Here is a 288,358-nt window from a genome sequence, read left to right as displayed (position 1 = left end):
TTTTAATGGATTCTTATTGTCTTAGGAAAAGTAATCATATCTTTAGGATAACCTAAAGCCTCCTTGCATGGTGTGGTCCTGTCCTACCTCTACAGGTAGTTTCACTCGCAAGTTTCACTCATTTTGAGCCATTGTTCATGTTCAAGCCATTCTTCAGTTCTAGAACATTCCATGCATTTCTCCACCTAAGGGTCTAGGGCAGGTCCCAGTGCTCACAATGCTTTACCCCTTCATTATTTCACTGGATTAATAGTTCCTCCTTCTCATGTCAGTGTGGGAACCACTAGTTAAACCTTCTCGTTGCCTTGATCTAGGTCATTTCCCACTATCCACTTTCTTAACTCTGTGTTCCTATGAGTGTGTTCCTTCTAAACACTCAACACAGTTCATAACGTTTCATGTTTCTGGGCAATTATTTTTATTTAACAGCATGTGGTTTTCTTTGTGTTTATAAAAGAAACCATTTTATTACAGAAATTTTCATAAATTCACAAAGTAGAGAGAATATAATGAACCTCCATTTGCTTCTTCCTGCTTTAACAATTAACGACATATGCATCTCTCTCATCTTTTGTGTCTTTATACCGTTCCATTCCTCCCCTTCCAAAATCATATTTTATCCTAAAATACTCTGGTCTGTATCTCTAAAAGATGAGGGCTATTTCTCAAAAATAAAAATCCACAAAATATTTTCATACTCTCACACTCTCAAAAATTAATGTGTCTTAAAATTATCAAAGATCCTGTCATTGTTCAAATATTGTATGAGATTTTGATTTAAGTCTGACATCCCATCATGCTGAGAACAGGGACAATCAGCCCAGCACGATGCATGCAGCATAGTAGATACTCAATAAATATTGCTGAATAAGTGACTGAATGAATTGGTGCTTAATAAATATTTATGAATGAGCTGGATATGGGAGTTCAAGGATATCTGCGGAACACATACCAGAGAAAACTCGTTGTGTAAGCTGCCACTCCTTTCTTCACCCCAGATGGGCCACACCTCCTCTTTTGTGGCATTCTTGAGCCTCAGAGCAAGATAATGTATAGGGACAGACTCAAGGCAAGGCAGGTGCCAGAGCTTTGCCCTCCACCACTTCCCCGGCCCAGGCTTGTTACACTCTGCTCTCTCTCCCCCCTGGGCAAAACTAAGTGGTGGCAGTGTGCTACCTGTCACTAGGGGGTTTTACTTTCTTTCCATCCTTCCCTCTTATCCATTTCCAGGGAGCACTGGGCATCTACAACTATAGCAGGCACCAGTCAAAAGTGGCTGGCCCGGGCATCGTGGGAGTTGGCGTTTTGTCAGGAGGCTCTATGTCTGTGTAGAGACACTGGGCTGGGTGTGTTATTCTGTAATTCAAGGTTTATGTGATCTCACCAGCGGGGAAGAGAACATCGGTAGTTAAATCTCATCGAGTGGGAAAAAACCCTTGGATGCTTATTGCCTCTACTTTCTTGTATTTTTACTTTTAAGATATGCAGTTTATATAATTTTTTATTATAAATATAGTACTTACCCCTAGTTGTGATTTTTCACTCTTTCATAAGCAGTTTTCCATGTTATTGCAAAGCCTTGGTACGTACTATCTTTTACTCCAGAACATCCCATTAAGTGGCATTTCCAAATTTTATTTAGTGAATATTGCTTCCAATTCTGAATGATGATAAATAATGCTTTCGTAAATAACTTTGTACATAAAGCTTTTTCTATATCAAAGATAATTTTTTTAGGGTAGATTCCCAGAAGTACAATGACTGGGTCAAAGCATATAAATAATTTTAAAGCTTATACATGCATATTATACAATTGATTAGAAAGCATTGTTGTTCATCCATAAAATTAATTTGCCTCTAAATTAAATTAAATTTCAAAGTACCTTATATTGTTTTTCTATTGCATAAATAGTACCTATTCATTATAGAAAAATCAAACAATACAGTTATGTAACAAGAATGAAATAAAAATCATGAGCAATTCCATTACTCAGACTTATCCATACATATATTTCAAACTCTGTAAGGAATCAAACAAAAAAAAATCACAGATTACTATTGACAATGAGGATTTATTTCAGGGGTGTATAGGAACATGGAATAGCAAGGAGAGCTGTTCCATCAGCTGTATAGTCATTTCAGATCCAAATGCATTCAAGACAGGGATTTCACTAGACCAAATGGAGAAGAAGATTGAAGGCTTCTCTTTGTGCATCTAATCCTAGTTTCATCAAATATTTTTGGCATTATTGCTTCTCTGCAGAGCGATCTGATTTGGATTTGTATGCTATTCTCTATATGAAACACTTGTACATCACTTTTGGGTAGAGTTTATGGTAAGCCACCTCCAAGGCTGTTGCCCTCTTTTATACCCAGCCTATGTATATTTCACCTTGTGCTCTTGCATGGAGGCTTTCAATCTGCTGTAAAAGTTTGCATGACCGGTTTCACTCCTACCAGGCAATTTATGAAGCAAAGATCTAATTCAGGTCACTTCAAGATCCTCGAAGTACAGGATCAAAGGAGAATGTATATTTTCAAACGTCACTCAGATTGGTGCTCTATAGGCCATTTGGTATAATATTGTTTTGTAATTTACTTTATTCACTTAATACTGAATATTTGAGACCAACTCTCAGCATTCCGCCATGTGAATGTGCCATAAGTTATTTAGCCAGTCACCCATAGCTGGATACCGGGTTGTTTACAATTTGTGGCTATAGTTTTTAAATGATAAAGAGAATCCTTGCAGACAAATTCTTTTGTGTTTCTTTTTATCCTAACATGTTTTTGCCCATCTCTTTTATTTTAACTCTTGTAAGTCATTTTCTTTAAGTGTATATCTTAAGCCAATCTGAAATTTTTGTTTTTTAAAAGGAGAGCTTGACCTATTTACATGAGTTTTAATAAAAAAATATGTACTGTCAATTTTCTACCTGCCTGTTTTTTTTTTTTTTTTTTTTTCTTTCTATGCTTCCTGGATTTTTTTTCTTTTAATATTATGTGATATATCACTTAAGTTTTATTTGGAAGTAATATTTTCTCTGATTTGGAAGTGAAACATTCAATTTTTCTGGTAGTTACCTTTAAAGTAAACAAACAAACAAAAAAACTATTCTTCTCTAATAAATGAGAAATAGCTTTTTGTAATGCCCTTCGCAGAGGCTAATAAATTCAGAAAAAAATTAATTCCTCTATCCCCTGACTTGTATCCACTCTACCAGATTTTACGGAAATAAACTGTTTAGTTTATTATGGGTTACAACATTCTATCCCTTCTTGCCCAAAAATTTCAAAAATTTTCACTAAGTTCTATAACCATTTTCCAATCACTGTATTTTAAAAAATTATAATTTACTGATGGTGTTACCTTCCCACTCTTTAGTGCATTATTTTGATTGATTGGTCAGCTGTAGTAGTTCTTCATATAATTTAATTAGAAAAGATATGCAGGTGCTATACTTTCTGAGTGCCTGCTTGTCTCAGAATAAAAGAATTTCTTGATTTGATCTTCTAACATCTGAATTGGTTTTCTGCCCCAGCCAATCTGCTATTCCTCCACTTCACTTTAAAATTCAATAATCGTATTTTTATAGAAACCCAGCCTTCTCTGATTTCACTTCTTTGCCCTTTTAAAACTCACTGTCCCAAGGAATTATATTGACAATATACATTTAACAGTTTCTAAATTTTGTTTTGTGTTTTGTTTCCATACAGAGGCATCTGATCTCATTCCTCGGATTTATTTTATTTTAATCTTCACAGTCTTTTTAGACAACTTGTAATTTTTTTCTATATTCCAAATTAATAGATGGTAGAGTGTGTGTATGTGTACATGAGTGTGTGGGGGCGGGAGTTGTCTTTATATATCCAGTTCTAGGAGATTAGATTATTTCTTTCATAGATGCTGTAAGACCCTATAAGAACCCTGTTTATGTTCAGCTAAGGAAAAACCGAAAACCAAAAACCAACCAAAAAAACCACTTTACAGTTGAAATATAGGCTATTGTTTGTTTTTGCATATGTTTCTTTTTCTATTTGTTTGTTTCTGTGTGGAGTTATTTCCCCAAATCAGAGTTTAAATTGCATGTAGAGATTAAATGGTGTTATAGACAGAGGCAGATCTGATAGGACCTGCATAAAATTTTTTTATACTCATTTTTGTGTGTATGTGAGCATTCTGAAGTCATCCGAGGCACTCTTTTGAATATGTTCTCTCACTCCATCTCTTACCTGTGCTTTGTTTATACATTACCTTGATATTTTTATGGGTTCAAACCATCAACTTTTTAATGAAAAAATAATGAATTTTTGTCTGGCTTATGAAGGCCCCTTCTACCTCAAAGTTTACAAATATTTGCCTATATATCCCTGTGATGTTTTAAATGTACATGGATATTCAATCCTTCCGAAAGTTATTTTTGTATATATTATGAGATAAGAGTCCATTAGTTTCTCTCAGATAGCTAGTGAGTTGTTCCAGTTCTATATTGAATAATCCATCATTTTTCCATTGGCTTTCAGTGCTACCTTTATCATGTAGGTCTGCATATGAACTTGGGTTTATTTCTGTACTGTAAAATTTCAATGATATTTAATGTCAACAATATATTTTGCTAATCCTCTGCCAGTATCAAACTCGTTTGGTTGTAGTTGCTTTTAATCCAGGGTATTATTCAGTTTTCTCTTAAAGTATATTTGTTCTTTTACAAAAATTTATTTTTAACACATATTATAATTTATCATTATTCATTTGAAATTTTACTCTACATTTTGCAAGTCATTATTCATCATTGTTTCTTATACTGTCTTGAGTTCTTGAACTCATTTAATTTTCATTTGGCTGATTTCTTAGGACTTTACTGAGAGCTCTTTGGTGATATACGTCTGACAGAGCCGATTGTCACCCCTTGTGCCCATGATGTGAAAGCGAGATTCATACTGGCAGATGCTTATTACCACAAATTGCGTTTGTACCTACCCCATGTACCCACCCAATTATCCCCAACTTCCACCCCCCTCCTCTCTTCCCCCACTCCACTTTGTATCCCAAGGTATGTTCTCTCCCTCTGCAAGTAAAATGCACCACTGTGGTCTTTCTTTCCTTCCTTCTTTTTCTCTTAGTTCCCACTGATGAGTGAGTACAAGCAGTATTTATCCCTCTGTGCTTTGCTTGTTTCACTCAGCATAAGTTTCTCCAGGCTCATCCATGTTGTTGCAAATAGGAGAATTTCATTCTTTTTTATGGCAGAGTAGTATTGCATGGTGTATATATACCACAGTTTCCTTATCCAATCATCCATTGATGGACATTTTGGTTGGTTCCATATCTTGGCTATTGTAAACAGAGCTGCGATGAATATGAGAATGCAGGTATCCCTTCAACCTGATGATTTCCATTCCTCTGGGTATTTACCCAGAAGTGGGATTGCTGGATCATATGGAAGATCTATCTATAGTTTGAGAAATCTCCATACCATTTTCCGTAGTGGTTGTACTAATTTACAGTCCTAACAACAGTGCAGGAGTGTTCCTTTCTCTCCACACCCTCACCAACATTTGTTATTCTCTGTCTCTTTGATTATAGCCAGTCTAACTGGGGTGAGGTGATGTACCAATGTGGTTCCTGAACATGAACTGGAAAGCACAGGCAACAAAAGAAAAAATAAACAAATGGGACTATATCATCATCTTTTTGATTATAGCTAGTGTAACTGAAGTGAGGTGGTAACTCAATGTAGTTTCAATTTGCATTTCCATCATGGCTAGTGATATTGAACATTTTTTCATGTACCTGTTTGCCATTTTTATGTCTTCCTTTGAAAAATATCTATTCAGCTCCTTTGTCCATTTTTTAATTGGGTTATTTGTTTTTTTACTGTGAAATTGCTTGAGTTCCTTGTATATTATGGATATTAATCCCTTGACAGATGCATAGTTAGCAAATATTTTCTCCCACTCTGTAGGTTGTCATTTCACTCTGTTGATTGTTTCCTTTGCTGTGCAGAAGCTTTTTACTTTGATACAGTTCCATTTGTTTATTTTTTATTTTGCTGCTTGTGCTTTCAGACTCATGTTCATAAATTCTGTGCCCAGACCTAGTTCCTGAAGTGTTTCACCTATTTTTTCCCTTAGTAATTTTACAGTTTCAGGTCTTATACTTAAGTCTTCAATCCATTTTGAGTTGATTTTAGAATATGGTGAGAGATGCATATCTAGTTTCATTCTTCTGCATATGGATATCCAATTTTGTCAGCACCACTTGTTGAAGAGGCAGTCTTCTCTCCAATGTAGATTTTTGTTGTCTTTGTCCAATATCAGATGGCTGTAAGCCTGAGGGGTGATTTCTGTGTTCTCAATTCTGCTCCATTGGTCTGAGTGTCTATTTTTATGCCAGTACCATGCTGTTTTGTTTACAATAGCTTTGCAGTATAATTTGAAGTCAGGTAGTGTTATACCTCCGGCTTTATTTATTTATTTATTTTTTGCTTAGGATTGCTTTGGCTATTCAGGATCTTTTGCTGTTCCATATGAAAGTTAAGGTTGTTTTTTCTATTTCTGTGAAGAATGTCATTGGTATTTTGATGGGGATTGCATTGAATCTGTGAATCGCTTTGGGTAGTATAGACATTTTCACAATGTTAATTCTTCCAATCCAAGAGCATGGAATATCTTTCCATCTTTTTGTGTCTTCTTTAGTTCTTTCAATAGTGGTTTGTAGTTCTCATTGTAGAGATCTCTCACCTCCTCAGTTAAATCGATCCCTAGGTATCTTATTGCTTTGTGATAATTGTAAATGTGCTCTCTTTCTTTATTTCTCTTTCTGTTCATTATTTGAGTATATAAATGCAACTGTTTTTTGGAAGTCTATTTTGCCTGATATAAGAATAGCTACTCTTGCTCGTTTTTTATTTCCATTTGCATGGTGTATCTTTTTCCATCCCTTCACTTTTAGTCTGTGTGTGTCTCTACTGGTGAGGTGGGTCTCTTGAAGACAGCATGTACTTGGGTCTAGCTTTTTAATCCAATCAGTCAGTCTGTGTCTTTTGAATGGGGAGTTTAATACATTCACTTTTAGGGTGGTTATTGACAAGTGTTGTTTAATTCCTGTCATTTAACTGCTTTTTGTTTAGATGATTTAAATATCTTTTGATCATTACTTCCCCTTTTATTTCTCTTCTTCAATGTGAGTTGGAGATTTAAGGTGGCATGATTTAGCTTCTTTCTCTTTCTCACTGGCATTTTTGTTTCAATGATGGATTTTGCTCTTTCTTGTGTATTTGTGGTAGTGGTCATCATTATTCAGATTCCAGATGAATGACTCCCTTGAGAATTTCTTGCAGGATTGGTCGTATGGTGGTGAACTCCCACAACTTTTGTTTGTCTGGGAAATACACTATTTCTCCCTCATCTCTGAAGGAGAGCCTTGCTGGCTAAAGAATTCTTGGCTGGTAATTTTTTTCTATTAGTATTTTGAATATATCATTTTCACTTTCTTCTGGCCTGTAGGGTTTCAGTTGAGAAGTCTGCTATTAGTCTGATGGGGGCTCCCCTATAGGTGACTTGCCACTTTTCCCTTGCTGCTTTTAGAATTCTCTCCTTGTCTTTGAGCTTTGCAAATTTAACTATAATGTGTTTGGGGGAGGATCTTTTTGGATTGAATCTGTTTGGGGACCTTTGAGCTTCCTGGATCTGAAGGTCTGTATCTCTCCCTACACCTGGGAAATTTTCTGTTACTATTTCCTTGAAATGTTTTCAATACATTTTCCTTTCTCCTCCCCTTCTGGAATACCCACAATTCAGATGTTAGAGTGTTTGAGGTTGTCTGCTATCTCTCTTAGATTTTCTTCATTATTTTAAATTCTTTTTTCCTTTTTTTTTTTTTTTTTTGTCTGCCTGGGTTATTTTGAAAAGACCATCTTCAAGACCTGAAATTCTTTCTTCTGCTTGCTCTACCCTGATGCTCAAGATCTCTGTTGTGCTTTTTTATTTCACTGAGTGAATCTTTCATTTCTAGGAGTTCTGCTACACTCTTTTTTAAGGTATTAATCTCTGTAAATTTCCTCCTTCATATTCTGGATTTTTTTCTTGTTTCATTGTGTTCTGCAATTGAGTTTTCTTTTATTTCTTTGAGTTTTCTTAAGATCATTGCTCAGAATTCTTTTTCAGACATTTCAAGGATTCCCTGTTCCATGGAGTCTGAAATTTGAGCATTACTGTAATCCTTCATTGGTGTCATATCTTCTTGTTTATTTGTAGTTCTAGTATTTTTTCATTGATATTTGGTCATTTGGTAGAGGGTTTGCTTATTCTATTACATTGAGTTTGGCTATGAGGATAAGGATTTCTTCCTCTATTTGCAGGCTTTACTGGTGACTCTTCTTATATCAGTGTAGTTGAGTGAGCAGTAGTTTACCTGCAGAGTGGCCCTGGCTGTTACTGTGTTGGTGAATTGTCTTTGCTTGACAGTAGGCACGGTAGTGGCTATATTACACCACCTTGTGTCCTGTTCCAGAATCTGTGGCTGTAGAATGAGCCTCTGGCAGGTCTCCTCAGCTCGCCTCAGTGGGGCAGGCTGTGGGTGCCTGGCACCTCCCTCTAGGTCCAAGGACGGGGAGGGGTCCAACATCTGAATTTCTACATATTGAGTATGTGTGCCCTTTCTCCCACTGGTGAAACACATCTTCACTGATTAGAAAAATTTTGGGACTTATAAGTATGTACACAAATTTCCCCTGTCTTTTTAGCTTCTGGGTTTAAAAAAAAGAAATCTGATATTTCTGATTTTCTTTCTTATTCAAGTAAGCATTTTTTGCTTTTGTTTTGTTTTACCATCTGTTTAACTAGCCCCTCCCCTCCTCCAGCAGCAATAAATAAGTAAAGTGAATAAAGTTTTATTGGAACACAGCCATGGCCACTCATTTACATTTTGTCTGTGACTGCTTTCACATGCTACACTGGCAGAGTTGAGTAGTTGTGACAGGAACCCTATGGTCCACAAAACCTGAAATATTTACTACCTGACTCTTTACAGGAAATTTGCCAACCGTTTTTCAAATCTAACCTACAAGATCAACTCTCCAGTGAGACCATTTCAAACCTGATGGAAGAGCAATAGGGAAGGCATTTTAGAGCTTCACAATCTTTCCACAGTGCCCCTAATACCACACCATGAATGTGGCCTCCTACAAATTATGGAAGACCAAATTTGTAAGCACTGCTCTAAAATGATGAACATGCCAAACAACTGATACTGAGATAGGTCTGCCACCAACCATAATTCAAAACAACATGGTAGTGCCAATTTTATTCTCTCTGAGGGAGGTAGGAGCCAGGGAGGGAGAAGAGGATGACCTTTTTGAATGGCTTTATAAGCTCTGTGACAGATCCAGCTGTTATATTGTTGAAGCTGCTTATTGCCTGAGAGCAACACTTCCTTTAGGGCAGAACAATCTTGCTTGTGGAAGAGGTTTAATTTATAAGCAGTCTAATTTAATTTTCTCTGTTTGGACAGACTGTAATTTGGTGCTAGGAAAAAACCCTTAGAACATTTTTGTTGTCTTACCTGACAATTACGCAACTTTAAGTTGCTTTACCTCTGAGCCATGTTACTCAAACATACATGGCAGATTTATATTCTTTTTCTCTTTAGGTGCTATTTCAAATCAGCCCTTGGGTGATAACAATTTAGGCAGACAAGGTAACTCATCTAATTCCACTTATGCCAAATTACGTTTGGTACAAGAGAGCAGAACATTCTAAATCATAGAACCAAAAAAAAAAAAATACATCTTTTAGAGCTCCTAATTGGAAAAGGTAACATATTCAACAATACTCTGGGACTCTGAAAGAGCTAGTTCTTCTCATCAGAAGGAGCAATTATTCTCAAAGACCAATGTACTTAACTCACACCACACAGGACTAGATACATGAAAAGGAAACAGCCTTTTTAGAAGATTACATTTAATCTAAATTTGCTTTCTGTTCCATCTACAAGAACTTAACTTTCATAAACCACTGAGCAAGCAACATAAGTTTCAAGACCATTCTGTAGTTCACTGTTTTCATATGTGTCTAGAAATAGTCCAACAATCTTAGCAGAGGAAGAAATTAAGCCCATCTGTTTTGGAGACTCAAAAAAGCTCCCTTTTCCTATCAAAGCATTGAGAGCTTTGCATAGATTTCTGAAAAAGCAGGGTCGTTTGGGTCAAGTCAGGCACTCTCAGATCCTTACTTATTTTATTTAACAAACACTAGCACAGTGCTTACTAGATGCCGGGCACTCTTCTAAGCACTTGAGAAAAAACAAAATATTTAATCTTCACAACAGCCCTATGTAGGCAAATGCTATTATTACGGTCCATTTTACAGATGAGAAAACTGAGACACAGCGAGGTTAAGTACTTTGCCCAAGATCACAGAAATAAGGAAAGTCAGGTGGGATTTGTATTCTGGAAGCCTGGATTAGCCCAAGCTCTTAAACAACCACTAAGCTATTCTTCCTTTGTACCATTCCCACTAGCGTCTCTTGCCAACCAAGAGAAAGACTTCAAGTCTCGTGGCCCCCATGAAGCACCCTTGGCTCACCCTGAGCCACCACCGTGAACTCTCCTCCCACAAAACTTCTATAACCTTTATCTGTTCCTCCTGACTTCTACTGAGGATTCTTACATTGTTGAATTACAATTTATTTTATTTTATTTTATTATGTCGATATACATTGTGGCTGATTATTGCGGCCAATCACCAAAACCTCCCTCCCTCCTCCCTCCCCCCCTCCCCCCCAACAATGTCCTTTCTGTTTGCTTGTCGTATCAACTTCAAGTAATTGTGGTTGTTATATCTTCTTCCCCCCCCCCCGTTTTTTTTTTTTTTGTGTGTGTGTGTGTGTGTGTGTGTGAATTATATATTAATTTTTAGCTCCCACCAATAAGTGAGAAAACATGTGGTATTTCTCTTTCTGTGCCTGACTTGTTTCACTTAATATAATTCTCTCAAGGTCCATCCATGTTGTTGCAAATGGCAGTATTTCATTCGTTTTTATAGCTGAGTAGTATTCCATTGTGTAGATGTACCACATTTTCCGTATCCACTCATCTGATGATGGACATTTGGGCTGGTTCCAACTCTTGGCTATTGTAAAGAGTGCTGCGATGAACATTGGGGAACAGGTATACCTTTGACTTGATGATTTCCATTCCTCTGGGTATATTCCCAACAGTGGGATAGCTGGGTCGTATGGTAGATCTATCTGCAATTGTTTGAGGAACCTCCATACCATTTTCCATAGAGGCTGCACCATTTTGCAGTCCCACCAACAATGTATAACAATTTAGATGCATGCTACAAGTCTACTTACATTCTAAATTTTGCGGGGAGAATAGAAACCCAATATTGTGCTCAATAAATACTCAGGTACTGACTTCTACATTGATCCTTACTATTCTTGGAGTTAGACTCTCTGGATATTTTATTTACTACAATGCAAGTGTCTTTTTGAACTGTATTTTGGCTGGGACAGTTTGCTGGTACAGCATTACAGACATTTCCTAGAAAGGTGAACCGATCTAAGGCCCAAGTATTTGAGGGCTATGGGACACCTAACTTCAGGGGCCCTTGCCATTTTCAAGTGGATATTTGTGGTTCTGATGATCTATTGATAAACCACATCCCACAGTTTATAATCATTTTTTTTTTCTCCTTAGCATGAACTAGAATCTGATGTGTTACAAGGAGGCTGGAATATGAGAGAAATCCAGTTAACCAGAGAGAGAGATTTGCTCATCAGCCAGCTCTCGTCTCAATGCAGCTTTGCTGATCTCTTTATTCAACATACGATCTTATATGACACTCACAACAACTCTTGCCATAATTATTAGGATGACCATTTTGCAGATGAGAAAACTAAGACAACTAATTTTGTAGTGGTTATTTGCAAATGCTGCTTTGGGGAATTGAGAAGGTCTCAGGATATAGTCCTGGAGAATATCAAATTTCTATTACAGTTATCAATTTATGGATTGATTCCATGATAGACCATATCAAATACATTTTCAAATACATGCATAGCAGTGAAACTTTCTCTAAAATAAAATATTACAGGGAGCCCCAAAACATAAAGGGGAAAAAAAAAAAAGGGCAGAACCTCTTGATTTGGCCTCTATAGACCTTACAGAACACAATCTGGAAACCACTTCTGTAGATCAGGATGGCTACTAGTCTTTGGTGTTGTCACTTAGGCAGGGGGAAAGCAGGGGCTGGGAGTGGGCACACACTCTATTTTCAATGGCTTCATGAGCGTGTACCATTTATTTTCACTGAATACTTTCATATGCAAAGATGCCAAAAGCAGAATTTGTTGAATTTAGTTAGAATCCCACTTCGATTGTCAGTTAGACATTCATTTTATTCCTATGCAGATTAGATTTTTTTTTTTATATCACAGACATGAATGCATGCTCTCTCATTTCGTTGGGAGAAAATTCTGAAAAGAATTCATGGTAATCTAAGGAACTTCTACTCAAGATGGGGCCATGAGTTTATAATTTGAAACACCTGCCCATCCCCCTGCTCCAAACACTTTGCAAAGACTGATGAAAAGCAGAAAGGGGGCTGGGGAACAAAGAATAGAGCTGAACATTCTGGTCTGCTATTCTCTGTGGCTGGAAGCCATCAGGGGTGACTGAGAGTCTAATTTCTGAAGGACAACGGGGATTAAAATGACAACATGGAGGGTTGGAACTCAATGCCTTATGACAGGAGCTGGATGAGACTTGTGTGGAAAGAGAGACTAGAAAAAAGGCCGCCCAACTAAGAATTAGGGCTTTAAATGAAGCTATGACTTGACACTCTTATGACCAAGAATCAAGCAACTTGCTGCTCTGGATTTGTGATATCCTTGATATCACTGCAGAACAGGCACCCCAAAATTGCACTTTAAGACCTGACTCTAAATTGGAAGCAAAAGGCCTTGGTGGAGGAAACTCAAAATTATAAAACTACTAGAAACAAAGAAAGAGAAAAACAAAAATAAAACAGAAGCAGACATTTTCCTCAAAATGAACCTGCAAAACAAACTTTCAAACCTAAGAAGAAAGCAAATGCTAAAGAAGGCAGACAATAAAATTAACACAGGCTTCCTATTCTGTTCCATGAATTCCTCAGTCTATCCCTTTACCAATATCACACTCTCTTATTTATATGCTTTGTTACATATAACACATATGTTTTATCATATAGGACAAATCCTCATTCCCTTGTTATTCTTATTCAAAATTGTCTTTTTATTTTTACCCTTAGAGATTCCATCATAATTATAAGATGAGCTTGCCACCTTCTATTAAAAATAATGTTGGAATATTTATTGAAATTGAATAGAATTTACAAAGAATTCACATCTTCCTTATACATATCCAAGGACATGTATGATTATACATATCCATGAACATGAGCTATCTACGAAATTATACATGTCTTTCTGTAAATGTTTTGTGGTTTTCTCCACAAAGGTCTTACATATCTTTGTATTTTACTTTTAGGTATAATATTGTATTTTACCTTATAGTTTTTTATTGCTATCATGAATGAGACTTTAAAAATAACATTTTAAATTAGTTATAACTCTTGTGCACTTTACTTTAAATGAATGGCAATTATATTGACAAAGGACTTCTCATGAGCTGTAATATCAGCCAGAAGAAAATGAACTAATATCTGCATAGTGCCAAGGGCAAAAAATTACCAACTTAGAATTTCATATTCTGCTAGATTTTCATTCAAGAGAGAATAAAAGAGAGAATTTTCAATATACTAGGGCTAAGAGAGCCTACCACCTACAGATCCTTACAAGAATAATTATTAAAATATATATTTTATCAAGAAAAAAAATTAACCCAGTGAAATGTATAGAAAGCAGAAATCAATAAGAGATGGTCAATTTTTTTTTTCCTTTTTCTTCAGTTTCACTACCGTGTTTCTTGGTGTAGCTTTATCTTAATTTGTCCTGCTTGATATTCAAAGTACACTTTTATTCTGAGGTTTTCATTTCTGTTTTTATTTTTTTAATTTGGAAAATTTTTCATTTCTTATTTTTCTACATTCTCTCCCTTTTGAATTTTTATGAGAGTTATACTAGAAAATTTTAATCATAAATATCTTTACTCTGCACTTTTGGTGGATGCCATTTTTCATTTTTCTCTGTAAACATCTCAAATATACATTAAAGTCTTTAGCAGATAATTCCTTAAAATTAATTTCATTTGAAGTGAATCAATAAGATAAAGACAATTGACCAGATAGTGAAATGGGCAAAGGTTATATGCAAGGAATCACAGAAGAAGAAATCCAAGTGGCAAATAAACATAAAAATATTTGCTCCCATTAGTAAAACAAGAACAACACTCATATAGCACTTACTATATGTCAGGAACCGATTTAAACAGTTTATTTCTTCTTAATCCATTAAATCATCAAAACCCACTATTTTATAATTTTTCTGTGACAGTAAAAATAATATAATTTTTCTATGTGGAACATAAAAAAAATATTTTACAGAAAATGGAGCAGAGGAATGAAGAGATTAAGTAAGTTTCCCAAGGTCAAATGTCAAGTAGTAAAGCTGGGAAGTGAATGGCTGGCCTAGAACTGTGCTTTCCAATGTGGCTCATAAGCTACATGTGCTATTTAAGTTTAAATTTAAATTAACTATTATCAAATAAAATAAAAACTTCAGTTTCTTAGTTGCACTGGTCACATTTCAAGTGTTCAATAGCCACATGCGGCTCGTGTTTTACCATATTGGAAAGTGCAGATATAGATCATTTCCATCAGGCAGAAGGTTCTATGGACCAGTGTTGTCCCAGAGCCCCTGTTCTTATCCACAATACCATGGTCTCATTAAGGTGCTGTTCTTGGATGGACTTTTTTTTTCTTGCCCTTGTTAAACTCCACTCAGAGTTCAAGGTCCTGGGAGAGAATCCCACTGACTTAGCCAGCCAAATACAATTAAGAAAGAACACTTAAATTGAATAAGCAATAAAATACATATTTCATTTGTAGGGTTAGTAAAAATGAGGAAGCCCAACATTTTAAGTTATGGTAGAAATGTGGGGAAATAAAAATATTTACAAGCTGCTCTAGAAATATAAATTAGTACAGCCACACTGAGAAGAAATTTAGCAAAATCTTGTCAGATTGAAAATGCACCTACCCTACAACCCAGCAATTCTATTTCTAGGTATACATCTCACAAAAACTCTTACGCAGGTATGATGGGTAGAGTAATTTTCATAGAAGAATTGTTTTCAAGAGCTAAAAATTAAAAACCACATTAATGTTCAAATTTAGGTTAATACATAGTATAAATAAATGTAATGCATTCATAAAATTAAACACTAAAAGGAATAAATTATGTATATAACATATATGCAACAAATAATATATATGTAAACAGTAATATAAGAAGACATAAATAGTTCTGTGAAAAAATAAGTTACAGAATATGTATTATTTATAACTAAAGTTTTTTGTGTGTGTGCATGTATTTTAAACACACAAAGTAATAGTACTTACTACTCATGATTCCATTTATCTGTACAGAAAAATATAAGGGATAGATTGGAAGGACATACACTATTGCAGGGAGAGAAAAGAAATTGTGCATGGTGGTTAAAGAGAACTTCAGCTTCTCTGTAACTAATGACTACCTTTTAAAAATATTAAAATTGAAAGGATTCTAGGAAGATGGTGGAGTAGAAAGCATCAGGAATACATTTCCCTACGCAGAGAACAGTTATATTGTGAAAGGTTTGGATGGTAAATTGTAATTAATTTTGGCCAATTTCAGCCAAAGACAAAGTGAGAATCTTAAGTTATAAAAGTCTGTACTATTGTAACTTAGGTTTATAACTCTACATTTTGTTTTCCGTTTAAGAGACTAATGCATTAAAAATTATTAATTCATATTGCTGGATACGTAGTATATGAAGACGTAATTTTGTGACATCAAGAACTAAAAGAGGTGGGAATAGACATGTAAAAGAGCAGAGTTTTTTTATGTTATTAAGGTCAAGTGGTATAAATTCAAATTAGAGTGTTATAACTTTATGATGCTATGGTAACCCATGGTGACCACAAAGAAAAGAGGTATAGAATAGACACAAAAGAAAACGAGAAGAAATTTAAAATGTTTCACTGTCAAAAATCAGCTAAACACAAAAGGAGATAGTAATGCAGGAAATGAGGGCCAAAAACCTTCAGGCATATAGAAAACAAAAAACGTGATCCAACTCTACATTACCTATAAGAGACTCACTTTAGATCTAAAGACACAAATAGAATGAAAGTGAAAGGATGTAAAGAAACTAAAAATAGAACTACCATATGACCCCAAAATTCCTCTTCTGGGTATATCATACCCAAAGGAAATGAAATCACCACCTCATAAAGATGTCTGTACATCATGTTCATTGCAGCATTATTCACAATAAACAAGATACAGAAACAACCAAAGTGTCTGTTGAGAGACAAATGGATAAAGGAACTGTGGTGCATATATACACACACACACACACACACACACACACACACACACACACACACACATATGTATAATGGAATATTATTCAGCTTTAAAAAAGAAGAAGATCCTGCCATTTGTCACAACCTGGATGAATATGGAGGACATTTTGCTAAGTGACATACAGACCCAGAAAGAAAAATACTACATGATCTCACTTATATGTAGTCTTAAAAAAACAAAATCAAATATATGGAATTAGAAAATAAAATAGTAGTTACCAGGGGCAGGGAAGAGGTGGTGGAGGAGAAAATGGAGAGATGTAGTAGCAGATATATAGGATGAACAAGTCTAGAGATCTAATATATAACATGAGGACTATACTTGTACTTTCTAACATTTTATTGCACTTGAGATTTTTGCTATAAGAGTAGATTTTACATGCTCTTAGTGCACACACACAAAATGGGTAACTATGTGAGATGATAGGCATATTAATTTGCTTGACTATAGTAACCACTGAACTATCTATATGTATATTAAAACATCATGCCGTACACCTTAGATATATATACATAGTATACATAAATATGTACACTTAAAAATTTTAATTATTATAATAAATATTTACCACTATAATATAATATAATAAATATAATATATATATAAAAAAATGTACTCATAAAATTTTTTTAAAAAGTGAAAGGATGGAAAAATATTCCATGCAAATAGTAACCAAAAGGAAGCAGGGTTGTGTATACCAATAACAGACAAAATAGACTTTAAATAGAAAATGCTATGAGAGACAAAGAAGAACATTAAATATTAATAAAAGAACTCAATATAGCAAGAATATATGATAATTATGAACATTTGCAAATATAACAGTTCGTAAAAATTTATGAAACAAAATTTGAAAAAATCAAGGGGATAAATAGCTCTAAAGTAATAGTTGAAGGCTTCAGTATCCTACTTTCAATAATGGATTGTTGATATAAGTAAGGAAATAGATAACTTGAACAATGCAATAGACAAACTAGACCTAACAGACATATATAGAAAACTCTACACAATAACAATAGCATGTACATTCTTCTCAAGTGCATATGAGACATTTCTCAGGATAAACCGTATGATAGGCCACATCTTAAGCCTCTGTAGACTTGATAGATATCATACAAAGTGTCTTATATGACCACAATGGGATGAAATTATAAATCGATAAAGGAAATAAAACTTTTAAAAAAATCACAAATTTGTAGAAATGAAACAATATACTCTTAAATAACCAATGGATCAAGAAAGAAATCACAGGAAAATTAAAAAATGCTTAGGAATGGATTAAACACACACACACACACACACACACACACACACACACACACACTCTGCATACCAAAACTTATGGGATACAGTGAAAGCAGTGCTAAGGGGAAATTTTATGGCTATAAATGCTTACATTAAAAAAAAAAAATCTCAAATCAAAACCTAATTTTACAACTTAAGAAACTAGAAAATAAAAAACAAAACTAAATCTGAGGTTAGCAGAAGGAAGGAAATAATAAAGATTACGTAAGAGGTAAACAAAATAGAGAATAGAAAAATACTGAGAAAGTTAACAAAACCAAAAGATGATTCTTTCAAAGATCAACGAAATTGAAAAAACTTTAGCTAAATGGACTAAAAAAAATTAGAAAAGACAAATTACTAAAAACAGAAGACATTAACTATATATTTTTCAAAAATATAAAGGATTATATGAGAGTACTATGAATACTTGTACACCAGAAAATTAGATAACCTAGATAAAATGAACAAATACCTGAAAACATGAAAGCTGTCAAGATTAAATCATGAAGAAACAAAATCTGAATAACTATTATTAGTAAGGAGATTGAGTCATCATTAATTAAAAATCTCCCAACAAAAAAATCCCTGGACCTGATGACTTTAAAAAAGAATGAACACCAATTCTTCTCTTTTTTAAAAAAACAAGGAGGAGGGAACACTTCATAACTCACTCTAAGAGCCCAGCAGCATTATCCTGAGACCAAATCTAGACAAAGACACTACCAAAAAAATAAATAAATAAAGGAAGAAGAAGAAGAAGAAAGAGAACAAAAAACCTGCAGACCAATATTACTTATGAGCATTGATGCAAAAATCCAAATACTAGCACACTAAATTCAACAACACATTGAAAGGATTATACACCATGACCAAGTGGTAGATATTCTGGGAATGCAAAAATGGTTCAACATATAAATATTGATCAGTGCAATACACCATATTAGCAGCATGAAGGGAGAAAAACAAAAACCCACATGATCATTTCAATTGATGTAGGAAAAGCATTTGACATGACAAAAGCACTCAACAGACTGGGAATGCATAAAATTACCTTAACATAATAAAAGCCATATATGAAACACCCACAGTCAACATCATACTCAGTGATGAAAGACTAAAAATTTTTTCTCTAAGATCAGGAAAATGGCAAGGATGACTTCTTTTACCACTTCTATTCAATATAGTACTAGAAGTTCTAGCCAGAACAATTAGGCAAGAGAGAGTTATAAAAGGCATCCCCGTCGGAAATGAAGAAATAAAATTATCTATGTTTGCAGATAATACATTCTTATATGTTGAAAGCCATAAAGATACTAAAAAATAAATTTGTTAGAACTAATATGAGAATTCAACAAAGTAGCAAGATATAAAGTCAACATGCAAAAATCAACTGCATTTCTAAACACCAATAACGAACAATCTGAAAAGAAAATAAAGAAGAAAAATTCCATTTACAATAGCATCAAAAAAAATAAAATACATATGAATTAATTTAACCAAGGAGGTGAAAAATTTTTGCCATAAAAACTGCAAATCATTGCTGAAGGAAATTAAAGATGACACAAATAAATGGAAAGACAACCCATGTGCATGGACTGTAAGACTTAATATAATTAAGATTTCAATGCCATCTAAAGCCTTCAATGAACTCATTGTAATCCCTGTCAAAATCCCAATGATGTTTTGTGCAGAAATAAAAAAATTCATTCTAAAACCCATACAGAATCTCAAGGACTCCTCCCAAAAAACAAAACAACTTTGAAAAAGAACTAAGCTGGAGGACTCACCCTTCTTGATTTCAAAATGTACTACAAAGCCACAGTAGTCAAAACGGTGTGGTACTGGCATAAAGTCTGATATATAGACCAATAGAATAGAATAGAGAGCCCAGGCCAACCCTCATATACAGTCAAATGATTTTCAACAAGGGAGTCAAGACCATTCAATGGGGAACGGACAGTCTTTTCAACAAATGGTTCTGGGAAAATTGTATATTACCTGCAAAAGAATGAAGTCAGACTCTTACTTACCATGATATACAAAAATTAACTCAAAGTGGATCACAGACCTAAACATAAAATCGAAAACTATAAAAAACTTAGAAAAAAATACAGGGAAAAAGCTTCACAACATCAGATTTGGCAAGTGATTTCTTGAATATGACACCAAAGGCTCACGCAACAGAAGAATAAATCCACAAATTGTACTTCATGGAAATTAAAATATTTGGTACATCAAAAGACAGTATCAACAGACAATAAAGACAGACAAAAAATAAATAAAAAGGACAATCCACAGAATGGGAGAAAATATTTGCAAATGATATATCTAATATCAGATTAGTATTCAGAATACAGAGAGAACTCCTAAAATTCAATAACAACAACAAAATGAACAACCTCATTAAAAGATAGGCAAAGGACTTGAATAGATATTTCTCCAATAAAGATACACACATGGCTGATAAGCGCGTGAAAAGATGCTCAACGTCACTAATCGTTAGGGAAATGTCAATCAAGACTACAATGACTCACCACCTCACACCCATTAAGATGGCTACTATAAAAAAAAACACACAAACACACACCAAAAAGAAAAACCCATTAAAAGCAGAAAATAACAAGTGTTGACAAGGATGTGAAGAAATTGGAACCCTTGTGCACTATTGGTAGGAATGTAGGGCGGTGCAGGCACTACAAAAAAACTGTATGGCAATTCCTCAAAAATTAAACATAGAACTACCATATAATCCAGCAATTTCACTTCTGTGTATATCCCCCAAAGAACTGAAAACAGGGACTTGAAGAGATATTTGCACACCTATGTTCACAGCAGCATTACTCACAATAGCCAAAAAGTGGAAGCAACCCAGGTGTCCATTGAAAGATGAATGACAAACAAAATGTGGTATATAGATAAATGGAATATTATTCAGCCTTAAAAAAGAAGGAAATTCTGATTCATGTTACAATAGGAATGAACCTTGAGGATATTTTGCTAACTGAAATAAGCCAGTCACAAAAAGACAAGTAGTTTATGATTCCACTAACGTAAGTACCTCATAACGGAGATACTTAGAATCATAAAAATCATAGAGACAGAAAATAGAATGGTGGTTGCCAGGGGCTGGTGGGAGGGAGGAATGGGATGTTATTGTTTAATGGGTATAGAGTTTTAGTTTTGCAAGACATAAAGAGTTCTGGAGTTGGATGGTGATAACGATTGCATACTCATACGAATGTATTTAATACCAGTGAACTGTACACTTAACAGAGATTACAATGGTAAATTTTATGTGTATTTCACAATTTAAAAAAATGGGAAAAAAAGGTTTACGATTAGTCATTTTGCCAATAAATCAAATTTTACCTTTTGAATGTATATAAGGTAGAAGGGGAAAACAGTTTTCTACCTAGTGTTTGTGCCACGCTCTGGTGATATTCGTCGGTACTTTTTTTCTGAAGGGACTTTGTTAATAGGATAATCAGTGTGTCCTTTGTCCATACATACACTCTGGCTAATTTAGGAAATATGTAATAGCCAATGGGAGCTTATATTTTACAGCGAGACACAGACAAAAAACAATATGCAGAATAAACAGTAAATTAAATAGCATGGTACAAGTAACAAGTTATGGGGAAAGGAAGGAAATCGGGAGAGGGGGCACAGGTAGTTAAAGTAGTAAATAATGTGGCATCACTGAGAAGGTGAAATCTGAACCTCAATTACTCCTCCCCCAAACAAGACTGGATGCAGGCTTTTCTTTTCTAAAATCCTGTGGTGTACAGCACGCGTTTTGTATTCTTCTCTGAACCTCCTCTTTCTTTCTATTCCTCACTACATAGACTAATGAAATTAACTATGCAACATCTGCACGATTTGATTACAAAATACATTTCTCCATAGAGAGAACTAAGGTTAGGAACCCTAAGGGGCTGCATGGCGGCTAAACTTCCTGTGTCTTAGGATAAACTCTCAGCTTCTGGTAACCTGAGATGTCTCTTACATTCAACCTGAAAGAGCCTAATATGCTTAGAATACGTGTTCTCCCGTTTTCTAGCTGGGGTTCACACACACATGACTCATTATTTTTAAGAAATATAAGCAAAAATTACTAGAAGCTAGAATTATGAAATGTAAGCTTCTGTGAATTCTGGATATTGGGAACCTAAGGGTTATATTATTTTTAATACTATTTTGTAATTTTTAAATTCCCCCCCCCCCAAAAAAAAAGCAGTGTTATGAAACAAATAAATATTGTATTCCACATTTTATAGCTGAGACTCATGAGCCTCCAGAGAGGTCATATAACCTATCTAATGTCACTGATGAGAAGGTAACGGATGGGGGCTCTCCACCACATCCCCATTCAAGCCACACTAGCTAGCAGCCACAAGATAGTAGCTACTAGAACCAGCAACTTACTTCTTCCCTGCTGCCATGTAGGAGTAGCTTGGTTTCACTCTGCCTTTACATTGAAAGACAGGAAACCTGAAAAAAAAAAAAAAAAAAGAAACACGCAATTCTCTCTGAGATTGGAAGGTGATGGGTCTCTCTAAGGACAAGTGCCTTATAACAGGCTGGTGATCAGCAATTGCACAATAAAGATTTGCTGAATTGCACTGAACTGAACCAAACTCGACAGAGTTGAACTTAATTGCTGGTCATGAAGAGATGGTGCAGGGATTCTCCTTCCAGAAAGCCATGGAAGAAACAGGAACCGTTCTCCAGGGCTGGTAGAACCCGGGCATCCACCACTGTAATATAGCTGCAGTCTTTCCAGAAGCTGTAGTGATTTCTGCCTTCTGAGTAACGCGGTCCTCTTTCTAATTTAACGTGGCACAATAGAACTCAGAAAAATAAAAAATAAAAATGGACCCAGGACCCTTTGTCACTTGAAAATTTATTTTACTTTCTTTTCCCCACAGTAAGCTCTTTTCACGTGGGAGCAAATGTATCGAAGAATTTATCATTATGGGTTCTTTCATTCTGTTCAAAACAAATCGAAGAAACATTTTTGTTCCAGAAAAACCTATCTTAGGTGAGTTTTGAATAAGCATCAGTAAATCCTTACTTTTATCAGAGTCTTCCAGTATTTTCTGGCTTGCCCTTCACTCCCTACATCCATATTGCCTTTAACATGTCACTTTTCCGGGTGACAACTGCTCTAAAGAGGCCAGTTTCCCACAGCAATATGTCAGAAACGATAAGCTTTCTTTGGTTACACACAGCTACACTTGCACTTTTAAACACTGGTCTTTCCAGTCTGTTACATGCTTACAAACCTTTGTTTTGCTGTCACTTGGGGGAAAAAGTGTACAAATCAATTGAACGAGGACTTTTTTTTCCCTTTGAATTAACTAGTGAAACCTTTCTCTTCTCTATTTCTTTTGCTTACACCACTTATAGTCTGTCTTAATTCCTCCTGATGGTACCAGACAACTGTATTGCACGGTCCTTCAAATTGCAATAGGCGTGATGCTTTGGGCTCAAATCAATCATAGCTCTACAAATAAGAACCAACTTTGGAATCCATGCTAAAATAGCAAAGCAAATTGTCCCTACTTTTAATAATGGAGCTTTGGACCCGGAGCACATAATGGCCTTTAAATTAAGAAATTAGTTACATTTCCTTGATAGCTCACATTCTTATTAGCACAATTGGCATACTTACTTGGCCTTCTAATTATTCATAAAATATCATCTTATGTGAGATGTCTCATTTTCCACTAATTTTTCAGTTTTTTAAAAATATTATTATTATTATTAAATGGCCCAGTTATTTATGTAAAAGGAAGAAAAAAGAAAAGATCTTTGCTATGGGATAGAAACTGGTAATTATGCTCTGCTAAGCACATCACGGATGCCCAGCTGGCACAATTAAAGAAATAGCTGATCAGTTCCAGTTATTGATTCTACTAACATGTTTGTTCACGGTTTCTTCTTGTCTAATTAGTTTTTTCTGCTTTCTTAGTCTAAAAGCATACCTTTCCAGACAGGGCTATTTTCAGACATTAGTAAGCAAGTCTTCCTTTAGTTGCTTTCTAGATTTTTTTTGTTTTGTTTTGATGCAATAGTTTGTCTATTCATTTATTCACTTAGCCAGGAGATAGCCTGAAAGCTAGACTTTTCTCTGAATTCCTTATTGAATTTCAAATCTGGATTTAACATGCTTCTCTTTTTAAATGGATATCTTGGTAGCGTTGGTACAGCCAGCTTTGAAGCTGTTGTCATTAGGGAATGACGCGGTACTCGGCTGTCTCCACAAATTGGGACAAGCTTGAAAACACCTAAAAGATGCCTGCTGCCAGTCTTATTTGGCAAGACTTGTTAGAAGCGTTCATTCTCTCTTCTGCCAAAAAGAAAAATCTCATTCGATGTGACTTCCATTTCCTAAAGATAGATTGTACAAGAAATGAAAATGTTTTTGCTACTAACAAAATCAGGGGCAAAATGCTGTGTTGATTTCCAGGAACGAAAGCTTCTGGTATGGTTCTAGAAAACCAAGTCCTCTGTTGGAGGAGCAAAGGTATATGGTATGAAATCTTTGCCTTTGTCAAAGTTTGTGTAATGAAGCTTTAGAACAGAGCGACAGATGCGACTGTGAAATGAATGCAGGATGTCTGTGGCTCAGCAGAGCAGTTTACCAATAAAGCCCGCCCTGGCTCTATGGCTGGGCTCTCTAGCAATGGCAGCTGTCATGAAGCTCAGGGACTCTGGTGTGCTGTCAACATTTTAATCACTCCCATGCAGGCAAAGAGTAAATGTTGCTCTTTTTAATACTGCTATTTTTTTTTTTCCAATGCAAGATTTAGGAGCAAGGACATTTGTTTACCTACATATTAAAAATGAAACAGGAAGAACCTTTGAGTATTCTGATAGGAGTTTCTATTTTCTCAGTAAGAGTGTATAGGACGGATCCATTTTTATCTAGTGTTTTTATGGTTAATTGCTGATTTAGTTGGTCCTGTTGCCATAAACCTTTCAAACCATGGAGGATGAGCCAATTTTCCTTCTTCAACAAAAGAGCATCTTGCAGATTATAATATTCCATTAACTTTATAGTTTTACTTTAGCTGCATATTGAGGCATTGGGACACTTTGATTCAAATGATAGAAAATTAATTTTCACTTTTTTTATTACATTTGCAATGGAAAAATACTGATGACATAGCTGCTGTAGCATAAAAATGACACAAGAAATTATAAATTTTATTTCCTTCAGGGAAAAGAAGTGAACAATTAAGAGCTTTAATACTACCATATCCAGCCTAAAAGTTCAAAAAAGACTGAAATTTGAAAAAAGAACAAAGAAAATAAAAAATGTGAAAAGTCTTAACCTTTAAAAAATTCTGCTGTTAAAATTATTAGATTTTGGTATAAAACATGATACAGAATAGGAATAAAACTTAATTACATCAACTCAACAGCAAACAGTTGCAAGTAAAATAATCTTCAACAAAGGCAGATTTTAAACATGGTAATATACTGCTGGAATCGGCCAACTGTGGCTCAAGGGCCAAATGTGGCCCACTGACTGTTTTTGTAAGTAAAGTATTATTGGAACACAGTCCACGCATTTATTTACGTACTCTCTATGGCTGCTTCTACACTACAGCAGTGGGCTTGAGTAGCTGCAACAGAGAATGGGTGGCCTGCAAAATCTAAAATATTAATTATCAGGCTCTTCACAGAAAAATGTTTGCCTATCCCTGGTAGAAAGCACAAAATACTTAGATATTTTCTCCCTTAATAAAAAAGAAATGCAGAAATAATACGAACTCTCCCTTGCTTGTTTTTTTTTTTGGGGGGGGTGGACGATTGCCAAATGTTCAGGAATATAATACTGACTTATGATACAGATTCATTTCCAAAAGGAAATCTCAGAGAGAATCAGAACCTAAGTGAAAATGGAGACTCTGGAGTATCCCTGGAGAAATAAATGTGCTGGTACGTTCATTTACTCAGATATTTGGAAAACACTGTGACAAACAGGACATTCTGTCTCCACATTTTTATTCAGTTTATTACCAGCTGGTAATACTTTATCTTCTATGATTTTGCCTCAATTGTCTCACTTCTCTGCCACCTACTTTCATAGCTTTCTGTCACTGTCTGTTTTATGTCCTTTACATCTAACTCAATGACCTCCACTTGTTCGCATCATCCATGTCCTAACATACTGTCCCTCGGAGTTAGTTACCTTTGGTGTCACCAACGCCTATGACTGTCAGTCTCTGCCCCCCTTTTTCCCTCCCCTCATTCCCACCTCAAGCATTTAGTCGTTTCAGGCTCTTCTCTTTTTCCCCTTCAAAATGTGTTCAAAGGAGAGGATTCAGACTCCTTTCACTCAGTGTGGTGACTGATACCATGAAGATCATACTCCCTTCTCTCCCAAAGCATTTGATGTTATTACAGAGATAGGCATGTTAAATGCACTTGTCAACATTTCGGGCACTGAGACTGGGAAACCCACCCTGGGGAATGATTTTTCCAGAGGATAGGCTGTAGAGGTTGGGCTGGATCACTGAGAATAAGTCTTAGATCATCTTCCTAATGCTGCTGAAAGCATTTGACCAAATTACTGCCCACACCTAAGACCTTTTTTGCCAACCGTATACTCTCTCTGCTACACCTGCTCCCAGGCTGACCTGTCACTTCATTAGGTGGTACCAGAGACCAAATTCTCCAATAAACTGTGAATCCCTTGCTTTCCCATTCACTGCTGTATCCCCAGTATTCGGCACATCAGGTCTGTAACACAGGCTCATCGAATGCTTGAAGGCACGAGCACATTCCTCTTCTCAACATGCCCCCCATGGCTGCCTTCTTGACTCAGAGTAAAAACCAAAGCCCTCACTAAGGTCAAAAGGTCTCAGTATGGTCTGGTTCCCATTGCCTTTCTGGCCTCCCCTCCTCTGCTTCTCCCCTCTACTCTCTCTGCCTCAGGCTCACTGTCCTTCTCACCCCTTGTTCTCCTTGCTGCCACCTCAGGGCATTTGCACTGCCTGATTCTTCTGTCCAGGTATACCCAGGGCTTACTGTACCCATTTCTCTCAATTCTCTGCTCCAATGTTAACTTACAATGTCATTCTTCCCCATAGCCCTCCATTTTTAAAAACCTACTTAATTTTTTTTTGCACATAGCACTTTTCACCTTCTAAGATAATAGATACCACACCTGTTTATTTTTCTTGCATCGTTTGTCTCTTTATTAGTATATAAACTCCATGCAAGCAGAGGATTTGCTTGTTTTCTTCATTGTTGTCTTCCCAGGATACAGGTCAGTGCCTGGAACACATGAAGGACTCCACAAGTATTTCCAGCATGAATTAATTACAAAGCATGTGAACAAGAAATGGACTTATTATCCACTCCTTCCTCCCCGCTTGGCGCCACACTGTAAATATGCACAGACGATGGCTAATTTATAAAAGTGCGCTTCTTCCCCTGCCTCTGCTGTGTCTCTTGTTCCATGGGCTTCATCTCACCTTCCCTCTGAAGTCTTCTCAGCTTAAAGACAAAGTCTTCTCCCATCCCGAACTCCATATGAATTAAGACCCTTGTTACAATGAGCTTCTTATGGCCATGTGGCATTGCTGCCAAGCTGCCTGAAAAACCACAGGTGCTATCCCCTGGGTGGTCCTTGTGGCCCATCCCCACCAGGTCTCAGATGGCGCAGATCTTGCAGACAGCATATCTAATATATGTAGAGTCTGGATAGACCACAGTGCTCTGTGTTTACAGGGGAGAGAACCTCTACAGAGTGATCATCATTATATAGCTGTATGACAGTTCTCTCGCCTGACATATGGGTTGGAAATTGGGATGACTGTAACCCCACTTAATCACTAAATTGCTGAGGGCAAAAGAGCATTTCTTGAGACCAGGCAAAATCTCACAGTAGCTGGCATGATGTTTTTCTCCCAGGAAGTGTTCAGTGCAGAGATATTGATAGACAATAGAAATGAGGATGCAAAGAGAAATAAGGCGAGGGCTTAGTTATTTATCTACAACTATGTCATCACCAAATGTAGGTAACAGCTCTACTGGGAATGTGGCCGATGTGCACAGGAAGAGCTGCTTTGACAACATGTACAGTAAGCACACAGAGAGGCAATGTGAAGAATGCACACGTGTAGACTTCATGGTCTTGTAACATCCAGTATGCACCAAATATTCACAGAAAAATCTGTTCATTTATTTCTGTAATTTTTTATTTTTATACCAAATTAACGTTACTTAATTTAAAAAGTATGCTTTTCCAGAATTAAATATAAGTTGTAGAATTTTCAGAAGCACCTTGTAATAAGCTCGTAATTTCTAAATAAGTTTAAATATAATTAAACTAATTCATCTCTTATTTGTGCTCTCCATGTATCTATTTTTCAGTTGGAAAAAAAAATGACCACATTACTCTGGTTCCTGGTGAAATAAACAAAACACAAAAGTATGAACGATTAAAAGTCTGTGAGTTAACAGTAGTTAACCCCTTGTCTGTGGTTTCATTTTCCATGATTTCAATTAGCTGCAGTCAAAGATGGTCTAAACATATTAAATGAAACATTTCAGAAATAACTCAGAAGTGTTAAACTGTGTGCTGTTCTGAGTAGCGTGATGAAATCTTGTGCCATCCTGCTCCGTCTCACCCAGGACATCCTTGTGTCCAGTGTCCATGAGGTAGATGCCACCCACCTCTTAGTTGCTTAGGAACAGCCTAGGTTATCAGATCGACTATCAGGGGATCACAGTGCTTGAGTGCAAGTAACCCTTATTTTACTTTATAATGGCCCAAAGCGTAAGAGTAATGATGCTGACATATTGTTATAATCATTCTATTTTATTATTAGTTACTGGGTCAACCACTTACTGTGCCTAATTAATAAATTAAACTTTGTCATAGATGTGTATGTATAGGGAAAAACATAGCATATAGAGAGTTTGCTACTATCACTGTTTCAGGCATCCATGGGGGGTCTTGGAACATATTCCTGGTGGGTAAGGGGAGACTGAAATGCCCTTTTATTTACGCCTGGGATACCAGCCCCAGCTGCATTGCTACAGAAACATAGTTTTCTCCACTTCTATATTAGCTCCTTGTCCTCTGGCACCTGCAGACCCTGCAGTCCTCTTTTCTTCTCTTTCTTTCCCAGTCCTTATATCTCCTTCATTGTCCCTAATACCTTTCTTCTCAACTTGGCAGGAGAGGAGAGGCAGAATGATGGAGGCAAGGAAGGGACACAGCCTGTCCTGTCCCCACCTTCATGGCCACGGACCACCCTCCCCATCCCAGCCCTCTCTCTCCACCGCTGCAGCTCCTCCTTGTCCCAGTTTCTGCATCCCTTGCTGTTTCCCCTGTGCTGGTCCCAGTGCCTCATGTTATACTTCTCATTCCAGAGTTCCTAGTCTGGCTTCTATAAACACAAAGCATAAGGAGCCCTTATCCCAAGCCCTGGATCTTCTTTGGCCATAGGAAACCCCACCAGTAGGTTCAAGCCTACACCCAACACAGAGCAGGCTGAATGGCTGGAGAAGATCCTCAGCTCTCACTTCCACGCCTGTCGCTAAGACTATGTGTGATCCTGGTATTGATGTTGGCACTGGCAACACAGTTCCCCATAAAAACATTATGCGCAAGGATTGGAATCTTCAGAACCTTACAAGAAAAGAGCCTCTCTAAATAAGTAGGAATGGAGGAAGGGAGAGTAATCCCCATAAACAGTCACTCACACCTCAAGTTCACAAGGGAAGGGAGAAACTTCACAATCCTTGGAAACTCTCAAAGTTGTCAAGAATAAATAACCCAGTTGAAAACTGCTATCTTGAAATTTCTCACAAAACTTCCATTTTCTTTGGTTAAGGCTCATTCATGTAGACACTTACACCACTACAGTTAACCAGTCCACCTGTCACACCTGTTATGGGCTGAATTGTGTCCTATCCCCACCCCAAATTCATATGTTGAAGTCCTAACCCCCAGTCCCTCATAATGTGACTATATTTAGAGATAGGGTCTTTAAAGAAGTAATTAAGCTAAAATGAGGTGACTGGCATGGGCTTTAACCCAATACGTCTGGTTATTATAAGAGAGGATTAGGATACAGACCCACGCAGAGGGAAGACCGTGAGAAGACACAGGGAGAAGACAACCATTTACAAGCCAAGGAGAGAGGCCCCAGAAAGACCAGCCCTGCTGACACCCTGATCTAGAGCTTCATGCCTCCAGCATTATGAGAATGTAAATTTCTGTTGTTTAAGCAACCTAGTCTGTGGTATTTATTACATCAGCTCTAACAAAATTGATACAACACCCCTAAACACTGTCACTGTTTATAAATTGTAATGACCCTAATTGGCAATCTAAATATTGTCTAACTTGGTTTCCATGTGAAAATTTTATGCAAGCTCTTAATCCATTAGAGAAAAACTTATGAAATGCTATCCCTGTTGGGGACCGCTACCTGCAGGTAGTATCGAATACTTTTCAGATCTCAGTCTTATAAAATGAAATAAATACACTGGAGGTGATCATCTGAGAAATCTTTCTAATCTCTAAGTTCAGGGCTTAGGAATCTGGCAGTTGGAGCAATGGCAAAGACTACAGTCTATCAACAATATCTTTCTCCCCTCCTTCCACGGTAATAGTTAGGCACAATGGGCACCAAATAGAGTGTGTTTCCAGCCTCCCTTCCTGTTAGGGAGGTTGGTCCATAAGCCTAGGATCTAGCTAATAGGGTGTGATTGAAGTGTAAACCTTTCAAGCCATATCCGTTCCTCACACCCCTGGGTCTGAGCGCAGAAATGATGACAAGCCTACCTCCAGGACAAGACTGTTGACTTCGGCATTTCAGATACTGATGGGGATGAGCTTCAGTTCCAACACAGCTGAGCTGCTCGATATCCTGTTACATGAGAAAGATATAAATTCTACCTTACTTAAGCCATTGTATTTTGGGTTTCTTATTACAGCAGACTAGACTGTATCTTAACTAAAACTCATACTGTGAAAGAAGAAAATAGATAAAGATCTGGAAAGGAGGAAAAAGAGAAAAAGAGTGAAAAGTTTTCTGTATATATGATTTATCAGTAAATTGGTTTATCACTGAAATCAACAATTTTCTACAAGTCAACAAGGGCAAAACAGATGATCAAATAGAAAAAATGAGCAAGATTCTTGAGAAAGCTCTTCACAAAAGATGTCCCTATAGACAACAAATGTATGAAAAGGTGTTCAATCTCATTAGTTATCAGATGACCACAATAAGATACAACCACAAAACTTCCAGAATGGCTAAAAGGAAAACCATTGACAACATCAAGTGTTGGTGAAGATGTGAAGCAACTGGAATTTTCCTAAGCTGCTTGCTGGTGGGAAGGTTAATGGTACAAACATATTCAAAAACTCTTTGGCAGTGTTGACTGCCAAGAGTTGATCACATGCAAATCCTATGTCCTACCAATTGTGACACCTAAAGAAATGTATGCATATAATTCCCAAAAGTCATATACTAGAATGTTCATAACAGCATCATTCATACTAGTCCCAAACTGGAAACACCCAAATGTCTATCCAAAATGGAATACATGAATAGACTGTGGAATGTTCAAACAGTGACTATACAGAAGCAATACTGAAAAAATCTATTGCTACACAAAACAAATAGCACAGATGAAAAATCACAAATGTAATGGTGAGTGACAGAAGCCAGACACAAAAGAGTAGAGAAACTCCTGACTTACTGTACTAGGCAGCTCTTCCAGCCTAAGCGAATTCCGGTTTCTAGTAAATGCTGTTCAGTTTTTCCCTTTTGCTGCCTGGTCCTTTCATGATATCAACACACACAGTACTTGAATGAGGACACTGAAGATTTAAACAAAGACAAATTCTTCTTCTTAATCTAGTTTAGCCAAATAAAACAGAAAGAAAGGCTAAGTGACGCACTATCATAAAGGAGGGAAACTTTACAGTTAGCAAATTTATAAGAAGCAAGTTAGTGAGTTGTAGATTACAAAACAAAGAAAGTCAGTTTGTAGTATCTGGTGCATGGCTGGAAGCTGGGACTCATCAAGGAAGGGCTGCAATTGATTGATAAGAAATGATCTGGGCAGAAGAAAATGTTGGTGATAAGAATAGAGAAAAAAGGTCTTGTTAAGAAGTAATCTGAACACTTAGCAGGAAGAAACCATGCTTAGAAAACAAGGTTTTGGAGCCAGATGGCTCTAGGCTCTCATCAGAGCTCTACAATTCACTCTGTGTGTAACCTTGGGCGTATTACTTTACCTCTCTAAGCCTCTACCTGCCAAATGGGCAGAATAACAGCTCCTATCTTGCAGTGATTTTGTGAAGATTAAACGAGGCCACAGAGTACCTGGAACACACATAGTGCTCAGTAAATTTAAGCTTTAATCATTTCTATAATTATTGTTAATTTTGTTACTATTATTATCATATGCACAGCTTAGCAGGGATATTGCCCTTAAGCTACATGATTCATTGGGATCCTACTTTACATGATATAAAGTGCTTGTATGCTCAACACTACTGAATCTTAGGAAGAGATTGCATGTTTAGAAGATTTAGTAACTGAGGTATCATTGTTCTTACAACACTTTGAATAAATTATATTCTAGTTGTCCTTATCTATTCACATGATGTAAATGCCCTTTAGAGGGTCCCTATCCTACAATGCAAAGATAAAACAAAAAATACCATTAGCCTTTGTCTACTGGATTGTACTCATATAGGTGTTTGAGCTCCCTTCTGTCTCTGGAACTCTGTGTAATACGAACCACTGAAATAGAAAACAAGGACAATTATCTAGATAACTCAAGGAGCAAACAACTTGCTGGAAATAAAAGGAAAACTTCATTGAATTATATTTTCTGTGATGAGACTCACCATGCAGCTGTTCAAGTTAATAATTCCTTATAGTTGGGCCACCTTTCTAATGTCTTCTGATTCCGGTTTTACTTGCTTTAATAAAATGATATTTAGTGTTTGCATAAATAGGCCTCTAAAATATGAAAATCTTGTTTATAGCCATGGCTTTACAGGAAATTACCTGTGATAATGCTCACAGCCTAAGATCATTAGGAGTAAAGAACCCTCTGGCTTGCTACAAATTGAAACCCCTAATTTTACCCCCCAAAGAAAGGTGCATGTTTTCTATTGCAGTCTGGATTTATAGACTGTTTTGGGTTCTCGCATTTCTATAGTCATTTGCATAGTAGAGAAAACATATTACATAAAAAGTCAGTCAAGCTAAATTATAGGCAGTTCTTTTCAATCAGGCCACTGCAGTGTGTGTTGCTCAATTCAGCTCCCTGTCTCCCACTGCTCAAATGTTGCCATGGTGACCGATTTTTGTCATGTACATTCCTAGGTCCCACGCGGCCCCCTTGTTCATAGCACTTTGCCATCACTACAGCGACCGCTAGCTGTTATCTCATTATTTAATCTCCCCTTAGTAATACATATCACCTTTAAGCTACCTGGGTGAATTCTTGAAACCTGAGTATAAATGATATGTTACGTAAACAAAAAGCAAAAATTCATGTTCAATAAAATGATAATGGTAATAACAAATAAACAGGACTGCGTACACCATCCAAAAGCAGGAGCTCTATGAATTTACTCCCTTACCATCCTATAGCTTTATCATCATCCCAATCAATTTGATTCTTTTAAGACAAACGGAATAACAAGATAGCAAAACTGCTGAGTCGAATTTGATCGACCATGTTGCAATCCATCTGATGGCTGAGCTTCCACTGTTACGACAGATAAAAAACACAAATTATCAGTATATTGGAAGAAGGAGCTGAGAGGTATAAAGACAGTCTAATTTATCCATATGCCTAAAATGACAATGTCATACGGATAAACTAAATGTCACTTTTTTTTTCCTTTTTAAATATTGTAGGCTGAACGTCTTTCGAATAAAAAACACAACTTTAAAAATCACAAGAAACCAGATCAAAGACATAAATAGAACAAAATATGCACAAGAGATCTCATCCAAGATCAAAGATGTGAATGTAATTGCCATGAATAAGAAGTACAGAGCTCACCAGAACAGAATGCCTTCAGTGCACAGAGAATTATACCCAAAAAAGAAAAAGGAGAAAAAAAGTCTCTGGGAAATCAAGCCCTCTAGAAAGCAAGTAAAATGTCTTCATTTTCCCCTTTGCAGTAAGCAGAATTTCTACGCTGTTCTACTGAAATGACCAAATATGGGGTGATGCTCACCAAGTCTAATGCAGGGTAGCACATCAGAACATTTTCATTTTGTGGGCTAAGAGTCTTTTATGTTTTTTTTTTTTTTTCTGCCAGAATCAACCCCAAAACTTTAATCCGTCAAAATGTTTCTCTGTAAATCAACCTGATACAGAGAGTTTTCAAGAGGGTGAGATATTGAGATGGCATTTGAGAGAGCAGCTTTGCTTGTTAAAAATGAAGTAATTAATGTAATGCATATGGGAAAAAGAAAATAAGGTAAGGGGAGTTCCCTTTATTAAATATTTATCACTGGAGCCCGGGGTGGATGCCACTCAGAGAAGCAATCATTAGAGATGGGACACTGATTGAAGGGAATATTAAGTAGTGCTCTACACTAAATAACCACTGCTGAGTTCTTGGGGAAAAAGTTCTTGAGATTCTTAGTCACTGCTCTTTCAAAGTGCCTTACTGCATGTACTTAATTTTAAGTAACTCAGTCTTTTAAAAATGTACCTCTGTCTTTGACCTTATGGACCTTTCATCTTATTCAAGTCAATGAACCTGACTCTCTTCTACTACTCTACAGTAACAGGATGCAGGATGGGGGAGAGGAAGCATGATACAGAGAGAGAAAACACATGAAGCAGATGGTGATCAGAAATACAAGCTCAGACCTGCAGAAAGAGGAGCAATAGCAAATCAGTAATCCATGATTCTATTTAGCTTTCCAGGGGAAGACAAATTTATGATTCACGGTAAAGTTTAATCAGATGTTAGCACTGAAAGTAAATTTTCTGAACTTGATTCTTTAAAGCAAAAAGTATTTGGGAAATATAAACAATGTATTTTCTAATAATATTTAACCTTAAAAAGTACATTAACATATACATACTTTTTACCCTGAGGATACAGATATTATAATTCCAAATACTTTTTTAGAGAAATTATTCAGATTTGGGGGCAATCTATTTCTACAAGTCTAATGTCTCCAACAAAGGTACCTGCATTCATTTTGAAACTATTACTTATATTGTAGCATTATTATGGAAAGTGGTATTTTCATCTTTCTAGATCCTGAGTATTATTTGACATTTATTTTGACCAAAGGTCTTTACGTGTTTAATAAACTAATTTCCTGGGCTCTCTTCACCTGAAAGCAAAATGCAGCCTTCACCTGAGTGAAACAAAGCGCTATTCAAGGACATGGGATTCCTTACCACAGCAGTTTCCATTGTAGTGTGAACGCAGAAGCAAACTAATGCTCTATCTAGTGGAATATGCAAGAGACAATATCATGTGGGAGGGAAATGAAAAATATTATAAATAAACCCAGGATGTTATAAATAAACCCTGAGAGACACTGGGGCTTGTGCCTCCTTATTCTAAGTATAGTGAGAAAAACAAATTTGTCCAGAGAAGGGACGTTACCTCCCACTAGCAATAACCGTTTACTGTTTGTCAGGAGAATAAGCTTGGACTATTGAACAAGTGAGTCCACTTTCTTCAGCTTCTGGAGTTTCTAAAGGAAATGCTCTTTCCTCCCGTCCATTTATTCATATTAACATTGGTATGAGCAGTCTGCTTTGGAGGCTTCAATTGATTCCATTTTCAGAGACTTTAGAAAGGTCAGGATAAGGGGGAAAAAAAAAATGGACACTGTCTCATAGCTAATAAGAACAGTGTTGTACTACTAACATTAATCACAATCACTTTGGGGACAATTTTCTCAACCAGCCAGTAAAATGGGTCTGGTAACATGAAATTGCATTCCTCTGAGTGATGTTTACACTGGAGTAGTGTTTCTCAAGCAGAGGTGATCTTCCCTCCCTCACCGGGGGACATGCAACAATATCTGGAGACATTTTTGATTGTCACACCTGGGTGGGAAGTGCAGCTGGCATCTAGTAGGTGGAGACCAGAGCTGCTGCTCAGCATCCTACAATGCACAGGTCAGATCCACCTATCCCAAAAGAATTACCTGACCCGAAATGTCAATAGGGCAGAAGCTGAGAAACCCTATATTGTAGAGTCCCTTCAATTTTCCCTCTGCTTATCCTTTGATTTCATGAAAGCCTCTTTACCAAGAGATAAAGTTTATATTTTCTTTAAGGATAATCAAATCACAACTTTGCTTAGGTAACAACTATGTATTCATAATCCATTTATAATAATGATGTTTATGATGACTCTAACTCATCTATTGAAAAATTCAAAGTTTTCTAAATATTCAGCTTGATTTTGAACTCCTAATGTAGTGACTGGGCTTAAGCCCAAACCTGTTGCTGGGCTGAAGCAACTCTCCAGATCACTGCTTCACTTTTGCATGCCCATCGTGTCTGGGTCTGGTGCCCAGAAATGGCTTGGCAGCTCTGAACACAGTATTCCTCCATTTTCATTTGTGTGGGGACTTTCTGAAAGCCAGGCATACTACAGATAACATTTTTACTCTGGAAAGCATTTGATTTTCATGATTTATGGTCTTTACAAAAAAGAAGTAATGTTCAATCACCTTTGTACCTCATTTTCTGCTGTAAAACAAAGGTGGGCTGGCAATTCTCTCAGAAAGCTCAGATGCCTTTTTTGAATAAAAGACTTGTTATAGTAGGAATTTTTTTTAAAAAAGTCATTTTTTCTAGTCCTTTTGGCTCATCGCATCCTGTTAGTTCAAGTCAGAATTCTACATGATTTGGAGTTGATAGGGAAGGAAACTGTTGAGTTGTTCTATGTAGTTTAATTGGCATCCCATTAGAATGTAATATTCTCCTTTAGATGTTTCATAGTTTAATGAAAGAAATGTACTATACACTGCTATGGCCACAGAGACCAGCCTTGATCTACACACTTGATAAAATCCACTGTGCAGTAGGCCATGAAGTAACATGCAATGTACTAATTGAAAGTTATTTCTAAGAATTCTAACTAAAATGGATTAGGCACTACTTTTAGGCTGCATTTCTTTAGCAATATTCTATAATCCAAAGTTTTCATTCAATCTTTCAAAGATACGTAGCAAATGTCCACTGCCTACATACATATAATCTTTCTCTCTGCTTACTTCAGAGTGTGGAAATATGATCTATAAAGCAAAAAATCTAGGAAGCTTTTCATTTTTCCTAAAGTCAGTGTTTTCAAAAAAGTCTTGAGCATGAGAATTATCTTGATTGCTCATTAAAAGAAAAGAAAAGTCTCTGTAGCCCAACAAAGATCTCTGTGGGAGGGTTCTAGGAATCTGTATTTTTAAAAATTTGTAAAGGATTCTATGGTTCAGTAGTTTGTGAAACAATGTCTTGGGAGAGACTTAAACAGATATCATTTTAAACTATTTTTTGGTTATCTATTCACCAAAAGGCTGTTTGAAACATGCAGAGCACTTACAAAAGTGTCTGTCACATAGTAAGCTCTTAATGGGTGCTATATGTTATTGTTTTCCATTGTCATACTCAGTGTAGATAAGTTTCTGTTCACTAAATCAGCTTTCCAAAACCATTAGCCCTTCTCTGCCAATGGCTCACAGAGTCCTGTGTTTATTACATCCTTGACTCCTTTGTCTTCTGACTCAGGAGCTTGTCTAAATACCTGTCTCTCTTTTATTAACTCCCCTATTTTGATTGCTTCCTTATCTCTCCTGTTAACTGAGTATTCCTCCTGATAGTGACTTTTCCAAGAGTCTTTTAATTCTTTATCTGTGCACACAAGAAGTCCTTCCTGGGAATTCAAACATCCCATTGATAACCATCATGATATGTGCCTTGATCCTGCCTTCTAAGCCCAATTTACCTGCAACCTGGAGTCTGAGATTGATTATTTAAAACTAATTTGAGACTTCCAGGGAGTTTTGTGGCTTTCATTCCCTATAACTAGTGTTGCTTCAGTCCATAGATGTTTAAACATTGCCTTGGAGTGTTTCATTTGAGTACTCTAAACCACCCACATGTTGTACATACGATGGAACACACATGTTGAACCTGGGAATACCCAGACAGTATGCTGCTTTTCTCTATGATCCAAAAGAAAATCCCTGTGCTCATTCACAGACTTCTCTGTAACTCTAGCATCTGTTCTTTTTTAGCACAACGCTTGAAACCATCCTAAGAAAGGAGCAGGGAAGTCTGTGTATAACCAATCTGCTCCTTTCCACATTATTCATCATTGCAGTGCTTTTTAAGTAAGAAACACTTGCTTTATAAATCACACATGTAAAACCTATGTGACTGAGCTAAAGGGATAAGAAAAGCAGCAGCTACAACTTTGGCTTGCTATCAATTCATGTATGTTGAACCTCTGTACCTAATATGAATTATACTATTGTCATCCTACAATTTTGCAATTGAGAGATCACTTCGCATTTTGTTAGGAATTCCTGTGTATATCCAAATAGCTTTATTCACAAAGAGAATGCTTTTTCTTTATAAAGAATAATTTAGTTCTGAAGCAGGTAGATGAAAACAATTGCCTTTATTTTATCTACTGTTCTATGCTCTCAGGTCTTAATGAAATATATCAGTGGCAACTCAGGAAACTCCTAAATGGCCAAAATAACTACGATTACTCTGTGTTAAAAGAGGTTAAACTGCCCAAAGCCATAATTTCTAGACTTAATTGAATGCGAGCAATTCAAGCATGAGCAAGATCCCAGAAGAATGGCGAAGTACTCTGGAGGCTTCACACAATGGGAATGCGTGGGCAGATGCCATCTGCAGCTCAGGGGTGGGGAAACAAAAAGACATTTGAGGAAGAGGGAATTTCTTACAGATATGATATAATGGGAAAGATCTGAAAGTCATCCATCATGACTGTGACATTCCTCACATGCAACAACAGCCAGAAGCCACGAGATGTCACGTACCGCCTGCGGCGTGTCAGGCCTTCTGCATCAGCACTTCTGTGCGTCCGCCACCTCCCCTTTGTCGGCCACTCTGCCGCACTGCCTGGGGAGGCCCAAGAACGCCTCTGCCTATCCCCACCCCCAACATTTGCTACTGCAGGCTTTCTTATCACACACCCCAACAGGCACTCAGGCCACATTCATGCAGTGACAGAGTGACAATCAGAGCTGAACAAGGATGCCAACGTCGCCAGATGTTGCTAGATCTCCTAAATTAGGTTAGTGCAACCTTACTGTTCCAGGAGGGTCAGAACAATGCAGGCCAGGAGAGGGCACATGGCTGTGCCGAAGCTCTCATGTGAACAGCTGCTCAGAGATACAGAGAATAGGACAAGGTTCCATCCGCTTCCTTTCGGTTGTCCCTACAGGCCGTACTTTGAAGTAATTATCTCAAGAAATAGAGCACAGATTGGGTTAAGATGAGCAAGAAAAAAAATATAAGCTATGTTTTTATATCACTGTGTCATATCAACCTGTCACTTATATCCAAATGTTGTTCATTTGATTTCAAAGTGCCACGTGGCATGAGTACACATACACACACATACACGTTTAACATTAGAATGAGTTATAATTAAATCTGAATTATATTCTGTTGCTTTAACCTCTGTATACCATTTGTTTTTATTTCATCTTCCCAATGAAATTTCACACTCTCCAAGTGTAGGGTCCATGGAGAGTGTTTCCCCTTTGGACCTCAGCGCCTAATACAATATTAAACAAACACTAGTTGCTTGATGAATGATCAGTTTATATTAACAGATTTCTATGTTTTTTTTTTGCCTGTGTTTAATATTTCTATAAGTCATATAAGAAAACTGAAGACAACTTACAGAGTGAGAAAACCAAGGTTGAAAATTTTTGGCTTGGACCATATTAAAAGATCAGATTTTATCACTGAAATTGAGAATATTAGTAGCCTGAAATTCCTATGCTTGTTCAGAATGATTTTCCAGATTAATATCCTACAAATTGTGCCGACATTTCATGTTCGAGACTTGTTTATAACTACCATATAAATATCCTACTTGCAGGTGCATCTAGGTATATTGATTACTAACCACAGGAATCCATAAAATCTACAAATAAAGAACAACTCTCCAGAGCAATAACTTGATTGAGTGTAAAATAGTTGGAACTCTTGCTGACTGAGTGAATTGTGTGTTTGGAAACAACCTTACAAAAATATCAACCATATCCTGAAGTTAGCACTTCAAGTTTACCTGGGAAAGGGCCGAGCCCGTGGCGCACTTGGGAGAGTGCGGCGCTGGGAGCGCGGCGATGCTCCCGCCACGGGTTCGGATCCTATATAGGAACGGCTGGTGCACTCACTGGCTGAGTGCCGGTCATGAAAAAGACAAAAAATAAATAAATAAATAAAATAAAAAATTTTTAAAAAGTTTATCTGGGAAAAATCCATGTTATATAGGCATAGTGTACTGTTTTCATTTCCATTGCAATATCCTTTGTATTTGTTTATATTAATTACTTCTTCCTAGATCTTAGTGATTATTCCTGTTTCTTCCAGCATTTTATGAATTTTAACTACACACATAAAAAGAGTTGATTTATATTATGGACAAGTAATTGTATCCATTCCTGAATATATTCCCCTATTTGAACTCTATATATTACTACAATTTTAATATTGTATTATATATTGAAACAACTTTTATTTGGAGCATTAATGCAATAAAATATTTTATATTTATCATTATACAAATGGTAGAGATGACCTGGTGAAAATAAGAAGTTCTTACTCTACTTGATGGAAAGTTCACATTTAGCTCCAATTTATATGTTGCAGATCAAAACGTGGATTGGGGATGATAAAAAAACCAAAGTCAAGTATATGCTTATTAGTGACTATTAAGAGAAAATTTGATGTTATTTAAGACACAGTTAAGATAGTATACCTAACTCAGTTCTTAAACTGTAATTCAAACAAAAAATATGAAACTAAGGACAGTAAGGATTTATTCAATGTTAGCTTCTATACACAACGTTTTCCTGTTAGAATTAAACTGTAATTTACATAACTAGATTAAATGCAGACAAGAAATTATGTTAAAATAAATTAATCTGTGTTTTAAATATCTGTTCCTTTTTAATCAGGCACTTGGAGACTGACATTCTAACTTTGATGAGTAAAAATATATATGGCATAAAAAATATACATGGCATAAAAAATATACACCGCAATGTAAATTATACATTACGTATGTAAATACTGAGGACACACGGGGGAACATATTACATATATGCACATGCCACCTCATCCTTACAGTATTCCTAGCACTTAACACAGTGCCTGGCACTCAAAAAATATGTGTGAATGTTTGACTATATATGGAATGTACGTGTTCTTTTGCAGTAAGATAAAAGAAGGACTCCAAGAAGGCTTTGCATATGTAAAATTATGATCTTATAAGGTCAATTATAATATAAAATATTTCATTCAAATTAAAGGCTTTACAGAGTGTATCTCAGAATGTATTGTACACATAAACCTCCTTCAATGAATCATTTTCAATAAGTACTTTTCCACAGAGCAACTGAAAAGGGAATGTGAAAGAAGGTTATAGATAAAACATAGCAGAGCTTTATGATTAATGTTTCTGAAATCCTCGGGGTATCATGTCATGACTCGGGAAATAAAGGCTCATAAAATCAATTAAATCAAACCAAGTTCAGCACGTTGTATTCAACACTCGGATTTTCTGAATTTTATATAAAGTTTGTTTGCCAGAAAGATTGGATTATTTATGTCTACATTAAATTGGCTGATGGTAAGCAACTACAACTATGAATGTGGGGATTCTCTTGATCACAGAAAGGAGCATATGTACTATTTTTAAAGTTTCAGTGACTGTGCGTAATTTTAGAATAACATAATATTAACAACTATCTGAACATTTTGTATGTAGTAAGCCCCTCTGATTCTAGTCAGCTTTAAATGCATAGACAGATGGAAATGTTGATAAAAACAAAAAAGTAAATTCTATAATGAAAGATTTTAGTTTTTGAAAAATCTCTTCTCTAGGGAACTTGAGATTATACTTTGGACAAACTAAAAAAAGTTAGTGATTCCATAGACTTAAAGTAAACTTTTCTTATATATTGTCTAAGATATCCCTCTTTGGCTACGCTTACTTATGACTGTGTTATAGTCCTCTGGCTTCAGCATCAGAACAAATGACTCAGGCAATTAGCAAAACACCAACATTATACAGCCTCATACCCACAGATACTGTGTTTTGAAAATTATGCACAATGTCATTTTAGAATTCGCTCTTTTAGAGAAGACCAAAAAAGCACAATATTTTATTTTCTAGCCCTTGCTTTTCTTTAAACAAAATTGCTTAATTTATTATTATTTTTTATTTTTGCAAAAGTTAATGTACATTTATACAAGTCAAACATCAAAAACTACTAACGGCATATAGTTAAAAGTGCTTTCCCTTACAAAGTTTTTTGGAGTTGGTTCCCAGTTTCACCAAGAAGTAGATTTGCATCTTTGTTTTCTGTTCTATGTCTTACTCTTGGGAGCTTCTAGGAAGAGGTGTTTATAGAACGATGTTCACTTCAGAAGTTCTGCCTTCTTGCTTGAAGCATCAAACCAGGGCCCTTGAACATTCTCTAAAACCCTGGCTTCTTTGTTGGCTCCCAAACCTCTCAGATATTTTCACCTGCTATGACTTCAAAGTCTACTAAATTCACACTCTATTTCACTACACCAGAGTCTCTCAATCAAGGTCGATTTTGCTGCTGTCCCTCCACTTCCCACCCCCACCCCAGAGGACATTTGGCAATGTCTAGAGACGTTGTCACACTGGGAAGTGGTGCTACTGGCATCTAGTGGGTAGAGGCCAGGGGTGCTGCTAAGTGAGCATTCTGCAATGCACAGGGCAGCCCCTACAACAAAGGATTAGGTGGCCCAAAATGTCAATAGTGTCCAGCCTGAAACTGATCAATTGCCACTGAAAGTTCCCTATGTCTGTTACCTAGTCACTTTGGCATGAAGTTCTAGATTTAATCCCGAGTTGGTATCTTTCTTGTCTATTTTTCTCATTTCTGCCACTCCATTCAATCCCAGAGTTTCACTTGGGTTTCTACCTTGGAAATTTTTGTTCATTGATTATTTTCTTAATTTCTACTACTACCATTATTACATGCATAAATTTGGGTAAAAAAATATAGTTTAACTGATCTCAAGAGTTCAAGTCTCTATTCCCTCTTGCTAAATTAAATTTTCAGAATTATATAATGTTTTTCTCACATCAAAAACTTTAATGACACCTTTATTTTAGGATTCCTTGACAGTTGGGCCCTTACCAACACCTTCCTCTTCTGTGCTGCATGAAACTTCCATTCTAGCCAAACTTGCCTACTCATTATTCCATTTTTTTTCTAAATGAGATAGCCATATTAAATAATTCCACTATGTGAGCAGTTCTACTAGATAGCAAAATAATTGATTAGTTAGCCATTAACAAAGACAGGTTTATCTTTTTGAAGGCTCTATCCTTGATATCTTAGAATACACATCTGAGGATTCTGGAATCATACTAACTGAATTCAGTTCTTGGCTCTGCCACTTACTAACTTAAGCAAATCACTTTATTTACCCATCTGTAAAATGGATAAACAATAATGCTTACCACAGAGGGTGGTTAAGCAACTTAGAATGGTTCTTGGTATATAGTAAGCACCAGGTAATTAGGCTATTATTTCAAAAGAGAAGAGTATTATTTATTTTATAAACTCACATTTGAAGATCACATACAAATGTTTAGTGTTAATAATGTTATTGTGCCCATTAGTATGGTAGCCAAAGAGATGCATCTTCTAATGCATGTCAAATAGTTTGATCTGAATATTTTCTGAACGTATGATCAACCCTATTTTTCTTTATGTAAGAATTGTGTGGATGTGTGTGTTTTCTCTGAGAGACCTAACAAGATTTTGTAAACCTAAAAATCCCAAGAAGGTGCAAAACTTCAGCATACTCACCATTCCCACATCAGCAAAGTTCTCCATGTTGCCAGGTTTATCAAATTTCTGAAGTTCGGTATTCAACCTGTTCACTGTTAATTACAATAGGGCTCTGATCTACTTAGGGAAAACTGCAAAAAGCAATTAAGAGCAAATCAGAACCAAGAATAAAGGACAGGCTTTCTTTTTGGTTTTTTTTTATCTTTTTCCAGAGTTTCAGTGCTTTTTACTATAGTTTCCCATGGATGGGATGAGAAACAGAACCATTCATAAGTAATTTATTTTAAATGGGGGGTGAGGGAGGGAGACATTTTCCCCTGAAACCTGCACCTTTCTTATAGAGTTGCTATTGTCTCCCTGTTTTTTCCCCTAGGTGGTCTCTCTCCCCCTGGCTGATGGTAAGAGCAGGAAAGCCAAACAGATGGGACAATGGGAACATGTAACTACATGACTTTCCTGCCTGTTGTATAGGCTCTAGATAACCATTTTATTTTGTAACTCAAATTCTTTTTTGTGTGTGTGTGTGTGATCTCCTCTGCAGTATCAAACTCTCCTCAACTCCTCTCCAAACCACCACCCTCTTAAGTGGAGCTAGTAGAACAAGTGAGGATCTGCCTGTAATTACTGCTTAACTCATTTGCATGTGGATGTTCTCATTATAATGTCATTAGCATGGGGAGGGAGTCTGGTTGCCAGAGCAACCAGGAGTGGGGCAGGTGCAGTTCAGCCTCAGCTGGATTCTCTGCTTGGATTGGTCAAACTCCACCTGTATTCCTGGCCCTTATCATTCTTGTGACTGCCAGAAAGGAAATATTCTGCAGTGTTATCCTTTTTATTTTGGCTGTGTCTCTGAAATTTCTTGGTAATCTGTACAGTTCAGCCTGATTTTACTAATAACCCCTTTCATTTTAACTAGCCATGATTGGGGACTTTAGCTTCTAGTCTGTGCTGTCCAAGATGGTAGCCACTTACCACATGTGGTTATTGAGCACTCAAAATAGGATTAGTCTGCATTGATATGTGCTATAAGTGAAATATACAAAAAGGGCTTGAAAGTCTTGACATGAAAAAGAATGTAAAATATCTCATTAATAATTTTATTAATTTTAGGTCTATGTTGAAATGGTAATGTTTCAGATATATGAGGTTAAATAAAATATATTATTAAAATTAATTTTACCTAGTTCTTTTTTACTTTTAAATATGGCCAAAACATTTAAAATTACATATGTGGCTTATGTATATATTCCACATTATATTCTCATCGGCAGCACTGTCCTAAATAACAGATTCCTCTTCCAAATCTCTAGTACTGCCTTCTTAATCACTATAGACATTTTCAATAGCTGTCATCCTATGGAGAATTTCCACATCTAATTCTTTCTGGATTGCCTAGCAATCTGCTTGTTTTAGCTATTGTTTTATAAATATTCTTAGAAGTTAAGAAATTTGATTTTTCTATCAGCCCAGGAATTCCCTTGTATTGCGGTGCTGATAGATGGTTAACCAGGTCCTGCGTGGGGGCCACTACTTAACACAACAGTGGATATTTAAAAAACCTCAAATTCTAAGAAAATTTTTCCTTACATTGTCAGGAAATCTGCTTCCTTACGAAGCTCCCCGGTGATATCAGTTCTGCCTTCGGAACAAAATAGAATAAGGGTACAACTCTTCCACATGACATCTCTCCATTAACTTGAGGACTGCTGTCATGGTCTGCCAAGCTAAGCTTCTCTTTGTTAAACATTACCCACTCCCCTCAACAATTTCTCATGAGACATGGCCTCGAGGCTCAACCGTGCTCATTGTCCTCCTCCAGATTTTTGTCATTTGTCAATGTCCCTGTAAAAATGTGGACTCCAGAAGTGGACACCCAGCTCCCGATGCAGTGCTGCACACTGGGCAGAAGACAGTAAGACTATTCTACCTCTTCATCTGAACACTAGGGCTTGGTTTATTTAGCTTAAAACTGTATTTGTTTTGTCATCTCCTCTACCCTATTGTTGACATATGTTGAGCTTTTCATCCACTCAACTTATCAGATCTTTTTCCACATAAACTAACATAAAGTCATAACTTCTTTATTGTGGACTTATATAATTGATATTTTAAAAATCTAAACCTAGTACTTTATGTTTATGTCAGTAAAATGTCACTTTGGGGCTTTATTCCACTGTTGCAGTGTACCAAGAAAGTTTTTTAAGTCTTTTTCTTACTCACTGAGTTAGCTATTCTTATCAGTTGTGTACCAGTCAAAGGTATGATAAACTTGCTTTTGATGTCATCTTAATCACTGATAAATGTGTTGAGCCAGACAGAGCCATCTTGTCCATTAAGATATAAGAGACTTTGTCAACTGTCTTTCTAAAATTAAGATACACCATGGTGTTATCTGTTGTTATCTAATGTAATTATTCTGCCAGAAAAGAATAACAAACAACAACTCTTCGTTGTGTGCTTATGATGTGCCAGAAATTTTCTGCATACCAAGGTATGACTTGAATTTGGTGAAACAATTTTGACATCTACTAATCACTCCTTCCTTTTCTATATGTTCCCAAGCTGTCTGTTTAACAATCTGTTAGGATGGTTAGGACATTTTGCCAGAGATCATCATTAATTTTAGTGGCTTATAGTTTCTGTAGTCCAGGCTTTTCACTTTTTACATAACGTGATGCCATTTGTCACTTGCTAATTTTTTCAAATTCCTTTTCGTTCTCAGTGTGTCTTAGAGACTATCAACCATGATTTCACAATAGAACCTGAAGGTTATTTTATTTTCTTGAGAGAGAGTTGGACTTTACTTGAAGATTTATAATTATTTAAAGTTGCTTTCTATTTTTTTCTTTTTTTTCTCCCGCCTTGGAGATATTGTGTCTGGCTTGGTCACCACGATAGCCTGGCATCTAACACAGGGTCTGATTGCTGACTGCTTAAATTTTCAATCTTTTTTTCCTTCCTTTAACTTTCCAGTTTAAAAGTCTACTTCTTCATCTCAGTGAAAAAGAAAGAAAATAAAGTTATATAGGTCTTCTGCCTTCTCTCTTTTTAAATTAATATTACAACATCTTTTCCCAGCCATGGTCAACAAATCTGTTCTTCGTTCATTCTTTGCAGACAAAAGGTACACCCTTTTGTTGTATATACATAATTTTCATCAAGGTAATGAAACTAGATCCCAGGTTGGTTTTTACACTTAGGTTTACTACCAGATCATTAGGAGGCTTTCTATAGCTTCCTTTTTCCTTTACTCTGCTTCACACTTATGAAAATGTAGCCATATAAAATGAAAATTTTATAAAAATTGCCATCAGATTTGCTGTAGAAACAATTCATTGAATTTTAATTTAGGACTGATTTTTTTCTGCAGCTTCTGCAGAAGTATGTAATATCTTAACACTAACACATTTTGTTAAATGGACTAATAAAATATTGCAAAAATCATTATCCATTTAATTCTTTGCTCAATGCTTATATTGTTACCTGTATTTCATGTATGTATATGCCACAGTGGTTGGCAATAGTTGTGTGATTATAATGGTCTAAAGTCACACATACATTGAAGTCTTTTGTATATAGCAGTGCTGCAGGGTCCCAAAGGAAAAGTTCTAAATAGGTGCTTTTAAATAAGAGGATGATAAACTGTTACCACCTATGTTGCCAAAAGGTAAGTGATTATATATAACTGGATGAATATGAAAGCTACTGTAAGCTATGAGTTTACTGTTCTGCATTTACATCCACACTTAGATTTTATCTGCTCATTAAATGAGAAGGCAAACTGTGAAAGCATAATTTGACTAATTCAGTCAAAATTATCATATCAATCATTTGGATATTTCAGAGGAAAGTTTTAAGTGCCTAAATTATCAAAGTAATTACTTCATTTCTCCATTCCCTTTACTCTGTGCATATGAAAAGATAATCTGATAGACATTTTTTTTTTTCTTTTTAGAAAAAGACAGTTGTTTAAAATTGGGAACCACCCAATATAATCTCTGAAAACCTTTGACAGTTTTGCATCTGGCTTCTTTTGATTAATATTATCGTCTCATTTTTATGGCAATTTTTCGTAAACAAAGAGCATCTTTTTCCAAACTTATTTGTCAGTATAATGCAAATTAAAAATTTAAGCGTAATATTGTAGATTCTTTCCTCACAATATTGCAAAAACAGCCTTGAATTGAATTAGATCGTATGGGCTTACTCAACTTAGTTAAAATAGGTAAACATAAGAGAAACAAGATACTGATGGTAATTTTATTCATGTCTCAAATTTACAATAACCTCAAATTATTTTGCTTGATTTGTTTTTCCACCAATAATTTAGTTTAATTTATCACTATACAAAATCTGAATAAGTTATCAGAGTATTGAAATACATAATCTTTTTAGCAAACGTTTGATTCTGAGATTGTACTTATTTTTCCACCCAGTGAAAGACTTTGTTACAACTTGCAAGAGAATTTTCTAACCGAAAGAAAGCAATGAATTGACTAATTAGAAATGCATCCATCTGTTGGTTTGCTTGTTGCCTTGCTATCTGAAACATGCAGATTTAAGTGGGTTGTTTTATTTATGAAGACCCTTTATCTGGGAGTTATGAATTTTTAAGCTTGCATTCATAAATACAATAAAGGTTAACGTTGTAACAAAAGTTAAATATACAGGGCATTTTATATATTCCTTTAATAGATTTTAGTTTTTAAACAAGTAATTTTGGAAAACAGACCTTTCTTATATAAAATGCAAAATAATATTCAACTATTCTCCTTACAGAATTTTTGCAGAAAATGAGGGATTTACACATAAAAATGTCAAGTTGCATATGACCCATTTGAATTTTACTTTGTTTATGCATAATAGATAATTACTTTGAAGTGATTGAATATGAACCTTTATTCTTCCCCAAGGAAAAGTGTGGAAACTACTAGAACAATTTTTTATATTATTTTAGAATTGAAAGGAGCCATCAAGATGATCTAGATTGGAAGCTAAGGTTTAAAAAGATAGAACTACTTGTCCAGAATGCAGGGCTTGTGTCCAGAACTCAAAAAGCTCATGGAAAGATTTGTGTTATCTTTCAATTTCATTTTGCCACAAACTTTTTGAAGTGCCTTAATATAATGTTCTTTCATTGTTTAACTTGTTTTTGTAGTACCTGAGCTAAAATTGTTTGATTTCCATGTTCTGCTTTATTATAAAGAGAATAAATTTTCCATTAGCTAAGATTGTAACATCCATGTTTGGGAGAGAGCAGTTTTGACTGATATCTGTATTTCAATGTACATTTCAGGTGTACAAAAACAGTTGTAGCTCACACTGTGACACCCACGCAAAGAAGCAGCTTGTGTGTGTGTGCACCCACACGTGTGCATACACACACACATGCACATTCTGCAACAGATAAAGCCCAACATATAAATATCTAAATATAAAAACTGATTAATCTCTGCAGGAGATGGTACATGGGAAGAAAATTATTCCTTATGGACTAATAGTGCTTGCACCTCTGAGTCGGAGACTAATAATAATGTGGAGAAAAGAGAACTCTTGTACACTGTTGGTGGGAATGTAAATTCGTACAGTTATTACGGGAAACTGTATGGAGTTTCCTCCAAAGAATTAAAAAGAGAGTTACAGTATGACCCAGCAAGATCACTTCTGGGTATTAACCCAAAAGATTTGAAACCAGTTTGTCAAAGAGATGTCTATACTCCCATGTTCATTGTAACACTATTCTCAGCAGCCAAGTTATGGAATAAAACTAAGTGTCTATCAATAGATGAATGGATAAAGAAAATGTGTCATATATGCACAATAGAATACTACTCACCCTTAAAAAAGAAGGAAATTCTGTCATTTGTGAAAACATGGATGGAATTAGAGAACATTATTCTAAGTAAAATAAGCCAGGCACAGAAAGACGAACACTACGTGTTCTCACTTATATGTAGAATTTAAAACAGTTGAACTCACAGAAGCAGAGAGTACAATGGTAGTCACCGAGGCTGGGGGGTGAGGAAAATGGGGAGAGGTTAAACGAAGGGTTCAAAATCTTAATTTGACAGGAGAAATAAGGTTTATTTTGAGATCTGTTGCACAGCATTGTGAATATAGCTAATAATAAATAGTGTATTGTACATTTCAAAATTGCTAAGAGAATAATTTTCAAATGTTCCCACCAAAAGATGGTTTGAGGTGATAGATATGCTAATTAGCTTAATTGAATTATTCCACATTGTATTCATAAATCGACATATCAGTTTGTGTCCCATAAATCTCTGCAATTATAAATTGTCAATTTGCAATTAAAAAAGAGAAAAAGACTAATGGCAAATGGAAGCAGTACTCTTCATAAAAAAGTACTTGTGAGGCTCTTTAAAAACATTTTTTAATTACATTAAATAATAGAAATATACGGTCCGTGTAAATAAAATGGTTTACCACAATTATCTATAACCTCACCCATTGAACAACAACTTAAGTTCCAATAATATTAACAGCAAAGAACTATTTTGTGCTGGTCATTCTGTTTATGGCTGTATATAGAGTATCTCATTTCACTTCTATAGCAACCCAAGGTAGGCACTATTATTAGCCCCATTTTATTTGAAGAAACTGAAGCCCTCACTTAGGCATACATTTCCCTCCTAGAAGGTGATAAATGTAAAGAGAATTACTGTGTGTAAGAAGCAGAGAACATGAAAGCTGAAATGAGGTTGAACCTGACTGGTCAGCAAAGGTCCTTTAAGTGATGCCTTTCCTTCCCTGCTTTAGGCTTAAAGCATGTAAATCAAATTTGGGTCTCAATAAAGTTACAAACCACGTGTCATAGACAATCGAGGTTACTCTCAAATGGTCAAAACTACAAATGTTAAATCTGTATATGAGTCTACTAGGCCATATTCATGAAGAAAGAAATCGATTTGTATGTAATTCTTAATTCTGACAATATTTTTTTTAAAAGTGAACCACTTCTAAATTATCTTTGATTTCTGAAAAAAGTGAGACCAAGGGTAAAAATTTAAAAGCCCTGGTTTTTATAAACCTCATTCGAATTACCAATTAGAATTTTCTAAACCACCAAACATTTAGGCACAGTTGCTGACAATTGTCTCAGCTATTTGTGTTTGGGGTTTTCTTTCTTTTCTTTGTTGGGGGCAAATAATGTGCTATAAGAAGAAGCGAATTTCTGTGGCTTTGGGGGACAAACTTCAAGTCCCTGAAATCAAAGTTGACCAGAGAGATGATAGGAAATGTAATGAGATACTCTCTTTATGGAAGTGGGCACATTTGTCCAACATGGTGTAACACAAGGCTATTCATTTTGCTGTGGCAGTAAGCAATTGTGTAAAAGTTTACATTTATTCCCCAAATGGCTATAACAAATGGACGCCATAAGGAAAGTCAGTGTAAATCTTATGTGATCACAGAAAATAAGTAAACCTTCCAAAGTTTTGAGAAAACTTAAACTATCAGCAGTTCAATTTTATATCATGGATTAGTTACAACCTGATCATTTATGAACACAAATACAGGGAAATACCCTTCCACTCAATGCACATTCTAAAATTCATTTTTATGGTTATTATTTCTCAAATTAAATACACTGAGCATACATGGAAAAATGTATGTTTCCCATGCTGAAGAAAGAATTAAAGAAAAATTCAATCATAGGCACTTAAAAGAAAATCAATAAATTTCTTTGAGGTTTCAAGAGGCAGTTTTATACAGGTGTTGATATTTAAGGAATTTATTTTTTCTTTAACAATGAACAGCCATCCTCCTCCTCCAAAGAAATTGCTTCTATTTCGAGTTAGAGGCAAGAAATATTACTTGGAAGGCATATTCTTTGTAAATAATTAGTATTTCTGAGTATGTGTGAGTTCATGCCTGTGTGTGTACACGTGTGTGACATTTGTATAGATGATCTGGTGTACTTTGTATTGAAATGCACCAAACCAACCAAAATTGAGTTCTGAAGACCAATATTACTCTTGGCATTAAGAAGATAATTTACTAAAAGACTATTTCTATCCATAACCAAGTGCAATTTATTGGGGGGTTTTCAGAGCTTTAAAATATTAGTTCCCAGTACTATTTCATTTGTTCTCACCAATTTCATCATCCTGAAAATTAATCAACTGTCAAAAAAGTTGAACTCTAAGTGATATTAGATTTGAATTATGCATGTGCATTTTTTCAGAACATGAAGAGCAAAACATATGACAGAATTATAAATAGATAAATTATCTCTGAAAAACAATCTAAGTAAACTGAGAATAATCAATAGCATAACTTTAATCTTAAAAGTTAAAGGCTTTATTATCTTTGCAACTCTTCCTCATGTGTGTGCAGAGAAAGAATTTCCAGATTCCTTACATTTCTTAGACATTTCTTTACATTTCTTAGTATTAAAACTTCCTATTTTAATACTAAGTATCAAAAAAGAAGTACTGTTTTTGAAGATTAGCTGTGGTCAGAAAAAAAAGAATCACAAAATTATTTTCTTGGTAATTATTAGCTTTATACTTAACAAGTTTAAGGCACTGGTGAATCAAACATTTGCCAAACATTCCCCATGGATTTGCCAAGCATCTGTGTTAACATCTCAAATAAGCTCCAGGGTTATAAAGTTATTTGCTCAGGTTTATTAGTTACACTCTTGCTCTGAACATTTGCTCCTTGCCTTTTGCCTGGCTACATGAGAAACACAATTGTTGCAAGAAACAGTACTCCTAGGCAGACAGCAAACCAGACAACTAATACAGGAAGTAAACTATAATATTCAAATTTATATTCAACTATAATAATTTATATTCAAATATAATATTCAAATTTATATGTGCAATTTTTACTTTTATACCTCCTAATCTCTAAAAAAACAAAAACAGAAATACAAAAAAGTAAAACCTGGGTATAGCTAATATGAAAAGTAAATTTTAATACATTGTTATCTAATAATGTATTAAATATTTTAGGTGACATGTACCTTAACTGAAACAGATGCAAATATATTTCATTTTCAGCAGCAAGGTGAAAATTAATCTGTTTATTTTTATAGAATGTCAGGGTTCCTGGTGATCTTAGCAGAAACATGGAACATTTTGTTTAAAGATTCTGTAACTTTAGCTGATCAGGAATATGAAGTCCAATTTAGAAGACTCTATAATCAGAATGCAGATGGCACCAAATAAAAACAAAGTAATTAAAACAAGGCCTACATCTCAATTTAGGCTCTTTTTATAGAGATCAAAATCTAATTTGTGCTAGTGACCTATCTGACTTTTCAGGGAAGTAATCTGCTGTACAAATAGAAATGTCTCAAGAGTGTGGCTTCATATTGCAGGATGTGACTTCCTTCCAATATTAAGAGTTTAAATTATACAGGATGAAATCCATACACAGTCATGAGGAGAGCATTCCTCCAGCTACTACTCTCCAATTATCCAAAACACATGTTCCCAAGAAATTTTAGGAAGATATATCAGTACTTACAGGTCAGTTAAGGATCAGTCAATCCAAGAAAGGGAAAGCTAGATATATCCAATCACTCACACTAAGAGAGAAACTAGGGTTATTCTTGGGCACCAACCCCCGTTAAAGTACAGCAAGGGTGCTTTATTCTTTGCCTCAACAACTCCTGGAATGCTTGACTTCCCAGGGTGATTTTACATTGCATTGGTACTGGGCTGCTGATGTGGGGGTTTGGTATACATGTTTGCATTTTTGCATGTGCTTGAGAAAGCAGTTTCTGAGGGAGCTGGACACCAAAACCCTCCCACCACTAGCCGCCCACCCACACCCAGCTTTCCATGAATCCTGTGTGTCTCTTCCCCCCACCCCTTCTCCATCTAAATGTAGAGCTGGGCCTCAGGAGACCTCAGCACACAAAGCTTGCATCCAAGGCTGTCACTTGACTGACAGCAGAAAGGTTGCAGGGAGATGGACAGCTGTGTGTAGGTGGACACACAAAAAACAAAGAGCTGAGCAGATTAAATTAGAATCCAACAAGAGGAAGGTTCTAACTCAAAGACCTTTCCAGACTTAAAGCTAACCCACAGTGATTGTTAACCATATGAGGTACTTACATACAGGAGATTTAAAGCTGGTTAATCGTATTTTTAATCTAAGTTAGGGTTTTAAAACCAATACCCAAGTTTATAAATAGATGGCTACCTACAACACATGAATACATATTGTGAAGTGGTGCAAGAGGTGTGTTGCTAAAGAAAGCTATGAGTGGAAAGACCCAAAACATCCTGAATTTCCTTGTTACCTTTGCAATGATTTCTGCATTGAAAATTTAGTTCACTGAGTAACTTAACCAGGGTGGCCTGCTAAGCAGTGTGGGCACAACTAGGCATTTATCAAAGTATTTTAAATTGCAACAATCCGAGTGAAAACTGTAAAGGTTTCAGATGAGAACATAATGAGACACACAGAGGAAATGGGGCCCAGCGTTACTGAGCTGCAGTAAACTGACCATTTAATGGAACAGACTTGATTAATTTCCTGCCGATGTTCAATTACCTCTGATAGGTGTCTAATGTAATATAAATAGTCAGGTTGAAGTTGCAGCAATGGGACCTTACTCTTAAAGTTAATGTATGTTGGAATCCTGCTCATAATCACCTGTACATGTTTTGGTTCAAATTTGTTTTAATTCAGAGCTGCAAGAGCTAAAGGTGATAGATATTTAAAGAGTGGTTACATATATACACTATCCCACATGTTAATCCTGAATGTCAAAGTGAGGCATTAAATCTCAGGAGATAAATCCTGTAATATTTATAATGTACAGATATTCTATATAGGAGAAAGATTTATCTCTAACTGAGACAACGCAGCCTCCAATCCAGCTACAAATTGTTGAGGGTGTTCTTCTTAAAAGGCTACTTTTATACAGAGCCACAAATTTAAATAATAAATGGCATGGGGATACATTCTCTGTATTTTAATGACTAATTTTTAATTCCTTCTTTATTGCTCAGCAAAAGGAGAACCTAGGGTGCATACACATGCAGAGTTGAATAGAAAGAAAAACAAATGGTTGAATTGATGATATACTTTAAATGTCAGTTTGAGTCAAATGATCCGTTACTAACTGAATTTCTTTTTACCTCCCTACTTCAAATAACTCATTGTTTGCCTGAATTAAGCCAGTTTATTTGTGCAGATATAGTCAAAGTCTAAGAGAAAGTGATTCCACATATCTCTAAGTGTTAGATAGCTTCTTATTGAAGCTGTGTGACATGTGTTTGTCCATAGACTCCTGAGTTAACACTTATTTTATATGAAGTCTTTATTGTTTTTAAATATTGCATGTCTGGAAAGTCCCCAGATGATGCCAGTTCTAACCAAATCATGTTTATGAATTTTGCTTTTGTATTTCTTGTTACAGGGGGCCTTCAAAAAGTTCATGGAAAGATTCATTTTATCTTTTAATTTCATTTTTCCATGAACGTTTTGAAGTGCCCCTTGGTTTATTAATAGGAAGTTTATTTATGTTCAAATGATTTCAATGAAGTTTCATTAATGCACAGTAGCTCCTAAGAAGTATACAGTTCAGGAAAAAGCCTGTATTGTGTTTCTTAGAGTTTTGGTTGTTTCCTCCTTAGTGCTTTTAAGTAAATAGTCAGAAGGCATAATCTTTTGCAGGGAAAAGGCTTTTCTTATGGTTAACAAAATAAAATATAAATATAATTTCAAAAATAACATTCTTTCTATAAGTACAAATAAAAAATGATCCAAACAAGTATTTAAAGAATTTATATTGTACATAGAGAAATAATCTGTCACTTTAGACATCTTTAGAGTATTCCGAGATCTTTTGAAATTACAGAATAAATGTGTGTTACATAGGTGCTCTGTAAATGCTTTATGAGAGGGGAAGAAAAAGTTAGATTTCCAAACTTCCACTCTCATTTTGTAGTAAATCATACATTATGTTCATGGTCATATTATTTTCTCACAACATTTCACTGCAATTGCACATTGCTTTTCAGAAAAAAGGAGGGGAGTCTGTTAAACAACTTCCAAAAATTGATGCTCTGACTAGATAATTATTTCTTTCTAAAAAGTAGTTTAAAAATCTGTGCCAGTTTTATGTTATTCACATATACATGTTCACATATTATCATTAGTTTTTCATCATAAAATAACAATTCCAAAAGCTCTTTTAATACATAAATCAACATAACTATTAAATATTAAAGTATTTAACAGCTAAGATATTTAAGAGCTGTGATTTACAGCCTTATGTTGGCATTCTGAGTTAGAATGAGTGAACCCCATTTCACAGATTTTGTATTGAAAAATTCTAAGTAAAAAGCATTTAACACTTTTTTGAGGGCATGGCTTTCATGCCTAAAAAATAAAATAGTTCTGATGTTTAACTCATGTTTCCAGTGCAGCCCAGAACAGATGCAAATTATTTCCTCTGACTTCTCCAGAAAGACTCATTGACTCTGCACAAATGTTAGTTTGAAGGATCCAATCTCGAGATGTGGCAGGACTGAACTGAGCAGCTAGCATGTTCCATTTCTCTCTCTACCTCCCAATTGGGCCCCAGGAGAAGATTCCTGATGGTTTCTAATTGGCTCTCACAGCCCCATGTGGTGGCTGTCATGCATGGTCAGGGCTGAGGAGAAACCTCTGATGTCTTAAAGATTTTTATACCTACTACGCTCTTGAGAAATGTTTGCTAGAACTGAATAAAATTTAAGGACAGCACCAAACAAAATTTTAGAAAAGTCTTGCCCCCTGGAGGACTGCACCCTTCCCGTCTCCCCTTTTCCACCTCAGTGACTTGTAAAGCTTCTTGCTTTGTCTCGCTCTCTCACCCTCCTCTGCCATAAGACCTGAGCTCTGTGGCTATCTTTCCCACTTAGGTGTAACCAGCTAAGAAGAATCCTTCTTCTTATCTGCATAAGAACAGCATCAAAGCCTTGACATCAAAGGATGAAATCTACCACTGGGTTTCCTGGAGGCTTCAGGAAGTCCATTCTATGTCGTTTCAGAGTACTCTATTTAAAATGGTAGCTGGTGGTCCTAGCATTTTCTGACAAAGGTAGAGATTTCATTAGGTGAAGCTTTGGTTATTCATTAACACTATTATCACCTGGTTGTGGGACTTTTGATTCCTCACATCCTGTTTCACTCAATTATTTTTGAAACTATTATATTTGAAGACAGGCATAATCCCTAGGTTCAAGTCCAGTTGAATCATCTAGGAATATAAGAGTTGGATGTAAGCTGTCATAAATCATGAATGAAAGAAGGGAAGAATTCAGAATTTATTTCCCACCTCTACTCGGAGTTGGTAAAATAAAGGATTCTCTTTTCATGGAGCACAAAAGGTAAATCACAGTGCTTGGTTTTCTTGTGGAAGGGAAGATTCAAGCTGATTAAATGATTTCCCATTTAATAGTGTTAATAGTCATTAATGAAATATTATTTGAGAGTAAAACAGCTATCTCTTATGTGCCAGATACTATACTGTGAACTCTACAAAATTCATTTAATATTTAGAAGAATCATATATTGTAACTATCTACAATTTACATATGAGAAAACCATATCTCAGAGAGGTTAAGTAACTTACTCAAAGACACCCAGCTAGTAAAAGGCCAACTGGAATATCAAACCAGGGATGTCTTAATTGAAAACCCTGTCCTTGAAATGGTAGGGAGTCACTGCAGCACTGTGGTCATCCTCTGTTTTATTGATAAAACTGACGTACAGAGAATTCTGGCTGAACTAGCAAGAAAATCTGCCAGTGTCTAGAAAAAGGCACAATGGATTTATCTTCTCATTCTCACTCTCTCTCTAGTCTTCCACACATCCTCTTTACCATTGCTTATTTTTTCACAGGTCAGAGGTCCTTTTTTCATTACTTTGGTGAAATTGGCCTCCACTTAGAAGCAGAAACCGTGGGATGCTTGGTACTATTTTAAAATGTCTTTCACAGATTAGAAGTGCCTTTGCAATTCAACCATAATTCAAATTAGCATTTACAATGTATTTTGTAGTTCAAGTCTTTGTGTTAGGCACTGTACAAAAAGAAAAGGTATATCAGTGTTTTCAAATTATTCAGTTACTATTTTCATTGTTTTGAAAGAAGTGTTTTCCAAGCTAGCCGCAGTAACGCCATTCCGCAAGGCCAAGAAATTCATAAAGGGGTGTGCGAGGTAGACTGATTTAGCTTATGCCATTTTTACTGTTTGAAAAGTGTTCTTGTTTAAAAGCCCCCCCAACACCTGTGGTGAAAATTGAAGGTTAAAAATTGTGCTGTACTTAGAAAAATTTTAAGTTCTGCCTGCCTTTGCTGTTTCCCACCTATGCTGTCTCTGACTGATAACACCAAGAGCTGTATCTGGATGTATCTAGACAACCTAAGGAAGAAACCGCCCTGTAAAAGTTTTTGCTGTCCCTAAGTGATTAACTCGCTTCTTTCAGCTTCTGTTATCAGCTTGCACTAGGCCTCCCAGAGCAGTTTCCAGGGCGCCCTTCAGCTGTTTCAAGAACTCCCACATGACCCGCGCTTTTTCCCTGGCTTTGTTTAAACCGACCAATTACCTTGCTTCTCGCTTCTGTACCCGCGCTTTTTGCTATAAAACAAGCTCAAAAACTCTGCTCGGCGCGCCAGTCCACCGAAAGACTGAGCCGCCCGGGTACCCGTGTATTCAATAAAACCTCTTGCTAATTGCATCCGAAGCCGTGGTCTCGTTGTTCCTTGGGAGGGTCTCTCCTGACTGAGTGATTGCCCAAATCAGGCGTCTCTCATTTGGGGGCTCGTCCGGGATCAGACCCCCACCCAGGGACCACCGACCCACCAACGGGAGGTAAGCTGGCCAGCGATCACTCCGTGTCTCGTTTCTGTGTCTGACTCTGTAACTCTGACTGTCCCTCTGAGTGCGCGCATTTTGGTTTCAGTTTGTTCCGGGCTGATCGCTCTGGGAGCGACGTGTGAGTAGCGAACAGACGTGTTCGGGGGCTCACCGCCCGGTAATCCTGGGAGACGTCCCAGGATCAGGGGAGGACCAGGGACGCCTGGTGGACCCCTCAGGAGAGGATCATTATGTTCTGATCCCACTGCCGCGTCTAGAGAGGCGCGCTCTGCCATCTGACTCCTTCCTTTGTCTCTACGTTACTCGATCTCGCCGCCGTTTCTGGTTTCTTTTTGTTTTGTTCCTGATAGGCCTCTGTGTCGTGGTCCCTCTCTTCGAAATGGGACAAAATAACTCTACCCCTCTCTCCCTCACTCTAGATCACTGGAGGGACGTGAGAGCAAGGGCTCACAATCTGTCCGTGGAAATCAGAAAGGGAAAATGGCGGACCTTTTGTTCCTCCGAGTGGCCCACGTTCGGTGTCGGGTGGCCGCCGGAAGGAACTTTTAATGTTTCTGTTATTTCCGCAGTTAAAAGGATTGTCTTTCAGGAAATTGGGGGACACCCGGACCAAGTTCCATATATCGTGGTGTGGCAAGACCTCGCCCAGAGTCCCCCACCATGGATGCCGCCCTCCGTCAAGGTCGCTGTCGTCTCCAGTCCAGAGAGGCCATCCGCTCCTCCCCGACCCCCCATCTACCCGGCAACAGACGACTTGCTCCTTCTCTCTGAGCCCCCGCCCTATCCGGCAGCCCTGCCACCTCCTCTGGCCCCTCAGGCGGTAGGACCGGCGCCGGGCCAGGCGCCCGATATTTCCGATCCTGAGGGACCAGCCGCGGGGACCAGGAGTCGCCGTGCCCGCAGTCCAGCAGACGACTCGGGTCCTGACTCCACTGTGATTTTACCCCTCCGAGCCATAGGACCCCCAGCCGAGCCCAATGGCCTAGTCCCTCTGCAATATTGGCCTTTCTCTTCAGCAGATCTTTATAATTGGAAATCTAATCATCCTTCTTTTTCTGAAAATCCAGCAGGACTCACGGGGCTCCTTGAGTCTCTTATGTTTTCTCATCAGCCCACCTGGGACGATTGCCAACAGCTCCTACAGATTCTCTTCACCACGGAGGAACGAGAAAGGATTCTCCTTGAGGCCCGCAAGAATGTCCTGGGGGACAACGGGGCCCCTACTCAACTCGACAACCTCATTAATGAGGCCTTCCCCCTCAATCGACCTCAGTGGGACTACAACACAGCCGCAGGTAGGGAGCGTCTCCTGGTCTACCGCCGGACTCTAGTGGCAGGTCTCAAAGGGGCAGCTCGGCGCCCCACCAATTTGGCTAAGGTAAGAGAGGTCTTACAAGGACCGGCAGAACCCCCTTCGGTTTTCTTAGAACGCCTAATGGAGGCCTATAGGAGATACACTCCGTTTGAGCCCTCTTCTGAGGGGCAGCAGGCTGCAGTGGCCATGGCCTTCATCGGACAGTCAGCCCCAGATATTAAAAAAAAGTTACAGAGGCTAGAGGGGCTCCAAGATTATTCCTTGCAAGATTTAGTGAGGGAGGCAGAAAAAGTGTACCACAAAAGGGAGACAGAAGAAGAAAGACAAGAAAGAGAAAAAAAAGAGGCAGAAGAGAGAGAAAGGCGGCGCGATAAGCGCCAAGAAAAAAACTTGACTAGGATTTTGGCCGCAGTGATAAGTGAAAAAGGTTCTAGAGATAGGCAGACAGGGAATTTGAGCAACCAGGCAAGAAAGACACCTAGGGATAAAAGATCTCCTCTGGACAAAGACCAGTGCGCATACTGTAAAGAAAAGGGTCACTGGGCAAGAGAATGTCCCCGAAAGAAAAACGTCAGAGAAGCCAAAGTTCTGTCCCTAGATGACTAGGGGAGTCAAGGTTCGGACCCCCTCCCCGAACCCAGGATAACGCTGACTGTGGAGGGGACTCCCATTGAGTTCCTGGTCGATACCGGGGCTGAACATTCAGTTTTGACCCAACCCCTGGGAAGGGTAGGGTCCAGACGGACAGTCGTACAAGGAGCAACAGGGAGCAAAGTCTACCCCTGGACCACAAAGAGACTTTTAAAGGCTGGACATAAACAAGTGACCCACTCCTTTCTGGTCATACCCGAGTGCCCCGCCCCTTTGTTGGGTAGGGACCTCTTAACCAAACTAAAGGCCCAGATCCAGTTTTCTGCTGAGGGCCCACAAGTAACATGGGAAGGCCGCCCTACACTGTGCCTGACCCTGAACCTAGAAGAAGAATACCGGCTACATGAAAAGCCGGGTCCCTCCTCTATCGACCCATCCTGGCTCCAACTTTTTCCCACTGTATGGGCAGAGAGAGCAGGCATGGGACTGGCCAATCAAGTCCCACCAGTGGTAGTGGAACTAAGATCAGGTGCCTCACCGGTGGCTGTTCGACAATATCCAATGAGCAAGGAAGCCCGGGAAGGTATCAGACCCCACATCCAGAGGTTCTTAGACCTAGGGGTCTTGGTGCCCTGTCAATCGCCCTGGAATACCCCTCTACTACCTGTAAAAAAGCCAGGGACCAATGACTATCGGCCAGTCCAAGACCTGAGAGAAATTAATAAAAGGGTACAGGATATTCATCCCACCGTCCCAAACCCTTACAGCCTTCTGAGTTCCCTTCCGCCCCGCCACACTTGGTATTCAGTCTTAGATCTCAAGGATGCCTTTTTCTGCCTCAAGCTACACCCCAGCAGCCAGCCGCTATTCGCGTTCGAATGGAAAGACCCAGAAAAAGGTAACGCAGGTCAGTTGACCTGGACACGGCTGCCCCAAGGGTTCAAGAACTCTCCCACTCTCTTCGACGAGGCCCTCCACCGAGATTTGGCCCCCTTTAGGGCCCTCAACCCTCAGGTAGTGCTACTCCAATATGTAGACGACCTCTTGGTGGCAGCCCCCACATATAGAGACTGCAAAGAAGGGACACAAAAGCTCCTACAGGAATTGAGTAAATTAGGGTACCGGGTATCGGCTAAAAAGGCCCAGCTCTGCCAAAGAGAGGTCACCTATCTGGGGTACCTACTCAGGGGGGGAAAAAGATGGCTGACCCCGGCCCGAAAGGCTACTGTTATGAAGATCCCCGCTCCCACGACCCCCAGACAGGTCCGTGAATTTCTGGGCACTGCAGGATTCTGCAGGCTCTGGATCCCTGGGTTTGCTTCCATAGCTGCACCCCTGTATCCCTTAACAAAGGAAAGCATCCCTTTTACCTGGACTGAGGAACATCAGAAAGCTTTTGACCACATAAAAAAAGCCTTGCTGTCAGCCCCCGCTTTGGCCCTCCCAGACCTCACCAAACCATTTACTCTATACGTAGATGAGAGGGCCGGTGTGGCCCGGGGAGTGCTTACTCAGACTTTAGGACCCTGGCGGCGGCCAGTAGCTTACCTATCAAAAAAATTGGATCCGGTGGCTAGCGGGTGGCCAACCTGCCTGAAAGCGGTTGCAGCCGTGGCACTCCTTCTCAAGGACGCTGATAAGTTAACCTTGGGACAGAATGTGACTGTGATTGCTTCCCATAGCCTCGAAAGCATTGTGCGGCAGCCCCCCGACCGGTGGATGACCAATGCCAGGATGACTCATTACCAGAGCCTGCTGCTAAATGAAAGGATATCGTTTGCACCCCCTGCCGTCCTGAACCCAGCTACCCTCCTACCAGTCGAGTCGGAAGCCACCCCAGTACACAGGTGCTCAGAAATCCTCGCCGAAGAAACTGGAACTCGACGAGACCTGAAGGACCAGCCATTGCCCGGGGTGCCAGCCTGGTATACGGACGGTAGCAGTTTCATCGCGGAGGGTAAACGGAGAGCAGGGGCCGCCATCGTAGATGGCAAGCGGACGGTGTGGACAAGCAGCCTGCCAGAAGGTACGTCAGCCCAGAAGGCCGAACTAGTGGCTTTGACGCAGGCATTACGCCTGGCCGAAGGAAAAAACATCAACATCTACACCGACAGCAGGTATGCTTTTGCCACTGCTCACATTCATGGGGCAATATATAAACAGAGGGGGTTGCTCACTTCTGCGGGAAAAGACATTAAAAACAAGGAAGAAATTTTGGCCCTGCTAGAGGCCATTCACCTCCCTAAGCGGGTCGCCATTATCCACTGCCCCGGCCACCAGAGGGGAAATGACCCTGTGGCCACCGGGAACCGGAGGGCCGACGAGGCTGCAAAACAAGCCGCCCTGTCGACCAGAGTGCTGGCAGAAACTACAAAACCTCAAGAGCTAATCGAACCCGCCCAGGTTAAGGCCGAGCCAAGAGAGCTCACCCCTGACCGGGGGAAAGAATTTATTCAGCGGTTGCATCAGTTGACACACTTAGGACCAGAAAAGCTTCTCCAATTAGTAAACCGCACCAGCCTCCTCATCCCGAACCTCCAGTCTGTAGTTCGCGAGGTCACCAGTCGGTGTCAGGCTTGTGTCATGACTAATGCGGTCCCAACCTACCGAGAGATCGGAAAGAGACAACGAGGAGATCGACCCGGCGTGTACTGGGAGGTAGACTTCACAGAGGTAAAGCCTGGCCGGTATGGAAACAGGTATCTGCTGGTATTCATAGACACTTTTTCCGGATGGGTAGAAGCTTTTCCTACCAAAACTGAAACGGCCCTGACCGTCTGCAAAAAGATATTAGAGGAAATTCTACCCCGCTTCGGGATCCCTAAGGTACTCGGGTCAGACAATGGCCCAGCCTTTGTTGCTCAGATAAGTCAGGGACTGGCCACTCAACTGGGGATAAATTGGAAGTTACACTGTGCGTATAGACCCCAGAGCTCAGGTCAGGTAGAAAGAATGAACAGGACAATCAAAGAGACCTTAACCAAATTAGCCTTAGAGACCGGTGGAAAAGACTGGGTGGCCCTCCTTCCCTTAGCGCTGCTCAGAGCCAGGAATACCCCTGGCCGGTTTGGTCTAACTCCTTATGAAATTCTCTATGGGGGACCGCCCCCCATACTCGAGTCTGGAGGGACATTGGGTCCCGATGATAATTTTATCCCTGTCTTATTTACTCATTTAAAGGCTTTAGAAGTTGTGAGGACCCAGATCTGGGACCAGATCAAGGAGGTGTACAAGCCCGGCACCGTGACAATCCCCCACCCGTTCCAGGTCGGAGACCGAGTGCTTGTCAGACGCCACCGACCCAGCAGCCTTGAGCCTCGGTGGAAAGGCCCGTACCTGGTGTTGCTGACCACCCCGACCGCAGTAAAAGTCGACGGTATTGCTGCCTGGGTCCATGCTTCTCACCTCAAGCCCGCACCACCCTCGGCACCAGATGAGTCTTGGGAGCTGGAAAAGACTGATCATCCTCTTAAGCTGCGTTTTCGGCGGCGGCAGAACGAGTTGGAGTGAAAACCCTCACCAGCCTGTGACCCTCACCTGGCAGGTACTGTCCCAAACTGGGAACGTTGTCTGGAAGACAGAGAAAGTCCAGCCCCCTTGGACTTGGTGGCCCATTCTTACACCTGATGTATGTGCCCTGGCGGCCGGTCTTGAGTCCTGGGATATCCCAGAAACCGATGTATCAACCTCTAAGAGAGTCAGACCCCCTGACTCAAACTATGAGAACGCTTATAGACAGATCACCTGGGGAGCCATAGGATGCAGCTACCCTAAGGCTAGGACCAGAATGGCAAGATCCACCTTCTACGTGTGTCCCCGGGATGGCCGGTCCCTTTCAGAAGCTAGAAGGTGTGGAGGGCTAGAATCCCTGTATTGTAAAGAATGGGGTTGTGAAACCACGGGGACTGTTTATTGGCAACCTACGTCCTCCTGGGACCTCATAACTGTAAAATGGAATAACACAGAGCGATCATGGGGTGCCCTACTGGCAACCTGTGAAAAAACCGGCTGGTGTAACCCCCTTAAAATAAATTTCACAGAACAAGGACGGCAATCCAAAGAGTGGATAATAGGAAAAACCTGGGGATTGGGATTCTATGTGTCTGGATATCCAGGCGTACAGTTGACCATTCGGTTAGAGATCACCAGCAAGCCAGCTGAGACAGTGGGCCCCAACTCCGTCCTTGCGAAACAAGGACCCCCTAACAAAAACCCCCCTTCCCCAACGAGGGAAGCGCCGCCCATCTCTCAACCCTCGGCGGCTCCTAGCCAAGTCCCCACGGTACTGGAGGAAAGTGTTGTCCTGAACACTCTGTCTCCAACCACGGGCGACAGACTCTTTGGCCTTGTGAGGGGGGGCCTTCCTAGCCTTAAATGCTACCGACCCAGACGCCACGAAGTCTTGCTGGCTCTGTTTGGCCTTGGGTCCCCCTTATTATGAAGGAGTTGCCTCCTCAGGAGGGGCCTTCACTTATACCTCCAATTATACCCAGTGCCGCTGGGGGAGCCAAGGAAAGCTTACCCTCACTGAGGTCTCAGGACACGGGTCGTGCATAGGAAAGGTGCCCTCTACCCATCAGCATCTTTGCAATCAGACCCTACCCATCAACTCCTCCACGAACCATCAGTACCTGCTCCCCACCAACCATAGTTGGTGGGCCTGCAGCACCGGCCTCACCCCCTGCCTCTCCACCTCAGTTTTTAATCAGTCTAAAGATTTCTGTATCCTGATCCAGCTGGTCCCTCGCATCTATTACCATTCTGAAGAAACTTTGTTGCAGGCCTATGACGATCCTCACCCCAGGGTTAAAAGAGAGCCTGTCTCACTTACCCTAGCTGTTCTTCTGGGGTTGGGGGTCGCAGCAGGTATAGGTACTGGCGCATCCGCCCTAGTTAAAGGGCCCATAGACCTCCAACAAGGCCTAACCAGCCTCCAGACCGCCATGGATACTGACCTCCGGGTCCTCCAGGACTCAATCAGCAAGCTGGAGGACTCGCTGACTTCCCTATCGGAGGTAGTACTCCAAAATAGAAGAGGCCTTGACCTACTGTTTCTAAAAGAAGGAGGCCTCTGCGCGGCCCTAAAAGAAGAGTGCTGTTTTTATGTAGACCACTCAGGTGTGGTGCGAGACTCCATGAGAAAACTCAAAGAGAGACTAGATAAAAGACAGATGGAGCGCCAGAAAAACCAAAACTGGTATGAAGGGTGGTTCAATAGCTCCCCTTGGTTCACTACCCTCCTATCAACCCTCGCCGGGCCCCTATTGCTCCTCCTTCTGTTGTTCACCCTCGGGCCCTGCATCATCAACAGGTTAGTCCAGTTCATCAATGACAGGGTAAGTGCAGTAAAAATTCTGGTCCTTAGACAAAAGTATCAGACCCTAGACAACGAAGACAACCTCTAAATTCGCTCTAAGATTAGAGCTTCCCACAAGAGAAATGGGGGAATGAAAGAAGTGTTTTCCAAGCTAGCCGCAGTAACGCCATTCCGCAAGGCCAAGAAATTCATAAAGGGGTGTGCGAGGTAGACTGATTTAGCTTATGCCATTTTTACTGTTTGAAAAGTGTTCTTGTTTAAAAGCCCCCCCAACACCTGTGGTGAAAATTGAAGGTTAAAAATTGTGCTGTACTTAGAAAAATTTTAAGTTCTGCCTGCCTTTGCTGTTTCCCACCTATGCTGTCTCTGACTGATAACACCAAGAGCTGTATCTGGATGTATCTAGACAACCTAAGGAAGAAACCGCCCTGTAAAAGTTTTTGCTGTCCCTAAGTGATTAACTCGCTTCTTTCAGCTTCTGTTATCAGCTTGCACTAGGCCTCCCAGAGCAGTTTCCAGGGCGCCCTTCAGCTGTTTCAAGAACTCCCACATGACCCGCGCTTTTTCCCTGGCTTTGTTTAAACCGACCAATTACCTTGCTTCTCGCTTCTGTACCCGCGCTTTTTGCTATAAAACAAGCTCAAAAACTCTGCTCGGCGCGCCAGTCCACCGAAAGACTGAGCCGCCCGGGTACCCGTGTATTCAATAAAACCTCTTGCTAATTGCATCCGAAGCCGTGGTCTCGTTGTTCCTTGGGAGGGTCTCTCCTGACTGAGTGATTGCCCAAATCAGGCGTCTCTCAGTTTGTAAGCAGATATATTTTTACATATCTCTTAGTGAAATCAAATTATCCCCGAATTTTTGCAGCAGTGAGGGGCTTGTTTTACTCAAGAGTAAAGCTATCTTATTTTAAAGTAAGTGATTTTAGGTACTTTTAAAAAGTATGGTATTCTATTGTATCCTTATAACTACACTGATTTTTGGTAAACACTCTCAAACATTTGAAAACTCCAGGGTGTTTTCTGATAAGGTGTGTGTGTGTGTGTGCGTGTGCGTGTGCGTGTGCGCACGCGTGTGCGTGAGTGTCTGCATTTATGGTGGACCAGGGCCACCAACATTTTTTCAATTTTGCCCTATTTTTAGACAAAGTCATGTCTTTTGGGTCAAAACATTCTTCCTCTTCCGAGTCACAATGGACAGAAAAATTTTCAGTAGCTCATTTCTGATCTGAAGCCCAGAAATGCTTTAAAGGGGAAGTTATAGTTTAGTTTTTCCAAGTTGGCATTTCCTGCTTCTTGGTTCTCTTGATTATTGGGCTGCTTTGGGGCCTAAAATGAAAAATAGGAAGTAAAAAAGGGAATTCAGTCAATGTTCTCTGGCAAATGATTTCTTGCTTTCAGGCAGCTGTAGCTGGAAAGACTTTGTTTAATATTCAGTGTGCATATCCTGGGGGGGAAAAATAATACATGTTTTAGGAATTTTACTGTTTTTAACAATACAGGCAGTCAGCTTCTCATTTTAACCACAGATACCTGCAAAACTCAAGCTCCCGCGGAGAGGCAACCAGCATCCATTGTTTAAAAATGTTTTAAAAAGAATTCAGATTGCTCTTTTCTCTTTTGAATCGGTGTGCCAAATGACGGGACCAATATTCATCTTTTTTTCCTGTAAAACTCGAAAAGACCCATGAAAGAACCTAGAAATGCATTCCTTCCAGGGACTTAGTGCAGTTATTTTAAATAATTTATATATATACACACATATATACCCCATGTGCATATTTTTCCCTCTTTTTACTTGTGTAAAATCAATAGCTGCAATGACTTAAAGCCACTTCCTCGGATGGTGACATTTCAGCACGTCTTTCACGAAGAAGCCAAAATGCCCGAAGCCGCACAGGCTGTCCCTTATAAGCCACCGATTCGCACAGCTACTGCCCAGCGCCCTGCCAAACGCGCTCAGCGTATGCAAAGGAAAAGTTGCCCGTGTTATGAGCCCGGGTTTGAGTTTGCACGAGAAACCAGTGCAGCTCTTGAGCCTTTGGAGGAGCACGATCTGCTGCGGAGGCCAGTGACATGAAACCGTGGCCAGTGACTCGCGATCCGTTCTCTCCTTCACACGGCCCTACACCTCTCCGGCTTTATCTACGATTCAGTTTTTCCGGAGAGCAAACCCTATGAGGTTGACTGTTCGGAGTTTCTCCTTGGAACGCTTTCCGTTTCCACGTTTCGTAATGCAGCTGGCGAGAGGCGCGACAGGACTCCCGGGACCTCTCGGCCGCTGCCAGCCAGCGCCCTGCAGGAGCGGCCTGCGCGCGAGAGACGTGGGCGGTGGATGAAAAGACAGCCCGACGCCGGGCACCGCGCACCTCCCGGCCGGGTTGTCGGTCGCGGGCTTTGTCCGCTCGCCCTTGCTCCGGGGACGCTCACTCCCGCGTCTGTCCGGGAGGTGGCGCGGTTGGTTCACGATGAGCCACCGCCGGGGCTGCAGAGGCGCGTCCACCTCCCCGCGGTCGCCCTCCCGCTGGGACCCAGGCTTGCGGAGAAAACCCGGCCCTGCCCAGGAGGGAGCCAGCGGAGGGGTGGCCCGGGAGGAAGAAGGAAGGCCTCGTTGCTAGGAATCAGCGCCCCTTCAAACGCCCGGGGAAATGCACCGAGGCGCGTTGGGGTCCGATCCCCGGGCCGCTGGCTGAGCTGCCGTCGCCGGGCAGCTCTCAGGTGGCTGCCCCCGCGACCCGGACATTGGGTGACAGACCACGACACATGGGTGCCATTGCCCCCGGAAGGTCCACGATGACACCTGCAGCTCCGGGGCAGGGGCAGTCGCGCGGGTTTTTGCGGGTCCTGCCGTTCACCGTCGTCTCCCGGGGTAGGGGGGCTGTCCCCAGCAGCGTAGGGGAGCGGTGGGAGCGCAGAGCTGCTGCAGCCGCTCCAGACAGCTTCCGAGTCCCCATCTGCGCTGTCTGTGCAGCTGCAGCCCCGCACCCACACTAAAGCCCTGCGCCCCCCCCCCCCAGCCCCTCCCGCCCCGCGTGCTTTGGAATTACCAGGCCGGGTTCCAGGGATTCCCCCCTCCCCGGGAAACACACAGCTGGTTCACTGCAGCCGAGGCCACCTGGGACATCTTCCCCGGCTCGGGACAAGACACACGACGTGCGCGCGGGGTCGGGGCCAGCGGGGACTTCCCTGCAGCTAGAAAGTCATTCGTTCAGTCTCTGCAGACAGTGTCTGAGCCCTTCGGCGGGCTGGACGTTGGGGACCAACTAGGTCCCCGCTCACTAGGCAGCTCGGGATCCAGGAAAGAAACGAGTCATCAAGCCACAGATCTACCCCAAAGAGCATTTCAGATCGAAAAGCACCATAAAGACACAAAAGAGGGCAAAGCAGCCGAGGGTGGCCGTGGCGGTGCGCAGGAGGGAGAGTGTAGCCCCAGCCGGGCCGCGCGGGACGCAAACACGACGACCCTCAGGAAGGAGCCATAGCAAAGGGTCAGGTCAACTTTATAGTTCTTGCATTTCAATAGAAGAGCTCTTGCCTTCACCTCAAGCAGCGCGTGGAGGGAGAAAAGGTTGCCGACCTTTCCTCGGGCTCCCCCCCTCAGTCAATTCACTCTTTGGAAGCTCCCTCCACAGTCCAGGGGCTCGACCCCTGAGGTGACTTCGGGGGATCCCCCTGGCTGTCTCCGGCGGGAGGGGACTCGGCCCAGCTCGCCCCCTCGAGCCCCCCGAGACCGTGCGCCCGGCAGAGCCGGGAGGGGGCGGGACGCGGGGCGGGCTCAGCGCGGTAGGGGCGGGGCCGGGAAGCCCCGTCTGCGCCACCATTGGCCGCGGGCCCCCGGACTGGCGGGCGCACGTCACGGGCCGGGCCCACCCCTTGGCAATGTCTTCAGCCTGCTGCACTCCTAACTTAAGCATTTATTCCACTGGGATAGAGGCGGCAGGAGCGGCGTTGGCACCGGCGAACCATGGCTGGGATTTTCTACTGCGTCCTCTTTTCATTTCTCTTCGGGATTTGCGACGCTGTCACCGGTTCCAGGGTGTACCCCGCGAATGAAGGTAAGAGCGGGGCGGCTTTTCTGCGATTGAGGACATAGAGGGGACGATCCGTGGTTGAATGGCCCTCGAGAGCGCGGGACTGGCTGGTGTGGGGGGAGCCGGGCGTGAGCGATGCGTCCCGACTCCGGAGAAGGGGGCCCGGGAGAGAGGAGCCGCGAGGGGGAGGCGGGGAGCGGCCGGCTAGCCTGCCCCGAGGCGGTGACCTGTGCAAGCGGCCGAGCTGCCCAAGTTTGTAACGAAGGGCCAAAGTTTATCAGCATCCGCCAGCGAGGCCCGCTCGAGGCCCCCCAAGGGGATGCACCGAAGCCAACGGCAGGATTTTTCTTCCTTTTTAAAAAAATTCCGTGGCCCGAATCCTCCCCACCACCAGGCCCGGCAGAGGCGAAAACGCAGTCCCGGAGCGCCTTGAGGGCTTGGTGCTCCGGCTTCTTGGGGAAGCCTTCCGAGCGCTGGTTTCTGCAAAGTTTCCCGAGTCCTGCGCTTCCCGCACCCGGCGGCCCGGCCTCCGCAGCGCAGCGGTTGTGGCGCCGCTTGCCGGGAGCCATTGACCTGATTTCTAGCACCCGGCGTCAGACACCTTTCTCCTCGCCGGGCCCCGCACCCCGCACCCCAGGGGTGCGATCGAGGGCCTAGGGGGCCCCGAGCTCCTTAGATCATCCCCGTAGACCTGGGGAGCCCTCCGGCAAGTTGAACGTAGTCGAGTTTCCGCTTTTCGCCCTAGAATTGACCACGGGGCTAGTTTGGAGGGAACGTGCAGCACCGAGGGGACCCGTCAGGGTGCTCAATTTAATGTGCGTCTGTTCGGACGTGCTGGGAGAATCGTATGTGCCTGTGTGTCTGTGTCGGGAGGTGGGAGGCTGTGATCATTTAGTTTCTGATGAGCCCAGAGAGAGGCGAGCTGTGTGTGTGCGTGTGCATGTGTGCATGTGCATGTGTGCATGTGTGCGTGCGTGTCTGTGGGTGCGCGGGTGCCGGCGTGGAAGCGGACGCGGCCGATGGCCTGTCCGTGCGCGAGTGCTGAGTGCGCGCGCCTGTGCTCCGGCATATGCTCGTGCCCCGACCTGCGTGCGGCAAGCCTTGCCCCCATCCCGCTGATTCTTCCCGCTCCTCGCATCCATACATCCATCTATCTGTCTGTCTACTGTCTATCCGCTGTCTGTCTATCCATCCATCTATCCAACCATCTACCCACCCGTCTCTCCGTTTCCCCAGGCGTCCGTCCGTCCATCCATCCCTGTGCAAGCTATCATTTTCCCCGTTCCGAAGGAGGGAGCCAAAAACCAACTTAGCCTTGGCTGGGCAGTCGGTACCCAGAGCTCTCCAGACGGAGGCTCTGAGAGACTCATCCACCTGCACACGGACACTGCTTGGGTGGAACCGGGCGCTCGCTCCCCCGTCCCCGCTTCCTTCCCACGCGGCTTCTGGTGCCGTTCCGGCCGCCGCCCCTCGGTGCCTGAACGGAACCGCGGATCCCGCGTTCTCCTGGCTACTTCTCACACTTGTTAGGACGTTCCTTGAGGCCTCTCTCGTCCCAGACGTCAAGGCTGTTTGTCGTGGTTGTTTTTCTTTTTCCTCTTTCTTGCTCTTTCTTTTGGAAGGAAACTTGGGCGTCCTAGACAAAAAGGCGCCGGTGGAGCCTCAGGCTAATGTTGGGGTGGGGGTGGGGGGGCTGCTAACCTCCTCCCGTCCCCCTCCTCCCCTAAAAAATTAATTCATTTTGTTGCTTTTTATTCCCCTCACGTTTCCTTTTCTCCCTTTTACCCTCCCTTTCCACTCCCTCCCTTTTTTTGTAAATTGGGTCTTATTGTTCCCTTTGTGTCCCTAATCCACCTTACTTAAATCCAAATGGATGTAGCGGGCTTTTCTCTGGGGACCGGGAAGAGAAGCGGGAGGTGCAACTCCGGGCGGGAGCGACCCGGGGAAGGCTCTACATTGTAAAATAATTAACAGAGCCCAGGAATGAAGGCTGTGCAGGGTTTTAGCGCCATCGACTTTGGGGTGAAATGACAGGAGAGGTGGGCAGAATCCAGGGCCCTGGGGATGAGATTGAGAGTTGGGGTGCACGTGGGTGAGGAGGGAGGGCTCCCATCCCCACCCCGCCCCCAGCCTGAAGGTAAAATTAATAACCCGGTAGTTCCTTTGAGATGGGCCTTTCGACCTCTGGCCCTGCAGATCCCCGGGGGAAAGGCAGTGTGGAGAGGTTTCGAATTCATTGCGACCCTTTCAATGTCGTCGGTAGCCAGCACTGCTCCAGCCTGAGCAGGGCACGGCGGCTCTGGAGGCTCCCTCGCCCTGCCCCCTAAGCTTCGACGCACACTCTCAGGTGTAGCACGAGCACACTAGATCCATTAGGCTGCACCCCACACCTAAAATTCAGACCAGCCGTTTCCTCCGGGACTGAGGACCAGTCTCGGATTGTCCTCAAAAACTCCTGGGAGAAAGACAGTACTTTAGTGCATTTGCATTCTGATTCCACACGTTTGACCTTCCCTCTTTCTAAAATTTTGATATTTAAAAAAGGGGAGGATACCACATCCAGGGCCTATTTATTTGAGAGTGGAGGAAAAAAAAAAAAATGCTAGGGGAGAAAGCCTTTTCATGACCTTTGGATACTCTCTGATAGAATTCACTTGTGGCTCTGTCACTATGATGATGAGTTATGTGGTCATCTGAAACTTGCAAAAACAAATAACTCTAGTAGATACCAGACAAAGATGAATGTAAATTTTGCTCTGGAGTGTAACTGCCCTACATAGATATATTTATTTCTTTAATTGTACTTGAGAGTCTCTATTCATCCTTTTTAGAAAATGAATCAACTGAATCCTGGGATGGAATTTTAAATGCTAAGCAAGTTAAATAAATAAGAATCTGCAGATTTAAAGAGGAGAGAAGATCAAATGAGTAATGATTATTTACATAAGTGAGACCAAGTTTAGGTTTTGATCAGAGTTGGATATACGCACTCTCGGCACATATGGAAATGCTCAGGCAAATGGTTTTTAGATTATTGGCTTTTTGCAATTGGAAATTAATCTATTTTTCTTTGATTTTTTGCAGTTACTTTATTGGATTCCAGATCTGTTCAGGGAGAACTTGGGTGGATAGCAAGCCCTTTGGAAGGAGGGGTAAGTTCTGAGTTGCTCTCTGATCCAAAGGGTAAAAAAGGAGTGATTAGCAACTTTCTGAGAGTCCTAATGGCTTGATTCTTGTTGATTGTGGTGAGGGGGTCAGATTTCCCACTGTAGCCTATGAAGTGAATTACGCTTTGTTGGAGAAATCCTATACTCCCTTTGCATAGCTCTTGTCATGGTAGAGCTAGAAACCAAAAGGGCAGAAAGGGGTTTCAAAATTAGGAGATTGGTGGAGGCAAAGATTTAGATGCCTATTTAAAACTAAAATACCGACAGGAAATATGATCCAAGGACCAAATTAGAATTTATGCCTTTTACTGTGATGGCCATGAAGTCCTGATGGGGTTAATTTTAGAACAATTGTTCTGTTTCCAGATGAAGAGAATGAATAAGATACCAGAGAGAGGACAATTCTAATTGTACCTGCATAAGCAGCGGATATGCTACTCACGTTGCTATCACAACCTTAGACAAGCTGCAGTTCTCTTTTGCACACTGAGAGAAAGCCATGTGAACTTGTGCCAAGGGCACACTATATGCAGAAAAACCCCAAGCTCATTCATTGTTGCTGTTAAATGTGAAAATTAAAGTATTTGGAATCTTCAAACTTTTGGGATTTGGGAAGCTGGGTTATAAAATGTGAGAGAATGCACCCTTGTTCATTTCTTCTCAAATTCATAGCACTTGCCATCACTGCCTCTATCGGAAGATTCAGAGTATATTACTAGGTCAATGGCCACATTTTCCCAACCCTGCTTAAAAACAGGTCAGAATGAATCAGTTTGGAAAGAAATCAGTACAACACGTAACTCTGTCTCCTGCCAAATTGAAATAACTCTCAAATCCTTAAAAAATTAAGCAAATCATCCTACCATCACATGCTTGATAGTTTATGACTGAGCCAATTGATTAAAAACAATGGGGATGAAAGATTAGGAGTTTTTACCAGGCAAAAATTGTAATACCAGCACCCAGCATGCCACTTCATACTCATCTATTGAATAAACAATAAAAGATTAAAAAAAAAAAAAAAGATGCACAAAAACTGTTATAGAAGACATGTTTCAAAAATAAGACTAGGCAAGAAAATAGTCATGAAAATGGAGAATTTTAGGCTGTCTTGTTCCAAAGCAGATCTTGTAATCCATCTGAAATACAATGAAGGTTGCCCTGCCTTCCTGTTTTTCTACCTGAACTTGACTGCCTTTGGTTTGGTCTCTGCTGAAAAATTCTAGTCTGCTCTAAAACCATTTTTTTTTTTTTTTTTTTTTAGAAGGGGGAGACTGATTGGCAGGCCTCTGGCAGTGTAGACAGGGTGTATTCACCGCTGATTGCAGGCAATTGCCCTCTTCCTTTGAATGTGAAGAAAAGTACAGCTTTATCTTGGTGAGAGTCAGACTCACTGTTAATCCTACACCCTGGAAAGGTCACTGACTCAGGCGAGGCTTTCCTAGAGACTTTCCCAGGCTACACCAGGGGTATTCCTCCAAAGGTTAACATGTATTTGAACTGCTAGTAAAATTGAAGATGGAAGGTATCAGTACTTGTATTAACAAACTTAATGTACCTTATTTTTCTTACTGGCTGCTCTTAAGTTTGAAGAGGAAATATCATATTAGTTGTCTTCTTTCACTAAATATACATGCGACCTATATAAAAACAAGGAGTGACAAATTTCAGAGTACAGTCTATGGGCTACCTAGTTTCTGGAAAGTTTTTTTTAATTGCAATTTAATATGTTGCAGACCTCTTTTTTTGTTTTCACTCCAGAATTGCTGAAAGAGCACGTGGTCACTTTTTCTAAACACAAAACTTCTTTTGGTTGTCTTGAAATCAATTAGAAAATACTATGTATGCATAGCTGATTGTATACAACCCAGAACTTTTTATGGGTTGAATGTAGGTATTTTTTTTCTTTTTCTTAAATATTGGGTATCAAGCTAGGGCTGGGTCTGGGGCTCACAGACCCCTCAAGCCTGTTCACAGACTGAGTCACAAACCCTTCACAGGCCAGGCTGCGTCCCCAGACCCCTCACACACAGGTCTATGAGCTAGGTAACTGGCAAACAGGTCCTTGGAAGCCATAGGTTGGAAAGCATGGCTGTGCTTAGCGGCGTCCACCCAAGGCAGTCACCAGCCAAACTGTGGCATCCCGCATGTGCACTAACTCCACCCACACACACACAATTTGCTTACCCAAGAATGTGCCTCACAACCCCCAACCTGCCCCAAGGTGAGGGAGCCTGACAAAACTATTCTACTTTCCCAACTTTAGGCATGTAACATTTTAAGTCTTATTGTAAATGGTTAGAAATAAAATTTTATTTGTGTATAATAGAATTAGTCATTCCAAAATACACAGTTTGTCAAGTTATAAAATTTAATTAATAGATTATATAATTGAAGAGGACTTTTTCAAGCTTACAATGAAGGAATGAATTGGATATCCATCAACTAGGGATGAATTGATTGTCTTTAGAAAGTTTTTTTTAGCTGAGAGAGGATAAAAGCACATTGAGTCTTTGGATTATTCTGAAATCTCTACTCTTAGTTAAAACACTCCACGTCTTTTGTGGCTGGAAACTTGCCATAGTAGTTATGTCTGATAATGATGTTTATTTGTTGTAATTGTTGTTATTTTTAAAAAAGAAAAATAAACCTGATTTGACAATACCACCAAGTAAAATATGAAAGAGAATCAGAGACAACTCACTGTCCCTAAGAACATGAAAATAATAGAAAGTGATGGCTCCTGATGGCAACATTGTAGCAAAAACTAATTTCTTGACAGGGTTCATTTAAACGAGTGTATTGAATTGCTGACACTAATTGTAAAATACTAAATTAAGGGAGGATTTGTTATTGTTCTGATGAATCGATCAATGTTGTTAGATAATTATGAGGATACTTCAAAAAGTTTGTGAAAAACATAGAATTAAAAGATAATACAAGTCTTTTCATAAACTTTTTGAAGACCACTCGTAAGTTCAGGCTGGAAAGTTCACATTAGCCCTGAATTATCCTGTCTGTACTCTGTGGAGATACCTGTATGTGCTTTCATTTACATTGATAAATGTGTTTTCCCATATTTCCTTTGTTCTAAAATGAGAGGCATGCTGAGTAGACTTTTTTTTTGAAGGTGGGGATCTATTTTTGGATTTACATGTATTTCCGAAAATAAGTAAATTACTGGTGATTTATTGCTTACTGGATAAAAAGAAATTTTAATCACCACAAGGCACTTACCCTCCCAGTTTCAACTTTCATGATGGGAGCAGATGAAAGGGACACAGAATTTTATGCATTACGTCCTTCACATAGTAATATTTCCATCCATTAATAGTTTTTCAATGCACAGATGGGAAATTCGTTAAAAGATACATTATGATTCTATGTACTCCATTGAATTGAATGGACCTTTAAGTGGAGCTATTATAGAATACAATTTTTTTTAACTATCTTTTTTTTCTTCTAATTATATTCATGTGTTAGATACTTTAACTGATTTATGCCAGATCTATATTAATGCATTACCATAGATGTTAGTTAATAAAGAATTGGTGGCTGCCTGTCAGCCTAGTAGGAGCCCCAAAACTATCTTGCTGCTTTTAGGATTATTTTTAAAAGCTTTGGCAAGAGTGACACTACTGCTTAAGTCACAGTGAATTCTGCCGAATTCAGATTGTCCCATCATTAGAATCTCAGGAAGCAGAATGCAAAGAAAACACTTCCATCCCTGAAATGTCACATTAGGTTGTTTATTTGAAGTCTTTCTTCTTTTCCGCTGTAGGCATTAATTGCTGTAAACTTCCCTCTACCACCTTCCTTTAATTTCCTTGGACTTTCAATCATAAATCTCACTTACTGTTTTATTTTCAATGTTCACCAAATAGGAGCAGACTATATATGCATTCTTGTTTAGTTATGTGTGTATGTTTTAAAAATAAGAATATATACAAACTTTTTAATTGAATACATGCTCATGAAAAGTTTCCTACTTTAAAAAATAACAGCATATTTGAGAAACCCAACCATAAAATTTACCCTCTGTCTTCCTAGGATTACCAAAACCAGAATGGTGAGGTTTTCTTTTCCTCTTTAAAGAGTAGTGATGGTGCCAAAAAAACCAATTGACATCTTTTTAGGTATTAGAGAGCAAAGTTCTGACAGGAGCACCACTAATTAACTGGTAATTGTCTTCCTTTGGCAAGCTCCACTCTTCCTGCCCTTAATATGCAGGTCTCTCCTCAGTAGTTGAAACAATACACGTACTATTTTTTCATTTATGAGTAAATTTGAACTGTTGCCACTTGAAATTGTAGCTGTTGTAATAGGTGAATTCCAGGTTGTTAGACCACCACAAGGAACTGCTGAGAACTCACAAGCAATAAATCCACACTTACCTCTGGATTTTAGGCAAAAGATTGGAACAGCTGAAAAAACTGAAACACTTCCTCCATAAAATATTGTCTTATCTCCCATAAGATGCTTTATTAGTGAGGACTGGTGCTCAGTAGTTTTCTTCATTATTGAAAGAAAAATAATCAGCGTCCCATGAGAGTAAAATAGGATTGACAAATCACTGTATGGTGAAACTTCGTAATTGATACATTTCCTTTGGATCTTTGCAGTGGGAAGAAGTGAGTATTATGGATGAAAAAAATACACCAATCCGAACCTACCAAGTGTGCAACGTGATGGAACCCAGCCAGAATAACTGGCTACGAACTGATTGGATCACCCGAGAAGGGGCTCAGAGGGTATATATTGAGATTAAGTTCACTTTGAGGGACTGCAACAGTCTTCCGGGTGTCATGGGGACTTGCAAGGAGACATTTAACCTGTACTACTATGAATCAGACAACGACAAAGAGCGTTTCATCAGGGAGAGCCAATTTGCCAAGATTGACACCATCGCCGCTGATGAGAGCTTCACCCAAGTGGACATTGGTGACAGAATCATGAAGCTGAACACCGAGATCCGGGATGTAGGGCCATTGAGCAAAAAGGGCTTTTACCTGGCTTTCCAAGATGTGGGAGCCTGCATTGCCTTGGTATCGGTTCGTGTGTTCTATAAGAAGTGTCCACTCACAGTTCGCAATCTGGCCCAATTTCCAGACACCATCACAGGGGCTGATACATCTTCTCTGGTGGAAGTTCGAGGCTCCTGTGTCAACAACTCAGAAGAGAAGGATGTGCCAAAAATGTACTGTGGGGCAGATGGCGAATGGCTGGTACCCATTGGCAACTGCCTATGCAATGCTGGGCATGAGGAGCGGAGTGGAGAATGCCAAGGTAAGAGGAGCCATATTGTACTTTTTTCATTAGGGCTTAGTGCACGTAATTAAATCAGAGATGAGACTAAACGGAGTAAGGCCAGTAATTAGCAGCCCCTGTGGGATGTGGTGGGACAGAGGGGCCTAATGAGTAAGTGCTATAGCTCCAGGTGGCAAGGCTAAGACATTTCTAATACTGACAAAATAAATGATGCTGCTATAATCAGCAGAAAGCCAAACACATTTGCTAACAGGCACTTAGATCTGAACCAACTTGATGTGCCCTCTGAAATGTAAATGAACAAGCCTAAGAAATGGGCTTGATTGATCCTTACTGAAAGAGGGCAGACACATTTTTGAGCTGTAGTTTTCCTGTCTATAGACTTGTAAAATGACAAAGCTGGTAAATAGCTCTCCTCCTATGTATGTGTACATGAATGATTTAAATGCGAAATTAGGATTGCACTCTTCCAATTTCCTCCTGCTGATTAAAATCGAGCTGTGTGAAGAGGTCTATTTCTTTCCTGCCTGGTGGACCACTGGAGATGTGGCCCTGCAAAGTGGAATGTTTCAAGTCCATTCTGTTCCACTGAGTACCCATTGATAAGGTCTCCAAGTGAAAGCAATCTTGACAAAAGACTTATTTATTTCTCTTAGGAGGTGATAATAGAGCTAGTAAAAGTCTTCTTATTTGATTTATGGTCAGAGGCAATAGTAAATTGTGATCCATGTTGGTTACTGAGTTTTTGAAGAAATCTATGTATTTTTATTATTTTATTTTGTTATTTATTATTGTTATTTTGTTTTATTATTTTATTATGTTAATTACTATTTATCATATTACTATGGTGATTTTTTTTCCTCACCTAAAGTTCAGTGTAAGCAATTACTTTGCCTTATTTTTCCTTTCCGTAAGAATACTGAGTCTGTAAAGTTTTTGACTTTATAGCAGCTCTGTATCTGAGTAAAGGATAAGAGTGATCCATATTTACACAGATTGCTTATGTCATGTGTGGATTAAGGCTTAAAAAATCAGTTATCCCAAGTTTTTTTCTTCCTTAATATTTATTTTTTTGGTTATCAACAGTCTGCTGCTGCCAGACCTGTTGTGGTTATGACTAAACAGTTACTTACAGTATAAGTCTGTTCCCACCTATGGACCGATCAGATTAATCTTTTCTCAGAGTGATTGTTGAGCTGCAGACTGCATTGCCACATGGTTCATCTGATTTGGTGATTAAAGAGCCTGAAATAACTGACTGCCAAACAATTTGTCTGGCATTTCAACCATCTTAATGACAGGGTGGGATTAACTACGGGGCAATCCACTTGATTGACTGGAAATCAACAGTTATAACCTAAAGAAAATTGCATTCTGGTAATTTGATGTCATGAAGTTATGTGTTTCTCCTTTCATAGTTTTTACTTTTCTAAAGTGCCAGTCCTAGTTTGCTATAATTATTTCTAGAAGTAGCTAATAATAAGTGTCCTTTAATTTTATTGTCAATAAAACAGAATACAGACTGGCTATCTTTTCTGTTGGCTTAGAGTAAAAAAAGGAAACTTGTAAACTTGAAAATTTACAAGTTGGAATTTAAAGTTTTTCCTAAAGATTAATTTCTTGCTTTTTTGTTTGCTCTTGACTTAGCAATGAAGCAATGACTAGATAAGCTGTACCAAATTGAAACCCTGAAGTATATTCTGGTATTAATATTAGAAATATGTGAGTGCATTGTCATTGGCAACTAAATCACAATGGTCATAACTGGAACAGTGCAACAAGCAGGGCAGTGATGACCCATCACATTTTAGAGTAAATTATTCTGCCTTTTCGATTTTTGTAAGACAAGACTTGCACATCTTCACATCAAGATTCTTACATGTATTAAAAAAACAACAACACTGGCTTCCATTTCCTGCTAAAATATTCACTCTTCTACCATTAGCACATCTCTGTGTATGTAATGTCATTGATTTTCAATTGTCACAGAGCCCAGTAACTCATACATTGCTACATTGAGAAACTCCTTGACATTTTTACAACCCAAATTAGAAGGAAAAGAGAAAAAGATGGAGGGTGGAGTGAATGTAAAGGCAATCGAACATTTTAGTGGTTTGCTTTATGGAAATAATTTTGGGAATTCAGTTAATCATGTGTTTCATGGAAGAGTAGGGGCTCAGTGTTTCAGGTCCAGTCCATTTTTGAGCAAACTGTTTCTAACATAGGCCAGATAATTAATGGAAAGGGAAGGTTGATTGAGCCATTTTTGAGAACCTTCAGTGTTTCTATATATGCACACAGGTTTTTTTTTTTTCCTGCTGATAAAATGATGAACTCTTTCAAGAAGATGATTCTTAAACACACCCTTGCACTTTGTTTTTATTACTAACATGTGTGAATCTGATTACTTTAGGGAAGAAGAAAAAACTTGAATGGCAAAAAATTCTTAAATTCTAAACTTAAGGGAGACTTTTTAAAGATGATTCAAGAAATAAATGTGGTTGACTCTATCCTTAACATCATTATTGCTGTCAGAGAAACATCCAGGTATAGCAGAAAGAATATGGCAACAAGGAAATGTGTGTCTCAATTTGGTCACTTAGCTGTATGACCTTGAACATGTTTCTTAAGCCCTCTGAGCCTTGTTTTGTTCATCTGCAAAATGGGATGATGATATCCTTAGGTTTAACATAGACTTGCTCTGAGGACTTGGTGATTTAAGATTGGTAAGAGCCGCCTTGCACATCGTAAAACACTAAATAAGTGTTAATGCTAGTATTTCTTTGATCACTGTATTTTTCCCAAGTTCAGAGCTGTTAATATTTAAGGGTGTTGAGTTGAAATAGTAAAAAAGAATTCCATCTCCTGGCCATGATGTCAAGGTTAAAGAAGGAAGCATCCCCATCCTTTGCCCTAACTGAGAATAATATGCATTTTTTACATTTTATATTGAAAATGATATTTAGAGAGTGTCATTTTTTTTCTCCCTTCTTCTGTAAGAAAGAGAACTTTCCTTTGAATGAGAGAAAAGTGACTGGGGGTGAGACAAGAAAGAGGGTGTAAAGAGAGCTTAGGAAGGACTATAAAGGAAAACTGGCTGAGTCTTCAGAACGCTGGCAGCAGGTTCCTCCCCAGCTGCCTTTTCAATGGGTCTACTGTGGCAGGACAAACAGAAGGACAGGTGAAAGGTCACCTACTTCCTCATCCATCTTCCTTGGGGTCTGGGAGGTCAGAGTGAAGATTGATTAAGATCTTAAATGTTTGACAAAGGATCCTTGGCCAAAAATGGCCAGGGGGGGGGGGCGGACCTGGGGTGTGCTATTGTTTGAATGTAACCCTGGTCATCCACCGGAGTCATCAAGGGACCCTGGGGACAGAACTACACTTCCTCTTGCAGTTCTTACTGGGAGCAGGACATGCTCACGGTGAGGAAGGACGAAGAGCTGTCAAGTGTGTCAAGAGCATGGGGTGGCGGTGGGCTTGCCCTCCAAAGCAGCTGCAAGTTCATTCTGCTCTTGAATGCTGTTTTCTGAAAAGAGGTGGCTTGCACTCAGTAGGATAACAAAGAGTGTTGGACACTCGGCTGTCCTCTCGAGGAGAATTCCGTCTGAACTTGCCTCTTGATTGGGTGCTGAGAGTAATGTAACTGCTCTAGTTAGTCTAGTTACCAGGCCCCACTAGACTGTCAGAAAAAGGAAACAAAATCTACCTGGACATCTCCCCTGACACCCCCCCAGGAGGAAGTGTTCCAGATGTCTTACAGGATTGTTTTCATGACCTCAGAAAAAAGAGAGGAAAAAATTCTTCAGTAATTTGTTTTTTGCTTAATTAAAAACCTGAAAAATGCAAGTTGGGTTCCACATTTACTCTCTGGGAAATATTAATAAGTGATGTTTTCAGAGAGTGTATATAAAAATAATATTATTATGGAGTTAATCTTAAGGCCAAATAACCACACCTGTGACAAAATTGAGGCAGGAATCGAGGGTTGCCGAAATATACAATTTTGCTATAAACTGGGGTCATAGATATCTAAGACCTGTTTTATAGATCATCACATATATAATGTATTTATATCAGTGAAAGGTCTCTTATTAAAAGCTCTTTTAAGAAAGGACAAGGTAGAAATGCTTTGATGGGTGTAAAATGGAAATATTTTAAATTGTGCTCTGAAAAAGGAAGAAAGCTGGGTCAAAAAAAAATAATTACTTTGTTTTTCAAATGTTCTATAGAAGGACCTTTGGAGAAATAAGTAATGGAAGGGAAACATTTAAAATATAGTTCAGAGAGATACTGTTTCACATCCTTTCCACTTTTGAAATTTTTCTTCTACCTTTGAATCATGTCATTAAGAATCAATTGCGTGAATCACATGGCTGCTTTTATCTCTGGCTTTGAAGCATGGCTGTGATCATTGAAAAACGTAATTCTTTATCTATGAGAAGAGCAGGGTTTAATTATTGTCCTTTTTCTGTTATACTTATTTATTTTTCCTTCTTTGTGTGACAAGGCTCCTTTTGTGAGTATGAATCGTGCAATGGTCTCTATTTTGGGTTCACCAAAAGCATTGCATAAGAATTATCTCAGGGATTTTCGAATATGGTATTCAAGATTTGATGACTTATTTTAGTCTAACTAAGCTTCCTTGTACCTTTCAAAAATGAATTAAGACATAATTATTCTGGTAAGACTTGAGCTTTTAGAAAAAGACTGATTAAATGGTTTTTCAGTTACTGCTGTGCAAAGCAGAGGTGGTTGTGATATAAGTTCAACTTTCACATCATTGAACTTTACTACTTAATTTTTGGGGGGGTTAATTGATGAATTTAATACCAAAGAACTGCATGCTTGACAGAAAATTTCTAATGTGGGATCGCATAAAGTAAAAAGTGTAAATCTTTCGTCCTCTCTATGTATATATACATACATACACACCCTGTTTTCAAACACTCCAACTTTTTATGTTACCATTTTTCACAATTGGGCAGGTAACCCAAATATACCTGTGTGCATGAATTAGACAAAAAAAACCAAAAACAGATGGAATGATACTCTTAATTGTCATCTTATTTGTATTATGCTTAACTATCATGGACATTATTCCTATCAGAGAATATAAATTTTCTTCATTCTTCTTAGTTTATGTTCAACATTGTGTAGTATGAGTATATCGTACTTTGTTTAACCTTTCCCTTATTAGTAGATATTTAGGTTGTTTCAGTATTTCCTGCTAATATTCTTAAACAAACATTTAAATTTGTAAATCATACATGCATGTTTTTGTTCAAAATTTGGATGATTAACCATGCTTTGTTATTTTTCCGGGTTTATCTTTGACAAGTGAATTTAGTAAAACTTCCCTACCAAGAGAATGTAAGTGGAGGAGGTAATCAGGTATAACCAAACTAGTAACACCAGTGATGATTGTGAAACATACGAGATTTCGTTAAATATTCATTGAATGAATGAAAAAATGCATAAGGAATTGTGGCCTGTTTCATATTAAACATTTATTTGGTGGAGTTATATTTCATGAGGTCAGTATATCAAATTCTTTGCATATGACTAATGTATTAATAAGATTTATGATTCCTACTTCAGTTGGGTCTTAACTATTTTTATCATGTTTATGAATCATCTGTATGCCTGAACATTCAAAATCTCTGCAACTCATGAAGTTACCATGGAGTTAGTACAAAATGGCTAAGAACTGCCTTTGGAGTTTGAGACTTGGGTTTAGTTTCTAGTTGAGCCACTTAACCAGAAGTGCAATTGTGGACGCCAACTTAAAACTTCTCTAACTAACCTCCAGTTCATATTTGCAAATTGGTAGTAACAGTATGCTATTATGAATGATACACACATGTATGCATGTATGCATAAAGGGCTTAACATAGTGCCTAGAATCATTAACTACTTTCTAAGTGGAAATTATGACTCTTATTTTTATTGTTGTCAGGTGGAATTATGGTGACAATATGCATTACTTGATCAGAGTCTGTCCAACCACAAAGGCATTTAGGTTTCAGAGTGAAAGTTTTTGTTTGCTTTTTGTTTTTTTGAGGGGGCAGTGGTGATCTATCCAGGGAAGAGTTGAGGGGATGGTGTGAAATGGCTGGACTTGTCTACATCAAAGAAATCCTCTGTTCCCCAAGTCACTGGACTAGAGCAGTAGTTCTCAAAATGTGGTCCAGCTGTGTTCTCCAAGATTCCTCATGTGGTCTGCAAGATAAAAATTTTCTTAATAATACTAACATTATTTGCCTTTTGCCTCTCACTGTCTCATGAGTAGACAGTGGAGTTTTCCATAGGCTACCTCATGTGTGATACCACTGCAAGTTGAATACAGAAGCTAATAGGAGAGAATCCAGTTGTTCTCAGTTAAGATTAAACCATACATTAAAGAGATATACAAAAAAATTTAGAAAGTGCAACAGTGCCACTCATTTTCTTTTGTTATGGAAAATGTATTTTTTCATTAAAATATGTTATATGTGTTAATATGTAATGGGTTTATTTTTTTTTTCAATAAATTAAAAATACTTTTAAAATTTCTCAGTTTCAATTTCTAATAGTAAATATTGATGGCTGTAACTCACGCGAACAAAAGCACATTGGCATCCTCAGAAATTTTTAAGAGTGTGATGGGGTTCTGAGACCAAAAAGTTTGGGAACCGCTGCACTGGTCCTTTCAGTTTTTTTGGCAGGTAACACAGAATGTGCTTCTGTCTTTCTGCAGGTCATTTAGACCCTTTAAAAATTAAAATGAAATAAGATGGCTCTGAAAACTTTTTTATAATCTGGGAGATTTAGGAAGCTTGGAAGAATGGCATTTTATTTATTCAACCCTTTAAATGTTTCTATAAAATTAGGCAGCAATTTATAGCTCTTGGCTTTTAAAAAACTGGTTATCTGTGTCCAATAACATGCCTCAGTGCTCTCTTTAGTTTTATTGTGCTTGTGAGGAGGAACGATTAAAGAAGGCCTCAGCTGTCCCCTGGACCCTGAGAGACAGTATCTTTTTCACTTAGGGCATAAATTTTTTTCTCTTTGTATCCCATTACAGCTGGTACCTCTGAGCCGTTTTGGGGAGGAGAGCAGGTGAGGTCACTTGGTTTCATGATCTGGAGGGTAATTAATAGTCCCGTGACTAAATGGACATTTTATGAATATTCAGAGTCTATTTCGCCTTCCTGGGAAGCAAACATGTTGGTGCCCCTTACAACTCCCTTTGGAGACACTGAGCGTTTTCTGGTGAATGAGGGTCGTCAGCTGTCTGCCCAGCATCGCTTTTCTAGGCAGCAGATTCTTCATTTGCATATTCTGTATGCACCCGAATGCAAAACAGCACACCCATTTCCCCCTCTCACAAAGGCAACGAGGGCTTCCTTTGGAAACGCCAGCCAAAATCTCCTTCTGTTTATGCAGAACCCAGTGATTTAGACACCATGCAAATTAATAAGGTTTTGATTTGAATGTTTCCAAAAATTGGGGGGGGGAGGCAGGGAGTCCACTATTTGCACAGGGCTCTTTTTATGCAAACCGCCCCCCCCAACGCCCCACCCCCGTGTGGCTGGTTGTCACTCTTGGGCTCCTTGCCCCATGTAAAACAACCCAAGCCCCTGCTGCTCATTTCATTTTGACCTTTGGAAAAGGAGCCCGGCCTTGGTGAACCCCTTGGCTTGTCTGTTTGGTGACAGCTTCAGCTGGAATTTTGCTGTTCTTTCTGAGGTGGGAGGAGATGGCATTATTCAGGTTATGCTAGGAATGTGTAGAAGTGTCCCAACAAAAGGGCTTAAAAAAATGGTAAAGTAAAAAGATAAAATTCTTTGAAAAAGAATTGTCATATCTCAGGAAATTCTGAAAATAGGCTTTAGGTCACTAATGAATGGGCTAGAATCCATTCACTCCTTCAACAAATAGATATTGAAAGTGTGTAATATACAAATCACTGTTGTTATTTTCATTTGTGTTTCTACATCTGTGAATGAATACATCAGCCTTCATATCTAGAATCACAATTAAAATCTCTTATTTTTATTTATGTCCCCAGATAAAATTCTTTAAAACGTGTATTGACTCTAATTCTGTTCCTTTTTATGTACAGTATGTGTATTCACTTTTGGTTGAATACTGTCTTTTGTATTCCTGCCTCCTCCTCCGCCCCCAGTGTCTCCAAATTTACTTAACCTTTGCTTTATTCCTTCAAGAATGGAAACACAAGCGTCCTGCACATTTTACCCCACAAACTTCACCCTCTGCTTGAAAACAGCACTATCTTCAGAAAGGCCATGATCATATGCATTCTATAAATGCGAAGAAGAGGACTTTGCATGAAATGTTTTTGAAGTTAGATTAGTCTTGAGTTCAAACTAATTTCACAGGGCAGAAAACGGGCACATCCATACATCCAAATGCAGTGTAATGAAGTGGAGGCAAGGTCAGTTAAAACAACATCTAAATGTGGAAGAGCTTTGGTTTAGCTCCACATGGTCTGACAAAGTTTGATGATGCTGTTCAAAGTCCATTTGGGATGGATTATTAGGATTAAAGAGCAGCAGAATGCTCTGTACTCGGGTGTGCTCTCTGGTGTCATTAGTGGTTGAGAAAATTCAGCTGCTTATCTGGCTCTTGTTTCTGAGGATGGATTTCAACAGACCCACACTTCTCAAAGGTGATCTTACTAACCTCTTTTTAATAAGTTACAGATCTCAAATTGCTTAAAATCCTTAAAATGCCATTTGAAGCAAGCTGATTGATAATTATCATTTCCCTTACGTGTACAGATATTTTCCGCATCAGTACAAAGCTGTGGTACAGTTTTTTAATTACCCAGATAATCCTGTTTGCTTGTATTTTTAAACTATGAAGTGCTGGGTAATTATTCAATTCTTAATAGAAGGCAAATGGCAATGTAAACAATAATTAGGATGTTAGACAGACTAATGCGCTTCAAAGCAAATTGGATTTTTTTCATACTGTTCGGCATGAAGTCCCATAAAGCTAACAATTTAGAAGCAAGGCGAAAAAGGTTCTGTTCTGTTCATATTTTATGGTGTTATCTCTTCATGGCTTGTTTCTGTGAATAGCAGTTTGCCCCAATGAAGCTGGCTGTGCCCAAGCCAAATGTTTCCGTAACAATCGCTTCCCTGCTGTTTGACATTTGGCTATGTTCTCCCAGGGCTCCAGATTGGGCCTTTGTCTGCTTCCGATCCGAGAGGTCAGAGGTTAACAGAATACTGATTTCCTCCCATAATACCATGGCAGGTAAATATGGGCCAACCTCATGATCAGTTAAGACACAGCTCAGTTAGGAATGCTTTTTCTCTTGGGCTTTTGTCCTTAAGAACTTTCCTGATTTAAGACTTCAAGTTTCCCAGCTATTGCTTCCCACAGTGGATTCTTCATCGTAAGCAGGCTGTCTCTTTCATGTGACTTCTTCCTCTAATATCCATTTATAGCTAACAGTATATCCCCAGCAATACCTGACCTGAAAACTACAAGCAAATCATTGCTTTTGATGAATTAATTTTACAAACTGAATATGGTAATACTTTGCAATCTTTAGACACTTAATTATGTCTTGTAATCTTATCTGTACTGTATGTTTTGTTGATGAAATAATACACTGGTAACAAAGGCAGTAAACAAAGATACTTTAATAATGTGGCAATTGTCCAACCCCTCCTTTTTTTTGTAGACTTCATGATGTGTTGCAAGTTAGAAGTGCAATTAAATGAACAACCGGTTTTATTTTCCATTTTCATCATTTATGGAGATGCCCGAGCATTCATCAATATCAATGTTATTAATGTTTTATATCAGTTTAATTATGTCAGCCGTAATTTTTCTCCCAAAGATGAATGCAACTCAGTAGGTTACATCCTAATTGGTTATGATGCACACACAGGCTTTAGAAGTTTAAAATATGTTTCAAAGTTTCAAATTTCTTACCATCAATTAATTTTAAGCCGCTGTTGTATATGTTAGCTATCCCGTTTCTCTTTGGCCAAGCTCTTTCACATTGCACTGTGAACTTGATGCTTACATTCATTTGTTTTCAGTTTTAAGTGTTTGAAAAAGACATCTCCACTTTGAGAAACAGTTTCCTTTTGAAGTGTCCAGCTTGGCAATGACTGAAGCAACCCCAGGCAAATTAGCATGTTAAAAGAATGGATCAATACTTTTCTGGCTCCTCCACCCTCCTCACTGTCTTGCGAGGGAGAAGAGTTTTGAAGAACCCTAGGAGGTCCTTGACAGATGTGCCAGGAGGCTTCAAGAGGACTGTCGATAGCCAAGTGGGGAGCATTGACAGCTTGATCTAGTGCCCAGATCGCTTCTCCGCTGGCCATTTGAAAATGGATGCAAGAGGGATTGACAGCTGCAGGAAAGCTCTAGCAGTTCATGTAATTATGGAGAGGATTAGAAGAAAAGTGTTGGGAGAAATAAGAGATCAATAAAGGCACTAGTCTCCTGAACTCACCTTTAGTTGTTAGAATTCTCCATTTTCTCACATTTAGCATTCGCTTAGAGGAGAATATTTTATGTTTTTTTTTTTTAAGGGTTGTGTAAACTTGTGCATAAGAAAAAAAGATATAAGCAACCACTGATTTTTGAGAGCAGACTTGTAGGTAATTAACAGTATGATGCTTCCAGTTCTTAAGATGTAAAGGTGCTAATTAACTAATGGGAGAAATTGAGATTTCATTACTCTGTGTTCTTTAATGAGGTGCCAGCGAGAGGTGCAGCTGAAAGTAATATTTGAACATTCAGGTTTCCTTTCCAAGCACTTTCTTTTGGAATTGCCTCTCTGTGTCCTAGAGTTTAAAATTAGCACCGATTCAGGGCAACAGTCAAAGACTGTGGCGTTTTAGTAAGAAAAGAAACTCTTGTTGACAGAAATGAAAAAGAAGATTATCTTTGCACGAATGAAAAGCATTTTTAAAAGTTTGGAATAGACGACTGCGTGGTCTTAAATGGTCTTACTTTTGTGAATTTAACCTGTATAGGGCAAAAAGAGGCTACTGTGTTTAGCTAGAATCAATTGAAGTATCTAATTTATTCTAGCCTTCATAAAGGATTCCAGGATCCTCTTTCACAGAATGTTGTAGCTATAATTATTTCAGTAGTTGTTAGGTTACTGGATATGGCAAGAATCCTGCACCGAGATTTTCAGCAGTTGTACTAAAACTTTTAAAAAACATTGTTAGATCTTTTTTTTCTTTCCGTTAGAGAAACATAAAATCTTTTACTGAAGAAAAGTAATATCTTACCGTATAAAAATCACAGCTATTATAGCAACTTTAAAAAAGAAGATATACTTAAAAGAACTACTCCCCAAAAAGTATTATTGACTTCTACCACAGATAATGATTAAAAAACTCAAACTCATTGAGTTTTTCCAATATTTTCCATTATATCTTCTAGGTGGTTATCACTAATCTACAATAGAAAGCTATTGATTTTTGTATGTTTATCTTACATCCAATCTCCTTATTGAACTGTCCTATGACTATTAATATGTTTCCAGTTAATTCTTTAGGGTTTTTTAGAATGAAAATAGTTTCAAGTGCAAATAATTATGAATAATTTTTTTCCTTTTTTCCAAAATTAAGCCTCTTATTTCTGATTTATATCCTACAACATTGGTCAGAATTTTCAGACTAGTAATAAATAATAGTGTAGATTGTGAGCATCCTTATTTTATGTTCAATTTTAGTGGGCATGATTTAACTATCATATCAAATCTATTTTCTTAGTATTCCAATTTTTAAATAGTTCTCAGAATGAATGTTGGATTTTTAAAAAATTACTTCATGCATTTCTTTTGATAATGTGGCTTTTCTGATTTGTTGTATTTATTAGCTCTAATGTATTAGTAGTTTTTTCTGATAATAAGCCATAAGTTCTGTCTGTATTTGGGGGGTGGGGGGGACCTTATTAGGTGGCAGTGAATTTTCAAAAAGTCTCTTGAATTCTATTTGTTAATTGAAAGTAGTGATTAGGAGTCAGAGCTTTAGAATAAGAATTGAATTTTTATCTCTTTCTGCCACTCACTAACTGTGCAATAATAAGCTAGTTTCCTAACCTCAGTACTTTGATTTTCTCCTCTATAATATGGGAATACTGATACCTACCCCATGGGTGTAATTAGTATTAAATAAGACAATGTAGGCAAGTCTCACCTAGGAAGTGGTGTCCATTAAGTGATCAATAAATGTAGAATTTTTTATTGTTATTTCATTTTGAATTTTTAATAAATATTCACATGATATTAGCCTACATATTCTCTCTCTCTCTTTCTCTTTCCATGTCTATCTCTGTCTCTTTCTCCTTTCCTCAGCAGGTTTTGGTGCTATAGAGAATTCATAAAGTTAACAAAGACAGTTTTCCAGTTTTTACATTAACATTGTAGAAAGTCAGTGTGTACGAGAACTGTCTTTTCTCTGCAAGTTTGAAAGATTCCACCATGAATACCAGCTCTGGACTTTGTGCTTAGCATTTAGGCACATTTCTGTATATTTGCCAGACTTCAGTAAAAAGCACAAAAGCCACAACAATGAAACTAGCTCTGGGTGGGACCTTGTTCAGTTGCTTTTTGAATCATATAAATGGATTTTCAAGCCCAGCGTAGTCAACATGTTCTTTGACTTTGATTTGGCCATTCTCAGCCTCTGTTGCTTTTATGGCGAAAAGATGCCACATAGCTCTCATCCATAATTACATATTGAAATTTCTCATTACTTGTGCAGATCTTAAACGTGTACGTTAAAGGAAATGGGATTGTTAAACTCAGAGTTAGTTCATGGGCATGGTTGAGCTACTTATTAATTAGAAGCCTGGCTGTTAATGAGAATCTAGTTGAGAACATATTTAATATCCCATTAGGGAAAGCTACTTTTCACTGCAGAGTAGATGGGGTGCAGCCTCTCTGAGCTGTGCTGCTTTGCTCTTTTTATTTCAAGAGAAAGAGAGAGAGAGAGAGAGAGAGCATGAAATTGACTGTTTGTAGAAACATCTGGTGTTCCTTAGAGCAGCAACTTTAACATAATAATTTGTAAATATTTTATATTGGTTTTAAGGATTGGCAAGCTTCATTTTTCACTTAACCAAACAAACGATTCTATGTCACAGCAGGAACAATGAGGACCAGAGGCCAAGTACTGCCTAAATGTAAGGAAGAACTGTCTAACATTTTGAACTAGGTGAAAGCATGAGCAGTGAGTTCATATTTTTGGATGTGTTCAACTGGCTGGGTGACCCTGGGGCACCTATCAGTAGCCTTGCAGTAAGAGACTGGAAGTCCTGTGTTCTTCAAAAGGGGCACCATTGTCATTTTGGACAGAATGGTTCATTGAGTAGCACTCTACTGAGCATTGCAGGTCTGTCCTGAGCACGGTGGGTGTGCATGTTATAAGGCATTTTTATTTCCCAGGGAAAGTAATCTAGGTCTAGTGTCTTAAAGCGTAGAAAAGATGGAAAAGTTCTCCCAACAGTCCGAGCCAGCAACCTCTCTCTCTTTTTATTTTTCTTAAATCTGAGTTTATACCATAGTATCCCAAAATCAATATCATATGTTTTCCTAATAAACATGAAGTAAAGGAGGTGGGGAATGTCTTTTGGAAGAAATTATTAACATTTTACAAATGCATCTGTAATGATGGCCACTGACCAGGTCCTCTGCTGATTTTAATTTGTTTAGTCCTAAAAAACAGCCTTATAAGGCAGCTACTGTTAGTACCCCCATTTTACAGATAGGAAGACTGAGGCACAGAAAGGTGCCTAAAGCCATGGAGGACTACTCAAAATGATCTGAACCTAGATAGGCTGGCTCCAGCCTCCACTTTTGCCAACTCTATATCTTACTTTCTCAGGGTAAGAACTGTTGGAAAGAAACTTCTCCCCAAGTTAACTAAAAATATTGAATAAGCCTTGCATTCTTACAAGGTAAGGAGAGTATTTACTCATCTTGTAGACTTAAGTTAGCACTGTCTTGGATTTACTTACTCCAAAATTTGTCAAATACTCATTGGCCAGTGTTTGTATTATTTTGAATGGCCTTGCGAAAAACAAAATGCGACTTTGCAAGGCCAGAGACCTTGTCACAGAATATATTACTAAGTGAATTATTCTTATTTTGACTCTGTATCACAGCAGAAAGGAATGATCCTTTTTCCTTAAACTTGACTAAGTAATTAGGAGTCACTAGCACAGACCCAACTTTACGAAAGACAAAACGTCATTTCATCTTAACAGGAGGACAACCTAACCAAATGAGAGGTTTTTGATTTCTTAAATACTTGTACAATAAAGCTAGAGATATTTAGAAAGAAAATCAATTTAAAAAGGTGGGTGAATTTTTAATAATCTAAATGTTAGGTACTTGATTTTAAGCTGGTTCAGCTAGAGTATTTATTCACAAATGTGCACAGAAAAAAATGGCAAAGAAACCGTTTGGAAGACAATTCATTGACGTAATAAGGAGAAAGGGAAAAAAAAGATGGAATGAACAATTGCAGATGGAGGTATATGAGGCTTCCTCCAGTGTCCACACCCCCTTCTGCCCTTCCCTGTTGTGTGGCTACCTTGTGGCTTCATTGGAAACAGCTCGCTTTTCAGCTCCTAGAGCCAGTTATATCCTGAGTTGTTAAATGGTGTCAGCCACAAAAATGTCTTCTTCCTCCTCTCCCCATCTTAGCCATTTAGGGTCAGATTTTCTGTTTCTTGCAACACAGCCCCAGTTAATAAAGGAGGTCAGCTGGCATTATATTAACCTGCCAATTATTTTTCTGTACACAACTCTTTGTTTCACATATGGAACATAATGTGTTTGCCCAAGCTGAGTAGTTCTCTTTCAAAAAAGTTTATTTGTAGTCCTATAAACAATGGGAACATCTCGAATGGTTATTTATCCTCTTTCTCAGCCTGATGGCAAGATGGAATAGTTTGAGTTCTGTCGCTGACAGAGGCAGAGAGGAAGCCTCTACCATACCGTACCCTAGTGAAGTGAATGTCTCTCTTCGTAGCGCTGGACAATGTTAAAGCTGGAAGGACCCTCTGTATCCTTTACTTAGTTCATGCTTCTCATTTCAGATGAGGAAACGGAGGTTCAGATTAATAAACTATGTAATAAATGAATAAAGACTGGTGCCTGATGTTGGATTTTTTGAGTCTTGCCTTCTTGGTAGTGCTAAAGGTAGCATAAGCCCAGAAGAGATGTGGGCAGCCAAGGTAAAGTCTTCATCTGTGTATTGTTGAAGGAAACCTTGGGGAACTAAGCCCCATAAACCCAAAACTGCTCCTCAACTGGAGGCTTCTGATTTGAGATCAGACTTGTTCTCTGATTACATCATTGGGGATTCAGTGTTCTGTTCCCTTGCCCAGAGACTTGAATGCCTGGATAGACTGTGACTCTTTGTGTGCACCTCCATGTGTTCTGAGGTCTTCCTGCCTTTCCAAACACTGTTCCCTTTGCAGGAGTTCACATTCTAAGGGGGTAGGCAGACCTGTTAAATGTCTGTAATAGGTGATACTTGAAGTAAGCTCATGTGAGACCTGGAGGAGGAAAACGCTGTCTTACTGGGAATGAGGTGTGAAAGAAGTTTTCTGGAAAATTAAACAGAGTACTGAACAGCAGTTGATTTCAACAATAAACATTTCTTAAGCATCTACTGTGCTCAGGCAATGGGGTGGCAAAAATGCATGACACGGCCTTCATGTGTAGAATCTTGTGAATGAGCAAATGCTTTTAAATTGACAGAAGGGGGCAGATTGTGAGGGGTGAGTGTGTGTGTGTGCACGTGTGTATGTTTCTTGAGGGGAACCCATCAATGGACAGTAGCCAATAGGGTTTAGAAGATGCATAGAAGGGAATATTTTTGAGTAACTTCTAAGTTTTGGGCTGGGCTCATCAGTGCATGGTTTTCCATTCTTAGTTTCAGGAAACTCTCGAGGAGGAGTAATTTTTAAGCCATGATGGTTCGGCATGGCAGGATAGAGGACTGGTTTAGTTTATACTTGCTAAAAGTAGAATGTATAAATGGATGAGGGTACCAGTCCAGAAAAGGAGCGTGATCATATTTTTATTTGCTTTTCAATTCTGTATTTGATTTTGTAGAAAAACAAGTTTTGAGAGGCTTTTGACTGATACCCTTTGGAAGGTTTGTTAGTCAGTTTGGGCTGTCATAACAAAATAGCACAGACTGGGAAGCTTAAACAACAGAAATTTATTTTCTCAAAGTTCTGGAGGCTGGAATTCCGTGATCAAAGTGCCATCAAAGTTGGTTTCTAGTGAGGCCTCTTCCTTGGCTTGTAGACAGCCACCTTCTCACTGTTTCCTCACGTGATCATTTCTCTTTGCACTAGAGGTGAGAGAGAGATGTCTGCTGTCTCTTCCTTTACTTATAAAAGCACCAGTCCTATCAGATTAAGATCCTACCCTTATCACTTCATTTAACTTTTATTACCTTTTTACACGCCTCATCTCCAAATATAGTCACATTGGGGTTAGGGCTTCAAAATGAATTTTTGGGATGGAGGTGCCATTTATTTCCCCCAACATTCATGTCTTTCTCTCTGTTTTATAAAAGGTCATGAACGTGTGGCAGATCTATATAAGATTTTGCCTTTGTATCAAGATTTCTTGGTGTTTATTTTAGTGTTTATTTTACTTACCTGTGCCTGTGTTGGTTTCTTGTGATGCCAGTGTGGTTTGGTGCTACGGTCTAAATGTTTACATCCTTCCCCCAAATTCATAGGTTGAAATCCTAACTCCTAAAGTGATGGTATTAGGAGGTAGGGCTTTGGAAGGCAGAACCCACATGAATGAGATAAATGCTCTTATAAAAGGGACTCTAGAGAGCTCCCTTGCAGCTTCCACCGTGTGAGCAAAAGAGCGGACCCTCTGTGAAAAATAAAGTTCTGCTATTTATAAGCTACTCAGTTTAGGGTATTTTGTTATAGCAGCCCAAACAGACTAAGACACTTGGTGTCCTAAATCTTCTGCCCAGATAACCAGGGCTCTTCTAGGTGTGTGGATTTTATACCAAATCATTTAATCACCCAAAACCCTTGTATTCCTCATCTGTAAAATAGAGATGGTATTATTTACTTTTAAGTTTGCTGTGTAAGCTATATAACGCGTATACATGTTACATTTATTTATACATTTATTAAGTGTTTGATCGAAAAAGTTTAATATTTCATCTACGTATCTATATATCTATCTGTATCAGTCTTCTATTTCAGCTGATTAATACTTCACTAGACTATAACATAGCCAGATTTCTCATTAATTGTGCTCTGGTTTTACTGTTTGCGTAGCTGCTAAGGATAGCATGAAAAACCTTACTTACTGAGATGTCTAAATATGGTTTAAAGCCATATTCAAGGCAACTTATGAATCACAAGGTTATTGGGTTTAGAAAAAAATCACAAATTCATATGGTTTATAGAAAAATGTGGAATATAGATAAGTAAAAAAATGGGTGAAATCATCTAGAACCTCACCACATAATGAAAGTCGTGCTTACCATTTTGGTTTCTATGCTTCCAGACTTCCTTTGATATACACACGCACGCTTGTGTGTGCATACACACACTATAAAATGAGTTAATGATCATAAAATCTTTCCAGATCAATAAATATAACTTTATAACATCATTTCCAATGGCTGCAGAGGTTTCTGTTGCTTGGATATACCACCATTTCTTTGGCTATTCTCTGTTGTTGGACACTTAAGTTGTTTTCAGTTTGGTGCTTTTAACAACATTGCCCTGAATATCCTCAGCAAAACCTTAAAACATAGCCTTAATTATTTTCAAATAATTGTTGGATTGAAAAGAATACATTTTTAAAGGCTTTAATACATGCTGAAAAAAAAAATAAATTTTGAGATATATGCTTACCTAAGCTTGAAGGAAACATACTGAGAAATAGCATACATATAGGGTCATTATATGTTAATTTCCAGGCAACACTCATTAACAAAATGAACTCCAAAGAGGAGGTAGTTTTACTCATTAGCACTTGCATGTGAGAAAACCTCTTTTAAGGATTTAGTTTCTCAAGGTTTTTTCCATCAAAGCCTTTCTTTTCATTCTAAAAAAATCAATTAATTTTTAATCTTGTTTTAAACAAATGCAAGATTCTTTGGTTACCTGTGGTAGCTGTTGGCAGCTACCCTTTAATATAAAGGATTATATATTTTAGTTGCCTGATGCAAATTATTGCCTCTAAATCTACTGTAAATGTTCCCTCCCACTATTTGAGGAGCATCATTGCTCTTGAAACCCAGAGAAAAGCTACCTTTCAAAAAGACATTGTTAAAGTGAGCTTGATGAGGCTGATTGTTTTCATATAATTGCTTAGGCACTGTTGTCTTACAGTTTTACAGAATGCCTCAGGGCTTCACCAACTGGAAAGGAAAATGACTTCATGGTCTAAGTACGGACTTTGAAATACCTACACATACAGAAACCAGGAGTTCAAATCCTTATAGAGTCAACTGATTCCCTTCTTTGTGAGTTAAATCCATCGAAGGCTGTATAATTGATTGTTTCTGTGACCTTGCAGTTCATCTTGTTACACTCCGAAGCTTTACCACCTTGAAACTGATTCGTCCAAGTGCCTGTGCTAGCTAGCATTCCATGCACTTATCTCCCAGGTCCTACTTATTCATCATGGAATATTATTTATCCAGTTAAGTTTTGCACCTTCTCCTTTCTAAAACAAAACATCTTGCAAGTTATTTTTCCAATTATATGGACAGAATGTGGAAAAGTACTTCACTTTCTTTCCCACCTTCCCCTATCCCTTTTGCCTCCCCCTTCTTGGTGAAAGTCTCCTGCCCATGCTCGCTCTGATCCAGAAGACCTTGTCATTTAGAAATAGGGTAGAGTTTCTGAGAACGGTGAAACCATGGATGTATATCCTTGAAACTAAAACATTAATTCTGATTAGCTCTTCTCTTAGCAGTAAGAAATATAAAACCCTATTGTTTTTAAAAAAATTTTTCTATTGAATAAATTAACACATTTTATTTATGAAACTAATACTGTTTATTGTAGAACATTTGGAAAATGCAGAGAAAGAAACTCTGCCGCATGCAAAGCAAACCTCAAGTCACATTTGGTCACATCTTGGTACATATTCCTTGTCTTCTTGCTATACATGCCTCAGCGTAGAATAGTTTTACTCTGTTTGGGTGGTGGCCCTTGGCTTTTCCTCTCTACTGCCAGTATAGACCGAGGAAAATGGTTTGTTGGTAACTTAAAACCTGTTTGCTGGGTGGGGGATTCATCGTGCTGTTGGTTACGCTGTTGTAGACTGTGTTTCTGTTTTGCTTGGGGTGAATATTGGCATCTACACGCCTGTGGAGTTACAGCTTCCCACACACTTTTATTGGCCCAGAAACTACAGCTACGTCTGTCTTTCTTTCCGGCTCAACATTCCAGTTCCCCACTGGGACCAGCACCTTTGGCTGTCACCCTAAAATCCTCTGGGAATGAGCTCTTGCCGTTCCCTTCCCCTAGGGTTCTGCACCCTCTTTCTCAGTCCCCCAGAATCTTGTCCTGAATCATCAGGAACTTGAATGGGGTTTGCTGATCTGACTTCTAGTACAGTACCTTCATAAGCCCCTCTAGCTACTTTTGTTCTGTGCCCTCTGGCTAGAAGTCTTGGGAGTTTGATGATGTCCTGAATTAAGACTTAGTTCCCCACAACATTTTGGACACTGATTTGGCCCTATGTCAGGTTCTTTAGATCTAGTCCCCTTGGATTCCATTCTCTTGCCATCTCCCTCTGTTGCCTATGTCAGTGAGGTTTCTACATGCCTGGACAGCCATCCCATTAATGATAAGCAATAAGTTGTATGTCATGGAAAGTATTTAAGCAGAAACTAGAGGGAGTCTTTAATAAGAGAAGCTTCAGCAAGTATCTCGCTGGAGAGAAGGACTGGAATAACTTCTCTGGTCCCTTACAATTCTGAGATTATTGTAATTCAACAGTAATTGACTTTACCACTCACAGATTCAATAAAAAAAAAACTCTCTTGATATATTCCAGGTCCTATGCTGAGAGCATGGGTTGGTACAGAAGGTTTTGATGTGTGCTCATTAAATGTCAATTCAAATTTCGTAAAGGTCTTATCCATACACAAAGAGGAAAAAATAAGTTAGTCCAAACTGGCAAGTTTGATCATTTAAATTGTATTGACCAAATTATTTAAGTTACATGGTGATCTCCTTTACTTCTGTCAGATGATGCAACAACCAAGAAACATGCTTTGATGCACTGGCTACAATGTATCACTAGTTGGATGTTTATTTGTCTTGTGTTGCGTGTAGAAACGAATACTCACAAGAGCAGCAGTTGGATATTTTGCTTTGAATAGAGAGAATGTATTGAACTATGTAAGAAAACTGTCATGCAAAAATGCACAAGAGCTAATAAATAAAGTTGTCTTTGGGTGTAATGACAAATCTCCTCTCTTCTGTCTGCTTGCCTCCTCTGAACCCATCAGCTTTCATTATATACGGGGATTATAATCCCAGTACACATCTTCCTAAACCTGGGCATTGATCATGTGATCACTCCTACCCTGAAACCACCACTGAGTTTTAAATATAGCTCTGCAGGAGAAGGTCTCTAAGTTCTTTCTTCAATGTTCCTTCACTGCTCTAAGAATCCAGCTGCTGTGCTTTTCTTGTCACACAATTCACCCTGCCCCAAATGCCTCCTGCCTATCAAAGTTTGCACATTGTACAAGGCCCTGCTCAAGCGCTACATTCTTCCTTCTCATTCTCACTGGTGTTTCCATTGCATTCCTTAAGTCACTTATACTTTCTAATGCCATTTTAATCTAACTCTTCAGGGTACAGGGCATTACTTACTGTTTAGAGAGTGAGTAAACTCTACCACTTATTGTTTGACTTAAAGCAAGTCGATTGGTTTTTCTGTGCTTAGTTCACTCATATACAAAATGCAAGTAGTAATAATACTTACTCCAACTGATTGTTGTGTGGATTAGATAAATAAATACATGAAACCCACCTGAACCATGTGTGGGGCCATAGTAATCAATAAATATTAGCTATCACTAATATCACCACCACTACTACTGCTACTGGATTGTTGTGGTCCTGTGTCAGAGCCCTAAGCTTGATGGAAGGAATTTACGCTGCATTTCAGACCCCACTTTCTCCTTCAGTTGTATACCCTTGTTCAGTGAACAACCTTTGCAACTGTATATGGCAGTTCTGTACCAGAATCTCTGTTCTTCCCAGGCTAAGTCTATATTTTATTTATCTTTGTATTCATTATAGTGCTTAAAACAACACGGTACACAGAATCCTATTCAGTCCTGGCATTCCACATGTGATCATTGAAAGAAACGAATAAATGAATGTAAAAAGGAAAATGTAAAAATGTCAATATGGTTTTGTTTATTTGTAAGTGGCTCATTGATTTTTGAAGCATACTCACAGAATGTATCATGTATTTTCAGTAAAGAAACCAGTATTTGTCACCATCTTGTTACTGGGTAGGTCATAAATTTAAAGAGTAATTGAGGCTGAATTTTCTGCAGGTTTATTTACTAGATCAAAGAGTGACTTCAACTTTCAGCATTTATTTTATTTGCCAGCATAAACTTACGGGTTTAGTCAAGTGCCAAGAAAAGAAGTTAATCATCTGAATTATGTGGATTCTGGCAAATAACTCTTTCTTTTTAGGGGGAAAAAAAAAGAGCTTTGAGTTTTTATCTCCCTTCAGCAAATCCAATTGATTATAATAGTAAGGATAAAGCTCTAGTAATTAATCTAATAGCTCTAGGCTGCTAATCATTCCAGAGAAGTGACATTACCCAGGATATACTGGTTACCCTTATTGCATGTCATTGATATATAATTCAATTGATTTTCACACTTTTTCACATTTCAACATGAAATACAACTTTTGTCATGTCACTAGATTGGAATTCTTTGACAATACATTAACATGCCAAAAATAATATTACACACAAGAATAATGTAGAAATAAATTACAGGTAGAGCTGTATCCCTAAGGAGATTTTCATTTGTGTCTAAGAACAGAAGACTTATAACCTATTCACACATGTATTTCATCCCAGTATGTTTTGGGCTCTTAGTTCAATTTAATAAATTACTCATTCTTTGCCGCATACGCAGCACTGGGTCAGTTTTACTGGGCAGTGTAGTTACACAAAAGAGTCTGTGAAACTCTAAAATATATTTTTATATAATAAAAATAAATGAATTTTTTAAAGAGCAAATAGAGACTTTTCATGCAAATGAATCCTTGAAAGGGACAGTTTGTGGATTATTATAATGCTGCAGCTCCTTTTTTTGAACTTTTTTGGAACTATCTTCTTCAGAATGTCTAGGGCCTTCTGTATTAGTCCATTTCTGCTGCTTATAACAAAATACCTGGTACTGAGTAAATTGCAAGAAAACGACATTTAGTGCTTACAGTTTCAGAGGCTGGGAAGTCCAAAATCCAGTGAACACATCTGGTGAGGGTCTTTTTTGATGGTGGGTTTACAGCAACACAGGGTGTCACATGGTAGAATGGTAGAGCAGAGACAGAGAGAGAAACTCTCACGTGCTTTCCTTTTAAAACCCTCAGAACCACACCCATGACCACCATTATTAATCCATTTACTATGTCATGGTCCTTACAATCTAATCACCTCTTCAAGGACCCGCCTTTCAATTACCATAATAGGATTTTCCACCCTCTTGACAGTTGCAGTAGGGATCAAGCTTCTAATATATAAAACTTGGAGGACACAATTCAGTCCATATCACCTTCTTTTCAAATGTGCTTGGTCCTGGACACTTTTGTCCTTTAAGGCAGATTTCATTTTGGATATCAAATTGTTCATAGACCAGGTTATTGATAAATGAGATTAATCATACTGTGTAATATTGGATTTTAGTCAAGAACAACGAGTGATCGCAAGTAACAAACTCTTTTTATAGTGACTTTTAACTTTGAGTGCAATTTCAAAAGAATCATTTGGAGCACTGGTAACATAAGTGGAATAGGCATGTGGCAGATCTCTGGTATTCTTGGATTTAGCTGTCAACCTCAATATAATCTCTGTGAAAATGGTCCTTGTTTCTTCTCTTTTGAGCCTAGAACTGAGCTTTGACACATAGTTGCTATTGAAATGAATGAATGAGTGAATGGCATAGTGGTTTATCTTCCCCACGGCCCCCCATCCCTCTGCCTGCCCCCTTTCTGGCATTACTTTAAATCATTTCTGTTGATATTGCACTTACCTGATGAGAAGTTAGGTTTTTGCTAAGCACCTTCCTCTCAGTGTTTCTTTGTAGCACCAAAACTTGTTGAGATAGTGATTGTCAGTATCCTCTTTTCATAGATGAGGAAACTGAGGCCCAGTGAAGCAGCTTGCTCAGACTCATGCAGTTAATAAGTGGGGAGTCTGGATTCAACGTGAGAAGTCTGGCTGCTGACCAAGCCTATGCCCTTAACCACAATTTTCTGCTCCCTTACAGTGCATCTCTGTTGTTCTAATTTGATGCATGTTCTCTCTTACATTAGGGAATTTCAATCATCCTAAATTGGGGATATAATAATCCCCTTTTAGAGATAAGAGAATTGGCCAAATTATGTTCTATAGAGGGATATTCTAATTTTTGAATTAATGTGGGTTTGGGGAAATATTTCCCTAGACTGTCAGGGGTCTACTGCAGAACATGTGAAGTCGAGTAATCTGCAGGGCAGCATTCACAGAAAAGGTAAGTAAGCACTAGAACACTTATTAAAAATTGTGTCTCATCTAAAGCCCAAGTTCGTGAAAGTCCTATAACCTTCTTGAAGGGAGGAGTACATTAGAGTGGAAAGACTAGCGTTTCTAATCTCTGTCCTGAAAAGTATCCAATTATTTGATCATGGTCAAGTTCCTTAACTCTCTCAAATCAGTTTCCTCAACTAAAAAAATAGTTATCTGGAATAGGTCAGCTACTGGGTGACTCTAAGCTCTTAAGTGTCAAAATGTGTGATGTGATAATAAGTGCTCTTTCCCAGAGGTGGAAAGAACTATCTGTGTTGACTGGTGTTAGCTGACAAGGTTTCCAAGGAGAAGAGAAACTTGATAAACTGCAGATAAATAAAGATGGTAAAAGAGGAATGATATCCCTTGAGTTCCAAGAAAGGGAGTTAGCTGCTCCCCCTGGGGTTGAAGAGTAAGTAGGTACATTGGGTTGGATTTTTGAAAGACTTTGAAGAGCAGGATAGGAGTTGGGTCTCTTCCTCCCGGTTCACTCATCAGATATTCCTTGATGTCCTGCTATCTTCTAGCCATTGAGAGCCACTGATTGTGGGCGATTCTTTCTGTACTAGAGTTAGGATGGTAGATATTTCATTCAACCAAAGGAAATGTGCCATTGATATGAAGATTTGTAATGTTTACCAAAATCTTTGTTCTACCACTTTAGGCATGCAAAAGAAAGATAAGGAAAGCCTCAGAGTAAAGTTGACTTGAAGGTTATATTTAAAGGGTGATTGGCTTTATTTAAAGAGAAAATGACAAATCAGTTGTTTGAAGAGCAAAAAAAAAAAAAAAAACAGGATCCTTGATTTGGCATGATTGATGCTTTATTACCTTATAGGTGGCTGGTTCAGGGCAGTGGACAAGCAATGATGGTATTTATTTAGAGTTGGAATTTGGAACTGTTCTGGGAAGTCAACACGTGGTTGTTTTTTGTAGGTGTAAGAATGGCATGAGTTAAGTTAGTAGAAGGTGAGTGCTTTGGGGGCTTTTCTGTCTGATGATGAAACTTAGTGGCTTCAACAGTGAGTTTGTACGTTAGAATCATTTGAGGTGTTTGTTACAAATGTACATTGTTGAGGTCACATCCCAAGAGTTCTAGTTTGGAATTTGTGATCTGAATTTTTAACAGACTCCTGGTCGGTTCTGATTAACATAGGCTGAGGAAGAGCATTTGAAAGCCTACACTACTAAGTCTGGATGACGTAGAACTGAAAGTGATTTGCGGGTCCCCTCACCAAGTACGAGGTCCAAGGGAGTTAATAGTGCCACTTGTTTCTTTTTAACCTGATAGAATTAGAAAAGTCTGGATCCAATAGCAGTGGAGAAAGTGCAGGGACTGCACTCCAAACATCTGAGGAGGGCAATCCCAGTCAGGTAGAAATTAGCCAAGTACCACCACGTATGTCTAGATTGGGTGCTGTGAATACTATTTCTTCTGGTCAATAAAAATTAAATCATATAGATGCTCAAATGAAGAGCAGTTCTGTCTACTGGAAAGGTGTGAGGGTTTTCGTTTCTTTATTTTTTTGCCTTTTTTCTATGAAAACTGTTTCTTGGGGCGGAAAAGTAATTGGAAGTACAACTACACAGAAGTGAAAGCCTGCTCAATCTGATAGTAAGCATAAAATTAAATGATCAGCTAAATGTGGCAGCTCCAGTAGAACAAAGAAAAATCAATGAAAAAGTTATTGACTATTGACACTTTTAGACAGAGCTAAGAAATTAACATTGGGTTCCAGGGATGCTGGCAGCATGGAGGTTGTTTGTTCTCTTTCTTCTAGAAGGTAGGGAAATTCACACACCCCCAACTACTGCAGCCAGACCAGTGAAAAAGCTGATTTAGGATGGTATAAAGAATTCCTTCCTAGGAGCCCGTGTTAGAACTTGCGACACTTGCAGACAGAGTCTCAGAATCTTCTGGCCTTGGCATAGCATTCCAGGTAAAAGGAAAACTTGTTTAGAGCAGGGCTGGATGAGGATTTGCTAAGACCAACTAATGGAAATCAAATCAGGTTCTGCAATAGAGCTAGAAGCAGGGCAGAGAAATTTTCCAGAACCATTTGTGGGCAACTGGAACACCAGCAATTTATTGATTACAGGTATGTTTTTGCACAAATTCATTCTTCAGTCAACAGGATGCAGTTTATTCTACTTGTGGGTCATTCTCCAATAATCCTTTTAGGTATTCTTATAAAGACATCAGTTAAAATGATCCTTGCTGGTAGCGTTCAAGGGAAGTAGGTGGACTGATTTTTGCAATTGAATCTCTGCTTACCCAGATTGGACAGACCACATAAGAATTATCAGTAGAGAACAGTGCCCTCACTAAGGCTGTTCTTTATATATATTTTATTTACTTAGGTGTGAAACACATGGGGAGCCACAGAGATTTGGAAAATGTGGTCTCACAAGGGCCTTTTGCCCTGAACACTTCTGGTGTGGTTTTGCTGCCTCTTAAAATAAACCCCCAAGTTGGCAAAGAATCTTCCTGTCAGTGTTATCTGGAAGATGGGAGTGTAGTAGCTCTGTAGAAGGTTGTTCTAATTATCACAAGGGAGGGATTATCTCTCCAGTCTTTACAATCTGCATCTTACCCTCACAGGTATTTTTTTTTTTTTTTTGACAGGGTAGACACAAAACTAAAAGTCAGGATGCGTTTGACATCAGATTGATTTCCTTGGAAGAGGCACAGCCCCTCATTATATATATATTTTCATTATTATATAATTATTATTATATGTTTTTTGAAACTTTATATAAACTGGAACTCATTCAGTGTGCTGTAATCTGTGTGTCTACAAGCTGTGTAGAATTTAGGAGTCACAGGTGGGTGTAGACCAGGGTTTCAACATTTTTCTTATAGGGACACACCTTTGAACTTCTGCTTTGAACACAGCAGCTTCCTGCTCCCTCGGAGTCATCAACCACCTCGGTCAAGTGCACAGCTGCATCCTTTATTGATACACAAGGGGGCGGGTGGAGTGGTTACTCCCACTGTCCACTTCCTCATTCAAATATTCGCAGAGGACCACAAACAGAAATAGAGAAACCAACTCAAAAGGAGACAGGCCATGCTAATGATGAGTTGTAACATTTTTTTTTTTTTTTTTTAATGAGCTGTAACATATTTTGAACAACAACAACAAAATGCAAGTGTCTGGAGATGTGAAGCTGCCTGATGGTAGGATAAACACTGGATTTATTATAGTGCGTGTGCATTGTTAAATGTAACTTTCCCATAGATTATATGCCAAGGCCATTGGTGTGGCTCAAGTGAAATGTACTAGGCAATTTTTTTGTTTTTGTTTTTTATTTGCCTTTCTCTTTTAATCTTCTCCCTTCTGCAACTCTCAAAAAATTACCCAGAAAACCCAGTAATTAAACACAGAGAGCCAAGGCAAGCCAGTCCAAGAGTAGCAGGCTCCTGCCTATAGGGGCCACAGTCTGGGTGTTTGGCTTGCTACTCAGAGCCTGGAAGAATAAGGTAGTTCCAGAGGCTGGCAGTAACCTGGCCCAGAGGGGCTTTCTGCAGTGGGCCACTGAGAGGGCCAGCTGTGTGGAAGTGGTGTTTGTTGGCCTCGTCAGAGAGCTCTTTCCAATAGGCATCTGGGAGTTTCATGTGCCCCTTAGGAGTCCAAGCTCAAGGCCCCAGTTCCAGACAAGGCACCCAGATGTGGGAAAGCAGCCCCTGGCCCAACCATAGCTGTGGATCTTTAACAGGCAATTTTGATGTGGCTTCTTTGACTTTGACTCTGGCCGTCTCAAAGCTCATAGAATGCCTCCAAGATGTTGGTTCCTTGAGCAGGAACTAGAAGGGAATAGTTTGCCCTACTGATGACTAGAAATTTGGTTAATTCATGTGCCTGCTTAGCAAGTTCAAGTGTCCAGCAATCAGAACTAGACTGTGAAATCTCAACTGATCAGTGTTTTCTCATTTTTCAACAGGATGCATTGAAATGTCTCTGTGACAATTGACCAGGGTTTGAAATTCCCCCCTTGCAAACACCCTCATGTGTTTGGTTCGTCTCAGTGGGTCCCCTTCTGGAAGAGCACTGGCTACTCCCCTGGTAAAGGAAAGGGGGTTGGTTATGTAGCTTAAGGTGCTTGCCCCTGACACCTTCTCACTGGGAAATTCAGCGCAATGTATCTCCTCATTTATTCATCCCTTGGCTCAGCAAACATTTGTCTTAGAAGACTCTCTGCCTCTCTGAGAGAGAAATCAAGCCAGGGCCTTTGCACAGACACAAAATTCTGTTTGAGTTTGAATAGCTGAAATGCAAAAAATGAAAATAAGATACATATATAGATAAAGTGTTTATCTATATCTAGAAACATAGAAATTATTTAGACCAGAGAGAGATGTGATACAGATAGGTGGATGCACTGTTACCCTCTTTATATTGGTTTTGTTCTTTAAAAAAGCAAAAATGCTTTTTATATACATCAGTGAGGAAAAGGATACTGTCCACAATCAGCCCTGAGTGGAAAGGCAAGTGTGCTTATTTGTATAGGAAGTAGATTTGCATATTTTCTCTTTTTGTCATGGTTCAATCTTTAATTAGGATATCTTTTGTTGTTCTACTTCCATTTGTGATTACCATGAAAATCCCACCTAAGGACTGCCAGGAATTTTGTAAAAATTATAAAATGCATAAGTTCCTTGGAAGAGGATTTTGAGTTCCAGGCATGCTGCTTCTTTAAGCTCAAAAAATGCACATGGCTTTTGCAAGCAGCAACAGTTCTAATGCTTTGAAGAATGTAAGAAATGATCAGTATTTCAGAGGCACTGAAGTGGTTAATGCATTAATCTGTATTAGACTAATAAACCCAGCAGTGTAATACTAAGCATGGGTCAGACTTTTCTAGTAGTAACTCTTGTCCTTCCTTTCTTGAGTAGTCTTAGAACACGTTTGCTGCAGTTGAAGCGGTTGTGCTCTAACTCACTCGTTCCTTAACTTGACTGTAGCTGGGTGTATTTGATTGATCATGTCACTCTACATCAGTCATTATAAGTCAATTCCCAGGTTTTTGAGGTGTCTACTGTGTCTCCAGCCACTTGCAGGTGGTATTGGGAGGACTTTTGTACTTGGAGGGAGCAGGGATGCTTGAAGAATCACCTTTACCCACAACACAATGGAGTAGTTGAATCGGGGCTGAGTGTCAGTCTAGGATTTGCTGCCCTTTTTTTTTTTTTTTTTTTTTTTGGACTGCAAAAAGCACTGACTTCCTGAAGACCACTGTGTCCTGCTGTAATTCTTCCCTTACTTGGCTGGGACAGGACTACCAATATGCCCCATGAAGCTAGAGAACACAGTTCTCTCTGTCCCTATTCCCACACCATACACAGCCCTCAGATTGAAGAATTCATAGCCTAGCAGCTTTTCCTGGTGGTTGTTCTGCTCCCAAGAAGGGTGCCTACCTGCGCCCTCCAACAGGATTGTGCTCTTTGGCAAAGTTACCTCCAGCCTCATGTCCAACCCAGGTAGTCACCCATCCCTAAGTCCTTCAGCCACCGTGGTTACCTGCTGCTGGTTTGTTCCATTCTAGAATTTGCTTCCTGCTGTGCTCAAATATTTCATGTTAGAGAATGTTAAGTGCCATCTCCTCTCTAATGGATAATACTGAACATGACTGCAGATGAAAGTGACAGTGTGATCCCATCCTTTCTCATCCTGGTCTGAGGCATGAGTCAGTCTCCTCGCCTTAGTGTTTACACAGATCCTTAGTAACAAATAACAGCTGATGGCAACTTGCTGAGACATGCACAATAAGGAAACAAATTACGTTGTAAAAAATTTGGGCTTTGTCCCAGTTTTTTTAAGAGGAAAAAAAAAAAAAAAAAGCAGGGAGGGAGAACCCTGTTGTAATAGCCAGTTTGTGCAACAGCGTTCCTGTTTTCAAACCTAATGAGGTCCAATCCTCACATGTATTATAATTTATTACCTGCCCCTACTGGACTGTTTGCTTTTGGTGTTTATTATTTTGATATTCGGTTAACATAACATTTGAAATAATTTTGCTTTCTGAATCTGTTTTTCTCTCTTTTCATGAACAGTTTTGTGGTAGGTCAGACTTCCTCATATGAAAACAGCACACACATGAAAACACCTTTTCTGTTACCAGTGTTCTGTCTTCAAGTCGAGGAAAATATACTCATGGGTTTCCTCCTATGTAGGGGAAAACGGTTGTTTGGTTAGTGTTTAAATGCTCCGTGGTGTGGCGCCTAGAAACCTTCACAGCCTTGAAGGCTGGTGTTTGCTGCATCAGGAATGTCACTGAGGGTGAGAGTTAAAAAAGAGATTATGCCCTTCAGCACTGTCTTAAATCTTGTTTTTAAGTCTTGGCTAAAAGATAATGTGTGATGACCTCTCTGAGGATTTGGAGTCACAGATTTGATACCAGGGGGATCTCAAAGCATCCAAATAATTAGCTCTGTCTGTGGCATAATCAGTTCCCTCTCTGCCCAGATCCAAAAATTTTTTAAACATGTTTTAGAGGATAGGCATTCTCTGTTGGTACAAGTCAGCATGTTTAGGTGTGGAAAGGGTTGGCAGCCCTTAGGGAGGGGTGGCCGCTTCCCAGAAGTCACAGTTCCTGGTGGAGAGAGGAAGCCATCTGTGGAGTTTCCCTCCTGTGCTTTGTGATGGTGGCCGCCACCTCCACCCGTCCCTCTCCACAGCCCTCCTCAGGACGGGGCAGGACCAGACTCCTGCTGTGCAGTCCCTTTCCTTCCTAAGAGACTTGGGGTTTTTCAGTACTTTCATTGCTTAACATTTTTTTCCCCTGATGTCCAACAGTATAATATGTGTTTATTATAGACAATTTAGCAAATAAAACATTTGAGTAAAGGAAATCACTCAAAATCCTATTACTCATGGAGAGCCACTATTACTATATTGTGTCTATTCTCAAAGTATTTTATTTTTCTTTATTTATTTATTGGCATATGTGTACATTTTTTTATGACCCAGGCTTTGGATTGATTTGAGACTACAAATGCTAATTTGGTTCTTTATCTGGTTGCATCAGAGAGCTTATTGAACAGAGAGGCTAAGAACATGACTTTAGTTGTGTGAGCATTTGAAAAATATTTAAAATCTGGGATGTAGCATATTTGGTGATGGCACAGGAGAGCATAGGACCCAGAAGGCTAGGAAGAAAAGAGTGGGTGGGGAGGTAGTCACTGGAAGGACAGAAAATGGTGGGATGGGAGTGGCATTGGATTTAGAATCAAAAGATCCAGCTCTTCCTTCTGCTGGTTGGGTAATTTCCCTGAAACTCAGTTTCCTAATCTGGGAAGCAGGAGAACTACTCCTTTACTGGGTTGTATTGATGATTCAGTTCTTTAAATGAGGTACTGTTTAGGAAAACGTTTTGCAAACAAGCATTGCAAGAATCAGATAATCATATTATAATGAAAAAGGTGTTTAGACTTGGCCAAGGTGATTCAAAGAGAAAAAGGATAAGAAAGCAAATGGTAGCTGGAGTTGTATGTGGGTGAGCAGACAAAAAGTTTAATTGGCTGTTTGAATTTTTTTTGGCAGGGGGAGTTAATGCATCTACTGGTTAATGTATACTTTTGGTTAAGGTGGTTATCCAGCCTGGAAATAGGATTATTTGTATAGGAGATTTTATAGTAGGGAGGCAGCTTAGCGAGGCAGCTATTTGCTATTTTGTGCTGGTCACTCTTTCTCCTTTAGTCTGTGTATTTTTAACTCAATGACTACATTTTCCTGTAAAGCTAATATGTTTGCTCTCTCACCTAAGAGACTCTTATCGGACTTTTACTATGGATTACAGGAATCTTGCTGCGTTTACACAGGAGAGAACAGGACAGGCACAGCTCTGTGTTTTAAACAACAGATAACGTTTGTCTGTTGGGATGTGTGTGCAGAGAAGGGAGGGGAGGGGAAATGGGGCGTACCTGGGTAGGGGTGGGGCCTGGGAAAGATGTATAAACACCTTTAATATGTGAAAGAATTTCTTTGTCTCTGCTCATGAGCCTCAGAAATTGGGGAAATATTCAAAGGAGGGGTTTGTAGCCAACATCGTGAGCTCTGCAGTCAGGCTGCCCCAGTCTTAACCCTGCCCCACCAATTATTTAACTATGTGACAGGTAAGTTACTTCATCTTTTGTGCTCAGTTTCCTCTTCTGCAAAATGGTAATAATAATCATATCTACCTCTGAAGGCCATGATGAGATGAATAGGTAAGCCATTGATTTTTTTAGGACTGATGCATGACAACTTTGTGTTGAATCCTGATGAAGGATTTGAGAAGGTGGTCCTAAGAAGGCGTGGAGGCTCCCTTCCCCCAGGGTCTACAATGCTGAACGCGCCTGTGTGTCAAGCAGACCCAGGTAGACTCCCTTGCTGGGGTGGGGGCCACCCTACCCAGCTGTAAATGGCTAGGTGGGAAGGAGAGGGGACTCTCAGTGGGTTTCACCTCAGACTGTGAAGCCTCCGTCCTGTGGGCCTGAATTGTTGTCCTCAGTCTAGAGATGGCAACATGTCCCGGGCGTCTTTGAGGAGTTATGTCTGTTCATTTCAGCTACCTCTTCCCAGTGTCGTAGTTTTACATTTCTCCTTCTCTGTTCCCTTCCTCTCAACGTCTTCTGGTGAGAGACTGGGCAGGTGGGCATGTGTGCATGGCCATTAATCAGAGGCGCTCTCCGTGCTGAGAAGGGCCTCAGGAGTAGAACGGCTTTATTAATAAGAATCCTCTGAACCGAGAGAAGATGGGGCATATGGAATTCATCCAATTTCCTTCACATTCTAGTTTATTGTCTTATGTTTTTTTTTTTTTTTTTTTTTTTGTCTTTTTGTGACCGGTAAGGGATCGCAACTCTTGGCGTGGTGTCGCCCGCACCGCACTCAGCCAGTGAGCGCACCGGCCATTCCTATATAGGATCTGAACCCGCGGTGGCACTCTCTCGAGTGCACCACGGGGCCGGCCCTATTGTCTTATGTTCTAGAGACAAACTAGCAGACTCGGACTTTTATATCTCTCATTTTAAACCTGTGTGTGCACAGGTGCGCGTGTGTGAATTTTTCCACTCTAGTATTCCCTGAGCACTTAGGGGAAAGGCAGAGTTTTTGGAAGCATGCATGATGATGCCTGTGGTTCTGGAATTACATTGCGTTGGTTCACATCCTGACTCCGCCACTTATGAGCCGTGTGTACTCAAGCAATTGCTTAACTCTGCATGCCTCAGTTTTCTTAGTTTAAAATGGGGATAATGTGTTTTTTTATTCACAAAGTTGTCTGAAGTATTTAGTAAGGTTATGTCTGTAAAATGCTGAGCCATACTTATTCAATACATTTTAGTTATAATTATTTTGGGAATGTGATAAACTTCAGTTTAACTCCTGCTTTGGCCATTTAACTAGTTGGAAACTTTTCCCTCTTTTCTTGGCAGTTTTTTTTTTTTTTTTCAGCAAATCTCAATTTCAGGAAGAAACACTTCTATACATAGGATATAGACTCCAAGTTTGTGTTTCCTGGACAGGACCTCAGGGCACGCAGTAGTGGTATATATTGATAACTATGCCAAGTACATTGTGGGCAGTTTCTCATTATTTCTCATATAATATCAATCTAATTTCACCGAGGAAGCCACAGCTGAGAGTTAAATGTCACATCACACTTCTCTCAGGTGACAGCACCATCATTCAATTCCAGTCTGTCTGACTGCCCAGTCTGCATCTGACCACTGGGCAATTCTTCCTCCACTGATAAAACATGGGAAAGGCAAGACTGTGAGAGTCCCAACTGCTGGAACTAATGGAGCTAAATAAAGGATGTATCCCGCTCTCACCTCCCTTATCTTGTTTAACTGAAAGGTAACTTACAGAGCATATGATGACTTGCTTTCCTTCACAGCTTTAATATCCAGACCACAAGTCAGAAAATTAACCTTTTAACTTATATATATACATTGTACATTGAGCCTAGTGCCACTTTTCATCCCCCTAAATGAGAAGTTGCATGCAGCATAATGGATGTCCTCTCTGCATATACATTGCGGGGACAGATTACTTGCAACTGCTTTGCCCTGAGGCCATTGTGAATGCTGCAGTACTTGACAGATTGGTCTAGTTTACATCATCAATTTTTATCACATTCTTTATGAAATGGAAATTTCTATCATGGGCATGTAATTTGGTGATCATTGAAAATAGTAAGCTCTTTCAGAGGCTATAAAATTACATATTTATAGCTTTATAAAATTTGCCTTTTTTTCCCCTCTCCTGGTATTCATTCCAGGTAAATGAGGCAATATAGGTAGGATATTTTTTGAGAACTTAAGAGTTCAAAAAATGTGATCTTACTCAGAAAACTTAGTTTCCAATCTCTAAATTGGGTAACACCTTAAATATAAGCATGTACCTTTTCATTCATGGGCAGTAGCCATAAAATGCAGTCAAGTCAAATTAAGGTTTTGGATGCTAATAAACATCAGTTGTGTGACAACTGGTCCAGGCTGCATCTAGCAATCTGAACTGACGCTTGATATGTTGTAAGTATTGAGAAGTCCAAGTACAAGTTTCTTATATGTTGTGTCTTCCTGGCTTGAGTAAAGCCATTGGATATATTTCAACTTTATGTAGATGGTTGAGCATTTGGTAAATTGTGAAAGGTTACTAAGTACAATATCTTCCTTGTTTTTGCTAGTTTGCCTTCTCATTTGACGTAGGCTTCATTAGGAAATTGCAACTGTGCTTCCTGGGTAACATTCATCCTCATGTAAGACTGGTCATAAGTCTAACTTGGTGGTTTGTAATGACTTATAACAAAATTTAACATGGACTAACCATTGCCCGCATTTTCATTTCAGCAAAAAGACCTGAAAACAAACACTGGTCATTATAAGATACATTTAATTTACAACTTGCTTTATTGACTGTAGGTAGGTGAGTATGCTTTTGCAAGTTTTGCTTTTCTGATTTTCTTTTATCTAGAAGCCTGACGTTAAAGTGTACTCAGGTAGTAGCTGATGGGTTTAATACTGATCTACTTTAGAGTACTGGTGCAAAGAAGTGGAGTTACCATCTAGAGAGGAGGCAGCATATAGAAGTTGTCAGAAATCTTCACTCAGGTGCCCTTCTTTCCACATCTGACCACTCCACCACTTAATAAACATTTAATTGCCCTCTGCAAGTCAAGCATTATTTGGGTGCCTCAGTTTTTCAGTTTTCTCAATTAGAATATATCTTCTTATTCTTTTTTCTCTCCTTCAGAACTTCCACTCCCTTCTCCCTCCATCAGTTTAATAAAAGGAATTTTGCTTTATCCTTAGCACCTAGAACAGTGTCTGACGCATACTTAAGTACCAAACAAATTTGTTGAATAAATAAATTAGTTAATCAATTGATCATACATCTTAGGGTTGTTGGGAGGATCAAATGACTTAATGAGAGTGCACACGGAGAGCCCCAGTAACTTGCTGTTCTTATTACCTGAGCTATTGCCAGTGGCAGGGGAGGGGGGTAGGGATGCATAATTGGTGGTACTGGAATTTTCAAATTATGCATGGTAATAGACTGTTTTTAAAAAAATTAAAAATTAGGATTGTATTTTTATTGTCACCTTTGATTTATGGCCAGGGGTATTAGCTTTTGAATTAAAGTATTAAGAACATAATGAATCTCAAAAGGTAAAAACTTGTGAAAATAGAACATAAGCAAATGAAGCGTGGAAAACTCTGCTACAGCCGTGTTTGGGGTGAAAGTGGGGTTTTACTGGGTATGCCAGTTTGGTTTCAAAGGACCCAGTTTCACCCAATGTTTAAGTTTCTGTAATAATGAGCTGCCTTGTGAGAGAAATCTATTACCTTGTATCATTTCTAGGTTGGTCATTGCATAGGTATTTTTAACTACCTATGCAATTTAACTTTTTGATTAATTTTACTTTATCAACTGGACCAATCTGACACCTTAGCTTCTATCCATGTCACTCCCCTGGTATTGCTGTCAAAGATTACAAGCATCTTTGACACTGACTGTCCAAAAGTCTTCCTGGGCCTCATCCTCCTTGACGCCTTCCTTGACAGTTTGAAATTCAGATCTCCATCAGCAGTGAATATAGCATTTGACTTGTGGCACAAGGCCTTGAAATTCTCATCTGTACAATGGGCACAATTGGCAACATCTATGTAAAGAGAAAATGGTGAGAATTAAATGAGGACACATACTTAAAGTGCCTGTCCTAGTCCCTGCAGGTGCTCTGTAAATGCTAGTTCTCTTCTTACTCTGTGTAATTGTCTGCTGTGCATTTTTAATTTCTTTTTCTACAATCGCCTCTGAAAAATGTATTTGCGAGGTTCTTTCCTGAACTTCATCTTGAATCTACAGCTCATCCACTCCTGTGACTCTCTTGCTTTTTGCGGATGTTTCCCCAATTTCTACTTCTGGTCATGCTGACCATCAAACCTTTGTTTCCAATTGCTTCCTGGACATCTCAACTCAAACATCTCATGTCCCTCTAGTGGACCTCATAGCCTTCCTTCCAAAACCTACTCCTCTTCCTCTATTCCCTATGTTGGTTATAGTATCTCTACTGTCTCTGGCATTTGGTCTAGAAACCTTAAAGCCAGTTTCAATTCCACTTTTTTTTTTTTAATATCCTGTAACATCTAAACAGAAGTGAGGCTGCATTTGTCTTGGACAGAGCTTTCATTCTTTCCTTACTGAGGGGCGGATTTGGAGTGAAGTTGGCTGTAAAAGTCAGGCCAAGCAATAGCTACTTTATTGACACTCACAACAGTATGTAGTAGAGTCTGAGGGCTGACAATAAGGAAGAAATTATTACAAGATGTCTCTGAGTTAACACTACATGGACCAAACCTTGCTGTGCATGAAATAATTAGAATTCCTTAATCTCTTCAAATAGTCATTTTAAACAATATATATGTATGTATATTTAAAAATATCAAAGGGGGTGGGATGTAATAAAACATGACCCATAGGAAATTTTAAATGGATACAGGTGTTACTATGGTTAATAAAATGCAAGTATATTTTAAAGAATTATTGAATGTGTAGTCGCCTTTGGTCAATGTGTACTATTTTAGATGTTGCACATTAAACGTGCAACTGTTGAGGGGGTTTCATCAAAATGTTCTGATGTCGTATTATGAGACACAAATTTCAAGAATGATAACCTTCATTTGTTCAGTCACAAACTCTTAGGGGGAAAAATCAGAGACTACATGAATTTTCAAAAACAAGATTTGGGGGCAGAGAAGTTGAAACCGAAAGTCTCAAAACACTTGGCTATTAAGTTTATAACTCCCAATTCCTAAAGACACATCTATTATATTCATGATAAGATAGTGGGTACTGTGTGTGTGTGTGTGTGTGTGTGTGTGTGTGTGTGTGTGTGTTAGAAGGGATAAGTTTTATACTCTGGGTCTACCAGTTGCTTGCTGGATAATGAAGGAAATAAATATATGTTGAAGTAAATGTAAAGGCAGAAGTGCTGTGTATACAAAAATAAATTTGAATTCGGATTTCCGAATACAGTAACGTTTGATGGAAGAGGTGGTGGCTAATTTTAGGCTTTGAAGAGAGGTTACAATTTCATTATTGGCAGGTAACTGGGAATGTGCGAAGAGCAATCCAAGTGAGGACAAATGGTACTCAGTCTGATTTGATGGAAGTGTAGGGTGTGTGAGGGATAAATCAGGGCAAGAGGATGTGGGGGAACTTTGAGTTTCTCTAACTCTCCTCTTTGAATTTTACGGTATACACAGTGGGGACCATTGAAAGGTTTTAAACACAGGAATGACACAATCAGCATGAACATCATGTTTCCTTCATTACACAAAATGGGTATTTAAAAATTAATCTTGAATTTAGATAATGGCCTGTAAGGGAAATGGGAGATGAAGCAAAAGAGGAAAAGAGAGAGACAGAGAAAGAGAGAAACTACAGAGGAGATAAAAGCATCTTGGTCCAGAGAGAGAGAGAAAGGACATGGCTGGGACTCTAGGTCTTGTTGGGAGGGACACTACTTTGGTTTATTTGGGCTGTGAGTTTACAATGTTTCCTTGTTTTGCATTTGAAAGGCCAATTTGGTCGCTCTACGGCTATGCACAGGTCTTTTTAAGTTCTTTATTCCTAAATCCTGAGAGGCTCCCTTCCTACGGGATAGTTAGCTGTAGAATTGACTTTAAGTGGCAGACCCAGCAGCCATAATACAATCCAGGACCAAAGTCTCCTAGGTAGGGTGTCTTTATAGCTACAGCAGAAGAAAGAAATTCTGTTAGGATTACCCTTAAGAGGCTGAAGAAGAGGAAATGGGTTTTCTCACTGTCACTTGTCTTGTCCTCTATCTCTCTCCTTTTCTTGGAATTTCACTTTGGAGTTACCATCTGTTTTCCACTCCACAGTGCATTGGGATTAATGGCAGCTCTGTTGTCTCTGTCTCAAGGCCTAAACACCCCTTTTCAGAAACTGCATCATTTAAAGTGCAGTGAGGAAATTTGGGCTTCCTTTGTGGCCATAGGACAGTAGTACTTTCAGATTTCCTACAAATTATGTTTTGTTCTATTCTAACCACCTTGGATGCTTTACAAAAAATTTTTCTTTAAAACTATATTTATAGGCACTCTAGCTGTTATGCTGTGCTGTTTTTTGGTTAAAACATGTGCTTGCTTTGTTAGTAAAGGAACCTTTGCCAAGTGAATTGTATGTGGGAGGGTGTGACTAACCCAGCCAGGGACTTATCTCTCAACCTATCTGCCTGAGCTCCCAAGGCTGCCTTTGATATGACTTATTTCTTCCCCCACCAACCCCGTCCCTCCAACCTGTACTGCTATCTTTCCTCTAAAAATTATTCATATCTAAATATTTTTACTTTTCAGCACTACTCTTCTTTCTGGATTCATTTTCTGTTGGGTGATCTGAACCACCGGTTTCCTATCTCTCTGGGCGATGTGTGCTCCCAAGCAAGAGAGTATTAAATTTCTGCCTCCCCCACTCTTCCCACCCTTTAAGTATTACCAGCAGAACCTTCTTGCCCGCCAGTGTTAGGACTGTCCTGTTTCCCTTTTGGCAACTTCCAGCAAAGCCTGTATTATTGCGAGTCTGTTTGAAGGGAAATCCAAGTCACAATGGCAAGAAATATAGGGACAGGAAAGTCAACCTGAAATGATCTTTGTACAGCTCGACTCACAGCAAGGAGTTGTCTGAGTTGCCTTATATTTCCAGACTTCTAGGGATGGTCATTAACATTTAAAGGCAAATGTGTTATTATTCATTCATTCATTCAGGCATGCATGTATTTATTCAGCCTACATATATGTAGTGAGCAGGTACCATTACGAGATACTGTACTAAGTGCTAGAGATGTCATAGTAAACAGGATAGGTATATTTGCTGCTGCTATTGAGCTAGGCATGTGTTCTACAGAGGGAGATGGACAATAGATCTCCAAACACACAGGTCATTACTGAATTATAGGTGTGCAGAAGGAGGGGATAAAGAGTGGGTCTGTAAGAGAGAGAACTCCTCACCAAGGCTACAGGTGTCAGGGGAGTTTTCTCATTTATCACAAGCAGGAGATGAGGACCCTTTGGCACTGGAACGTAAGGACTAGGCTTTATGAGGGCGGGAGCAATCAGGAGGAAAAAAGGCATGAACAATACCAGATCTGAATAAATCCACTCAATTTATCAGTTTTTCTAGAAACCATCTAGCTAGCTGCTGCCTTCCAGTGAGGTCCAACTCAGCACTGTGAAGCAACAGGAAAGGAAAGACGTCACTTGAACAGCATCGCAGTGCTGCCCACACCAGCAGCTACCTAATGTCAACTTGAAGCCTAGTAACTCTTCATTGACTCTTGTCGCTGTTGACAAGTTCTCGTCAGCTGCTCTCAGTTCCGGTTTGAATCACGCTCAGGAATCTGGCCCCTCAGCTGGCTCCTCAGAGTCAGCGGGTGCTGTCATGCAGCAGCTATCAAGGCGTGGCCCACCTGTGAGTGGTCAGGACCCAGGGCCTGGTCACCAGCCTCCTAAAGGCTGCTGTGGTAGCACATGCGGGAGGCGTTCTTGAGCTGTAATTAGCTGCCGAAGTGATGGCCTAGTCTCCTCAGGTAGATCTAGACATGACTCATTTGGAAGGATACAGCCAAGGGGAACATCAAAATTTGCTCCTTATGTCACTTGTTTGGAATCTTAAGTCCACTTAAAGGAACATCTTGGCACTGGGGAAGAGCAAAGTTAATCCCTTATGTCACTGACTTGGAACCCGACTCCCAGCTCCACCTGTTCTACCCTGGTCCAGGTGACCTCTCTCCTTGGACCTCAACAGCCTCCTAACTGGTCCCCCTGCTTCTAGTCCTTCCTATGATCATGTTCCACCAGCAGCCACAGGGATCTTTTGAAAATCTCTAGCAAATCATATTGCCAGACTGAGAATAAAACCTAACTCCTCACTGAGTGAAGGGCCTATGGCTTGGTCCAGGATGGCTCTCTGGTCTCAGACTTGACCTTCCTGTTGAAACATCACCCAGCCACAGCCCTCTTAACGGCTGTCTCTAATACATGCTCACCACAGGGCCTTTGCAACTTTCTCTTTTTCCTTGAATGCTTTTCACGTGTAACCTTCACATTTGCTGGCCATTTCTAAGCTCAGATTCCAATTCAGGAGTCACCTGAGAAACACTTTCCCAGCCCTACCTCCAATCTCTTTCACCTCCCCAGTTTTATTCTCCTGTTACATTCTGTCCCCACCACTAGAATGTATGCTTCATGAAAGAAAGCACAGACCTTGTCATCTTGTCCCGATGTCAGGCAGATGTAGGGGCTAAGCAGTACGTGTGGAATGAATGAATCTTGACACCATAGAGAAAAGACACTTCTTTCCCTCATTCTTTTTTCTGACCTGGTTTTCAGTAAGTGGCAAAAAGAGTGCAGGAGCACTTGCAAATCTCAGCTGACACAGGTAAGAGAAAGTTCAACAAAGAGTTTGAAGTGATGAATTTATTGGGGAAAACTCAGTCCCAGGGCTCATAGTCCCAGGGCTGGTAAGTGGCTGAGCTCAGGTGCTGAATTTGTGGATGAGCCCACACCAGTCCAAGAAGGAAAGATACGCATACTGGACTAATCTGCTGAATAGCATTTGAACCAAGTTGTAAAGGGCTTTGGTGTTTATTAAAACATCTTAGGTTATTTCAGAATCGAGTCCATTACTGAAATAGTATAGACTTGGAATTTTAGAGGTTTAAAAAGATATTTTAAATTATTTAATCTGGTGCCCTCAAAGGAAACTGAGGCCTAGAGACCTTAAATTGGTAAATGCCAGGACTGGAGTCCAGGTGTTCTCCGCACATAGCTTGGCTCTCAGTCCTAGCATTTCCGTATTCACTCCCTTTCCTTCTACATATGCATGGAATGAATTCTCGGTGGTTGTGTTTTTGACTTGACAAGTGTAACCTTAACATAGCCTTGAGGAAAACAGCTTCATGGAGGTGATCATCCGCCTGCCAAAATTTTTGATGCTGTTTTTTTTTTTTTTCTGAAGGTGGATTTATGACTTCATCTTTTTCTCCCCCCGTTCAAATCTGAGCCTCTTTCAGAATGTTTCTGCCCCAGGGCTAGGAAAAATAATTTCCTATTCTAATAAATAAAACACAGATCTTCTTACAATTTCAGTTTTCCCGGACACAAAAGTGATCAACTTTTAATGGCTGGTTGGAAGCACTTTTAAAATGATTTCAAATGCTTTGTGATGTTAAAAAAGGAAGAGTAATTAGCTGAGAGATGTCAAACCATTTTCCTTAAATCCATGTAGGTTACATCTTGCAAATAGAATTCTAGAAAACGTTTTCAACTTCCCATGCTGTTTATAACCATGTTTGAAGGTTGGTCTTGAGATCCATTTGAGAGGAATAAAGACTTTGTACATCTGAGATTAATTTAGGTTGTTAGTGGTGTGCAGTTATTCTGTGTCTGATAAGAACCCTGATTTTTCCTCCTGCTTTCTTTAAATAGGTGGGTTCTGGCTTCTATTCTGTCCATATTCTAAAAAGGCAGTTGTTCCACAGTTTCTTCCTTCATGACCCAACCCTTTAGAAACAAGTCAGCATCGTGGTCTTGTTTTTGTTATTAATATTAATTTTTATCTTGATTGCTCGTGTTTAATATTTGGGATGAGATAGACAAGTATTACTTGACGTTTCCCCAGTATTCCTGTTTGGGATTTACAATTTGTATCTGGAAATGATTTAATGACCTAACTGATAATTCTTCCTGACAAAAGACAAAACACTCTTATAAGTCATCAGTGTAGTCAGATGCACTTGAAAGGGACAAAGAATTCACCTGCAAGCACTTTTGGCATCTTGCCCTTTCCCATGAATTCAAACTGATGACAGAGTGCTGAGGCTGCCAGAGCACTTTCCGCAGAACCTCCCAGAGCCCCTGAAGGTGGGACCAGCCCAACTTGCCATACTGCAAGGAGGATCTGGAGACTAGCCCTTTGTGCTCTAAAGATGAGATCAAATGGAAGCAAGAAAATTGTCCTAGTGCTTTGGAGTTCAGGTCCATGAATGTACTTGGAGTTCAACTCCCCTCCCTTCCCTTCTGTGCCTGTGGTCCTGTAGACAGCTCACAGGTAAGCCCTCAGAGGTTGCCAGGTCATCCTTGTCAAGGTGGTTGCAGATGAGCTCTCTCTTTTCACACTGCATATTTCTGCACGATGTAAATGGATTTCTTGGGACAGTGATCCATCAAGCTGATGAGTTTAGGGTAGCTTAAATAAATTTTCAGATCTCCCAGCTTGTAGAAACATAACTGAGTTGGTGGGAGAAGGTGGATTGGTACTAGCACTATTGGGTATAATAGCAATATCATCAATGCTATCCCAAGTGTCTGGGCTGTGGGTCTTTGCTACATTTCTTGGGATTGCCTCTGTACTGCAACACAGACAGTGCAGATTCCCATAAATTTCACTTGGTCTAGACTAGGTCTCTTCAGGGAGCTCCTTGAGAATTTTTATTTTCTTCTCTTCAGACATAAGCAATGTTGGAATATTCAAACACATATAATATTAAATGTTGGCAGTTACATAAGATCATTAATCCGCTATATACAATACCAAAAACAGATGTTTAACTGGGTCATATCTGTTAAATATAAATAACTTTTTTTATCATGCATACTAAGAATTTTAAAGTTCCCTTTTCAAAAATTCTCTATACAGTAATTTTTAAAAAGTGAGAGGACTCATGATTAAAAACCTCAGCAGAGGATTAATGCGTTGCTAATAACTGTAACATTGGGGAATTAAGTCTTTTAAAAAACGTTTTTTTGCGGGGGGGGGGGGGGGCGGAGATCCTCAGGCTCCATCAACATAACAAAAAAGAAAAGGCACACTGAGCAGTTATCTGTGCAGTCATTTCAGCCGCATAAATCATGATTCACATAAATCATGCTTTGTGACAACTCAGGCTGTAAAGTTGTTTGGATGACAATGACCACAATGCTGCCAGAGTTCATCAAATAATTATTTAACACTTGTTTGCTTGGTCTGGCCCTGGCTTCAGAACATATTTCATTCTTTCCCAGTTTTCCTTACAGCCTTTGCTTTTAAATAAAGAGAGAAACTGAGTAAGTATAGGGTATATGTAAAGTTAGTAACAGGACCACTGATGTGTCCAGTTGGGCTGTAATCCCCTGAAAAAGAAGATCCTTGCCTAAATCAGTATGCGGAATACCAGCAGCACCCACCACAGCAATTTGCTCCTGGTTTGAAATCGATAACTATTATGTATTTCAAATGCTTCCTGGCTAAACTCTTTATCTTCGGATGATACTCAGGGGTCACCTATTCTTGCAGATAGTTTTTCTACTCAATTCCTTCTGCAAGTAGAGAGTCTGGGTTAGGTGCCTAGGAGAGGTCCCCATGAAAATCTGTGGGCACCTCTGCAGGAGAGCACTCCTTAAGATGTGAGACTGAGCCCTGGTCTGCTCCCTCCCTAAAGACTTCATATTCTCAGCCTCATAGCTCTTAGTATGTGCTCAATAAATAGTCACTCTCATTATTACTGTTTCTATTATTATGTAAAGGCTTAATAAATGTTTGCTAAAACATGAATGGCCCAATGAATGAGTAAATGCACATACCTAGTAATGGATGAAATTTTTACATAATAATGCTAATCTACATGTATGAAATTCATTTGGGGTAGTGTTGAGGAGTGGGAGAAGAAAAGAGCAGCTGCTTCCTTTATGCAGTGCTCTGACCTGTTATTTGTAATCAGTGGATATGTAATGAACCACCAGTCTTTATGTACCCTAAATATCAAAGGGTGAGGAGGACAATAGCAGCTCATCAAAAAGCCTGGTGCTCTGTGAAATGTCGTGAGTAATCAAGGTCGGTGTTAATGGCTCCTGATTTGCATGCACTGGCTGTGATTGATGTGCTGTCAGTGGTGAGGATTGATAGTTTATATGGCAGCACTTATTTAAATCTTTCAGAAGTATTTCCAGATATTTTCAGCAATTTCATGCTTAAATTTGAGGCAGGGATTCATTTTTAAAAAGTGATTAAACATTTTCTGCATTTAGCTCATGTTAAAATATTTGCTTTTCTTGGTTTTTCTTTACATTGTGGTCATTTGTGATTTTGAGCTTCCGTTGGTTTCCTTTCCTAATAAAAACTTCAACATATTAGGCAAACATATAAGTTTACATCTTTTTTTTATGACCTATAAACAGTATTATAGACTCATTCAATTGAGTACTGCTTAGTCTACTCGAATTTGTATCTTCAGAAGGATCAATAAGTTGAAAAACCATCAAAGTAACATTTCTTTAAAGTTTACAAAAGAAAGTCATAATTATTTTTATGTGGAATTTTTGAGAAAAAGGGGAAAATATTCACAGAATTTGTAGAGCTCTGAGAATTAGACTGTTTCTCTAAATTATTTTTCAAGGTAATATTAAAATTCATTATTTATTTTTTCCTGATAGCAAATTTTCAATGTCCTAAGTGGGAGAATTGGGACAAGCATTAAAGTAGAAATAAGGGATCTTTCTTTAGTGAAAAACAAGTATTTAAAAAAAATTGTTTTGATTACAGGTTGCTGTGCTATCTTTTATTTTTAAATTATCATCTCTTTATCTAGTTGAAATAATTTACCCATTTGTTTCTAACACTGCTCTGTTGTGATTTATTACAAATTCATATTAGCTCCCACCTTAGAGAAAACTGCAATGATCAAACGAAATCAAAGTTTCTAACAGTACTTTTGTCAAATTTGGTAGCAACCTCTGGGCTTTAGAACAGAATGCATAGTGTCTTTTTCGAAAATGCTGAATTTCTCTGCTTGTCTTATCAGTCACTTCCATGCAAATTTGGAGCCCTAATAGCCTTTGTATGGAGCCCTGATGAGAAAGAACCAAAGATTTACTAGTCAAAGATTGGAGCTACAAAGATCAGAGTTAGCCATCTTCATTCCCATTACCTTTCTACATATGTTTAAGCCATTTCTGACAATGGAATTAGGTCTCATAAATGTGCTGAGTCTGCTAATTAATTTGCTTTTTTTCAGTGTTTAGTTGAATTTTGTCTCCTTTGGGACTTCTATGGTTTAAACTCACTCCCTCCAAATTCACCAAAGAGAAATAGCTCCTCAAATAATTAGATTGTCTGCTTTAAAGGCAAGATGGGAAAATAAGTTCTCTCTCCACTGCATTCTTTTTGTTTGTGTTTGGTAACTTTTATGGGGTTAATTTAAATTTATCAGACTTTATGTGAGTTTGCTTCTAGAGGATTTACTGCATCTTATGTGAAAAGCATCTTCATCTGACATTTTAGAATTACCCACCTATTTATAGGATTTTATTGCATTCTGTTCTTGAAAGAGCAAATCAATTTTCAGCATACTTTTTGTCATTTTTTCCCCCTTGTCTGTTTTTCTGAAAGCTATCTCAAGATAAAACAATAGAAAGAGATGGAGAGTAGAAAATAAGATAAACCTAGGGCTTGCTGGAGGAGATGGCTTGGATCATAAACTATTGTTGGAAAGAAGAAACCCTGAAAACCCAACCCACAAATTTATTAAATTTTAAAAATTTGTCCAGATTTTTTAAAATAAAAATGAGTTTTTAGCTGATACCTGTGTTGCCTATAGACACTAAGCTGCAGGCGCTATATGCCAGAATTCAATCTTGGGTTTTCTACTTCATGTTAATAACAGAAGAAACACAAGAATAATGCATAAATTATCCAATAGTGTTTTAGAAATTATATTTAGTCTTATTTAAACAAATAACAAAAAAATTAAGATTTTTAAAAATGTGGATTATCCTCATTGTCATCTCTTGCAGCCAGTTACACCACATTACAGAAAGAGCAAGTTACCCTTTTAGTGAGTAGCTATACACACGACATGCTGCTTTATCCCCATGTGTATTATCTCATTTATTCATTACATCAGCCTGGCACATTAAAAAACTGAAGTTCAGAATAGTTAAATAGTTTGTTCAGGTTCATGCACCTAACAAATGGCAGGGCTGAGACCCAGATTCAGGTCTCTGTGATTCCAGACCTAAGTTCAGACCTTTCCCATTATGTCCTTCACTGCCATTGCTGCAAATTTTTATGCAGTGCCTAAGAAATTAGACAGTGAGTATAACTGTTGGATTGACAATAACCAGTGATTTGTTGTAGTTTATTTATTCCTTTTGTGATTATTTGCTTACATTTCTGCAGTTATTGATTATAAAATGCCTGTCATAAACATCTTAGTCTTTCTAAATGGATGTCTCGTATATTCCTTTATAAACTTGACTTAAGTAATCAAAATGAAATTTCAATTTTATCTGAACCTTTCTGTCTCTACCTAAAACCATTTCAAAATAATACGTTGGTGATAATAAAGAAAAGCATCAGCCTTCAAATCAACTCAGTACATCTTTAACAGATTACTCAAATGTTTACTAGAGAAAGTAAACCTTTGTGTGAATAGGACAGACTTGAATTTTTAGTTTTGCAACTGTCTTTTGGAAAATAGTTTTTCCAGAGTGCACCAAAAATCCCAAAATAATCAAGTTTAACTAGTAATTTTTAAAAGCCATCGGGTTTTATCATCCTGGACTTACTATCCAGAAAACAGAAGAAGAGTGTTCTAAATCCAAGTAAACAAGAATTAATTGTGCCATTTAACAGTTATGAGACAGCGTCAAAAGATAACAGTAATCAGTTCACAGTACTGATATCAGAGGACAACTTATTTGAGATAGTACAGTCATCCCTCAGAATCCATGGGGGGTTGGTTCCAAAACCTCCCTTGGATAACAAAATCCATGGATGCTCAAGTCCCTTATATAAATGGCATAGTTATTTTCATGTAACCTACATACTACATCCTTCCTTATACTTTAAATGGTCTCTAGATTATTCATGATATCTAATACTAAGCCTATTCATCACTTCATTTGTGTGGATTCAACATAGTTCTTGGCATCTGGCAAATTCAAGTTTTGCTTTTTGGAAGTTTGTGGGCTTTTTTTTTTCCCTCAAATATTTTCTATCCATGCTTGGTTGAATCGGAGAATGAGGAACCCACAGATATGAGGGCTGACTGCACTAGTTCAGTAAGTTTCCTTAAAATTTTACAATGTAACCTTTAGCTTAACAGAGTTCTGTGTGTGAGCTTTATTTCATTTCCTTTTTCTTTTGGACCAATCCATTTTTATAAGGATATTCTGCTCCAGGCTTTCTATTATAACATTGTAAGCATTACAGGGGATATTCATATGGGATTGAAAAATAATTTAAACTTCAAAAGAAAGTCATTTATTCTTTATATTTCAAAAATGTCACATTTCTGACATGACTTCATCCAACTCCATAACCAATTACTTCTTCTGATGATAATTTGGCCCTGTAGCATTTGAGCATTGGAAAAAGGATGAAGTGGTTTGGGCATATTTGAGATGAATTTACTTAGAGTCAGATTTGTTTACAGTTGGGCAGTAGTTCTCAAAGTAGGGTCCCTGGACCAGCAGCATTGTCACCAGCCTGCGAGTTTGTAAGAACTGCAAATTCTCAAGCCCTGCAAATCATAAAGTTGTATTGAAGCCCAGCAATTGGTCTTTTAACAAGTCCTCCAAGTCATTCTGATGCATGATTGAGTTGGAAAAGGAAGATGCTAGAGTCCAGGAAGGAAAATTAGAAGCTACTGATTAGGAGGTTAGCATTCTTGCTGAATTTGAATCCTTTAGTCTAAAGGTTCTTCTTCAGTCAACTAACATCCCAAACTAGAGTTTAGGTTACAATTAGACCTTTTTGTCTATGCCTTTATCTCTGAGTTGGTGCTGGGAGTAAACCAATCTCCACAGCAGACGGTAAAGCCAGCACTTTGCCTGCTATCGTAGTTGCTCGGTGTTTCTTAGTGGCTCAGAAACCCCCCAAAAATCAGTGTCATTCTTTCATTTCATAGATGAAAACAGTTCAAGCTCAGGATTCTTGGGAAAGAAAAACCCTAAAACAATGTAAATTTACAGTTAACTATAATGTGTAATTGCAGAAATTTGAAGTGCTTAAAAGAAATTGCCAAAAAAGTGGGGTAGAAATATGCCCTAAATCAGGCTACATCATTTAATCAAGAAAAGAAAATAAATTTAAAAGTGCTTTTACTTATAGAAGAACTGAGTCGAGTCAGTTTTTCTAGTAAGAGAGCTCTGATGGAAAGTTGACTCTTTCCTAGCAATGGTAAGAAAGTGATCTTTATTAAACGTTGTCATTTGAAACTTAAGGAGGCCCTGCAGGGTAACAGAGACCAAAAACCCATGAATTTCAGACTGATTCTGGCATGCTTCTGAGAGGAACTGTGGACAAGTCATTTGTCTTGAAAATGAGTATGTTGGACTACATTAGTGGTCCATAAAGTGTGGTCCCAGCTCAAATCCGGCCCGCCACCAGTTTTTGTGTGATCTGCGAGCTAAGAATGTTTTTTGTAGATGATGTTTGCAATTGATCTGGTAACTGGGAACACTTTCTTTGAACCCCAATTAAGTGAAATATTATCTCTCCGATAAGAAATTCTACTCTCATTTAGTAAATTTGTATTACAAAAAATGTACTTAATTATACTTTTATATTTTGAATTCTAACACTAAGAAAATTTGTGGAACTTTGTTTTCTATCTTGTTACATAAGTACCATGATATCTTCCTCTTCGCCTGCAAAACCTAAATTGTTTACTGCCTGGCTCTTTACAGAAATGTTTACTGACTGTCAGATGAGATCATCTTTAAGTTCCCATCAACAATCCGATTTTCAGTTATTCTCAACACATAGCGGTAAAACCAGTCATGGAATGCAGGTGATCTGGCCAGCTTGGATGTGTCAGTGTTTGGCCATATTCTGATATTTGTGAGTAGAATAGAATCAGATAGGCCTGATGACAGAGACTCATAGTTCTGTAACAATTGTCCATCTCCATCCTGTAGGTTTGCAAAGTGAGATAAGAGGTCTGTAGCATATTAGTTCAAGCCACGTTGCCTGGGTTAGAAGACCACCCTGCCTTCTGCAAATCCTTAACCTCTCTGCCTCAGTTTTCCCATCTGTACTATGGGGGATCTATTCATTAATGTTCACAGCTTCCCCAAATATGGCTGGGGCTTGCACACTTTTACAAAAACTTCAAAGCAGCAACCCTCCTTGGCAGATAGTTTTCCATTCCCATCATTTATTCTTACTTTATTCATATAATAAACAGTCTAACAAGTGAACAATTAATCAGAGAACTAATTCGATAATGGTCATTAAGAATCTTTGATATTGGATGTACTATGTAGCCAGTCCATTAAAGGCAGAGTTCCCCAGGGAACCTGTTTGGAAATATCTGCCTAATATCATATCCACCTGATAAAGCTGGAGAGAACTCCAGGCCTCCCTGTGCCAAATATTCCTGGGGACTGGTTTGCATAAATGGTTCAAATTCCCCCTAGGGAGTCACTGTTGGAATTTCAGTTTTGACCTCAGGAGACTGTCTATTAAAATGCAAATTTGTTACCTGGCAAGGTAATTTTTAACCCCCCATTAATGTCTATTTGTTAGTACTTTAGCCCAAATTAGGTTTTTCAAATTAGCTAGCTGGCTGAGAGGAGTACTTAAAGAAGTGAATCAGATTCTCTTAGGTAGGCTCAGGGCAGGTGTTGGAAAAAGATACTTGTGTGATTGTGAAACATCCGCCAGCACTTTGAGTGTCTGCACATGCGGACACCTAATCCTCTAGTCTCTAGAGCAGCAGTGCCCAACAGAAATATCATGCAAGCCATGAGGTCATTTTGGGGTTTTCAATAGTCAAATTGAAAACTATATACATTTTAAAATTTGAAATTAAATATAGCAATATATTAAAAATATTAAAAATATTTTATATTATAGCAATATAATTTATTTAACTATATTTAAAACATTATTGCTTTCAATATGTAGTCAATATAAAAATTGTTATTGAGATATTTTACCCTTGGCGATACTAAGTCTTTGAAATATGGTATGTATGAGGGATCTTCGAAAAGTTCACGGAAAGATTCATATTATCTTTTAATTCTATATTTTCATAAAATTTTTCAAGTCCCCTCGTATTTTTCACTTAGCTGATCTCCATTGACCAGCCACGTTTCAAATGCTTAGAACCACAAGCGGTGACTAGTTAACTTTATTCACTGTGCAGCTCTGGAGTGTCCTAAACTGGAAAGTGGGTTCACAGATAAGCTGGGGGGCAAATGGAGGTTGGGACCACCCCCACTACCCCACCCCTCCGTTATATCCTGGTCACGTCTTTGCTGAAGGTCAGCCCTAACCCTGTGTGACTTAACCCTATGTACACAAGAACTTTTAGGAAAACATAAGCGTTGGAATTAGATGCTTGACTTCACCACTCAACTGTGTGACCTCGGGCGTGTTACTTACAACCCTCACTTTCTCCATCTGCAAGGTAGGAATAGTGAGAGTGCCTCAAGCTCATAGGAATATTGTGACAATTACTTGAAATCATGCATGTCAATACAATAAATACTCAATGCTATTATTAGCTACTTTTACAAACTAAAGTAGTTTTAAAAATGAACTATATGAAGACAATTATAGGTACTGTAAATCTTTCTGTATTTCTAAAGGAGAAAAATGACTATAACCATCCATATAGAATATTTTTAAAAGAGTAGGTGTAATCAGCTCATTAAATTGGGCACTACACCATCATGTACACACATGTATGCACCAAAAAATTCAAAAGACACTACATTACCTTTAAAAGTTTTTGTTTTTAATGAAAGGTAATTATGTCTAAGTATCCTGCAAAGAAACTTTACTGAACACTCTTAACATGCAAGCTTGTTGTGGTAGTAGGTGAGCCAATGAAATTAAGGCCAAGCTAAAGGAATTGAATGCAAAGTTTGCATTGCACATGTGAACTAATCTTCTCACAATGGCATATTCAGGAGGACAAGTAAGGAGCCCATTCATATTGTACCCCATCTAGTGAAGCTTCCCTGGAAAGCATGCAGGAGAAAGATGTTTCTCGAGGGTGGGCCTTGGACTCTACAAACTTGCTTACAAAGTCATTAGTATTCAAAAATACAGTGTAACAGTTCTCACCTAAAAGAGAATGATCAGAAATAATGTGCGTCGATGCTGGTAGGGGTTTTGTTCAGAATGAAAGAGATAGGGAAAATTTTAAGATGCAAGCAAGTGGTGAATAAATGCTGAATGTACTTACACATTTATGTACCAAAGCCAGAGGGCTGTGCACCACACAGAGCAAAGAAATGTACTGAACCATCAATTTAGTAGGTCATTTTGAATGTAGGCAGCAAAATGGCTGTGTGTGCGAAAAGCCACTACTATATTTTGAGAGAGCCTTTCTAAGAATCCTGAAATATTAATAACATGGTCTAATGTAGTTGAAGACAAAAGAATGTGTTAACGCGGCTGCCGAGAATAGCACAATGACAATTTTGTATTTTCTGCTTGGGCTTGTAAAAGCCAGAGGAAAAGAGAGTAAAAATAGCGCATTTAAAGAACAGTGGCCTTCAATTTTCCAAATTGGTATAAAATTCTGTATTTCTCAAATACATTCACATATATTTTTTCTTGGTAACATTAACGCCAGCTTCAAAGAAAAATAGAAAAAACATAAACCTGCCGATTCATTTTTTCCTTACATTCACACAATATACACACTGACTTTTTGCACTTTAAGAAATTCAAGACATCCTTCAGTTTGAACGTGCTGATTTCATACTGCACTGATCAGTCATTGGCCAGTTTCTGTTGTCGATCTTCCACTCCCACAGTGAGTGTTTAGATTTTGATGCTTGATGAAATTGATGTGTACGAGAATCAGTCAGGAACATGCAGAGTTTTCCTGAAAAAAAAAAAAAAAATAAAACAATCTGTACCTTCTTGGCAGTCCTAACACAAGTTGCCACAAGTTGCTTCTGTCGACTGCGATTACTGAGTGACAGGCGGGACCTACTGGGTCTGTGTGTTGAGGGGACTCATTGTGTTTTCATGTGGAAAGGCCGGGCCTGACCCCCAATGCTTCTTCCTGCCAAAGCCCAGATTTCTGATTTTAATCGAAACCCTGGACACCTTAAGCATGACCAAAAAGCACCTCGCAAGTTGACCCTTATCTAATTATGCAATGTGTAAAAACCGGAGACACATAAATCTCAGTCATTGGAGCAACTTGTTTTTCTAAGATGCTCCAGTCCAGTGAAAGACTAAAGCAAATAAGGGAGAGATTGATCTCTGAGCGCTTTTATTGTCGGTGTTCCACACGTCATAAAGTTTTGGCTCGTTAAAGGAAATTCCATAAACAACTTTAGTTAATAAGAGTGAAGTAACTGTGTGCCTTTCAGAGCTCCTGCTAAACTCCCTTTCTGCTTGCCATTACAAGAGCATGATTAAGAAAATGCCAGCAGGAAATGCACGCGGCAGGAACGGACTTCAATGGGAAGCCATATAGATGCTTGGTGGATGAGTAATGGCCACATCTCTACAGAGGACCAAGCAGCTTTGCGGATCTCTCTTATCTACATATTTCAGCAAAACTGGCTGATTTGCTAGCATGGTTGGTCTTTTTTAGTGGGCAGGCCAATGGAAAGTGCCTGATGGTTTCTTCTCCTAGCTGGTGGTTTTGATAGTGTAGACGCGTCCTAGGGCCATAATTGATGGAGAAGATTGACAGTGAATCATGCTGGAAAGATTGTGGATAACGCTCACTGGCAATTTTTTTTTTTTTTTTTTTTACTTCTGGCATTATGGAATAGTTTATTTTTAATGGCTTTGTCTCTGTAGGTTTAATACTGATGGTGTTAGTCAATTTTTATTTCAGGTTGAGACAGATTTGGGAGGTGATCATGAAGGGCAAGGGGGAGGAAAAAAAGGTGGGAACAAGGTCCTATTAATTATTTTTTATTATGAGTTTTCACAAAATTAGTGAGTTTTTCCACATTAGTAAAAGTAGTCCTCAGTGTCAGTATGATGTTTATAAAGATGAAGTCATGGAAAGCGTGTCAGGTGCATAAAAAACTATATGGCCCGTGTTCTCTGCACCAGCCTCTTGTGGGGGTGGGGGGTGCGTTGGTGAGGAAAGGTGCTGAAAAAATGGACAGAGGGGAAAAAGGAGGGCTTTATTAATTTGAAAATGAAAATGAGCACAAAATATTTGCTGGTCTTAAAAAAAAAAAAGTTTAGTATATTATATTCCGGAATCTATAGTTGATAGTTTTTATTACTTTGTCCTAAAACTGTGACCCGTGCCTTACGAACTGTTATCTTGTATGCTGGTTCCTTTCGTTGGCCTTTTGATTTGGTTCTCTCTTTAGTTGTAATTAGGAAATAATCATCAATCAATTTTTGGTTAGTACTTGGATACACTTCCAACTGGTTGGTTAAAGACCATGCTCTCAGATTCCATAGCATGTGGCTAAGCATACAGGCTTTGGAGACAGAATACTTAGGGTCAAAGCTGTTCACTGACACTTACCAGATGCAGAGTCTTGTGCTGGTAATTAACTGCTCAAAGCTGGAATTTCTCGTTTCTAAGGTAAAGATAATAACAGTGCCTATGTAAAAGGGGTTCTGTAAGGTTAAACAATACAATGTTTAGGAAGGATACCTGGAACATAGACTTCACTTGTGATTTTACTTGATACCAATAGTTTTAAGAAAATTTCTTCCATAGGGCTCCTTGTTACCTGACCAGGAATGTTAATTGCCCTTAAAGAGTGACCATAATCAATTAATATTTTGGGATGCTTTACCTGTATCTCAAACCAGATAATCATTAATGATTAGCAGAAACGTCTTCCTTCTTCTGAATCAGAGAGGTGACTTTGCATTTTGCTTTGCTGTATTCACAGTGGTTTATATTTGTTTTTTCTCTCTTCCCGTAGCTTGCAAAATTGGATATTACAAGGCTCTCTCCACGGATGCTACCTGCGCCAAGTGCCCACCCCACAGCTACTCTGTCTGGGAAGGAGCCACCTCATGCACCTGTGACCGAGGCTTTTTCAGAGCTGACAATGATGCTGCCTCTATGCCCTGCACCCGTAAGTTGATGCTTGTCTCCCATGTCTGCGATGCCAACAGCTTTCATTACCAATCAGCAGGACATTTCCAGGTCTTCTCCTCGGATAACTATGCAGGGGGCAAATCAGATCAAACGTACCTCCTTTCTCAATCATAGCAGGGGGGATGGTTATGAAAAGAAAGGATCTTTTTCACTGTTTCGGGTTGCCTTCAAAATGCACAGCTGCCAACAGACTACTTTGTGCAGCGGAGATTGAGCATTCAGGGGTTCTCTGACAGTGTAATTAGAGCTGAGACTGGAATTTGTAAATGGCTTTACCATTGCATCGAGAACTCGGGGGAGCCTGACAGCTGTGGGAGACACAGGTAGAGGGCAGGGTTGGGGAATGTGGTTTCTGTCTGTTCAGGGGCAGCTCAGTGTGTGCTGAGATCATTGCTGGCGTTGTCGTTACACCTCTTCCTTCTTTCCTCATAGTTTTGTATATATAACACTTAGGCCTGGATCCTAATAAAGGCTTGTTTAATGATAGGCACTTAATAAATGCTTGGTGAATGAATGGATGGGGCTGGCAAGTTTGGTATGAAGGAGGGGAGTAGAGGAATCTCTTCTCACACTTTATATGGACAATGTTTCTAGGTGCTGCCATATTCCTTTTATGTACACTCTGGGCTTCACAGACCCTGCAGTGGCTGTGACCTTGACTAGAACAATCCCAGACACTCCACTCATGCACTTCCATTGGGTGAGTCTGTGTTAAGGGGGACATGACCTAGTGGCTTGGTGCACAGACCTTCGACAGGTTTTAGGTTTACCATTTAGTAGCTGTGTGGCCATTTAGTGTCTTACGTCTCAGTTTCCTCATCTGTGGAATGAAGTTAATAATAGTACCTCTCTATGGCTGCTGATGTTTAACTGCCTCGTATTGTTAATATGCTATGTGAAATGCACAAAATAATGCTACTTGGTATATTTTAGCTTTCACTGTCATTACGACTGTAATTATTATGTTCCCTAACTACTACAAACTTCATCTGTGCTGGCCCGGAGACAACAGCACTGAAAATACAAGTTTTTGGAGGGTTTTTGAGCACTTGGGGCTGCTGTGAGGCAATTGTCTAGCACAATCAAGTTCCAACTTTAAAAGGAGTAGGGAGGGTGATTTCAGGTCACATTCCAAATCTGTACTGAAATTGCCATAAACTCCAGAGTTTTTTCCGTAATATGAGACAATAATAATAACAATAATGACAATTTTATAATTATACCCAAGTAATATACTAGGCACCTTCAATAAACCTTATCACGTGGTTCATATTATAATGAATTTGTAAGGTAGATATTATCTTCATTTTATGAACAAGGTAACTGCAAGCTCAGAGATGTTAAAGAACATGCCCAGGACCACACCCCATCTTGGAGACAGAGCTGAACAACCTGAAGACTCACATAGTTTCTATTTATTGGGAGGTTCTGTTGCCTCCTCTCCCAGGTCAAGCATAAACTTCCAGAGTTAAGGAGAGTACTGGGGCCAGCCTTAGGTGTAACCATAAATAGGCAAGATTTCTTTGCCTTCTTTTTCTTTTCCTTCCATAGACTAAGTACTTTCTCTGGGTGTCCACTTTTGTTTGACCTGCTCAAGTCCTGACCTTTTTCTTTCCAAACCTAAGTGTGTTCGTGCCATTCACCATTTTGTGTGGTTTCTTTCATCATAAACTCTCCACGTCTGTCCACACCCACCACCCACAGCTCTAGTTGTGGGAATTCAGGGCAGAAGAGCAAACTTGAGGGGAGATGTTTGGGTCTGGCACTTTGATAATTGCCCTCTATTTGCTTCATGCAGCCAACTCCTTTCTTTCCATGCAGATAAAGCCTTCTCTAAGTTGTAGTTTGACTGTGTTATGAACCTCATGAAATACATTCTTGGTGGCAGTAGGGTCTGGCTCTTTCGCCCAGGTATTTTTCAGTTTCATGTTTCTGACCTGTTGTCTAGCATTCTGGGGGGCCAATCACTTAATTACTGAATCTTGCTACTTAGTTGTTAGGAAACCTCCAAAGATTGCCATATGCCTGTGTTACTGGAACCTTTGCCTTATGTGTAATAAGGATGAGGTAGTTGAGCCCTTGGAATTTTATGTTTCTGTGGGAAAAAAATCATTAGCTTTTTCCTGAAGCTGCAAATGAAAAAAAAAAAAGAAAAGAAAATAGCGATTTTAGCATATGGATGGACCAAAAAGTGTAAAAATTCAAGTAATTTTTGCATTTTCTAAAGATTGTTTTCAACAAGGTAGAGAGAGAAAGACTGGTGGCTTTTTTGTGTCATTGATATAGATTCATAACAATACCGTTTCAGGGTGTATATTTAAATCCTTAATCCATTTTGAGTTGATTTTAGTATACAGTGAGAGGTATGGATCTAGTTTCATTCTCCTGCATATGGATATCCAGTTATCCCAGCACCATTTGCTGAAGAGGCAGTCCCTTCTCCAGTGAATAGGCTTGGTGCCTTTGTCAAAGATCAGATGGAAGTAAGTATTTGGGGTGATTTCTGGATTCTCTATTCTATTCCATTGGTCAGTGTGTCTGTTTTTATGCCAGTACCATACTGTTTTGGTTATTATAGCTTTGTAGTATAGCTTAAAGTCAGGTAGTGTTATGTCTCCAGCTTTATTTTTTTTGCTCAGCATTGCTTTGGCTATGCGTGGTCTTTTATTGTTCCATATAAATGACTGGATAGTTTTTTCCATTTCTGAGAAAAGTGTCTAATTGGTGATCCTTTTTTTTTTTTTCCCTCCTGCTCTTGCAACTCCTCCTACACATCACTACTTCACGGTCTTGTTCACTACTGAAACGGTTATTGCATGCCTGTGACTTGACATGCAGGGCTTCAGTTAGGAGGAAATGACACGCTGACGGCAGCACCACACACTTGCCAGTCACACAGCCGTGTCTCCAACCACCCACCACGTTTGTGACATTGAGAGGGTGTTTCACCTCTCTAAGCCCCAGTTTCCTCATCTGTAAAATGAGTTCTCACTATCTACCTCTGGGGTTGATTTTAGCAATAGATAAGAAAATATTTGTAAAAGTCTGGCACATGGTGGGGATCTAACAAATGTCTGTTCTCTTCTTCTCTTATCCCCAGCTGTTCACTTCCTTCCCCAAACTACCTCCCCAGCAGGTGGCCTGTGCATCTCACGGCCTCTCTATTGGCGATTTTCTCCCTTGACTGTGTAATTAAGTTATCTGATGGTTGCACTGTGCCCCAGGATCCTCTAGGGGATAAGATTCAGGCATCAGTATTCTCAAAAGTTGGTCTGTTAATTCCATCATACAATCAAGGTTGAGACCTCTTCTCTACCGAGTTGAATTTTTGGGTTTTTTTTTTTTTTTTTTTTTAAACTTAAACATTAACTGTACAAGTCTCTTAAAACCTCCTTTGAGATAGAGATAATCAGGGAAGTGACCTTACTTTGCTAGTAGATGTAGTGGTTAAGTTAAGCAGAAGAATTAGAATCTAGCTCTTAACCTATGACACTCTCTAGGTTTCTTTCTTCCTGTTGAATATAGTGGACCTGAATTGTTCAATACAGTAGCCACTAGGCACATGTGGCCATTTAAGTTTAAAGTTATTAACATTTAATTTGCAGTGCAGTTTCTTATTTACACTTGCCACATTTCGAGGGCTCAATAGCCACATGTGGCTAGTGGTGACTGTACTGGACACCACAGCCATAGTGTGTTTCTATCATCACAGAAAGTTCTGCTGGACAGTGCTGTAGTAGGCACTTTAGAGAAGACAGCGGGAGTTTTTCAAAGAACCTCTGGTTCCGATAACCCACAGAATAGCCCTCCCACTCGCACCCTGCCCCCCAGCCTTATCGGATTCTCTTAACAAAATGTGGGGATGGAAAGGAACATAAACATCAGGGATCCTTTCAAACTGATTCCAGCCTCTAATCAGTTCTTACCAGTTCGTTAAGCCAGGTGACAAACCCAATTCCCTTGTGCTGACAGCCATGGTAATCAGGCACCTTCTTTGTTCATTATGCTGTCTTTAACCCCAGCATTCTTATGCAGCTCTGCATTTAGTGATCGCTCACTGTGACGGCACACTAATGAAGAAATAAAACACACTATCTGAGACTCATTCTTCTAGCCAAAGAGAGACTCTGCTCCATTGGCTTGTAAAATCAGGTTTTTGTTCACTTGGAGAACGATTAGACCAGGTGGATACAAGTAGCACTGACTAATTTAGAAGGAAATGCCTAGGAAGTTCACACCATCTACACTGCTGGAGGACTTAAGAGAATTTAGTAGTAAATAAACTTCATCTTTGGGAGGACCTTTGATGGAGTCTGTGGTTAGGTTAACAGGAATGGGTGCCTGTGAGACCTACTGAGATGTTTCAATGGAAGCATCATCTGAATATGTTCAAGAAAATGACCCCTTCCTGTTTAGAGTAGAGAGTTTAGAACAGGGCTTAGTGTGCATAGAAATCACAAGAAAATCACCTAGGGACTAGTAGGATGGAGATTGGGCCTGAGATTCTGTATTTCTAACAAGTTCCCAGGTGTTGCTGAAGCTGCTGGGCTGTGGAACCATCTCTAGGTAGCAAGGATTCATGTTCCCTGTATGATGGATGGCAGGAGACAAGAGAGCCTCTCTTCCACACCTGTAACTTTCAGGTCTGTCCTGACTCTAGAAAGATATTTCAAGAATTCTGAACATTCTCCCTTAATGGGAATTGAATACTTCATTTGTCTCCAATATGAAGAGAATCCATCCTGGTTTGGGGGTCATGTAACTAAATGCTGTCTATTCCCGAGTCCTCACCAGGTTATTGCCAGAGAGTAGAAATGTAAATGTCCACCTCAGACACCTGTGTGGGTCAAGAAAGGCGACAGGGGTTTTGGCAACGTTGCCAACAGGACAGACACCATTACCTCTTTGCAAACAAGGATGCCATTTCAACAGATGAAGGAATTTCGACTGCATGAATCATTTCTCAGCAGGAATTTTGATGTGATTTTTATTAATGAAATTAATGTCCAACTCTGGAAATAACTAGCCCCTGCCCCACTCCAGATCTCTTTCCCCTTATGTTTCCCTTTCCCTTTGGTCCAGAATGTAGTCTGGCAATCGGCAGTGCTGGGAGTGGTCAAGTGCATGCCCGTGCAGGAAGACTTTTGATTGCCTCGATCATTTAGTTTCTTGTTCAGTGATTGCAGTGAGAAAGATCTTTTCCCCCAGTGGGAGGCTGATCCAATATTATATTTACAATAACTTTCCAACCCCTTATTGTGCTTCAAAATGTGCTAGAAAAATGCCTTATAAAGGTAGTAAATCAGCTCTGTATATTTAAAAAAAATAGCTAATTGGTTATTTTGCCACCTTTACTGCGGAGCGTTGTTACCAGAGTGGTTTTCCGTATTTTTCAATTGGGAATCTGTCCTTGTGCATTTAGGTGCTCTTTATTTAACTTGTTTGAAAAAACTTATTAGAGCCTAGTGATTGGGAGCACTCAGTAAATGAGAGATTATTATTTTAGATTGCCAACTTGAAGGGCCTTCACAAATCTGTCTCCAAGTAAACGGCCTTGAATAATTCAGTCAGCTGTGCCAACAAACAAAGAATGATTGATTGATACTCAGACATGGCCTAAAATATTCCAAAATTGCAGCTTTTAAGACAATTTATACTGGAAGAGCTTAGAGCTAATAGGGCAGATTTACCACGATCTTTGACTAAAGGTCCTGATTTGCAAAAGCTTTCTGCAGGTTTAGGTTATCGAGAAATTGGAATAGTCAAGTTCCAAACAACAAACATCACTTACTTTGTCTTCACATTTGCCTTTTCTAATTGAATTTTGGTGTGCCGCTGTATTTCCTCCAGAAAGTTATTGTTTTAAAATTACCATTTCGGTTCTATTACTCAAAGCCCTCGTGTCTAATACTTTCTGACAGTTATCAGCATAATGATTCATAATGAAATGATAAGCAATCTTCGGTGGAAACCCAGTGTCGATCCCACTGGTGCTGTGCGACTGTGTTGTTAAAATGTGAATGCACATTAAAATAACATCGTCCTTACTTGTTTCCAAGGTCAGGAGAAGAGAGGGCCTTTTTTTTTTTTTTTTTTAGGTGCTTTCATTTTGGGAATCTCACATCCATTTTCAAACAAGCCCTTGAAGGTGCTCCTGATGTTCAGTTCAATTCTCTACCCCAAAGATTTACATGCTCAACATTCTGGCTAAGGGATTTGGGAAGGGACATCTAGAGAGAGCCTTTGATGTATAAACCGTAGGATAAAAGGCAGCCTTCAGTTTCAAGTAAACTACATTTTTTTTTCCACCCAAAAGCAACTTTCTTTTTGCTTTGGAGCTGCAAGTAGCTAATAATATAATGATGGGGGGCAGAACATTCCATGGAATAGGTCAGTGTGAGTGCAGCTAGCTCTAGTGAAAGACTAGTTAGTAGGAAAGTGAGAACAAAGTCCAAATATTCCCAGGATTGTTAACAAAAGTGTTTCTGGAGATCCACTGGTTGATCCCTAACTGTTTTATCATCCATGCAATTTTGTGAACATATTTTTGTGAAAAAAATCTTAAATCCAAAATATCCAGGGGAATTTCTTATTTCATGCCATTTATCAAATTTGCTATGTAATAGTGTAGTTTCATATTGCATTCCATTTGTCATAGGACAGAAACTCAGATTGAGACACCAACTTCCCCACTGCCAGATTATGTGGTTGGTTTTTAGTTCAGAACATATGGTCCCGCTGCCTGTTAGTCAGTTGATAAGCCAGCAAATGTGTCTGTCCCTGGACCGTACAAACTGATCAAAGCAACCAGACATTTTGACAGTTCAGATGCATCCTTCAACTTCCATTTGTAGGCTGCTTCTTTAGTTAGCTCTCAGTAGTTCAAGGTTTGACATTAGCTAGTGAATAAACGACATTCCTGTTTCTTCCTATGGCATTGCCTTTCAGCATTTTAACTAGTACTTCTAGAGAACAAGCTTATGATTCTTGTCTGAAGACAAGGATACGGTTGAGAAGATCACCTTGTGAGCTTACTAGAAGGCACCAGATGGACTCCAGGCTGATCACTTGCCATTGGGTTGTTTGCAAGATTCTGGAAGCTTCATGATATTTCATAAAGATCAGTTATCATCTCACTGAATTTTTTTTTTACACACAGTGCTGTTTTAGCTTCCTCTTTCCTCTCTGACCTGCATCTCATTTTACAGAGATGAACAGTCCAATGTGGATTCAACTGGAAAATGCGTAAGTTTGAGGAACACTAATGTATGTCCCAAGTGAAAGGCTTGAATTATCTGCCAGTGCCACTTAGCTGGGTTATTACAATTTTTCTACCGCCACAAATAATTAAGAGTGACTTGTCGTCAACCGAGCCCAGTCATTTCTAGATGGCATTTTTGACACTATCCACAGAAGTCATACAGTGGTTATTCACAGCATGCTTCTAGGAAACAGGGTCAATTATACATTTTTTTGAGATCCCCTGGGGTGCAAATTAGGCATCTTCTTTGCTATGAGCATTTTGATTTTCCTCTTATAGTTGGCTCTTGCTCTGCAGACTGCCTAATGCCCAGCAGAAGAAGAGCTGGGGAAGATTCCAGTATAGATATACAATTGCCCTTCTTCCCATCTCCTATGATCTTCCACCTGGGGAAAGAACCTCTAACAGAAACTCCTAACTACTCTCTTGCGTGGAAGGTAGAAACCAGGCAGAGAGAACAACCCAGCTAAGACCAGAGCATCATCCAAGAAGTAGTGCTAGCAAATCATCTTTATCATGGGGAGTAGGGAGGTCAGGAGAAAGTTAACTTTGGAGTAAATTGAGAAAGTTGGTAACTTTTTACCCTGTTCCAAAAAATACTTGTGCTTCATTACTTTCTATGAATCATTTTTATCTCTTTGAAGTGGGAGGGGAGTCATTTAGCTTTGGAGCCAAGGTTTCTGATCATAGGTTTGCATTTATTGATTGTATGAATTTGGGTGAATTGTTTAACTTTTCTTATCTTAGTTTTTGGTTATTCGATTGATTGCTATGAGTTATAAATATTTTTCTGTCACATTTTATTATGGGAATTAAGTAAGATAAAGTATGAAACAGTGCTTTGTGAGAAGTGTAAGTTAACTCATAGGCTAGCTAATTCTAGAATGAAATGCTCAAACATTGTTTTCTTGGTCTTTCATACTATAGCTTCCTCATGTATAATTGAGAATTTACTTTATAAAGTACTTCAGCCATAAACTAATCAGCTTAATATAAAGAAACTAAACCCCTACTTTACCTAGTAAAGAAAAGACAAACAATTCCTGGGGAAGAGAATAGGAAAATAGACATACCGGAAAAGTACATGATGGCAAAATTTCAGCAAGAAGTTAACCTCTGTAGGAAGCCAAGAATTTTTCATGACAGCAACAGTGATTGATGCATCCAGAAGGTTCTGTTTTTTTTTAAATAATGGACAGCTCTGCTTTGGCTCTACCCATTGTTAAAACGCATACACTACCATGATAAAAGGTTATCTGCTGTTCATATATCTCAGAAAAGATGTCCCTGAACAGCCGTCTTTATGTAAACCGACCCCTGGGGCAAGGGCTGAGAGAAAGCAATTAGTGGTGGCAGCGTACACAACTGTCAGGCACAAGCAGAGGCTTTATTTCAGAAACAAAACGTACATACCCCAAAGTTTACTCTGCCTTATAACCTGTCTTTCGGCTGGAGAGAGATTAACAACAAAGGCTTATCTGAAGGGTTGAAGGGTTTCACAGCTAAGACACTGAAGTATTATTGACAGTCCAAAAGTTGTACATGATTAATGAAGCCTTATGATATGGAACTCAAGACCCAAAGTATTTCTTCCTTGGAAGACATGTCTTGTACTGGTTGCCTTGGCATTTTAGTGGGCTGAAGGTAGTGCTTGAAGAAATTGATCACTTAGGAGTTATGTTTCTGCACGTGCTCTTGGGGCATGTTCTTTTCCACATTCAGAATTAATTTCATGGCTCAGACATTGAATTTTAAAATGGTGATGACAAAGCAGTTAAGTTGAAAGACAGATAGTTCTGGAAACCACTCTATCCCACAAGTCCAGCTCCTTTGGTTTTTACGTCAATTGTCTCCTTGCTTTGGTTGCAGTCTTGTATTTTTTTTCCAACATTTTAGCACCTTTTCTTTTTTCTTACTTTGCTCAGCTCTTGTGACATACACAAGCGCTATGGCCGTGGTGCTTCTGACAAGTGAGCTGGACTGGGCTGAAGGATCATTGTTCATTTATTCATTTGGTAGATTTCAGTGTATAGAGAGGAGTTAGGAATGAGGAGGTGAGACTCAGGGACAAGGAAGCAGCTAATCAAAGAGCTAGGATGGGAATTACAGGCAGAGCTACCAAGCCCAAAGTATTTGAGTCGTGTGTTTAAAGTTTTGCTAACCGTAACTAAATGTATGTTAGCCTTTTTCTCCAAATGGGGGTCCCTGAAGAATGTATTTATCATTAAAACAATAATGTGGGACCTAGTCTATAGTAGGTATTTTATAATTTCCCCCCAAGTTTTTCTGCCTATTGCCTATGAAAAGTTTCACGTCAGTCTGAAAGATATTTTAGCATGAGGTCCCCATGGTTTAAAATTCACATCTTTTGAGTCTCCAGGTTACAGAAATCAAAGTGAAGTGAACTGAAGAAGACTTAACTTCAAATAATCATTCCTGTGGAGCACCTCTTAGAGTCCTAATTTCTTAACTTCTTCCTAGAGTCTGGATATTTCAGAAACCCAGTTATGGTAACAATAGTATGATAAAACTCCTCATTTACCTAATGTTACATGGTTTTCTATTTTTGAGGAGGGGTAACATTCTTTCTATTACAAAGTAAGTGTTGAGAGAATTTGTTAACATTAAAAAAACTTTCTGTGGGTTACTAGCATCATTATTTGTAAAATGAAGTTTTGTTTATACATGAGAAAAATAAACAAGTTTTTATTCTGAGGCTAGAGAGAAAAAAATAAAGTTTTGCTAATGATGTGAATGTTAAACTTGACTTCTTTTTTTTCCCCTTTATCTTGAGGTCTGTTAGCACTTTAATTCCAGTTGCTTATAAGAAATAGAATTTTCACCATATGTCACACATGAGGGTACTTCAAAAAATTCATGGAAAAATTCATGGTATCTTTTAATTCTGTTTTCCCGTGAACTTCTAAGTACCTTCAAGTGTTTAAACCCTTTGAAAGAACCTATTTCTGCCAAACCCACTTCTAAATGCAATTATGGTGGGTTTTCATCTTTTGCTAAAGCTCCAGTTGTGTTCTGTAAGAATGGAGAAGTGCATTTTCCTTGACTTGCAGGAGTGAGGTGGAGTCATCCTGGCCTGGACTTTCCATGGGATGGTTCATAACAAACTCTTAGTTCACATTGGAAACATTTGTGACTTTAGGTTCAGTGCTGGCTGAAGGCTTTTGGATGACTTTATTAAGGCTCATACAGATTTCGTGTGGATATGTAAATATCGGGCAGTCCTAAAGGGTCTACTTTAAATCCTGAAGTAAACCATCAAGTGGGTTTTTTACTACCCAGGAAGTAAATTTTAGTCTAATCTATGGGGAGGGAAGAATTAAGATGTAATTACTGGAATTTTCTTTTATGCTTGAAATGTTGCTTTTCTTAAATGTCACGTTCACTAAATTTCTCTAGATAGTGTGATGTCCATATCTAGAAGTTTGTCTTTTCCCAGAAGAGAGCTATGACTGGTTAAGGAAGATCAAGATTTCTTTTATGATATAATGTTATGTGATATGATATTTTGTGATATGATAGGATAGTCCTTTGCATCTGCTATAATTTGGCTACAGTTTCTTTGGGTTGGGGCTTCTTACTGTCAAACTCCTGTCAACTGGATACAATGTGACATCCCACTAGAAAATAATAATTACCCCTTGTAGCACCTTTTACCGTTACCTGCTGTGTAATACAGAAAGTACTTCAGTGAAGAAAATGGATGTTCATTATTAAATCTATCCACAATGACAAGAAACACAGTGCCCATTTCTTTCAGAGTAATGACAAATTCAAGAAATGGGCCATAGTATTTCATGTATTTTATTTCTTCCTTAGTCAATGAGGGTAGTCAATGAACTTGGACTTTAGGAGGTGGGGTTGTTCCCTGGGGTATATAAATATGTTAATCAGGGATTCCAGGATTGAGCTCCCTGGGCAAACTCAGGGTGTGCTTGAAGTTCCTAGAATGATATGGAGACTTATGAGGGTTGCTTGAGAGCATCTTCCTAAGAAGAAGGTGCGTTGCTCTTATTAAATTCTCTATAGCAGTCCTTGGCAAACTATGACCTGAAGGCTAATTTTAATGCTGCCTATTTTTGCAAATAAAGTTTTCTTGGAGCATAGCCACGCCTATTTGTTTAGGTATTGTCTACAGCTGCTTTGGAGGGACAGTGGCAGAGCTGAGTAGTTGCTACAGAGACCATCTGGCGCATAGAGGCTGAAATATTTAATCTTTGGGCCTTCACAGAGTGAGTATGATGGTCTCTGCTCTAAAGATTTTTAAATTAAGGATTATCGCATTTGGCTTTTGGTTCTGGTAGTACACCTATTATCTACACCACTAAATTATGCTAAAAATGTGAAGGGCATAGTAAATACGGGAACTTTAAAATAATATAGCATACTAGCCCCAGTCCTGGGGAATGTGGAGAGAAAATCCTGGGCTTATATGTGAATTTCACAAAGGTTTTACAAATACAACCAAAATATAAAGGGAGGACATTTATTTTTACTTAAATACACTTCAATATTTGCTTAATTTATGTTTTAAAATGTCTTAATTTTGGTGATAAAGATAAAATTAAGAGACAAAAACTATAGTTCTTTAAAGGCCAATAAGGAAAATGCCAGCAGACCTTTGAAAATGTTAAAATGAATTTTCTTTGGAGATAAAGTTTTCCCTAACTTCATACCTGAATAAATCATCATTGGAAATCAAGGTAGAGAAAGAATGGTTGTAATAGCTAATTCCAAATTAACAGAACTATAATTGATAGAGCCTGCATTTTTAACTCCCAGCCGTAGTGGCTGGTTATGCAGCTATAAGAACAGGACAGATTGCTTGTCCTTACATCCAATGCATATGTAATCCATATTTAGTTTCCTTTAGTTTCTTCATTTTCCCCTAGAATCCCCACCCCTTCCTTCAGCTATCTAAGAAACTCTCAGCAAAGTATCAAAATGAATCAGAATATTTTTTTCCTCTCTCCTTTAGAGTGGATGATGAACACTAGACACTCAATAAATACTTATTGAATAAAAGTACAACTCCACAATCCCTCTCAGCAGAAGTAACCTTTAATATTTGACGTATGGCCTTCCCTACTTTTTTCAAAGTAGTTTTAAATGATAGTAAAGAGGATCGTGAATTAAACTAGTTACATTGAGATACTCTTTAACAGGGCTTGATGCTAATGAATCTATATGGGAAAGGCTGACTAGTCAAGCATTAGCTCAGAGAAAACTGCATTAATTCACACACTTCATAACACTGTAGGTTGGTAGCTATAAGACACTGTGAAGGATTTTTGTTAGTTTTCTGGCCATTCATTCGCTCAGTTCTTGACTCATTAAACATTTATTGAGCTTGCTCTGAACTAGGAACCATGGTTGACACTGGGGAGCAGGTAGACTGGTGATAGAAACAGACATGGAATGGGTGTCAGGTTAGGAAGATACCATTATGTGTTACTAAGTGGGAGATGTAAATAAGGAACTGAGATGTGGAACAATACCACAAGCAGGATTTGCTGCCAGACCTGTATTCAGGCTAATGCATAGCTTTGAAAAGCAGAACACCTTGCTATTCACAGTGACCCTCAGGCTGCCTGATGTTGGTGTGTGCTCAGGAGGTAGGATGAAGATACGGAGACTAGAGAACTAGAACAAGTAACACTCTGTTTATATCCCTCTTTGTTATAAACCTCATGTTTGTAATTGGAGACTTACTTGCCGGTAGACATATTTCTGATGAGAAAGGCAGCCACTGTGTCAGAAATTTAATTGTTCCTAAATATCCAGATATTATGCTTACATAAACAGAAGAGAAAATAATCCAAGAGTTGTTTTTTCCTTCTCGATGCCTTGAATTTATGGAAAGAGAGCTCCTGTTACTCAGGATGGCTGTTGTCTCTTCTTTTTAGCCCCCAGTGCAGGTAAATGTTTTAAGGTGCTGCTGTTTACTGTAACTGTGGGCCTAGACTGTCTTTTGTCTGTATTCAAGTCTATATTTTTTTCTCATTGTCTTGAGAGAGAATACTTTCTTTTCAGAGGAAGAGACGGTCCCTCCCTATAAATGGGAAACACACTCGTTATATATTTATCATATTTTAGGTGGCAAGAATTAAAAAGAATTTTTTTTTAAAAAAAACAAACCACAATCCCACAAACTAAACACAACCACCATTATGATTTTAATTTATGAAGTGTGCGTCCTTTCCCAGGCCTTTGCAGGCCAACATTACAGTCATGCTGGGTGGACATTTCTGCATTCGTCTCCCCTCCATCATATGACCCTGTCCTAGTCCAGTTTCTAGGCTACTACGGTGTATCACTCTCTCTGATAGCAAAACATAAACCATATGCAGCACAATTCACAATGGAAGAGGCATTGGAGGTAACATTGAACTTGAACTTGGCTCCTTTTCAGTCTTCCTTTGAGCCTCTGCCCCAGGGCCTTCTTTAGGAGTCACTACCCAAAGCAGGAAGGCTGCTCCAGCCTAGCACTTGTTTTTGTGCCAGCCCTCCATTTGGAAATTGTGCAGCATTTTTGTATTTTTTTTCCACATGTCAGTGTTATATCTCTGAGTCCTGTGACCATTTAGTTTTCTGCTCCATTTCTTCTCTGTTTAGACAACCGCCGTGCCCCGTCCTACATACTAATTACTGACTTCTTGCTTCTGCAGCACTTGATTCATTGTCACATTTTCCCATGTGAAAGTGGACCAGGCACCTTGGCAAGGAGGTTAATGGATTTCAGAGTCACTCTTATTTAACCCTGGAAGTCACAGCAAAATAAGAACCAGTGGCCGACCCATTTCATAAACCGAGCCGTGGTGAGCTTCAGCAGCAGACTAGTAAAGGATTTCACCGTGGTGCAAGCTTTATAGAAGTTGAACTGGGGTGAACCTTCCAAACTGGGAGTAACTGGGGTTACTTCCACATGTTGGCTGAACCTTCTTATTTTCTTGTCATTATACCTTTATTTGGGGAACATGGTGAAGTAGAAATAACTTCAGAATGGGAGACAGTACTTTTGGATTTTAATCAAATTCTGTCATTAATTAGATTGCATGAACTCTTGGTATCAGCAGCTCCACTTTCCAGGTCTCAATTTCCTCATCTTTAAAATGCGAGTGTTTGACCAAATGATCTTTAATATTCTATCTGGCTCTTAGAGTGTATTATTTTAAATAATTTCATTCATTTATTTAAAAACCATTTATATGTATCTTTATTATATTCCAGTCACTGTGCTAAGGACCATAAATACAATACCAAAATCTAGACAAGAAAAATAATTATATTTTTTTCCTGAGGATGTCTGTGAGGTAACCTTACCTTTAACACAAATTTTACAACACTTCTGTAAAATTTTTTTTTAAGTTTAAGTTTTTTTTTTCTCCCTTAAGTTTTACAGGATGTGGAGTTGATCTTAATGCCAAAAGAGTTTGTTGGTAATTAGGCCCAAGGGGAGTTTGGGAGGGCCTGCTTACCTTGTTAAAATAAAGTCTTCAATTAAGCTGTATAAAGAGAAAAGGAGGGTGAATTACCCTTATTAAATATTACAACCAAAATCCTTTGGCCATTCATCACCGCAAGCTAGGTATTAAATATTGAATAAGACTCCTTATTTGTAGGTTCCTTCTTCCAATTCGCTCTCAACGGCTACTTTGGAAGAGTGTATTCTATTCTGACTGACTAGGTGAAGCTCTCCCAAGTTCATGCAGGCCTCCGTTTATCTTCCTTTTCTCGAGGAACATGAACAAATGTCACAAAACTGTTCCAAATTCATTGGAGATAGTATAGATGCAGTGATCACAAAACCTTGGATTTTCATTAAAATTTATTTTGGCTCATCTCTTGGAGGCAAAAGGAGAAAGAGAGAGCTTTCCAGCTGTCCCACTGAGCATGGCAGGTGTCCTTTAAACCTTTGGAACTGGCTCAGACCATGAAAATCCCCTCTCCCTCTCCCATCCTGATTCTCCTCCTTGAAGGCAGTTTGTGTGACAACTTCTTGGCATAAAAAGACTAATCTACAGCAAGAAGCAAGAGGATCATCATGGTCTATACTCTTATTTTTTTATTATCATTTTTAAACCAACCATTATGTTGTTAGCAATCAGTTGTTCTGTTTCATAACAACCACCGCCATCACTCATATTTCAGAAACTCTTTGATGTCGGTGGGAATGAGCATGCTTATAAACGGCCTGGTGTAGCCTTGGCTAGTTCAAGGGCAGGAGGAGAGGTCTGGTATGGTAGCCTTGAAGAGTCCCTGCCTAGTTCTGAGATCTCTCCGCAGCTGTATCTTTGACATCTCTGCAACCATGTTAAACCAGTTCCCATTAATTACCCATAAACAGCTTAACCCTCAACCATCATGTTGAACTGCAGGGGCATATCTATACCGTTCTGTTAATTTTATTTGCTATTGATGGCATGCTGTACTTAGGCATTATAATTTATCTTCAATAGTGGTGTATAACTATTAATTTACCAGAGTCCCACAACAGCCCTGGGAACTCGAATCACATTTGTATACCCATTTTTTAGATGATAAGATGGAGACTAGATCAATTATGATATTTTCCTGCCACTTTAGAAGGAAAGCCTGAGTTTGGAGCCCATTTGCTGTAGAGTTGCTCAGGGTGGCAGTCGATGCTATGTTTGCACAGGAATGAGAAGGATATTCACATGTACAGCCTTCTACTCTGTTGTTCTTTTAAAAATATCTTTTGGGTGGCTTGATTTGCTTTTGGCATTCTTTGCCAAATGGGCCTGCCTTACTTTCTAGAGCTGCAGAGAATCATGCAAACTGTCAGAGATTCCAAAAGGATATTTTAGTTCTTGGTGTGATGATGTGATTTTTTCTTTCTCTAGGCCCACCATCTGCTCCCCTCAACTTGATTTCAAATGTCAATGAGACATCGGTGAACTTGGAATGGAGCAGTCCTCAGAACACGGGTGGTCGCCAGGACATTTCCTACAATGTGGTGTGCAAGAAATGTGGAGCCGGTGACCCCAGCAAGTGCCGACCCTGCGGAAGTGGGGTCCACTATACCCCACAGCAGAATGGCCTGAAGACCACCAAAGTCTCCATCACTGACCTCCTTGCTCATACCAATTACACGTTTGAGATCTGGGCGGTGAATGGAGTGTCCAAGTATAACCCTAGCCCAGACCAATCAGTTTCAGTCACTGTGACAACCAACCAAGCAGGTAGGAATTAGATCCACTTTATTGTATGATTTGAATGTATATAGAGAAAAGGTTTATGGTGATAACCATGAATGATATTAAAGTTTACAATTCAAGTAGAACCAATTATAAACCTGGGAGCTGTGTTTTAATATAAAAGATACTTAGAAGGACATGTATCCATTCAGCAAATATATTTGTGGACACCAACTGCATAGATTGCCCTATACTAACTAGGTGGTGGAGACAAAATGACAGTGTCTAATTGAAAGGGGATGACCCTCTAGTGACCGGAATCACTCCATGCTGGGTTTTAATGGGTATGGAAATTATATTGGCTGTTTCAATCACAAAAGTCCATGCTGGACATCAGAGCATTTACAGATTATGTAGGATTATAAAACTGATTTTTACCAATGCAGAGTGTGGTATTGAGTATTTGCTATATTTCTAACAAAAACATTAGCAGCTATAGGTTTGATCTTGTTTTTTAATGTAAAATTTTATGCATAATTTACATGGACCTACACTAGAATCAGCATGTAAATGTATGTGTAGTTAACAAATTCTCTCTTAAGACATATACTAATTTTGTAGCCACTTCCATAGTTGAATCCAACATTGACACAGGGACCGGGGGTGTGGGGGGAGGCTAGTTTTTCCATCTCTTTCTAATTCAGATGACCAGAAAACATTTTATGTTCCTGACATGTTTCTGCTGAGTTAATCACAGAACTGTCATAAAATCTTGAATATCAAATATTTTCAAAATCTAGATTTCCAGGCTCTGGAGCTTATCTGTATTTCTTCCCTGAAAAAGTTTCCACACCACCACCAATTATCCATTGCCAGCTCCCTGTTATTTCTGGAGAGTTAAAGAGGAGCAGGAAAAAAAGACTATGGCTTATCCTTTTGTGAGGCTCTTAAGAACAACAAACCTCACTGGAAAAGGATTATAAATGGCCAATAATTCTATCACCTCTTACTGTACTTTTCTCTTAAATGAATGTTTCAGTAAATGCACTCAATAGTTAAGTAAAATATCGGTACTAATTGATCCTGTAGTGAAAAGTATTCCAGTGTCCCAATCCAAAGCCATTACTTTTCCATTTTTCCCTGAACTCTCTAGAATAAATGAAAAAGTTAAAACGTGGGGAAGATTTTGAATGGGATCTAGAGCCGCGAATCTTATGTGAACAGTCTTTTTAAAATACATGGTGTGAACAGGTCATCTGGGTAGACTTTTTTCTTTTAATTCTGTTGTTTTAGGTTGTAAACACTGTTAGTGATCATTAGTTTTACTTTTCTAAAAAGGCTAGTATGATGTAGGAGTTTTTGATAGCGTTGCAAGTACTCTGATTGCCAGCTTTTTATTCGTTCTCTTTTGGAAGAAGGCAATAAATGGTACACACGGATCCTGAGAACGCGTCTTGGTGCCACTGGTCTCTCTGAGTTAGAAGGCGCCAAAACAGTGAAAGACAATCTCTGTACCCCCTGGAGAAGGAGGTTTATGACCCAGTCAATATTCTTATGTTCTTATACCTTTTCGGCTATCATCAAACACTACATGGTGTTCTTAACTGAATTAAAACTAGGAATGGACCTTTTGAAGCCTCATCTATACAAGGTGAAGTCATTCTCTTTGGCCGAGAAAAGCCTGTGGGAGACGTGCTGAGAAAAGTGTTGACTCCCACAGATTTTGGAGGGAGATTTCTGTGACTCTCTGTATACTTAAGGATTCAAGCCAAGATGTTATATCAACTGTTATGAGGCCAAAAAATCCAAACAGCACAGAGAAAACATGCTAAAAATCCGCCAAAAGAAGAAAATTTGCAAAAACATTACTAGAGAGGAGGAAAGAGTCAATTTTATTAAAAATGTAGGTGTAATTCTTTTAGATCTAGGAGGAAAGTGGAGAGATAAATCCATTGACACAATGAGGTTTTTTCTGCCGTGGTGAGCAGACCTGCCAGGAAGTTTGCTGAATAGGACAAAATTCCAGCTCCTTATTTTAATTTTCATAAAGGGTAACGCTGGCAAGCTGTTCAAAATTAAAAATAAATCTTTCAATAAGGAGACCTCCTATGCGGCCAGCCAGAAAGCCTTTCTCTTAGTGGAGAATAGTATGTGTGCTTAGCACTGCCTCATTATCCTACCATAATTTGAAGTTCACTAATTCAAAATCATCAGGATAGTTTAGTTTTGATTAACAAGCCCTTTCTACATAGTAGTGTAAATTAATAATGTAGGCCAAAATTCTGGGTGAATGTAGCAACCATAAACTCTATCAAAGCTCCCCTAAGCATATTTACAGACACACAATTATGTTCTAATTGCAGTTGTTCCTGTCATTTCATTACATGAAATTCCTTAAGGACCTCTATAGGCAATGGTGCTCACTCTAAAGGAATACTAGAGTCAATGAATGTCAGCATTTGGCACCTGGAGGCCACAAAGTTTGGTGTCTCTCCGTCTTTACTTTGTTTTCACAGAGTTCTTTTTCTCATCAGTAACATGTTAAAAAAATAAAAATAAAACAAACACACAAAACCTCCTAGATTTTCTCACTCCCTTCGAGTGATGAGAAAACCTTAGCAGTTAAGGAACAGCTCCATGAAGGCGAAGTGACTCATCCCTGCTAATGTCAGAGCCGGTACTCGAAACCAGGGACAGTCCTACTCCTGAAAGGACAAAGGTGCTTTCCTTTAAAATTATTAGATAATTAATAGCATTCATGTATTCAGCTTGGCATTCTTCCCAGTTGTGAGACCAGACTATGTGAGTATCTGGGCGCAGAAATATGTTTAACCGGGCTTTGATCATTTAATTGTAGAATGTGGTGTGAATGGGCCTGTGGACTCACAAAGTTATTTAAACCATTCTAACCCAAATCTTACTGTTGGGGTCTTAAGGGGTTAATAACACCCCTTTCCTCCCCTCCTGGGTTTAAAACCAGTTGATGCAGAAAACAAAGGAAAGCAGAATGTCTAGCAGCTTTACAGCTGATCAGCTGACTGAAGGATGTGAGCCTTATGTTTGTGGCTAAAAGGGCTTGCTTTAGTGACACTCAGCCCAGCTACCTGACTGTGGGCTCTCTGTGAAGGCAAAGCCTGCCCTGCTAAGGCCGCCAAAGGGATGCTCTGCAGGTAGGCATGTAGGCAGATATGCGAGAGCAGAGTGGGTTGAGCTGAGGACATAGGACTTCTCCCAAATTCTCTCATGAGATAAGTCACCCCCACCCTCATCCCCATGCCAGGAGCTGTGAAGGAGAGGTGGGGAGAGGGTAAGGGTAGGGGTGTTGCTCCAGTTGCAGTCGGATCATAATAAAAGTTGAGAGGAGGATACACGTGCAACTCTCCCGAGAGTGACTTTCCTACATCACAGGCCAAAGGAGCACAATTAGGTTCCACCTCCTCTATGTTCCATCCTGTAGCAACTGCTCTGTCTTTTGTTCAGGAGCACATAGTCCTGATGTTTGTGAAAAATGGATGTGCAAACTTCTGGGTGATTTGTTTTCTAGATGGTTTTCCTTTGGTTTACTTTTACTTAAGTGGACCATCTCAGGCAAATGAATACAGGATGTGTCACTAGGAGAGAAAAATGCTGTATAAATGAAACAAGATTTTCTGGTCGAGCAACAGAATTGTGAATATTTTTGCTAAAAATGCTGTGATGTCAGCCAACAGTAGTTTAATATCACTGAGTCATCTTTTGCCATGCCTCTCCCAGCTAACCGTGTTTGGCCTTCTAGTTGTGAGGCTGGAAAATACTCTAGATGTATTTGTTTTAAATCATTATGAACCCAACCCTGATGACTGATGTTCTCTACTTACTCCTAATTGCACCAGGGGCAGCGATATCCATTTTCAATTTTCACTTTGTATGTGACACTGTCCTAGATATTTTACAGTGAAATACATCTGGTTCTCTCTCTCTAGCACAGCTATGATGTCCTAGTGACAAATATCTGTGACACTCTGAGTGTGGAAGAGTTAAAATATCTGATGGATTACATAATGATTTAAACCTAGCTAATCTCTAAAATCTTTTCCAGCTCTAAAATTCTCTGATTCCATGTATATAGCTATGAGCTGTGAGCTCTGAGCATGGAGAAGTGAGGCTTATTTCCCTATTATGTTCGGAAATTGGCTTTACAGGCAATTCCAAGAGAGGGAAAAATTCTAAAAAATGCTTCAGCAGGATTATTAGAATACTTATGAATCCTGCCTCTCCTCCACCTCTCCGATCCTCTACCCTGCCAAAGAATCTATTTTGAAGGGCAAAACAGTAAGATTAGCTGTACCTCTAAGGCAGTGGCTCTCAATTTGCAATTTCTGCCTCCCACCCTTAACCCTGATATTTGGCAATGTCTAGAGACATTTTTCATTCTTGGCCATGTCTAGAGCTATTTTGGTGCTACTGCATCTAGAATGCACAGGATACCCCCCACAACAAGAATTATCTGGTCCAAAATGTCCATAGTGCTAATATTGAGAAACTGTTCTAGTGAGGTTTGAATAACAGATCACGTGACTTCATAGAAATATTCATCTTCTAAGGGTTTCATAACCAACTGGACTTTGCTTGGGCTGGCTTGTGGTTCAGCATATAGGAGAGTTTCCATATTTTCTGGGTTCCATTGCCCTGTGCTGAGAGCATAATGCTCCCTGTGCTGAGAGCATAATGCTCCCATGAATGTTCTCAGAGGACAGGCAGTGATAAAGGGCCTTTCAGGGCCTCTCATGAATCCTTTCCCATTTGTTTTGGCATCACATGAACTGGTGCTGCTTGTGAGACCGGCATTGTTCTCTAGGATCGGACAATTAAGAAAACTGCACGAAAAAAACCACACCAACTATAAAGAGGCATTACACCTTGTCATAATGCAACTGTACAGAATGTAGTAGTAGCTATTCAATATGTTTGTTGATTAACACCTATTTACAGTAAAAACAAATCAGTTAACTCTCTTTGTCAAGTGGTGATAAATTTAATAAAACCAAAATAATGAGTAGAGAAAAGAAAATAACTAAGTACAAGAGACACACTGTCTTTTATTACTCAACTGGTAAGTTCCCATTCTTTCTCTCTCTGCCATCTTTTAATTAGACAGATTATGTTATTTGAATGGGATAATGGAGAACACAGGGAATTCTCATCCCCACTGGGTATAATTGCTACCTGTCTTCTAGACAGTAAGAAGAAAGCTTCAAGGAAATGGTGGGAGAAAGAGAAAAATCGTAGAGCAATTGAGTTAGGTAATGTGTTATAGGCATGGTGGAGCCAGGTTTTGTGAGGTCTAAAGCTTGGATAATTTTTGTGATTAAGGGGGAAAAATTTTTTAAAAAAACCTTGCAAAATTACAAATATAAAATTAGGAACAGAGCTTTGGAAAGAGGTCGTGCAGACTTCTTTAACTTCAGTATATAAAATAAATGCAATTATCAGTAAGGGGATTATTACATAATTATGCCTAAGAGTAGAAAGAAACAGGAAGAAAGACTTGATATTGGGGAGGCTAGGTGGACGTGATATGAAGGGCTCTGAAAGACAAAGTCATAATAGAGTGTGGTTCACATAGTTAGGTGTGAGGGTAGCTCCGGTGTGGGTCTGAAGTGTGGCTTGAAACCGAAGGGACAAGAAGAAAGCACATTCCTGCTGATTTTGAGAATTGTATTGGAATACTGAATGCAAACGATATGTGATCAGTACCAGGGTTGTCCTATAAGCTTGAAGGAAGGAAAAGATAAAAACAAACAAACAAACAAAAATAAAGGTTTGTTGATATTTTTAAGGCACAAATATTTGTTTCTTTTAGTGCCCTAGAGCGGGGGTCAGCAAACTCTGACCCAAGGGACAAATGTGATCGTCCACCAGCTATTGTGCAAGCCACTGAGAATGGCTTGTATATTTCTACAGGGTTGGCAATAATCAAAAGAAGGAGAATTTTTTGTGACATTTGGAAATTACATAAAATTAAAATTTTGATGTCAGTCAATGTAGTTTTATTGGAAGAAAGCCTCACTCATTTGTTTATATAAAGGCTACTTCAAAAAGTTCATGGAAGGATTTGTATTATCTTTTAATTCTGTTTTTTCATGAACGTTTTGAAGAACCCTCATATTGTCTGAGACTGCTTTCCCCCAACAATGGCACAGTTGAATAGCCACAACAAAGGGTAAAGGGCCTGCAAAGAGAACGCATTAACTCCTCTCTCTCTCAGAAAAAGTTTGCTGATCTGTGCTCTGGAGTGCTAAATCAGCAAAGGGGACCAGTCAGAAAGGAGGTTGATAAGGTGTTGAAATGCCGGTGTCATTTGTGGGAAACTGTTCTCTGGCAAAGGAGGTGATGAATTAACACTTAGGCTAATCTCACCTTTGAAACAATTTTTATATTTGGTAAGACATTATTTTTCAGAAGTCTTGACTGTGTAGAAAAATTAACTATAGTAATTAGTGTTTCAAACATACCTTTGCTTTCTTGTACCACAGTTTTTTTCCCATTGACACTGAGGTTTAAATGGATCATGTGGAATGTGCTATGGGACTTTTCCTATAGAACCGCTGTTCTGATAAGGCAAGGCTCTGATAAGGGAAGGCGGTGTTCTGATTCTCTTTAAGTTATGCTTTCTTAACACTGTTGTATGGGTCCTAAATGCTGGAAGCAATTCTCTTTTTAAATGATCATATGCTCAGCTCTTTTACATTGTCTTGTCATGGAGATAATTTCCTCTTTGCCTTTGATCTCAAATAAAGCGTGTTATTTTTTCTACCCTTAAGAAATTTAAAGGAAAAACAAACAATGGAACTAGTGAATCTGTAAAATGAAGAACTTGTTCTAAAGACACATTTTTAAATCCTTCAGACAGATTGGAAAGCAGTTCTACTGAGAGATTTTGCTGGAAAGTTGTTTACACATCCTCTGTTGTTGGTGCTCAAAAATGGTAGCTGGTAGGAGAATTCTTTCTGTTCCTGGGTGATTATAGGCCCCATCAAGCATACAATGAGCTTCAGAGGAGCCAGGCTTTGGTTTTCTCATTAACAGCTCTGGTCTAGCCATGGTCTCCTGGTTTGGTTCGTAATCCCTGTGAAATTCACATTTAAAAACATGAAGTACAATTTTTTTAGGTGGGAACAGTCTCTGGATTCTAACTTTATATTGAATTTCATTTCCAGAGAATATTGTTGCCACCACTGTAATTAACAGGCATACTGACTAATTATGATCACAATTAAAAATAAAATAAACCAGCAGATACATGATGATGCAGCCTCCTGTATTCAAGGTACCAAAAGTCCTAGTGAGGAGAAAAAATATATATAAAAGCTTTCCAAAAGAACCTACTAAATTATCCAACTTCAAGGTTGACTGAGCAGCCGAGACAAATAGTATATTTACAGAGCCTCATGGTAATATTGCATAAAAGTAAAAGTTAGGTAGCATTATTTTTTTTAAGATGTGAATATTTCACTCTAAGGAAAGGAAGGTTTTATTTATGCGCCCAGGACTGAAACGCTATTTTTTCTCACTTCTTTCCCTTTGCTCCTGCATAAATATACATACATGTTCGTTTGGGAGAAGGGAAATCCATTCCCCAGCACTTACTTGACAGTCTAATTCTGCTTCTTTTTTCATTTCTCAGTGTTGTGCTTGTTACATCGAACACTGATGCCAGCTTTTACACCCTTGGCGAAGCCATCAAGAGATTTGAAAAATAAGTGCCTGGCTGAGATGAGAGATGAGCAGCACAGGGCTAGCCAGGGTTTTTGATGGGCTTCAAAATTATCTAGTTGTCACTCCAACTGGCTAAATTAATTACTGTCTCCTCAGAGGAGCCAGACGGGACTCCAGAAACCAGTCTGCAGCTGAACATCGATGAAAAGATCCAGAGAAACTTTATCAAAGCTTTCATTAACCCCCTGCTGATGTCTTTAAATAGTTGGTTATTTTTTTATTTTTATTTTATTTTTCCTTTAAACACCCTGAAAACCCAAAAGCCATGCTGCAGGACTAATCCTGCATTGAGGTATCTTCAGCCTACAGGAACTCATTGAAACGCTCTTCATGTCACCCAAATGTACAGAGCCTTTCTCTGAGTCACAGCATTCCTATACCATTTTCATGATGTGAGGATATAGTAAGAGATCAGAATCTTGTATCTTGGGGCCGGCCCGTGGCTCACTCGGGAGAGTGCGGTGCTGATAACACCAAGGCCCCGGGTTCGGATCCCATATACGGATGGCCGGTTCGCTCACTGGCTGAGCGTGGTGCTCACAACACCAAGTCAAGGGTTAAGATCCCCTTACCGGTCATCTTTTAAAAAAAAAAAAAAAAAAAAAAAAAGAATCTTGTATCTTGTCTTCAGGTAAAGACTGGTGAGGATTTTTTTTAAGGCACTGTCATGATAAGCAAATGTTAGCTCTATCCATCAATATTAAAAATCTCTCTTTTATGACCCTTGCCCTACTGTCCACCTTTCCCCTTTCCCAACACTCGCATGTGCTTTCTCCTTTCCTTGTGCCAGAAGGAAAGCATAAAAGAGGGTCCCTAGTTTCCTCCCAAACTGCAATAAAAGAAAGATGGTGCCAGACATCAGTGTAGTCACTTGCCTAGTGAACAACATAGCTTTCATTGGGAAATGTCACTAATGCTCTGCTCCCGCATGCAAGGTCAGCACCCAGAATGCTGTGGGAATCTGGCTGGACAGTCAGCAGAATGGCCACCAACATAGGCACAGAGCAGAAGAAATGACTCGGGTTAAATTCGGTCTTTCTCTATTCTGATAAATTGGTAAGGCTGACCTAAGTGAACTAGATTGTATTCTCCTCTGAATCACCTGTGTTTTGTTTTGTTATGACAAAGTGCAAGGGCCACTTTCTAAGACATAATCTATCTAAAATATTAGGCAACAGGTGAAATTACAGTGACTTAGAATATTTGCTTTATTTTGCTGTCACTCTTGGGGGAGCAGGAGGGTAGAAAAGAATGGGAAGGATGGGCCCCTCTTTTTGCTCCATGTTTTCCAAATGATAATCTGTGCACATAAATTCTTAGACTGTTTGGCCTTAGCTTTTAAAGAACCTTTTTGATGAAGGCTGTGAGTTAGATAAATTTTTTAAAAAATTTTATTTGGAAACTTTGGTCAGTGATATGTGCATACAAACAAGTCAAATATGTAGCTTCAACTTCTCAGTAGGTGTTAAATGGTGACCTGCCAACAACAGGCTCACTGTGTGTAGCAAGCTTGGGAAAGATACATCCATTAGAACACATTAAAAAGGTGCGAGCTCACAATGGCTCCCGGGAGGTCTGTATTTGTCTAGATAACATATAAAAGCTGTGAATCTGCCTTTTGAATCAACCCTATTTTTTTTTTTAGCATAATCAGTGTGTATTTTGAGCATAATAAGTGCGAAGGTGGATAAGAGCACAGCTTCATCCATGTTTCTTTAATAAACAGGAAACACATATAAACAAGCCGGAGATTTTGAATATGCAGCCAGCAGAAAGCTTGGTCGAGTGTTCACTACACTCTCCAAGACAGTCAAGGACTTTTTTTCTTCTGAAAATTGCAGGTGATTCTAAGACTTGCTGATGGAGCCCTTGTTTGTGTTGAAACCCACTGAATCAAATCCTGATCCTATAGCAACCCCAGGAGAGCATGATTTTAGGAAACTTCCCAGGAGAATGCTTTTGGAGACTTGGGAATTCTTGGAGCTAACATTATCTCATTCTTCCCTGTTCAAAATAGGTGTAGGGTTATCATAACAGCATGTGATAAGGGTTCTTGTTGTGTTGCTTTGTTTTAACTGAAAGCAAGGAGAACAAGCACAGCAGTGAAAGTTGAGTGTCTTACTGTAACCTCATGAAAGTTGAGTGTCTACTGTAACCATGAGCAGGGGACAGAGAATTTGAAAAGCATACCTGGTGTTTATAGCACTCATTGTACACTCCAGGGCAGAGAAGTCAACTAATTCAGGTACGGCTCGAAGAGGCTGGTAATATATTTAAGGAATCTTCATATAATATAGAAGTGTATTATTTGGGAGAATGATGCTCTTTAAATCTCACTGTTAACACTTCAGGGGTGCATCTTAGCTGAACGTGTTCTTTATTTTGTTTGTTTGTTTGGTGGCTGGCCGGTGCAGGGATTGACCCCTGGACCCTGGTGTTATCAGCACTGCACTGTAGCCAACTGAGCTAACAGGCCAGCCCTGAATGCGTTCTTTGGATGATGGCTTTTTCTCTCCCTCTCCACTGCTTCCTCCTCTTCCTCTTTCAGAACACACACGAAATAACTTCCATAAAACTGTTCATAGTGTGCTGGAGCCCTGCTCTGGGGTCTTTCTTAGAGACCATGCTGCGGGACTATTTTTAGGGGAGATGCTGTTCTAATGAGGTCCTTCCAGGATTTAGGGATTGACTCCTGGGTGGAGCCAGTTGCAGTGAATTTCACACTTCAGCAAATTGTGATAAAGAGGCGCCCCTGTGAGATGCTGTGAATCCCCTAGTTTAAAAAAAAAAAAAATCAAGTCCTAAAACAGTTACAGCTTTCCTAATACATTCTTTGTTATTCTCTATGACTACAAAAGTCATCTTGAGTTCTCAAGCACAGATCCAGTTGAAGACATCTTTTGGCCTTAATAACATTTTAAAATTTAATAGCTTAGTTGTTTCCGCCTTGGTCTTACAGTGCCTGTAGGAGTTTAAACTATTTGGCACATACAATTTAGTTTCTGGCTGATACCCCCAAATAAAGAAAAATATATAATTCTATGGCTGCAAATTCCCAAGCTTAAAATCCCTTCTCATAAATTATTCTCCTGTTCCTAACCTATATCATAGCTTTTAAGAGAACTGCCTAGAAGATAGAGTTTCAAATATGAGGGCTACAGGAATATCATTCCATGGCCACATTTTTTTGAGAGCATAGCATGTGGTGACCATTTGTACATGAAGCATTTTCAGATTGTACTGGTTGTAATTTAACCCGAAGGTCTCTATCTCTTTTCTCTCTACTCACCAGTCATTTCTTTGTGCTTGTCTGCATAGCAAGCAAGAAACTGGACAGGAAAGATTTGGCTACGTGTAAAACAGACACTTCCTGAGATGATACTAAAACCCAGTTTCTCAGCATTCTAGGATTCATGGATGTTGTCCCCTGAATATTTTAATTCCCTGTGTTCAGAACTTTCCCAGACTTCCATGCAGTAGAACCAAATTGGAAATAGGATGAGGAGTCTCAGGACTTCACTCCCCCATGGCCCTTCTTCCCTTTCTCTCCACTTCTAACATTCGACTTTATCATCCATGGGCACCACTATCAGCCCTGAGCCATTGTTCTCTCAGCCAAGCAACATTTGGATTTGGAAAAATTCCAAGTAGCATAGAACACATCAATTTGCAACCAAAGTTTTACTGACATGTTTCCTCTGCCTCTCTGACCCTGTCAGTAGTAATCTGTAGCCTATAATGTTATATTCTCATTTATACTTTCTCAAATATTTTTCATCTGTTTTTTCTCCATTCTGCCTATGTGTTTCAAATGCAGCAACAGAAAGCTACTAAAAAGTCATTTCAGAGATAAAAAGGACAATGGCTAGTAAAAATGCTAAGAAGTTTATATCCACAATTTATGGTTACCATAACTTTTTTTTTTAGCGGCTCATATGATCTTTTAAAATGATCATTAGAAAAAATAGGTACCCTGTTCCAACTGTATATGTGATGGAGAATTGGATGACTTCAAAGATGACTAATGGGACTCTAGACCTTTCTGTCTTTAGGTCACCTCCTTGAATGTGGACTATATCATAAGTGGTCCAAGGCCCGACCATCTGGCCAACATAGAGTGACTATCTTAATGGAATTGGTCTCAGTCCAGGTCTTAGTTGACAGGTGTTCACATCATAAGTGACACTAATTGACTTCCTGGTCTTTCAACTTGGAAGACAGTGGATCATCGTTGAGACAGCTATGGGGAAGGAGTTATTTATGATATATTCAGGTTCCATTGAAAGCCAAGGAATTCAGCTTTTGGAGCTGGCACTAACCTGGTACTTTGCAAATATTGTACTTGTGTCTCATGGGTTCCATTAGCTTGAGAAATAAAAAATAGGAATCTAATTTCAAAAGATTTCCAATAACTCAGAATGTCTAATGCTGGTTTTCTGAAGTTAATGAGCCTTATGTACTGGCACTTTTCTCTTCATTTTATATTATAATGGTCAGATGCCTCCTATAAAAATTATTACTTTGTTTGTTTGTTTGTTTGTTTGTTTGTTTGTTTTGGGGTTGAGTACCAGGTCACTTATTTATAACAAAATCTATGGATGATACTCTCTGATGGAGAATTTGATAAGGCTATCTTCATGCCCTTGTGAAATGGAAATCAATGTGAAAAAGCAACATGGAGAACTTTTTATCAAAATAAATCTCAAAGCATGGAATTAAGGGGTATGGGATTCATCCAATAAATATGCTTTTCTGTTATTAAAATATTTGAATCCAGAATAAGATATCATTCATTCACCCTCACTCAGGACCATGACCTGAGGATGATTTGACTAGACTTGGAGGAGATTATTAGTATTATTAAAATTTTGCACCTTGAAGTTTTCTAGGTTCATCTACTGGCATTTTTTTTTTTTTAACTTCACAGATGATTTAGATGTCCTTATAGCAAAGGACACAACCCTCCTGAATTAGTTATCATTCTTAAAAAGTCAAGATGACAACAGCCACAGCGGATCTATTTGTTGAAACAGACAGGCTCTTTTAGCAGAATGATCAATGTCTTACCCCTTTCTGAAAGGCTTTTCAGAGATAGGAAATCTTCAAGCATCCGATATAAAGTAATGAACAAGGCTTTTTATTGGTCAGTTTCTGGAACAGGCTTTTAAGTATTTCTGCCTGTAAATGTAGAAATCTGAGTGAGAAAAGTAAAAGGGAAAAGCAAAGATTTACTGAGTACATCTATCATCTTGGCTTTTAGAGTCTTTGTGATTAATACATGTTTAATTGGGGACTGATCTAGATGCTTTGGATGTCAGAAAGCTAAATGTTACAGCATTGTCTCGTGGTTCCTAACACAGCAGGACAATTAGCAGCTGTCTGAGTAACAAAGAGAACCTGAAGCCCACAGCACAGCTTTTTATTTTCCAGATTTGGAATGCCCAAAGCTCTCCAGTGGAGATGACAGCTTAAGGAACAGAAGCCTTGATTAACAGCAGCTAATCCCTTCCCTTTCTCTTTGCTGTATTTCTGCTCAGTAGAAGAGAATGCTTTTCTTACACTACTCTCCATAGTCCAGATTAATTTTGGAGGGCATTGTAAGCCATGGAGGGTTTCACTTTGGCCAGGGCTCTCCATCCAATAATTTCAACTAAGAATTGAAATGTTGTATACATTTTCAACATATTTAGGCCCAACAAGAACACTCATCTTGCATTCAGAGAAAAGATATGTTTTTTTTTTTTTTTTAATTGCTGTTCCTGGCTTTATTCCATTTTCTTATCTTAAAACAATTGTCTTGCTCAAGCAAATTCTTATAAATCGCCTTCCAATGAAAAGACTTGTTTTCCTGTTTGTCTGAAACTGGCATTCTTACTTCCCAGGAAATACACACACTGGATCCTGCCATGTTTCTGTTGGCAAGTGTCGGGCTATCCTTGTCAGAACCTGCCAACGAATTTCTTAGTAAGCAAGGAGAAAGTATAGCAGCAACTCTCAGATGAAACAGAGGACACACTCAAATTGCAGCAGAGATACTTGAGTTCTCCTTAAGTGACTTTCTGTTAATCCTGGTGGACGTAGGCCTTGGTTTTGAGATGAACTGTCACCCACTTGTAACTCTAGAACTAATCCTATGACTATACATGTAGTAATGCTAATTCAAGGTACTAGCTATTTTTTAAAAAGTAAAACAGGCATTTAAATAATGCATTTTCTTTACTACAAAGAGCAGGTATGGCTGTATGGCTCAGGTATTAAGTGTAATAATAATAATTGTAACACTTCATCCTTAATACTCTTAGTTAACACTTGTATTTGTTTTATAACCTTTTTATTGTGAAATATTATACACATAAAGAAAAGTGGGCAAGACTCAAATGTATTGTCATTAAATCATCACAAACACCTACCATTATTCAGGTCAAGGAACAAAATAATAGAACGTTGTTAACCTTCCAGAAACTCATCTTGCCCCCTTTACCACTTCCCTAACTCCAAATACTATTGCTTTACATCGTAATTGAATTTTGGGGGTCTTATTCTTGTCTCAGCTTTTCGGGTTAGTTCTAATATGAGGTAATTCATCACCAAAAGCAAGGTTTGCCTATGAACAGCGATTGTGTCTGACTAAACTCAGGATTTCCTGCAACCAACAATGTACATAGATAGCCCTTTACCTAACACATAGCAGACCTCATGAAGACCTACTCTGTGGCTGCCACTGTGGCATAACAAGTCACTTAACCTTCAGGTTTCCAATTTCTTACCAGTGAAAGGAGAAAAGACAAGGCTCTTTCTATAGATCAATGGTTGAGAATATAGGTTCTAGGACCAGACTTTAATTTACCACTTTACAAGCGGTAACTTGGGGCAAGTTAAGTCAAATTCTCTGTACCTTATTTTCCTCATTTATAAAATTCCTCATCTATTAAAACTCCTGTCTAGAGTTTTTGTGAGGTTTATATAAATTAATTCATGCAAGAAATTTAGAACAGTGCTTGGCACATCATAATCATTTAATAATCGGTAGTTCAGTGAGTGTGTCATTACAGACGTGGCATAGAGGGAGGACCGCATACATGACTTCTGAGTCAGGCCGACTTGGATTTTAAATCTCATTTTATAGCTTTGGTCAAATTATTTAATTCCTCTGTGTCTGAATTTCCAAATCTGAAATGTAAGGGTGATAATTATAACCTCCTCGAAGAGCTGTGAGGATTAAATGACATTAAGTAAGTGCAAGTGCCTTGCAGGGGAGGCCAGTAGCCTCGATTTTTGCTCACTTACTTGTTCTCTGTTTAGCTGTGATTCACACGGCCTAAGTCTTCTCTGCTTGAGCTGTTAATTGCACCATGAAGACTAAGCTAACTCTTTTCTAAAAAGAAAACTCAACCAAGCCATTTTGAGAACCCCACTGTCTTTCCCATTTAACATTAACACAAGCTCAGCTGAATCTTTTAGCCCAGTATTTTGTGATTCTGTTGAGTTCATTCGCTGTTGGAAGATTGGTGGCTGTGATTGTGTCCCCATGAGGCTGCACTGCCTCTGTTGCCGGCTTTGCTGACCTCGGGGCGGCCGCTCCAGTTTCTCACAATTGAGTGGATATCTGTGCACTGTGCGTGGCCAGGAGCTGGAGTTCCCAGGAGGGAACCTGAAGGCCATTCAGGCAGCTTCAAACCACAGATCAATCTTCTGCGGCCATGATGCCACTTCACTTCATTTGAGTTAGTTGTTATGAAAATGCCTCTCCTTTGCAGAGTGGCCCCACTTCACTTGAATGGGTACCTGCTGTAAATGTCAGTCAGTGGGTTATGACAACAGAAAATTATTTTCTGCTGAAGTCACATGCAGTTGGTGGTGATGAGGGGAGGATTGGTGTGTGGCTTCCAAGATAAGGCTGGACATCAACCTCTGGGGGGACATTTATGGGTCAGGACTAGAAGAAGAGTAATCACTTCAACCCATATTCCATTGTCCAAAACTCAGTCATATGAACCACCCTAGATGCAAAGGCGTCTAGGAATGTGTAGCCCTTGGCTGGCAGCTCCATCCCAGAAACAGCTTTTTAAGGGAAGGGAGCTCATATCTTTGGACAGTTAGCCAGAGACCAATCTGAACATCTTCAATTTCCCTATGCAAACACTTAACCTGAAGGCTAAGAATAGCATTGTGTTCCATTATTTGAAATAGTATTGATAGCTCGCTATAAAGAATTTGTTGAACATAATCTGCTACCCATCTTTCTGGGGGGAAAAAAAATGAAGTGCCATCCCATCTATCTGGGGGAAAATGTCTTCTAAAATTTTGGTCTCATATTTAACCAAAAATTAGGACCTTAGAGTTAAAGACTTTATAAATCTTGCTCTTGAATCATTTAGTTAAGGCATTATTAGTGCTCCAAAATCAGATTCTTAAAATCATTGGAAGCATGGGTTAATTGTGTCCTTCAGTAAGTGTTATTGCACACTGCTTTATTTTATAGTATCCATTTAAAATCAGCTCTGTACTGACCTTGAAAAGCACTTTATGGAACAAAAAATGCATTCTTCATACAACTTAAGTATAAGCTTAATTAATATGAATACTTCCATATTTAAATATAAATGAATTCATTTAACTCAGAGTCTTCTAAAGGTTTGGTTGAGAATTTGGTTCTATGATTTTTGTCACATAGCAAAAAAATTCTGTATCTATTTCTAAACCTTTTGCTTGTTTGCTTTAAAAACAATACAATTCTTGACTATAAATGTGGATTAACGACATAGCAACTAAAATCTGTGCAGCACTGAACTGAGTTCTTATATCGGTGTTGTATCCAGGGAGGGTGGTTGGGGATTGAGTCTTTTAATGATTTTACCTAAAAAAAAAAAAATAGAAGAGGGTTAGCCCAGCTGATTGAATGTGCTGCAAATGAGATCATGTGTATGTGAAAGCACTTTGTAAACTGTTAAGAACTATAACATTCTGTCATGATAATGGTTAAAAAAAAAAAAAAGTATACAAATGGTTCAGTGACGTTTGGTGCCATAGGTATTGCTAATCTCTGGAGGAGAAATTCTTCTCTCCCTTTGGTGGAATTTTGAAGAAGGCAATTAATATTAGCACCAGAGTTCTTAGCATCACTGAGATGCAAAAACCTTAATCACAAGGATATCATTAGTGCTCTGAAGCATTTAATTTTGATGCTTGACAGCATTTTAAAATGCACAAACCTTTGATAAGGAGCAAATCAGAGCCATCGTATTGAATTGAGAAAGAAAGAAGGAACAAAAACCATCTTAAGCTCCAAGTAATTAAATTTAAATATGGTATTTGCATTACGCAGAGGTACGTATAAACTGCGGTTTTATTTTTCCTATCAGTGAAAGACCCCTTGCGTAAACATCATCTGTTGCAATCCAGATCCTGGGGAGGGAAGGGTAGCCCTGCTGTGGTTAAGTCATCTTCCCTCCAAACACTGGCCATTGTGTTGCACTGACATCCACGGTTCAGGTTTCTGGACTTTCATAAAGGGCTGTTTTTACTCTCCCTTGCCCACAGGCTGGAGACCTTTCATTGCATCCGTTTATTTCCTGCCTCACCTCCTCCGCCCTGCTAATTTGAGCCAATAATGAAATGCAGTCAATCTGTTTCAGCTGTTCTCTTCTTTCCTCCCCAAGTTCCCTAAAACTGTTTTTTAATTCATTGCTTACTATGGTTGGACTCAAGAAAACAGTTTTACAGCCAAGGAGCCAAGTGAATTCTTCCCCTTTCCTTTCTCCATATCTCCTTTCTCTTCTCCATCCCATTTGGGTGTCAGAAGTACCAAACCGCTGCAGTAAAGTGACTTGTAGGTGTTTAATGGCAAGTCATTGAGGAAGCAAATAAAAGAAAATCACAGCATTTGCATCGGTGGGGAGCAAGGACTGCTGAGCTTTGAACCGAAGAAAGTGAAATTTACCATTTTCTTAGAGGGAGCCACCTCCGTTTGACATCAAAGCATCTCTTGTAATTCTTCCTTGGGAAATGCACCACTGCTAGAGAGTGTGATAGAGCCCCCTAATCTGTGCTATTTCTGCTTATCAAAAACACACACAGAGATAAAACCCATGTGTGCCTTCTGAATGCATTGTGTCCTGCTCTCAAATGAAATGTAACCACAGGTACATAGCAAATAGTGATTCTATTTAGAAAGCATTCCCAGTTTCTCAGGGATATATGGAATTTTGAACACAAAAGTATTTGGGGGTGCAACTTATCTTGGCTTTCTATTAGAAAGTTCAGACATTCAACTGCCAAGTTTTGGTGAATTTTTCCTTTTTTTCCTCTTTTGGTCTTTGCTCCATCCTTCAAAAATGGTATTTTACTTCAGTTTTGCTTGTTTTCAATGGGTCTGTTCCAAATGCTTAATCTTGCTGCTCCTACTGTAACTGCAGAGGGCTCTCTAGTCTCCCACCCTCAGGCTTCCACAATATGTCATTTTGGTGGATGTTCAGAGAATACTCAGTAACTTCTCCTGGCAGTGACTGACTTTAGTTACACCAGTGCATCTTTGGAGGTTAACGCTAGTCTTATGAAACAAAGCAATGCTTGGGGTCATCTCTGGATTTAGGATTATGTCTTGGGAATCTCAACACCCCTGCATGTTTGTAGTTAGGAAGTCAGGAGAACTATTTGCATATGCTTTAGAGATACAGAGGAGAAACACTGAGCAAATTGTCAACACCATCATCAACCTAAAGAGCAGTCCCTTAAAATGCTGTTTGGAACAGGTGCAGCGAAGCCTCCTTTTAATGTTAACTTACATTTGAATGACATTTTACAGCCTGTGTATTTGAAAAATGTTCAGAAGTATCACATATACTTTAGAAACAGAGACTCCATTTATAATTAGAATTGTCATTTGCTTCACCTCTAATTGTCATATCTTAGTTAACCTAAATAGCAAAACCAAACCCACAAAAGGTCATCTGAAACAGGTGCAGATGGAAAGTTGTTTTAAGGTTGCTTGTTTCTGGTACTCTATACTTTTTTTACTGTTTACAAAGATTTTTCAGAGTAATTCTAACACTTAGTTCATTTTTAATCATTCAACAAATTTACTGAGCATCTACTATTTGCTAGATATGATCTCGAATACTGGGGATATAGAGAAGAACAAGATATGGAGCATACATTTTAGTAGCTTATGTGCTTGTATCTGGAAGGTAGCTATTTTACAAATTGGAAAACGAAGATGACAGAGTTTAAGTAACTTGTCCAAGATGGCAACTAGTAAATGTTAGAGTCATTTATTTTTCCAAAATTCTTTAAAAATCCATTGGTTTTGCCACCAAATTAGTAAAGTGAAAAATACTTGAAATGTGTCAATCAAATTTTTTTAATCTTTACCTCATTTCCCATGTCATAGACGAACATGTCCCCAGAGAACCAGGGTGTGTGTTAGGCCCTGAAAATTCCAGTCCTATTTGTGGGAGGTGCACTTTGCTTATCCATTCTTTCCCCTTTCTGCCTCCTCTGTATGCCTGCAAGTCTTAACCACACCTCATGAGCCTTTTTCCAATCCTTCCAAGGTTATTTTTGCAATCCACAAGGCGTTCCTCCTTATTCAGGCTTCTCGTCCCAGACACTGCCTTTCTTCAGCCAACTAGTTTCACTTTTGAAACACAAATGCCTCTTTAGCTCTATTTTGGATTCCTTGAGAGAAGACTTAAAGAATATTTGTTGAATGATTGAACAGATGTGTCGGCATCACTTGTAAGTGAAAAAGAAGAGGAAATGAGGAACACGTTTTGGCTTAAACACTACTGAAATCCCCTTGAGAGTAAATAGGAAAAGATGGTTTCAGATACGGGCATCTCAGAATTGGTCCCTGGAAATTCTGCTTCAAAAGTTTGAAAACTATGGACTTCGTTGAATTACATCATAAGTCTTTCAAAACTACCCTTTAGTATTGCTTGCCTTTGTGATTTTTATATCCATCATTTTCTCTAATCATACTACTGTCAGCTGGCATCACCAGCTCTCCTTGCTGTGTTATGTTTGAATTCTAGCCATTAATGAATGCCTGCTTTTGTCCAGGGACACAAAACTTCCCATAAAACAAGCATCTTCTTTAAAAAAGAAGTCTGTGGGTAGGTAGGAATGCTTTTCAATCAAGATGCACCTCTTTCTGTTAGGGGCCATGAGCCCCCCCCCCCCCCGCTCCTCCTGGCTCCCCCCCCCCCCCCGCTCCTCCTGGCTCCCCCCCCCGCTCCTCCTGGGCCCCCCCTCGCTCCTCCTGGCTCCCCCCCCCCCCCCCCCCGCTCCTCCTGGCTCCCCCCGCCACCCCGACTCCTCAGCAGGTGGATTAGTGTCTCCAGATGCAGTGTGATGAGAAAGCACCCTCTTCCTGCTCCTCCCCATCACCGAGAGAGCCTGAATAAGGAGAGGGTTAGGAAGAACTGTCTCCTTTTGAATTCTAGAAAAATGGGTCCTCTGAGTTGATATTAGAAAGTGTCTTCTCTGGGAGACTATTATGAAACATTCCCCATCTTTTTTTTCAGTTGAGAAAAGGCTAAAATATAAAATGGTACTTAACCTGGTACTGAGGACTGGATTCTGTGTGGCCTTGCCTACCTGTCCCCCAGCTTTGCCTTGTGCCGTGGGTGGTCATGAGGTATGTGCCCCGTGGATGAATCCATATTGAGGAAGATCCTTATCTCTGCAAGGCTTTGGAATGTAAATCAGAGAACTGTGAGGCAGCTGAGAACCTTTTTAACTTATTGATCTTGTCACATTGACCAAAATTCCTGCTAGGACTAGAAGTCCTCTTTTAACCAAGGCATTGATTTGTCAAAACTCCTATTAAGCCATATATTTGGGGGGGGGGTGTTCAATCTCTTATTTTATTACTCTGTTACCTCTTCCTCTAATTGTTTCAGCAAAAGGCAGAGCTCAGGGGTATTAGGATTCCAGATCTAAACATTTCTGAATGGGGTAGGTTTGGGCAGCATTTACCAAAATGTGGAAACATATCAGTGGCGGCGTCAGAGATGATTTTAGGGAGGACACAGATGGGATGTTACATAATACGGAATCATACTGTGTGAAAGTTAATTCCTTTTCAATTCTCTTTTAGTAATTCTGAGTACACAAGGTCAGAATCTCAAGTCAGTGCCCAAGATACCCGATGCTTCTCATGACTAGCTCATCTCTCTTTTTAACCAAACTTGGAGGAGAAAGTGTTCAGCAAACATTGATAACATTGTTTTATCTACATATTGTATTTATTTTTATGGTTATCTGCCATTAATTGCAATTGATAGAAGAGTTGCATTTATGCCAGTAACTGGGAAGTTTCTTTTCAAATATAACCATGGAAGTTGCAAAGAGTGTGTCTATTGAAGGAAGAGTATTGCTTGAATCAGTACCAGTGGGTGAAGAGGCATGTGGCAGCAAGTGGGTAGCATGGGAGGACTGATGCTTGGGAACCACTGGGGTAGGAAGGATTGAGAAATGCCATTGCCAAATGCCTCGTCTAGGGAAATGAGCCCCAGGCAGGCACAAGTGGCAGGGTGATGGCTTCCAGATACGCAGATAGAGACTGCATTGGAAACAAGGTAGAAAAGGTGAGGGAAGAACCCTCATGTTGCTTATGATGTGAAGAAGATTCAAGTGGCCTTCCTTCCAAAGTGGCAGTATGGCAAAGCCTAGCTTTCCTTAAACTGGTGTTCTTGGCAGAGAAGGTAAGAGGCTCCCCTTCAAGGGCAGGAGTGACAGCCATATTATACTACAATGCAGGTGCACATTTAGGTACATTTCCCAACCTCACTTGGACATGGATTGCTTTTGTCACTGTGCCCTGATAACATGCTTTTCTGAAGAGCATCTGGTCAATAAAGAATTCAGTCTTTGCAGCCACACAGCATAATACTTTTTGTGAATTAGAGCTATTTATTCCACTTTTTCCCTGGTTGCATTTTTATAGTAGGTCCTGACGACAAATTCCAAACCAGCGGTTTCTAACTCTCCCCAGCCTAATATTCTCTTTTCATTCAGTCCTTCTTCCTTCTCACTTGTGTTTCTCTTTCATCTCTCATCATTCTCCCATTTTTGACAGCCAAGTCAAGATACACCTCTGTTGGTTTATTCTCACGTTTATGCATATCAGTTTTCCAAATAGGGCTGCATCAGAAATATTGTATTAGTTAACATGATTGAATTGCTAACTCCCTGCTTGAGATTTTTTTAATTAATTAATTAATTATTGTTATTATTATTTTAACATTCTAAGATGTTATTGTGGAGCAGTTGGGGGAGGGGGAGAATAGGGGAGGAGGATACGTGGCAGGAAGAGGAAGCGGGGGCGTGTCGAGGCCCATGGCAACCCCCTCATTCTTGGTAGTGACTTGGCTGGATGTGGACTTTGGGTGGCCGTGTTTGAGCCCCTCGGCACTCCCCACAACCCAGGAGCCCAGGGCACTTCCAGCAGTGGCCTGGTGGGTCTTCCCTGGGCTTGATGAGGACATGGGGGGGTGGCTGAGGCCTTTGGCCCCCCACCACCCTGGATTGGGAGCCTGGAGCACTTCCAGCAGTGGCCAGGTGGTCATTGCTGGGCTGGATGTGAATGTTGGGGGACATGGCTGAGGCCCTCAGCCCTCCCCCCCACTCTGGCTTGGGAGCCCAAGGGGCTTCTGGTCCTTCTAGGTTTTATTTTCTTTGGTGGTGTTAGACCTTTACAGGTTAATATCAGAACTTTGTCTCTGATCTGTGGGGTTTTGTTTTTTCTTTCAGTTCTGTTTTGGATTGTTTGCTATTCCCACCAATTAAACTCTGCACTGGAACTAATTTGTTGTCCTTTGCTTACTTCTAAACTGGGGGAACTTCCCGTGGGGACCAGCACTTGAACTCTGTGGATGAACTAAATTGCTGATTAGCTGCTGATTCTCTAGGGAAGGCATTTTGGGCAGCTCAGGTTTTAATTGTTGACTTAGTATAAACACTTCCAAGTCTTGTGAGATCTGGTACACCTGGATCTTGTGTGGAAACTCTGGTCTGGGCCCGAATCTTTTCAGCAAACTGTTTCCCCTGCAGTTCTATATTCCTGACCAGTCTCCACTGAGTGGTCCTCTCATCATTGGAGGGCAGATCAGCTGTCCTTACTGTGCCCCAGTGTTCCCACAGTGAGCCTGTCTCCCTGACCCTCCGAACTCGAATCACTTCCCGTGGGATGGGCTGTGCACCAGTCTGTTGCGATGACTCACCAGCCTCTGAGTGGCTTCCTTTTTCAGTTGTCTGTGGCCCATCATTCCTATGTGGGTCCACGGGAACCCAGGGACCACCAAGGCCCTCCTCTCCCCTGCAGCCTCCAAGCAACTTCATACGAAGAGCACAGCTGTGGCTTTTGCCGGCTCTTGCTCATGTGCTCACCAGGGCCAGGCTTGAATATGGCAGGGGATCGAAGTGGTTGGAGTGGCCCCTTCTTGCTCTTATTGCAACTTCTCCTGCTTTCATGAGCTCAGTAGTCTCTCCTCTTCCCTTCAGCTCTAGCTGCTTGAGATGTTCTGAGCACCTTGATTGTGCTCATATTCCCTTTGAGTGGTCACAGGGACACTGCTGCTCAAACTTCTAAAATAGTAGAAATCACATTGATTTCTGCATGCAGCAGTTTAGTAATAACCCAACCGCAGAGAAGGTGACTCAGGTCACTAGTGTCATCCGAGAACAGGTTTCCTTCCTTCGCTGTTGGTGATCAGGATCTGACCCAGACCATTTCTGGGAGAAAGTTCATTTTATAATTTTATGATTTTCCTCCCTTCTGCATCCTTTTGAACTGCCTTACTTTTCTATTTCATTTCTCAGTCCTGAACATCAGAGCCCCATTTTATGGAGTCCCTGCTGAAGTACTCTGTTAGGCAATATGTTTATTACCTGGAGTGAAATGCTTTTCACAGTCGGGCAGTCTGCTTAGCCTCCTTGCTACCTCCATGTTTAAGGACAATGGTTCTGTCTCAGCCAGTTTAGAAAGAGAGAGAGAAAGTGTGTGTGTGTGTGTGTGTGTGTGTGTGTGTGTGTGTGTGTGTGTGTGTGTGTGTGTGTGTGTGTGTGTGTGTCCGTCCATCTTGAGGCATTCCTAACAGAGATGCCAGGCTGTCAAATAACCACCTCCAATCCACGGTCCCTGCTGGACTGGCTTTAGCTAGAAGACTCCGTTTGGTAACGATGGTGTGTCTGATTGGCTTCCTTTCTGTCAAGGTACCCGACAGATCTGGTCAGGCGGGTTTGAGGATTTTCCCATTTCATTTTCAGTGACAATTTATTTTACTTTTTCTCTTTTCTCGTCTGAGTTAGGGGTTAGGAGTCATGTGTGTATTGGGAAATGGCAAGAGGATGACCCAACACTAATATACGGTTCCTTAGTGGCCACTTTTTGACATTTGTTTTTCCATATTTCCACAATGTGGGAACAAAAAAGAACATGCATACAATTTAGGAAGCCCCCTGATCTCTGGTTCTACAGGCCAGCTTGGTCAGATAAGATTAAGGATTTCATGAATGCTCCCTGTTCTCCCTGGAGATGGCACATATGTCCCGGCCATTGTCGGTCACGGCAGAGCTGGATAACAGCTGGCTGGAGGTGCAACCACCACAGTGGAGAAGCAAGCCTTAGGCAGCCTGGCTTTATAAATCTCAAGTATGTCCCTCTTCTCCATCCCCAGTAACACGCCCAGTAAAGGACTGCTTTTGTGTCTTTCTCAGTGGATAGAGGAAGATTTGCTACTCTGAAGGCAAGAGCATTATTTCAGCTCTTGTAAAATAGTTGCAAAGTGCCATATATGTCCAGAGAGACCATCATGGCTTTATTTGTGTTCTTCATTATTTGCATGCTTGTGTTCAAACTGAAAACTCTTACCATAATTAAGCAGTACTTTTATTTATATTGGAAAGTGTATAAATTGTTTACCTTCTGGCATTCCCTACAGTACCCATGGAAGAGTTGCAGATTCTCTTGCTTAGATAAAATTAAAGAACAGGAAGATGACATTTATATTGGAGGTAGGATGAAATGCAGCTTTACTGAGCTTAAAAAGAGGTCTTCCAGAGGCTGCCATGGCTTGCAAAAGGTCAAAAACCAGACAGCATCGTATACCTACAGCCTTTTATGAGGAATGGCTCTGGGTGCTTTGGAAGTGATGCTGTAGGCCTGTGGACCCAGCAGACTTTTACTGCAGAGATTGTCTTTTTAAGGCAAACCACACACATATCAAAAAAACAAAACAAAACAAAACATTGCAGAGAATGATAAGGAGCAAAATGGTAAGGGAGGAAAACAAGATAATCCTTCATACTTCTCTTAAGTAAAATGAAATTATTAACTGATGCCACTAAAAACATTTTTTTTTTTTCCTACAGTAAAATGTCTTTTGTTTTTGGTTTTCCCCAATAGCACCATCATCCATTGCTTTGGTCCAGGCTAAAGAAGTCACAAGATATAGTGTGGCACTGGCTTGGTTGGAACCCGATCGGCCCAATGGTGTAATCTTGGAGTATGAAGTCAAGTATTATGAAAAGGTATTACTGGAGCTAGATTCCTTCCTTCCTTCCTTCTTTCTCTCTCTCCTTCCTTTTCTCTCTCCCTTTCATCTTTCCTTCTTTCTTTCTTTAGTTATTGGCCAATTGTAGATTCTTGAATAACAATGAACCCCCAAACCAAATGCATTTTGCTTCCCAATCAAATCTGATTATAACATTTATTATTCATTTAGTTATCTTGAAAAATAGGAAAAAAAACCCATTGCATTTTAATATTAACTATATTTTATCTTTCTAGTAATGGAAATCAAGATAGCTAAGAAGTTCTAATCCATAAACCTTCTATCAGGGAGAGTGACACATAACATTTGAAATAATGATCTGTTTAAGTAGATCACTGCTATTTAGAATGAAGATGTGGGTTTTGATGACTTTTAATAGAAAATCAGGGAAGGAAAATTACGTTCTTCAGCCTCTTAAAGTTATAGAAGGGCATTATTTTTACAAGTAACTTGTCTCTCTTAAAAGATAGAATTCTGAAGACGGCTATTTGCATTCAAGGTTGTCTAGAAAATGAACAATTTTCTCTTTCTTTTTAAAAATAACCATTTATTGGCTTCCTTATTAAAAACAGAAAACGGACAGGATTTTTTTTATTGAAAACATATTACAACACTTGATATTTTCTAGACTGAAAACAGAAAAAGACAAGGGACTTTCTGATAGTAATTATTATTTTTTTTTTTGTCGTTTTTTTTTTTCGTGACCGGCACTCAGCCAGTGAGTGCACGGGTCAGTCCTATATAGGATCCGAACCCGCGTCGGGAGCGTCGTCGCGCTCCCAGCGCAGCACTCTACCAAGTGCGCCACGGGCTCGGCCCATAATTATTTTTTTTTTTTTAATTGCTGGGCATGGAGCTGAAAAAGCCACTGATCATCATTTAATGTTCAAAGAGATTATGAATAAAGATGTGGATACGGTCAGGGTCAACAACAGTCATACCTGAACTCCTCATTTCTTTCAACATCTAGGAACTGACAATAGTACTTGTAAAACTCAAGAGAATGTGGGGTGTAGAGACTTACCAGCCTCCGTTTATTTTCACCTTCCGAGTGGACTGATATGGCTCATTCAATATTGCACTTAGAGTAAGGATTTATTTTGCCACCTTCACCAGTCTCATCTTCCTGTATCGTAGGATCAGAATGAGCGAAGCTATCGTATAGTTCGAACAGCTGCCAGGAACACGGATATCAAAGGTCTGAACCCTCTCACTTCCTATGTTTTCCACGTGCGAGCCAGGACAGCAGCTGGCTATGGGGACTTCAGTGAGCCCTTGGAGGTCACAACCAACACAGGTAACGAGGACCACCCACAAGCAAATCATTCTGAGGCTCTTTTTATAATACAGAGTGAATCCCATTAAGGTGCAATCTATGGAGCAGTACATAATTTTTGGTTAGGCGAACATTCTATTGCAATGAATGTTGCTTGAAATAAGATAGCCAATATCTGTAACTTAGAAAACCTCATGCTATTTAGAGAAGAGAATTTTTTCAAAGTAGTATCTGCTCTGTCTTTTCATATGAATGAAAAATGTTGCCTCTTTTTCTCATTTTTGAGCCTTCTATGAATCATGAAAAATGGGATTACTAAACTGACTAGGTGAGGGTTGTGTAACTACCCTACATTAGATAAGGAATTTTCTCAGGGAGAAAATGAATGAAAGGGTAAGATTTTTTTTCTTTTCCATACATATTTCTATAAATCTGTTTAAATCAAGTCAGATCAGTCTTTTTTTTAAAGCCCCTTTGGACAAACATAACAGATCTTTCAACACTATAAGTTGGACCAACTTGGTGATTGAATAAAAAATGTTTACAGAGGGGCCTTCCCATGAACAAGCAGTTTGCATAAGATATCTCCACCTCCTTAATTCACAAACCAGAAGTGGATCTACTTGATAACTAGATGGGCCGGGCGGCAGGAGGTAGAAAGTAATTTTATTGACGAATTGTTAGATAAAAGAAGAATTAAAAAGGCACAAGAGAAAGCAGAATTGAATTTGAAGTGGATTGACATCCTTTGGGATTATCCAGGAAGGCTACAAGGAGGAGAAGTAGCTTTTGAACTGGTCACTAATAGGCAGGTTTTTGATAGCTATAGGGGAAAGAGGGACGTTCAAAACTTTGTCCTTCTTGAAATTTCCAAGTGCATTCCTCGCTTGGAAATACATTTGATCGTTATATAAGAGTTAGGGTGGGGGGTAGAAAGGAAAAGAAGAAAAAGTCATGAATTATGTTTATGATCATGTTTACTGAGTCTTGTGAGTTTCTTCATACAATTATAAAAAGAATGTCTCATTAAGGCTGTCTTAGAAAACTCTGTTGCATGAATATTTAACGAAGGGCAAAGAGGCTGTGAGCATTCCAAATGGCTTCAGAAAGTTGCAAATTGTGACCCAGGCAGAAGTTCTTCTTAGGACCTTCCCAAAGGTGACCCTTGTGGAATTGTCATTCTCAGTGCCTTCCCGGATCATTGGAGATGGGGCCAACTCCACAGTCCTGCTGGTGTCCGTCTCAGGCAGTGTGGTGCTCGTGGTCATTCTCATCGCGGCTTTTGTCATCAGCAGGAGGTAAGCCCTGAAGCCCCTCATGGCACCACCCCCTCCCCAGTCTTTACGCGAGGGGGTTTTTCTCTCCTTCACTCAGAGCTAAGGCTTTAGTCAGCATCATACACATGGTGTGTGGATCCCAGGCTCCCACCTTGCTGCTCTGATCTTCAGCCCCCACGGAGCTTCAGCTAGACCTGGATGTCAGTCCACACTGCTGAGGGTCCCCAGAGGACCCAACTAATTCCAGGAAACCCAGTAGAAAAGCAAGCCAGTGGGAGATTTCTAGATACTCCAAGCTGTAAGGTGTTACCTTTAGCCCTCTCATAAGCATGTACTTAGAAAAGTAAGAAAAGCCACATGAAACTTGGGCACCAAATTTTGAGCTCTGCCATTTGCAGGTGTATTACTTACCTTCTTTGAGTCTTTCTCCTTTATAAAATAGGGAGAATGATATCTGCCTCAAAGGGTTATTGACTGGAGAATTTCGAGAGGCAAAATAGATAATACAGCACACAGAAGGTGTTGCGACGTAATATTGTTAATAAAGTGGTGAGTCCTGGGGTGCAGCCACTCATCATGAATATGTACCCCACAACTAGGCCCTTATATGTCATTTTGTATGTGACAATCTGCCCCTTCTGTCACCTTCATCCCCATTTACCATCAGCTGTTTCATAAGGTGGGGCTTTGGTGAAAAAAAGCAGAACCTGGGGATATCAAAGTGATTTTCTTAAATAGAAAGCTGTTCATGATATAAAAGAAGAAAGTGACACTAAGAAAGATGTAGTACCTGTCCAGGGTCATCACACTGCCATAGTGATAGGTGCAACTACCCCTGGCTCCCCACCTCCCACCCCACATAGCCACTTTGGGCTTTCAGGCCAGTGTCTGTTGTGTTGTCCCTCTCTGCCTGCTGATGATCTCACCAATGTCACAACAGTGCCTTTGGCTATTTCCACTGGCTTGGGCAAGCTACCGTGCTTTTACTTAACTCTGATGCACGTGAGAATTACTATGATGATCCTACAGCCTAGTTTACCTGCATGGTCCCAGTTGTCCCATGTATTTCTTAATATCATGCCCCCGCCCTCATTCTCCAAAATGTCCTGGTATACAGAGGTCTGTTATGTTCACTCTAATAACAAACAGCACAGTATGGAGCAACTCCTCATTCTGTGCAGGCATCTCTGTTTGTCATTGTGTTCATTCCTTTTGGTGCAAAGTCTAAAACCAGATGTATTTGGTTAGAGTGGCAAGTTCCATCTCAAAGCAGTTATATCCACAATAAATACTCCTCCCTTTTGCTGCGACACACACATACAAAAACATACATATGCACACTGACATGCCCAGTGCACGCTACACTGTAATCTTTGCCTTTGGGAACTTCAACTTGGTTTGAATAGAATTTGAATTACCAGTGTTCTTTCCATCCCTGGCATTTGATCTTGTGTAAGTAAGCATGCCATGCATATAAACACGTGGGGAACTGTGTGCATTAATACATACCCATCTGAGAGGGCGAGCAGGATGCAGGATGGAGCAGTGCATAGAAATTACATGGGGTTTTGCTCAATTACATCTCTCTGTTTGAAATTCTTATGGTATATTTAAACAATCTTTCTTATCAGAAAATAAAGATGCTTAAAAGTCCAAAAATAGAAAAAGATTAGGAATTACTTTCACCTCAAAAGAAAAATTTCACTAAAACCTAGCACCATGTGACACTCAGAACCACGTGTGAAAACACATTGCAGAAGGTGGGTCTTATTTTTTGTCTTGACCATCTCTTACGATATCAGGTGGAAACATCTGTAGTTGTAGTTCAGCTTTCCTTTAGATTGCCTTTTTTCTTTTTTTAATAATTCTAAATACAGCAGTTAAACTGGAGTAATTAGAAATAAGTTGTTTCGTTATAAGTTTTTTTTCCGGATATTCTGCTTAAAACATGGTCTTTGACAAAAAGGAAGAAAAAACACATGAAAATATAATTCAAGGAGACAAGTTTATTAAAAACCGTGGCTATAGAAAATAGCATCCTCAAGCTTGATGACTTAATTTCCTTTCTGATTTTATTGATCGCTTTATTATATAAGGCAGGATTGATGGCAGGATGCATCGGATTTCCAATTATGAGTCTCCACCTTAGAGAATTGAGCCTGTCTAGTTACCCAGCAATGATTCCTGTCCCTTCTCCCCCATTAAAAAAAAATGTCACTTCCCAAGGCTGATAAACACTGCTTGGTGATTGGTCCTCAATGGATCACTTTTTAGAAAATGAAATGTCAACCCCTTGCCCTCATATTGATTCTTCTTTAGTGTCAGCCATAAAACTGTCATGGGAAAGGCTGCCTGGAGCCAGGTAGCTGACAGGCTTGCCGGGCCTGATGCACACTCAGCCAATTCTTCTCCCTACGCAGGTTGTCTGCTCTGTTATCTTGGACTACAAATGTTTAAGTGGGACAAGAATAGGTGAACAGAGAGGAGACAGGTAGTGTGGACAAAATTCTAGCCCCGGCTTTTAGTGAGAGTACAGATGAAAGGTAGCAAATGGTACCCCCAAAATAATCTCTCCAGACTTCAGCCTGTCTGAAGTATGAGAAAGGGACAGGTTAAACACCTCAGCCTGTAAAACCTGAGTCATGTCCTTTGCTGGTGGGACTGCTTCTTGCTTCTTAGAGTCACAGAATGTTGCTTCCAGAAAGGATGCTAGAGATAGATCCCTTATGAGGGTCCCCTTGAACCAAATCCCACACTGCTGATGGCTTGCGAGAGTTTTTTAAAAAGCTGATGAACAGGGACTTACATTGAAAAGGGTCAGTCCTTCTGCTGACCTTAAAGAGAAAATCTGTCATTTAAGAAAGTGCTCATTTGTCATTTAAGAAAGAGAAACAGCCTCAGACTCCCAGTTGGTATCTTGCTAGATATTTTTATAGCAACTGTTTTACTTTTTTCATTGTATTCAATTTATACTGAGAAAGCTGAGTTTACTACGAGCCAACTTAAATGTGCAAGTGTCAGGCTCTGTCAAATGTCAGAATCCTGTTGACATCGCCAGTTGTAGAGCTCTTAATCCTGTTTGTGATGCCAATTGTCTAGCTACACGACCACGCCAGTTGTTGGGCTCTTTTACCTGCCAGTAATCCTGCTGACTGGGCCAATTGTAAAGCTAGGGCTGGATCTGGAGCTCACAGACCCCTTACAAGCAGGTCTATGAGCTAGGTAACTGGCAAACAGTTCCTTGGAAGCTGTAGGTTAGAAAGCATGGCTGCGTGGAGCAGACGCCTAAAGAAGACACCCACCCACCTGCTTCACCAAAGCTCTCTCTGAAGAACACAAGAATAGCAACAAAACTAAAAAGATACATTGGTGCGCATGCACACTAACTCTACACACACAATTTGCTTACAAAGGATGTGCTGAACCACACCCAACCAGACTGGAGGCAAGGGCCCTGACCAAACTATTCTATTTTCCCAACAGCAAGCATTTAGGGATCTCAGTGAAAAAATCAAACTACTAAATTTACAAACTTTTTATATATTTAAAAAGAATACTATACAAAATACGTTGATTTAGATATATTGTATGCTCTTATCACCCACATTATGTTAAGCAAATTAATTTACATTTTAATAGCATCTTTGAACTGTGTCTTTCTGGCCACTCAAGTTATGATTTCAGGATTCTATCGGCTTTCCAGGGCACGTAATTGTACTTGCTATCTAGGTCATTTTAAGGTGCAAAACTTCTTGTACCTATGTGATGCTGTCTCTAGAAATTTTATCCCAAACTACATGTGCACATTCCCTTAGCAACAAGGCAGCATTTTCCTAATTATATATTTATATATTTGTGATCTCCATAGTGTAACCATTTCTTTATGGCTTTTTAAAGGGATCTTTAAAAGGCCTGTTAACAATGATGAGGTCATAACCTCCAGGACTAATGATTGAATCTGGTTAAATTTCTCTGACACCCCTCCACTCTTTTACATTGTTTTTATCTGGTTACTTTCAAAAGCATCACAATCTAGTATTAATTCAGATTGTTTTAGGCTAGTGTGTTCCCCCCCCCACCCAAAATTTTATTGTTCAAATATGAGAAACACTTTAAGAAAGGACTGAATACAAGAAGAGTTCCTGTTTTTTAAAGGACAATTTGGTGGTGAGGGGGAAGTATTAACTGATAAAAAGGTGTATGCTGCTTTTGTACTGATTTCTAATGATTGCTAGTGATACGGGGTTTCCATTTATGTTAGGGTTATAAAATACCCCTTTTACCTGAATTTTTTTAAAAAAAGTGAATTGATTTAAAGAAAAATAATGAAGAGGCGATTTCAAAATTTATATCTATATCTATATCTACGGTACTGGAAACCTGAAGAAATCAAGCAAATAAGCCATGGTCACACACAGGTAGTTGCCTGGTCAGGACAGCAGTCCAGCCCTCCTGACTTCTAACACTGGCATAAATGGATTACTTTAATGTCTTCTTGTTACCTTTCCCCCAGGGTGATGGAAACGCAAAGGATTACTCAAAGCCTATTTCTTCTGAGCACTGAGAAGCCCCGAAAGAGTTAATTTTCCAGGAACCCTCAAGAGAGAGACATTCCTCCTTGGAAAAGTAACAGTGGTTGGGGTCTTCTCCCAGTATTTATTTTCCAGGACATAAAGTTACAGAAAAGGAACATAGGTGGTTACAAAAAGAACAATAAGATAATTGTTATGGGAACACTCATTAATTTGTAAAGAGTTAAGTTGATCCACCAAAAAAAGCTTGTTCTTAGCAAAAGCTTTCTTTTCCTACAGCAATTTCCTCAGTATATTTACACAACAATCAATCAACTTTCTCAACATATCAATCAGTAGGTTAAACTGCACCAAGGACATCTGCCCTTTGAGCCAGCAATTTTGCTGTGTTACAATTCTTTATCTACAACAGAGACTTTAGCCTGAGGAAAGTTTCCTGTCTTTTGCAAGCTTAACATTTCTATGTGTAATTTTAAAAAATTAGGCCATACCTGAAATTACAGGGTCTTGGAAGCTAGGCCCTGTGAAATACATTTGCTTTATAAATGTTATTCCACATTTTCTTATCTGAAAAAAGAGACCTACATAAAAAGATATCATTGGCAATTCTATCAAACCAAAATTTCAAGTCTCCTAGTGATGTTGGTAAAATTTGTAATCTGTGAATTAAAGAGCAAGTCTAATGTGTAATAGAAAGCCAGAGTTTGCTTGGTAGTTTTGTTTTTTTATTGAAGGTTAAGATTTTCCACTTTGGAGCTAACAGGTCATGTAATATTAAAACAGTTACTCTTCAGCCTGTATCTATCTTTTCTGGTTTCCTACTTTTCTTCCCTGGAATATGATCATACAAGAGTGAATGCACTTAAATGTTAGCCTAAATTGGCTCCGATGAAGTCATGTAAATTCACACAATTAGGGGCAGATGGTACCTTAGGAACATTTCTAAACAACTTGCGTGCAATCATAAGGTTCAATTCCAACCGTTTCAAAATGTTGCTCATGAAGAACATTTAGACATCATTTGGTGCAAGAACAATGACAGCTTAAGGAGGGGAAAAAAGAAGGATGGCTTCCATGAATCTTCACGAGTGATGCCGTTAAGAGCTGGAAAGGGTCCTCCTGGAGCCATGTTCGTTATGACGTTGCTTTATCTTCTTTAAAATGCACTTTAGCTGAATAAATTACTTACCTTTTGCTAATTAGTTTTGGAACAGTGAACCACATCAATCAAATCTGCCCGCTTGATCAGGGAAGTCAGTATTTTAATAAAAGCAGGGCTTGTGCCAGGCCCCGCCACGCTCCCCTCCTCTATGTTTGCTTTATTGAATAGTCAAGGTGCCAGGAACGACACACTGGCAGGGAGGGCCCATGCTGTTCCTCAACAATGTGGGTCAATACCCTTATTATGGTGTCCCTTTGACTGAGGGGAGGGTTCAGCTCACACTCTTTCAAGGTTTCACCTGCAGAGTCGGCCCTTTTCTATTAACTCCTGCAGTTGAAAGGTTCCATGTTTCCTTCTGGAGTATTCACTAATAAATCTCTCCACTCCTTCCCCTTTTTAATCAGCTTGTCCACATCTCCACAATTAGAAAATCTTCAACAAAGCTTTCCTTCTGCCATTCAGGTAATTGGCCTGAGATGTCAGTTTAGAGTTAGTCCTTCTTTGGACTGTGTGGTTTCCTCCAGGCTGGCTGGCCCAGTAGTCAGTTTCAGTGAGCTTTCTTTCTTGGGACAATAATGGGGGCCACATTTCCTACCCACTGAGCCAATGACAAAGGGTCATCAGGTGACAAAGGTTGAGTGAGATGTGGGCATTTTTGAAATCAAAGTATTATTAAGAAGCTAATGGGCTACAATTAGCCCTTAAATAGCAATCCTTGTGTTTCTTTTTCAGCATTCCCTGAACTCATATAGGGTCCTTTCCTGGAAATAACACTCCAAGTAAAGAAGTGTCTTTAAAAATACACCTTCGCCACTAATTTAATTCCTCCTTCTATATTTAGAAGTCTGGGGAAAGGATGGGCGTGTCAGCATTATAACTAATGACCTCTGCCATTGTGTATTTCCTCTGGCTTTGCACGTATTTAATGAATGTGCTTGATGTAAAACAGATAACCACACTCCTGGGCAGCTCTAGGCCACTTGTTTCTGTGGCATGTACCAGGTTTGGGACTAACTCACTGACAATCTAAAAACTGATACCAAAGCTCTCTTGCTCTATGCATTTTTTTCTTCTTTAAAAGAAAGAAATTCAAATCAGTATCGGAAATCTAAAGTGGTTTAAAAGATATACTTGTAATTTTAGATAATGCTTTTAAGATCTCTGATAAGAAACAATTCCTCAGGCCAGCAGGACCCTATCACACCCTTGGGACCCAGCAGAGGTGTTTTCCTGACATGAAATGTTTCAGTAGTCCCTGACCTAATACTTATATTTTCCTTGAGAAGAAGGGAAAGGAGGGGGATAGAAGGGTCGGGTAGAAGACTCTGTTTTTCATAGAGAGATGTTTGGTTTCAGGGTATTTAAATCTGTTTAGTTTCTTTGATGAAGCAATGGATTTTAATAGCAGTTGAGTTCAATTTAAGTGGATATACTGGTATAGAATGTAATATTTCTTATAATTAACCCTCATCAGATGTCGTTGTGTAACTATATCTCCAATATGAGAGGCACCGGGAAGTCGTGGGCTGGGTCCGGGTACACACAAAATCCTGTACTCTCTAAGAGGAGAGGTGGGTGGCTTGCCCCTCTGGCTCCATGTCCTCATCTGTACAATGGAACTGAACTGGACATGTATCTGTCTACCCGGTTGCTTTCATAGGGTTGTTGTGAAGATGAAATTAAATAATAGACCCTTTGAAGGCCTTTTGAAAAGCTAAATGCAAAGGAATATGCAAGCTATTATTTGCAACTGAAATATGAATTTCACAGTTAACTGTAGTAACTGGGGCTCTGTTTTGCCAAGCTGATTTCTGCTTTGCAAACAGTTTGGGGAGGAGATGATATATGTGATGAGAGCACTTTGAAAAGTTAAACGCAGTGTAAAAGTGCAAGGTATTATTAATTGCAAGGGAGTTATCCACACAGAGAACATCTGTAGGCTCTGAGGGTCTGATTGCTGAGCTGGTTTCTGCATTGCTGACAATTAGGAAACAAATGTGGGAGGGAAGCTTGGAACATGTGACAATGGCTGGGTTGCCTCTCTGGTGGCACTGACTGGCTCTTACAGGGTCTCTGCTGTTTCCTCTTCTGTGTGATCATCCTGCCTTTCTACCTGTTCAAAATTAGTGGTTCAGGGTATCAGATTCTGACAGGACCCCACTGCCAAGACATTCTGTGTCCCTAGGGGATTTTTTCCTCAATATAGAGCCTCAGTTTCTTCTTCTGAAAAAGTCTTGACTTACCTTGTCTTTGGAGCTCTAAGAAAACACAAGATGATTATCAATTCCAATGTCAGTTTTACATTTTTACAGAAATATAAATGTACATATTTTATTCACTAATATTGGCTCAACTTCCCAAACTTTACAGAGCTGTAATATCAAATGAGTTAATCTTCCAATTCCTTTAAGTGATATATATTATCCAGATTCAAGATTTATATATATTCAAGATTTTTGATTCCCAAGGCTTGATTGACTTTCCAGTTTATATAAGTGATAAGTACACACACGCACACGCACACGCACACGCACACACACACACACACACACACACACACACACCCCTCCCTGATACAAGATTTTATGTACTAAAGATTTCTAATTACCAAAACTTTATAGCAAAGCCAGGTCTCACTGATCTCTCTCCAACAGAACATAGGACCATGTAACATTGTATTGAAAGAGAATTAGGCAAAGCAAAAGAAGACTTCTCATGTTTACTCTTGCTAACGTTTTACAAAATCTTAAGAAATGTAATTCAGTACAAAGCAAATAAAAATTGTTATTAATAATTAGAAATTTGTATGCAACAGCTGAAACCAGTAACTTCAAAACTACTGTTTTAAGAGCATCATGTAATATGATAATGAGTTTTTATGGAAGTGGCTGTCATGGTTATAGCAATAGGATTTACTATTACCTATCATATACTGAACATTACTGCCATTTAATTTATGAAGAATTACCCCTGGAAACCTATTTTAATTAAGAATTTATATATGGGGAAAAAAAGCCAATAAACTTATCTTCAATATGATACATTTTCTCTGAAGATATGAAATTATCATGATATTATAAAATATTTGCCTTATCTGTTGAATGACACCTCAGTTTAAAATTGGGGTTAAGAGCAGAGACTCTGGACTCTGACTTCTTGGGCTTGAAACCACGCCCCAAGTGACAAGTTATTTACCTTTTTATTTCACCTCTCCTAAGCCTCGGTTTTCTCCTCTGTGAAATGTGCAAAGCATATCTGCCTGACTTACATTACGGCAGCAAAATTTTTTCTTATGGCTTTTGTGTTAAAGGAGAATAATTATCCTTTTTCAAAACTTTTTTAATAGACGGAGTAAATACAGTAAAGCAAAACAAGAAGCGGACGAAGAGAAGCATTTGAATCAAGGTACAAAAAATTGGATTAAAAATAATTTTATTTTTAGAGGATGTCTCATGTTTTCTAGTTTACAGATGTCTAGATGATATTCATGTGGCTATTAACATGTGTTATATATTCCTTCCTCAAATGCTGTACTTCAAGGGGATCAGACTGAAATAGGTGATTCAGGATTATTTAAAGTGAGATTAAAGATGGCAAGCAGGGTGGAGAAGTTTCTTTAGATCCTTCTTTTTCCTTATTTTATGTTCTACCCTGAAAAAGTATTGGTCTAGCTGGCTCATTCTTGTAGCTGGGTGGCAAGATTTAACAGATAATTTTTCTCATATCAGCTAAAAACTGGGGGTGGGGGAGGTGTAAAGTATGAGAAATTGAATAGTAATTGCTACTCCCCAGTGACTGGCTGTATGTGATATAGAATTCATGACTATCAATAATTTTGTAATGGATTCTAGTTATTTTGATGTTTCAAATGGGGTCAAAGAATAAATTCAAAGAAGTGGCTCTAGACTGCCTTGAGCAAGATATAGATTCAGACGCTGTCTGGGAGAATCTTCTGAGATGATGACAGTGTTTTTTATACCTGCACTGTCCAAGACGTTAGCCAAAGGCCACATGTGCTATTGAACACTTGAACTGTAGCTAGCGTGAATAAGAAAGTGAATTTTAGATTTAATTTAATTTTGACTTACATTTAGATGGCCACATTGGCTAGTTGCTAACATATTAGTGCAGGGAGGTAGAGTGAAGAGAGAGACTGGGAGTAACAAGATTAATCTTGATGGTGATTCCCTTGGCTAGAGCATAGAAAGTGATGAGGAATATGGGGTGTCTGACAGCTTTCCATTTCTTCACCTTGTTTTCTTTCTAAAAGCATTCTTTTTAATTTTCACATGGTATGTATGTTTAAAAATAAAAATGATGTACTAAAAAGAAGTAGTGAGAAAATGCCAATTTAAGTAGATTATTTCCAATGGTGGGTATAAGAGGAGTACCAAACCGACAGGCTTGGAAAATCAAAGGGATTGGGCCAACTGGTGCCCTGCACACTGAGTGCTCCAGCAGGAGAGGGGCACATGCCAGTGGAAAGCCCTCAGTAATGACTTCCGCCTGTTTGGCCTGAATGTCTATCACCAGACTATTTCAGAACTCATATTCTGAATTCAGTTTGTAAGGGAGTATGAGGTATGGCTGAACTGTACTTTCTGGTGTTCAAACCACTCACAATGAGGCTACAACAGTTATCTCCTGCTGAAGGTTCCAGGCAAACTTCAGTATCTTTGCTTATAGCATCTTCTTCCCCAAACAGAATAAAAGTGGAGGTCCAATATAGAGTCTACATTCTCAAATCAATTAGCTGATATTATCTCTCTTGTCTATGATGATCTAGGTTTAAGTTGGTTAATCGTCAGTCACATATTGAATGTGTCCAGATATTGGGCAAAATGTGACATCAGGGTCAGTTGAAAACAAGGTTCCTAATATCTTCCCTAAGGAAGGGTAGGTGACAGTGGTTGTAGGACTTAGTGCAGACAAGGGAGCTATGAGCAGCTGATTGGGACAACAGGACTCAGCTAACACATCCCAAATTTCCTTATAGAGATTCTCTTTTTCTTCGTGAGATTTTTTTTTTTTTTTTTTTAAATCTCATCCTCGAAGTGTGAAGTCATTCCAGGAAGTCAGTAGAGCTGCAGCCTCTTAAATAGCTAACAATGCTTTGTTGACCCACTAACGAAAACAGAGCAAGAATTTAAATATTTTCAAGACCATACACCTAACCTGACTTTCCTATGTTAAGTACTTTTAGACCCAGAGCATTTGTATTTATTACTTAGGTGTTAGAACTTATGTGGATCCCTTTACATATGAAGATCCCAACCAAGCAGTTCGAGAATTTGCCAAAGAAATCGACGCATCCTGCATTAAGATTGAAAAAGTAATAGGAGTTGGTAAGTTTATGAGATTCTGTCTGCTAATAAGTCTGTTTTCTTAGTGGGGGTTAAATATATGTATGTGGACTGTATAAATGTATACACGAATATGTATATGAGTATATTGTATGTATATGTATATATGTAAATATCTGTGTACATGAAATTTCCTTATTTGGGGTATAAAATATGGTGTGCTATAAAGAACTCTGGTGCAAATTTTTATTTTATTCTAGGAAAAAACTTAATGCATGTGTGATCTGAAGTTTCATTGATTGCTTTTAAAATGTTCACTCTAGTTCTTACATTAGAACACTTTGGGAAGATTTCTTCATTAAGCCTTAGTTTTCTCTGATGAGATGGAGCTCTGAGCAACTAGCTCAGAGTTTTGGGGAGGATTAAATGAAATAATCTTTGTAAAGTGCTAACACAGTGCGTGGCATCTAATAAGCACTCAACATGTGTGAGCTTTTGCTCTTCTTGAATGTGTTTCTGGTCCATTGTAGATTCTTTTTCTCTCCCAAAGGTGAATTTGGTGAGGTGTGCAGTGGGCGTCTCAAAGTGCCTGGCAAGAGAGAGATCTGTGTGGCCATCAAGACCTTGAAGGCTGGCTATACTGACAAGCAGAGGAGAGACTTCCTGAGTGAGGCCAGCATCATGGGACAGTTTGACCACCCCAATATAATTCACCTGGAAGGAGTCGTCACCAAATGTACGCAGGTCACTCCCTTTACAAAGCCAAGTTAGAAGTTACTGAGAAATTAAACACACATTTTCTTTCCAGGGAAATGACAGATGGAGCAGACCCACTGATTGCTAATAGGAGGAAATCAGTGCAGGACAAGTCATTAATCTTGTGGGCAGCTCTGAATGGGTCTATGGTTTCGGCTGATACCCTATCTCCAAGGCAGCTTGTGTGAGATTTTAGGGAAATTAATATTGCAGATTTTTGGTATGCCATACCATCTTTCAAATTTTTACTCAGCCAAACTGATTGTCACAGGGTAGATACAGATGGTAAGCAAAATAAATTTTAAGTACTTTTTATATAAAGCACAACAAAACTCGCCACACCTTGTGTTTCGCTTGCAGAGGCAGCAAGTGAATCTTGGTAATCTTTATTATTCTGGGGGATTTGCTTGTCTGCTCTGCCTGATTTATGGCTGTTGCAGTTTGGCACCCATTTACAGTAACACCTGGTTGAACCTTCCTTTTTTAGTCCATTAGCATTTGCTGAGCCTGTGAACCACGCTTCAGTTAAAATACTACACAGCTCAACAGATGCATTTTGCGAAGCAAACCCAGAATACATCTGTAAGGCTGGCTAAGACCAACTTATAAAGTGCCCCCGGTCAGTGTAACTGAAGCGGTTACTGTTTAGGGTGGCTCTGTTCCAGGAGTCGTAGTACCTGCTACAGTTATAAGTCAACAATCTTGTAAGCCAGGGGCTGTGTCTCCAGGAAGGTCAAGGCTTTCCTTATTTGATTCAAGGTGTCTGTGTAAAGTATCCTGAGTCAGTGTGTGCAGAGTGGTGAGAATACAGCTGCCAAGCTGGTGAAGGAATGAGGCAGGGCAGGTTAAAGAGTAAAACTGAGGCATGAGATGCAGGGCAGAGGGGTAGGAGGACACAAGGCACAAAACCTTTAGGAAGAGGGAATGAAGAGGTTACTAAAAAGTGGGAGAAAGTATACACTAGTTCAGAAGACCTCGAATTTAAGGTACAGAAGAACCTTCTGGAAAGCTTGTAAAAACAGTTTCCATCCTCAGAGGTTTGATTCAGCAGGTGGGGTGGGGCCCAGGAGCTTGCATTTCTAAAAGGCTCACCATAGGTGATAGACTTTGAGAACCATTGGCCTGGGGACAAAAGACTTGCATACCAGCTCTGCTGCTGTTAAAGCATGTGCCTTGACTAGGGGCTCAATTTTTCTGTTTCAGTTTTCTTTTCTGTAAAATGGAGATAAAAATAGAGCTTGCCTTAAAAGGGTATTTTGGAATGAAATAAAATATTTAGAGTGATTAGCATAATGGAAAATTTTTTTAAAAAACTCTTTAAGTGTTAACTGGTGTTACTATGTCTTAAGAAGTTTATCTTTCCCCATCTTCAGGATCCTTCGAAAAAAGAATCTTGGTGCTAAGGATATATAATTTTCTGCCTAAGTTGAAGGCTATAATTAGCATAGAATAGCTCTATTTGCTTTTTAAGATTAGTTTTACAGACAGGATATTTTTCTGTTGCCTGTGGCCTTCAGGGCTGCCCAAAGCCCTTCACTACTTTAATTAAAAGATAACATTCCATTTAAATACTTCTACAGGTCTATTTTCTAGAAAGGAGGCTCTGTTCGGCTTGGGGTGTTTTTCCTGCCGCAGACAGTGATTTTCATAGCACCTCTGCAGAAGAGAGGAAAAACAGGGGATCTTTGTATTAGAGTCCCACCGTGCCTCTAAAACGTGTAGCTATTACAGCTGTAACTGTTATAAATGACTGGATGCATTTGCATAATGCAGTTGTCACTGAATTAAAATGATTTAAAATTTCCCTTGGAGAAAGTGTCCCTTCCCTACCCCCCACCCCACTGCACCCCTGCCTGTTGCAGGAGCCCCCTCCATCTGTGAGCCCGGCCCATGTTATAAGCTCCTCTGCTTACGCAGACATTCATCTTTCGTTCTCTGGTAGAGCTGTAAAGACTCTGACAAATGGATTCTTTTAATAAACAGAAAAAGGAATGTAGAAAAATTCTGAAGTTGGTGCCAAGAGTCAGACTAGGGAGGTGTGAGGGTGAAGGGGTGGAATGGAAGAGTGTGAATTCATTACCAGCAGTTACTTGAGTAACTTTTTAAATGGACAGTAGGACCATAAATTCTCTCCACTATCCCCTCTCTTTGGGATCTTCCACTCTGTTCTCTGCTGCTCCAGAGGTATCTAGTGAAATGGAAGTAGGTGTTAATGCACCTCCAGGAGAGTCTGCCCTTTCTCATTAGTTGACAAAGTGTCTTTTGATTGAGGAAGGTTAATTAAAACTCATTCAGATGCATTTGTTCTGTCAGAAGACTGTGGTCACAGATGTAGAGGGTAAATGATTCTCAGAACTAAGAGCTTCCTATTTATATTGATGAAGGATGGAGAGATGTATGGGGATCACTTCCTCCAGCAAAGGGGGAAGATGGGCAGTTGTCTCATAGATCCTTTCGTCTGCACCAAGATGCCTACTTTTTCTGCCAGCTCTCTCTCCTCACTTGAAAATAAAATCTCCATGCTGCTGATTTCTAATCTAAAATGTTTGCCTCTATCCAACACAGCTACTGCTCCCTGAAACTTGCGTTTCTCTAAAGAAAAAAGTTTCTCTGCCCATTGACTGCTTTAGCATCACACAAGTAGCTCTTCTGGGGACAAAATAAATTAATTATCCTGAAGATTTTTTTTTTTTTTTTTTTTTTTTTTTTGCATTTAAACAGGCCTGCCCATTTATCATTTTTCCCCTTTTGCTTGAGAGAGCAATTATCCATTCATGTGCTCACTGGATACCAGAGGCCACTTTAGTTAAAGACCTTGTCAACAAGCCATCCAAAGGGTTAACCTTCCAGATGGAATTTAAACCTAGTCGTCCTTTTAATATTTCATTCCTAGCTCCCCACAGCTGACGCATAAGCTTGGCTTGTTTTAATTAAATTAGATCACACAAGACAGGTGTCTTGGCAGTAAAATTGTGCACAGCCCATTTTTATCTCATTAACTGCAGCACTCATCTAGGATTTGTGTTTTTCTTTCTGAAAACTCTAGGTAAACCAGTAATGATCATAACAGAGTACATGGAGAATGGCTCCTTGGATGCATTCCTCAGGGTATGTGACTACTTCCATTACTTTATATATTAAACCCAAGAATGTTGGCATTTAGAAAACTCTAACAGATTCCTTGTATCCATTCTGTTTGGTTGCATTCATGGACTTTTTTTGATGGGCAAAGGAAGAAGAGGAGAAAATGAGAATTATGTGATTTTTAAGGATATTAAATAATTCATGTTCAATGAGGGTGGTTCTGAATTTGATTTATTCTTGTATCGTGGAGCTGTTTGAGCCTAGATTCATTACAGTTGGATAATTTCCATTTATCACAGGAAGCAAACCCAGCTCCTAGGGTACACTCCACTAGTGAATTCGTGACTTTGGTCAGAAAGGCTCAGAAATAATGTTGAGTTTCATTGCATACCGGATACAGATATCAAAAAAGATCCAAGTAATAAATGCTTGGTGATAATTAACTTGGCCTACTGCTAACAGGACTGTTCCACACTCCTTTCCTATGCAGAAGAATGATGGCAGATTTACAGTCATTCAGCTGGTGGGCATGCTTCGTGGCATTGGGTCCGGGATGAAGTATTTATCTGATATGAGCTATGTGCATCGTGATCTGGCTGCAAGAAACATCCTGGTAAACAGCAACTTGGTCTGCAAAGTGTCTGATTTTGGCATGTCCCGAGTGCTTGAGGATGATCCAGAAGCAGCTTATACCACCAGGGTAAGGAAGATTTGTCACCTCTGGGCTGTCACACTGATGAGACTGTCCTCTCTTCTCACCTTGATATTGAAGCCCTTTGTGATTTTTTTGTTGTTGTTGTTGTTTCCTCATCCTTCATCCTCTTCATATCTCTGCATCTATTTTAAAACCATGTTTCTAAGAAAAGGGGGATTTTGAATCACACCATAGATGTATGTGACTGTTTTACAAAGCCACAACCTAGAAGCAAAATGAATTCTCTTTTCCCTCTACACTTTTTTGGGCAAAGTACTAATGAACAATAAGAGGGTGTCTTTAAAATAATGAGCTAAATGAGCAGCAAGTATACAGGGTAATTTACACAACAGATAATCAATTCCTAAGAAAATCAGGAGGTAGCTTCACCTGGTGTATTTTTTTATACTCAGCTTTCCTTCCTTCCTTTTTGTTTTAGATGTTCTATCTGGCTCTTTTTTATTCTTTTAAGAAGATCCCTATTCTAAACAAGATAAAACGATGTTTCTAGTTGGTTGACTACTGAATCTGAGAACACATATACAGGATTTATAAAGCATTTACACTATACAAGGTTTTCCAGTATCTAATGGCCTTCATTTTAGTACTGGCAGATAAGCAGGGATTAGGGCACAGTTAAGGGTTTTCAGTATACAGTTAATGGCTTTGCTATCTTAGTTTGACAATCTGAATATAAAATACTAATGGAATAAACACAGAATCATAAAACAGTTATTGGCCATTAAGGCTGACACTGTTAAAATCAACACGAAGCAGACAGTCACCGGGCATTTTCTTCTTTTATCATTCACCGTTTTGCATCTTCAATCCCAAGCATTAGTTGGGGGGGGGGGGGGTTGGGGGGTTTTTTTTGGTTTGTTTGGTTGCTTGGGTTTTTTGGGTGGTATTCAATTTCTTTGGCTCTAGTTTGGTGCTTACGCATATCCTCTTTTGAATTCCAAGTTGTCTATTCATTTAGAAAAGAATACACCTTTGTGAATGCTGAAGATCTTTCATTTTTCCCCAGCAGTCTGAGAGAGGAAAGTTAAGGAGGCTTCTATAATGATACATTTATCTAGATAAAACCTCAGCCAAATATTTAGGGAAGACAGAAAGCAGCACAAGTGTCTTTCTGTAGCAAGTATGAGTGTCATACGCTGGGTTTTCAAGTAAACTGCAGTGTATCAAAGTGATTTCCAGTACAATTTATTGTCCCATTCAATTTATTGCCCTACCAAATAAAGCAAAGAAAAGGTTTAAATGCTACTTCTTGAACAGCCCAATAGTCTGAATTCAAGTTGAATTAGTTTTCCCAGATGGAACCCTAGGAAATTTGAAACTCAATTAAAAATCCCTTGCACATAAGCATAAACAAACAATACATTTGAGTTAAAGACAAAGCATTTTAAACTTTTCCTGGGTTAATATTAAGTTACTTTACCATTTGTGCAAGTGTTTTTTAAAAAATTAAATAGTAACTAAAGTCTTGCCCTTATTCTGTTAAAGTCAATAAATAATAGCTCTAGAGTCTGGAATTATTTGGCTTCTTATAATGGCCTGTTTAGTATATTGTTTTCTAGCTATATGGGACATGTTTCTCATGCTACGTAAGAGTAGGTGGACAGTGCAATGGATAGAAATGTTCATTTTTAACTTCCTTCATTCACGATTTCTGACAATATATCAAACATTGCCTTTGTGCTGCTGGGTGAGAGAATCCAACTAGGAGTCAAAACAAAGGTCAGCTACATATCCTTTGATATCCCATAAATAACCTAAGTATTTCTGTAAAACCTAAGATTTCCTCTCTGCTTCAATATTGCCTTAAGCAAAGTGCAGATAATAGGGAGCCTTTTAAAAAACAATTAGATTATTTGTTCACTTCCCTGTGACTAAAGAAAACATATGAAGAGAACTGTCTCAACCTGAAAGACTTTAGTTAAAATAAACAAGTTCCTTATGATTATTTTGAGAGCTATCTCAGGAATGCTGTTGTCCTGCTTAGCAAGCAGTTACCACATTCAGAAACTAAAATGGCACATCAGTGATGTACTAAGGGAATGACTTATGGCTCCAATGTTCACAGGGTGGCAAGATTCCTATACGGTGGACTGCACCAGAAGCAATTGCCTATCGTAAATTCACATCAGCAAGTGACGTATGGAGCTATGGAATCGTTATGTGGGAAGTGATGTCGTATGGAGAGAGACCCTACTGGGATATGTCCAATCAAGACGTGAGTCTCTGTGTTCTGAAATACACATCTTTCCTTTGAGATTCAGGAAGTTCTGCATTACTATATGATGGAGTGAGCATCAGATTTGAAATGATACATTAAACTCTAGGTTCTTAATACGAATATATCTAGTAATCTAGTTTGACATTATGACTAGCAACGACTGTTGATTTCAAGAACCAAAATTAGATGGCCTACTTTGTATGCTATGGAAGATAAATAGATAGATGCATAGACTGATAGATAAAGAATATGGGATAGTATTTTTACTTGGTGAACTTTCAAAACCATACCAAAGCAAAATTAAACTTTCAATTTAAAGAAAATGCAAAGATTATAAGAAAACAAATTTCACATGTGATAAAATTGACATGAAAGGTTTATTGAAAGAAAACTAGTGAATATTTTAAAGCTGGCAGAGTTGTAATTAGAGCTTGCCCCTTGAGGACTCTAAAATAAAGCTTTGCTCAATGACCCTTTGTAAATTATGCACGTCCCTTCAAATGTGCCATCTGGACTACTTCGTAAGGGAGTATACATGCTGCCTGCAATTTCAGAAAAGCATTCAATAATGACACTAATAAGATTCCAGAGTAGTAGAATTTAATTACAAACATCTCCAGTGAGAAAGAAAAAAACAAAACAAAAAAATCCTAGATCGGGGGTCTTTTTCGAACACATTTTAGCTAATTCTGGAAAAATATTAGTTCTAGAAGGACTGGAAATCAAATCAAAGTAAAATGGCCATCTATACTTCTTTAACTTTTCTAATTTTTTAATGTGTGAGGTAGACAATGATCAGAAAGTGTTTACAAGTGCATGGTATCCAGTTTATCAATTAAAATTATATTTTAGAAAGTTCTCTTTTCAAAAATTTTCATTGTGGAATGTTACCTGACCATCTGCCTTGTCCTCCTGAAACAAGAGAAAGTCACAAAGGCTTGACAACTAGAAAACCAGGTATACTTAAGAAATGGGATTCAGGTTGCCCTATCAATAAAAGTATGTTCAGAGCAATAAAGAAACTAATGCACTCCATATCTAGTGGAGCAAAAAGAATTTTCTATTCTGACCAACCAGATTAAGGGAAATGGTAGTGTTGAACATTGTATTATCTGTAAATTATAAAGGAAGATTCATAGCAAATGGGAAGAAAGATAGCAGCTAGCTTAAGTGATAGGTAATTATAGGCTGGAAAAAGACTGCAGAGGGGAGTGGTGTGAAATCTGTTGTTTGATGTGATTATGCTGCACAGACACCTTCAAGTAGCTTCTTGTAGCAACATTTGGATTCAGGTTACAGACTCAAAGGGACAAAAACAACCTAAATGAGCAAGTAGTGCATGTATTTATTTGATTATTTGACACTTAAACTTCCTTTTTTTAGTTGAGAGTCATGACCAAATGTTCATAAGATGTCAGTTTTCATGCCCTAAATATTTTCAGACCTGTAATTTTGACAGTTTCTATATTACCTTAAAACAATTCTTCTGTTTTAAACTTTCGGTTGTGTGCCTTTATTCATGAAAAAGCATCTGAAGCCATTTCTTGCCCACAATTAATATTGATCTATCATTCGTTTCCATGTAGGATTCTGTGTAGAACAGGAATCAATGGGAAATGTAACTGGAGAATTACTTACATGAGTAGATTTTATTTGGCATATGGTAAATAGAGTGAAAGGAACGGTTGAAAATTTGTCAAACTAAACGATTTTTGTTTGTGTTAACCTTCTGCCCCCTAAAATTTTCAGCAGAAAACTGAGAAAATAGGTTTTGTTAACTCATAAGCCATTTTCCAAGCTGGCAGTAAACAGGGAGCTTACGAAAGAGGATTAATCAGTCTGAGGGGTTATAACTAAGTGTGTTACCGGGTGTCAGCCCGGCGTTGCTTATGTTCTCATCAGTTCAACATAAAATGTTTTCATCAAGTCTAGGAGTCAACACCATGAATCTGGAAAAATAGAAGAAAGCCAGAGAATCAAGCTGACCTTGTGTAATTGCCAGGAGAAATAGAATAATGACCAGTAAGATGGGCAGAGGGAAGTGTACCTTAGAAGTATATAACATTGATAGAACAAGATGTTGGCAAAATAGGTGGAGAAATAAATAAATCACAAGATGACTGTTAAATTGAACCAGAGTGCTGGTTAAAAAAGACAACGGTCATACTGGCACATAGAAACTGGACTCAACTGAATTGACTATTTTCTGTGGACGAACAATTTCCGAGCAGTCTGTGGACCCACAGCAGGGTGAATCCAATATTTCACTGAGATGGCTGCAGGCACTGGCTGTTTTCTCTAGCAGCTCTCATTTTGATGGGGGGTGGGGGAAGACTGATTTAAAACAAATAAAAAATTTTAAAACCCTAAAATAAAAGCACCTCCAAAATCTCAGAGGACACCCATAAACAAAGCTTCTTAGTTGCCCAGAAACTATGAATTAATTCCTCTCTTTAAATTTGGCATGCATATTACATTACTGGGATTCACACCCCAAAGGAGGAGGGAGTGGTTAGAAAAAAGCCAATAAGAAAATAGTGTAATGCCTGTGAAGATGGATTAGAAAAGTTAGAATTAGCAGAGAGACTGTTGAATGTTGTTGATATCTTATTAGGCAAGAGGACCACTCAAGATAGTCTTAGGCAGTAAGACAATATTACGTACCATTAAAACTTCCTTCCTTAGATATAAAGGTCCTATTTAAAATGGAAATTCCCTAAAAGAAGGGTTTTTTGGTTATTTTGTGCTAACATTTAAAAAGAACTACTAATACCTTTAACAAGGTCAATTGACACTCAACTGAGACCATGCAAGAGATACAGAATTGGTATCTGAGGATATAGTCTTCCAAAAGGGAAGGAAGCTGGGCTGTGATGTTGACCCACTAGCTGTCTGAACAAAAGGACACAGGCTTAAAACTATGCAAAGCGAATTCCATTTTGGAGACAATTATTAATGGCTTCCTAAGGAAGGTCTTAAACACCAGGTCCGAGTCTCTTTTGCTCTGAGTGTTCAGGTGTGCTGATGTTGAACTACAGAATGAAGAGGGGCAAGGGGCAGGGCCCTGTGATCTCTGACGGCCATCGCCAAAGCTCGGACACCATGTTGCTGATCTGATTGGGTTCTAACCACTTTGGTGCATCTTCACTTTAGAGTCCCAGGTTAGCATTGTTTGCCATCTGAGAACACCTCATAACAACAGCAGGCTTTCGTCTCCTGTTGCCAGTGATACTCAGGTCCAGCTTTGGCTTCTGTGAAGGAGTTGGAGCTGTTCCCATGCTCAAGCTTGCTGGCAACTTAATGTACAAGACACATGCCAGTCGGGAGGGCGACCCTCCCACAACAGCTTGTCTGGCAGCTTCACGTATCATTCTGTTGTCTTCCACAGGTGATTAAAGCCATTGAGGAAGGCTATCGGCTACCCCCTCCCATGGACTGCCCCATTGCACTCCATCAGTTGATGCTGGACTGCTGGCAGAAGGAGAGAAGTGACAGACCGAAATTTGGGCAGATTGTCAACATGTTGGACAAACTCATTCGCAACCCCAACAGCTTGAAAAGGACAGGGACGGAGAGCTCCAGGTCAGCTGTACTTACTTAATAGTGATGTATAAAAGAACACATTGGAGGTGGCAGGCAACTGGTGACTCATCTGCGTTCCTGCCTTTTCACCAGAGGCCACTTTACAGCTCTCTGCAAGCTGGGTGACTTCTTTCTCAATTAGTAGAGTATTTAAGGTAGTGCTGTTTACCATTTTTGAAGAGCCTAATACCTGTCAGCCCTTAAACAGTGTAAGACAAAAACATTTAAAACAAAAACAACAAAAAAAACAGTAACTAAAAAAAAAAAAAACGATTAATGTCTTTATTTTATAATGTTAGACCTGAAAATTTAAGAAAAGAAATGGACTGGACACTTAGAAGACATTGGGATCAGCAGATGCTATATATTGAGAAGAGAAAGCAACACTGGAATAGTAAGAAATAGAAATTTGTGGACAGTTCTTTAAGCACTGCAACTTTTTAAGTTGACTTATAAAGTGTTAATTGTAGCAAGAGATTCATTAGGTTTCAGTTTTTCTGGTTTCCCTTTTCTGAGTCTTTCCGAATAGGACACAGGGCCAAGACAGAAACTGATCAAATTACAAAGCATGCAGAGGAATGTTTGAGAAGGGTTTTCAAAACCAAAATGACTGGACCACCTGTGAAAGAGGTAGTTACTTCATCGGAAAAGCAAAACGAAGTAGCATTTCAGTCTGTGATGACTTTAAAGATATTGTAAAAAGTCCTATAATCAATAGAAGCTTCTCTGCATGGAGACTGGGCTTTATTGGCATAAGATTCTGGATGCCTAGATCCCTGTCCCATCTGAAAGGGTGGAGACCTTCCCTATCAGTTAAAGTATCTAAGAAGACAGGCATAATAAGGCCAGGTGACTCAGGCCTGCAAGAAGTGAGGACCTACTCATCTCCAAATCTGAACTTCTTAAAGGCGCTGTCTTTCATCATAACCCCAAGTTAAAAATAGAAGAACATTTTTTCCCCCTGATATCTAAGCCCTTCCAGTCTTTACAGACCCTCTGAAGCTCTCCTTCAATCTTTCTCCTGAAAACTTAGCCTGAAGATCCTAGAAGAGAAAGAATACACTTATTATTACAATACATGAAAAGAAGTATTTGGAGCTGACAGCAGAGATACTGTATATTCTCCTCTAGGCTTTCAAATCCCTATCATCGGCCACTGTACAAAAAGCTGAATGGTCAAGCTCTTTAGAAATTTCATTGAAAAGGGCTGAATTCACATCTTACCTCTGCCACCTGGTGAACTGAAGAAAAAAAAAAAAAATCTTTCTAACACCTTCTGGCTACTCTTTGTTCTGTTCTCCGAGACCATGAGGCCTTCTTTCCAGGTCCCACAGGCTTTTTTGATTCCAAGGCAAACCTCCTCCACCTTTTAGATCTTCATCTCCAGTCCCCGTATGTTTTTTGTCTGAGGGTCCTAGGGCCGGTACTTTGGCATTCAGCGCTGCTTCTGCCCGCTAGCATAAGCTGTTCAGCCACTAATACTGCATCATGTCTGCTTTGCACCAAAGTACAGAACAAATTGATTTACTCGATACACTTTTCTCAGTTCTAAATTTTTCTCACTGATCGCACTTAAATAGCTTTGATGCTTATTACTGCTTGCTGATAATGGGATGTAATATAACACGGTATGCGATTCAGCACAACTTAGGCAAATGTCATGATGTTCCTCAGAGCACAAAGCCCTCCAGAACAAGCTTGAGAATGACCCTTAGATCTATTTGACATTGAGTGAAAATATTTTTAATCCTAAGGTCATTTTGACCTTGTCAGGCACCTGGAACCTACATCTTGCCCTATTAATGCTCTTGACTTAAAATTAGATGTAAATACAAACTATGGTCTTTGTCTAATAACAAATATTATTGCTATAATCCAACACTTAAAATTCATGTGGTAATACAGAATTATTATATGGTCAATTTGTTATTGACTCAGAATTGGAAGAAGAATTAAATTTTGATTGTTCTTGCTGCAAACATCTGCAGAAGTTTACTCAGAAAATTGAACTTAATTGAAATAATAGACACAAAAGAAAGGTCACAAAGGCAAGATATTATTTGGATACAAAACTGATTGATAAAAAAATCTTTGTTAAAATATTTATACCCAAAGAAGTAATGCAAATCAAAATGATTTAGGTAAAATATTAAAAAATGAAATTGCATTAATTCTGCTATGTAGGAAATTAATCAAGTCATTATATTGACTTAATTTTATTTTTACAAGAAAAATTTTTTTGGTTGAAAATTCAGTAGTAATTATATGATTCTGATTTAAATGTTTGTGCTCATAGTCTCAGGATGAAAATTAGGTCAAAATGTTAAGATCAAACCCATTCTGTAATTTTTAGGAAAATTGGAAGTTCAAGAATAGTATTTAACAAGTAGCAATATTTCTGTACAGGTAATTATAGTAAAGGTGGTGTAAAACACCCCCGTGATTATTAAGTAGTTTGATGATGAAGATGGCTATAATTCTCTTAATGAACACTTTCCATAAATTGGTGATTTATTCTATATTAATATCATGAGGAATGGCAGAATTCCTGCCTGTAGTTGCTCTTGACAGTGACCTAATTTAAAACACCTGGGCTGAGAAATGAGTAAACTAATAAACAAGTTAATAAGAAGTGCTTTGATTTGTTGAAATCATTATTTAGGAGTCGCAGCAAGGGAATAGGAGAAGCACATTCCATAATCCAAACAGCGATCAAAGTGGCCATTCTTCCTGCCAACCTTGGCACACGTGCTGGTCAGGCATGGGCTGATTAAAGAGGGGATTAACTCCCTGCTGTACCGGGTTTGTTTGGATGCACTGAGCCTGCCTGCAGACCTGGCTGGAAGTATGCTGGACTTGAACTCTCACTGTTTTCTCTGCTTCCATCAAGTCTGGCAGGTTGCAAGCTCTCCGTTTTGCTTACTCATACTTCACTAAGGTTTCCATAGTTGCCGAACTAAAGTCTGTAATATTTAGTGCTGGCAGGAGCTGGACTCTTTCTGCAAAGACTGAAGAGGTTTCAGCCACAAGGTCTCCCCCAATCTTTACCCCGGGCTAGGATGTTAAAAGACCGATGAGCATTAATGCACTAAGAGGTCCACATAAAGCAAGTGTGGGAAATGAAATGAACAACAAATAGGGTGATTGATAGATTCTTTGGCAGCTTTGTGGAATTAAGGGCAAAAATCCACATGGTTACATTTGACATGGTTATTCCATTTAAAACCTTCTCTTGGCTTTTTAGTTCCCCTTGCCTACCTTGAGTGATCTGGCTTCTGAGTCTTTCCATCTGATGGCTCCTGTTTGTTTACACTTTCTTGTTCCATTTCTAGACCTAACACTGCCTTGTTGGATCCAAGCTCCCCTGAATTCTCTGCTGTGGTATCAGTGGGTGATTGGCTCCAGGCCATCAAAATGGACCGGTATAAGGATAACTTCACAGCTGCTGGTTATACCACACTAGAGGCTGTGGTGCACATGAACCAGGAGTAAGTACTCAGCGATGTAACACCAAAGGGTAAATCTAGATTTAATAGTATTTTCCTTTCTCGCTTTGAGCTGCATAATCATCCTACTCATTAAAAAACAAACAAACAAACAAACAAAAAAACAAAACTGGAATGCCTCTCATTTTGATTGAGTATAATTTTACACAGCCTCTATAAAGCACACCTACATTGTTGCATTCAATTGCTTAATTAAACATTTTTAATACACCTGCCTTGTTGTGCTGCATTAATCGTGGCTGATTCAAATGTGTGTCTGCATGAAGCCGGGAGAAAGAGATTCTCTGCCCGCATGACTTTTTCTCTCCCTCTTTTTCACCCTATGTACAGTGACCTGGCAAGAATTGGCATCACAGCCATCACGCACCAGAATAAGATTCTGAGCAGCGTCCAGGCGATGCGGACCCAAATGCAGCAGATTCATGGCAGGATGGTTCCCGTCTGAGCCAGTACTGAATAAACTCAAAACTCTTGAAATTAGTTTACCTCATCCATGCACTTTAATTGAAGAACTGCACTTTTTTTACTTCGTCTTCGCCCTCTGAAATTAAAGAAAAAAAAAAAAAAATATCTGCAGCGTTGCTTGGTGTACAGATTGCTGAAACTGTGGGGCTTACGGAAATGACAGCCGGTCATTTGAATTAGACCTGGAACAAATTGTTTCTCAGAAGTACTTGGGTCCATCACCAGTCTGTAAAATACATGTACCTATATAAATAGAACACTGATGCTGTGTTTGCTGCCAGACACGGAGCTTCTCTGAGACATCACTGATCCTCTCTCCATTTGGAATTACAACCGTGGTATTTTGTTTGGGGCCCGTATCACAGTCATCTCTCTTTCACTGGAATGAAGGCCATGCTCAAGAACGTTTTTGAAGGACTCCGTTGTAGCTTTTAAGGCTTGGTTCACACGGTGGAAATAAATGTAGGTGAAAACCATGTGGCTCCTCAGTGTTGCATCTTCAGCCCTCAGGCCACCTGGTGGATTACTATGTCATGGGGGTGCTGGAAGGAACAGGAAAATAAATTTTTTTAAAAAATGCAAAAACGCAAGCCCCACAACCCCTAACTGGACAAATGAGGTCTGTTTCTTCGGGCCTGAGGCTGTGGCATATAAAGTCTTATTTTGAGACTCTGCAAACTTATCATAACTACCTTATGGTTAGTGGGCTGTGACAATCTTGACGAGGGAACGTTCACACTTCCCTCCTTTAAAGAAGCAACCCCAAATCTATCTACAAGGTAAGTCAAAAGAACCAGCAGTGACTCTTTCTCCAGGGAAAATTTTTTTTTTTTTTTTTTTTTTTTTAACTTGGCCTCACTTGAGACACTGAACAGAAAATATTCTTTGATGTCTATCTGGTAGTTTGGGGTTTTTTCAGGATTTCAGTCCTTTCTTGGCAATGAGAGAGAAGACCAGACACAGTATGGCTCCCCTGCTGTTCTTCCAGGAAGAAGGGAAAGATGAACTATGTGAAATCAGGTGCAGGAGAATGGGTCCTGGACCTCACTGACTGTGCTTGCCCTCACAAGGGATTCCTGTTGTCCTTTGGTGCCATTCATCCATGCCACACAGACTGAGTGTCTTCTGGGTACCAGGTAGTCTCCTCAAGAGCTTTACACTCTAACCTTGTCAGGTCCCGTGCCCCATCCTTTGGAGAGTTTCTTCAGTAGAGAAGTACTGGGCGTTCTCATCCATTTGTCTCATTTCTATCCTGTTCCAGTAACCCCTGTACCAAACAGGATTAACCAAGGAGGATTTTGACCTTTTTTTCCCTTGGTTTTATCCTGAAAGCTATTTCTTCTAGAGCAAGGAATAATAAATTTGATGCTGTCAAATCTTGACAGTTTGGTAAAAACCTGTTTGCCACATTAGTTGTGAAAGCTTTTCTGTTCAGGAGAAATGTGAAATTTGTTTTTAAAACTACTCCAACAATTTTTGTTTTATCCCCACTTTTGCTGAAGTCTAGGCATTCTGGATATTCATGTTAAAAGTTGACAAATGTTGGTTGGGTTTTTGCTGCTTTTAAAAACATATATATTATTTTTTGCTTCAGTAAATCTTTGGAGTATTTTGTCTTCAATCTCCACAGTCGGATTTCAATAAGACAGCATTATGGGTATTATATTTCTAAGTAAAAACAGAGTGTTACTTTACATACACTGAAGAATTAAAAGTTTTACTTTCTTAAAATGAACAACTTATGACTTAAGGTACTTTTCTAAACATTGAACATATCCAAAGGAGAACATTTCAAAAGGGAGAGTGGGTCGATTTTAAAATATCGTAAAAAGTTTATGTTATATACTATTCTGGAGTCATTTTGTTACTGCTCAGCAGGTATCACTGTAAGTGAAATAATCAGGTGAGGATTGAAAGAAATGTGGAATATGAAATCTTATCTCATTCAAAGGTCTTTTTCTGATTCTTAACAATTTTAACACAAACGTGTTAGAGTCAAGGTCAATGGAAGGACCAAAAAAGGACTTTCCAAGTGTCTGTGATAGTATCCAGGAGCAATAAAAGTGTTAACTATCTCCACTGCCTCCATGAAGTTTTAGAAGAAAAATGTGAGAAGAGTAGGAATGTTGCCTTGTTTCCTGGGGCATAGAGCCAGACTGGCATCTGAAAACCTCTAGATTCTAATCCCAACCAAAATGTTGATACTGGGGTATTCGCTCCACTTTTCTTTGTAACTCAGTTCCTTCACCTGTAAATTAGAGAGATAATGATACCATAGTAATAACACTGTTCCTAATGCATGGTGTTGCAGGTATATATGAAACACTCTTATGTAAAACACTGTGCACTCCACAGAAACAAGGTGAGCCTCTCCTCTAATATTGATCCAGTGTTATCCATCCACCTTTCACTTGTGATCCCAAATTCTTTACTACAACATGCAAGAGTGGGGTAAAAAGGTCAGTGATAGGGGACCATGCAGATGAAGCTTCTTCACTTTAAATGGATTTATGGGAGTTGGAGGGTAAATGACCTATCAAATTGTTCCTGGCAGGGTACACATGCATTATTGAGCCTTGAAGTTTTTGAAATCGTTATTTTACAATTGGACAGACAGGGAAACATGCAATTAAAACTCTACTGCAATGAAAGGAACTGGATGGTAAGGACAGATGTCTTGTCACTGACTCAAAGGAGTAATGCTTTGTTTATTTAGTCACAGTGAACTCTTTTTAACTCATGACCCCACATAGACCACATGCTTTGTCTAGTCCCAGGTCAAGAAATTCCCAGTGATGAAGGAGTTGCCTGAATTCAAAGGCGAGGAGAAGCTTATTTTTCTCAACTCTTATTCTAGCATCAACTAGATATAAGCCTTCGCATTCCCACACTGCAAACATACAATTATTTTCAAACACACCCCAACTCCCCAAATTGCTCCCTTAATATCACAAATATATTTATGTAGTGTATATTTATATCCAGGTGTTAAGTGAAGAAGGAAGTTGGCAGACTAAAAGAAGAGGGATGTGTTTATGAGACCTCTCTTTTTCCTCTAAGAATGGAATTTGTAGTAGCAAAAGAGAAACTATCAAAAAGTTCATGCATTCACAAGGTGTTGATTATACTCCCAAGTTTTAAGGTCATATTCATGTTTTCCTCATCCTTCACATAAATACACGCCAGTCTGATGAAATCACTGCACATTCAAGTTTCAAGGACTACATTTGGTGGACTTAACTGATTTTCAGGGAGGAAAGAGTTGGAAATATATATCCAATCCTTTTCTTTCATTTTTTCATTATTGTCAAAATGAACAGCCTTAATGCTGACAAGTAGCTTCTTGGAAATATTGGTAGTTACTCCCAAACCCACCTTGATAATTTTAAATTAAAAAATAATTTCTATCTGAATAATTTATGAGAAAACTCTATTTCTATCTCTCCAAGTAGACGAAAGTGTTTTCTGCAAGTTTTATGTGGTTCCTTAGCTCAAAGAAAATTAAATTGTATTTCTTTCTCTTTATACAGTAAACACACACATGTGCAAAACAAACAAATAAATCATTTGTAATGGTGCATTTTGGTCTTAATCCCTGCTGTACAGTTGATGACACCAACTGCTGAACACAGCCAATTTGGTGGGAGATGTAGTCCAAGAAGCCATCTTGGTGGCCATAAATGAAAAAGAGAAATTGCTTCTCTTGGCTTGAATTGATCATTTGACAAATAAGAAGACAATGAGGAGTCAGGATGATTCCATTGCTGTGTGCCAGCCTTGTTAGATTCTAGACTGAGGTCTAGAATTCTTGGCAATGGCTGATTAGTTCTGGTGCGCCGAAGGATGCTTGAGCCCCAGAGTCCTCTGTCACTGGCATGCTAAGTGTCCTGCCTGTTTGCATGCAGAGTGTATGGATCCTTTATTAAATTAGATACTCCCGCTCATCAGAAGTTACTTTGTTTTTAAGAAATACAGCCAAAGCTTTTTATTTTTTAGTTTGTATTTTTTCAGTCATTATTATTGACTTGGTAGATTGTAAACCAAAGCAAGTTGGGATTTTTATTTCAAAGAGAGGCTGTTCAATATAGCAGTTAAAATATGGTTATAGATTCAGACTTTGTGGATTCTAGTCCCAGCCTCGCTATTCCAGTATGTGTCACCTTGGGCAGGTTACACAGCCTCTCTGTGCTTCGTTTTCCTTATCTGCATAATAGGGATAAGAATAGTATCTGTCTCAGAGTTGTAATTAAGCTGTTAATAAACTTTGTTGTTCTTAAAATTGTTATTTTAAGAGTAAAAATTCACAATCTTCCTCCTGAACTACTTTTACTGAGCCATACCAACTTTTGTAAACCTATATTGTTTTTCAAAATATTGGTTGACAATTGGCTGGCAGTATTGGTTGATGTTTTGTCTAAAGTCTTGTTCTTTTCTCTACAGGGAATAGATTCTGCTATCTTGACCTCACAGCCCTTCCTGTTGACTACAAAGCCCATGGAAGAGAACAGAACACACCCTCCTCAGTTTTTTCTAAACGTGTTTCTTCTGCTCCAATTATGCCAGTTCTGGGGCAAAGACACAGATGAAACAACACCCACACCTGAAAAGATGTGTATGATTTTTGAATCCCCTTTACTTGTGAAGGAAACAGCAAACATTTAAGATTCAGCATCTGTTCTCCAGTTGCACTGAGGGATGTGCTGTCTCGCAGCACCAGCTCTGCAGAGCCCTTGTTCCCAAACCCATTGTGGTTTTATTTATATGTGTTTCCATACTTCATTCCTGTACGTCACTGCTGTATTGGTGTGGCAGCAGGTGACCAAAGGCTACAGGTTTTACTATGGACACCAGATCAGGTGCCACCACACAAAAAAGCCAGTTCTCATGAGCTGCCAATGATATGCATTGCTGAAGTAACATTTTACCCAGGGTGTGCCATTGCAGTGATATAAATATATTTTTTTCCTAGACTAAATAAGAGCTGACTATCTCTTTTGATGTGTGTATATAGGTGTGAGTGTGGGTGTAGACGTGTATGTGTGTGTGTGTGTGTGTGTGTGTGTGTGTGTGTATAACCTCATGCTTAGAACTGCCTGTGAATGTTGTGGAATGCTACACTTGGAAAGTTCTGGTTTTCCACCAGTTCCAATATAAAGAGCCACATGATACAGGGGGCCTGGAGACTGCACCCATTCCCTTGGAAAGCCAACCCAGAAATGTTAAATGTCCTGTATCTATACGTGTATTTTGTAGCCACCACACTAACCTTAATGAGTAATTCTACAACTTTGGACAGAGGGATTTTCACCTTAATGGTGGAGTAATTTTAGATATAAATCCATTCAGATGACAACGCATCATCAAAATCACAAATTCTGATTGAACTCATCTGAATCACCAGTTCCTTGATGGAGAGAGAAGGGGATGGAATTTGGTAACCCCAAATGGAATAAAAGTAGCCTTTGTTTTCCTGCATAAATGGACTTGTTGAATGCGAACAAATATATGCAATCCATATGCTTTTGGAAATGAACGTAGATATGTGTGTCAGCTTTGAGATGATGTGTCCTGGATTAATACTTTGTCTCCCAATATCACAGAAAAATACATGCCAGTGACTCTCGAGGTTAACACAGTTGGGATGAAATGGCCTCAAGTAATTTCAGGTTCCCAAATTACATGGAAAATTCTACAGTAATTAATTTGCAGCTAACTCCTATTGCCCTCAAAAGAGCATCAGCCTTCTAAAATATGAGTTGTGGTGTGTGAAGTTTCAGTATTGACATGATATGTATACCAAACTCTAGCCAACATACTGCCATTTTCCATAATCTGAGTGGCTGCCTTGCTTATTCCAAGCTATGGTTGCAGAAACTGCAGCCATTTATATAAGCTATGACATCAAATCAGGGAAAAAAAATGGAGAAAAAAAGATTCTGAACCATATATTGTTGAATACGTAGAGAAAATCATCAATAAATATTTATTGCATTCTGACAGGGTGTGTGGCATTGTATTCTCATAACTATGCCAGAGTGACAAAGTTAGTTCACCCCTTTTGGGGGACCTTAATATATTTTTAAAGGGATGTGCCTATGCATTAATGCCTGAAAAATATGTATAAAGAAATGAGGTTGAATCTCTGAGCAGATCATCTTTCCCAGAGGGAAGGGTAGAAGGCCAGCTTCAGAGTCTATGTTTAGCCCATGACAAAGCATTGGCCTAGAAAGATGGAATGCTAAATCCTGCTCAGATCTATCAAGCAGCTTGAAGCTGTTCCCCTACACCAAACCAAGTAGCTTCACCATGTGTCCATGTGTCCACTGGCCCCAAGTTATTTTTGGCAATCTTACCAATAAAATGTTCTGGTGTGTTTAAAAAGTTATTATTTTAAAGAAGGTTGTGCTCACTACACTGCTGGTGTGTGTGTTCTGAGACCTCTTGTATTTAATCTGTGAAGGATATGTGTATTAATCCATACACACGTATAGCCTCAGTATTTGTCTGAAGACACTTAAATTCTGACCAGTAAAGTTCTAGAAGCAATATCTTCACTTACTTAACATTCTCCAAAAAAAAGTCAAACATTGATACACACTGAAGAGTGCATTTATTTTTTGTATCACTCCAAGTATGTTGGAATATGCAAGGACTGTTGTTAAAATTAGAGTGTATAAGGCGTATTATAATTTAGTTCATACCGAAAAAGAAATTAACAGAACATTGCTTGGTTCATACATGTTCCAAAATTTGAGCAATCTCTTGAGTTAGTTAGACCTAGATTTTCTATTTTGCTTTAAATTGTCAAGGTAATTTTTCTTCCCTTCATGAACTTTAGGTACACATAACTTATGTCATTTATTTATGGTCTTTTATACCTAGTTTGTAAAATTGTAAAATAGCAAACTAAATGCAAAGAGTTTGCATTTGAAAATAATAAAGTAGTTACCATATACAAACCTGGAATTTGGTTGTCTCTTTTCAATAATGTTTGCCATATGGATGGTGTTTCTAAATTAATTAGTTATTGGTTATCATTTGATTAAAACACAATCTTAAATTCTTCTTGAGCATATTTATTTAGAGGATAAAAAGCATCAATTTTTAAATGGTTCTCACCTTTGAGAACAATGCATTAGGAAATCTGACTTAGATTCTATGAGATTCTATATCCTATTGTAATTAAGACTATAAAGTTTGGAGTTCAGGCTCCACCACTTACTGATTATGCAGTCTAGGGCAAGTCTCTTAACTTCCCTCTGCCCATTTCTTTGTTTGTACAATGGTAATTACAATGTCAAGAGCTTTCATAAAATTAAATATATTAAAACATTGAGCACAATGTCTAGCATCTACCCCAAACTCAACAAATAGTAGCTATTCTCGGTAGCATTTTTGATGGTATAAACTCTTCTTCCATATCCCCAGTTCTATACCAGCTCTTGCATCTGTGCTACTAATCCAAGTGACCAGCTACACTAATCCTTACCAGGGGCTTTTAACCCAACATCCATGGATCCTTGAGGATGTATTGGAGCTTGAAGGGATCCAAGATGGTCACTAAAACTGTGCAAATGTTATTTTATATGTATTTTGATGGGGAGGTTTCATAAATGTCATCAAATTCTAAATTGATGAGGAATACAAAAATTTTAAGGATCACAGTTTTAAAGATGAATGTTCTCATAATACTTTTTCATGAAATAAATGATCAGCTGGCAAAGTCCCTGTCAACTGAAAATTAGGCTCAAGATTTATTACAGTGTATTAACTAAAGCCCCTGAAGCAGCAGCTTCAGAGAGCAGGGGCATGCTTTTTAATGTTACAAGCAACATTTTGAAACATGGGTCTTAAAATTTCAGAATATGGGTCATGTCTGTTTTTTTGTGTTTATTTCTTACTTAAGCACCTAAGATCACCTATATTAATATGTAGGGCAGGTGGCAGCATATTTGTGATTTTGAAGGGACTAGGCTTGGCATTTTTCCCCCACTTGTTTAGTAAGGCAGAAAGTCAGCCAAAAAAGTATTTTTTCCTATATTCTCTAGAATGAGCTGGTAGAGTGGTGTCAAAATTGACACACGTAATCTGAACAATCATTTCAGTGTAGACTGATTTCCATGTAGTATAATATAGGATTTGGTATTGTTTGGGGTAATGAATGCGAGCTTCTGTAATAAATGACCCCATATTCTCAGTGGTTTAATAGACTGAAACTTTGTTTCTAGCTCACATCACAGCCTGATGAAGATCCAACTCTTTTCCAAGCAGTGACTAAGGGAGCCAAGTTCCTTCCCCCTAGTGAGGCTGCCATGTTCAATATGTGATCAAGGTCACCACTTCAGGGGAAAAGAATGTGGACAATTGTGTTGAAAGCTTTATGGTCAGACTTGGAAAGGGTTTCTATTTCTACGTTCCTTCTCTCAGTGGTCAGGACCCAGTCACATGGGCTAAACGTAACTGCCAGGAGGCTGGGACATGTAGTCTTGTTTGCATAGAAAAAGACACTGAATCTTGAGCAGCTAGCCAGTCTCTACCACAAGTACAAAGGGGAGTCATGCACCTAGGGGAAGTCAGGGAAAGCTTCCCGCAGAAGAGAATGTGTCCACAAATTGAGTTCGATCTCCTCCCACAGATGTGTCCAATGGTCGTTTCCCAGAAAGGCAGATTCATGAACAATGTCAGACTTGCTATACCACTTGCATTCTCATCCTTGTCTATCTAGATGCTTTGAAGATTGCAGTTTCCTTTCTGCATAGCAGATCTCTATGCTTTTTCTAGTCACAATCATCTGTTTCTTCACAGAAGCGTCTGCCTTCTAGGGTTTACATTGCCTTAGTCTCCATAGGAGAAGGAAAGAGGTGGGGAGCATAGAATAAAACCTAAACCCAGGCAAGAGATGTGAAGGATTGTTCTTCCTCCAAAAAATAAAGTGCAAAACCACCCAACCTTAGCCCCTTGACACCTATGAGATGGGCAAGACCTTAAAGCTGTGTTCTAAGGCTTTATAGGAATTGGAGCTAGAGGACTGGCTGCTGAGCTAACTCTGTAGAATGTGGTGCTGATAACAATAATGTCAAGGGTTTGGATCCCCATACCAGCCAGGTGCAAAAAAAAAGAAAAAAAAATGGAGTTAGAGCCCAGGCTTACAGACTTTCGTTACTTTTAACATTTTTGAACACTACATACCAGACATGGTATAAGTTCGCATGGTATAATTCTCACAATAGCCTATGACTGAAGTACTCTTATCCTCATTTTATAGATGAGGACACTAAGGTACGAAGAGGTTAGTTAACTAGTCCAAGACCATTCCACTAATAAGAGTTGGAATTTGGGATTTAAACACAACCAACCCCTCGGAGTCCAAGGGTTTGCTCCTAACTTCTACAACACCCTGACAAAACTGTATGATGAGCTCAAGTTGCTCCGTTCTGTCCGATTAAACAATTTGTCAGGTGAATATGCTCTAATTTGATGACAGAGCTATAAACTATTGATAGCAGGTGTATACACCATTGTTTTTTCCTAAACACTGCTTGCCTATCCTGTTGCCAGATGGCTTATTTTTGGTTGAGTTGTCATGTTGAATGTTTTTGGTAAGCTCCAGTGGAACAAACTATAAGTTAAATACAATGTTGATTTAACACACTGGGTTTTGTGAGAATTAATCTCCACATTCTACTTTTCGCTAAAAGTGGAGTATAAATCTATTATCACTAAGATACCGCCATCCAATATAGAATTGGGGAGAAGGTAGTGGTTTTCTTTAATTGCCATCTTCATATGGAAGCATGAAAGCCACAGACAGCACTTCTCAGATGCCATTCTTCACTTTGATGATGGCCTGTGACAAAGAGAGGCTAGTTATTAACCAAGTAGAAACAAAAGATGGATCCCAAGACAAGGGGAAAATTAACTGAGGCAGAGGCCAAGCATGATGTAATAAAAGACTTCATGTGAATTCTGCTCTGATACTTTCTAGCTGTGTGACCTTGGGCAAATGGCTTAACATCCCTCAAACTCAGTTCACTCTTTAAAATGGGAGTAGGTGTTTCCGACTTTGTTAGGGTATTAAGACAACTCAGTAGAATCAATTCTATGGACAATTTCTACGGAAAGAGCTGCAAACACACATATCTGCGTGGGCCAGTCAGGTCATGTGAGTGAGGGATGCTGTCCAAATGTAGCACAACAGAGTGAGTATTTAGATAAAACATTAGATTGAGAAGATGTTGATGACTATTATTTAGGGGATGGTAGGTTGGGATAAAGAGGATTTTATGGCTTGATAATATTCGATAACAGTGATGCATTCCACTAGCTCTTTTTGGAGATTCATAAAGCACCTTGGTGATTAAAGGCTCTGAGAAGTCCTGTAGCGGAAAAAAAAACAACAACAAATTTTGCCAGTTTAACCTAGCATTTTGCAAATATATTTGAAAATAAAACCCTTTTAACACGTCCATGGAATGAAAGTCCTCTGATACACATTTTGGAAATCTATTCTTTGGGGGTTCAGATGAGAAAATTGGAAGAGAGGCAAACAGATGCATGCCGTGTTGCACATCCACCTCCACACCCCAAAGCATATCCCAACTGCTTATCCAGGTTTGCAGCTGAATGGAGATTTGCCCATTTGCAGTGGTGGGCTAGTGGCTGCAGTTCTGGCTGGGGACAGAGCATGTGAGGTGTAGAGTATGCAAGGTGTGGAGACTGTGCTATTGAAAAGTGTAACTGTCGAAGTCCTGATTTTAGAGCCCATAGAGGAGGTTTTAAATCCTGAACTGCACGGTGTGCACCAAAGTCATGACCTGGGCTAAGATGTCTTAATTATTCTAGTCATAGTAAAGAACCAAATGGATTTGACAACGAAAAAATGCACAACGCACTTGAATCAACACCCTAATTAAGACTTGTAACTATAGCGTGGGCTTTGGCCTCAGTTATTTTACCCTTTCCCTTTAAAGGAAGTGCCTTGAGCCATCTAGTGCTCCCAGTTGAGTGGGTAATAGACCCCTGACATATCTTATTTCTGGCAATCTCCCTGGACATAATTCTTTGTTTACAGCACTGCTGTAGAAAACTTGATGAATACTTAGAAGAAAATAGAATTAGGACCTAAGGACCCAGTTAAAATCAACTTAGTAGAAAATAGACATTGCTTTGTGCAGGGCTGGAAAAGATAGCCATGAGAGAAAGTGGCTTTAACATACACCCAGAGAAACTATATATTATACACATAAAATGTAAGAGGCAATTATGGCCTAGTAATCGGCAGTGTATCACTACCTAGCAATCAGATTGACGTATTCTAATGAGACCCATGTTGTTTGTAATCAGACTGGCATTGCTTATTCAGAACTCTATTCCATAAACTGCACTTTTAAATGGCTCAGATTGCACCAGATGCTGTAAGAAATAGCATTCCATTTTATTCCATTACAAGCATTTTTCCCTCTTCCAATTAGCATAATTTAAAATCAGCCAGAGTCAAACGTGAGGGACTGAAAAGTTGCAAAGAAGTTCAAGAAATACTTGATAGAAAAGGCAGGATGATACTCGTGTACAACAGTTTTTTATATGGGCAAGAAAAAGTTGCAATTAATAGAGTTTTCATTCCTTAAATTGCTCAGAATTTGTTTCTGCGACTTATTGAAATATTAGAACTCCTCAGGGAGCTAATCGCCCTGTAGGCCCTTCTTGCTTGTGCATTATCTGTGGGTAACATAATAGAATCACCACCTCATTTACTATTCAGTTAAGTTTAATTGAGTTCATCTTTCTTCTCCCCTCAAAATGGCCAGGAATTTATAGAATCAAAACAAATTCCCATTTGGAAAATGAGAAAATCCTTATAAATTGCCTCTTTGTAAGTTAGGTCCAGGTTGTGTATAAAATGTCTGACATTAAAACCTGAGCTAACATTATGAATATTTTTCTCTGATGCAAACTGCCATGAGGCTAAAAATAGTGCTTGCTTTTCAAGTATGGATTGCCACCTGATAGTGGGATACTAACTTTCCAGTAATTTGCATTCTCAATATCTTTACTTCATCCTCACCATAATGTGTAAACTCTCTAACTTGTGTCTTGGACTTTTGTTGGTATCTCACCTAACATTCACTCTCCCTTGGTTTTCTTCCCACAGGCACTCAGCAGATTTTAATTGAGGTCCCATGTTCTCTCTCTGTGTCATTGGAGTGAGACTGATCTGTCCCCAGCTATAAAGTTACCCTAATGGGTCTGGACCAGAGAAAACCCTTGACTGGTTCAGAGGGGAGCCAAACAGAATGAAACTCTAGTCTTCCTTTCTGTGGTATGGGAAGCAGTCTTTCTCATACCCTGCCTCACCTCCTTATAAACAAAAGGCAGCATTTCCTCAGGCAGGCATTTGGGAATTACGAGAAGACCATCCTCAGGGTGAAGGTGACACAGAGGTGAAGAGAACCTCAAAGAAACAGAGCTCAACCCAGCGATGTACTGGAACCGGCTTGTACCACCTCGTGAGAGCTGACTGTTCAATTGGCAGGAATCTTGTGAGCCCACTGACATCATTTCAGTAGCTTAAAATCGGCCACTGTGAGGATATTTATACCATAGAAATCTGCAAACGCTAAAAATCGGGGCCCCTTCTTTTTTTCTCCTTCTTCGCCTCCTCTGTCTTCTTCCTCCTCCCTTCCCCTGCAGAGCTGGCTGTTAAACATTTACCAGCTTTCTGCAGGATATACCTCCGAACCAGCGTGCCTGAAGCTTGTCTTACTCCTTCACTTTTCATGTCAGAAGTACAGAATGATTATTTAAATCAGTCTGACCCAGACTTTCTGTTACTATTAACCAAAAGCGTATCTATCTACAAGGTTCTGCATAACAGGAGCTAACATTCACGGAGCCTTTAGCAAGGACCAAGAATTGTGCTCAGTACCAGGGCTCTTGAGTGCAAAAAAACCATTTGCCTCTACAAAGAAGCTACTTCTATAATTTCTAACTCACAGATGAAGAAACTAAGCCTTAGCGAGCAAACGTCATTTATCCAAGCTTCAAAGAGACCTACTTACAGTTTTTCAAATGCACACGACCTTTCACACCTCAGTGCCCTTGCTTATGCTGTTTCCTCTTTTCATGGACCATGTCCACCTGGTTAATGCCTACTCTTCTTTCAGGATTCTGAGTCAGTGTCTCATGGGGATTTTCATCATCCTTTTAGGCCGAGCTGGGTGACTACTCATATCATCCTGTGTTTACCTTGTTTAGAGTGCTTTTTACAATGCAGAATATTTATTCATTTTCTTGATGGTTCCCTCATTAGACTCTAAGTTCAACAGAAGCAGGAATCTTATCATTTTCTGGTCTATATCCTCTTGCCTAAGACCATGGCTGCCACATGGTAGGTGCTCAATCAATGCTGGCTAAAATACTTGAATGAATGAATGAATCCTTGTGATTTGTTTTTACTGCATTGGCATTTAAGAAAAGAAAAAAATACTCTGTCATTACACTTAGCACATATTTTTACATTAAATATGTGAATCATCATAAAGCTATCAAAACTCCTCGTGGCCTTCCTTATTCATTTTTCACCTCATCTTCAACATCGCCATCTTCTTCTCCATCATGTGTTATCTGCCCAGGTTTGGGGCAGGTGGAAGAATGTGTGGAGGGATACTAGAAAGATCACTGGCTTTTATGTCAAGTACATTGTGCACAAATTCTAGTTCTAGCATTTACCGGCTGGGCCACCTTAGGCAAACTGCTTCATTTCCTAATACGTAAAATGGACATGATGTCCAATATTTAAGGTTGCTGTGTGGAAGAAAATAGTTGGTAAGTGGCCAACTGTATGGTAATACATACTTAAGAAACGGTAACTCTTTATTTTTATGCCCTGCAACCTTAGCCATATTTTGCTTTTTTTCTGAAAAAAAAATATCACTATCACTTAAGATTTAGTATCTGATCTCCATTTACTCCGTTTGGATATTATAAGCTTCTGCTGCATTCTACTAATCCTAATAATAATAAGTAACAATAGTCATAAATATTACCATATGACATGAAAGATTATAGGTCAAAAAGATATTTTAAGCTAAAATACCATCACTTATGGTTTTGTAAGAAGTTTCTGACTTTCAGGGTCAAGTTATGATTTGTCTATGGATCCCCTCCATTTTTAAAATTAGACCCTCTATTCACGTGCATGTTCGTGTGTGTGCAAGTGTGTATGTGTGTGTGTGTGTGTGTGTGTTTGGGTGTGGGTGAGTGTGACTGAGCCTTTGCTCAAAGGAGATCAGAATGTGAGACCAGATCACAACAAAAGCAATCTATACTTTTTCATGTTTCTGTATTTCATTCTAGAAAAAAAACTTAAAAAAAAAAAGAAAGAAAAAACTGGGTTTGCCTTAGAGACTTAAGATCGAATAAGGCAGCCTTTGGGAAATATCCCATTGACACTTATGAACGTCATGTTTGAGCCACTGGGCCAGACCATACACAATGGGTAGTGATTTTGTCCTGAATGGGAGGTAAATCAGTGTCAATCACCCTGGAAGAAGGAAGTTCCAGTTCCAGGGTTGGACATAAGCTCTTCCTTGGATTGCTGGAGAGAAGGACATTTTTCTCCTATGGGGCTTCACATGGGGAAGTGAGAAGTTGGTCCTGAACTCTAGGCATGGGAGTGTTTGGGGTATTTCTAACAGTGAGAGTTAGTGAGTACTGTGCACGGAGGCAGGCTGGGAGACATGCAGGGTGCTGACCTAGGAAGGAGATCTAAGGTACAACTTGTCCACGTAGGATGGTAGCAGTTGTAAGTTACTCCCTGAATCCTTAAGCCTCAGTTGAGTTTGGAGTAAACCACATTCTTCCTAATCCTTTCCCAGTTGTGATTTGGGAAATCGGGTTGAGTAGCAAGCTCACAATAAGACCAGGGAGGAGGCAATGGGGACCTGTCGTGAAAAATAGCCACCTGGAAGAGCAGTGCTGTCATGAGGGCTGTCCTCAGCACAGCAGAGTCAAGGAGAAGAGAATGACGGATTGGTTCTGGACTATGCAGGAGGCAGGATGCTGGGAAACTCTCACGAAACTCTGAGGAGGTCCTTTGCCAGGAGTTGGCTAGAAAGAGTTTGCACCAGAATAGTCTGGACATGAAAAGAAAGTACAACATTATTTTGGAGCCACAGGCAGGTAAGTTTGGTGACTTATGGGTTACACACAGTTTTTTTAAATCTTATTTTTCATAACAACCAGGTTGCAAGTATTATTACTCTTATTTTACAGCTATAGAAAATGAGAATTAAATAGATTAAGCACTCGCCCAAGTTTTAACTGCTTGTGAAATGGCTGCACGGAGATTTGTGCCATGTCAGTGCACTACCAAAGGTGCTGCATCTCCTACAATGCCACTGTGCCTCTTAAGGCCATGGATATAAAACTGGGGAGGGGTGTGGTCTGCTGGTCATTTTCCTGTGGCATCTCCACAAAGCAGACCTGGGAAAGCACTGCTTTCCATCTGTTTCAGCAGTTCTTTTGGTATAGGCTGCCTGTCATTATTGTTATCTGTCCAAATGTCTTGATGGAGTGGGATGTAGGGGAAATTTGTGTTTTGATGAGAATCAGTAATGTCTCACATCTTAAGTAAGATTTTAATTCTCTGGTCGATGGTCTGAAATTGATTTCCTCCCAGCTGTAGACTAAAGTGATAAAAAAAAATCTACTTAGTGTAATAGGCACTCTCTGTTTCATGCTGTTGAAAAGAATATTGTGCAGTTCAGAAGACACTGGATCTGGCCCGAAATCCACGACAAAGAGCTTTGTGAGTGAGTATGTCATGCACGACTCCATATCCTAAAACCAGGACTTGGGCTTTGTAATCCCTAATATCTTTCAGCTCTAAAAGCCTATGTATACTTTAAATTCCTCGGTTCCTGGGTATGAGTTTCTGAATATAAGAATGTTTATACACGGACACAGAAAAGAAAGGCAGTACTGATATTTAGCAGATACACACTAGTACTGCTGTAGCAGTTGCTGCAGTATTTAAGTACTTCCATGCTCGTTGATAAATGGCTGCTGTCGTCAAGCATCGTGAGTGACCCCCGCTACTCCTGCTGAACTGACTATCCCCTCATGCAGCCCCACAATCACTGAGTCAAGATATTTTACAGGAGTTTATTTTTTGAGAGGTTTAAAACTATTTTTATACACATAAAGCAGCTATAATCCTGAGTAGAGACTTGGACCATAAATAGATACTGAGGACAGGAGAGGGTGAGAGGGAGAGAGGGAGAGAGAGAGAGAAAGCAATGGCCACCAGGCTACCACTGAAGAGCAATAAGGTTGACATGAAAACACCATATGAGACATAGGAAGTCTCCTCCTGGGTCATTCTTGTCTTTTCTCATTTTTCGCTTTCTTCCTTCTTTTTTTTTTTTTTTTCCTTCTTCTCCTTTTTTTCCATCCAATAGTTAAATTTCTGTTTTCAGATTTTTCCTGAACCTTTTACCTGAGATTGTCAACAGAACAGAGCTTTGAATAGGTAGATATCATTAAGAAATTAGACTTCCGGTACTTTGGGAATGGAAACACATAGAAACAAAGCATGTCTAGTGCCATTAAATAAACTGAATGAGATTCTTTTATTCATTCTTCTATTGAAAAATGAAACAAAGTGAAAAATGAACAAAATGTTCTGTGGCGCTTTACACAGTAAAAAAAATGAGACACTCACCATGCAAGGTCTTTTATGGTCTGCAGACAGTGTTCCTTGCAAAAGGTAATCAAATCATCCTCTATTCCATTTAAGGACTATAGGAGCTTGTACATTTCTAGACATTTTAAATGATTTGCCCAATGACCCTTCAAGCCCTTCTGATCCAAACATTGCTATTACTCTTGCCTGATGGGTATTGAGGTGAACTGAAGTCACGTGAGATCTTGGATGTAATGTATGCTTTGCTGGTGTGCCAGTTTCTTTTTTATAAGCCAGTCACATTGTCCAAAAAGATCCCCCCAAGTTACAAGCATGTGGCTCTGAGCTTTTGTTCCTTGGATTGACATGAGTAACTTTCAGAAAGCTTGCTGAAGTTCTTTGAGGATCTCTTGCTATTCTTGACAGAGTTTTGTAGGTGATTGCTTTGAAGCCCACTTATCTTCCTTGGCTGATTGAAGATGTCACTGATGTGCTTTTCTTTAATTAGTTTGTGAAGTGGGTGGAGTTGGAGCAAAGTCAATTCCATCTTGCTAAAATCCAATCAATGCTAGTTGACTGAACGACTTTAGTTTATTTAGCTGATTGACCTGGACTTCTTCAGAAGTTGTTTTCTCTTATTTTCGATTTTGATGATTAAAAAAATGATTTAATTATGGAAGTCACTTTCATGTTGCTTAATATGTTTGCATGAAATTCTACTCCACTTTTCCACTTTATGTATAACTCATAAAGCTCGCAATACAGTTCTGCTGAATTCAATAATATTTGCTGCTCCAAATTATAAGTGAGGCAACACAATTTTCTCTTTTGACTTTTCATTTCCTTTCCTGTGCAGACAGTATTTGTAGAAAGAAAAGATTGCCCAAACCTCTGCAATAAAATATTTACAGTGTGCTAACTTTAGTTGCGATTTACTTTAGGATTTTTACAATGCAGTGTTTTGCAAATCTTTTCACTGGTTAAACTTTTCTTACTAAAGTACAGAATAGAAAAATGGTGGTTCCCGTTTATTTGAAGAAGAGTTATTGTGACTGCCTGCTTGGGCATCAAGCTGAAATGCTTACAAAACCATTTCCCATCCCAGACAACAACCAACCAAATTTTGTTTCTGTCAAAATAATAGAAACAAATGGTTCCAACGTAGAAATGTTCTTAGTAAACATTTTCATCAGAATCAAGCACTGTGGCTATTAAAATTCATCCAAATTAAATGTTTATTTCTGAAACTAATGCCTTCTTTGTAAAAATATTTGCCAGCCAAGATACCACTTACCCTGCAGGGTGAGTTCACTTATGTGAAACACCTATGATTCATGTGAGCCTAATTAAATAGAGAAATATTTAGTAAACTTCTCTCTAAAATAAAATGTTAAGCACACATTTTTAAAGTAGTAGTGAAAACTTGTTCTGAAGCTTTATTTTCAAATGCCATTTAAAAAATATCTGAGAAGCTGACTCATGAGGAACATGGGCCAGTCACTATTAGTCAAATGGATGAAGATATCCTAGATGAGTCGCAAAGTGGATTCAGGCCCCTGTTTCAATTTGATGTGTTTTTCCTGGAGTGTCTTAAGGGAACAGTAAAGATGGAAAAGTATCGGAATGGATGGACTGGTGTCTACCCCCCCTCGCCCCAGCTCACCCTGAGAGACTGATTTTGAAACCAGAGAAGAATATATTAGTCACCAATTGCCACATAAAAACTGCATACAAACCACTCTAAAATGGAGTGTAAGTGTATACAGCAATAAGCTCTCTCATATACCTGTGGGTTAGCTGGTCTGGCTAACTCTGCAGGTTAAGTCCAGGAGTACACCACGTGTCCTTATCCTTCAAACCTCTTTACATGAGACATGTTCTTCTCATAGTGAAAGTAGGATAGCAATACACCAAGCTGAAACATGCATGCACATATCAAGCTCCCGTGCATGTCACATAAACTAATATCCTATTGGCAAAAGCAAATCAATGGTTAAGTACAAGATCAAGAGGTAGAGAAACACATGCCACCCACCATGAAGTGAAAGCAAGTCACACGGCTGAGACCAACATCGATGGGTGAGGACATATTCTCCCATCATGAGACAGGAAGAAGGGAATAAATAATATTATAATCTAAATAATATTATAATCTAGAACAAGTGGTAAAGCCAGAAGATAAAGTACATGTGTTCATGAAATATTTCTTGAGTTTCAGTGTCCAAAACAGTGCCATAGACCATAGTGAAGCGTTGGCACTCCCAGAGTTTAGGGCGGTCACCCATAGAGAAATGATCTGCATGGAACAATATTTCTCCAGAGACCTCTTGTCGATAGGCAGTGGCCAGGTGCTTGGTGAGATACTGAATCAATGAAGCAGGAGTACACTTGTTGCTGGGCGCAAGATGCTATTACACCACATGCTACCACCCTCGGGAATCTAACCAATACCTGGGGGAGAATTTGAGGGGTGTTCAAGTCCTGAACAAACAGGAGAACAGGTGCAGATTAATCTGTATACATAGGCTTTGGACATTGTTGTTCCATGAATGAAGTGAAGATTGGATCTATTTTCTAGGCAATTCTAAAATGCAGCTCCAAATGAATCTTATATCCATGTTGTGATGATGAGAGAATATGTTTGGTCTGCAACTTCACGTTATATATAGGATAACCTAGAAAACTTATCTTCAGTTTAATAGAATAAAACTAAATAATGGAATACTAATAATGGAATGGATACATGTATCTAGTTTGCTTTCAGTCAACAAAAAACAATAAAAAATGGAAATAATCCTGAGATATATACAATGTGGTTTGCTATCTTATTCTAAAAAGCCACAATAGTTCTATTTGTGCAAGAAGCCGATGATACTACCTGTTCCTCCATAATGGAATAAAACTAAATAATGGAATACTAATAATGGAATGGATACATGTATCTAGTTTGCTTTCAGTCAACAAAAAACAATAAAAAATGGAAATAATCCTGAGATATATACAATGTGGTTTGCTATCTTATTCTAAAAAGCCACAATAGTTCTATTTGTGCACGAAGCCGATGATACTACCTGTTCCTCCATCTGACAACCTTTCAATACCAACACACACACACACACACACACACACACACACACACACACACACACACACACATAAGCACAGTTTTACATCACAGTGGCTACAAGCATAAGCATGGGATTTGTGTCCGGCAGAGACTGCCAACTTCTCACCAAATCCATTTCCTCTTTTTAAGCACACAGACTACATTTTTCAATGTTCCTTGCAAGTAGTTGTGACCATGTGACTGAGTTCTAGCCAATGGGATTTGAGCAGACATAATGTTATGTCACTAGTAAAAATGACCCATAAAAACCTCCCATGTGTGATTCTCCACATTCTTTGCCCTTCTAAGCTTGATGCAGATATTTTGGAAATTTGGAAGCCATGTATTGCAGGGAGGCATTTATTTACCACTTGGAGAAGCATCCAATGATCAGGACTTTAGAAAGAAATAAAATCCTTTCATGTTTTAGACTATGTGACCCCAGGCAAGTTATTTGATCCCAGTGCACATTAATTTCCTCATCTGTAGAATGGGTGGTGGTGGTAAAAATATACATGATCTTTGACACAACTCCCTTCAAAAGGTAGGACCTAATTTTCCTCCCTTTGAATATATGCTGAATCTAGTGACTTGCTTTCCAACAAATAGAATATGGTGGAAGTGGTGGTGTGTGGCTTCTGAGATTAGGTCACAAAAGGCATTGTGATTTTCTGCTTATTCTTATTCTTGGATCAATCACTCTGGGGAAAGTCAACTGCTGTTTTATAAAGACACTCAAGCAACCTCATGGAGAGATCCACATGGTTCATCCACATGAAGAAATGAAGAATCCTGCCAGCAGCCATGTGATTGAGCCAACTTGCAAGAAGATCCTCCAGTCCCAGTCAAGACTTCAGATGACTGTAGTCCTAAATGACCTCTTGACCACAACCTCATGAAAGACCATGAGCCAGAAATATCTAGCCTTTCTCCAGTTTCTGATCCACAAAAACTGTGTAATCCATGGAATCTAAGTTGAGTACAGAAGGATATGAGGGCACTATGAGCTCTGATAGGTATGTTAAAGTTAGTAGATTGGAAATCCCAACAAAGATCAAAGAACTGTTGGAATTGTTAAGCGGTCTTAGGATATGTGAGCTGGAAAGATAGAGCTGACAGTCGGAGAGTACAATATTTGAAATCAAGATAATAATGGCGGTAATATAGTTGTAGGTAATTATGAATTTAGGTTGTTAAGATCATAAGAGTCGATAACTAAGGTGAACTAATGGAAAGATTGTCTCGAGAGATAGGCCAGGGTGTTGGGTGAATTATTTTGTTAGATGTCGAAGCTACCAAGAGTGATGACAGGGACGGATTAATTTTGGCAAGAAAGGTAGTGAGCCGGGTCCTAACATTTTCAATGAATATGGAAGCCCAACTGGACACTTGGTAGATGAGCACAACAAGGAGGGGTCGTGAATGGTGCTGCCTGACAGACGTGGCTCAGAGAGCCCATGTGCTTGAAAAGGAGGGATAAGAAATTGTGTGAAAGTGTCCAAGAGGAGCAGGGAAGATTCTGCCTCATGTCCAGGCCCTAGGGTATGTGGAGCAGCAGAAAAATATCATCACTGATGGTGAGGGCTGATGGGGAAGTAATTGCTGTTAGACAATGGCCAGATTTCATTTAGGGCCAGAAGGAACAAGACTCACCTGCAGGAATGTTGAGGTTTAAGAATTTGGCTGGTAATAGACTGAATTCCAGATGGGAGAGTGAAAGGGTTTGGGAGGCAGGGAAGTGGTGGAGATGGGGTCAGATTAAGAGATAATAGGGCCAGGGAAGGATAAAAGTCCAAGTAATGATGGGAACCTGGAATTCCTGAACATCTGGAAGTAGCTAAGGTAAGCAGAGATATTAAAACATACTCAGATTAGCTATGATGGCCTTTTAGATGAAGGTCTATGGTGAATTCTGCTCATAGCCTTTTCCAGGGATTGTTCGAGGTCAGTGTGTTGGTGTAAGGTGGGTGGTGCTGTGGCTGCAGGAGGGGCGATCTTACCAAGGGTTTATGGAGCTTCATGGGCCTCCCTGAGTCCTCGTGAGGATGGCATCAGGGCTGCAGTAGGGGCTCTGAAGGCTGTGGGTGGTGCCACAGCCCAAACCACAGGGACACCCACTATTGGCCGCCCCCACAGAGCTCTGAAAGTCTCGCTGAAGCTCTTGTTTCCTGAGTACTAACTGTCTGCCCTGTGGATACAGCAACGTACTAAATATCCTCAGGGTTCAATAAAATTTTGCTTTGCTCCTGGTCACCACTTCACAAGGAAGAGAAAACTGAGTCAAGACTTGCCCTTTTATACTTCAATGCTTTTTTTTTCTTTCCTTTTCTCACCTTAAATTACTTTTGAAAAAGCTAAAGTCATTTTCCTGCAGGTCTTCAATTACGATTAAGCACAAGTGAGTGGATTCAACTCTTCGATGGCTTTTGGAAGCGAGACAGTGCTTCTTCACCCCCAGCACAGCAGCTGATGAAAGGCCGTGGAGACCGAGCACAGGAGCAGGAAGTGTGAGGCCAGTCGTCTTCACTTGCAGAAGTGCTCCGTAGGCCTGGCGAGGCACTCGATCTTGCTCCGTGTGTTTCCTCGTCTGTAAGATCTCTCCAGGGTGCCTTGAGGAATAAATAATTAATGGTTGCAAAGCATGAAACCTAAAGTGCCATGGAAACAGAAAAGCAACAATAAAGGGACTCTCGTTGTTGGTCAGCTCCAGAAGGAAGAGCGTCTGAAACAAAACCCCCCTCAGCCTCCAGCCTGGTCAGGCTGAGAAGTGGGCTCAGCTTCCCCCGTCCTAGCCCCACTCGTACTGAACATTCCCGCTGCCTGCCTGAGGCCCACCCTCCCCCTTTCCCCTTTCTCATCCAGTCAGGAAAAAAATGGATCGGATGGAACACAATTATGTTGGAGTGGTTTTATTTCACACATTTCATTTTTCCATTTATCTATTTAACATTTATTGTATACCTGCTCTATTTGGGCTCAGTAGGTGACCTGGCATTTCAAAGGTGGAAGGGTCCCAGCTTGAGTCCATGATGCAGGAATGACCATATATATGGGCATGCCCCATATATGGGCATGTGGGAGAACCGGTTCGGCAGGCTCCTCAGGTATTTTGGCACTAGAGCTTAAAAAGTCTTGGGAATGGAGGAAGGTGGGGAGCAGGACAAGTTTGACCTAGAAACAAGGCTTATGTCCTCTGTCTCCAGTTTAGATTTGATTATCTCTGATCTAGATACTGGTGTATTAGTCAGAAGAATCAGAGGAGATGGTTGTCCCAGCTCAAGAGGAGAGAGAGAATTCACCCTTCCTCTGCCTTTTTTTTCTAAGCCCTCAGTGGATTGAATGATGTCCATTCCTTTTTGGGAAGGGTGATTTTCTTTACTCAGTCTACTGGTTCAAATGCCAGTCTTTCCAGAAACACTCTCACAGACACACCCAGAAATAATGTTTTGCCAGCTATCTGGGCATCCCTTAGCCTAGTCAAGTGGACAAATGAAATTAACCAGCACAACTGAAGTTGTCAGTATCTGAAAGATCACTCTGAATTTTTAAGAAATTGTGGCCCAGAGAGCACACATATCACGGTGTACCTAATGTATTGGACACCCAGAGCAGATCTCATTTTAATATTCCCCTTTCCTACTCTATAAAATTATTTTTAATAATAATCATGTAATAATAACCATTATTTTCTTGATTCATTTTTTTAATTTAAAAAGAATAAATTTCAATTTAATAATATTAAAATTCAGTAAAATATTTAATGTATGAATTAAAATTTACACTTGTTGAACACACTTGAAACTTACACTATGCTTTGCTGTTCTTAAATTTCAAACAAAAAACTCCAAAGAAAGATCACGTAGCATGACAGAGTTAGAGGAGCTCAAGTTCTGTCTCTTCACCTTTGCCAACAACATGCCATCATTATTTTGAAACTACTGTTTACAAGCAGGACTATGTAGTATTCAGGGGATTGGAGACATAAAGTGAACTCAGAATGAGCTGGACTGATTCCAAGCCATTTCTTACTCTTCAAAGGAATTATGTAACTGAGCCTGTATATTTGGAAGCTGACTGTACAGAGTTCTCTAAATTAACTTTCATGTAGAATGCGGTGTGTATTAAAGGATAAGTAACAAAACTTGATCATTTGAAGCCTACGTTATTGCCATGGTTGTTATTGTTATTACTAGATCAACTAAAGATTTTTTTCAGGGAGGAGTAGTCTATCACCATCACTTTAAGAATTTCTGGAGTGTAGTAATAGTAAAAAGCAGACCCATTTTTAGTTGGTTTTGTTATTTTCAAATTCTCTGCAAACATGCAGCTGGTCATTGCCTTCACCTAGTGTGGACCACTCCCATTTTTCTACTATTTGTACTCCACCCCTACTTTGAGAAACCCTAAAACAAAGCGAAATGCAGACAGGGAGAGGAAGATTCTCCCCCACTTGCTCAAAGAGTACTGCTCAATTTGGATACCAAGAAGGTTCCAGTGGTACCTGGTAGGAGGTCACAATGGTGAACAGAGGGAGTGGTACCCAGAGAGAGAGGCAGGTGTGTCCCACAGACCTTATGAGGGTCATGGTGCCTGCCAAACCGAGCATTGTGTGGATTCCCAGAAAAGGTTGGCAGGTAGAGGGGCTGCCTTGCAAAGGTAGGACCCTGTGCCAGCAGTTAGTGCTGCAGCCAGCACTCCGAGACATACCCAAAGATAGACAAGACAGAAAGAATTCCTGCCCTCGGAGAACACACAGTCTAAGTAGGGCAAAAGTCAAATAAGTAAACATCATAATATAATATGATTTACTTTAATATTGTGTATAATCTCATAAGCAGAATGCTAGACAAACGTGTGGAATAACTGGGAAAGGTTCATGGGAAAAATGATGCTTGAACTGACTTTTAAAAAGAAGTAGGACTTAGTGACCTCTAAGGCTGAATGTGTCCTACTGTGGCTTTAGGTATGGCTCTTGGGTAAATAAGATATTTTGGGGGAGGGGTGCTCCAAAATAGTCCCTTAAATTACACAACATTTATTGATACACAATACACAAGATTTATTGAGCTTTCACAACGTACCAGGTAGTGTGCTCAGTGAATTCGTATCTAATTTTATCCTCAATGCAGTCCTATGGGGTAGGTCCTATTATCTTCGCATTTTATCAAGGGGGAAACTAAAACTTTGAGTAGCCAAGAAACTTGCTCAAGTTCTTAAACTACGATGTGGCAGACGTGGGATTTGAAGACGAACAGTCTAACTTCAGAGTTTAGTATTTAATCTTTCAATGGTCTCCTAAAATTGAACACAGGAAAATAATTTGGATCTCCATTCACCTGAAACCCACAGTTCTCCCTCTTCCCAAGTTGCATGTAAGACTAGCATTGCTCTATTGTGGCAGATCCTGCTGGTATTCAGCTGAGCTACATTGGCAAAGACTAGGATCATCACCAGTGACTATCCTGATGGGAAAGAGTCAGTCTTTGTGTTTGAACTCCACCTCTACTACTTCGCGGCAATGTGATCTTGTCATTTACCCTTTCTCAGCTCCATTTCCTCATTCATAACATAGCACTACTAAGAACTAAGTCTCAGAATTTTTCTGAACATTAAATGCAAGCTGGTTAAATAGCACCTGGTATGTGGTAAGCACTTGTTCACATGTGCATCAGTACATTTCTGTTGCTTATAACAAAATACACCAAACTGGGAGTTTTATAAAAAAACCAAAATTTATTGCTTACAGTTTCAGAGGCTAGGAAGTCCAAAATCCAGGCAACACATCTGGTGAAAGCTTTCTTTGGTGGTGACTTCAGTGATGTCAGAGTATCTACACTGTGAAAATGGTGGAGCAGAGAGACAGACTTTTTGTGCACTCCTTTTAAAGTCCTCCAAACCATGCCCATGACCACCATTTTTAATCCATTCACTAGGCATGGTCCTATAAGCTAATCACCTCTTCAAGGTCCCACCTCTCAATTACCATAACAGGATTTCTCACCCTTGTACCAGCCACAGTAGGGGCTAAGTTTCTAATACCTAAAACTTGGGGGACACAGTGCAACCTTTGGGGAGACAATTCAATCCACTACAACATGCTACATGTCAGAGTTTACTAAGCAGGGCATATTAGAACTTGTTTCTGAAGGAAATTTAGCTGGCATTCAATTTAGTTCTTCCACAGTGACATATTTTCAATCCTGAGTAAAAGACCCCAGGATTGCTATTTATTTTAAACAACAAACACCTGTCATTGCTAAAATTAGAAACACTTGCAGAACCATGCTACAAAATATTTATAAATTCACAAATGTGTTTTAATTGCTACTAAGTAAAACGAATTCAGCTGTAGTTTTTCACTTTATGAAAAATATGCCTTCATTTTTTTCTCCGAATCCTAATTACAGCTGTTGAATATTGGATTTGTACAGCTAATCGTACAATTTTTGTGCTAAAGGGAAATTTGAGGGTTGAAAGGAAAGAAAGAAGAAGGTGCTGGAAAGAGATAGCTTAATGTGAAAGAAGCACTTCACATTTCAGACAAAAATCAGGCCAAGACAGTGTAACTCCACTTTGCCTCATAGCTCCTATCCGCAGTGGGAAATCCATTTACCCAATTTGTAAAGTGTTTTCATTTTAATTCAGTAACAAGTCTGAAGGTATCCATGCATTTACTCACTGTAATTTTTGTTTCTTCCTAGAATCCAGGAGAAAATCATATCAGATTTATCTAAAAGAATAATGCTGTTCAACTTTTACTGGTTATAGCTTTTTAAAAATTGTAACTTTGACTCAGTTTTCTACTAAACTTTTAAACACTCAGGTTCTTGAGTATTACCTTCATCTAATTTAGTGTAATTTCTCTGTGGGAGAGTTATAAATCAAGAACACTCAGGCCAAATCCAATCTACAAAAACGAGTATGTTTTGATTGGTGTTTAAAATATTTTGAGTACATTTTCTAAAAAGCTGAAGATTTCTTTTGTCTTTTTGGTAATAGCTGATGCAGTTTGGATGTATTGTTCTCCCAGAACTCATGGAAATCTGATCTCCAATGTGGCGGTTTGAGTCATGGGGGCAGATCCTTCACAAATGGATTAGTGCTTTCCCTACGTGGGGGGAGTAATGAGTGAGTTCTCACTCTGTTAGTTCCTGTGAGAGCTGGTTGTTTAAAAGACCCTGGCACCTTCTCTCTCTCTCTCTTCCTCTCACCATGTGATCTGCTTGTACCCGCTGGCTGCCTGCCACTTTCCGCCATGAGTAGAAGCAGCCTGAGTCCCATGCCAGATGCAGCTGTCCCAGAATCATAAGCGAAATCAACCTCTGTTCTTTATAAATTACCCAGTCTCAGGTATTTCTGTTACAGCAACACAAAACAGACTAATACAATAGCCATTCTAACAAGTGTGAGGTAATGTCTCATTGTGGTTTTGATCTGTATTTCCATGATGATTAGGGATGTTGAACACCTTCTCATATACCTTTCGGCCATTTGTGTGTCTTCTTTTGAGAAATGTCTATTCAGGTCCTTTGCCCATTTTTTAATTGGGTTGTTTTTTTGCTATTGATTTGTTTGAGATCCTTAAATATTTTGAATATTAGACTGCTGTGGTTTGAATATATGTATCCCTCCAAAATGTGTATGCTGGAACATAAACTGCAAGGCAATGTTATTAAAAGGCAAGGCCTTTAGGAAGTGATTAGGTTATGAAGACTCTGTCCTCATGAAATGATTAGTGCCCTTATAGAAGGGTTCTAGGGAACTAGCTAGTTCCTTTTGCCTTTTTGTTCTTTCCACCACGAGAGGACACATTCTTCATCCCCTTCAGAGGATGGAGCAACAAGGCACCTTGGAAACAGAGAGCATCCCTCATCAGACACTGAATTTGCTCCTGCCTTGATCTTAGTTTTCCCAGCCTCCAGAATTGTGAGAAATAAATTTCTATTGTTTATAAATTACCCAGCCTGTGGTATTTTGTTATAGCAGCACTAATGAACTAAGACATAATTCCTTGCCAGATGTACATTTCACAAATATTTCCACCCATTGCTTAGGCTGCCTCTTCACTCTGTTGACTGTTTTCTTTGCTGGGTGGAAACTTTTTAGTATATAGAGAAAAGGGAACCCTGAACACTGTTGGTAGGAATGTCAATTAGCACAGCCATTATGGAAAACAGCATGGAGTTTCCTCAAAAATCTACAAATAGAACCACCATATGATCCTGCTTTGGGGTATATACCTAAAGGAAATGAAATCAGTATCTCAAAGAATATCTGTAGCCCCATGTTCAATGTACTATTATTCACAATAGACAAGATATAGAAACAAATTAAGTGTCCATTAACGAATGAATAGATAAAGAAAATGTGGTACTTTGTTACTCCTGCCTGAACTAAGATACAGTATTAGGATTCCTCAAAGAGTTTAGAATATCTGGGTTTGAAAACCACTGCACCATTGCAAAGTAAATTTCCACAGCATACAAATAGAAGTTAAATTTAAAGATCATCGCTTTAAATGGAAAAGAATACTACTTTAGTATGCTGTTTTGGATGACCCAACTATTAACAAGAAAACAACTTTAAGATGAATGCTTTCTTGTAATTGAAGATTCAATGATATAACTCATAAATGAGTGTTCGAATTATATACAAACTGTGAGGCCACTTTCAATTTCTTGTATGACCTCCACAAATTACAAAAAAAATGTCAGAGGAAATCTTTAAATGCTATTGTATAAAGTTACACTTAAAATAAATTCATACTTAACACAAAACTGATTTTTATGAAGAGTTAAATCTTTTAAGGAAAACTATTTTTCAAGAATCATCAGCTCTAAATATATAAAGATTTATATTTTAAAATAATTTATCAAGCATTTTCAATATTGTCACAATCTATAAATAGCTCTAGTAACAGTTGCAGCAGAAAGACCTTTCTCGAAACTAAAAATTATCGAAAACCATTTGTAGCCTTTCATTTGCCAAGAGTGATTGCTTTCAATTGTATTGATTGAAAATGAAATTTCTAAAAGTATAAATTTGATTGATTTAATGAGTAAATAGGCAAAAAAGAACCAGAAAAATCTAATGATCAATCAAATTATTATATTAATATTTATTATTAATAGAATATTGAGTTTATTAGTATTTATTGTATTATATAAACTTATAACACAATACTTTTTGCAACTTGTTGCTCATGTCGTTATTCATGTGTTCCTGTCACTTCGTTATGCTTCATAGTGATTAAATATTTTTAAAGGTAAAAGCTGTTTGGTTTGGTGTCTGAAACTGTAATTTCCCCTGCTTTTGAGGAAGAGGCCCTGTATGTTCATTTGCACAGTCCCACAAATTACGTAGCGGGTCTTCCTTGTGCCAATCGAGGTAGCTGCCCTTAGGTGTAAAGACAAACACAGAAAGCAACAAAAACAGTCAGAAGACCTGGTTTCAAAACCCAGCTCTGGGACATTCTGTAAGACAATTGGTTTGTGTTTTCAATGTTCTGGAGGCAGAAATGGTGATGAGACTGTTTCTGCATAAAGGAAACTAAAGAGACATAATAACCAGAAGTAATACAGAAACATTGATTGCATCCTAGATGGGGAGAAAACTATAAGGGAAATTTTGGAGACAATATGCAAAATTTGAATATGGACTTGATATTAGACAATGTCACTGAACCAACATTTAATTGATTATGATAATAGTTATATAAGATAATGGTTATAGAGAAGAATGTCCTGTTCTTAGGAAATACATGACCTTTTTAGGAGTAAAGTGTCATGATGCTTTTCAAATGGGTAAATGAGATGGAGTGAGGGCACAGGAGTGAGCAAATGGGGTCAAACGTTAACAACTAATGAATCTAACAGGACTGCAGGTGTTTATTGTGTCATTTCAATGTTTTTGAAGGTTTCATGTTTTTCAAATAAAAAACTGAAGGTAAATGACAGGGCACAACAGGGCTTTCTGGGGAGTTTGTAATGGTCTACATTTAGACATGAGTGGTGGTTGCAATCCACTCAGCTACTCACTTACGGAGTGTGCTCTTTTGTATATATGCTATTTGCCAGTTAGAATATTTTAAAATCGTGCTTTATAATTGAGCAAGATCTATCCAAACGTGACTTTGTTATACCACCGAGTGAACATATGCCAGGGCTTACTGTTTTTGGAGTTGGAGGATTTTGCCAATTAATCAGACCATCACATTTCTTTTGTTTATTTTGCACCTCAGATTCCAAATTCCACATTCAAAATTTAACCCAAAACTTCAGCATAGAAGAATCATAGAAATAAAATGAGAAAACTTAATTGGAGATGACTTTGGCAGGGATGAATCCTGGTGCTATGCAACTTGAAGGTTATACAATGTTAAGGGCCCTCCTTGAGGAAAATAATATAAAATTAGGCCTGGAAGTAAATATTGATTTAGGAGAGGTCTAGGAAGTGAGTGTTCAGAAACTCTAGAATCTTGGTCTTCATGAAAAATCTGCCTTTGGTGTCTACTTTTGATTATTTGAAGTTGAGACAAAGGAAAAACTTTAGTCTTGTTTCAATTTCTCCTCTTTCAGCCAATACTATATTTATTATATTTTTGTTGTTTCTCCCAGACACCTCCGATGACAGTTATTTTATTTATTTATTTATTTTACACGACTAAGGGAACAACTCTATTTGCTTCTAAACACTAGTTAGAAGAGGAGCACTAGATCTATAGACTAGTATGGAAAAGATGGTTAGAATAGAATATCTGACTTTCTCCTGTCTAAAATAACATAAAACAATACACACCTCATCACTGTCACTGAATTCAAAGCCTAGAGAAGGCACATGTGCCAGGTATCATACAAAAACGACAAACGACCGACTTGAGCTTCATTTCATCTCCCCAATGACCTTCTGAGATGAGAATTATTATTTCCATTTTGCAGTTGAAAACATTTTCCCAAGTTCAACCGGAAAGTAAACGCCTGAGCCAAAATGTAAATCAAAGTTTCTTGCTCCCACGAAGGCCTGAGCGCTGGCCATTCCACTCTGCAGCGCTTGCCAACTGGAACACTTTCTTTTACAAGATGGGACATACAAAATGATCGCTGCCTTCAGTTCAGGGATCTGGTGTCTGCTTTTCATGCATCTAAGGAGAGAGATGAAATACAGAAGAGCTGAATTTTAAAGTAGAGAATTTGTAAAGCAAGAAGTCAAAAGAATAAGTTTAACATGGTTGTAAGGCTCAGGTTCTCACTCAGACAAGCTCAGTCCTTCCTACAAAATCCCTTTAAACTCTCCAAATGCCAAAAGCGAGAACGAGAAAATAGTATGGTTCATGAATAGAAAAGTGCATCTGGCTGATGTGCATTTGTTTTTTTCCACCTTAATTTTCATACTTAAATCACTAAATTAATGCAATTTCCTAGTTCCTTTTCCTAATTAAATTATTTTCCTCTTCTACCAGCCGACTAAGCTTACCAAGATAGTATAGGGACATAAATATTTTGGGTTTTTTGTTTTGTTTTGTTTTTTGAAACAACTCATTTTGCTCCATTTTAGAGTGGATTTATAAAACTGTGCTGCAAATGCAATCAACCTCTCTCTCCACTCTCTCTCTCTCTTTCTCTCTTTAAGGAACTGATGAACATAAATAAATAAACCTCAAGATATCACTTATAAATGAACTTATCCAGGGTCAGATGTTTTTCTGCAAAACATCATATGGGAAATTATGCACTCTTCCTGTTTTGTATAAACCCCAAATCAGCGTCAATCAGCCTGTCTTGATTTGATATCACTCCCCAGAAATATGACTTGCAAAGCTTAAATAGGTTTCAGCAGTTAAGAAAGGACAATCCCTGGTGGATAAAAAACAGCTAATCTTTTGATGGCTGGCATCTGAGAGCTTTTGGTAATATCAGGCAACCCTCCGTTCTCATTAGGCCTTTCTGGCATGAAAGGCCTCTGCCTTCATATAGTGACATTGTCCATGGACCAGTTTCCTAAAGTACACAAAACAGATATGTTTTCCTTATAGGTCTGGCAAACAAGCCTTGTCTTTCATTGTAAGGACAAGTTTATTGATATTGAGACAAGCTGAGTTTCCACTTCCACTTGTGTTGGAATTCCTGAGCTGCGGCTCAGGCTCTCTGGAAGGAAGTACAGAATTACTACTGGCTGCTAGTTCAGGCCTGATTTTTTAGAGGTAAAAATGCTTTCTAATAATTCAAGACATAGAGCAAATAGTAAGTCCTTCAACATTTGGCAAAATGGTTTTATAATCCTGAGGGCAGATATTTAGCCATCAATTAAAAAAAAAATTGTAGTGTTAGAAATATATATAGTATTTATTCTTTCTTCCCCTGTCTCCTTTTGAGAGAACTCTGGCCTTGTGCTTCTTGGCAGTGGAGAAGGAGATTCTTTTGGATTTCCACCTTGAACCACATGTCAGGCGAGCAGGCTTGTTTTCTGAGGACCATCCTTCTGTGTGTCTCTTGGAGGACATCATCACCATTCTTGGGACACTGGACAAGACACTTCCTCCTCCAGTGTACATCCACAATGCTGCCATCCACCAGCCTCACAGTCCACTCTGGAACTCTTTGGAGAGGGTGAGGTGGGGGCATGTGTTTCCCCAGTAGAGAAATCTTTTGAGAGTCTATTTCACAGTTTCTTCCCAGGTATATAAAAGCTAGTTGGAGATGAGCAGGTGAAACTTAGGCCCAATTATTTGCAGTCACTCATTGCAGCTGATAGTAACAGAACTCTGTAAATACTGTATTATCTTTCTTTACAACTATTATGTAAATACAACAGTAGTTAATAACATAAGCAGATAAAATTTATACCTAATTTAGAAGAAACCATGTACGGCATGCACATGAGCTTATGTGTAGTTCCTTTCTCCCTAACCAAATGCAATCATTATTCAACAAAAATTTGTTCAATGTGCCCAACATAAGGAAAATTGACTTAAAGTTTCTCTAAAACTTTGCCCCGATGACCAACCACCCTCATCAGAGGTAACGATGAGCAGTGATAGATGGCAAAACATTGAGGACAAGCAGACATTAAGCCGAGAGGACTGAAGCTTACAAATAAACAGTGACTAATTTACTCTAAGTGATTTAGTGCAGGCCACCTGGCTATTTTCGTGGTTATGACATAGAGGCAGAGAGGAAGTAAAAAGATGAATTCAACAACCTCAAAGAGCTATGTATGGATTTTGTTTAGGGAGCCATCTATGGTTGGCAATCTACGCTTGGAAATTATGCAGAGATACCAAGAGCTGGAGCACAAGTGAGAGAAAGGAGATGTGAAACTGTCTTGACTTCTTGTTAACATGTAAATAACTACAAGTGATTGGAGACAACAAAAGAAATGAATCCTTCTGATGGAAGGCACATTGATGATTGCCTAGTAGAATTATCGTACTCTCACTTCAATGTTTATAGAAATAGAAACTGTGATTCAAGAATTGTTCTCCCTAAGGTTGTATATCACATGAGTAGCGGATTCAGAACACACGTCTTTAATTCTTCTTTTAGAATTCAGTAATCCAGAAGCACTAAAACTTGCACAAATGAAAATGGCAAATGTCTACACACATAGCCTGAGACACAAAGACTAGAAATATTTGCAAAAGTACAGTTACCCTGACTTCTCCCAGGGTTGCATTTTATAATATTTTTGATGAACTATATGCAGATATATGATTACATGAGACAAATGGGATGAAGAAAAGGGAAATCTGCATGGGGCTGGTATAATTATTTGCACCTCTCCTGAAATTTCAAACTCAGATTCAGATAAGGAAAAATATAATGAGAAATGCTGTGATTTTCCTAAAAGAGGTTTTTGTTTTGTTTGGTTTGGTTTCAATCTTGTAGCCCTCACACTGAAGATGATAGAATTGATTCTGTAGAAGCTTTTAAAAATGTGGCCAATTAAAAACATACCCCTAGTAAGCAGGAATACTAGATATCATTATCAAGGTAGATTGGTCAGGTCAATCTGGTACTGGTTAGTTCATCTTGTATGGAGGCACTGCACGTGATATCTGCTTTAGATAGCTGAACTACAGATGTATATAATGTGTTCCTTACTGTATATCTTGCTCACTCATCTTCCACCATTTTAATTAACAAAAGAAAAGTAAAGCCTGCCAACCAAAGGAGTGGAGGAAGAAAGCCTCCAAAATAATATGATTGTTTTTACGTTCTGATATTTTTAAAAAACAACGTCAACACATTTCTTAGCAGTTACTAATACACTGATGTTGGTTTGTTGGTTTTTAATCAGTTAGATAGGTAAATTCATTCAGAAAATGTAGAATGATTGAGATATTGATAGATGGAGTCATTCAAAGGATGAGGGTTGGTACTGCCAAGTAACTTAAAAAGTGGCATATTAACATTATGTGACTTTTATAGTGTTTTTTAAAATTAAGTTGTTGACCAAGTGTACAAAGCAGGGCCTAATGAAGATAAGGTGGTTGAAAATAAGGATGATGAAAATTTGACCTTGGCAGCCAATCAGAAGACTTGATTGTTGGGAAATTTTCCTCTGAACTCTAAATAAAGGTAGGTTTGATGATATATCAACAAACTTACCACCTACGGGTGTTTATACACGTAACACACAGTGCATCATCGTATTGCTTTGTGAAAATTGTTTCTCTACAAGCCAAGAGTTTTAAATCTCTACATCTAATTTGTTAGTGTTTTGCTCTTTCAAAAGCCCTTTTTCTATCATTTTTACTTGTTTATATAGCAAGGAAGAAAGTGAAACAGAAAAAATATTATATCAAATAAGGTGGTGAGATCCAATTCAATTTAGTAAGTACACATTAAGTAACTACCACGTGCAAGGCCCTGTGCTACATTCGGGAATTTTGAGCCTAGTCATTTTCATGGTCTTTGTTTATAAACTTTTGGGGGCTCTGATTCTGGGAATGGAAACATCCAGATTCTAGCAGCTCCTTCTTTTCAAATCCATCATGAGAAAGTAGTACTGAGAAAGGTACTAAATCCATCCCAAGGGGGTTGGGGGCCTGCTGGAATGGGTTGTGGAAACCACCAGCCCACCTTGCTCGCAATGAGAAGAGGCTGAGAGGCTTCACTGACTCACGTCACACTGAACTTGAATCTCTCTTTCATGGGAAATAACAATGTCCAAGACAAAGCTTACACTGAAAATATTACAGTGCTAAACTTTCTACATCACTGTCTTTCCTATCTCAATGCTAACAGTAAGCACGAGGTCTATATGAGAGAATTGTTTCAAACATTCCTCAGGAGAGAATAATTTAATTTGGAACCATTACTAACCCAGGATTGAAGCATCAAGGTGGTAGGTGAGGTAGGAATGATGCGACTGTAAGAGGAGGGACTGGAGAGGAGTTTGGGATTGAAAGGATATGGGAGACAAAATAGAGTCTACATTACAATTTTAGACCAGCAAGATTATTTCCAAAGCTTCCCAACTAGTTCCCCTTTTCTGTTTTACCCTCTTCAAGTTATCCTATCTATGCTGTCAAATTGTCCCTCTTAAAAACTATTTTTAATTTCATATTACTTACAATCTTGAGAACCTCCAATGAGCAAAATGCAAACACTTTCTTTGTAACACCCATGCACATTCTCTTAACATCAATTTCCCATTTCCACCTACACACTTGTGCACAGCTCATCTCTTCCCCATTACTCCTAAGTCCATTTGTAAGTTACCTAAAGCCCTGCTTTAAGAGAATGAATGACAAGGGACTAAATCCTGAGCAAGACTTCATCATTTCCTGGCTGGTCCCTCAGTACTCTCTTTTCATCTACATCCTCTCTGCCTTGGCAATTTTTGGAATGAAACCTTGCACTGAAATCCCCAGTGATATCCTCTTTTTTATGACCATTGTTAATTGGCCCACAGAGGTTCAGCCCAAGAATTAGGTATGCAAATGTAAGTCTGGCTTTCAAGTTTAGCTACTTGTGTAACCAGGTTATAGTGTACCTTGTCAACATATATTGAGATACACTATGTGTGTTGTAAATCTCTTTTAGACAGCAAGCCTGGATATGTACTATAATTTGCAGATGAATTACCTTGATGGGACAATCCTGTTCTACTCCTTAAAGGACACCACACACACACCTGAATCAACATGGCCAATCCCTGGCAAATAGGGGTGTTGCTCCAAAGTAGGTGATTCACTCTCTGTTAGCAACACACCCCCCAGGGTGACCTAACCAAATGAATTTGTTCCTTCTGAAATAAGAAGCATATCTACAATTAGCCTGGAACCACCAAGAACAAGGGCAACAGAAAGATGTTGAAGGAATGAGTGTAATCTTCCTTAGGGCATAGGTTCTTTAGCACTTAAGACAGAGTAGGGAGTTAGAAGATACAGTTTTTAGTAAAGGTATAAAACAGAGACCCAGAAAGAGAAAATGGAGAGAGAGAGAGAGAGAGAGAGAGAGAGAGAGAGAGTTAGTTTCCAATTAGAATGACTTAAAAAAATACTGTCAATACCAGATGCTGGTGGGGATGTGAAGCAACTGGACTCTCATGTTGCTGTTAGAAATGTAAACAGTAGGGCTACTCTAAAAAAATTATTTTGCAGTTTCTTATAAAGTTAATTATACACTTGCTATATGACATAGCATCCCATTCTTAGGTGTTTACCCAAGTGAAATTAAAAGCTATGTTCACATAAAAACCTGCACACGAAGGTTGACAACAGTTCTATTTATCATTGGCAAAAGCTACAGAAAACCCAAATGTCTTTCTATGGGTGAATAAATAACAAACCATAGTGCATCAATATGATGGAAAACTACTCAGCTATAAAAGGAAGGAGCTATTGATACGTGGCTGGATCTTAAAGGCATTATGCTGAGTGGAAGAAGGCAGATTCAAAAGATTACATACTGCGTGATTCTATTTAAATGAAAGTCTCAACAGACAAAGCTATAGCAACAGAGAACAGATCAGAGATTGCCAGGGAGTAGAACTGCAGGAAGGGGACCATAAAAGGACAGCACAAGGGGTTTTGGGAGTGATGGAACTGTTCTCTATGCTGATGGTTATAGTATTCACATGGATCTATACATGCATTCAAATTTATAGAACTGTACATCCACAAATTAATTTTGCTATATGTTAATTTGAAAAATTGAAGAAGTATGAAACATGGGCAGAAAGGAATAACTGATAAAAATTATTCTTTCTTTGAAACTTAAGTACCATTTTTACAAAGAAAGAAACCAGTGCCAAAGAGATTTTTTTCTAGCTGCACAAACAAGTTGCAAAAACCACTGAATAACTACCAGGTAAACTGCTAGGAATTTATCATTTTATTTTTTAAGTATGATTAAAATTAGATTTCTGATATGCAAAATGGAGAATAATATGAGGAATTCACGTTTGTATTATGATAGAAACTACAGAGAAGCCACATGTTCCCTGTTGCAAATTTATTGCTTGAAAAAGAGGCTTTACTAAAATGCCAGCCGACAAAAAATATTTCCTGAGGAACGTTTAAAATTTAAATCAACATATTATCTTTGGAAATGACATTTGCTAATGAAAAACCACTGACTTCTTTAATAAGTGAGTTTTCTTTCCAACTTCTATGGCTTTGAGGGTGGTTGTCATGGATGGAGACCACAGCAAAGGAGGGCAAGATCCTTCAGTTTTTGTTTTATTTTGTTTCTCTCTTTGGCTGTAGCTGTTTATGGCCATCATTCCTGCAAATTTATGGGCTTAATCAGCAATCAAGAGACACAGCTTTGTTGCTTACATGGGTAGATGTAACTTTACGTAGCTATGAATTTCAAATATTCATCAATCCACATAATAAATTAATTCCTTTATTGTTTCTGTACAGCGTCATCGTTTTTACTGTGTGCATGTGTGTGGTTTTAAAATTAGGCTACACATTTACCAGATCTTTATTTTAAAAGCCTAATACCAAAGCTTTATCCCAGTATTTATTTTTCCCTTTGCGATTTTTTTTTTAACATGGAAAAATATTTGTTTGCTAAAATAATTTATTTATTTTTTGTGTGTAGCAATTGGATGCTTTTGCAGAGAGAGGCATTTCACAGTTCTAATGACTGCACCTCTGTATTTCTGAAGCTCTTTATCTCTACTTGTGGGTCAGCTTTAATTCCAAAGACATCTACCGTTCTTAAAGACACAACACAGTAAAGCAAAACAAAGATATCTGTGACAGAATGTAAGGGCTTAGACCAGGAGTAAATAAACTACCACCTGTGGGCCAGCTGCTTGTTTGTAAATAAAGTTGTATTGGAACATAGCCACGCCCATTTGTTTATCTATTATTTACGGCTGCTTTCATGGTACTATGGCAGAGTTGCGTAGTTGTGACAGAGACTGTGAGGCCCACAAAGCTAAAAATATTCACTATCCGCTTCTTTACTGAAAACACGTGCCAACCCCTTGCCAGAACATTTATCTCAACCAGTGCTTCTTGTGTATTATGACTGATTTTATCTTAAACATTTTCAAAGCTCAAGTTATACTTAAATAAAATCTCAGTTCATTCACGTTAAAGACACCTTGGGAGGATGTTAAGTGGAATTTGAAATTAAGTGTTGGACAAAATCCATTGAGATCCTGTTTATCAAAGCCTGAATGCAGAAAGGCTAGGGTTGGGTCTCCACAATGAAACCACATGTAATATTCACAAAGCTGTTAACCATCAAATCTTCCTGCTATGCCCAGCCTTGCTAAAGTGATAGGAAAAGCATAACCACAAGAACGTGCATTTGAGTAGGAGAGAGTGTTCTAGGCAATACAACCTGGAAGATGCCTATATTTTTTTCACCTTAAATCCCAGCATATCTTTAAACAACAACAACAACCAAAAAAACAACCCTTCCATCTCTGAGGCATAAACTGGAGACTATTAATGAAAGAAATTTGGGACATTGAAAGTAGTCACTGAGAGGAGTAAAGTCTGCAGCATTTCCTTTGTTGAGTGGATCTGTATAATAGCTGACAGGAAAAAACAATGCACTTGGAATCAGTCTACTTACCCTGCTCTATGTGGGAGTATGAATGGGATACATTGACTTTAATATTTAATTTTCATTGGCTTTAAAACCTCACTTGATTGATATCAGGAGATAGTCTGTTTAAGCCTCCCATTTCGCTAACATTTCTGAGGTTTGTCTGGTTTTTCACAGAGTCCATACAACAAACCTGGGCATTACTGCTCACTACAATGAAATACCCAGTGCCGGTTCCCTGTAGCTTAAACCTAGATGGTCCTGTGAACTTGCTCTGCTGAGACAAGACTTACCACCTGTCATCTTGTTGCTGCTGTCATTACACACTGTCTCCATGTCTGGGAGACCCAACACTGCTGTATAGAAGGGTGGCTGCTGCTGTGTCCTCTTCTGTCCTATAATGCTGCCAGTGTGGCTGTGCCAGGCTGGGTTCCAAGACCAGCTGCACACTGTAACAGGAGCATTTCTGTTCTCTCTGCCTATGATCCTTAGGCCTTGATGTTGTATCTGGATAATGTACAGACTCCCACCCTTGTAGTGAGATCACTCCTAGGTCCACCCTTGTCTTTCTCATCATCTGGCCTCAGTCAGGGTTCTTTTAAAAAATCAGGGGTGCATATTTGAATCTGTAGTGGAAATAGAATGTAGTCTTTTTTTCTCAGGGGGACTCCGTTGTACTTGTGTAAATTAGAAGCAATTAGATTTTTGGGGACGGGGGACCCAAACAACTCCACTGCCATATAAAATCTAAGACTTAAACACCAATGGATTCTTTGGGGGAGGAGCTGTTACCAAGGCCTTTGACCACCATGTTTGAGCCCCACAAGCTCTCCATCCACGCATGAGTGAAGTAAAATTGATGTTGTTGAATCTAGGTAGTGAAGGCACAAAAACCTCTACTTTAGGAGTTCACTTTTGAACTCTGAAATTAGCAAAGTTGAAGGTTACTTCAAAAATGTGGTCACAGACCATCTATAATAAAATCATCTGGGCATTCAGAAAATATAAGTGCCTGCTATATTCCCCAGCAACCCAGGGTTGGACCTGGAAACCTGTTGATGAGGAAGTGTGGCACTAAACAGAAAGATCACATGGTAGATACACAAATATCTATATATTATTAGCAATTTTCTATGCATGTTTGCTAGATAACTGCATATAGTGAATCCTATTGCATGGGCCGGATTCTTTTCAACCAACCCTTTAGGTGGTTGTAAAGCTACATCCCTAGGGGATCTCTCCTGACCTCAGATTGACCATCTCAGATCATTCCTTTTAGCAATATTCACAAAAGGAGTATCTTAAATTGAAACCCAATACCTGGTATATATCAACATCTAAATGTTTTAAAAATACCCACTTAGAGAATATTCTTTAGATTTATGCAATTGGTTGACGCCATAGGGATACTGTGTAAAAGGCTGACCCACATGCAGAAAGATTGCCTGTAACAGTGAACAAAACTGCAGGTAGCACTCTTCTGATGAACCACTCTTTAAAAGCAGTGGGGATCTGGGTTGGGCTAAAGCTAAAACACAGATTGGCTACTGACCCCAGTCAATGACATAGTATGCTTTCTCTTTCCCCCAGTTTTATGGGGCTGCTGATATTTTCTCCTAAATCCAGATACATTGAGATTAGAAAGGGAAATTTGAGACCATTTTCTTGTCCAAAGAAAGGAACAGATTGAAGAAAATCTACTGACCACAAACTCTGGATCAAAGAACAACTTTAAAGCAGTCAGTCTACCTGCTGTATTCTGTTATAGTATTTCATTCCTAATTGTTTTTTGATGTCTTTTTTTCTAACTCGACCGTATCACCCTGTCTCTTTTTCTTTCTTTCCTCCAGTTCCTTCAGTCTACCTCTCCTCCTTTTTCCTCTATTTGTCACTCTTATATAGCTTTGTGCCTGAAACTAGGTCATGAGGCTGTCAAGATGTCAGCTTCAAATTTAGTTCTCAATTCTCTGTCTTTCAACCACTTTATACTTTGGGGATGATTCGCTCTCTTCTTTGTGGTTAGATAGAACAATTTGAGTACCCTTTATACTGCACACGAGTTTTTCTTTATATACGTCCTGCTTTTTATAAGTCATTGTGCATTGGTATTCACACATTACAGGATCCAGGTTGGCTTAAAAACCCTCAGGTCTTGATAAATTTTGAAAAAAGGGAGTGGGGGAAGCACCTTACGAAAAAAACGTGAAGTTAATTTTTGGCTCCACATTTATAAAACAGTTCCAGTAACCAAACACAGCCTATTTACAAATGCAATTATGGTTATGCCTCATTGAGGGAAAAGATTTTTAAATATTAAAAATAAAATGAGCCACAGAAAACTCAAATATCCTCCCCTAGGAACAAATAGTAAAATCTGGTATTCATTAAAATACTTGAATGTTAATGGAAAAGAAAAATGTAAGCCCTGTGTGTCTATTTCTCTGGACCAGGACAGTGTGGTTTCTCAGTTTTCTGAAGGCCTGTCCAACACAGGATCTGGTGAGACTCTTTGGAGACAGGAAATGTGAGGTTGGACCTAGAGTACAAATGGGTGAAATGGTTTGGGGCTGCCTTGTACTGCCCATCTTCCTGACCTTCTGCATGGGGAAGCACTTTCAGATACAAGGAGCCGACTCCCCTTGCTGCTTCTGCTGGAACCTCACTGTCACTGATGTGGGGAAAATGATCTCAACACAAAACTAAACAAGACAAGACAAAATGCAGAGATTTTAGAGGATCTGTGGGTTTTGAAGTGGAGAAAATGAAGAAACTGTGAAAATCAAGAACATCGAAAAGGGAAGGGATCTTCCCACCTGCCTTGCCCCCCTCCCCCAATCTGCCTTCCTGCCCTCACCTCCAGGTAGACCATTAGCCAGAGCAGATCTGTCCAAAGACAGCTGCTTACATGTCTTCACTTCAGTTGGCCATACAGTTAACATTCCATCAATGACAGTCATTTGTGTTACAGAGTTCACTCCTCTTTTATATTTTAATTTTATTTTCAATGCAAATAACTCCAAAAGGTAAAATACTGTCAGCCTTTAATACCTCCAAATAAATTAGTGGAATCAGACTGCCTTTTTCATAATTCCCAGATAAGACCAGCTGTGTGTGCAAAAGAAATAAGACATCTTATGGCTGGTAGAGAGGGGATTTGTTGATGAAGACTCTGGGTTGGGGGAGGATAAAAGAAGTCTATGTGAAAGTGCGATCTGGGGCTAAAGGTACTTTGCTGGCTGTGGGTGTTTAGAGGTGTGGGGAGGCTGTCAAAATCAATACTGGATTGTTTCAAATGTTTGCTCCTGGCCATAGAAGGGAAGAAAGCGCCCAGCCTGATGGCCTCCAGGAACAGAGCTGTAACAGTTTTACAAAAGGCTGTCAACATTGAGATTTCTGACTTGCCAGTTAGGGGAAAGGCAGTGATGACTTCATTATGTTTTGGATGAAGTATTTGTTGCCAGCTCTCTACTCTTTTAAATTGATGTATGCATGTGACAAATTCTGGCCCATAGTATATGTTAAATAAATGTTAACCATCATTATTGGTAGTATAAATTTTTAAAATCATAAATGATCACTTATTAATGTGTATAAAATTTAATTAATTAACTAATCAATCAATTTATTGAATAGATAACATGAAGAGATAAAGAAGCTTAAGTTAATTGGCAGATAAGATATAACTTTTATTATATTTTATTTTTTTATTTTATTATAGAAATAACAATAGATAAATAAATATAGTTGTTAATACAAAAACAGTTTTCCAAAAAGGAAATCATCCTATATATATATTATATTTTTTTACTAAGTATATAATACAGATGGTTCAATGTCAGTAAATAGAGGTACATGTCATTATTAATAGCTGAGAAGTATTCTATTATGTAAAGTCACACATATTTAACAAATGAATTACTAATTTATCCTTAGGCTATTTCATTTTTTAAAATTACTATTATAAATAATGCTGTAATAAAATTTTTGGTAGCTTTATTTTTTTTCTAAAACCTTGGTAGTGGGCAAGGACTTTCTGAACATGGCATCAAAGGCAAATTCATGGACAAAAAGCCTAATTTTTCTTTCTTTTTTTTTTCTTTAATTTTATTTTGTCGATATACATTGTGGTTGATTATTGTTGCCCCTTACCAAAACCTCCCTCCCTCTTTCCTCTCCTCCCTCCCCCCCAACAATGTCCTTTCTGTTTGAAAAGCCTAATTTTCTACAAATAATAATACTCAAAAAAGGAAGGAGACAAACCCAACCTTATAAAGAATTTTAAAAGATAAGTGACAAAAAAGAATTATTTGCAGCATAAGCAAGAAAAGGTTTAATACCCTCAAAATACAAAAAGCACTCATAAATTTTTTAAAAATAAATAAATAAAGAGACTATCCTAACAGAAATATGAGGAAAAGCTTTACACAGGCAAGTAATAAAAAATCAAGTGGCTAATAATAAGATGTCTATTTTTGCCAAAGATCAAATTTATATTATTATTCTTTCGTAATAATTCTTAGGGTCAGTGAGGGGGTGGGGAAACGACGATTTCTAACTCATTTTGTTCTCTTCTGTTTCTACGGGGTTTCCATATGATTGCATCTGTCCTCATCTTTAGATAACGTATATATTCCCAATACTCCCAATTATGTCCATTCAGGCCACATCCTTTCTTTGGGCTTCCGATTCATATATACATTTGCTTATGTGGGTTATCCATTTCATTATCTGATAAATATTGGAAAATTTACATATCCAAACAGCACTTTTCATTTTCAAGCCTGGCTCTGTGCCAGATTTTATTTATCCAGGAATCCAAATCTCAGAGTAGGATTATTCTTGAGACCTCCGTTTCTTCCTCCCCACACCCAGTATCCCCAAGTCCCATTAGCACCATCACTAAATGCATTCTCAGCCCGTCCACTTCTCTCCAGATCCATCAAGCTCGCCCTGCTCCAAGTCGATGCTCCCTTTCCCCCGAATTACAGCAACAGTTTCCTCTTTGGAGCTTTTCCCTCCTTCCCTTCCCCCTGACTTTCCACTCAGCAGTGAGGATGAACCTTCTTACCTGTAAATAGACCACTCTTCATGCTTCGGAGCTTGAAACTCCTCGATGGTGCTTCATTATTCTTTATCACATGCAAACATTTGGTGCCCAGATGAGCACAGAGTAGGCACATAATAAACACGTATTGAATCAGTGATTACCAAGCCCTCCCCTGGTGTGGCCACTACCCGCTGCTGGAGACTCACTTTGGGTGGTCCTCCTTCCACTCTTTTCTCCCATTTTTTCTCTTTCTTCTTCCCCCCGGTGCCCCCATGGTGCCAGGTCCCTGTAGTTTTGCACCTGTAGTTCCCCTTTCCCTGGAGAGCCCTTGCCCTGCTTCTTACAGGGCTGCATCCTCCTTGCAGCTCAGGACATTGCGCACGGGTATTTCAAAAACTTCATAGAAAGACTCTTATCATCTTTTAATGCTATTTTTCCACGGACTTTTTGAAGAGCCCGGGTATATAGGTGCTGCCTCCTCTGTGAGGCCTTCCCTGCACCCCTGGTCTAAAGTCGATTCGCCCTGTGATTCTCAAACTACTCTGCTTTGTTGCCCTCCACGTAACTGACCAACATTTGTATTTATAAATCTAATTGTGAAATCATTTGACCAGGAGACCTCTAGTGCAGCAACAATGACAGTGTTTGGCAGTGCAAGTTGTATGTCAGAAAAGAAGATGGAGAGGCAAAATCGTACCAGCTGATACGTAGCACATTTTGAAAGCTTTCTCTATGCCAGGCACCCTGCCTTGAAGGAAATGACACACGTAACTACAGGTAAATCAGGTGGGGCATTAAATGCCTGCCGCTTGGCAAGCTCCATTGATATTTGCAAGCACACATCTTCTCGTTGTATCGTCACAAGGATCCCACACAGAAATCTCCACATCTCATTTTAGATGTAAGAAAATTGGGGCTCAAAGAGATTAAGTGCCAGAGTCAAGACCATAACCCAAGTCTGTCAGACCCGGTGACCACCCTTCTGTCTCCACGTAGGCATGCCTTTATGTGCACAGGAGCCTTCATCTGTGTGGGGCTGACCTTGACCTAGACGCTGTCTAATTGGAGCAGGATCTTTTATTCAATTCCCGGACTGTGGAGTCGAATGCAGAGGCAGGCCTAGATATCCCTCAAGGAAAGAAAGGCTACCACAAGGTCACTCCCATGTTCTTTCATGACATTGTCCATTAGTAGAGCAACTCTCTGTCCTGGTTTGCCAGGGCAGTCCCAGTTTACTCCAATTGTACAGGCATCTTTGTTAATAGACAGTGTCCCCATATGGACAATGAACCACATAGTCAGCCACTCTGCCCATTGCTGTCCAGTAGGGGTGGTGGCTGCTTGGCTAGCCTCGCTCCCTGCCATCTTCCTTGTTTTCCCTCAGTGATTTGCTCTCTCTGCTCACATTGGCTCTCCCAGATGGCACTGACTCTTGCCAGTTCCCCGATCACGTGGCTGGCTAACTCACCTTCAAGCGAGCCCACAGCTTGGCCATGGTCGAGAGGACTGTGAGGCCCAGGCCCACCCTGCTCCCCACGCAGTGGGCACCGTGCCTGTACAGTCGTGCACAGGGGGCTCATCACAGTTTCCCCACAGCCACTCCGATCCCGATCGTCTGTCATCTGCGTCCTTCCACAGTGGACTAGCCTCGAAGATGCTTCTGAAACTTCAAGGAGAGCAAACACACTCCCCCACTCCCTTGCCCATGGAGGCTGCTCTGTGTCTTCGATGGGGCTGGTTTAATTCTCTCTGTCAAGCCCTTCCAGGGAGGATCTGTGTCCTTGTGTTCTCATCTCTGCTTCCCGTATTCCCTGCTCAAACCCCTGCTCAGTTTTTGAAGTGATAATGAGCTGCTGATTTTCTTCCCAGGTTTGCCGAGTGTTTCTGATGGAGTGAATATCTTGTCTCTTGATTGATCATTGTAGGATGATGAATGCCATGCGTTGTAGCTATACAACAACGTCTTGCCTACCTCCTGGCTCTACACAACCATAAGTGGGTGGATGCTGAGCAGCCTGGATTAATTTTTCCCTGCATTCAATCCAGCATGTGACACCGTCTGGGGAATGTCAGTTTATCACAGCTCAAGGCGAATTTCTTTCTCCTCAAGGCAATGACACAAAAGTTCCCTAGGGGGCAACCCCTTGGAGACCACTTGATTGTATTTTTCCATAAATGAGCTTTCAGGGGAGGGTCAGGCTCTGGCAGGATAGAGCTTGGCAGGGCTGGTGATGGGATTGGATGTCATCCCACACTGTCACCCCACACTGTCATCCAGGGCAGGGCTGGATTGATTGCATTATTGAGAGTAAGCAAAACCTGGAAATAGGGAAGTGCTTGATTTTTAGGCTTTTCTTTCAAAAAGAGAAACCTAAAAGCAGTTTCATTTAAAAAGGGGAGTGTGACGCTGGAACATTCGTCTGATGGTCTGTTCTAGCTGAACTTCATTTCTACTCATGGTCCCATCTGATTGCACTCATTCCCAGTGCGGAGCTTGCCAGAACGGCTGAGCCCTGTGGGCGGGTGGCTGGCCACATGTGTGACAAGAAGCGATCAGAAGCCAACAGCGGCGGTTTGTAACTAGGGCTCAGTGGAAACTGGAGGTTTTCTTAGAGGTCAGCAGAGGATCCTGGAAAATCATTTTGGAATGTCTGATATTTTACTTTTCTAGCCATTCCAGTTCTTTGTTTGGTGTTTCTTTTACTGCTAACCAGACTTGCCAGTAGAATGATCTCCTGTCTTGGGTTAACTAAAGTATGAAGGGAGTCCAGACCTTTAAAACTCAAATACAACTTAAAAGGAGGAAACATTTTCAATGTGGATGTATGGTATTTTCACTGGAATGCATAATACTTAAGAATAGTCATAAGAAAAAAGTAGATTTCTATGGTGACTCTTGCAAATATAGTTGAATGAGTAACTGAGTGATCTAGCCCTAGGAGTAGGTAAGGCTTTGTCACCCTAGACAGCTTCTTTCCCCACCTCCTCACCTGAGAAAGTCTCTGTGGCACATAGAGGTCCTCGGAGCATGGCATTTGGGAACAGATAGAGGTGAGGCCACTGCAATGGAGCAGGGTGAGGAAGGATGAGGCTGGACCAGTTGCGCTTCAGCTTTTCTTCTCTGCTGCGTTTCCACCCTCATTCCTCAACTTCAGAGTCACCCATTGAAATGCCTCCAGGAGTCAAGTAGCGCATGGATATGTGACATTAATGAGGAGGGCCCATGACACATCACTCCTGGCCTCCCACTCTCCGCACTAAGGAGCAGCTCCTGGTATGCAAAGGAAGGCTCTGAGTGCTGCAATACAGCTCGTGTGAAAAGACTCAGGAAAAAAGATCTCTGCAAACTTCTTTTGACACTCTTTCCCTTAGATATCACGGTGGATTTTTCTTGGCTGAAATTCAAAGAAACCTCCAAAATGAATGAAGAAGCACTTAAAATCACTTTGCAATCCGCAGCTTGTCTCTCCTGGCCGTACAAGTTTATTGTATTATTTTTAGAATGTTTACTCAGACAGGGTGCAGAGCTGGCCGAGCAGAATATTGGAATCTTTTATTAGAACCCGTCTGTGTCTTCTATCACTGGGGCCCACTGGCAGGAAACTAAAAATAGTTCACCGAACCTTCCCTTCACCAGAAGATTGTTTATTTGCCAGAGGAAAAGAGAAAACAGAAACTCCCCCTCCACTCCTCTCCCTGGATTCCTTCTGGAACTGCGTAAATGCTTTGCCTCAGAAAGAAAAGTTATCTTCTTCAAAATGAGGACCCATCAGTAGTCGGCACCTTCAGTCTGTTTCTGGGAAGCTGACGGTGACATTAGTTTTCTGATCATGTCACATTCTTGCTCTAACACTTTAGCAGCTTACCACTGCCTGTATGTAGGTCTCAAATGTCCTGTATCTGGTATTTGAGGCTCTTTATAATCAACAACCCCCACCCTTACCCTAGTTTTCTAGCATTATCCTACACTGCCCATGAACTGCTCCAAACTGAAGTCTTACCTGTCCCTCCAATACTCCTGGCATTTACCACACTTCTTTCTCTACTAAAACGCCTGAATCTTCCTATACACTGGTCTGGTCCTGCCCACCTTTCCAGGAACAGCACCAAACTCCCCTCCTAGGATCCTAAGACTCTTCTGACTGCCAAAGCTAATTCGAACTTTCCTGCTCCTGAAATACTCACAGTCCACATCAGTCAGCTCTTTTTGACACTTAGCAAAGATGAGAGTCTTCTGTGGTTATTTATCTCTTTATGTGTACAAGTTTTACTTTCTCAGTATGTTGAAACCTTCTGGAAACAGGGAAAGTAGGTTTCAGTCTCTGTATCCACCATGGAAATTGACAAATAGTATGTGTTTAATTAGTGTTTGATGATTGCTTTCGGGATACTTGTTCTATTCCCACAGGGAGAGCTGAGCACTCTTAATGTCCCTACTGGGAACACTCGATCCAGGAACAGAGCTCTCTAGGGTTTTTTAAAGTAATGTTTGACAAACTCTACTCCCCCTAAAATGCTTACAGGGGAGATGGTGGGTATTCTGAGCAGAAGGTCACCTCTGTGCTTTAAAAAAAAAAAAGAAAGAAAGAAATTGCTTTGTGCCATGTCCTTATGGTGTCACAAAGCCCTGAACGTATTATAGATGCTGAGAAATCCTGCAATAAAGAAAACTTCACTATTTTGTTTGAACTTACAATTTGCCAAACTTATTTTACTGTAGAACTCTCTCTCTTTTTTCTGTGATATGATAGATTTAGCACCCAGAAACCCTAGGATTCTGTTGAACACAGTTCGAGAGAGATTTCTTCCTATCTGTGTTCTCATCTATTTATTCTCTGTCTATGCTGCACCTTCTGGGAGTTTTTCTAATCTATGACTGTGGTATGATCTCTTGGATAATTTGACTCCAATACACCGTGAGGCGTTGATTACTTTACCAGTTTTCACTACTGACAAACTGACACACGCCTTCCATTTCTGCTGCTCCATTTTGCATCCTTTTGGTAATGAATGAACTAAGGACTTGGAAAGTAAGTGATGTGCTCACAAGTCGGGGGCAACGTTAATTAAGTCTGATCCAGCTGCTTGTAGGTAAGGGGCTTTCCCATCTACCTCTCAGACTTCTCAATCATGTTGCATCTCCTAAGTCTAAGGTTTTCTTTAACCTCTCGAAGTCAGCTGAGATCATCTCAAACAGAAAAGAAAAATACGTCACATTTCCTGATTTTTCTGAGTTATGCATACCCAGACCCTTCAGTACTTCCTTGCATGTCATGCTTTTCATTTTCCTCTCCATTCTGATCACCCCCCTCTGGGTGCTTTCAAGTCATTGTCCTTTTTAAAATGTGGCACTTGAGACAAAACCCAGTTCTCCAATGTGGCCTGACTTGACAGAGTGCAATGGGGATTCCCGTGCCCTCTTAATCCAGGCACTGCTCTTTGATGCTGCAGAAGAGTGGTGCAAGGATTTGTCCTGGTTGCGGATATTCTTTTGATCATGCCCTGACCTGCCTCCAACCTGGATACAATCCCCTCATTTGGGGTTTCAAGCCCTACCATCATTCACCTCCTCTCCTGGTTAATTCATCTCCTCTCTCGTTACACCTCAGGCTTTTGTCTTCTTGTCGGACAAACCCGCCTGGCATTTCCTGCACCTGCTTCTGCTTCTCCATCTCACATCTTGACCTCTGGGCAGTGGTTCCTTCCACCAAGTCGTCCTTCCCTTTTTCTGTATGCAAAATGATGACATTCCTCTTTTCAGTTTTTTGTTCAGGTCTCATCATCCCAAACTTTCTAGAACAAGCTCTCCCAGCTCCTACCTTTCCAAAGAGGTATGCCCTCTTCCCTATTTTCTCTTTAAATGTTCAACACTGGGGGAATAGTCTTTGTACATCCCTGCAATGCTTGGTGTAGGTTTCTACCTCTTGTCTCTGTGAGTCATCTTTCTGTCTTTCTCACAGCAGTGATGATTGCAATCCTGAGCATTTGTGTATCAACTGACAGGTCACAAAGCAGAGACACTGGGTCATATGACTTGTCTCAACCTTGCGCAGGGATAGGTAAGCATTGGCTTCTTCCTTATTTTTTTATCTATGAGAACAGTGAGCCTTGGTGAGGTCACATAACTTTCTCAAGGCCTGGTAAACAGTGTCACAGGCTTTCCAATTCAGAGGTCATGCTCTTTGCATGATCCACATTGGCTGGCAAGATAAAGTTTGTTAGGAGCAGAGAACAAGATCAGATAATCCCTAATCTTGAGCATTAACCTTCTGATTTAGAAGTTTTCAGAAAGAGGGGGCAGCACTCTCACAGCTCCTCCCTGGTGGTCTGCAGTGAAGAAGATTTGCTCATCCTGGAAGGGACTTGGTTTTCAGGTCTTCTTCTTGCTCTCTTCACCTCTCCTTCATTTTATCCCCCTTCTGTATTTTTAAATCCTATGTTCTCTACTTGACTAGTAGGTTAATATTGTATCTCAGAACCAAAGTTTTTTTAAAAAAACATCATTCATATGGCATGCATTAAAAATGAGAGCAGTTTCATATCACAAATATTCCAGCATTTTCCAGCATTGAATAGAGGAAATTAAGATTTAACTGATGTCTCCTAGGACGGGGGGGGGTAAAATAATTTAAACCCAAGGTAAATAGGTAATCGGTAATTTGGTGGAAAACAATGAACATGAGGCCAAACTATTTTGCCTCACTGTGCTGTATTGCAGTAGACTGGTGAATCAGATGTCACAAAGGCTGTCCGCTTTGTGAGTCCCCACTATGTGCTGGGGCCATTCTAGGGACTGGAGAGAAAGGAGACAGAAGTACAGACAAGATTCCTGACCTCACAGAGCTCACATTCTAAATGAGCGGACAGTCAGTAATGAATACATAAATAAAGGATATATATTTGCAGTCTCTCTGAAGGGTGGAATTTGGGTTGAGATTTGGATGGTAAGACGGAGGCAGCCAAGGAGAGATTGGGGACAGATGGTTCCAGGCAGAAGAACAAGAAGACCAGGGATGGGAAGAAGCTGTGTCTGAGGCTTAGAGAGAAGGTCACTGAGCTAGTATATCATGAGGGAGGGGGACAAGGACAGGAAGTCACAAGTTTTCCCAGGGGCCTTGGGAGTGAGGTAACATGATCTGCCTTATAAAAACATCACACCGGCTGCTCTGTGTACAAAGGGATGACAGGGAGGCAAAAAAGGAAGCAGTGAGGTTATTTCATTGATCTTAATCCAGGTGAGAGAAAATTGTAAGTTGTACCAGATATTAATAATGTTAGAAATAGAAAGATTTGGGGCATATTTTTGAAATGAAAATGATAGAATAGATTAATGGATTGAGCATGAAGGCAAGAAGAGAATGAAATCAAGGGTGACTGGTAGGTGCTGACACCAGACAGAAATATTTGCTGGTACTGCGGAGAGCAGTGCTGCAGCACGTGCTCCCGACACAGGCTGCGCCACCCCTGCTGTGTAGCTCTGTGCATGGGAATGTCTCAGACACTCTGAATTAATACCTTCTATTTCTTCCCTATCTTAAAGCTGCTGTTATTTCGCTGCAAATCCTAAACCAGGAACAATCCAGAGGGACATTGTTTTAATTTAAAGGCAGAAAAATATCTTTAGTGATTGAAATAGACAATAGTCGATGTATATAATGAGTCATATACAATGAGTTAAAATAGACAATGAGTTGCCACTAACAGGTGGGCTCAACCAGAGGTGGGATATGTGCATGTTTTCCCTGGTGGAGAGACTGGGCTTCTTGGCATTTAAGCCAAGGAATAGCCCAGTCCTAATGTGGGCAGGGAGGAAGCTGGTCTGATATCAGGGCCTTTGAGGAGGGGTTGGAGGACAACCTACTGGCTGGTGGTATGGCTCAGAATGTAAAAGGAAACTACCCTTCTCTGACTGTCACACTAAGTGTTTCAGGGTCTTGTTTTGATATGACCTTCTCTAAAGTTTTTCCATCATTATTTTAACAACTATCGTGGGGCCTTATAAACTGATGACAACAGGTTTCTTCTAGAGAACGTACAAAGGAAAAGTTGTCCCTCTGCTCCTTGCCCAGCTGTGCATATTAGTCAGGATCCTTGGAGAAAATAGATGGCACACTGAGCTGAGAGTTTTGAAGAATTTCAATAAAGGGTCTATGGACAGAGAGACGACCCAGGATGCTGAAGCCCTTAGAAACTTGCTAACATCTTATAGATCTACAGGAACAAGGGGTGGAAAGATGCTGCTAAAGCTTGAAGAAGACCAGAGACATAGAAAAAAGGCCTTTCAAAAGAAACTCTAGAGGCCACAGCTACCTCCAGATCTGAATCCCAGCAGAAAGGAAGCAGGGAAAAAATGCTCTCAGATTAGCTGTTCGGGTCTCCTACTGGCTGATCCCCAGAGGGAAGTCAGTCAAAGATCCTGGCTCACTATCCTGGGGCACAGGTCAGGGCAGAGAAGTGTAGAGAATAGAATTGGGGTGAAACAGAGAACTACATTTGTCTCTCTAATGTTGCTTTTGGTTTTATAATTTCATGTTTATATTTATTCTCCTATTAGTTGGTTTCTATATTGCCTTTCACACGCTGAGCACAATAGGTCTAAAGGATAGCTGTGACCACTGTAGAGTAATAGGTAGCTATTGATTCTGAGGGCCCTGCAGGTATCAATTTGCCATAGATGTGCAAAACTTTGTTACTAAATGCACAGATCGAAGGAAAAACAATGAAAACAACAAGGAAAGAAAAGCAAATTCAATTGCAAACTGTCAGGGCATTTTTATCAGAGCTAGTGAGCAGCTGACATGAGAATACTTACAAGAAGGGTAGTGGTATTATCATTATTTCTTATGCTACTTCTGCTTCTGTGGCACTAGAGAAATGTTTCTGGGATTGGATCAGCAAGGACTTGCGTGTCAGCAAGGATCTGGAGTGAATAGAACTTGGCCCAGCTCAGGAATTAAGAATTCTACCCCATGTTGCTTAATCTTCATCCCTACTTGGCTACCAGATGCAACATAAATCCTCCCAGCTTCTTGTCTCTTATCTGAATGGTACTGTGGTTATTAAACAAATTGTGGATCCACTCCACATCCTGTCTAATACTTTGAAAACTACCCAATATAAGGCTTAATGAAGGTGGCATGCCTCAGAATGACTTAGAACTGAAAATATGCCTACATCAAAAGTCTTTAGAAGGCAAGATTTTAATGGCTGAATAATATGCTGGAACAGAGGAGTAATTTCTTCTCAAATGCTAGGATGAATTATTTATGCTATGACAACATTATGTGTCTCTGAAGCAGCTTTTAGTTATTTGCCACTTCTGGGCTACAGCTGATCCTGCTGCCCATTCTTGTAATTACATTAACCTCTTGACTTTACATGACAAGCTTTTCCTGTGCGTTGCGATCAATAGCGCATAACTATACCTCTTTAATAGAGCCGTAGTTACACTTCAGTTCAGATACAATTAACTTTTGTCCCCCTTTTCTTTTTAGTGGGGCATGAAATAAAACTTCCTATTTTAACAACTGAAACAAAGGAAATTATTTTGAAGGCAAAAACAAAACAAAAAAGAACCCCACACTCAAAAATATGCAGATCAGATGAGAAGAGGTGATTGCAATGATAAATAGGCCAGTTGAAAATCCATTTCTGCAAGCACTCGGGATTAGAAACCCTGGGAGAAGCAGTGGATTTCAAAGCCCTAGATTTGTGTAGTGGCCTTTAAATCTCTGCATTGATAAACTTTTTAGTTTCAGTAGGATTAAAGGCACTGGGGACCACCTACATTCCTACTCAAGCTATACCAATTAATTATAGTGTATAAATGTAAATAAAGAAAGCATAATGTTAAATGTTAAAACACTTTCGAGGTCAGCTAGTTAAAGCCTCTTCTTTGTCAAAAATCCTCTTTTTTGACCAAGAGAAATAGAGAGAGGTATGTTAGAGTCAGCTCCTGACAGCTCAGGAAAGCCAATCGTGCATGTTCAGTCACCTTAGTATTTTTAAATCAGCCATGGTGGGAGCATTTTCACCATGGAAATTGGCAAATGCTATAAACCAGTGCCTTTCCCTTTGAGTTAGTTAAACATTTACCTGCATACTGTTGCATACATGTATGTGTGTGTATGTATATGTATAGACATACATGTATATCACACATAGGTATCTCATTTTGTGCTATATTATGGAGACATTAGATCTGTATTTCACATAGGAAGTAGCCTCATAAAACTCTTCCAGGTATTTTTGTGATTACATTTTAATGTTATTTTAATGTCTTGCAATATATTAACACACACAAACACAAATATACATACCCACAATAGGTATTCACCCAGACTTGCAGGGACTTGTATTTTAGATTAGACTTCAGGTTGTCTAGAAGACTTCTAAGACTATGGATCACTTTGAGAAACGCAAAGGAAAGCTTGTGAGAATCAACTTTGCAAAGATAGGTACAATAGTCAAGGCTGTAACCAGACATGTTCGAAACACGGAAGATTTTGGATGTGAACTGAATTAATTTCCCTCTAATTCTATAATGCTGTAAAAGGACAAAGTCTGTTACTATCTTCTGTATTATATTATCATGGCCATATATCTTAGAAATAATAAAATAAAACTCCCCATTACTAATAGCAATAATTTAGGACCCATCCAATGTTCCTTATAGATAATGCATCTGGTTTAACATCACCTTAAGAAATAACCAGTGGCTGCTTAAATCCTGCCAGACTACTCTAATCTTTTACGACACCATCAGACTTACTATATCTCAGAAAAGTGATCTATATAATAGAGATATTTGGTGCCTACACATATTACATGATCAGCAAATCTAACATGAAAAAATATTATCTCCAGTGGGTGCAGAATCTGTAGGAGGGAATTAGAGTGTAGTTACGATCAAGACAAACTAACAATAGAGAATTTACAGTGTCTTAGGGATAAAGAAACCCCTGTTCAAGTGGGGGAATAGGACCACATACACCAACATCTACTGGGTGGTTAATTAAATATCCAAATCTTTGGGCTTCAGTTCTTGATCCTCAGAATCAAATTTCATGAAGTGATTCTTATGCATTCTCAAAATGAGGAATGACTACGATCAGGCTGTATTTGCCAAAGGAGGAAATTCCAAGAAATGAGGAACTTGCAGCATGTGTGAGGTTAAGTTACAAAACACATAGTTTACTCTTTGGTAAAGGGAGGAAAGCATCTTGAGAGACACCAAACCTCCTCTGAAACATGCGGTAGCCGTCTCTTCCTCAGAGGCCCCTCTGAGACCTCCTTCTTCGAGGCTTGCCAGAGCTCCAAGTTAGTGTGAGGACCAGGACTTGCAGATATGATTTCAAGGCAGTGTGAAGTGAGGAATAACACTTCAGGCTTGAAGACAGGGAATCGGCAGGGAAGACCCTACTCTTCCGTATGGCTGTGGGTAAGCTATGGACTCATCACAAGCTTCGGCTGCCTCGCTGGTAAAGTGGAAATCATCATTTTTAAAAAATGTGTCATAGAGTTGCTCTGAAAACTGTAAGAGAATATGGAATGTAAGAAGTTAACCCCAAATAGTTGGGTACAGGATTAGGTCAAGTTTCCCATGACATAGCTCCAGGGCAACCTCATTCGCCCTGAAATGGGTTTTCTGGGGAATCTCTGTTTTACTGTCAAGATCTAATGGTCATAGTGAAAGGTGCCAGAACTAGGGGGTAAAGGGAGGGATAAAGAAAGGATTAGTGATGGTAGTTTTGAACACATACACAATTATAGCTAACATTTTTTGAGTTCTTACCATGGTAAGCACTTGGCATAAGTAATCTTATTTGCTTCTTAAAAAAAAAAGTCAGTTTAGTTTGTATTATTATAACCCCCATTTTCAAGATAAAGAAAATGAATGAATACATGATTTGCCCAAGTCACACAGCTTGTAAATGGGAAAGTATAATTTGAACATGGAGCCTTATCCATCAAAAGCAGCAGGGAAATTAGGGTAGCCGTGGGATTAGATTAACCCAGTCGAAGCTGTCATAGCCCTATATCCTGGACTGTAGGACCAGATTGAAGGTCAGGACAGGTGAGCAATGTAAACCCTTCCCTTGCTTCCTGGATATCGCAGAAACCACAGTATGGAGAAGGTGGGTTGCTAATACCCAATAACTCCAAATAAACCTAATTTCCTTCTCATTGAAAGTTCGTAAGAACTACACTGGACAATGATTATACCATCTGCTTCTCTAAAGGGCTTTAAATGTGTTGTACATTTTATTGGTTGGAGTTCTGAATGGAATCTGTTGCAAAGGTGAGCAGGGAGATGTCATAACTCACTGTGTTGGGTCTTTCTGACTCATCTAAGTTTCGCTTAGCTTAGTTCATTGGGAATAGCCAGTTTTAGTGAACACGTAGTATCTAACAAAGTAGTAAATGTTTACACTCTGCATTAAACTCTAGGGATGGTCACTTTTCTTTTCTTTTTATGGCTGGTCTATGGGAACCAGCAGAGCAACAGTCTCCAGACCCATCAGAATGGAACACACACGTTACAAAAGCATTTTGCTTTTCCATTGCGCCTAAATCAAATAGAAACAAAATCTGGACGCTTTCATGCAAATGAAGCTAAAGGGTATGATATCAGTCTGCAAAATAGCACTTTGCCAAAAGGATCCAGATTCTTTCAGATCCAATACAAATTCTCCTAAAACATCTGGATCCATTTCCCAATGAAAAACTTCTGGACTAATGAAATTGCCAGATGTGACTATTTGCCGAAATACTGGGATGCTACTTTAAGGGTGCACATGATAGGGGCTGAATTATCATTCCAACCTTATCCTTCTAAACAAATGAACATTTAGATTTGCAGGCAAATATCACTATTTGAAAAATTTACAAAAGGGGTTCTCTGCTTCACGGGTAGCTAGATAAAACCCTGATTTCAAAACACCTTTCTTGCCTTCACAATTAGTTACTCTCGGCTTTCCTCTGGGAGTTATTTATATTCTTCCCAGTCCATTCTCCAACACACCTCTTGATTATTAATGTATCAGCCGAGTGAAAAATCTACTTTGGATATTTAAATTCAGAGACATCTAGTTTTAATCTTGCTTCTCTGCCTTATTTTTAATTGTGAACGTTGTGAAACAATCTCTCTCCGCTTGGGAGAGGCAAAGATTTCCTTCCTGAAGGGTGAATCACTTGGAGAATAATAAATCCTGCTCTGGTGCTCTTGTTTAATGTTACAATCCCTTCCCTAATGGGGACATCTGACCCCAGTAACCCCTCTTCCCATTTCAGAAGTACAACCTCAAACCCAAATAAATAACTTCTCCCATCAAAGAGCTCAGGAACAGAACACTTAAAAAAAAAAAACAAAAAAAAAAACAGTGGTGACATTGCCTTAAGGCTTACTGTACCAAATAACTTTAACACAATCCCTCTAAAACCAAGCAAGATGTTAAGACAATGATGCAGACAGATTACCAGAAACAGAAGTCAACCTAAGACTCTAAAAGCAGGTGTCTTTAAACATCCAAGAGTTGTCCTGAATAGGCACAGAGAAGGCTGAACAATAGATGGGATTTCAAGGAACCTAGAAACTCCTTATTTTGGTTGCCAGTAACAAAAAAAGAAAGGGAGTAGCAGATAACAACAGATGAGCTGAAGAGGAGGGAAAGCCACGGTGGCGCAGCCCTGCCTGCTATGGAAACAGGTCTGACTGTTCTGGAAACCACAGCAGGCTGCTCTTCTGGGGTGGGAGGAGTAGCCTTTCTTCATCACATTGGGGAGGGTCATTCTGTCTTTGACGTAAATCTGCGTAAACTGTACTTTGTGGGTTAGCTGAGCTCCCACTGTTTCAGAGATAGGAGTTTGTTTGCTTAGGATGAAGCTGATTCCAGCATGTGATACAATACCTGGACAAAACCAGGAAAGGCTTGTTATTCAGAAAACAGAAGCTGGAGGGGTGGGCCCTAGCCAAAGTTTGGCAGTCTTGACAGAAGGGCCAAGATCATTTGGGGTTTGCAGTACGGTGCAGCTCTACAAAGGCTTAGCCTTGCATGGTGGAGAGAGCACTGACCAGGGAATTGAGAAATCTGTATTCTGCACCTCCTGTGTGTAATTTCCCCAACTGAAAATCGTTACATTTGAATTTGGGGTCTTGAATTCTTTTCTTTTATTGTTTATCCTATTCATCTTCTTTAAATCTCTTTGACAGGTAGTGTTTCCATTTTTTTTTTCCCTGTATTTCATGTATTTCCCCCTTTCATTGTATTGTTGCTCTTTGTGTTAGTTTGAGTTGGAGACTGACTACAATTACACATTACAGATGAAATCTCTAGTGGCAATGTGCACTTGTTATATTCTGTGGTGCAGTTTCCCAACATATAAAAAGCAGAGTAGTGTATAAATTTTCCTGTTCTTAGTGGATACTTTAAACCTCTACAGAGCAGATTTTCCAAAATGGAAAAAAAAAAAAAAATCTTGATATGATTTGTCACTCACCCTACTATCCATTTTGCTGCACTTAATCATTAATTCTAGCTTAAACAGAAGGTCCAAATAATTCTTCAATCCCAAGTCTGGCATTCGAATAACAAGACAATAATACCTTCTACATTGCTCTGTTTTCATTTAAAGTATTTGGAGAGTTTCAGACAAAAAGAATTCAAGACTGAATACACTGCATCTCCCCTCCCCACCTTTTACCTCAGGTCAGAGCTGTGCATCCTTCAACTTATTTTCTCTGCATTTCTCTCTTTTGCATGAACATCTTTTATAGACTTTGAAAATTGAAGTTTGGTCTTTTCATATCCTTAAAATGCTAAATGCTCCTTGGAGGACTTCATATAAAGAACAAGTTATCTTTCTTTAGAAATGTGGATAATCATTTTCTATTCAGACAGCTGTCTCCAAAGACCTTGCTATTATATACCTTGTAAGTGGAAGAAATAACATTTCTATGAAAATAAATGACCAAAGCCACTTCAGAAAGCAGCACACTTCAAACAACTTGGTAATTTGTAGGTGCCTCTGACATCCCAAGTGCATAATGTATTTGCAAAGACATTGAAGACTGAGTAACTTGACTATGAAGTTGCAATTCTATTTAAACATTTTTTTTAAATTTTATTTTTTAGAAAATATATTTGGTGATAAATATTCCCCAGGAAGCCACTGTGGTTTTCATATCTGCCCCAGGTAGTCCATCTATCCAAAAGATGCAGTTGATAAAATCCACAGGCTTAAGGCCAAATTTAGCCCTTGAGGGTCATAGAGTCCTATTAAAAAAACAGCCTCAGATAATCGGAGAGGTTCCTTGGAATAATATCCAGAAAAGGTATTTTTTACTTATGGTATAGGCATTAGAAAAAAATTTGTGATGTGTCCAAAAGTGAGCCATTTGAGGCTTCTGTTCCGGTGATGGGGCTATTTTATTGAGTACCGTCACCCACTTTGAATTTATGGGCACTAGCGGAGAGCTGAGGACTGTAAATTCTGAGGCCTGCTTATTAGAACCCTAGAGCATTTGACAATGCACATAATTAATGATCATTTGCTAAAAGTATTTTTGGGGATTTTATTCAAACAAAGTAAAAAAGAAACACATTAAATATTAGTCCTGTTATATATTATGGGACATTATATCCATTTGTGTGCCCATAAATCATTTAGCTATGAATACTTAAGAGGAACAAGAAAATGATATCCTCTGTACACTCTGAGATAATATTGTCTTAGTATTTGATTACAGGCACAGTATCCTTAATGGATGGATTCATGCTCCATATCCAGTGTCCAGTTGGAGCTGGGACACCAAGAAAAAATAACAGGAGGATGTTAGACCAAGATCAACCAGAGTTCAGAGTGTGAAATTGGTCATGATACAAGACATTTACTGGACTAGTGAGGAGGCTCTCCATTTCTTTTATTGTATTGCTTTCCAGCAATTCATTTTTCTTGCCCCAGTGTGGGGAGCTGGGGTGTGTGTGTGAGAGAGAATATACTTTTGGGGGGAGAAAGATATTAAAAATATTTGGCCTGGTTTGACTCTTTTTTTATTGGGTCAGAGAAAGAGAGAAGGGCAATGGCTGCTTCTGTGGGAGCTGGAGAAACAGACCTGACTACAAAAACAAACAGAAGATTTACTCTTTTTGAACAGCTCTAAAAAAAAATCATTCTGATTTGAGTTAAACCAGAGCCAAAGTTTTGTCTCCATATAGAGGGCTGAATAAAAAAAGTTTAAAGAAAAAAAAGAGGAAGAAGAAAACAGAACAGAAAGAAATATTGCTTGGAAAATTCAGATACCCAATGCAGGTTTTGTGAAGTGATGCGATCAAGGGACTTTTTTTAAGTGCTGACTGCCATGGATGTCATGTGATTTGGGACAAACCACTTAAACTTTCTGGCCTCAGTATACAATTCTAAAAAATGAAGGAAAATCAATCAATAAGATTGCTAAAGACTACCTAAATGCAAATATTTATAATTTTAAATTGACATTTTCAGGAAACACATGATCATAGACACACATACAAAGTGCAGATTTTTGGTCCAAATGATTTCATATAATTGTTTTATGTCTCTGATTCAGTAGACCCAGGCAAGCCATGTCTGTCAGCCACTGTATATCATTCGTAGGTATAAGCATTTACTGCCTGCCTGGGAAGGAAAAAGTGTCTAAAAGAAAATTATTTAAGATCATACAAGCAAACTGTGGGAGAGCTTTAAAAAGAAATCTTTAAAAAAATTGAACTGAGTCCAAATTTTTAAAGTTTAGCTGAAGGAAGCAAAGGACTTCAAATACTTATTTATTGAGACAGATTGGTGAATAAAACATTGATTAGTAAATTGACTTTATTCGAGGTTCTTGATATTTCCTGTTAGTTAGTGGATGCCAATAGTGGGGAATTTGGAACTCGGGACTGCTAACTCAAATGTTCATTGTATATATCACAAGTTCTTAAATTTATGGTGACTCAGATATACTTGCACCAGTCCAAATAAAAGTTATGAGAGTAAAGCTATGCCACTTCTTTTTAACTTAAATACAGTGACAAACTGTTCTTGACAATCATTTGAAGAGAATAAATATATAAATATAAATATTTATAAATATACATAGCATATATATATATATATATATATATATATATATATTTATCAGTGTCTGCCTCTACTCTTCCGTAGATCTTTAGACCTTCATCATAGTATTAATTAAAGGGTGAGTTTAGGGTTAGGCCAACAAAAGCTTTTTTCATTCTTATCCTTAAAATGTAGGCCATCTTTGGTTTAGAAAAATTTCTTTACTTCTTGTGGTGCCCAGAGTGTACTCTGAATAGGATGTGGAAGAAGATAAAAAGTGTATTTTAGATAAACACATACCCATAATTATGAGATCTTAAATCCACGTTAACTTCTTAAATTAAAATTTTCACTTCAAGTGAATTTACATGAAAAGGTTCACTTGCCTAGAAAATGACACGTTTAAAATAGTTATTCTCTCAACATGTCTTATTCATGTTCAGCCAAGCTGGAAAAAAAAAAAAAATTGCCAATCACACATTGTGTTTTGAGTTACAAGGGATTCGTTGGGGCTGGAGGTGGGGCAACCGACACAAACCTTGCCAGCAGTTGTCAGATGAGCCAACAGCTGAGCCTTTTCTTCTCCAGGGCAGCATTAAGGCTTTAGTCCCCAGTTACACCTGCATGCAAGCCAAGAAAAAGAAATGGCATAATGTGTTTTAAATAATGCGGCCATTTTGGTTAAAGGCAGTTAGAGATATAGAAAAGAAAGCGGCCAGGAAATTTCTTTGCTGGTGTGGTTGGAAAGAAAAAAGCAATCTTCCAGTCTTTGCTAGTCTCTTTCCATTTCTTAGATACCAAAGAGGTACTAAGAGGAGGAAACTTGGTGTACTGACTAGAAAACAAGAGAAAATGTTAACAACTATCAATCTGGATGGTGGGTGTATGGTCGCTTATTCGTTCATCTCTATGTCTTTTTGAATGTTTGAGACTTTTTATAATTAAAAATAATTGGTTAATGGACACAAAGAATAAGTACCTTCTGTAATGATGAATATGTCAACTATCCTGATGGTTACATATTGTACACAAACACTGATAGTCAACTCTGTACCCCACAAATATGTATAATCAATTATGTTTTAATTAAAAAAAAAAAAAAAGAATGAGATGAGTTTGGAACCAAGCCTTGGGTTTCAAATACCTATCACCTTACTCTAGCTATGGTGGCCTTGGATCAGTTACTTAACTTCTCTGAGCTCTAGCACACTCATCAATATAATATAAATAATAATACTCATTTCCAGGGTTAGTCTAAGGATCCCAGATAATGCATATAGTGGCTGACAAGTGGTTGTAGTCATTGGGACCCACATTTAAATCAAAATTCAGCTGAGAAAAGCCATCTCAAGGGATAATTTCTCAGAAGTTATGCACTGCATATGTTCTTCCAGATCTTTATATTTTCTTCTGGATTAAGTCAGATCACCAGAGATCTGTGTGTCTGCACCATATCATTCATACCACAGCCCGTCAAAATGTTTATACTCCATTGTCCTTGGGAAAGATACCATGGGCTTTTGGTGGGGAGCACTGTTCAAACGTCCTATAAAACTTCTGTGTGCCGCCTGTAAGCCTGCTTTGGGCATGTACTTCACTGGACTCTTTTCAATGGCCCCCCTGGGAGACATTCCTGTCTCGTTTTAAAATCCCAAATAATTGTGTTTCTTCTGGGCAACTCCTTCGTATTTCCCTTACAGACACTATGCATTGTTAAAATACTCAACTTTCCTTTTGGGGCTGTTAGCTAGGAACTTGAGAGCTAAATTAGTGATCATCCCAAAGCAGGTGGATGGCTTCTTAAAGGTGTGAAGATTTTCATTAGCTTTATTCCAAAACACATTTTTTATCTGTACTTTTATTTGCCTGAATTTTTCTCCACCTATTTTAAATATGTGTCATATTGCTACATTTTAGGTATTCTTGTAAGTCATCTTAAGTTTTTTGGTAGAACAAGTAACCAGGTAGCCTATCATTAAACAACAAATAAATAAGATACAGCAATCATTATTATTGATAACAATAGAAATTCTAGGTACAGCTAGGAAGAGAGAAAAATGAAAGCAGTAAATATTTCTGAAAAAGATGCCTAATATCTCAGCAAGGTTGAACATTCTTAAATGGCTGAAAACAATTCAATGTATTATATAATGAGTTTATTAAGAATATTAATTAATTCAAAAAATATTTATGGAGTGGTCTGGTATGGCTATAGACTATAGTGAAAAGACTATGGTGGCAGTTTCAGAACACTCTGCTGGGTAAAGGAAATTGGTTTTAGAAATTGAAATTTGGAAGCAGCATGACCGAGGACTATGGGTGTGGAAAATGGGAGAGTTGTTGAATTACCATGTTGTGTTGTGAGGAAAAGAGAACAAAGAAAACATGAAATGAAAAGGAGATGCAAGTTGCATTTTTGTGTGGGAGAGAAATGGTGCTATTCTGGGCTGGGTGAGGAATGCTGAGGAATAGGTACATGTCTGCAGTGTGGCCAGTCAAGCTTGGGTAAGGTTGGTGGTCTCTGTGGTATAATTTGGGGGGCAGAAGCTAATTAGCTAGCTGGAGGCACAAACTTGGCTGAGAATGGAAATCCCCAGATCCCAAAGTGGAATCTCTTTCCTGGCCACATAGCAGGTGGCCCCGGGGCCAGTGGCATCTAGATTTTCCTCTATTTTCTATTCTTTCCATGGGAACTAGGAAATTGTTACAAAGGCTTTCATATAGCTTTTGCTATGCAAACTCAGAGCTGTTCAGTTTATGGTATTCCTTACTTAGCCTCAAATTGTTGTCTCAAACATTCCCTTGTACCATCTTATTTAAGGAGAATTCTAAGTGTTTCTCAGAAGATTCATTTTCACTGTAGATTTTGGTTGATCCCTTGGAGCCCTTCAAACATCCGAGACAATTTGGGAGTACACTGGGCCTCAGGAAAAGGTCACACAAAAAATCTGTTAAAAAAATTCATATTTTATATTTTGCATACAATTTTGTAGTTTACAAAACTCTCATGTATACAACTCTTTCACTATTATAAATATTAAGATCTTCTTTACTGGCTCAAGGTATAAATATATTCACATCTATAAGTTTTTTAATTATTTGCTTCTCTATTCAGTTGTACTATTCACATGAAATCTAGTACTTTCTTTATAAGGTCTACTACCTCAAAGTAGTCCATGAATGCTAGGACTGTTTAGTCCAAAGGCATTTGATACCTTTTTGAATTTTTATTGAATCATATTGATCGTACATGTTTATGGGGTACAGTTATATTTCAATACATGTATACAATGTGTGATGATCTATTCAGGGTAATTCGCATATCCATCCTTGCAAAACTTAATCATTTCTTTGTCATGTGCACGTTTGATCTCCTCTCTTCTAGTCATTTGATAACATGCAGTAAATCATTGTTAATTACAGATTCCTGGGCTCACTGGACACCAATAGGACTCATTTTTCTTGTCTAGCTGTAATTTTGTGGATTTGGTACTTTTTAAACTGCCAAAAAGAGTAGGAGGCAGAGGAGGAGAAAGAAGAGAAGGAAGAGGGAGAAAAGAGAGGAAAAGAAAGGGGGGAAGAGAAAAGAGTGAGAATCTGATCAGTCTCTTCCTGTTGTTGCTTCTTGGAGCCTCAAAGTGTTTCTTTTGAAGATTGATCATGTACATCTGAGATAGAGCTTGCCTACTGCTTCTGGGAAGTGCTGCCTCTCTGTGTCCTTTCCCAGGATAGTATGGTGACCCACTTTGGATACAGATTGTTGGTCCTCAGTGCATTCTCCATTGCTCAGCTGTTGTGCCCCAAAGCCTACCACTATACCAACCTGACATCCTCAGTCTTTCCTGACACTGAGTCTTGAGTGCCAACTTTGTGCGTGCCAACAAGTCACTCCGACATCATATCACTGTGAATAGGCACTGTGGGTCTTGGACTATCCTTGCCCAAAGATCTTGAATTCCTTATGCAAATTGTTTTGCTTCTTCACAATGACCAGCTTTTCATGTCAGAGGTCTCTCAAAGAAAAGCAGTCTTGACTGAGTCATGCAAGATTTTGTTACAACTTTTGTCCCAGACAATGAGACTTGATTCACTCAACATTTGTATAACTATAAGTCAGAAATTTAGGAGACTCTTCCTAGAACAAAGAAGATCTGCTCCAGGTAGTGTTCTCCATCCCTAGACACAAGAGAAGCTGGCATAAGTTTTCTATACCTCTCTCACTTGGTACCCACATCCTGTTACACAACCCTGTGAGGCAGCTGTATTTATGTCTATCTCGTAGATGAGGAAACTGAGTCAGGAAGCTTAGTGTGTTGTTCAAGGTTATGTGGTGATACACTGTGACTCAATCAGTCTGACATCTCAATACCTCTTTGGCATTAGCTAAAGAGCAGAGCCCTCAACAGTGCAGGGAGTTGGGAAACATATTAATTGCACTGAATAACAACAGAAAATGTATGCTGGTTAGATACTTTCGTATTAATGGAATATTTAATGAATTCGCATATCGATATGTTTTCGTAGAAACATGGTTTTATAGTAATATAATATAAAAAAGGGAGGGGGATTTGTTTTAGAAACATTCTATAAACAAGATCTTGCTCATTATGATGAAAACAATGAGAAATTACAGCAATAAAGCAGTGGACTATATTCTAGAGTCTTTCGAGTCAGGCTTTGCAGACAGAAAGATTAAAAGGAGGAGGATCTCAGAGACTCTGGATAGTGAAACCTATGTGACATGAACTATAGGGGACAGCTACGAGTGATCAGAAAATGTCAAAAATATGGGAGGTAAAGACTCTCTGGAGAGCAGCATCAACTGCTGGAAATAAACGCATCCTTACCAATACCCCTAACTTATAGGTTATTATTCAGGTTTTACAGCAGTATTACTGTTTTTTCCTGTGAACCAATGAAACCAGAAGTACTATATAATTGAGGGGGAATTGTGTAGGCATTGCTTAAGTCAGCTGCTGAGATTGGGCAGTGGAAAGCAGGGCTTGGCCATAGCAGAACAAATCAAGGCTGCCTACAAAGACAACGCATGAGGTAAGTGTTGGGAGTAGGGTCAGGGAAGGGTGGAGAGAGAGGCAGAGAGTGGAGAGATTCTGGGGCTGTGTCAAAGCAGGCTGTTTATCTTTTATTCATTTCAAACTAGGTCAAATCTGAAATGTAAAGGATCAAGATCTATCAAACTGTACAGGAAGCCAAAAAAAAAAAAAGGCAAGGACAGAAGTCAACCTGAAATGGGATGGCCAGAGATATAACAAAAGACAGACTAATTTGAAGGCTGAGTTGGAAACTAATTTCACAGTCTTAACAGGTGCACTGCACATTATTCCCATCAGCTGATCATGATTCTCTGGGAGCCGCGAGCATGTTCTAAAAAGACAAAACCGTAGGCACAGTCTGACCCTAATGCAGGCTGAACTCCTCTGCTTTGTCCTTTTCATCCTCCCAGGCCAGAGAACCAACATCGACCCTGAGAGTTCTCAAACATGAGAACGGCCCAAAAGTTAAAAACAGATTATAGATTAGAAAGGAATTGACTAGAACACACAGAGGAATCATCACATAGTATAGAATATTAAACTATCTTAGAAGAATTGCAAGCAGGTTCTGAGCCAAATGCCACACGGTGCAGTACATTATGGAAGGAAACTAGTTAAACTGACAAATACTTATTGAGCATCTAGTGTGTGCCAGGCAGTGTGCTCAACATTTTGAACAACACTGAACAAACAGACAAAATTCTAGACTAATAGAGTTTACAGTCTGGAGGAGGAGTTCATAAATCAAATCAATGAACCCATAAATTATAATAAATGTTATAAAAGACCAGGATATTCTGAAAGAGGTACAGGCACATAAATTAGATTGGGGTGATCTTATAAGATGGTAATCTTACATGTTGAGTCTTGACACCTGACAAAGAGAAGGCGGAGATACCTAATGCAAGCAGAGGAAACAGAACAAGCAAAGACTCTGGAGCAGAAAAGTGCTTAGTGTATTTGAGGAAGTAAAAGAAGTCATTGTGGCTGTAGGTCAGGGAGAAAGACATGAGATAAAGCTCCAGGGGAGCCTGGATCTTGGTCATGTAATGTTCGTAGACCATTTTGAAGATCTTTAAGAAGTAGAATGAAGTGATTCCACTTGATTTATAAAGATCACTGTCTGCTCAATGGCGTAAAGCAAGAGAAGTGGCCGTGAAACCAATTATAAGCCTATGATGATGTATAACATAATGGTGGCTTGGACAATATTGGATGAAGCAGAGATTGAAAGGATTGGATTGACTTGAGATACATCGTGGAGTTAGAATTGACATGACCCATCAAGATGTTTATATTTAGAGAACAGGTAGAAAAGGAAGTGCTAATAGAGGAGAGTGAGAGATACCAGCCTGGGAGGTAGGAAGAAAACTAATAGAAACTGGTGCAGCATAGATACCATGAGAAAAGTGTTTCAAGAATCAGGGATAATCAGAAATTTAGAAAGATGAAATTTAGACAAATCTATGGGATCTGTCAAATTAGATGTCACTCATGACCTTAGCCAGACCAGTTTTGTTGAGAGGTAGTGGCAGAGGAAAGCATTCTAACCAGAGTAATTTAAAAATAAATGGCAATGGAGAAAGTGAAGATAGGAGGGGCAGTGAAATCTCCAAAGTTTGACTTCCTTTTGTAGATGAGCATTCAGAGAGATAAAGGGATGTGCTCCAGATCACCGTGTTGAACCAAAGGGAGTCAAACCAGACACTTTCCAATATCAGGTTTTCTAACCCACTGAAGAGGGCTATCCTTTGAGTAACCATATGACATTATGCTGGCCCATACAGTACTCACTAGCTAATTAAAATTAAAATAAAATAAAATTTAAAAATTCAGTTGCTCAATTATGCCAGCCATATTTCAGGTGTTCAATAGCTACACATGGCTAGTAGCTACCATATTGAACAGCACAGACGTAGAACATTTCCATTAGCACAGAAAGTTTTATTTAACAGCTCTGATGTAGCATTTAAATTTGGGCGCTTTTGAAAGCAAATGGGGGCATTATTCATCATCACGCCAGGACCACAGTCTTAAACCATGACCGTCCTGGGCAAATCAGGACATATGGACACCCTAGCTGAATTAACCATTTCAGAAACTTTATTTCTAGTCTTTGTACCTCATAGTTGACAAGATATGAGTAAAGCAAATGGTCTCAATGGCTCCAAGCAATGGGTGTGGGAGGTAACCTCTATGATGGTCCCCAATGACCATCACCTTTTGGTACTCACGCCCTTGTGTAATTCTCATGCCTTGAGTGTGGGTTACACCTAGTGACACATTTCTAACAAATAGAGTACGGCAAAAGTGGTGGGATGTCATTTCCAAGATTAGGTTACAAAAAGACTGTGGCTTTCATCTTAAACATTCTTTCTTGCTTGCATGCTCTGAGGGACGCCAGCATCCATGCTATATCCCACGAAGAGGCCCATATGACAAGGAACTGAGGTAGGTTTCTGGCCAACAGCTGACAAGAAACTGAGGCCCTCAGTCCAACAACTAGCAAGAGAACTGAGAATTGTTAAGAAACTTAGAGCAAGCTTGGTAGTGATCCTTCCCACGTTGAGACTTCAGATCAGACTGAAGCCCCAGCTGACAGTTTGGCTGCAACCTCTTGAGAAACCTTAAGCCAGAGGCACCCAGCTTCACTAAAACTGATTTCTGACCCACAGGAACCAGAGATAGTAAATGTTTGCTGTTTTATACTACTAAGTTTTGGGGTAATTTTTTGCATGGCAGTAGGTAAGTAATACGTCTGGGCTGCTCTGGGTGTGATGTTCCAAATTTTAAGGTGCTGGGTGTTGACATGCAAGCACTTTACTGCATCTCCCCTACACTCAATTGCTCTTTGTCTTCTTATGTCTTTTATTTTGTAATTTGGGAAGGCCTGTTTGCAGCTTGATCAAACCAGAGTAAGCCTTCAGTATATGTTTGCTGATTGAAGTGAGAAAAATGAATAAATAATAATATAAGGCAGGCAAGTCTTTTCTTATTCCACCCATTGGCAGCAGACAACCCATTTTTGCCATGGCTGGATTATAGCTTTCGGCATAAACATAACAGGTCCGAGAACCCTGTAGAAAAGTGTTTAAAATGAAGCAACCCATTTTCTTGTGTCCTCTGTCTTCCCCTCACTCTCTAATGCCTATCTTGCTTTTGTTTCACTCATCTTTGTTCCATGTATATTGGTGGCCATGGTGCAACTGAATTGTGAATACCGGTCTTTTACTCCAGGCCCCTTAGAGTTCCTTAAGCGAGAGTGTTTGAACAATGTCCTCTGTCTGCACTGCAGAGCCTCCGACACTAGTATTAACTCAGTATATACCTTGATAGAGTTCTATTCTCATCTAAGAGCATCTCTGACAACTATAGTGTATATGTTTGCTCTGTGACTATGAGAATAAGTCTGTGCTGTCTTTTAAGTGCTCCCATGTTACAGTAGCAAAAGCCCTGAATTCATCATGAAATCCATTAGAATAGAGGTTGTATAGTTTTATTAACTCACAGGGTGGTCTTGGCAAAACTAATCCACAGAACCAATTTTTAAAGGTAGAAATATTTAAATAATGTGAACTTGAATTCAGAAGCTAAAGACTGAAATGTTGAGAAATTTGAAAATAATACTCAGTAAGTGAATATACTCTGATATCTCATGCCTATTCAGTGTGACTATAACCAAGATGTGGGATAAAGTACCCTTAAAGTGCCATGAGAACAAAGATAAGTAGACATTCCAAATGCGGAAAATAAAGTCTACCAAGAGAGAAAAAAAAAAAAAAAAAACATTTATGACTCTATTGAGAAAAATAATCAGTAGTCATCTGATGAGGTCAGGACAGTAAACACCTAGTCTAACAGTGATGGCCTGAATCACTGAAAATTAGCTGCTTGCCTCTAATACTTCAGGGACAGCACAATTACTGTAGCTGGCATCATAAAAATAACACTTCAAACAGAGGCTCACAAAATGTTTTTTGTTAAGAATGCTCTTGTTGTCTAAATTAAAATCCCGGAGCTACCTTCCATATTGTAAATATAAGTTTCCCATCGGAATACTTCTTTTCTGCTCTGTATGAATGAGGAAGCACAGAGATTTAGAAAAGCATAGAGGGAATTATGCATGGAAGATCTCCAGGGACTCTAGAACCAGTTTCAGTGAAATAATTGTTAAAGAACTGTACAATTTGTGACGTTCCTTCATGAAGCTGGTATGAAGAACTTGTATAAAGTGTAGTATGATTAAATAATAGTTTGATGATTATGATGTGTATGTAAATTCAAGATAAGAGAGGTTGCAGAAATTTTTTTGGATCACATAACACTTCAATTTTCAGGTGGCTTAGTAAAGAAAAAGATAGGAAATTTACTCTAGAGGTGAGATATGGGAAATCCATGAATTTCTCCAGTTCACTGAAAGCTGTAGATATTGAAAGAAGTTTTCTCTAGCACACACTAAAACATTTCTATTCCATCCTGCTTCATCTTATTCTAGATTACTTGGTTAGACTTTTCTTTCTTTCTTATTCAAATTATATTCTTTCTTTAATCTACTTCTCAAGAGCAAACATTTTCCATGAACTCTCACCTCTGTCTTCCCTGCATATGCTAAACTCCAGTGATCGTTCTATCCTTGAACTCTTAAATCCCTTGTTGGTTAGTGTACTCAAGCCCATAATTAACTTACTGTTGGTATAGGTACATGCATGTCTGCCTTTGTACCTTGCCCCTCAACTAAATTGTAAGCTCCCAAGAGGGCAGGAAGTACACTTTCCACTTTTCTGTGCCCACCTTGGACATTAGTCTATTCAAATGGTTTGAACGAGGCAAGCACTCTGACCATGATGGCTTATCAATTGATGAAGCTCCCTAGGCGAAATGAGTTCGTTCAGAGAGCATCTCAATTACATAAAGAGGAAAATGTGTTTGAGATGAATGTGATCTATAGTTGTGGTTTAAGTTTTTGAACCCAGTAAATGTAACCCTACCAAGAACTGCCAGTTTAGAGTTACTTAGGATACAGAGTTGCCCTTATGAGCACAAAGTAGTTATGGGAAGAAGTTGTGATGATTAATTCTTTATAACCACTGGATGTGATCCTGTGAAAAGATATACATTTAGATCTAATAATCATTGAATGCTTACTATATGCCAGGCACTATCACATTTCACCCTCAGAGACATCCTTCCAGGGTATTATTAGCCCCAAATTACAAATGAGGGGCCTTGTTTTGGAGCACAGATGCCAGTAGCACAGAGTCCAGAGAGAGTAGGTGGTAGGACAATGACTGGAAAGTGGGATTCTTGACTTCATCACCATAGAGTCACAGCTACCTCCTGGGTGCTAATTTTTCCGAAAGCAATATTTGTCCATGTTTTCAAGTTGCAATAATGAAAAAAAAGTATAAATTGAATTCTAAGATATTTTTTCCCATATCACACTGGTCATGAGTTGTAATACCAATAAAAACAAATATCTGAAAGTATTGATGTATTTAAAAGAAACAAAAACCAAACAAACATAAACTTAGAAATTAAAGAAAGCACAATTCATATCCCTATGTTCTCATGCAATCAAATAAAACAAATATCTGTGAATCTTATTTATGGGGATTAGAATCATTTGGAAGAGTCTTTCAAAACTCTTTTGCTCTGGGTTAAATGTGTCCCCCAAAAGTTCATGTATTGGAAACTTGACCCCCATTGTAACAGTGTTAAGAGGGTGAGAAATGCAATTATGACATTTGAAAGGTGGAGCCTTTAAGAGGTGATTAGATTGTGAGGACTGTACCCTCGTGAATGGATTGATCCATTCATGGAGCAACGGGCTTGGTTCTGATGGCTTTATAAGGAGAGTGAGTGAGAAGGTTAGCTCTCTCTTGCTTATGCCATCTTTTGCCACATGACACCCTGAGTTGCTGTAGAGAGTCACCCGCCAGGAAGAAGGCCCTCACTGATATGTTCCCTAGACTTTGGACTTCCCAGTCTCTAAAACCATAAGAAATAAATTCCATTTCTGTATAAATAACCCCATTTACAGTATCCTATTATAAGTGACAGAAATGGACTAATACATCCCTGTAGTGGACACTTTTTTTTTTTTTTTTTTTTGATGTTCAAGAAAAGAACTTCCTTCTTGGTTTTGGTGAGACTCTACTGTATGAGTCTTGATTGGGGGCCAGGTTGCCACTTTACTGCAGAACCTATGCAATTTTTCCCCATCCCCTAGAGGCCAGATGGAAGGAAGGATAGGTGACCTAGGGTCTGCCGGTCTAACACCCTTATCCAGGACTTTGAGTGTCCTGGGAGTGATCTTGCACAGAGATGATGCAGCCCTGCAGAAGTGGTGGCACTGTAGAGCCTGCATTCAGTGGTGACAGAGCTATGCAGTGGCAGTGTTGACAATGTTCTTTCCAGATTCTTTCTTCCTGTTTTCCAATTTTGATTCTTTACCCTTCCTTCCCATTCAATTTGTTTAGCAGTTACCCTTCCAAATCACTAGAGCTTAAGTTAGCTCAAGTGGTTGTTTGTGCTTGCAACCAACAACATACTTACGTGATAGTACAATAGGAAAAATACATCATAGAGGCCATAGTACTAATGGGAATGATTAAGTTAATCTTTATATCTCTATTTTTTTACTAGGGACATCTGGGTAGTTTTCAAAACACAGTGATTCACAATCCAAACAGATAACTTTGGATGCTCAGAGTTAATGACCAGTGTCAAAATAGATGAAATTCTTGATGTCTGGACTAATGTTTAGTCTGAGATGTTGGTTGTTTACCAGGGTGGGGCACATCGATGCAAGGTGTACAAAATTGGGAGGCAGAGAGGTGCCCTACAAAGAGGACAAACTTTAAAGTCACTTCTTTTTGCACTAACAGTGGAGCAATCCCTACAATTTCCCATTCTCTAGTTTTCATAAGTTTTAGTATCCTTATGTGTTCAACAGGGAGAAGTGCAGATAACTTTTCCAGTTGTAACTAGAGTTCATGAGTTTAAAGTACTGAGATATTGAATGAAGTTTGGTGCCCAAGCCTTTTTCTCTTCTGTTACAACTTTTGTTAATTTCCATATGGGGTGGAAACCATATTGTCCATACAGAGGGAATAATAAAGGAATAGATATCTCAAGGAGCTGTCTTGTTAAAAAGCCAGGGGAAAAAATACATATATGTATGTGTGTCTGTGTGTGGCTATTGGATTCATAATTTTGATTATTTAGGAGTAGTCCTAGAGATCTATGAAACAAAATACTTCATAGTTTTTATAAAGGGTATGAATATTTGAACTGCATTCTTCAAGAGCGACCCAAAAAAGCAAATAAATCACTTAGCTAGTGAGTAAGCCCAGCTGACTTCCCCAAATCAACATCTCAGCTCATCTTTGTTTTTTTCTATGTACTGCTTCTATATATTATAACTCTCATGACATGATCAAGTTATGGGTTTTTTTTTTGTGGGAATGGACTTCCAAAAGAGGAGTATGAGCAATGCAAGGCAAAAGAAAGTGAAGTGATGTAAGCAAAACAGATATCTGTTTTTTGTTTGTTAGTTTGTTTTTCTAATAGTACAAATATCTTAAAGAGTTGAACCTGATCTCAGCAATGGCTTGACCTGCCGTGGGTGAAGTTCTACATATATTCTATATAGAAGTAAGACGCAGGGCTACATGAAAGTATTTCAGCACTTGCTTCACCTAGCTCAAACCTGTTTCTCAAGTGAGGGAATACTAAGATGCTAAGGGGTAATTTAAAATGTTTATTTACATTTCACTGCAGTTTGCATTGGGAACCATTTGTTGTAGTAGTATTTGGGAATTTGTTGGTTGGCAAAAGTTCATGAATAGAAGATTTTCTTTTTTCTCTCTCTGTGAGTGGAATTTAATGTAATGCAAAGGAGTCAGGATTTTGAAAGGAAGAAAAAGGCTAACTAAAATATAATAATGAACTGATCATCTCCCCCAAAATTTCAAGAACAGTCTTTTCAATATGAGAATCATCAAACTGCAGAGCCACAGAGCACCTCAAACTGTTTCTATAGTTATATTAAGTGATAACTTTAAAGTAACATTCTGAATTATGCTTAGACCACCATGGACTTTTATACCCATGAATTTTAGAAAGTTAGCTATTACCAGATCGACAAATCACGATACAAACCACGAGTTGGGGGAAGGCAAGAGGGGCATACAGCTGATCGCCGCATGAGGAGATTCTTTAACTTGGAATATATGGCTTATTGGTACCGAGAGAGTTAAGAAAATGTGTCTCCTAATTGTGCTTCTCTGCCGTGGGAGGCTTAGGTCCATGATGCAATGCTTGACCGAAAAAATAAAGCAAGAAGAATTATGAAGCCTAATTAGAAAATATCTGTAACTCTTACCTTAGTGAATTTCAACTTGAACTGATAAAATGTGCTTGGAATTGTAGCTTCAGTCCCTTGTGTAGGATTTTGTGTGATACTGCATTTTACAGAGTGTGTGATCATTACACTGTCTCTTTTGATGGATGAAAAATGTTTCCTCCATAGTTTTTACAATTAGCATTATATTGCTTGATTTCCTCTCTCTGAAGGACACATTAGTTTTTAAAGGTTATTTATTGTCCAGGCAGGTCCTCTCTGTGATTCCTTCCTCTGATGAGGTTACTTGGAATATTATCCTGCAGACGTGCAGGAAAACTCAGTAGCAGAGAAAATAACAGTGTCGTTAACCTCCTTAAAACTGGAGATAAATTAACACTAATAAGATAGGTACCAGGGGGTAATTGACTTGACAGAATGAAATTCACCAGCATAAGGAGACAGTAGCTGGTGTCACTCTGCTGTGCTTCACAGCCTTGTGTTGATGCAGTGGCTGGTTAGCGTCGTGTCCCTCCCTTCTTGAAGTTCAAGGCGGACTGCACTGAATTAAAGTCCAGCTGCTCCCGGGCTCCTCTCACCCATTGCTGCTGACCCGGCTGATGGAAACCAGCACCACTGTTATTAATCTCAGCCTCCATGGATCAAATAACTCTTCTCATCTCATTTCATGACAGGATATCATGACAGCTTCATGGTCGATATACATGCCAGGACAAGAGTGAGCTCTGCCTCACTGGAAAATGTTTTGTCAAGACATTTAAATGATGTGCTGCAAGTGGAAATAGGCCAGAGTGGGTGTCTAAAAGAAGCAGAATAAGACGGGAAAAAAAGCAGCAATCTAAGTTAGAAATTAAAAGGTGCTGGCTATTTAGGGATTTCTTAGGTCACCTTTGGCCAGCCGTGAAAATGCATTTTATGTTTGCATTTGTTAATTGAACACTAAATGAAAATGGCAATAATTAATATTTTTACTGCCTATTAATTAGGAAATTGTATCCTGTGTAAGCTACCCAGGAAGATGATATACGAGGCGTGACTAAGTTGGAGCGCCACTGTGAATTGACTGTGGCCTCACACATGGAGATATAAATGTGTTAGTCATTTTGCCTCATTATTAGACAGGTTTTTAATAAATTTACAGTTCTTCCAATTGTTTCTTTGTGTGCTCAGACTGCAGTTACACATAAGGAGAGACTTTTTTTTTTGCTGTTATTTAACATTGCCAGCAGGCTGAGGCAGGGTGCAGTCTGAGGCTCACAGAAGGTTGGCTTCTGAAGAGCATTTGCCCATGGCATGTGGAGTTTTTCAGATTTGTGCCTTCATCCAGTTGCCAAAACACCTGGTTCCATTTTGGGGAAATATCTATAGTTATTTTTCCATCCGGATTTAATTACTGCCACTGGAACATTAATGGGTGCCCTGCTGGCCTAATAGATTTTATCTGTGTACTCTCATATCTGTGAAGTGTAACTGACAAATCAGAGCCCTGTTCTGCTGTGGCTTTTGTAAAAGGGCCACAACCTAAAGAACTGAGGATTGATGGAATTCAAAGGATGAACAGATATCAGACTTGTGGGACTGGATTTCTAATTTGCAAAGATTACCTTTACTATTTAAATAACAACATTTACTATATTTAAAAAAACATTTATTATATTCAAAAATTAATACGCTAAATAAGAGAGATATGCGACTATCAACCATAGAAGTATATGTTTCAATATTAAAACTACCATAATTTCTAGTCTATTTATGGAAAAGGTTTTTTTTAAAAATCTTTCAGACAACAGTTTATGGACAAAAGAAAATGAAGAAGCTACTGTTTATTACATTCTATATAGCAGGCACTGTTCTTAATGCTATAAATATACAATCTCATTTTAATTATTACAACAATAAGAGGTAAGTATTGTGATGGCCCATGTTATTGACAAGGACATTGAGGCTCAGTGGGGTTGTGTGACTTGACCAAGGTCATACACTGAATATGTGGAACTAGGATTTGAACACAAGTATGTTTGACTTTGAGCCCACTCTTGTCACTACAATGCCAATCATATATGCCTTTCTCATTTCTTTATGAAGCATCTGTTAAATACCCTTACAAAATTCCAGGCAATGGACTTGTTGTTGGAGGCAGAAAAAAGGAACAAGATGAGGTTCTTGCTGCTGCAGGAGTCTCTGTATTGCATCACACAAAGGTTTGAGCAGCCTGGTGTGACTCTGCTGTGCTCCCCACCAGGTTAAAGCTTCATCCCACAGAAGGGCCATTCCATTTTAATTATGGCTATTAATATTGTCAAAATGAATAAAACAGATCTTTAAATAATGTAAGAGAGTAGTAGTTTATCACCATCCAATATTTAGTAGCAAGGCAGTGGGTTTTGGATTTTGGAATCAATAGAACTTTTTATCTGAGTCTTAGCTCATACAAAGGGGGCTTCAAAAAATTCATGGAAGGATTCGTATTATCTTTTAATTCAATTTTTCCACGAACTTTTTGAAGCACCCTCATACTTACTATCAGCAAGTTTTTAAAGCATTTGAAGCCATAATTCCTCATCTGTAAAAGGGGGATGATGCTATTTTTTTCATTGGGTTTCTTCAACCATTATTTGAGATAATGTATTATATAGTGCATGGCACATAGTTAAATCTTAAAAAGTAGGAGGGTACTTAAAATAGTTAATAGAAAAATATAATTAACCAATAATATGAATCCTTCCATGAACTTTTTGAATATGCCTTATATGATTGCTGTTATTATTAGGAAAAGAAAAGAATATCATAGGAAATGGCCGCCTGTCCATGTGCTCACTCTAACCAGGTGACTTCCACATATTTCAACCTGTAAATCTGCTCTTCTCAGGAAACATATAAGAGCTCTAGGGTTGAGGCAGAGTCAGTAGCTCAGAGTAGCTCAGTGCTTCCCCCTGCTGGTTTGAGTTCGGTCTTCATCTTGCTGCATCTCTTGTTTATTTCTGGATTGTTCATCTCATACTGGGATGGATCTCTTGATTCCCGATTCTTCGCTTATCTTCTGGATCTTACTGCCTGATTCCTTTACATCCACCTGTTTCCTTGAAAGGATGCTCCCATTTTGGATCCCTGACAGAGAATGCTGACTTTAATCTTGACCATATCTTGCTCCCATGATAGCTGTGGCCTGCTGCTGTTCATGATCTAAAATAACAAGATGCAGATTGTGTCTGGTTGAAAAGTTGACAAGTTGGCATTTGAATGTATTACCAACAAACAAGCCAGTCATGATGAGAATGTTAATTTTTGGAGAAGATAAGTAAATATTTCTCTGGAAAAATAGTTTTAAGTGCATTGTATCAACCTAAAATATCACACACACAAAACCCAGGGGTTATAACTCAAGGGAATTCCACAGACTTGAGAAAAAAAAATTGCATAATGGTAAGAGCACAAGTATTGGTGTGCAATAGATCAGAGTTTCAAACTTGGGTCTCACAATAATTAGGTATCTAACTTTGAGAAAATCACATCATCTCTCTGAGCTTTGTTTTGTTTTTTCCTTATAAGAGGATTATATTATAGCCCCTGTCATGAGTTGTTCTGAAGATTAAATAAAATAATGCAAAGTGGTTGGTACATTTCTTAGTATGTAGTGGCTATGATTATTCTTGCTGTGTTCATCAGGGTTTTCTTACACTTTAGTTGCATATGTGGTCCAGGTCTAGAGACTGTCAAGAATAAAGTTTGGGACTCAGCTAAGGTTATTTTCGCTTTGTTTTGCTATAAAATGTTTGGTGAGTTCAGCAACTTGTTTGGAGGAATCAATGAAAACGATTCTTAGCCTTCCACTCTCCTGTTATTTCAAGCAGTGCTTTCCTTGTTTGTTATAATACATAGACTTTATTTTTTAGAGCTATTTTGGGTTGATAGAGAGTTGAGCAGAAAGTACAGAAGTTCCTGTGTACGCTTTCTCTGCACAGTTTCCCCTATTTCTGACATCTTGCATTGGTGTGGCACGTTTGTTATAACTGATGAACCAATATTGACACATTATTCATGAGCCCATAGTTTATATTAGGGTTCACTTTTTGTGATGTATAGTTTTATGGATTTTGACACATGTAAAATGTCATTTGCTATGGTGGATGCAAGTGCATCCATCACAACAGTATCATATAGGATATCTCACTGCTCTAAAAATTCCCTGTGCTCCACCTATTTATTCCTCCCTTGCTCCCCCAAAATCCTGGCAACCACTGATCTTTCTCCTGTCTCCATAGTTTTGCCTCTTCCATAATGTCGTATAGTTAGAATCAGTAGCCTTCTCCGGCTGGCTTCTTTCACTTAGCTGCAAGCATTTGAATTTCCCCCACGTCTTCTCATGGCTCGATAGCTCATTTCTGTTTATCAATTGAATAACGTTCCACTGTATAGATCTACGACAGTTTATCCATTTACCTATTGGAGGCCATCTTGGCTGCTTCCAGTTTTTGGCAATTATGAATAATACTTCTATGAACACTTAAGTGCATGTTTTTATGTGGACACACGTTTTCAATTCATTTGGGTAAATACCTAGGAGTGGCATTTCTGGAGAGCATGGTAAGACTATATTTAGCTTTGTAGGAAATTACCAAATTATCTTTCAAAGTGGCGGCAACGTTTTTCATTTTCACTAGCAATGAATAAGGCTTCGTGTTGCTCCACATCCTTGTTAGCATTTGATGTTGCCTGTGTCTTGGATTTTAGTCATTCTAATAAGTATGTAGTGGGAGCTCACTGTTCTAATTTGCAACTCCCTAATGACACATGAGGCTGAGCATTTTTCCATATGCTTATTTGCCACATGTATATCTTCTCTAGTTGAGGCATGTGTTCAGATATTTTGGTCATTTTTAAATTGGGTTGTATGGTTTTTTTTTTTATTATTGAGTTTTAAGAGTTCTTTGTATATTTCCCACACCAATTCTTTATCAAATGTGTTTTTCAAATATTTTCTCCCAATCTGTGATTTGTGTTTTTATTCCTTTAACAGTGTCTTTCTCAGAGCAGAAGTTTTAAATTTCAATGAAGTCCAACTTACCAATTTCTTTTCATAACACACGCGTCTGATGTTGTATATAAAGAGTCATCATGAAATCCAAGTTTACCAAGATTTTTCCTATGCTATCTACTAGAAATTTTACAGTTTTGTGTTTTATATTTGGGTCTTTGATCCATTTTGAGTTAACTTTTGTTTATTTTTTAATGTTCAGAATTTTAAAGTAATTTTACTGCTGAAAGGGTTTAAGAATCACTGGGATAGAGACACTTTGGAACAGCTGTCTCAGAGACTGGTAATAAATTCCATACAACTGCTATGGAATAGCATTTTTTTTTTCTCTTAGATACGAAGCTATATTTCAACACAAATGTACAGTTTTTTTTCATTGTGTTCATGAATGCTATTGAAAAAAATGCTTAAGTCTGTTATATAACCCCTGTACACCCAATGGTCAGTGAAGGATGGGTGTCTCAACTCATACTCAAGTCTTCCACAATCACCAGTATTATCAGAAAATAATGTCAGGATTCCACTAGTTTCAGGTGAACTATTCTAAGCAGTCAAATATACTGAGTGGCTGCTAGAATATGGCACCTCTGTGGCTGCTCAGTGATTTTAAAGGATAAGAACCTTGATATAATTTGCTTCACATCCCCCTTATCCATCCTGCTACAGAGCTCTGTGTAATTTTAGCACAGCCCCAGGGCTGATGGGGATTCTAGAAACACACAGTTGATTCTGCACTGCAAAGGATATGGCAGTATATTTTCAGGATTCAAAAAGTGTGGAAAAGTCAGAATTATTTTTTCATTTGTTTGTTAAGCTATAGTGAACATTGTACACAGTACTTCTCGAACTCTAATGTGTATTTGAGTCACTTGGGGATTTTGCTAAAATGTAGATTCTCATTGGATAACTATGGGATGTAGCCTAAGATTTTGTGTTTCTAACCAGACTTGTCCATTAGGCATAGGAGGCACAGTGCCATGGGCCCAGAATACTTTTAGGGGCCCATAACAATGTTTTAATTTATTTTAAAATCAGAAGAAAAAGCAGAATTTTTAGGTTGAACAAAATGTTTTAATATACAATATTAATGTATGTCTTTATATTAGTCTAATAATATGATACAATTTTCAATTTTCATTATGGCAGATGGGGCTTATAAAGGAAAAATGCCTGTGGCCCCAGGAAGTCCTAATGAGGACCAGTTTCTACACAGCTCCCAGAGATATGTTCAAAGCAGTCTTTAAAATGACGTTGCTATTTACTACGGATTTCTCTTTTCTCCACTGAGAGCAAAACCATTTTCCTCTCCTGTTCCTAGCAGACCTTGCCATTTCCCAAATTAAATATTTGCTAAGAATTCACCCTATACCTTTGCATGGTCCCTGCCTTCAGTTTACTCTTTTTATTTTCTCTTGCTAAAGACTAGAAACTTCTAAATTAAAGAAAAAATGAAACAAAACGAAACTACCATCCAAACAAACCAGACAAAAATACCCCAGCTAGAGGGATGCTCTTACCTGGATCAATTTTCTATTCTCTATGACAGTAGTTCTCAAAGTGCAATCCCCTGACCAGCAGCATCAGCATCGTCTGGGAAATTGTTAGAAAAAGAAACTGTAGGACTCCACCCCAGAGCTACTGAATCAGAAACTCTGGATGCATGGTACCAATCTGGTTTTCACAAGCTCTCAGGTGATGCTGATGCATGCTAAAGTTTGAGAACCACAGTTCTAAAACATCGGTTCTTTACCAAACTGCAAAATAGAATCACCTAGAGAAATTTAAAAAATACAGATACTTGGGCTCCCATCCAGACATTCTGATTCAATTAGTTTGTAGTGGGGCCCGAGCGTAGGTGTTTTTAAAAAGCTTCACAGATGATTCTAATGCACAGCCAGGGCTGAGAACCACTATGCTATTTCATCAGATTGAACTTTTCTATATCAGGCAGGTGGGGGTGTAAATGCGCGTGCGCGTGTGTGTGTGTTTGTGTCAGAAACTTTGTATGATTGTGAGTCCTAAATCTTTGCCCAAATGTCTCATTCTTAGAAAACTTCCTGTCACAGAGAATACTGTAGAAAATTTATGTTCCCTTAGTAAACAAATACATGTTACATATTTACTACATAATTTGTGCATTAGACAGTGGTTGACAAAGTATGGCCCATGGCCCAAATCCAGTCCACAGACTGTTTTTATGTGGCTCATGAGATAAGAATAGTTTTTACGTCTTTAAAAATTAAAAAAAAAAAAAGAAGAAGAAGAAGAATGTGCAGCAGAGAGTATATGTGGCCCACCAAACCTAAATATTTACTATTTGATCCTTTACAGAAACTTTTGCTAATCCTGCTAGGAGCTGCAGCAGGGACATCTATAGAAACATTTGTAAACTAGTTTTAGAAGCAAGGGTAACATGCAGAACAGTCACAGTGTAAGACTATCTGAGCCTTAAATGATGCAACACAGACTACAAATGCTATGGAAAATTAAGGAATAATAAGGAAGTTGGAACTCATCTGAGCTTTAAAGCATTTAGGTAGGTGTAAGAGGAAATCCATTTCACATAAGGCCTTCGGGTAAGGGAGCTTTCAGATTTTAGGAAACTCAACTTTAATGCTTTCTAATACTTTCAATGAACTTAGAATACAGTGTTCTTAGCATTATTGCTTTGAGAGTTCTGCCAACTGGATTTCCTTCATAAAGAACATTTTCTCCTCATGCATTTGTCTTTGATGATGTATCTGGAACAGTTGATTTGGGGGCGGGGGACAGTGATGTAAGGCAGCCTGTCCCAAAGTTTGTTTGACAGCAGGTGACTTCCTCAGAGAAGTCTGTCCTAAGGTAGACATTTGTCCCTACTGCCATGATTTCCCCCTGTGTGTGGTCATGTCACTGAGCACCACCTGAAAATGACTTGCTTGTATTTTGTTGCCTGTCTCTCCTGCTGGAATGTAAAACTCACGAGTGTAGGAACCTTGTCTTTCCCATGTGATTCTGCATTACCAGCACAGACCTTAGCACTTGGTGTAGAGTAGGCATTAAATAAAAGGATTCTAGAATGATGATTCATACGTGCTATTTTTAAAAATACAATAGAAATAAGAAAAGGGTTGCTAAATTAGATACATTTGGGGACTGAGTGATACCAAGGAAAACAAGCAGTTCTCTAAGTGCAGGAATCATCAGAACACTTAATAAGTTAAGGTTGTAGCTTGATAGGAAAACATTATGTTTATTATATAGGCAAGAGCGCAAAATGTTTACAACTGCTTATATTAGATGCAGATACTATAGGGTAGAATTGTAGATCAAAGTTTATAAGAAAATAGAACTGGTGATTTCTTCACTACAGGCAGCCATATGTTTATGAGGCATTACTTGGTATTCTTTTGATTGATAGCTTTTTGGTTTATACAATTGATTGTGCATAATATAATCATGGAGATTTATTACCACCATAGTCACCTGTATATATTTAGATTGTTTAGAATGAGACAGAGTTAAACAGTCTTCTAAGAATAATTATTATCCCTGATTAAAAGGCCTCCCAAAGTAGAACCTAGTTTATAGAGCTAATCACTGCATGGAGAAAGGGTACCTGAGTCTTTTTCACATATAAAAATGTAATAAGCCATGGTTGCTTGGAGTCCCTTGAACTCTTGCTCTGTCTTCTGATTGGATATGAAGAGTTTTGGTATCATTTCATTTGGGGAGAGTTATTCATCCCAGATAATCCTACAGTCACTCAATTAGCCAAACATCATTATTCTTACTTTTGAAATTAGTTGGAATTCTCTGTTGAAAGTCAGTCCAGTTTGAAAATCCATTCAATCATGCAACATAAATGGGACTGCTCTCTGGGTTCCAGGTGCTGTGTCAGGCTCTCCATGCAATGGAGACAAATGAGAAATGGTTCTGGTTCCCCTAACATCTATAACATAGCAGAAGAGCTGGCCAAATCCCATGTTTACAAAAGAAACTTGAAGCAAGAGACTCAAAACATGGAAACCAGAAAAATAGCAACACAGACATTTATTACTTAAGAATAAGGAAAATCATAATATATTTTAATCATCTTTGTCCTAGAAACAGAACTTTTTTTTTTTTTTTTTACATAATAACGGGGAAACTGGACACAGCCCTGGCAAGCCCTGAAACATTTTGTTAGGATGCTTGATGAAAGGGCACTCTCAGTATTCTTCCAGAAATGGAAAACGGAGCTGCATGCCTCACATTTTACAGAAGCAGGTACAGAAAAATTGAAGTTTTTCTCCATGATAGGTTGGAAGCAACCATTCTATGGGAATTTTAGTCTTCTTTTTGGCTGTGATAATTGGCAATTGTGAAACAATTGGGGAGACACATGGTTGATAAAATGACCAAAATGACTGTGTTAATTGTGTGTGTCTGGTTCCTGTTATTTTTCAGCTATCAAAACAGAACAATCTAATCTATTTCATGGCTGGAAGCTATGACTGTGCCCAAAATGTGTTTGATTGGGAAATGCTATGCACAGTTAATGTGTGGAACTCAATGGATCTACTCCACTAATGACAGCTCAGAATAAGAGATTGTAGCCCATATCAAGGCATCCCAACATTTCAATTTTCAAATATAAGACACCTGATGGTACAGAATTCTACTTAGGAAATTGCATATTTTAACTTATTTCTAATTACAGTCCATTCACAGAGTGCCTTTGAAATGTTGAATTCTTAACCAAAAGTTGATCTTAGCCAAAATAGCCTACTTATAATAAATAATAGAGAAAAAATTCTCCACCTGAAAATAATTTTAACAGGATGCAAACTGAGCACTGTTTTTCTTTACCTAAAGAGAAACAGAAAAGCATGAGTCACTTCACCATCCTGTTCTTTTCCTTGCTTTGGGGAGTTAATGTTTTGCAGAAGTTCTAGGGATGGATTGATTTGCTTAGGTGTTGGTTTTGCTTTGATGCGCAACAGACAGATGCAGTTGACATTGGGGAAGACAAGGCAGCCTTTTCTGTCTCTTAGGGAGGCTTGGAACTCATTTCACAACTCATTCATTAGAAAACCAAGCACATTTCAAAAGAAGCCAACAACACTAGTCCAGAGCCCTCCCATGCAGAGGAGAGCAACCCTGTATCCCTGAAGGCAGATAAAACTCAACCTCTGAACCTCAAAGAAAGCTTTTGTGCTTTAAGGGAACAAATTTATGACAGTTGGTGAACCAAAGAAGCCGTGGCATTTGAAGGAAAAAGGTTAACTGAACATTGTCTTTTTGTTGGTGAGGATGGATTTGTTCTTTTTGTTCCTTCTCTTTTGAAGTGTTTCCAAAAGGGAAGAAAGTCTCTGGCTCGATCACATTTTTAAAATAATATATAGCATATTCTAAAAAGCACATTGGAAATCTCACACCCACTAGGTAGGAGCTTCGGGACTGTACTTGAGAGAGGAACTATACTAGTTCGTCAGGAGATGGTCTTAGCTGGAACCATGGTCAGTAGTTGAAGATCCACGCTGATCCTTTGAAAGCTCGGGAAGTCTTCCATAGTCAAGGTCACAGCTTTATGTTAGACAACTTCACACCTCTGCATGGAAGCAGCAGATAGCTTTATCCTTCCCTCTTGGTCAAGAAGGTGGTCAGAGATCTCCAGTTACCTGAACCCTGAGATTATTATCCAGAATCAACATGACCACAAAAATACATTGATAGGAACAACAGTCTCTCAGGAGTGCTAGGCCAGGTGAGCAACTTCTGATATCTGCTGTCATTCAAAGAACAACCTGGCAAAGAATGGTTATGTCCCTTTCAAGTAGACCCTGTTGAGAAAAGTTTAGAGCATCTAAAAAGTAACAGTAGTATAAGAAAAAAAAAAAAAAAAACTGATTGAAGTCCATCTGAAAGGCTGAAGAGTCAATATTACTTAACCTTCAAGTTGAGTACCTAAATTGCAGACTTCCTGCAGGTGCTATGGTCCCTTAACCCTAATCTTGCCCACATTGAACCTTGACTTTATCTGCTCTCCAGCCTCTTCCAATAGTTCCTCCAATATTGCAAGTCTATTCATTTCCCCTGAAACTCACATTTCATGCCACCCACGATGAGTCTGTTCTGATAAACAGGATAGCATTTTCAAATTACAAATAAAAAGTTCAAAATCCACTTTACTTTGGCTTCTTTTTCTGCATGTGGAAGTAACGAAAAGACTGTCAAAAACCCAGGAATGGAACTGTGTGAACTACGTGCACCAAATAAATACCCAGGGTGAAATTCTGATTTCTGGTGAAAGCCAAGGGAGTCAAGCCTAGGTCCAGGATTTTTATTACAATCAGAAAGATTCAGTTGTAGTTAAAATAACCAGGTGCTTGCATGGGGTAGTATGAATGGTGCCAGTATTTCGAGTCAACAAATATTTTTGCCACCCA

The 288,358-nt window shown here is 39.1% G+C and overlaps 1 protein-coding gene and 1 pseudogene across 3 annotated transcripts; one reads left to right on the top strand and one right to left on the bottom strand.

Annotated features, from left to right (window-relative positions):
- Positions 1-70,006: 70,006 nt before the first annotated feature.
- On the top strand, positions 70,007-202,575 carry EPHA4 (EPH receptor A4). Of its 3 annotated transcripts, none has more exons than XM_063076419.1 (17): positions 70,007-70,097; positions 73,158-73,225; positions 77,863-78,526; positions 132,755-132,910; positions 149,077-149,415; positions 174,536-174,660; positions 175,821-175,980; positions 177,146-177,257; positions 186,277-186,335; positions 188,162-188,275; positions 188,784-188,969; positions 192,036-192,097; positions 192,564-192,773; positions 194,854-195,003; positions 198,395-198,588; positions 201,921-202,076; positions 202,425-202,575. In XM_063076419.1, exons 1-17 carry the CDS (start codon positions 70,007-70,009, stop codon positions 202,537-202,539), a joined length of 2,961 nt encoding a protein of 986 aa, XP_062932489.1. In that variant the 3' UTR covers positions 202,540-202,575. The 3 variants fall into 3 exon arrangements, with proteins under 3 accessions (XP_062932489.1, XP_062932506.1, XP_062932496.1); XM_063076436.1 differs by lacking the exon at positions 70,007-70,097 and adding an exon at positions 186,904-186,916 and having other exon boundaries at positions 73,175-73,225; positions 175,821-176,034; positions 177,185-177,257; positions 186,277-186,319; XM_063076426.1 differs by lacking the exon at positions 70,007-70,097 and adding an exon at positions 187,993-188,008 and having other exon boundaries at positions 73,175-73,225; positions 175,821-176,034; positions 177,185-177,257; positions 188,169-188,275.
- Positions 105,706-106,028, bottom strand: LOC134389507 (transmembrane protein 256-like; annotated as a pseudogene).
- Positions 202,576-288,358: the final 85,783 nt, after the last annotated feature.

This window comes from Cynocephalus volans, chromosome 1, assembly GCF_027409185.1.
Source record: "Cynocephalus volans isolate mCynVol1 chromosome 1, mCynVol1.pri, whole genome shotgun sequence".
Lineage (NCBI taxonomy): Eukaryota > Metazoa > Chordata > Mammalia > Dermoptera > Cynocephalidae > Cynocephalus > Cynocephalus volans.
This window is presented reverse-complemented; position numbering and strand designations above follow the sequence as displayed.

Excerpts from the sequence above, each read along its gene's own strand:
- EPHA4 (XM_063076419.1), top strand. The coding sequence starts at position 70,007 with ATGGCTGGGATTTTCTACTGCGTCCTCTTTTCATTTCTCTTCGGGATT. Across the intron at positions 149,416-174,535 it reads TGTGACAACCAACCAAGCAG|CACCATCATCCATTGCTTTG; the intron begins GTAGGAATTAGA and ends TTTCCCCAATAG. Across the intron at positions 188,970-192,035 it reads GGAAGGAGTCGTCACCAAAT|GTAAACCAGTAATGATCATA; the intron begins GTACGCAGGTCA and ends TGAAAACTCTAG.